The sequence below is a fragment of the Rhinoderma darwinii genome, chromosome 6 (assembly GCF_050947455.1).
Source record: "Rhinoderma darwinii isolate aRhiDar2 chromosome 6, aRhiDar2.hap1, whole genome shotgun sequence".
NCBI classification, from domain to species: domain Eukaryota; kingdom Metazoa; phylum Chordata; class Amphibia; order Anura; family Rhinodermatidae; genus Rhinoderma; species Rhinoderma darwinii.
In genome coordinates, this window is record NC_134692.1 from 140,244,680 (window position 1) to 140,533,037 (window position 288,358).

General features: G+C 42.7%; 6 protein-coding genes and 1 long non-coding RNA gene across 14 annotated transcripts in view; 3 read left to right on the forward strand and 4 right to left on the reverse strand.

Moving 5' to 3' along the window:
- Positions 1-1,970: 1,970 nt before the first annotated feature.
- On the reverse strand, positions 1,971-19,747 carry PDIA2 (protein disulfide isomerase family A member 2). The gene is made up of 11 exons (XM_075831457.1): positions 19,507-19,747; positions 7,301-7,507; positions 7,024-7,157; positions 6,321-6,458; positions 5,943-6,056; positions 4,874-4,999; positions 4,149-4,343; positions 3,923-4,043; positions 3,470-3,651; positions 2,364-2,453; positions 1,971-2,272 (listed from the first exon to the last, which is right to left on the reverse strand). The coding sequence occupies exons 1-11, from the start codon at positions 19,712-19,714 to the stop codon at positions 2,189-2,191; spliced, it is 1,599 nt and encodes a 532-aa protein (XP_075687572.1). The 5' UTR covers positions 19,715-19,747; the 3' UTR covers positions 1,971-2,188.
- Positions 19,748-26,619: 6,872 nt separating this feature from the next.
- ARHGDIG (Rho GDP dissociation inhibitor gamma) lies at positions 26,620-84,452 on the reverse strand. 4 transcript variants are annotated; one of them, XM_075830686.1, is made up of 6 exons: positions 84,327-84,452; positions 39,049-39,231; positions 33,939-34,022; positions 28,735-28,811; positions 28,179-28,242; positions 26,620-27,005 (listed from the first exon to the last, which is right to left on the reverse strand). In XM_075830686.1, exons 2-6 carry the CDS (start codon positions 39,224-39,226, stop codon positions 26,812-26,814), a joined length of 597 nt encoding a protein of 198 aa, XP_075686801.1. In that variant the 5' UTR covers positions 39,227-39,231; positions 84,327-84,452; the 3' UTR covers positions 26,620-26,811. The 4 variants fall into 4 exon arrangements, with proteins under 4 accessions (XP_075686801.1, XP_075686800.1, XP_075686799.1 ...); XM_075830685.1 differs by lacking the exon at positions 84,327-84,452 and adding an exon at positions 72,222-72,366; XM_075830684.1 differs by lacking the exon at positions 84,327-84,452 and adding an exon at positions 65,992-66,068.
- On the forward strand, positions 83,386-148,308 carry RGS11 (regulator of G protein signaling 11). 4 transcript variants are annotated; one of them, XM_075830678.1, is made up of 19 exons: positions 83,386-83,557; positions 90,750-90,846; positions 101,216-101,266; positions 106,102-106,208; positions 113,428-113,479; positions 114,272-114,330; positions 117,478-117,554; positions 121,103-121,184; positions 123,148-123,216; positions 123,573-123,602; positions 125,842-125,903; positions 127,729-127,842; positions 127,974-128,089; positions 128,170-128,257; positions 129,083-129,221; positions 131,328-131,410; positions 132,844-132,970; positions 144,108-144,262; positions 146,237-148,308. In XM_075830678.1, exons 1-19 carry the CDS (start codon positions 83,495-83,497, stop codon positions 146,358-146,360), a joined length of 1,695 nt encoding a protein of 564 aa, XP_075686793.1. In that variant the 5' UTR covers positions 83,386-83,494; the 3' UTR covers positions 146,361-148,308. The 4 variants fall into 4 exon arrangements, with proteins under 4 accessions (XP_075686793.1, XP_075686796.1, XP_075686794.1 ...); XM_075830679.1 differs by lacking the exon at positions 83,386-83,557 and adding an exon at positions 83,585-83,680; XM_075830680.1 differs by lacking the exon at positions 83,386-83,557 and adding an exon at positions 87,142-87,237.
- LOC142655956 (uncharacterized) lies at positions 148,049-168,684 on the reverse strand. The gene is made up of 3 exons (XR_012849572.1): positions 168,573-168,684; positions 151,710-151,807; positions 148,049-149,027 (listed from the first exon to the last, which is right to left on the reverse strand). It is a non-coding gene; the product is annotated as an uncharacterized LOC142655956 (long non-coding RNA).
- Positions 168,685-173,207: 4,523 nt separating this feature from the next.
- On the reverse strand, positions 173,208-208,676 carry PGAP6 (post-GPI attachment to proteins 6). Of its 2 annotated transcripts, none has more exons than XM_075830687.1 (13): positions 208,243-208,676; positions 202,128-202,305; positions 201,828-202,035; positions 201,067-201,200; positions 199,573-199,841; positions 198,992-199,311; positions 192,387-192,480; positions 191,242-191,365; positions 184,769-184,905; positions 176,280-176,458; positions 175,239-175,385; positions 174,953-175,069; positions 173,208-174,159 (listed from the first exon to the last, which is right to left on the reverse strand). In XM_075830687.1, the coding sequence occupies exons 1-13, from the start codon at positions 208,313-208,315 to the stop codon at positions 173,863-173,865; spliced, it is 2,277 nt and encodes a 758-aa protein (XP_075686802.1). In that variant the 5' UTR covers positions 208,316-208,676; the 3' UTR covers positions 173,208-173,862. The 2 variants fall into 2 exon arrangements, with proteins under 2 accessions (XP_075686802.1, XP_075686803.1); XM_075830688.1 differs by lacking the exon at positions 208,243-208,676 and adding an exon at positions 202,504-202,868.
- A 45,696-nt stretch (positions 208,677-254,372) lies between these two features.
- On the forward strand, positions 254,373-258,586 carry LOC142656529 (NXPE family member 4-like). Its single transcript, XM_075831458.1, has 5 exons — positions 254,373-254,450; positions 254,629-255,356; positions 255,863-255,924; positions 256,518-256,736; positions 258,042-258,586. The coding sequence occupies exons 1-5, from the start codon at positions 254,373-254,375 to the stop codon at positions 258,584-258,586; spliced, it is 1,632 nt and encodes a 543-aa protein (XP_075687573.1).
- A 29,611-nt stretch (positions 258,587-288,197) lies between these two features.
- The window catches only part of LOC142656530 (NXPE family member 4-like), a 7,384-nt gene continuing 7,223 nt past the window's right edge, over positions 288,198-288,358 (forward strand). Inside the window, exon 1 of the mRNA XM_075831459.1 lies at positions 288,198-288,299. Within this exon, the coding sequence (XP_075687574.1) occupies positions 288,198-288,299 (102 nt within the window). The remainder of the gene's footprint in view (positions 288,300-288,358) is intronic.

The following is a 288,358-nucleotide window of genomic DNA, read 5'->3' on the forward strand; positions in this document are numbered from 1 at the left end:
TGCCAGCAAACTCACCCGACCTAAACCCCATAGAGAATCTAAAGGGTATTGTCAAGAGGAAGATGAGACCCCAGACCCAACAATGCAGACGAGCTGAAGGCCGATATCAAAGCAACCTGGGCTGCATAACACCTCAGGAGTGCCACAGACTGATCACCTCCATGCCACGCCGCATTAATAACACCTCAGCAGTGCCACAGTCTGATCGCCTTCATGCCACGCCGCATTAACACCTCAGCAGTGCCACAGGCTGATCACCCCCATGCCACGCTGCATTGATAACATCTCAGCAGTGCCACAGGCTGATCGCCTCCATGCCACGCCACATTGATAACACCTCAGCAGTGCCACAGGCTGATCGCCCCCATGCCACGCAGCATTGATAACACCTCAGCAGTGCCACAGGCTGATCACCTCCATGCCACGCTGCATTGATAACACCTCAGCAGTGCCACAGGCTGATCGCCCCATGCCACGCCGCATTGATAACACCTCAGCAGTGCCACAGGCTGATCGCCTCCATGCCACGCCGCATTGGTAACACCTCAGCAGTGCCACAGGCTGACCACCTCCATGCCACGCTGCATTGATGCAGTAATTCATGCAGTCGGAGCCACGACCAAGTATTGAGGGCAGATACTGGACAGACTTCTCAGTAGGACGACATTTCGGTATTAAAAATCATTTTTGAAATTGGGCTTATAGAATCTTATTTTCTGAGACACTAAATTTTGGCTTTTCATTAAGGGTATGTGCACACGAGAGAATTACGTCCGTAATTAACGGACGTATTTCGGCCGTAAGTACCGGACCGAACTGTAATCCTGTTTCCAGTACGGGACAGTTGTCCTGCAGCGAGGCTGGGACTCCTAGCGTCGTACATAAGCTCCCTGCACTGTGTTCGGTCCGGTACTTGCGGTCGAAATACGTCCGTCAATTACGGACGTAATTCCCTCGTGTGCACATGCCCTAAGGGTATGTTCACATGGCAGCGTCCGTAACGGCTGAAATTACGGGGCTGTTTTCAGGAGAAAACAGCTCCGTAATTTCAGCCGTCATGGCATGTTGAGGCGCTTTTTCGCTGCGTCAATTACGGACGTAAACGGAGCTGTTTTTCCATGGAGTCAATGGAAAACTGCTCCATTTACGTCTGAAGAAGTGACAGGCACTTCTTTGACGCGGGTGTCTTTTTTTACGCCCCGCCTTTTGACAGCGGGGCGTAAAAAAAAATGACCGTCGGCACAGAACATCGTAAGACCCATTCAAATGAATGGGCAGATGTTTGCCGACGCTATCGAGCCGCATTTTCGGATGTAAATCGAGGAGGAAAACGCCAAAATTACGTCCGTAAATAAGCCGTGTGAACATACCCTGAGGGTTACCATAATCATCAACATTAAAAGAAAAAATGCTGGAAATACATCCCTCCGTGTAATGAATCTATAGAATATACGAGAGACACTTTCTGAATTGAATTACTGAAATAAATGAACTCTCTGATATTCCAATTCATTGAAAAGGACGAGTATATCTCTGAAAAGCATAGAAAAATAATGATACCGCCGCTTACGCCAATAGGATTTTTTTTGGCATATGATGGGCAATAGAAGTCTATGGATATGGCCTACGTGTCAGGAGCGTTTCCAGCTGTATACACCAGATATACATCGTGTGAACAGAACCTCAAAAAAATTACAATTAAAGGAGCGCTCCAGATAGAATTGATAGTGTTACGCTTGGAGTATGACCAGGGCATTCTTTCTGATGTTGTGATGAATCCCTGTGTCTTGCTCCGCCCCTCCCAGGCCCTGCGTATCCGTTTGCCTGGACTTGTCCTTTAAGAAATGTCTGAGTAATATGGTGCTCAACTTCATGCATTTTATGGGGTAGAGGAAAATTTTTTTGCATATCAGCGTTTTTAAGATGTCAAGATTTTTAAAAAAATTCAATTCGGAGGGTTTTTGGAGCATTTTATATTTTTACTTTTTGTATTGTTGGAAGCCTTCAATTTAAAAAAACAAACAAACTGGATAATAGATAAATAAATCTCCGTACTGTAAAAACACTTATTTGTTTTAGGCTTATAAATCGGTAAACGTTTAAATTTCTGTGACATTTTTGCTCAACTGGACGGCCACAATGTCCATTAGTATTGCAAAAAGTTACTTGGTGTGTTTCGGTCACATGACTACAATTCATCTTTCGACTTCTCTGGAGTGTCGTCTTCCACTTTAATATCTTTTTGTTGATCTGCTTTCAAATCTTCTATTATCTGTAGACGCAAAAAGTTGGTTTAGATATTTTTTTTGTAATTTTTTTGGTATTTTTATTTCTATTGAATGCCGGAAAAAAAAAATACCAACCTTTTCCTCTTCATCCACGGGCAGCTCGCCACCGCTGTCAATAAATTTGGTGAAGAGTTCCAGGGTCCTATTCTTCGTGTACTCAATCATCTGCATACAAAATAAAAATTGTCACTTAAATTGTACGTCATTCACCTGAAAATGCACAGGTGCGGATTTAAAATGCAAAATTCTGGAATATGTAAATTCATTTTTCGTTGGTCACAGTAGAAATCTGCATATTTTTATATAATGAATGTTTTTACATGTATTTTCACAATATATTTAACTTAAACGTCGCTTGTTCTGTCTTTGGGTGATTACACTGGGAATATATAATACAGCTGCTTTGATATCTATTACCTTTTTTTTCCTATTTTTAAGGCTCTGTTCACACCTGCTTTGTGATATTCCGCCGTTCTGCTCCATCAGAGGAGCAGAACAAGGGAATAATTGATGCAACGGACGCCGACAGAACCCATTGACTTTAATGGGTTCAGTCGGCTTTCCGCTGGGGAGTCCATGATTTTAGCGGACACAATAGCGCAGCATGCTGCGCTATTGTCTCTGGAAATTTCCAGTAATCCCTGCGGGAACTGTGACTGGGGCCCTTAACTGCGCCTACAATGCAGATGTCAACAAAGCCTTACTTAGTGCAGTTTTGCAAAACATCTACCTAGAATCTGTCAACAAGCTGCTGTTGACGGATCTGTAATGTCTGTATAGTACTCTGAGTGCACATGGGTGAATCTGTGTTAATAATTGTGATTGTGTGTGTGTGTGTGTGTGTGTGTGTGTGTGTGTGTTAAAGAGCCTGTTTTTTTTATTCTATTTATTTTTTATTTATTCACACAAGTCCTAAGTAGTAAAATCAACAGCAGCTACTTGGCTTGCTGATGGTATCCAGATAGTAACATACATATATTTTTTTCTACACGGCAGATATGAGCTTTGAAATTAATCTTCATTATGTTTTAGTTGTCATTTATTTTAGAGATGGTGATTTGTACATTTTGTTGACTACGCCGTGACGGGGATTGTAGGCGGAGCTTGCTATATATTACCATAATTTAGGCTATTAACTGCATTATAAGATTGATGTTGATTGGTGCTCATACACATCTAACCTTTCGGCCTGGTCCTGCAGGGAAGAACCTCAGGTTCGGGTAACCTCTTACTCTCAGCCCATCAATTTCATTTGCGGTGCCATCTATTTTAGCGATGATGACATTTTCATGGTCCTTGTATTTTTCGCCAAGCTCCTCCCAAATGGGTTCCAGCTCCTTACAGTGAGTACACCAAGGCGCGTCTACAACAGGAGAGTTACATGGGTTAACCAGAAATCGCTTTCCATCAAGTTTATCTTACAGCTTTGGTCTAGCGGAAAGGAAATAATACTGTTTTTAATAACAACCAGCAGAAGTGTGAATACAGCTCTGGAGCATAATAGATGCTGGAAATGTGAAATGGTGTTCAAATACTTTAAGGAAAGTGCCAAACTGATTATTCTAGGCAATTCTTCGGTAGTTTGCCAGCAAGAGGACAACCATTCTGATGGTGGATGTTTCTTATGTACTTACAGAATTCTACAAAAACGTTCTTCGTCTCGTCGTACGCGACGTTTTCGAAGTTCTTGCCAACGAGAACTTTAACAGGCTTCTTATCCCAGTCTTCGGGAATTTCTTCACTTAACAGATTTTGCTAAATTCAAAGCAAGAAACGTATAATAATCAGCGAAAAATAATTATACGGGATTCTGGAGCGGAAAATCTCAAATCTCATGATTCTTGTAATCGTTATCGGTACCTTTAGTTTACCATCCAGCACCGCCTGGCAAAATTCTTTGACGGTCTCGGCCGTTATTATGTCGTTATTGAAGATAAACTTCTTCACCTGCTCAATGTTGATCAAACGGATGGTGGGAATATCTGCGTTAGTGAGTCCAAAGTACTCCAGAACCCCTGAATGAGGCCCATCGGAATTAATTACCACAAATAGGATCTGTAGGATAAAAAAAGTGAAAATTTTTCAAAAAATTAAAGGAAAACTCCATTGCGGTAATTGCATACACATAGCATCGGTAATATATACTTTGGTACGCTCAAGGATTAGGGTTAGTTATTTCTCTTCCTGTAGCCCCCACTCCATACGTTTTGCTGGTTAAGTGAGTTCAGGTTGCCTAGCAGCATCTTCTGTTCTTGTCTGGGTGACCACCGGTTTCATACATGTGTCTACACTCGTTGAAGTGGTCACTGGAAGGAAGTTGTTCATCCCAAGTCCTGCTTTGCCAACACCCAGCGATCAGGCGTTCTCTCTCGCCTACGTATGTGGTATTACATAGAGACCATGAATGGTCAACTATACATGACATTGGTGCGTTGAGTCCTCTAGAGCGGGAGCTGTTTTGACTACTAGGGGGAGTGCCAAAAGGGGACCCCCTGTATGATGTCATCATAGCCGAATAGGGCCCAGAATCTTCCCATGCCAAACTGTAATGTGTGACTTTATTAGGTCAGCGGATGAGTCCTTACCTTTCCTTTGAAATCCGGTGCTGCCTGTCGGAAGTTCTCCAGGAGTTGAAGTTGATCTTCAATGGTTTTATTAATAAATAGTAATAAGTGGTTGGGAATCTTGGCTGCGAAGATTTTTTCTGACGTCTGTTAATTTTAAAAAATATATATATTTAAAAAAATAAAAAAAATACACATAAAAGAAGAATATTTTTTTTACATCAATTTAAAAAATTGAAAATATTCAAAATCATCTGTTGTAATGTTGATGCAGTCAAATTTAATTATTTTGCCTACAAGAAACTTGCATTGAGATTCAGTTTTTCAAAGGGGTTGTCTCATGAAGATCACTCCTGTCCATATGTCCTATAAGGGCATATGGCTGTCAACGAGGGGGTACCTTGCTCGGGACCCGTTCTTCGAGCCAGAACAGAGAGCTGCAATGTAATACTAAATTTCCTCTGCAGGGGGAGGTGCGTGGCTGGCCGCAGCAAAATCAGCTGTTTGCAGGGGGAGTGTCGGGAGCAAGATACAGGGTGATCAGCCGATCGCCGCACCGGTGCCCATATGAAAGGGGTTCTTTGTGATGAGAACCCCCTTTAATATATCGCTTAATATCAACAGTAGTAGCACTAAACCTAAAGGGGTTCTCTGATTTGGGCAATCTTTTTGTTAAAAGGGTCCCCCAATGATCTGCAGTAATCTGTGGGGGATAGAGTGGCAAGTGTTCAATTTCCCTGCAGTGCCACCACAGGAGAAAAGAAGTATTGAAATCAATGGGCTATCCAGGTAATGCACGACGTACCAGGTCCTCCAGAGTGATAGACGCTAGTTGTCGCCGCTCTTCACTCTGGCCGGTTGATGAAGCTCCTCAAAGAGGGACCCCTCTCTATTAAATCAGGATGAAAATGGGTTTTCTAAACAAGACAGCCCCTTTAAGGACAAAAACCTTCAAAAAAGCATTGAAGAAGTTGAGCTGTCCTCATAGACATGAGCTTGTGGGGAAAGTCTCATCAATGACCAACTTTACTTTGGCTGCAGAAGACTTTTGTATAGCAATTTGTTACAGAACTCTAAAGCCTTCATATACCTGATCGTTGTATTCTGTGACCAGATCCATGCTGTTGACCATAAGGAACCTAACAAGCTCCTCTTTGTCGAAACCCAGATCCTCATCTCCTTTGTACTCGTATTTCCCTTCAGGCTATTTAAAAAGGAAATAAAAAAGCAAAAAGTCATATATATTGTACCAAATCGATGGTAATGTACAACCTCCCGTCTTTGTGAAGCATTGGATGGAGAACACCAGTCATTAAATCATAGTGGTCCCAAAAGAGTTCCCATCAAGACCATGAAGAACCCAAAACTAAGACCCAAATATTTAAATCCCAACAAAACCCCAAAACTGAAGCTCAATATACAGTAATTATTCCCAACAAGACATAATGTATGAAGGACGAGCTCGTACACTCTTGAAAAAGATGACGCTGTCTTTAGTAACTCCGTATTTCTTGAGTATTTCTTCTTTATGAGCAATCGCAAAGTTGAAGTCTTCAGTGTTTGATGCAACCTCATTGAATATTTTCAGGTCAGCGTCCTCAGGATCCTGGAGAATTACAAAAATAAAATCATCAAAAAGTTGAGATGGGTAAAGTCAACCTCAGGTGATACAGACATAGATTCTCAGGACTGTCTATAGAAACCACCGACCAGGACTGCTCATAACACAATAAGATCTACTGTGTCATCTCAGCCTTGGGGTTTCCATCAGATCTACTTGGTGGAGGATTCAAGGGCAAGTTCACCGTTCCATAGAATACGATATGTCATTGAGACATATCAGGAGATCTCATTAGTTGGGGTTCCTGAGATGAGATCTCCACTGATGTCTAGACTGAAGGGTTCCACAAAGCTCTTCCAAGCTGGAGATCTCTGGGCCTTCAAGATACTTCAAGAGGGTGGTGCTAACATTGAACTGCATGGGGCCAGAGGCCTAACTAGAAGCTCCTAGGCACCAGTGCAAAATCTGTAACGGCCCCTACCAACCATGTATCATTGATTATGCTCAAGTCTTTTTATGTAGCTGAGGGTCCCCTCAGGCACCCACTAGGACCTGGTGCTACCTTTGCATCACCTAAAGCTACGCCCATGCATGGGACTGTATCTTTTACCTTGAAGAAACCAATCACAGTATGTTCATGAGATTTGATGAACTCCTCAGCGGCTGATACTGTCTCAACCACCACGGCTGCGGGTTCCATCCTCCTCAGCATCCATCTGACAAAGCCCTCAGTGTCTCTCCTGCCTACAAGGTAAGTAACATTTTAATATTTTTTTAAAATATTTTACGACTAGTATGACCAGACCGATCTAAAATCATGGAATATCGTATCTATCTCACATCGGTGACATCATTTTTATTAGTTATGGGTCAGATTTTATTGTTACCTCCATAATCAATGTGACCAGTTCTGTTTCCATTTTGGAAGAACTTTAATGTAGGATATCCATTGACACCAAACTCATTGGCGAGATCTTTGTCTTCGGTGGCGTCCACTTTGGCGAGACGAGCCTCTGATGTCTGTTCCTTCAGGTCTTCTGCAGCTTTACTATATTTTGGGGCCAGCTCCTTGCAATGGCCGCACCATGGGGCATCTGAATTTCAAAAAAGAATTAAAATATGTAAAATATTTCTGTTATAGCTTCACATTTATTTTCTGGGGCACCTCCTATCGGCCAAGGTGGAGAGCGGCCACTAAAGGCATCTCTTGCACTGGAGGACCTGGAACATCCATTCATTATACAGACAGCCCATTGATTCCAATACAAAAAGTGTAATACTTTATTTCTCCTGTGGTGGCGCTGCAGGGGAATTGTGTACTTGCAATCAGGTTCCTTCACAGAATTTAACTGATCACTGGGGTCCCAGAAGTGGAACTGTATGTGATCAGCTTATTGTTGGGATACTTAATGAAAAGGTATTTTCTAAAGCAGAAAACTCTTTTAATATCAGTATTATATATTATTTTTGACACGGCCGTTTTCAGAAGCAGTTCTATGGGTGTATTCACTACGGGTTTTTTTAACGGCCTGTGAATACTGGTCGTCAAAAAATAGGACATGTCCTATTTTTTGCCATTTTCACAGCCCCACGACTCCCATAGCGGTCAAAGGATCAGTTTTTAACGGCCATTTTTCAGGACTCAATCCTTGTAACGGCCGGTAAAAATTGATCCTGGCCAAGGACTCCCCGCACACAGCGCTACTTTGTACGCTGAGCCCAGGGAAGCCCTTGACATTACTGTCCATATATGGACAGTGAAGTTAGGGCTTTCAACTATGGAGTCCCCGGCCAGAGCATCGCAAGATCTCTGGCCAAGGACTCCTGTCTTGGGAAAGCCCTTAACGTCACTGTCCATATATGGACAGTGACGTCAGGGGCTTCCTCTGACCTCCCCCTATAGATAGCACCCCCGTAGATGGCACACACCCCCGTAGATGGCGGCACTGTAACTATCTGTAGGAGAGGAATCCCCAGCCGGAGCCCTCTCTGTCCATATATGGACAGTGAGGTCAGGAGCTCCAAGAACGGAATTCCCTGCCAGAGCGTTTCCGACGCTCTGTCCAGGGGATTCCACTACTGGAGAAGCCCCTGGCGTCACTATCCATATATGGACAGTGACATCAGGGGCTACTTCTGGAGCGGAATCCCTGGCCAGAGCACTGCCGATGCTCTGGCAGGGGATTCCGCTCTTAGAGTTAGCCGCTGACGTCACTGTCCATATATGGATAGTGACGCCAGGGGCTTCTCCAGTAGTGGCATCCCCTGGCTCGAGCGGCGGAAACGCTCTGGCAGGGGATTCCGCTCTTGGAGCTCCTGACATCACTGTCCATATATGGACAGAGATATCAGGGGCTACCTCTAGGATTGTAATCCCCGGCCAGAGGGATTCTGCTCCTACAGGGAGCTACAGTGGCGCTATCTACAAGGGGGAGGTGCCATTTATGGGGAAGGGGTGGTGCTATCTACAGGGGGGTGCTATCTATAAGGGGGGGTTGGTGCTATCTTCAGGAGGGTGCTATCTACAGGGGGGTGCTGCTATCTACATGGGCACTGTGGCACTATATGGGGGTGTGGCACTATGGGCTCTGGCACTTTGTATTTGGGCACTATGCCACTTGATATGTGGGCACTGTGGCACTATCTACAGTGGGCACTATGAGGGCAATGGCACTATCTACAATGGGCACTATGTGGGCACTATCTACATGGACACTGTGGTGTTTTCAGGGGCTTGGGACAAAAAACCCTGACAAATTAAACCCATCCATAAACGGCCATGAAAAAGTGACAGACGGACTGGAAATGGATGAAAATCTGGATACACTGTTGCAAAATGGCCATGAAATACTGTGAGTTGACCCGTTTTTCATGGCCATTTTTTTTCCCACTGTCGTGTGACTGTAGCCTAAAGAATTTATTGGTGTAATATAATCACTGTGACATTATAATATCGTCATTTTATTAGTTATGTTCTGATAATTGATGATTATTACTGCTGTGCTGATTTTATCAATATTTCATAATATATATTTCCATTATATGTTTATATTATAATAATTTAAATAATTATTCAATTAGATTCGCCTTCACCGTCCTCACGTATAAAAAACCGCGCGGACAGAGGTGGAAGCAGACGTCCATGGCAACCAAACAGATAACTCCTTTCGTGATCTAATATCTGCAATCTGATTGGCTGCAGTGGCGGATCCTCATATGGGCGGTTCGGGCGGCTGCCCGCGGCCCATGGCCGCCCAAACCGCACATAAGTTAAAAAAAAAATATCCGGGGTTACTGCGGCCGCATTCTCGCGGTCATCCGTCCCACGTGCTGATGAAGGGGGGGGCACGTGCATGGGGAGTCAATTGCGGCCAGGGAATGGGGCGGACGGCACAGCAGAGCACATCAGCTGTAGAGAGCGGACTGTCAGACATAGTGATGGGCAGGTGCTGGAGTCTCCCCGACAGTCAGCTCCTCTGTGCTGCTGTGCACTGTCCCATCTGTCTAAACCTCCAGCAGCTGCATGATAGCGGAAAGACTGCAAGTAGGAGATAAAGGTGGTGACATCACAGTCACATTATCAAGGTCCTGGAGGCTGTACCCTAGCACAAGCACCGCCTAGGAAGAGACTCTGGTAAGTGTGGTGTGTCTATAGGGAACATAGTGTGTGATGTGTATAGTGTAAGTCTATATAGTGTGTGTGTGTGTATAGTGTATATAGTGTAAGTCTATGTAGTGTGTGCTGTGTGTATAGAGTTTATAGTGTGTATAATGTAAGTCTATATAGTGTAAGTGTGTGCGTGTGTGTGTGTGTTTTGGTTTCAACTGTGTTTTTATTGAAAATTTTTCAAAAATATACATATAACTTAGAACAGCATGAAGGGCCATGCAATTCACATAGTAAGACAGTAACTTTCAATAGACAGACAAAACATCTGGGAAAAAACACAGGGGTTTAAGGGGGTGAGGAGGGGGGGGATAGTCGGAGCTCCACCTACCACCTAATCTTGAGTTCCCTGTATCCAATACTTGTCCCACGGGTCCCACACCACTTTGAACCTGTCCAGTTCATTGTCAATAGAGGCCGTCATATGCTCCATTGTACGTATTTCCCTAATTCTAGTTACTAAGTCGATGTGGGAGGGAGGGGTTATCTGTCTCCATTTCCATGCTATCAACGTCTTAGCGGCTGTGAGAAAGTGTCGAAAGAGTCGAGCTGGTGATTTCCCCAAAGACCTAGGGGGAACATTTAGGAGGTAATGAAGAGGGTCTAAGGGAATATCCTGCTGCAACACCGCCAATGCCAAGTTCTTAACTTCCAACCAATACTGTTGTACCAGTGAACAGCTCCAGAAAATATGGAACAGATCACCTCTCTGACCTCTACAACGCCAGCATTCCGACGGAATACCCGGATTGAAGCTATGCAGAAAGGCAGGGGTGTGGTACCAAAACATAAGGATTTTATATTGGTTTTCCTTATATGCAGTGCAGATGGAGGTTTTAGCTGCTTGCGACCAAATAATCTGCCACAATGAGAGCGGGATGGATTTATTCAGTAAGGCCTCCCACTTCAACATGTATCTATGCCCAGGCGGAGGGGAACCCTCCGGGGATAGCAATAATGCATAAATGGCTGAGATAAGCCCCCTAGTGGTGGTAGCATACCGACATAACCTTTCGAAGCTTGTAGGTGCAGTAACCCGCGTGGATCTAAAAGTTTGCTGCATGTAATGTCTAACCTGAAGATAGTGAAAGAACGCAGCGGAGGGAATATTATGATGTTTTTGAAAGTATGAAAACGGGTGAAGCTCTTGCGTGTGGGGATCAACCATATCAGCCAGGTGAAATACCTCAATTCCCGTCCACAATCGGACTATTCGGGAGGTAGTGCCCCCCGGAATAGTGGGAGTGTAGAGTACCGAAGTCAAGGGCGGGCAACCCGATGCCAAATGGAAGCGGTTTTTACTGGTTTCCCACACCTCCCTTTGAAATCTCATGGGACCCAATAAAGATGCAGTCGGCATTACCAGTGGGTCACCCCATAACAGGGAGTTTGGGTGGACCGGGGCCATCCATAGCTTCTCTATTTCGGTCCATTTATTGTACGCCCTTAAAGACACCCAGCTGGGTATGCGACGGAGGTGTGCCGCCCAGTAGTACTTCACCACATCAGGGACCGATAGCCCACCCGCAGATCGACCCGATAATAAAACTGATTTCGGAATTCGATGTCTGCCGGAGTGCCATATGAACCTGAGGATAGAAGACTGCATGGCCCGCAATTCCTTCATAGGTACTGCTACCGGCAAAGTCTCAAAGTAGTACAGTAATTTAGGGAGCAAGGTCATTTTGACCGCTGCTATGCGCCCAAAAAATGACATGGGAAGAGGATCCCACCTGGCCATTAGCTGACGTAGCTCTACAAACAGAGAGGGGAAATTAGCCTTGTAAACCGACGTATAGGAGGGAGTGAGTTGAACTCCTAAGTAAGTCAGGGAGGTTTCCTTCCAGTTGTAGGTGTAGTTGTGTTTGAGTAGCTGGAGCTCCTGGTGTGGGACATTAAGAGGGAGCGCTTCCGTTTTAGATGTATTAGTTTTATATCCTGACAGCCTCCCATACCTACGGAGAACTGTAGTAAGGTTAGGGAGGGAGGTATGAGGTTTAGTGATAGTCAAGAGGACGTCATCTGCAAACAGGGAAACCTTAAACTCTTTATCTTGTATCTGGACCCCCGCTATATCCCTGGATTTCCGTATTTGAGCTGCTAAAGGTTCTATGCATAGCACAAATAAAAGTGGGGATAGGGGACACCCCTGACGTGTACCATTCCAGATTTGAAACGGAGGGGAGGTGGAGTGTGGGAGTTTAATTGCCGCTGTTGGTTTGGAGTAGAGACCACGCAGCGCTGTCAAATAAGGGCCCGAAATCCCAAATGAATTTAGAGTTTCGAACATAAATGGCCATCCCAAGCGGTCAAACGCCTTCTCTGCATCTAGACTAAGAAGGATCGCCGATTCCTTTTGCTTTTGGAGGGCATCAATGAGGTCAAGGGCCCTTCGTGTGTTGTCTCCTCCTTGCCTAAGAGGCACAAAGCCCACTTGGTCTTTGTGAATCAAAGAAGGGAGCCAAACATTGAGTCTATTAGCTAGAAGACGGGTGAAAATTTTTAGATCCGAATTCAGAAGGGCTATGGGTCTGTAATTGGAGCACTCTGCGTGGTCTCTACCCGGTTTAGGGATCAGCGTGATATGAGAATGCAGGAATGTTTGAGGGATGGGAGAACCCTGAAGGAATTCATTAAATAAGGAAGCCATCCGTGGAACCAAGATCTCTGCAAAGGTCTTATAATACCCATATGTAAAGCCATCTGGTCCAGGGGCCTTACCACTAGGGAGGTCCTTCAATATATCAAACAATTCCTCCGCAGAGATCGGGGCATTCAGGGATGAAAGCTCCTCCTCTTTCAGTTTAGGGAGAGCACAGGAAGAGAGATATGCTTGCAGCGTTTCCCTCCGACGAGCCGGATCGGGTGGTAAGGTATTTGGCAGGTGGTATAAGGATTTATAATAGTCATGAAAAAGTGTGGCTATCGTGTCTGGGTGATGCTGGAGTATGCCCGCCTTATCCCGAACCGCCTGTGGAGTACGAACAGTCGCCTGATCCCGCAATAGTCTGGCCAGAAGCGAGTGCGCCTTATTACCTTTGTCGTAATATTTCCTTTTTGTGTATAGTAATGACTTTTCTACCCCCTTCATAGCTAAGTAATTGAGTTGTGCTCTAGCCTCTATCAATTTCCGTAGTGTCGGGACCGCCGGTTTAATCCCCATTTCTCTCTCCAACTTAGTAATTGTCCGATGGAGAGCCACCCGCTTGGCCCGAGAGTCTCTTTTCAATCTAGATCCCATTACTATGCATTGCCCTCTCATCACCGCCTTATGCGCCTCCCAAAGAGTGGATACTGAAGGAACCGATCCCTCATTAAGTGCATAAAATTCCCGCATATGTCCGGCCAGGCTGTCCCTAAGAGCAGGGGACTTAATCAAAGTTTCGTTTAAGCGCCAATGACATACTCTCGTATTTGGTTTCCCTATCTGTAGGGACACAGAAACTGGTGCGTGATCTGACCAAGAGATGGGGTCTATATTCGCCCCCTGGAGCGCACGGAGGGCAGGGACATTACCAAAAAAGTAATCTAAGCGTGTATGAGTGCTGTGCGTATGGGAGAAGAAGGTATAGGACCTATCACCTGGGTGATCCACTCGCCACAAATCATAGAGCTGGTGCTCTCTAATTAGTTGCCTAAAACGTGTAGAAAGTCCTGTAAGGGTGGGCGTCGGAGTAGCGTGTGTAAGAGAGACCCTATCCATGGACGTGGAGAACGGGACATTAAAATCTCCTCCCACCAGCCATGCCCCCCTAGGAAGCTTCTGGAGTTTAGAAAGGAGTCTACGTAGGAATGGAATCTGTGCGGTATTAGGAGAGTAAACGTTACATAAAACAATGGGCTGTCCAAGCAAAGTCCCCTCTATTATAACATATCTGCCTTTCGGATCTAGATGTGAGGTGTGAACTTGTATGGGGCAGGAAGCTGCTATCAAAATGGCCACCCCCTCCCTTTTGCGACCTGACGAGGCAGAGTACACAGCAGGATACGCCCCTCGGGCAAATTGGAAAGTTCCGGATGAATCTAAGTGTGTTTCCTGCAGAAAAGCAACTTCCGCTCCAAGCGATTTCAACTCCCTGAGAAGCAAGCGTCTCTTCACATTGGAGTTGAGACCCTTGACATTAAGTGTGACAAATTTAACCATGGTCAAAGATGTATGAAAGAGCAAAGAATGATGTGGAAAGTGCGGATGTATACAGCTCACAGTTATGTCGGGGCCAGTCCCATGTCGGTTTCAAAGCAAGCAGTGTTCTACGGCGTCCTTCTACCTTGGAGGTTCTTGGAGGATTCACTGTCGTCTCAAGTGTTATTTCGGATGAAAGTAGGAGGGGAGGGAAAGACACTGGGGTAAAGACGTACCAGGGAGACAATACACATATCTGCAGTGAGAACAAAGAGAAATGCATGAGATCAATGAATTTCAAACACACTCAGAAAATACTACCAGGGAGAATACTATACCCTGGGGCGGGTGATATTAAAGCAAAAGAAAACTGGTAATACAATATTACCCTTTGCAACTCTCTCTAAAAACAGAGGGAGAACTGCAAAACAAATTACCCCTATCAAAAAAGGAGGTCGGGTCTCAACAGTCGAGGAACCTAGTACAAAAGTACGTATAAATACGTACAGGCCGAGAAAAAACAAAAAGGGGGTGAAAAAGCCAAGTGTATCCCGGGCAATCGCGCCCTGCCACAATTTACGTTAACGAATTAAAGAGAAACAACATAAAATCAGAAATATAATCCTAAATGCATTTTTAGCCTAGGATAGTGCAACTGGCGAAGGGAGCAGCTGGTATGGGTGACCAGGCTCCTTCACATATATTACGGAGGTGCCGTGTATCTGCGCAGCGTCCATCAATTCAAATCAGGTCTCGGTGAACTTCGGTTAGACTGTCGTCTTGGAGAGGTCCTCCGTTTATTTCGGACCGACTGCCAGACTGGAGGTGGAGACGAAGGCGGCAAAGGAGTCTCCCAATTCTGCATCTTGGGCGTTGGTATACCAAGGGAGTCACAGAAATGAGGCAAATCCCCTGGGTACCTCAGGGTTGCAGAAACACCATCTCTTCGGGCTGTAAGGGAGAACGGAAACCCCCATCGATAAATAATATTGTGGTCCCGTAGGGCTGCGAGAAGCGGACGAAGCAGACGTCTTTTCTGTAACGTAATCCAGGAGAGATCCGGGAATAATTGAATCGGCACACCGGCATACTCCAGGTCTTTACGCTGACGGGCTTTAAGCATAATGTCCTCCTTAGTGCGGAAATCCTGGACACAGCAGATGATATCTCTGGGCTGAGATGTAATGGATTTTGGTTTCAGTGCTCTATGCGCTCTGTCAAGCGGTATCCGATTAGACGGGGGTGCACCCAAAAGGTCGTTAAAGATAGTCTCTAACACGATGGGAAGATCTTCAGACCCCGAGGGCTCCGGTATGCCCCTTATCCTTATATTATGACGGCGACCTCTGTTATCCAAATCCTCTAGATGCAGTTGCATATCTCTAATGGACGCCAGCTGGGAGGACACTGAAGACTGTATCACAGAGACATGGCGCCTAGTGGCATCGTGGTCATCTTCTAGAGCCTCCACCCTCGTAGCAATCTGCTGTATATGCTGCGACACCCCCGCCAATTCTGAACGAAAAGCTGCCTTCACTTCTTGTATCATACTCTTAAAGTCCTCTTTAGTGGGCAACTGTGAGAAACATTCCCTCCACATAGGGGGCACATCTGAAGGAAGTGAGGCTGAATCCTCCAGGTCAGAATCTGAGGCATATACAGGGGCCTGGGCATAGGGGGTCAAAGATGGTGTATCCCCCAGATCGTCTCTCCTCCCCGGCTGCTGGATCGTGGGCCGTTGGGGTTTAGGTGCAGGCCAAATCTGTAGGGCCATTTGTGCTGAGGGCTGTGACATTGGTGGTTCAAGCAGTTGTACTGGGGCCTCTGACTGAGCTGATGCTCCTCGTGGCCTGGCCTCCATTGCTCCTGGGATAGGGGACCCCCTTCCCTGCTGTTCACAGGACGAGGTGGAGGACAGCTTAGGGGAGCTGGGAGGGTGAACTTTAGCCATCCGGCTATTCAGCTTACCCTGTATGTGGGGCACTGTCTCCTCTCCCTGCTCGGACATCTCCCCTTCCTTCTGACACGAGGCTGTCCAAGATGGCTGCGGCTGAGGGAGCGGCGTGGCTTGCCGCCGAAGAAAGTAGCCGTCGATCGTTGGTGGAGCGGCGGCGACCTGGTGCTGTGCTGCAGGGGTGAGTCTAGACCCTTGGGGTCTTTTTTTCCCCATATGAGGCACCTTTCCCCGCTGTAGGCTGCTGGATCTGCGTGGCAGGGCGCGGAGCTCTCAGTTTATGCGACCGGCGCCATCGACTGCTGGCCACGCCCGTGTGTGTGTTTTGAATGTACAGTGTGTGGTGTTAGTGTGAATTGTATATAGGGTGCTTAGTTTCTAAATTTTTGTGTGTGAAATTTTTTCCCACCCATAGAGCCCTCTGCAGTCAGTCGCTCAGAACCCTCCTTGCAGTATAATCTCCCCCATAGAGCCCTCAGTAGTTATTGTACTGCAAGGGAGGGGGGGGGGGGGGTTAGAGCGTCTGAATGACTGCAGAGGTCTCTATGGGGGGGATAACTCCTCCCCCCCAGAGCCATAGGAGTCAGACGCTCAGACCCTTGCATAGAGCACTCAGCCGTCAGACGCACTGACCCCCTCTTGCAGTATAATCCCCCCCCCCCCATATAGCCCTCAGGAGTTATTTTACTGCAAGGGGAGGGGTGTCTGACTGCTTAAAGGGTAACTAAACTTTTTTTTTTTAAATTGACATATCATAGTGACATGTCAAAAGTTATGATCGGTGGGGTCCGGGCATTGAGATCCCACCAATCGCTAAAACAAAGCGGCAGAAGCGCTCAGGTGAGCGATGAGCCACTTTGTTTCTGATCGTCTTTCCTCTGATAGAGAGTCCGTACACCACGCTGAGGAAAGACGATCAGAAATTAAGTGGAACAGCGCCCACCCGGGCACTTCTGCCGCTTTGTTTTAGTGATCGGTGGGGGTCTCAGTGCTCGGACCCCCATCGATCAAAATTTCTGACATATCACTATGACACGCCAAAAGTTTTTTAAAAGTTTAGTTACCCCTTTGAGACTGAATTTATTAGTCTGAGTTAATGTATGGACCTGGGGTCTTAATTTGCTTAGGGGTTTGGTCTGGGGTATAATACAAATTAAGGGTGTTTAGATTCTGAATGTTTGTGTTTCTATAGACGCTGAAAATGGCTGCAGAATCGAGGGGCAAATATTTCTCATCAGGAAACTCTGCAGTCATCAGGAGAAGTCGCCATAACAGTCTGTGTCAGATGGAGAAGCGAAGAAAAGAGAACGACTCCCATCAGAGAAGACATCACCTGTGAGTCATTGGATTTATTGAGCTGTCCCCTCTCCTGACACGTCTGTTGTAGGAAATCCTTGTATTCTATAAAAAGTCTTTGTATACCCAGGACTAATAGACAAATGCGTGTTACCATTCCCATTGTCAAGAGGATGTGACGGCGTGGCAGGGCGGTGGTGGAGAGGGGGGGGGCCAAGCTTGTGGAACAGCCCGGGGCCTATGGTCTACTTAATCCGCCACTGATTGGCTGCTATAAGCAACAATGCCACGTTGTCTGCTCCACCTGTACGTGAGGACATTGGAAGGAATTGATCTACTTATAATGAGAGGATAATCACAGGGGAGGAGTCGGTCAATCCCATCACGATTTCTATAGAATAGCCGCTCGGACTTGAATCCAAAATTATCCGGTGGATATAACGCCAGAATGCGTCTGTAATAAAATGTATGTAACTTTATTATCACATCTAAATATAACACCCAGAGGTGGCGGATTCGCTGTTTGCCCTTCGTCATCTCTGTGGAGATAATGAGACTTGTGGGAAAATTCGCAGCTGGGATCTGAAGGCCGACTCTAACGTAACTCGCACACCTGTCACCTTCCCACGAGAGGAAATCTACTCTATGGAAATTATAAATGTCCGGCGGTGTCCCCCATTGGGCATGTACAGGCAAGAGCCCAAGCATATATGGCCTTCTGCATACTAATCAATGGCTAAAATATTATTAATTAGGTCTAGAAGGCCCTCTAATGTCTATAAATACAAAGAAAAAAGTTATTTTTGGTGGAGTTCCCCTTTAAATCCACATCACGGAACTAATATTGAAGCAATTTCCCAATACAAGTTAATACAAAGTTTATTTGATGTAAATTAATCTTAATCAATATAAAATGAAAAGTTCTTCAACTTCCTAATCCACCTTGTTTTAATTCATTTTCAAGAACTCTGCTTGCTGTCAATGTATGGAAACATTATTTAATAGCTGAAAGCCAGTCCTGATCTTGTCCCGCTCACACAGCTGATGAGTTTGGCACAGTGCATGAGTGTAGGTAAGAGTTTTTAGCCTGGGACTTGCCTACATTGTAACAAACCTGTCAGCTGTGTGTAAGTTGGGCTAAATCTCTGCCTCTACCCATACAAAAATTTAGCATTAATGACCTATCATGTAATACATAGACAGGCCGGGACCGTCAAAGAACGCATAGTGGGGGATCCCGAGTGAAGGACCCCCCTCTACGACATCAAAATGCCCGAATGGGCCCTTTAAATGGGCCGCTTCTTTCTGTAGAGTGCACTAACCCCTTTAAAATTGAATATTAATGTGACTGACTGGTTATGACATTTCTTTATAGGGTGTTGGGGCCCCTTATTGGTTTACGGACGCCCGCTGATTACTTCTTCTGTAGGGTTCCCATGATTTCCCCTTTAAGCCGTTCTCATTGCATTTCAGCCCCATTGATAAGTCGCCATATAACTGAAAGCTGCTCTCTGCTATCTACGCTGCCATTATCTACATACGGACAATCTCCTCTCTCCAGTCCTGTGTTCATTTTAAGCGCCATTATAACTCCCATAGGGGCCGAGGCTCATCTTTCCCAGAGTTCTGCATGGCAAGTCTACCTAGGATGTATTACTGCCTAAACAGATTTACCATATAGACTCCATATAAACTGAAAGACTAAGTATGGGAGTTGTAGTGGCCACCATATTGGTTGTCACCCAACTTTCCCATACTCCTGAATGGTACATCTGCTTATTTATGCATTAATAATTGACCCAACCCTATATCACCCGTGGCGAATTTTCTCGTCATGACTTCAGAAAAGCTGAGTCGACCTCTAGCGGAGCGGCCATACTAGTTGTCACCCAGCTTTCCCAGACACTGATATACCGAAGTAATTAAAAAAAAAAAAAAAAAAAGAACTAAACGACTTCTATTGGCTGAGATTTTTTGGGTTCTGATGATGATGACCCCATTACCCACCTTGAAAATGAAAACAAAAATTACAAGTCATCCTGATGATACTTACAGAATTCCACCAGCAGATACTTGTAGGTTCGGAGGGCATTGTCGAAGTTGTTCTTGTGGAGGACCAGCACGTTCTCCTCTTCTAGGAGGTCATCCGTCTTCTCCTCACTGGAGGACTCAGAAGATTCTGCGGAGGTGGCGTTGGTGGAGTCTTCAGCTTTCACACAAAAGGCCAAGAGGAGGCCGAGGAGCAGGTGGGACCACCTCATGGTGTGTGGAGTGGGGGGGGGATCAGTCTGTCCTGACTGAAAGAAAGACTATAAACAGAGTAGGAGCAGATAAAGCCTCGGGGTTGTGACGAGGACATGGCCAGCACTCGTGGAGCATTGCTACTGGTTTATGCAGCACACCGGACCCTGTTTAAATATTTACCTCATCCTATCAAACCTTGGGCTGGACGCTGCCAAATCTTGAAGGGCAATAGGGACTAACATTCAGACGGAAACCTGCCGGGATCGCTATATTGCTACAACTGTAGATTTAAAAAGTGAACTCCTTGTATTTAAAAAAAAAAAAAAAAATCCCCAAAAATTTTCCAAAAAAATTTTCATGTGTTTTTTTACATTTTATTTTTAAGGGGATCAAAATGCCCTGCCTTGATTACTAGTTAAATGTTATAGCAACCTAGGACTACTCTGTCATACAACGCACACTTACCTTGTGGCCGTACACCAGGCTGTCGCTATATGATCTAATGACCCAGCCTTTAATGAAATTCTCAGTTATGTATTATGGATGTTAAATAGAACAGATGTAGCAGAGCTGAGTAGTCCCTTGCATATTATGACCTACTCAATTTTTTTGTGTGCAATGTGTTTTTCCCTATATTTTTATTATTATTGTGAGTTATGTTTGTAATAGTTTTTGACAGAGAAAAATAACTTTTTGTCTTTTAATACTTTCCGTTTTACTTTTAGTTAATCCTATTTTTACGTAACTATAACGGTATTAGGAGCAATAAAGAAGTAAGCACCTTGCTATCCAGCAGCGATCAGTAGGATTCTAGCTCCCCCTAGTGTTCAATATGTGCACCACAAGTCTTTTTGTCATTTTCATTTTTATTTTTTTTTAATTTTGTCCACAAGACCGAAACTAGGAAGATTTTCTTCCCAACGGTTAGAATAAGCCAAAGATCTGAAGGAGTGGATTGTCTTTGCCACGATTGTATTTACTACTGTAGGGTAAATGTAATTCTGCGCATCAATCTATGTATTTGCGAAATACACGGCTGCATTCTTCCAGAATAAAGGACCCCTCCAATCCATGCGTTGTGTCTGGTATTACAGCTCAACTCCATTGAAGCAAATTTGGCTGATCTGCAATACCACACACAACCTGTGGAATAATGTGGTGCTGTTTTTAGAAGAAAGCAGTCATAATTTTTTTTTTCTAGTGCTGGACAACCCCTTTATGATTGAATGGTGACATGCTGGTCATTGGAGGCAAAGGTGATGACAGGTATAGAAGTTTTGTTAGCTGCCTTTAACTAAGGTAAAGTAGATTATATTTACATCTCTGGCAAGGATGAAGATAAAAGGTGGTACAAGGTCGAGGTGGCCGATGACTAACCCGACCATAAGGGGCTGTAGTGCCGACATCATTCTTGGTGAGCAATAACCTCTCGTCACAGCTACTTCCCACAGGTCGTGTGCGATATTGGAGCTCAGCCCCATTCACGTCAATAGAGCTGCAATACCAGACACAACCTGTAGCCAGGTGTGGCACTGTACCTGGCAGAAGCTATCATGTTTTTCTAATCCTGGAAAACCCCTTTAAGTATTTCTAGGCTACACATTCAAATATGTAACTGCACCAGGACCTGCACAAAAATTATTGGGGCCCCATAGCTTAAAAAAAAAAAAAAAACCCACAAAAAAAACCAACTCAGAATGGGCCCCACAGAGCACTCCGTTGTATGTCCTATGCCTTTATTAAAGTTTATAGTCGGCATCTCATTTTTAGGTCCAAAAGTCTGTGCTAATTAATTTCATGTCTGTATAGGGACTGGGCTTTGTTTTTCTGACTTGATAAATTATATAATTGTGGCTGCCTGCAGCCACCACTAGGGGGAGCTAACAAAATAAATTATACAGCCAGTATTGAACTAAATGGGAGCTGTATAAATCTGTATGTAGTGGGCTCCCCCTAGTGGCAGCTGCAGCTAGCCACTGTCACAGCAAGCTGAGGAAGTAGTTCAGTGCTGGGTGCCCCTCTCCCCATGGATCCCACCACTCTACATTAGGTAATATAGATGTGATGCCGAGGTACCACTCAATCCCTGTGTAGGACACACATGCATAAAAGGGAGACCCCATTGTTATTACGGAGGACCCCTATAAGTAAACTGCAAAACGCAGAGAAACTCTTGGAACCATCAGGATGGGTTTCCGATTTAGGGTAGAAGACTTGACGGTTCAGGGCTGGTGCTGGGACGCCCCTATGCAGAAGACCACATTTATGAAGGTTATTTTATATTTGCTCTTTGATACTTTCTCCCCCGTTTAGGAGGCCCCCGGGGAGATTCCAGCCCTCCTTAATGTCTTTTTGCAATTTGGCAAACAGACAAATACTAATGTTGTGCAGATGGAGCCTCTGCTGCTCCCTCTAAGTGATTGGGACATTTCCGAAATAGTTTTTAAAGCGATGTTCACTATAAACACGTAATGATTGTACTGGACGCTGCTCAGACTCGTCTCTCATCTAAAATGTTCACTGCAGGTCGGGGGCTTGGTTTTCTAAAAAAATATTGTGAAGAGCGAAGGCCACAGCGGACACCGACACACAGGGTGCAACAAACATTCCCGTTATATGTAAAGACAAGTAATGTAAAATATATAAAGACTATCAGGAGAGCGAACAAATGTCATCTGCTAACCCAGAGACAAACTGTCTCCTGTGGTCCTTGTGGCCCCTGCCGATGAATGCCCCATATATGCCATCAAAGTGGAGTGGGAAAAAGGAAGCTTTATAACACCACCACTGACTAATGTACAAGAGTGTAACGACTATAATGCCTAATCCTATATATGCAAAAATATAACTACAATACTACCCCCTATATACAAGAATATAACTACTATAATACTGCCTCCTATATACAAGAATATATCTACTATAATACTGCTACCCTATATACAAGAATATAACTACTATAATACTGCCCCCTATATACAAGAATATAACTACTATAATACTGCCCCCTATATACAAGAATATAACTACTATACTACTGCCCCCTATATACAAGAATATATATCTACTATAATACTGCTCCTATATACAAGAATATAACTACTATAATACTGCTCCTATATACAAGAATATAACTACTATAATACTGCCCCCTATATACAAGAATATAACTACTATAATACTGCCCCTATATACAAGAATATAACTACTATAATACTGCCCCTATATACAAGAATATAACTACTATAATACTGCCCCCTATATACAAGAATATAACTACTATAATACAGCTCCCTATATACAAGAATATAACTACTATAATACTGCCCCCTATATACAAGAATATAACTACTATAATACAGCTCCCTATATACAAGAATATAACTACTATAACACTGCCCCTATATACAAGAATATAACTACTATAATACTGCCCCTATATACAAGAATATAACTACTATAATACTGCCTCTATATACAAGAATATAACTACTATAATACTGCCCCATATATACAAGAATATAACTACTATAATACTGCCCCCTGTATACAAGAATATAACTACTATAATACTGTCCCTATATACAAGAATATAACTACTATAATACTGTTCCTATATACAAGAATATAACTACTATAATACTGCTCCTATATACAAGAATATAACTACTATAATACTGCTCCTATATACAAGGATATAACTACTATAATACTGCTCATATATACAAGAATATAACTACTATAATACTGCTCCTATATACAAGAATATAACTACTATAATACTGCCCCCTATATACAAGAATATAACTACTATAATACTGCTCCCTATGTACAAGAATATAACTACTATAATACTGCCCCCTATGTACAAGAATATAACTACTATAATACTGCTCCCTATGTACAAGAATATAACTACTATAATACTGCCTCTTATATACAAGAATATAACTACTATAATACTGCTCCCTATGTACAAGAATATAACTACTATAATACTGCCTCTTATATACAAGAATATAACTACTATAATACTGCTCCTATATACAAGAATATAACTACTATAATACTGCTCATATATACAAGAATATAACTACTATAATACTGCTCCTATATACAAGAATATAACTACTATAATACTGTCCCTATATACAAGAATATAACTACTATAATACTGCCCCTATATACAAGAATATAACTACTATAATACTGCTCCTATATACAAGAATATAACTACTATAATACTGTCCCTATATACAAGAATATAACTACTATAATACTGCTCCCTATATACAAGAATATAACTACTATAATACTGCCCCTATATACAAGAATATAACTACTATAATACTGTCCCTATATACAAGAATATAACTACTATAATACTGCCCCTATATACAAGAATATAACTACTATAATACTGTCCCTATATACAAGAATATAACTACTATAATACTGCCCCTATATACAAGAATATAACTACTATAATACTGTCCCTATATACAAGAATATAACTACTATAATACTGCCCCTATATACAAGAATATAACTACTATAATACTGTCCCTATATACAAGAATATAACTACTATAATACTGCCCCCTATATACAAGAATATAATATAATACTCCACATATCAGCCATATCTTATAGGACTGGATAAATGCTGTAATTACATAACATGACTTGGCTGTACGTGATTTCATGGCTCCCTCCATCTCATTATTGTAAACGAGCTGCTTCCCCAACCAGCAGAAGTCATTACTCTTGGTCTCCAGCCACTTACATCAGATCAATATTCTCCTGCTAAACACCATTGCAGCCCTTTATCTGCGGGACCCTTAACACTTTGTACTATTAAATGTTCCAAGGTGGAAGCAGTTGCTGTTATTCCATATAGCAAAGCCTGTGTATTCTAGAATTAGAGCGGATCCATCCACTCTTCTGACACATATTGACTACAAACAGACCTCGTATCCCCTGTTAAATAACAAATCTGGAGCATTTGTACTAAGAAATGCATTGTGCTGTCCCTCTGTTATTCCTCCTGGAAATGCATGAATAACTGAACGTTACTATCCTTCTGTCAATGAGGCGTGTCCCTACACAGTCTGACACTGCCTAATCATTGCCGATAGTGTCAGACGGTGTAGAAATACATCCTATTGACAAGGGGAATGGAAACAAGTTATTCGTGCATTTCCAAGAGTAATAAACAGAGGAACTGCACAGTGCAGAGTTCTAAGAAAAGATTGTGAAGCATCATTATTTTATGGGGGGGGGTGTAAAAGTATTTACTAGAACAATCAAGAGTTAACATTTTTCTTTAAAGGCTCCTGACAAACTAATATACTGTATTACTAAAACCCTTGAGGACAAGGTAAAACCAACTACTTAATGAGATCAACAAGAGAGGTTTACTGCCCCTCTATTCTGCACAGACTTGTTTATGCCCCCCCCCCCCCCCTTGTCAAGCAACAGGAAGCAGGCTGCATTGGGAAGCAAAACAAGAGGGAAAGGTGCAGGAACAATTAGTTCAAAATTGCCCCTTTCCCTGAGAACATAATGGAAAGGGGCATAAAAAGAACGGGGGATTGAGCAAAGAGGAGATCCAGACTATGGCAAAAAAAAAGGCTGGGGTTCTGTGATCACTGGCCCCATAGTATATGACAGCAGGGCCTCTTATAGCACAAAACTGGCCAATGTGGGTCTGGACCGGCCAATGCGGGTCTGGACCGGCCAATGCGGGTCTGGACCGGCCAATGCGGGTCTGGACCGGCCAATGCTTGTCTAATCTCATGTTAACCCTCTAGTGTTGATTTGGTACAAAAAAGACATAAGTCCAAACAGTTCAGCCTACAATGAACACGAGGGAAGTCTACTGAAGTCAAATTCTGGACAACCTTCTCTTTCCATCAGCAGAGGTCCAGTGATTGGATACAAGGTCTTAAGATGACCCGAGATGGTGGATCATCATTCCAAGAGAAGAGAGCACCATCATACAGAAGGCTGATCAATGTGAATGCATGGTCATACCCAGTCAACCGGGGAGTCTACGATGGCACCCATGGCTGTGGTCAGTCACCTGATCCTGCAAACCTGGCAAAATCGGCTCAAAGTTATAGCACTTATGGGTGACTGTAGTCTCTTGCTTATTGGTGGCATCTCACATGCCAGAAGAGTGTGAGGGTAAAAAGGAAGAATGACCAGAAACAAAAACGTGGTCACAGAAATTATAAGTCATTGAAAATCCTTAAGACCTAAATCATCAAACCGGACTTGATAGCACTTAACAAGCCAATAATTTTGGTCCATTGCCCAATGGTCGTAGAGTTACCAAAGATCTTCAGTTCATGACAATAGAAAGCACCAATGGGCAATGGAGTCAACCAAAGGTTTTTAGCTCATGACCATGGAGCCAACCAAAGGTTTTTAGCTCATGACCATGGAGCCAATGGGCAATGGAGCCAACCAAAGGTTTTTAGCTCATGCCCATCGAACCAATGGGCAATGGAGCCAACCAAAGGTTTTTAGCTCATGACGATGGAGCCAATGGGCAATGGAGCCAACCAAAAGTTTTTAGCTCATGCCCATCGAACCAATGGGCAATGGAGCCAACCAAAGGTTTTTAGCTCATGCCCATCGAACCAATGGGCAATGGAGCCAACCAAAGGTTTTTAGCTCATGACCATGGAACCAATGGGCAATAGAGCCAACCAAAGTTTTTCAATTCATGACAATGGGAAGGACCTATGGGTAATGTATCGGCCCATTTGACTATATAATTTAAAGAAAACCTAAATCAGACAAGTTATTGTAACAATTAAACTCACACAAACATCATTTTATGGTCCAAAACTGTATTTGTCAATCACTTTACTGAAATCGAGGAACCCACTCTTGACAATGTCCAAAAAAAAAGTTGTTAAAGGTTCATCTTTTTATTAAATACTGTCTTTACATGTTTGTATATTCTTTTCTTAGAAACTACAAGTAACTATTAGAAAACAGATGTAGAAATCATGATATGTCTTGTACAATCTTTAATATGCGGCATTTTTCGGCCCATAATTAGATTAGGATTACGTGGAGTAGGGTCGCTCGTCCTCTATTCCTACCATGCCTTTTTTATATTGATGTTCCACTCCCAGGCCAAGTGTTGGGTATTGTCGTCGTCTGTGAACCAGGATTTCATGTGGTACGTTCCCCGGACGAGCATTCCTTTGGGAGCTTCTTCTAGTGGCGTTAGGAATTCGTAAGGCTCGACTCGAGGTCCGTAACTTCCGACCATGTGTGTTTCTTTATCAACTGTCAAGACATTTTTTTTGTTAATTACTAAAAACAAAAAAACATTAAAGATGGCCATTTCAAAAACATCCTACCAAACCCCCCCCAAAAAAAGCATTACTATTACCATTACTCTTTGGTTGGCCACTAGAGCTCGCTGGTGCTTTAAAGGCTTATAGGTAATCTACAGTTGGAGTAAAGTTTAAAGCACCAATGTCCCATGACTAGCAGGCTACCTCAAAACATAAAGGGCCCCGTCCGCAATAAAACCTTCTCTATCTGTAGATTATTATGTCTAGTACAACTGCGCACAGGATTTTGGACCCAACCTTTAGAAGGCAGCACCATGACCCACCATACAGATGTTATGTCTATCGACCCACCATACGGGCGCCAGGTCTATCGACCCATTATACGGGCGCCATGTCTATCGACCCACCATACGGGCGCCATGTCTATCGACCCACCATACGGGCGCCATGTCTATCGACCCACCATACGGGCGCCATGTCTATCGACCCACCATACGGGCGCCATGTCTATCGACCCACCATACGGGCGCCATGTCTATCGACCCACCATACGGGCGCCATGTCTATCGACCCACCATACGGGCGCCATGTCTATCGACCCACCATACGGGCGCCATGTCTATCGACCCACCATACGGGCGCCATGTCTATCGACCCACCATACGGGCGCCATGTCTATCGACCCACCATACGGGCGCCATGTCTATCGACCCACCATACGGGCGCCATGTCTATCGACCCACCATACGGGCGCCATGTCTATCGACCCACCATACGGGCGCCATGTCTATCGACCCACCATACGGGCGCCATGTCTATCGACCCACCATACGGGCGCCATGTCTATCGACCCACCATACGGGCGCCATGTCTATCGACCCACCATACGGGCGCCATGTCTATCGACCCACCATACGGGCGCCATGTCTATCGACCCACCATACGGGCGCCATGTCTATCGACCCACCATACGGGCGCCATGTCTATCGACCCACCATACGGGCGCCATGTCTATCGACCCACCATACGGGCGCCATGTCTATCGACCCACCATACAGGCGCCATGAAGAAAACCCCGGGTATAACAATGAAGGCCAGGGACATAAAGGACACCGCCTGGCATCATGTTCTTGTTTGGACTACTTCTCCATCATTTACTTACCTCTAATTCCTTGTCTGAAGGTGTGCTGTACATACTTCAACCCACAGACAATTTCTTTGTTCACCTAGAAACAAAATAATTAGCCGATTGGTAGAACAAGCCGCCGCCGTGATCATTAAAAGGACACCAATGAAAAAGCTATACATATAAAAAGATGTAAAGAACAACCGTATGTGTTGAAAACATGTGGAAAAGAGAGGGTTGAAATGATAGGCCTGTGTGTTTGACCCCATGACAACACTTCCTGTGCCAGTTCAGTATCATCATAGGCCTCATAGCAACCAAACAAAATCCAGCCTTAATTTTGACAGTACTGGTAAGACAATTAATGCGATTGGCTGCTATGAGGGCCAGTGTCCCTATGATAACACTGAATTGCAAGAACAGGAAGTGTTGTCCTAGGCAGAAAAACAAATAAAGTCCTTCTTTTAGGATTTTAATCTTAACCTCTGTGTAGTTCTATCAGAAATAATGGGGATAATGTGACCTAGAATGTCTTTCCTTTCAGAAAATGATCATCTTATGTTAAATGCAGGAAATCAAGTGTTTCACTTACCTTAAAAGTAATTTTGACCTTGTAGCTCACGCCCTCCTTCAATACAAACGTTTGTTCCTTCAGCGCCATGACATTGCCTGCACATAAGAAAAAGGTCAAATTAATGCAATATACTGAATATATGCAGTGAAATTCCGATAATCTGGAAAGTCTGATAATCTGGCATTTGTCTCCATTGAACTCCAGTATAATACGGAATTTCAGAAGACTAGAGAGAACATACATTGTGTTAACATTTTATTCGGAGCTTTCTTCCTGCAGGTTGTCTACCGCTACAAATGAGATTTTTGTCCATCTCTTCCTATAGATTTTAGCGGAGATCTGTAGTAATGCAATCACACCCCTAGAGGCCACTAGAGAACTGATCTGGTCAAGAAGAGATCATTTTATTATTCTATGGTATATAGCGCCAACATATATAAACCCAAGTCATGTTTTAAGGCTCTGTTGGACATGGACATACATGGTAGTCACCTATAGGTGGCACTAGGGAGAAAGTTTTCTTCCTTCTGGAGAGCTATTTTGAAATATTTCCCAGGGAGCATTGCCCTTAAGACACCCTACTAGCTGGCTCTCCGCAATGAGAACCATCTCCTTCCAAGAACATATTTTGGAGAACAGTACACTTGCCCCCAGGAGCTCACAATCTAATATTGTTATCTCAAGCAAGCCACCAATCAGATAATCACGGACTTCTTGTGTTGAAATATTGCCACTAAAAGGCGGCAACAAGGTAAAAGGGGGGCAGGTAGTTTGTAGAGAAGCTGCAGACTCGTCCTAGTGAGTGGTTTGTTTCCATTGCGTTCTATGCAAGCAGTCTCCTTGCAGTCGCCCACTAGGACCAGTATACCTATCAATGGTCGCCAAGTGGGCGGGCCTTATGTGAAAATTGCAGAAAAGTTGGCGCTCTCGGGATGTTTTGTGCTCGTTCTTCGGCGGATGGAAAGTGGGAAGCAAATGTGCCCGGTGAATGTGAAAATCAGGATACCAGTGGCCACCACCAGGGGGAGCTCACTGCATACAGTTTAATACACCGCAGTGAGCTCCCCCTGGTGGTGACTGCAGGCAGCCAGAATTTTATCATTTAACGTTGTATATACAGAAGATTTGGAGCTCAGAAAAAAAACCAGTGCTCTGACTGCTATAAAGATAGATTAACTTAAATCGCATAGAACGTCGAACCTAAATAATGAAATGTATATTCAGAGGGGCAGTTTTAAGCAATCTTCTCTGCTTTCTGCTGCCTGACGTGATGAGTTGTAAAGCAAACCTGTGCAGCGTGGAGAGGCAGTCTATTGTATAGCAGACAGAACGTCCTGAACCACGAATAGTAGTCGCGCAGACAGGAAGTCACGATTGCTAGGCAACTACTACTCCCAGCGGGGGAGCTGTAAGAAGGAGCGCTATAACCATAGAGGTGTAATAGGTGTATGCAGTATCTGCAGAGTTCCTATATCAGACAATCGAGAACCATGCGGACCCCCGTTCCCCGAGGGGCGCTGTAGATCGGTGGGTCAGGTCCGGTTTCCACACATTTTTGTTATTAGTTTTTTTTCTGTCTTGAGATTTTACACGCTGGCAGGAGCTGCATTGTGGAAGCTGCACCCATGTAAATGAGCGGCCGGGAGGGGAAGGTGCGAGAACAGAAAGCCGTGTGCAGAATACTAATGCCGGCCCTTCTTCTACAGTCTCAGGGTGTCACACTGCAGCGTTCTGTTACAATGTAATCCACTGTGGTGTGGATACATTGTATCATCTTACACTTCCCTGTATGGTAACATGGAGGCAGATATATCAAGAATGTCGCAGGGACTGGTTTGTCGCCATGTAAAAACACTGAATTCGAGGGATGTCTGAGGTGTCGGTTTAATGTCTCACAGCTCATGAGAAACGTCTCTAAATGTCATCGAACGTGGTTCACACCAGGCCTCACGGTATGTTCACTCGCAGAGTTGTAAACGTCTTGAAATACGCTAAACGCCTACAAACATCTTCCCATTGAATTCGGCGTTTAGTTCAGACGGGGCGTTTTGTTTCGCCGCTGTTTTAAAAAAAATGCTGCATAAAAAGACGCCCCACAAAAAGGAGCACGTCACTTCTTGAACAGTTTTTGGAGTGGTTTACCATTGGGTCAATTGAAAAAAAGCGCCAAAAAACGCCTCCAAAAAACGTTTTCAGCTACAAAAACGGCTGAAAATCAAAAGGCCATTTTCCCATGAAAACAGGGCCATCATTTTCAGCGCTTTTTGATTTTGCGTGTGAACATAGCCTGATACTGACAAGTGTTGTCACATCTGCGTCTTACTAGCCGCGCCCCAATCAGTCTTGAAACATCTTCGACGTTATTAATCGTAATTATGTCGCAATTCTTGGATAAATACGGCGCTTATAACGGCTGTAGGACCCTCTGACAACCCTTTTTTGCTCGCAGCTCAGAAACGTGCTCAGACCAGTTGTCACTTCCCCTCCCCCACTCCTCTTGGCAGCTCATCCGCAGCACATTAGTCAGCAGGGGGTGACACTGAGCACATGAGAAACCTCCGCTCAGTCTAAGAAGAATATGAAACCTCTGCTCCACCCTGAGGAATGATGGGAGTGATATTTCAGATACTAGGAGCGGATCATCTATAGGGAAATGGTTAATAGAACGCGGCCTCAGTAAGCGGCGACATTGCTTTGACCTACGCTGCGTCCATATAACATGGGGGGAGGGGGAGCACAAGAACTTTATAAAATAAACAGGATGATAGACGATACTGTGAGAAACTATTAGATTTCCCATCAGACTAATAAACAAGACGGGTATTCGTTGCAATGCATTGTACTATATTAAAGGGGAAGATACACATAAAACCACTTGTATGTCACGAGATGTGAATGTTTACAGGGATAATGCTAGAAACTAGACTTTTTGGTCAAAATTAACAAAGATTTCATCACTAAAGAGGAGCGGACACCTCTCCTGACACGTGCCTTTGTGAATACTTGTATTCCTCATGAGAAATCGGTTCGGAAACATCTTTTCTTACAATTCTGCATTGTGCTGTTCCTCTGTTATTCCTACTGGAAATGGTGTGTGGAGGGTGTGTCCCTACTCAGTCAGCACAGATTGAACAGTGTCAGTGTGTCCCTACACAGGAACGCCCTATTGTTAATGTATTCCTAAATTTCCAGGAGGAGTAACAGAGGAACGGCACAACGTAGTTCTAACAAAATATGTTCCAGAATTGTTATTTTATTGGGGATACAATTATTTACTAACACAGACTAAGGTTCTCCTTAAAAAGGGGTACTCCTAGATTAAGCAAATATTACTATGGCGTACATATGGTTGCAGGGTGCATAGGGAAAGGGGGGTGAATACAACTGCAGCTCACTGGTCCTTTGCACTGGCGCTCAGTCCATAAGTTAAAAAGTACATTTTATATATATATTACATTACAATTACTCTTTAGGCAGGTCTGCAGTAGTGTCGCTATAGGGGGTGCAGAGGTAGAAGACCCCAGTATTCTAAATGCTTCATGGTCTCGGATACAGTTTGCATTGAGTCCCAGGAGCTTCAAGTTACTCCTCTGGGCAGCTGTACATAAGTATTAAAAATAAAAAAAACCCCGCTAATTTATGGTGACATGTGAAATACCCCAAATGTGGTGCAGGCAGAAATTGTGTCACACATTTTTGGGGTCTTTTTCCTTCCCTTTGTCCTTTAAAAATGCATACTCTCTCAACCCCCCCCCCCCCCCCGGGCCCTTTCTGGTGTGCTGCAAGAGATCAGTTGTCCCCACTTCTGCTGCTCCTCCTCCTCCCCTCTCACAGCATTCATTCTCACTGAAAGAGTGGCAGCTTCATCCCCCTCCTCCCAAATATTTCGTTTAATACTATAGACAAATATATTAGTGACAGGAGAATTTTCAGAACATTTACAGAGAGTCTACGGGCAGGAAAAGAAGAACCACGAGCTGCTGGATGTAGAGGTCATAGAAGTTAAAAGAACTACTGTATGTGATGCCATCATTTCCCTCTAATTCTGTAATTTGGACACTGAGGCTGATGTCTACAGCCGTGCAAGCAGAAAGTGGAGGGGGGAGGGGGGGGGCATTGTGTGCAGGTAAATCACATAGTGTCGGATATGGCCACGTCCCAACAAACACTCCCACCATTCTTTAAGAAAACACATGAGTTGTCACAGCTCCGCCCCCCCCCTCTGCCACATCACTGTATGGCCCATACAGTCATAAATTAAAAAAGTCCTAAAAACCGGAGGGGGAAAAAAACCGTGAAATTAGGTTTTGGTCCATAAATATTAAATTTTTGCGTCTTCTTCATCCTGCGCAGCATTTCAAAGTAACGTGCGGATTATTAATTCATGATCGGGGAGCAGCACATATCAAGGAGCGCTCCTTGTACGCCTCATATTAGTTTACTTCAACACCTTCCCCTTGTGAGACACGCTGTGTTATCAACCTTCAGGGGGCGCCGCGCCTCGTACGTGTTACATTATTCTTCAGCTCCTCATCTGGAGACACTAAATCCCTAATTTCTGCCTCACAGCTGCCTGATCTGATAAAATGAAAGTCGTACGAGGAGATTTAACGTTCTCAAATTAAAGTGATCGGCTCCAGAGAAGAGCCGCTTCCTGCACGTAATTGGAAAATACTAATTTCATCTTAAATGGCCAGGTATTTCTGTCTTATTCCCACATGTAAGAACGCTGCAATGTAAATTCCCTGCGAGGATAAATTGAAAATGATAAAATTCTCCCTTTCTGCAGCCACCACTAGGGGGAGCTTACTGCATACACTTTATACTCAATAACAGTATGGAGTCAGCTCCCCCTAGTGGTGGCTGCAGGCAGTCAGGATTTTATCAGTTACATAATCTACATTACTTTTCTTATACTGATCCTTAGTTATATTACGTCCCTTACTCCTGTCACATCCAGAGCTGCATTCACCATTCCACTGGTTTTGTGCTGCCCTTTCCTGGCTTTAGTCCCTCTCTTTTGCACATGCTCGGTTGCATTGCATTGTGGGAGATGCTATTCATACAGTATGAGAAGTCTATACATGTTGTGTTTGTGGTCTCCGTCTTCTGCTTGTAGTTTTGGCAGATTGCAGATTATTTTGCAGCGCCGGATTAGAGGAATCCCAATGTATTATGTGAACTTTTATATATAGTTTTTTTTAGATTTTTAAAAATCGTACCTGTTAAGTCCATAGTGATGGGTTTTGGGGCTTCATCGCATATCAAAGCCATCTGCGTTACCTGCACGTTGGGGGCGTTCGGGTCTGGAAAGAAAAAAATACAATTCATTAATTGAAAATTGATCTGCTGAACTATCCGCCTTCGACCGTCCCGTCCATCGCCCTCCACATCTCTTTCTATTGCCCCATCATCCGACATTTTTTACCATCGCCCCATCTCTATCTTTTCTGTGAGATTCCAGCAAGCTGCGCGTAATCTCGCGAGATTACGAGGTAAACGAGATTTCGTTTCCCTTGCTGGAAATCTCACAGAAAAGAGTCAGAAGTGTCAGGATTGTGAATACACATCACGTCCAGGCTGGAGGTCATGTGTATTCATTATCAGGACACTTGTGTATGTGGCTGCACATCGTTCTAGTAAGAACACTATGTGCTGTGTAAATGAATGGAGAGGAGTGTATGACGCTGACTGGTCACTGATTGGTCAGCGTCATACACGTAAACACGCCCAGTTAACAACACAATACACGCCCAGTTGGACATAACGTAAAAAACACGCCAAGTTGTCCATTTCAAAGCTCATTTGCATAAATATAAAATAGCTTATAACTTGGCCAAAAATGAACGTTTTAAAAAAAAACTTTCCTGTTCTCTACATTGCAGCGCCGATCAGATGCAATAGGAGATAGGGGTTTGAGAATCTGATGACAGAGCCTCTTTAAATATACCCAACATCCCACATGTGGCCCCTGGTAAATGGACCATATGGAAGGATGAGCCGGGTCTTTGCCAGGGCAGAAGCAGCCGCAGTCCGTCACATATAATGTAACTGGAGTATTATAGGGGGTATCGGGGTGTACAGGGTACTCAGGCGTATCTACAGAAGTGCTATATACAGTGGCGGCTGCAGCTCTATATCCTATATACGGGTCAGCGAGAAGGCGCTCATCTTGTATCAATAAGAGGTCGGTAAACGCTGCATCAGGAGATTTCACAGACATGGGACAAACCCAGACCTCAAAGGATAATCAGAGCGCAGATCTATTATTATTTATACAGAGACCTGGGGGAGGGGGTAACAAGTGCCGGGAGGGGGCTAGTAGCTGCGGTCAAACACAAAATCAGGAAGAAAATCATTGGAGTCGATCAAATTCACAGGAATCCACAAAAAAAAAAAAAAAAAAAAATGGAAATTCAGGTGTGAATTAGGATCAGAAGGTCCAGGAAGCTGAGGTACGGGGTGCTGTTTGCAAAACGCTAATGACAAGGGGACATTTATAGAGGACCGGTCCCCTCATCTGACATTCCCTATGAAATAACAATTCTGGAACATATTTTCTTAGAAATCAGTGTTCCGTTCCTCTGTTATTCCTCCTAGAAATGTATGAATAAATTGACAATTGGGTGTTACAATTCTCCTGGTCAAAGAGGCGTTTCTGTACACAGTCTCACGGGCAGCCCTGATTGGACATGGTCAGTCTGTAGGGACAAAACCTGGTAACACGCAGTTGTCAATTTATTCATACATTTCCAAGAGGAATAACAGAGGAACAGCACAATGCAGAGTTCTAAGGAAAAGGGTCTCCAGAAACGTTATTTAAATGGGAATCCAAGGAATTACTAAACCAGACACGTCAGAAGAGGTGACCGGTTCTCTTTAAATAACATTGGCAACCATCGGACCAGCCCTGATTGTCGGGATGATGGGGCCGTGGTCCTCCACCGATGTGACCTTCTGGCGTGTCCTTGTACTACAGTCTCCTTCAGCAAGCGCCTGCACCGAAGTCAGATTTTCAGTAAAGGAAATCTCTGAGCGGTGACTAAGGGGGGGTCAGGATTGGAGCTCAGACTCCATTGTCTATACTGATACATTGTAACAAACTGCAGCTGTGTAAGGGATACCTTCCATTTTTCAAACAACAAGCAGAGAGCTTGAAAACGCAAAAGGTCCTTTTTCTAAAGCAGGGCCTGTATCCGATGAGTCCTGGACTATCCTCTGCCCAGGAGATGGAGCCAGCGCAGCCCAGACCCGGGCGCTCCTCAGCCGTCACTGCCAGTAATGGAACGGGTAATTCCATCAGGAAGCAGAATGAAGATTTATTAATGGTTTTGTGATGTAGAATTGTAATGTGATTTATTAGACCGGGGGCCTACCCATCCCCCGCAGCGTAGGAGAGAGATCATGTTATCTGCGGCTCCATATTCAGATCTTATAACCCAATGGTATATACAGACGCCACGAACCAAATACAACAACCCCGAGGCCGGCGGTCAGAGGACGCTCACGCGTTTCGAGTTGCCTGCCTCGATTTCTGTTTAGCGTTGCATACGCATTGACTTAAATTGGGGACTGTCAGGAACCTCCGATGCAAATGGAGCCGTAAGTGCGTCATCGTACACCCTAGCGGCAAGTGACTGGCTCCAAATGAGGTCGTCTTCTGCTGGGCCTTTGGGGCCCATTATAGTGTCAGAGCCTGGTCCCACTAGATGGCGCTCTAATAGGCCAGTCTAGTCCCTTCTCTTTAGTCATCTGCCAGGGTCCCAGAGGTCAGACCCCCCCCCCCCCCCCTCAGTCATCATAATATTATATTTATTTTTATTTTTTTAGGTTAGAAGCTATAAAAATAAAATGTGGCAGAAATTAGAGAAATAGGTCACTGGGCGGCTGACGGGACCCTCATATAATACATTTATAATCGGATTTAGTCTTCTAGTTATTATCAGGGCGCTTTATCTGCCGCCTAGAAGATACGCCGTGTAATAACGAAGTCGGCAATTATTAAATTAGATTTTATTTTTATTATATAATTTATTCAAATATTAATACTAACAAATAATAAACAAAACATAAATGAATAATTAAAAATAATAATGTTTATTATTGTTATTCATTATTTGTATTTTTTATTATTTATTAGAATTAATATTTGAATAAATTATATAATAAATAATTAAAAATAATAAAATTGAATTAAATACAAAAACAATAATAAATATTATAATTGACTTATTTTTTATTATTTATTAGTATTAATATTTGAATTAATAATAATAATAATAATTTCTGCAACTTTGTTCCTGGGAATTTTCTGGCACCCGTGGGTTTCAGATCTGGTGTCCGGGACCTGGATGGCACCCACCGCTGCTATATACAAGTCACGCAGCTCCAGCCTTACAATATATTAAACATAAGCCTCTCACATTGGTCAGAACCTTCCGCAGCATCAGGGAGATCTCAGACTGATCCTGCTCTAAATCCCCACCATGGCAGGGTCTGGAGATAAATGGCCGCCATCATTACCCATCCCCCCCCCCCCCGTTCTGTGCACCTCTCAGGAGACGTCTGATGGAAACATAAGTGGCAGATAATCCCAGCGCGGCGCCCCAGAGAGATTTCACAATGTACTTTGCACTTGAATCCATTTAAACCCCCCCCCCCCCCCCATCCTCCATTCTCCCCCCAGATTTCGCAGCCGAGACCCAGCGGAGCTCCTGCCATAAATCCTCAGTAAGAGTCACATCTGCCCGTCACACATCACCGCCGCCGATGCCTGAACACTTGTTAGAGCGCACCTGCCGCCACCCAGAACAGATGGTGCCGGGCACATGGCCGAGAGGATGCAGGATCCGAAATCTAAATTAAAGGGCATTTCCAGGTGATGCGTATTGATCTATGCAGCGTACACTTCACTAGTCACTCCTGTGTGGGGGTGGGGAAGTGACAACTACAATGGTGCTGCAAATATGGCATCCAGAGCGGTCGTCACCCAATAGGGACCAGAACAGGGAATTGAGTAAGGTCCTTTATAGAGGAACAGTCCCCTCTCCTGACACGTCTGTTATAGTAAATACTTCTATTCCCTATGAAATAACAATTCTGGAACATATTTTCTTAGAACTTTGTGTTGTCCCTTCCCTCTGTTATTCCTCCTGGAAATTTATGAATAAATTGACAACTGGGTGTTACCATTCCCCTCAGAGGGGTGTGTCCCCACACCTCCGTGACCACTGATCGGACAGTGTTAGATGTGTAGGGACACACCCCCAAGTGGTAACACCCAGTTATACATTTATTTATACATTTCTAGGAGGAATAACAGGGGAACGGCACAACATTAAAAAAAATATCCAGAATTATTTAGTCGGGAATACAATTATTTACTAAAAAAGAAATATCAGGAGAGGTGACCGGTCCTCTTTAATATTCTATTCAGCCATTTAGGAATTATTTTATTAACCAGTAAGAATAGGAATGCTCACCCAGCTTTCTAAGGAACCTGAATGGCATACATTTGCTAGAGAGAGTTATGTTCGGTTTCCTCTTTCCTACTGCTCTGATTGTGTAGGTGTCGGTCTTCACCGTGGTTCTAGAATTCTCTTCAGGAACCAGGACGCTCAGGCTGAACACAGTTCTACTCACCACTGTAATAATGGATTTGTGGGAGGACACCGGGAAGAGAATTGAAGCGGGGAGATGAATCCATTACTGCTCAGGAGGATAAATGAATCGTCCGCTGAGCGGCTGATCAACAATTGGTTGTAGGAAAAGAACATCAATCTCCGAAGAAATGTGCGGCGACTGAAGGAAAGTGGGAAAATCTATACGAATTCCAGCAGACAAAATCAATGCTTAGGACTTGTTCAGACGAGCCGCGAGAGAGCAGACAGGACTAACGTGCCGTAACGGCGCTCCGGACAGAACGCAGCGCTCCGATACTGACCATACACAATAAATATAAGACCAAGTAATAATTTCTATTCAGCTGTTTGCCATTCAGGGGTTTAGGGAAGCTGGGTAATAACCAATGTAGGAGCACAAGGTGAAGATCCTGGGCCCCAATGCAAAATCTATAACAGCGCCCCCCACCTGCCATGTATAATATCGATGTCTTTATATAGAGGAGTGGCCCTTGGGCCCCCGTCAGGCACCAGGGAACGGTTACAACTGCTTCTTCTGCCCCCCATAGCTACGGCCCCTATGGGAGTACACATTGTGATCTGATGACTGTGCCTTTAAGACAGCCGTAAAGCATGTGATCTGCTCCGCCCTGCTGGTCACTACTGGAATTGCTCCCACTAGTTTATTCTGCTGTTTTGGGTATTGACTTACCCACTACTACGGCCGGCAGGTTCCCCAGCAGAGCCTGCTTGTATTTGATCAGACTTTCGTCATCTTTGTCCAGTTCCTGGATCTCCTGCAGGGATTTCTTCTCCGGCGCCTTGTAGTTCAGGTCGGTTTCATCTTCTACTTCATCTTCAATGGGTTTAATTCCATCTTTGTCAGCCATGATGTCTGAAACGAAACAAGGAACAATCAGCGATGTTCATTTACAGAGAATTTTCTGCTGCCGTGCATTGTGGGAGATGTAGTGTTTATGCTAGGTACTATACAGTAGTCCGATGTATTAAAAAAATAAAATAAAAGGCAATTCCCACAACACACTAGAGTGTCTAGGAGCGATTGTTTCAGCAAGCAGCAGAATTCTGAATACAGCTCTGGTTGTAACTGGAGCATAAGCCGTAACAGTGGCTTTAAAGTGAATTTCCACCTTTTATCATCATGTTTTTAGGTGTAACATTCTGTGCCAACTGGTTGTAGCTTTGCTTTTCTGATAGAGCTCCAAATCCCCTGCATAGTCTTAGAAATACATCTCAAAATGCTGATGCCTGCAGCCACCACTAGAGGGAGCTCACTGCATACCATTTATACATCGAACTCAATATTATAGTATACGGAAAGCTCCTCCTAGTGGTGACTGATGATAGTAAGATTTTTATCATTTTTTCTTGTCTATAGAGGGGATTTGGAGCTGTGTATCAGAAAAACTGAGCTCTGGTCGCTATAAAGATATACTAAGAAATTAGTCAACAACTTCTATTACATAAACTGAAATGATCGAGGAATACTTTAATGTTTGACATAAACGGATGTGATTTTATGAGTCTCACCAAACCGTGAACTTTTAATAAATCTAAACAATCCCGCTCCGATCAATAAGTCGCGGCGCCGCCATTTCTTGGATAAACATCAGATAATTACAGATTAAGATCTATTGATAGAAGGGATTTTTTTTTTCTAAAACCTAAAGTGATCTGAATGGATGATGAGAGTGTCGGGAAAACTAATTAGGAAATAATGGTATTCGCTTGGCCACTTAAAGGAGAAGTGCGCATTGTGACAGGTGACAAATGAGAGCGGTAAAACGGCTGCTAAGCAACCGCACAATATTATAATAACGCTGCATACTGGATATATACAGACAAGTTTTGCTTTTAATCTTTTAAGACTTTAAAAAGATCCTTAAAGGAACATGAACACAATTGGCTGCAGTTTTTATACATGGTCTACGCAGAAACCGATAATATGGAATGTCTGCTGATCTGGCATCCACCAAATAAGGTACAAATTCTGGATTAGCAGATGACAAACCAAATAAAATAAATTGGTCCAGAAAATAGAAGACGACAGATTATCAGTATTTCACTAATAATCAAGAAACGCCTTCAGAGCAAAGCTGAGGATACTCCACCATTGTCCTCTCCAGTAAAGAAATTGGGGGAGAAAGGGGAGGAGGAGGAAGGTGAGGAGAAAGGGGAGGAGGAAGAAGGGAAGAAGGGAGGAGGTGAGAAGAAAGGAAGAAGGGAGGGAGGTGAGAAGAAAGGAAGAAGGGAGTGAGGAGAAGAAAGGAAGAAGGGAGTGAGGAGAAGAAAGGAAGAAGGGAGGGAGGTGAGAAAAAAAAAGGAAGAAGGGAGGGAGGTGAAAAAAAAAAAAAAAAGGAAGGGAAGGTGGTGAGAAGAAAGGAAGAAGGGAGGGAGGTGAGAAAAAAAAAAGGAAGGGAAGGTGGTGAGAAAAAAAAAGGAAGAAGGGAAGGAGGTGGTGAGAAACAGAAGAGGTAAGAAAGGGAAAGGAAGCAGGAGGTGGTGAGAAATGTTAGGAAAGGTAAGGAAATTGGGGGAAGAAAGGGAAGGAGGGGGGAAGACGGGGAAAGGAAGAGATGAGAAAATGAAGGAAAGTAAGCAGTGAGAAAAGGGAAAGAGGTGGTTGAAAAGCACAGGAGGCAAGGAGAAGGCAAAAAAGGGAGTTGAAAGAAAGAAATAGGGAGGAACTAAGAGAATGGAGGAGACAAAAGAAGGGACAATGGAGAAACAAAGGGGAAGGTGAGAAAGAAAAGGGTATAAAGCAAAAAATGATAGAGTAAAAGGCAACAAGAAGAAAATTAATTGGGAAAAGAAGATGCCAGAAATGGAAAGAGGGAAGAAAGTGAAGGAGCAGGAGGAGGAGGAGGAGGAGAGGTTAGGAAGGAACAAAAGGCTAGGAAGAGAAAGGAAGTGATGGGAAGGGAGAGGTTAGGAGGGGAAAGGAAGCGAGAAATGACAAGAAAGGTGAGGGAACAGGGGGAGAAAGGAAGAAAGCTTAAAAGGTCAGGGCCAGACCCAGATAGAGGGCCCCTGTGCAAAGACAGTATGTAGGGTCCTTACTCTCGAATAGGCCCCTCCCAATGACTAATAAATCTACCTCAATCGTGAGCTATGAAATTCATGAGTTTAGTCTCTTATATAAAATCTAATAGACCGTAGGAAACAGATTTTTAGGTGACAGTGGCCCCCATACCTGCAGGGCGCCTGTGGGAAGGAGATGAGAAAGGGTTGTGAAAAAAAGATGTCAAGAAATGGAGAGAAATAAGAGTACGGCAGGAGGAGGCAACAAAGGAAAGGGAGGAAGGAGGGTAGAAAGAAAAAGGAAGGAGGAAGAAGTGAGGAAATGAAGGAGGAAGTGGAGAAAAAAAAAATTGCAGGTTGTCACCAGAGATGAGTGAACTTCCCAAAATTCGATTTGGGTCAGATTCAAATTTAATTGACCGTCCAATACAAAGTAATTTGTGGTAATTGCAAGTGCCCCGATTGTCCTGAAATCTCGCGTCTGACTCTCCGATGCCATTTTGGCGCATTATGTTAGCCGCAAACCCCAATAGTTTTAGATTTCATGGAAACTTGTTTGTAATTCGGACCAAATTTAACTTGTGTAGAATCGACTCGCCCATCTCGAATTGTCACCCTTCGGCAGAAGAGAAGTAGTGATTATGTTTTGAATAGACGTCCTCATTCAATATAGAGCTAAATGTACCCACAAATCTGTGCCCTTAAAGGAGGTTGCACAGGATTAGAAAAACACGGCTGCTTTCTTCCAGAAATAGCGCCAGACCTGTCCATAGGTCGTGTCTGGAATTGCAAAAAAAAGTGAAACGCGGCGGTGCTGCAATACCATACACAGCCTGTGGACATGTGTGGTGCTGTGTTTGACCTCGGACAACCCCTTTAACTGACGTTCTGTAGGGAAGAGGTACAACGCAGGTTGATACATGAACGGAACCACAATCGCCTTACTCTCCGTTCACCTTCTAAGGCAGTGGTTAGCAAGCTGGAGTTTCCCTTTAAATAAGAAAAAGGAAAAAACGCACGGCAAAGTCGATCTCGTTACACCGCAGCAATCGGCGAGAAACGAGGGATCAAAAAAGGTTTCGCTAGGAAGAAATAACCACCTAACAAGCTCCGCATACAAAGCAGCCGACACTGCGCGCCGCACACGGCGACATCATCGGACGAGGCGAAGGCGTCAGATTTGTGTCACTCTATTATATGGCGTATAAATCACAGGCGGCCGCCTGAACTACACGCCTTTAAATATATTCAGTCGTTTTGCAGAAACTCAAGAAGATAAGAAAGCCGGGCAGATCGCCAGTTCTGAAGAGCGATTCGATAAAGCGCACCTCACAGGAAGAATTATCCAACGCCAGACATCATGAATAAATGCATGAAAACGAGATTAGACCCATGTGCCCGGCCGCTTCACGGGGATGAAAGTGAAGAACCGGGAACTAATCATAAAATGAAATCTTATTTAGTTCCCAAAAGAGCCACTTCAGATAATAATCTCTGGATGAGACGCTGGATGTGTCTAGAGAGCTTAACGTGGCGACGGCACTCATAAGGGACGACGGAGTTTACCGGAATATTAATGGGATATGGCACTGCCAACGGGGATGTAGACGGGCATGGGGGGGGGGGTAGGACCTTTAAGTCTACATAATGCAGGACAAGAGGGGTGTTGTTTGCAGGGTCGGCCTTAGGTTGGTACCCTGTGCATAGTCTTCTATGGATCCCCCTCCTTTATGGCGTAGACACAGTGCCCAAATAACACTGCCCAATCAATAAATCAGGGGGTGTAGCTGCAAACTGTGCACCTGCTTTCCATTGGTTCGGGCACCTATCCGGGTGCAAACTCTGGCTGCTCGAACTACAAGGCCAGCAGCACCCCCTAAGACCGACCCTGGGTGTACGACACAAGCAAAGCCAAAAAGAGACGGGTCCGACTCAAGTCCAGGGCGTCCAATTGCATAAAAAAAATGGGCGATGAGCGTGCGGACAAACTCAAGTTTACAGTTTTGTGCTCAATAACCTTTTCAAATAGGACAGAATAGGGAAAAATTCAGCCAAGAATGGAGGGAGACGGCCGTCTGACAGGTTCAATGAGAATTTGGCGCCATATATATCTATGTTTATATTCTCCACCGCGCCAGCTTAAACCCTGAAGCAGACCCTTGTTATTGCATTGACGAGATCAAATGGCGTATGTAAGGTCAAGATAAGGTTTAAAAAAAAAAAAAAAAAAACTCTATATAAAAATCGGGTAAAGACAGGGGTGCTTTATCGCTGCCTTGGGTGAAATCTGAATGGCGCCCTACCTCCATTCCAAAGTTAAATCGGTATTCCCATCACAGACATTTATGGCCTATCCACATGATAGACCATAAATATCTGATAGATGTGGGTCCCACAGGTGGGACCCGCATCTATGTCAAGAATGGGGAGTCCCTGGACCACTGGTGAAGTGACTGCCAGCCGCCACAGCCACGCAGACAATGAATGGAGAGGTGGGCGCACAGACCTATTTTTCAGACCACATGTGAGGTCAAGTAGGGTGACCATTTTTTCTTCTTCATACTATCCTATAAAATACATCAGAGTTGAAAATCAGCCTAACCCCAAATAAGTTGCAGTACCAGTTAATGACAGGCAGAGGGAGCTCCCGATAAATCTTATAGTAGGTTATTCTAGGGTACAATGTATATACCTCATCACAATTTACATGTAACATTAATAATAATACTAATAATGACAAACTACCCGCATAACAGGTTACATTTTCCCATGGTAATTATGTACAATTTGTAGCCCTGAGCTTCCCCCCCCCCTCCAATGAGCTGGATGATGATATTTTTACGCAGTGAACTTCATTACAGTAGATCTGATGGTTTACCGTGACACTGAACACTGATCTCCAGAGACCTAGATGACAAAGCCGGCATTAAATATGACATCATGGACTCTGGGGACAGACCGGGGTGGAGGCCGGATGATGCCGTCTAATAAAAGGTCAGAAGTAGGAAGAGTATAGAAGCGTGCAATACTCAATGACGGCTCTAGTAACAATTTATATTAAGATTTTATCTGGGTCCGAGCAGTCACCCATGGCTTTCTTCTATTCGAAGGATCCCAGATAATTCTACCTACCACTGCCGACACCTACTATGGCTGCAAAAAGCTAAAATTTGATAAAATATCAAAATAATTTTTGTAAAACCTTAAATATTGAGCAGTGATCTGAAGAGGAGACACTTGTTACACATTGAAATACACAAAAAAAACAAAAAAAAAAAAAAAAACAAAAAAAATCACACAAATATTATATATATTATTCAATCCTAAAATGTAGGATGATCTAAGATCTGCAATAGAAAACAGGTTATAAAATATTTGACAATAGAAAGTAAAAAAAGGAAAAAATGTCAAGTATGAAATTATAGACATGGGCTGCTGGATAGAAAGATATATATTAAAAAGAATCTCAAAATATAATCTGCTATATAAAATATTTGAAAATAAAAGTATCCAAAAATGTAATTCTAAATGTAGAATATAAAATCTAATATTTAAGTATAAAATAATGATATAGTGCAGTATAATATTTCCAAGGCATGCAATAAAATGTGAAGAATATCAAGAATAAAAAACAAATAATAATTAAAAAAAATAAAAAAAATAAAAATAAAATAAATAATAAAAAAAAAAAAAAAAAAAAAAAAAAAAAAGGGAGAACTTTATTGTAAAAACCCAGCCCCTCCTGTGCAACAGCCAAGATGATCTCACCTCTGTAACAAACGGTCAACCACATAAGTTCCATAAGCTGTCCGCCAAATTCACAGACGTCGACTCCCAACATTTCCCATTTGGTCCCCATCATAGTCCAAACCAGATGCAAAAACAAAAATAATCTATAAAGTATAGAATATATACAGAAAACCAAGAAATAGAAGAAGAATGGAGGAGAATGGGAGGTCTGAGGTTTTTTTTTTTCTTAAAGAGCCATCAAAGAAGACAAAGTGGAGAGATCCCCCTTCACGAATCTTCCTTCTGAGAGGAATACCTGAGCAGGAGGCGACGTAATGGGGAAAAAATGGGATTGTTGGCTGTGGGCAGTAGTGATTTGCAGGCTGCGCGCCCTCCCCTCCCTGCTCACACATTATACATACAGCCCCATGCTCTCCCCTCCCTGCTCACACATTATACATACAGCCCCATGCTCTCCCCTCCCTGCTCACACATTATACATACAGCCCCATGCTCTCCCCTCCCTGCTGCATGCAATCCCAGCTCCATCAATCCCCACAACTGCAATGAGCTCATCCTTGTCTTTGCAGCACACACACCAGAATACAAACAGCAGCCGGGCTGCGGCAGAGGGAGGCCCTGAGCGTGCCACAACCGGGGAGAAAAAAAACCAAAAAAACAACTCTACAGTATATAAAAAAAAATTGGATATAAATGTATCCACTGCTGCTACAATAAAAAATTAGAAAAAAAAAAAAAAAAAAAAAGGGATAGGCTCACATTTACTTCTGAGGGAGGGTATAAGTTCTTACTAACAATAGAACCCAAAAAAAATTCCTCTTTTAGAAAAAAATTATATGTAGAGGCTGAGACACATATGTATATATATTATATATTTTTTCCCTTTTATTTTGTAATTTTTTTTTATTTTTTTTAAACCATAGAATCAAGACTGTAGGATTTTGACCTTCTACTTTATATTAAATTGTAATATTTATTTTACACTGAGGAGATTACAATATGCGATCCGGTCATTTAAAATATATTTAACAGAACAACAGAAATTAATTAAAATAAGAGTTTTTTTTTTTTTTTTTTTATAAAAAAATAAAAATAATTCCAAAGTCGTGGCCCAGTTTTCAATAAATGCAGATTGCAAACAAACAAGACAAAAAAACAACAAAAAAAACACCCAACCGATACTTAAATGGATCCTACAGAACAGATTGTCAGGATAAGGTTAATCCGATGATAGAATTAAACGATCCAGAGTCTTAAAAAGGAACATTCCAGGCAAAATGATCCACATCGCACTAGTGTAAGACCTGAGGGGCGGAGCATGACACATGGATTCAAAGAACACAACAAAAATATCTTGTGTCATGCTCCGCCCCACGGGATTTCCAAAAGGCGTAACACCGTTTTCTACGATCATAATGGTGGCCATGAATTACATATAGGATTTAAATACAGATGATGAACATTTTTATTACTTTCACTCGTGTGTCACATTCTTGGCGAACTTAACCCAATGTATTACTGGATTGCATAAGTATTAGCGCCCCGGAATATTAAAATGAACTTTAGAATATTAAATTCTCTCAATGTGCCCCGTCTGCCATCATCAGATCCCACCTGCATCTAAAAGAAGAGCCAGATAACAAGGGATGAGCTATAGGATAGTATATAATCCACACACATGTCTGAATGTCTTCCAGGATACGTAAGGTCCATGTATAAAGAAAAAAAAAATTACATTATATTTTTTTGGGGGGTTATTTTAGTCCCTGGATGACCCTATGGGGAAGTTAAATACATAGGAGGAGGAGTATTGAGTAATTTGCGCCAGTTTCCTGGCAGACCAGAGCTGGTTTTTCGATTTTATTTTGCTCTTCCCACTAAATGTGGGCCGGGCTTAGAGAGGGGGAGGGGCCACCAGCGGCCAACAGATTTACTATCATTTACGCCATAAATGATAGAGATCTACGCCTTCACATCTCGGTCATAGATTATTTTGTGGCGCTTTAACAGCCCTCTTAATAAATCTTGCGCATCTTACTCCAGCCGGCTTCTGCTTAAGATGCCGGTCTTCGTAAATTCTCCCCAAAATCCTCTTAGAAAGCCCTTCAACGCCCGACTAGATGAAAAATTCGATGGATTTCATGCAGTTTACTTAGTCGCCCATTCTCTGGCTCTGGAGGACCCGCCATGGTTATACATTACATGGACAATAGGAACGGTGTAATGCTTAGTTTCTCCTGTGGGGGCGCTGCAGGGAAATTGAAAACTTTATGCCACGTTTCTATAAAGAATATAGCTGGTCGCTGGGGGACCCAGCAGCAGGATACCCTGTGATCAGCATATTTTTGGGGGACCTAAAAACGCCCAAAGTGGAGAACCCCTTTAAGCTTTCTAACAATTGAAATCCAAAACAAAAATATCTAACTGGTCGAGTAAAATCGGGATAGCAAGCAGGGAAGTCCGCTTAGGAGGCAGGGCCCATTACAGAATAGATAAGGGACCCCTGATGTACCCCTTCTCCAGCCTCCAAGCCAACCACAACCCCCACTGCAGCCATCCCGAAAACTGCCATTTTCCAAATGCAGTTTCCAGAATTAGGAATTTGCATATAGAAAAGGGGCAATTTCGTTCCCTTACCCCTGCCTTCGGTTTGGAAAACATATATGGAGCATACATGAGGTTTGGTATAGATCAGGGCGCCTATAGAAAGAATTAATGGGCTCCTCTCTTAGTAGCGGTTCAACCTTGTAGAAGAGAAGGGCAGAATGACCCTTAGGTAGGTGCCCACTGACTTATGGCACCTGTGAGGAGAGGGAGGAAGGGTTACACAAGGTCACTGCCACCCATGAATAAGAAGTCAACCTGTGTGGCCCCTCATTCACGGGCCCATAAAAGCAACAAAGACTTTAGTCATAGTTCAAAATAAAGTTTCATCATCCAGACTGTGGGGATAGTTGCCTGTCTACATATCTGTACTGTATATCTGTATCAGCTCTGCTTGCTGTCAGTGAATGGATCATTCTTGTTTACATCTAGGGGCTGAAATCCCGCTCTGAAGCTAATCACAGAGGGTCTATTGCAAATATATTGTTTGGGGCCCCCTATTGTTGGTGTTCGCCCCTGTACCAAGTGAACACATTTTATCTGCACTGACACATTGTAACAATCTATCAGGACAGGAGAGAGGTTTGTGCTGCTGATGCGGTGTTTAGCTCACAGACGATCGTCTAGACTGGATACAATTGTAACAAATCCTCAGCTCTGAGAAGTATTAGTTCCGTACAGGTTTGCATCCTCTGGCTGTAAACAACAAATGTCCCCCATTCACTGACAGCAAGCAGAGATCTTGAAAATAGTGAAAAAATTATTATTTAATGATATTAGAAAGCTGCAGAACTTTTTATTATACAACGATGTAAACCATTTACTGAGGACTAGAGGACCCCTTTAATATTTTACAGTGGTAGCGACTGTCACACGTCCAGAGTTGAGGAGCAGTTGGGGGTCATTGCTGCACGAGAGAATCATTTACCACACACACTGATGCAGGTGGCGGTTCAGCTAGACAGGCATTATTTAAAGTATTAAGTGGTATTGCCCTTTAAATTTTTTTTCGCTTTTTCTGCTCCCGATTCGCTCGGCCCGGGGGTTTACATTTTTTGCCGTTTGCAGAGAATGTGAATATTAAATCTAAGTTATTTGTCAGCACGCGTAGTTGTGCGGTTCGCCTTAATCCGCTGTCCCGCAGCTCGAGTTACCCAACCAAAATCTGTAATTATCATATTAAGCTCCCGGTTGTCCTATAGGACGGGGTGCGGAATCGGCGCAGGCCATTCGAGGTCAGTAACATTCTGTATTCGGCGGCCGTGATAAAGATCTGTCCTGCAGCAAAACAGTTAATCCGTAAATGCGGCCATCAATTGAAAACACGTGTACGATTTCAGAACACCTCTGTGAGATTTCCCCCGCTGAGTACATGAAGGGTTGTCAGAGGGAGGTCGTGCATAGGAAATGTGAAACCGGAATGATGAGATAAAAGATCTAAAAAGAATAAATAAATGCGTTCAAATTTGACAAAATCACCTTCCTTGCCCCATAATTCTACGTCCCGCCGTATGCGAGAGGAACCTATAGATAAGCCGCTCACCCCGAGCTCCCAGGGTCAGCAATATAATATAAATCTACAGAAATGACACAGGACCTATAGGAAAGAAAAGAAGGGGACAATGCAGATTTATGTAGCATTAACCCTTCACTGAAAAGGACGGGACAAACCCTGAAAAACAGCCCCCAACCATTACGCGGCCTCCACCAAATGTTGCAGTAGGCGCTAGGAATTCCTGCAGGACTCAAAAAGTTCATCAGCATAAAAAACATCATAAAGCTGTAAACAAATAGAAGCAAAAACAGAAGAACCTGAAGGCATCTCCTTAGGGGAAGAAATAAGACGAGTAGGTCAACAAGCATAGGATCAAATAACGCAGGATCACAAGACGATCACAAGGGGGATTTGGCCCTTAAGACATTTATTAAGCCGTTTTCATCTCTTTGGGAGCTTGAAACATAATCCATGTGGACCATAAAGTCTTGGGTTTATCCTCAGAGGTCATCTTCTGTAGGTTCCTGCATATTTTGACCTTGAATGTTCTGAAACTTGGAGCCTTCATGAAAAATGATGCCAAGGGACATTTTTATCTAGAACATCCCACCAGAAAGGAAAATCATTAAAGGGAATGTGTCGCTAGAAATTATTTTTATTTTTTTTCAGTTAAACAATTAGTATTTAATGGATTACACATTGTTTTAATTTGTTTAATTTTTTCACAAGTCAGGAAATATTATAAAAGTAGATTCTAATTTATAACATTTCCATGTGCTGTCACTAGAGGGAGCAGTTCCCAAAATTGCAGCATGGTCACTGTGGTAAAGCAACCTCATTGCTTTATGCTGCAAATTTGGGGTGGACACACTCTCTCTAGTGTCCTCACACAATCCCACCTCCCTTCTTCTGGCTAGTGCCAGGAGAAGGAGGAGTTTGAATCTTCAAACCTCCTACACTGTGTGCCGCCATTTTCTGAGCGACTGCACAGTGTAGTAGGATTAGATACAGTGCTCAGCAGACAGTATCACACGAACATAATACACACATCACATACATGAACATAAATTACCTGCTCCTGCCGCCACTGGTCTACGCTCCTATTCCTTGCGTCTTCGCTTCCTTGAACATATAGCCGGAAGCCGCAGCCGGAAGTCGTCATCTTACTGTCCGGCAGCGGCTTCCGGTCCACATGAAAATGGCGCCGGATTTCGCCCTACGAACGAGCTTCGTTTTGGTCTGTGTGGGAGCGGCGCATGCTCCGTTCCCACACAGACAGCGCACGCAACTGAGAATGGAACGGCTCCCGTTTGCATTCTCTATGGGGTTGTATGTGCCGTATTACATCTCTGTATGTGTCGTTAATCGACACATACAGAGATGAAAAAAAAAATGGCGGCCCCCATAGAGAAGTAAAAGTAAAAAAATGAGAACACAAATAAATAAAATTTGTTATTATATTAAAAAGCAATATAATAAAAAAATAAAAACCATGACACCTTCCCTTTAAAAGGTGGAGAAGACCTCACATCACATACAATCACATCTCAGCGAAGTCCGAGAACTTACTCGATATCAAACGTTCGGAGCTTTGCGGCCCACAGCGGTTGTAAACTCTCCACTCCAACAAGCCGGTGTTCGCTCATCCTACATATTGGTGGACGACGATATAATTGTGGAGGCCAATTATCTGACTTAATGGACCAGTTTGAGGACCATCCTAACCCTGTAGAATTGAGGCTTAAGTTTGTTGGGGATCACGAATAAGGTGGGACCTAAATGCCAAGAAGGAACATACTGTCCCCCGCTAAAAGTCAAGACTAACGAGTTTCCAAGTTGTCATCTTCACCGTTCTACAAGACAACATCTCATCCAAGCCACGTGGCCAGATGCTTCATCTATCATTAGGTGGTCTCATTTTTCCCTATGGCTTGGACTTGAAGACGACATTGTCCTATCCATAGAATCCCCAGTGGTCCTTCGGAATGACACTACAGAACTCAATGATTTCATGCAACACCTTTTCTTCCAATGGAAACCACAATGGAAAACTTGTTATCCAAAAACAGTCATAACACGCGGTCCCTCATATCGGGATCGACCAAGATTTATGCGACATAACGCTCATGGTGCATGACGGGATTGTGAAGGGAAGGTCTCGGTTATATAAAACTCAAAATGGAAATTAAAAAAAGAAATCGAAGGATAAAAAAAAACATGAACATATCCAAGAACCAAAACGTGGAGGGTCAATATTTTTTTGTCTTCTTGAGGAACATGCCCTCTGACAAGGACTCAAAATTAGGGCAGTCACATGTTGACCTAGAGGGTCCACCAAGCAGCCCTCGAAGATACTGATCAGGAGGTTGGAGAAAAAAAACAAAAAAAAAAACCACTGGTTACATATGGCCCTCCCCTGTGCAATTCAGATCTCCGATCAGTAGAGCCAAGAAGGGTCCCAAAACTATAGCCGATACCCCATTCAAGGGGTATTAGAAAAAAAACCACATTGGACCAGCCAAGAAAAGGGATTGAGAAGATTGGGTTCTGGCAAAGTATTATGCATGGTCACAACGGGCCGGTGTGTTATTATATTACAGCTCAGCCTTATCCAAGTGAATGGGGCTGCAATACCACAAACAGCCAATGGACAAGAGTGGCGCTGTTTCTGAAAAAAATAAAAAAATAAAAAGCTGCCATGTTTTTTTAGAATCTCATGCCAACCCCACAGAGGGCAATCTTTTTTTTTTTTTTTTTTTGGCTGCAAATGTATGTGAGGTAATTGGCTAATTCTTGGGTAAACAGAGCGTGGGGTCGCGGTACTGTGTTTCTTTTATGTGGCTCCCCTTAATTAGTGATTGATGATTTCTCCGCTCAGAATGATTTATTTTCATAAAATATGTAAATCTCTCGTGTCAGGACTCCAGTGCCAGTTGACAGATGCCGCAGAACGCTGCCAAATAGACGCATTACTCATGAGCGGAGCAGCAGCTGCCGGCAGAGACCAATGTCACATTATTTGTACACGACGCGTGCTTTTGAATCAGCGAATTTCTTAAATCACATAATTAACCAAAAGAGAAAAAAATAAAACAAAAACTCCAAAACGTTGTAATAGTTTCCCAATTCTGGGCGTGTACCAATACCCAATGTGCGCTGCTTTCCCTTAGGCCCCGCACACGACCGTACTTTCATCTATCCTGAAATACTGTCCATAAATACAGATCCGTAGTCTTCCGTATATATGGATGAAATACGCAAGGTTGTACGTAAAGACGGTCGTATTGCATCTGTATTTGATCCGTATATACGGATCCGTAAAAAAAAGGGACGCTGCAAATGATGTCACAAACATATTGCCTAGCAACGCTTCCGTAAATGCTGACCGTTTACGGATGCACATCAGTAGCCGTCCGTATTTACGGAAGCTCCCATAGACCTCGATGGGAGCGTCCGTGCCGTATTTACAGCCCAAAAAAAAGGACATGTTCTATCATTTTTTTTAGCACGGACACCTCTCTAACTCATGGAAATGAAGGATCGCTTACACATTGGGCCGACACCACTGTTGTGATAAGAGGTGCTGATAAGCGAAATATTGTACTGACTCTAAGGCCGGACTCACACGAGCGTGTTCGGTCCTTGATATACGGTCCACATGTCGGCAGTATTTCCCGGACTGAACACAGTGCAGGGAGCCAGGCCATAGTCATCTAGGACGCTCGGTGTCGCTGCCGCCCCGCGGAACTACTGTCCCCGTACTGAGAACATGATTACAGTACGTGACCGTTTTCTCGCAGCGGCACCGAGCGTCACAGATCACTATGGCCCGGCTCCCTGCACTGTGTTCAGTCCGGGAAATACTGCCGACATACAGTCCGTATATCAAGGACCGAACACGCTCGTGTGAATCCGGCCTTAAGGCACTACCAGATGGAGCGATTATCGTACAAAATTTGAAAAAAATAGTTTGACCCCCACCGATCCCGTTTAAGTCTTAAAGGGGGTTTCCTGTAACAATCATTTAAGTTCTATCCATATGATGTGGACCACGCAGCTTCAAAAAGGAAGCCCAAGCCCTTTTATGTGAGGCTCGACTGACTACAACACCATTGCCACGGACGGGCTGACTGATCGCTGTAACGCCAATACCAGGGGGTGGAGCTGTGACAACCTCTCAACTGAACTTGCTACGGGCCCATACACTACCTCCGAGTCCATATACCTTTTATTTTACATGCTTCTAGGGGTGAATACATGCCACCTGGAGGCATAACGTAGTGGCACGGCGTGCATGCGGGTCCATAATTCAGACCATTAGGGACCGTGTACCAACGGTGTAACCATGTACTACTAGAGGGACTTACCCTACTTACACTTGTCCTCCACTACCGTCAGTGCCCCAGGTATCACAAGACACCCCTGCCTGTAGAGTACAGGGTACGAGCACATGGCATGCATGAGACTGCTTAAGACCGGGTTCCCACGGGTCGGATACGCTGCGTAAAAAACGAGCAGCGCAACAGACCTGGAACCAGCGGTACATTCCGTCCGAAAAACTGCACCACGTTGTGGTTTGGTTTTGTCGGACTAATTTTCCGCTGCGGAAAACAGCGTTAAAAAAACGCTCATACTTACCTAGGCCGTTGTAATGGCGATGCGTCCCTCCTGTGCAGTCCGGTCTCCCTGGATGATGCTACAGCCTGCAGCGGTCACATGGAATGCGACGTCATCCCAGGAGGCCGGACTGGACGGAGAGAGACTTATGGGTATGTTTTTTTTTTTTTTCCGTAGTTGCGATTTTTGCGGCGCAATTGCTGCGAATATGCCGCAAAAGTCGCAACACTCAAAAACGCAGCAGAAAATGACGTGGATTGAAATTCCGCACTGCAGGTCAATTTATTAACGTTTACGTTGCGTTTTTTCCCGCAGCGTGGGATTTTCTAAATCTCAACCACTTTGCTGCTACTGTAAATGGTGCGGAATGTCCGCACAGAATTCCGTTGCGGAAAGTCCGCAGCGTTTTCACTATGTGGGAACCCAACCTAAGGGTGCTTTGTCGCTGGCTGAGAGGCAGCTTGCTGCAGCAGGACCCCTCCCAACAACGGCTCTAGCTGCAATGGAGACCGAGCATTATTAAATCCAGCCCTTTTAGCAAATCTCCGGCCCTTTTTGACACCAGGAGGTGAAGCACTTCTTTTTCAGGATCTTGTAGAAGTCTCTGCAATATAGGGATTTCTTTTTTTTTACATCTAATCCTAAGTGACCCAGTAACGTGTGATCCCCATCTGTAGGAAATAAAGGATTTCCCAACAGTTTCACCTTGTGAAGGTCGTAGACTTCATGGCATTCATTGTTTGGGGTGAGGGGAGGGGTATCAGACGGGCAGTTTTCAGATTTTGGGTTTATTGCTGCTGAGCGTACGAGAGCACTAAAGAGTAATTAGCCTGATACTGGCACGGCCGCTGGTTTTAATTAAGGATGCCCACTTGACACTGCGCCAGGAATTCCACTATCTGTATAGCCGGGAGTGACCATAATAATCAGCAAGGGGGGGGGGGGGGGGGGGGCTTGCAGATGCGCCGCATTGTTCCCATGAATAATAAAGTTAAATTAATATCACGTCATGCCAAAAATCAGAAGGGGGGGGGGGCTGGGGTGACACGTTCCTCCCAAAACAGATCATGTTCCGTGCTGGAATCAGATAAAATAAGACGTGAAAAAACCCTCAGGGTCCATTTACATGAAAAACTATGCATGCCCGGGAGGACGGTACTCATTTCAATAAGAAAGAGCAAGGGCTAAAAACCGACTGGTTGAAAATTGCAAAACATTAGTTGACGCAACCACGCTGCCAAAACCGCGTGCACGCAATCGAGACAACGCAATGTTCCAAATTGAAGCTCCGTGACCGGTCCCCATAGAACGCAATTCTATTAGTGGAACGTGATACTGATCTGCGGCATTGCAAATTATCTGTGCAGTTTTGACCAGAAGGTGGCGATAGATATCGTAAATTACAAGCAGGATCGGTTTTGGTTAAATGCTGACGCCCTGAGCAGTATCGCCTTCCTTTGTGACCTACCGTCCAACCATTGAGTTTTTTCTGCAATTGTCCCGCAAATCAGGCCTCACATGGGCGTTTTTAGTAGGTTTTGTGGGCGTTCCTGGACGGATCGAGATGTTGGAAGTACCAGGTGTACCAGCCAACAATTCAGGAATGCTCTGGGTGACCTTAAATCTTCTTGGACCTGTGTAGTCTCCTATAGATAATGTAAGGCTTTTGCCAATCATTTCTGCCCCCTCCTTCAGTGGACTGGAGTTTGAACACTGCCTGTGACATGCTGCATGCTGCTGCACGGAGCACAGTCTCCAGCCTGTCCTGTGCCTTAGACCTGCATCTCTCCAGCCTCCTGATCAATTTGGAATAATCCATATAACTACAACTTCTGGATAGATGTGATCGGGTCACCTCTTTCCCTAGTGATGACTGGGCCAAGAGTAATGGGACATCCTGTTCACACGGCTGGTGACCGCAGACGGGGAATGCTACTGTCAAAATGGCGGACAGAAGAAGGAATATTTTCTTCTAAAAAAACAAGTGAGAAGCGCATGGTAGGAAATGGAAAAATATTGAAGAACACATGAGGCTGGTTAGGTGGTTTCTCTCTATAAGCACGGATTCACGGCACAAGGCAGCAACGTGCCGCATCATGTTTATGAGTCTATGAGCGACGTATGCCTATACGTCCAAGGCTTCCGTCGGAGTTATAAATCGGAAAATCCTCCTGGCATATAACACCAATGTAAACGCTTACATTTGCAAAAAATGTTCTGATATTCCCCCTTTGGCCACTAGAGGCACTATTTTATTGGCTGATATCACTTCCCCTCTGGCAATGAAGCCGTTTGCCAAGCCAGTATATTAATAAATGTAGACGATGTATAATAGCTCCATTGTACAAGACTCGGCTCGTTCCTTGTTTTCTGTCGTTTTATATAAGAGGAGATAACAGATTCTAAAAAGGGCACAGCTACAGTTTATAGGAACGACTGCAAGAGTTCGAAAGATTCTTCGCCTAAAAAGTCTCCTGAAAAATAGTCCAGGAGTCGTCTTCAAGCCGGTTACCATACCTAGGTAACTTTACCATTCAGGAGTCTGGAAAAACTGGGTAGCTGGAATAGTTCTCTTCTGTTTTGTGTATCCAGTTCCTATGCAGACCTATGTGTCTCCATGGTTACAGACTACAAACAAACCCTGTGTAGTCACGTGTTCCTCCACTCCATCTTCTGATAACCTACAGACAGCAAAAGAGGGGGAAGATGAGTGTAGCAGATGAGCACAGAATCAGACTACACAAAGGGTTTGTTTGTAGTCTGTAACCATAGAGACACATCTGCATCAGCGCTGTATACACAAAAATGGCAGTTTTTTTTAATCAAGACTATTTACAAAGTTATACATACTCTGTAACCGACTGACCATAGACTGGTTGGGAAGAGGACCATGCCCATTTTTTTGAAGGAAGAGCGCCGCCAAAGCCGGAAAATAAAATCAGGGGCACTCATATGTATCGAGTCATTGTCCAACTTCATGGACGGATATGTGGTCTATCGTATTATACATTTCTCTGTGTTTCCGTGACTTTCATAGAACTCAAAGGAAAAAAAGTGGTGCAAATGTGTTGTCATTTCTCCATGGCTTTTAGAATGGGGGTCAGGGGGCCCAGTTCTCCCAACAGGTGGGCGGTTCCAGCGGTGCACCCCCCACCTAGAAGACATACAAGCCGTAAATTTCTAAAAGGTGAAAACGCAATCATAACAGTCTTGACGTCTCTGACCATCTTTAGTTTACATGGACCCTCCACATCACGGTATTCTGCAGGCTGTATATTCAGGTTGCCTAGGAACCACTTGTCCTCATTTCTGGGTGACCACCGCTTCAGTATATGTGGCTGTATGTACACAAGTGGCCACAGGAAGCGCTGTCTGCTACACCATAGACTGCTCCTCTAAACTGCACAGACTTGTTTGTTTTAGGTCTCTTCCACTCAGGCAGATGAAAGAATATCAAGATTGCGAATATCAAGAAATAACGAATGGTCTCAAAAAGTCGGAAGCGGTCATGTTTTTTGAGACATCACATGTTCGCCCGCCAACAATGACCAACCAAATGTCACTGTGTAGCCCCAGTCCTTCTCGTTGGAGGTCTATACTCAGACGCATCTTCCTTGGAGTCTCTCCACTGGATCGTAGAGCTTAGCGTCAGTCATCACTCTATAAGGCTGGGGTGAAACGCGTGTTTCGGATCCACTCCTGGCGTTGGTTAAATAAAACTGCATGTGTGATTACAGCCTTACCTTTCCTCAACTCCTGGTATTTATAAGAGGACAGGAGCTTCCACATGCGTTTTAACAATCTGATTACAAGAAAATACACCCAGCGGGAGAACAAAGGAGTTTCTGGCACGGACGTTCGTTTAGAAATGCGTCCAGTGGCTGCGGACGAGGACAAAAACCGATCACACTCACATTTATGAACATCTTGGTAAATGAAAAACTCAGTTCTGGCTTTCAACCAAAAACCACAACACTGCGGCACAGGCCAAAGAATTCCCAGAAGCGAAGGGTGAAATAATTTGTATGGCCACATTTACTCCATGAACAGTTAAAATAATTAATAATAAACCTTCACATTACTGCATAGAGAACGGACCTAGAAGAGTCATTTTCAGCTGAAAAGTGAAAGTCCAATCACTTTGTAAATACATTACATGATCCGGATTTACAGCCTATATTATACTCCAGAGCTACGGTCACAATTCTGCTGGTTGTTATTGGAAACAGTCAGCAAGCTTGTCTAATGACACCCCAGCTGTGATCCGACAATTGTACAGTGCCTCGTTTAAAGAAGACACCTCACAGAACTTAAATCACCAGAGCAAGGCATGCACAGATACTGAACAAGCAGGGAATGCTGGGAGATCTCAGCTCTGAAGCCTGCAAAATTGTGAGTGCAGCTCTAAAATATAATACAGGATGTAACTCAGGATCAGTACAGGATAAGTAATGTAATGTCTGTACACAGTGACTCCACCAGCAGAATAGTGAGTGCAGCTCTGGAGTATAATACAGGATGTAACTCAGGATCAGTAATGTAATGTATGTACACAGTGACTTCCCCAGAAGAATAGTGAGTGCAGCTCTGGAGTATAATACAGGATATAACTCAGGATCAGTGCAGGATAAGTAATGTAATATATGTACACAGTGACCCCAGCAGAATAGTGAGTGCAGCTCTGGAGTATAATACAGGATGTAACTCAGGATCAGTACAGGATAAGTAATGTAATGTATGTACACAGTGACCCCACCAGCAGAATAGTGAGTGCAGCTCTGGAGTATAATACAGGATGTAACTCAGGATCAGTACAGGATAAGTAATGTAATGTATGTACACAGTGACTCCACCAGCAGAATAGTGAGTGCAGCTCTGGAGTATAATACAGGATGTAACTCAGGATCAGTACAGGATAAGTAATGTAATGTATGTACACAGTGACTCCACCAGCAGAATAGTGAGTGCAGCTCTGGAGTATAATACAGGATGTAACTCAGGATCAGTACAGGATAAGTAATGTCATGTATGTACACAGTGACTCCACCAGCAGAATAGTGAGTGCAGCTCTGGAGTATAATACAGGATATAACTCTGGATCAGTACAGGATAAGTAATGTAATGTGTGTACACAGTGACCACCAGCAGAATAGTGAGTGCAGCTCTGGAGTAGAATACAGGATGTAACTCAGGATTAGTGCAGGATAAGTAATGTAATGTATGTACACAGTGACTCCACCAGCAGAATAGCGAGTGCAGCTCTGGAGTATAATACAGGATGTAACTCAGGATCAGTACAGGATAAGTAATGTAATGTATGTACACAGTGACTCCACCAGCAGAATAGTGAGTGCAGCTCTGGAGTATAATACAGGATGTAACTCAGGATCAGTACAGGATAAGTAATGTAATGTATGTACACAGTGACTCCACCAGCAGAATAGTGAGTGCAGCTCTGGAGTATAATACAGGATGTAACTCAGGATCAGTACAGGATAAGTAATGTCATGTATGTACACAGTGACTCCACCAGCAGAATAGTGAGTGCAGCTCTGGAGTATAATACAGGATATAACTCTGGATCAGTACAGGATAAGTAATGTAATGTGTGTACACAGTGACCACCAGCAGAATAGTGAGTGCAGCTCTGGAGTAGAATACAGGATGTAACTCAGGATTAGTGCAGGATAAGTAATGTAATGTATGTACACAGTGACTCCACCAGCAGAATAGCGAGTGCAGCTCTGGAGTATAATACAGGATGTAACTCAGGATCAGTAGTGATCAGTGACTCCAATCTTTATGTAGATGACTTTTACATCTAAACTTTAAGCTTTTCTTCGTATCCACATCTGGTTTTGCTAGAACAGCATTTCACAATTTTAAGGTTCTTTCTTTGCCGAATAAATGACAGACATTTATTTCAATCTTCACAAGCGATTACTGCAACACAACTAGATACGGGGACGGGATGACCTAATACAAGTGGAACAGAACTGATAATTTCAGATAAGGAAAGAAAAACAAAACGTAGATGCAAATAACACAAGGAAGGGGGTAACTGACGAGAACACGTCCCATCCATCAATGTGGTGACAACAGATAGGACATAAGGGTGGGAGGCAGAGGACATGGACAGCTGAAGAACCACCCAAGCACATTAATGTCCAATGTCTGGAGGAATTTTTTTGAGCCCCTTTGAAGCTCCCGATGAAACTCAATGGTTGGACCTTCCTGAAGACTTGTGTCCAATCATTGAGGGAATGTCCATAGCACTGGAACCCCTTCTATACCACAACTGGAACCATGATGCAGACATTTTTAAAAACTGGGTGGAAGTTTAGAGAGGTCGGTGGGAATGGATAAAGGAGGTCTAAAAAAACGGCCATGGGTCAATTACCCCTTTTGCTACGGTTCAAAGATATGAGATTGGAGTATAATCAGAGAGGCTTCCATAACCGTCCTGTTCACACACAGATAAAGGTGCAGCTGTAGAGATCAGTCATTGTCCTAGTGTTACCGGGACTGTGTCACCTGCTCTATGGATTTATGGAGCGGACGTTGAGTAACTTCTGAGCCTCACGTGAACAACAAGTAGAGTAGACGTTCCTCTTCCTCCAGATAAGAGGTGACAGGGGAGTGTTCGGTTGGTCGAATTCCTTTTACAAATCAAGTCACTTCCTCATACACTATATGGACAAAAGTGTTGAGACGCCCCTCTTACATTGAATTCAGGTGTTTCCTTCATTACCACAGGTGTATAACATCCGGCACTCGCCCTGCTGTCGCCTTTACAGACATTTGTGATAGAACGGGTCATTGTAAAGATATGAGTGAATTCCTGTGTGGTCCTGTAATAGGACGCCACCAATGTAATAAGTCAGTTCCGGAAATATCTTCCCTCCTCGATATTCCACCATCAACTCCGAGTGGTATTATTCTAAAGTGGAAGTTTTTCAGGGGTCGGCCCCTTAATTCCAATGAAGGGAAATCTTAATGCTTCAGCAAACAAGACATTTTAGACAACTGTCACTTCCAACTTTGGAGGAAACGTTTGGGGTTCGGAGCTTTTCTGTTCCCCCATGACTGTTCCCCAGTGCACAAGGTCCATAAAGACAAGGTTGGTTCGGTGAGTTTGGTGTGGTAGAACTTCGCTGGCCTCACAGAGTCCTGACCCCAACCCCATCCAACACCTTTGGGATGAACTAGAACGGAGATTACGAGCCCGGCCCCCTCCCCCCCAACATCAGCGTCTGACCTCACAAATGTTCGACTGGATGAATGGGCAAAGAAATCCCAAATCCTGTAGAAAACCTTCCCAGAAGAGTGGAAGCTGCAAAAGGGGGGGGGGGGGGGGGGACTAACTTCATATTAATGTATATGGATAAGTCAAAAAAGCTCCTGTAGGTGTAATGTGAAGGTGTCCCAATACTTTAGTCTATAAAGTGTAGCAATTGAAAGAAGACCTGTGACTGAGGACAACCCCACCCAAAAAATTCCCCAGGCAGAATACATGGCACTCCGAAAACATTGTTTTGATTCCTTACATCAAATATGGCATCTACCATGAAGGTCGGACGTTACACATATTGCATCGTTTTTGGCCACCAAGTCTTACTAAGACCCACCATTTAGTGGCTGAGAAGGTTCCTAGGAAAAGGAGACCTAATGTTCCAGCTCACCAACATGTCTTCTGTTAAAATTTACTCCCCCAACACCAATAACGAAGGAAGATGGGAAGACGGGTTGTCCACACTTCTGCCTACGCATTGAAGTACTTAGAAGAGCCGTTCACTGTGTCTCTACTTCTCAGTCTGCTTTCGGCAATGCCAAGGTGGCTCAATGAAATCCCAATCGGCCAAGACCAACTACAATAGGACGGGACTCCCTCAACCAACCAGACGGCTGGTTGAGTCATTAGATGGCAGCATGGTTGAGCCTTCAGATCTGTGGTTGGGGGTGAAATTTTAGGTGGAAACTATTTTTAAGGAACATCTTTTACCAGTTGTGGTCAATATTGAAGAGAAAAACGTCACAACCCAAGCTCTACAAGTCCCAGAAGGTCTAAACCATAGTCCTCTAGCTATTTGAGGTCCACACCATAAGGGTGTTCTCACATTGGCGCCCATACACTTGATATAGCCATCGTTCAAGTTCTCGTTCGGCTGACAGCTACTCCGCCCAACTCCACCACTAATATGTACTCGCAATTTGTCCGAGCGCGCATGGCTTATTTCGAATGGGGAGACGGAGATCTATCATGGGAACAAGAAACCGGGCATGTTGGATTTAATTTCTTTATAACCCCAGGCATCTGCTGTTGGGAGACCCCGACACCCATTAGATCGTTGGCGGTCCGGCTGTAATTCGCAGGTTCGGACGTCTTTCATTTATTGCGTATGGGCATCTTCAGGCTTGGAATAGAGCGTCGTCCTGCCAATTGTTGGTGGACTACCCCAAGAACTGTCCACTCCTCTTCTGCCGTTCTCCACAACCCTATAATACCACACTTCCTAGTTAGCCACCCTACAAAAACAAAACCCCAATGAACACCTTATCGCCCTATAAGTGGGTGTCAGTGAAGAATGCCAGATACCAGTCACACCAGCACTGCCGGGTAACGAGCGACTGGGCACTCGAAGAGCAGGATTCCAAGATAACTTCACGCAAGGAGGTCCAATCCACCGGTCACACGTCGAGAGAAGAATTTTACCTTGTGCATATACAGACATGTCAGGGGATCATCACGTCACCATATAATACATACAACATACCCTACAGGCACGCATCAACCCGGCAGCTTATAATAGTGCGGGAGCGTAATAAGAGGAGCGGCTGATGTATCTGCAGATACGTGACAGTGATTAGTGGGCAGCTAGGTGTTTGGGGATTTTTACACTTCCTGCCACTCATCCCATTGAACACTACAGTCAGCCGTTCCCCATTCTAAATTGGCTGATAACAGGGAACAATAGAGGGAATTCAACAGCTATACAAATGGATAAGAGACAGACTATGTTTAGGGAGGTGAATCATTACTTGTCAGGCTTCTTGGCGGTTAGTGTAAGGGAACTAAAACAAGTCTGTGCAGGATGAAGGAGCAGTCTCCTGTATGGCAGATTGTCACCCAGATTGGTAGGCAGTTGGTTGCTTGGCAAGCTGGCATCAACGAGATGGACGCATACACTTAATGGGGGCTACAAGAAGATATAGGGGGGCTACGATTAGAGAACCCTCATAACAAGGTCAGCCAGCAACCACATAGCATCTACCACAGTGCCCCACAACTGAGCCAACCTCCAACTAACAGCACCTACTTCACCGCCCCTACACAAGAGCACCACCTACAGTATCCCCATCATAGAGCCATCACCCTGAGAACCCTAACCACAGTGCCCCTACAGTAGCCAGCCAGCACCCTCATAACAGCACCAACTATAATGCGTCTATTACAGAAGCAACCACAATACCACCCATCAAAGACAGTGCCCCCACAACAGAGCCAGCACCATCATACCAACACCACAGAGCTCGTATAACACCATTACCTACTGTTCCCACATAACACCGACTGCCGTTCCCCCACAATAGAACCAGCCTGAATTCCTAACAGCACCAACCTCACTGCCCCCACATTCGGACAACTACAGTACCCCCATAATAGAGCCATCATTCTTCTAACCTAACGACAGTACCTCTACAACAGAGACATTACCCTCATAACCTCAACCACTATGCCCCCACAACAGAGGCATCTCCCTCATAACCTCAACTGCAGCTTCCCTTTCAGCCAGCAGCCTCATAACAGCACCAGCCACACTGCCCCCACATAAGAGCACCAACTACGGTACCCCCACAACCAAGTCAGCCCGATAACCGCACCAACCACACTGCCCCCACAACTGAGCCGTTTCCCTCATAACCCCAACCACAGTTCCCCTTCAATAGATCCATCCAGCACCCGCATTACAGAACCAACCAAAATGACCCCATAAGAGCATCACCCACAGTGCCTCCACAATGGAGCTGGTCCTACCTCCATCTTAAAGTACGTCATGATCTAAAAGAATCGGGGGACTCTCCTACCCGCCATATAAGAGCTGGTGACAGATCTCCACCCAAAAACGACACAAACGCACCGTGTGAACGGCTTATACGCCGTCAGGCGGGTTATGTACAATGAGGTCCACTCCACTGCTCATATAACTCAAGATACAAAAGGACCAAGACGCCTCCCTGAAGTCTCATCATCACGTTGGCTCCGCTACGACCGGCCACACACAGTGATAACATATACGAAGCGTCAGTGACCGCCATTACACCAGCGACGCGCCCACACGTCTCGTATTAAATCAACTTAACACAGTCCAGAGACGTCTTCCATATTAAACAGAAGCCGGGTTACCTCAGGTCACACAAACAAATCAGAGGCCGGGAGAAAAACGGAAGAGGCGCCATTACTTAAAGGGGTAACGTCACCTACAAAACACGGGACGCCTCCAACCTCCACCACAATGCAGCCAAGTAGGGATCAGCATGATGAACGGATCTCAGGTGACGATCCCCTCCAAAAACAGATCGGTCATGTATTGGTACCAGGGCCGCCATCAGGGGGGTATTAGGGGTAGTGGTGTGAGGGGCCCGGCCAAACCTAATTGAAAGGGGGGCCCGGCAACTGCCTCGACATTCTTTTGGTAGGAAAAAACGGGCCCCTGCAATGGGGCCCGTTTTTTTCACCAAAAGAATGTCGTGAGCTGCTGCTGCTGCTGCGGGCCCCCTCCCCTCGTCATGGGGGGCCGTCAAACCGTCCGCGTCCACGAACGCCCGCACTGGAGACCGCCCGCGCGCGCACCCGCGATCGACCGCGCGCGCACCCGCGACCGGCCGCCCGCGAACGAAGCGCGCGCAGCCGCGGACCCACATGGACAAAACTTACCTGGAGCCTGGCTGGAGGTGAAGGACTGGACGTCTGGACCGAAGACCTCCCCTGGAAGACATCGCCGGAAGAGGACTGGAGTGGGAGCAGCTCTTCTGACAGTGAGTAAATTATCTCAAAGTGTTGTTTATGTATAGCCCTGTTCACACAGTATTTTGCAGGCAAAAAAAAATCTGCCTCAAAATTCCTTAAAGAATTTTGAGGCAGATTTTGACCTGCCCACACTATCTTGCCGCGTTTTTTTGCTGCGTTTTTTGCCCGCGGCGATTGAGGACAGCAGACAAAAAACGCAGCGAAAAATGCATTTTCTGCCTCCCATTGATTTCGATGGCAGGTCAGAGGCGGAACCGCGGCAAGAAAGGACGTGCTGCTTTTTCTTTTTTCCGCGACTGGCTCCCATTGATTTCAGATTAAATCAATGGGAGGCGGTTTTGGAAGTTTTTTGGTGCTGATTCTGACGCAGTGTCCGAGTCAATATCAAGGCCCAAAAACTCTGTGAACTGGGCCTTATTGTTAGGGCTTATTCAGACGAACGTGTAATACGTCCGTGCAACGCGCGTGATTTTCACGCGCCTCGCACGGACCTATGTTACTCTATGGGGCCGTGCAGACTGTCAGTGATTTTCACGCAGCGTGTGTCCGTGTGTAAAACTCACGACATGTCCTATATTGGTGCATTGTTCGCGCATCACGCACCCATTGAAGTCAATGGGTGGGTGAAAATCACGCCCAGCACTTCCGCAGCCGTATAAACTATGAATGAAATTAGAAAAGCACCACGTGCTACAAACATACAAACAGAGTGTCATAATGATGGCGGCTGCGCGAAAATCACGCAGCCGCGCATCATACGCTGCTGACACACGGAGCTGTTATGGAACTTTTGCATGCGCAAAACGCCACGTTTGTGTAAATCCGGCCTTAGGGTAGGAACACACTAGGCATGAACGCTGCGGATTTTATGCAACACATTTTATTGTGGAAAATCCGCAGCGTATCACAGTCGCAGCAGAGTGGATGAGATTTCAACAAATCTCATCCACACGCTGCAAAAATAATGGACCTGCCGTGTGACTTTTTAAGCCGCAGCGTGTCAATGTATTCTGTGGAATCGCCGCTCCTCTGTTGCGGAAATGCTGCGGTTCTGCCGCAAATATCACACATGAGAAAAAAAAAAGGTACTTTTTTAAATTGATAAAGTTTAGACTTGCCCCGGCCGTAGTCCTGGTGACGCGATCCTCTATTCTTAGCGCAGCTCGGCCTCCTGTCATGAAGTTTCATCCCATGTGACTGCTGCAGCGGTCACATGGTCTACAGTGTCATCCCAGGAGGCGGGGCTACGTTCAGAAGAGAGAGATGCGTCACCAGGACTACGGCCCTGGCAAGTCTAAACTTTTTTTTCCCTGCAGGATTCCCGCAGCGGACACGCCTCACGAAACCTGAGCCACTATTTGGTGCGGTTTTGCTGGCAGAATTCCCTGCGGCTCCCGGGATAAGCTGTGGAGTTTTACTCAGCATATCCGCCTAGAGTGTCCCTTATGATGTCGCTCCTGGAGCTGCTGCCGGTCTCTAAATAGGCAGTTGGTTCAGTAGAATTTGGAATTATTTTTTTTTGCGAACCAGCTTAAAAAAATACAAAACTTTTGTGTTAGGGCCTGTTCACATCACTGTTCGCTTCCGCTCCGGGGTTCCGTCTGAGGTTTCCGTCGGGTGAACCCCGCAACGGAAAGTGAAAGTGACAGCACAGCTTCCGTTTCAGTCACCATTGATCTCAATGGTGACGGAAACATCGCTAATGGTTTCCGTTCGTCACCATTCCGGCTGGTTTTCGGACGGAATTAATAGCGCAGTCGACTTCGCTAATGGTGATGGAAACGGAAGCTGTGCTATCACTTTCACTTTCCGTTGCGGGGTTCACCCGACAGAAACCTCAGACGGAACCCCGGAGCGGAAGCGAACAGTGGTGTGAACAGGCCCTAACACAAAAGTTTTGTATTTTTTTAAGCTGGTTCACAAAAAAAAATAATTCCAAATTCTACTGAACCAACTGCCTATTTAGAGACCGGCAGCAGCTCCAGGAGCGACATCATAAGGGACACACTAGGCGGATATGCTGAGTAAAACTACACAGCTTATCCCGGGAGCCGCAGGGAATTCCGCCAGCAAAACCGCACCGAATAGTGGCGCAGGTTTCGTGAGGCGTGTCCGCTGCGGGAATCCTGCAGGGAAAAAAAAGTTTAGACTTACCCCGGCCGTAGTTTAAGTGACGCATCTCTCTTTTCTGAACGTAGCCCCGCCTCCTGGGATGACGCTGTAGACCATGTGACCGCTGCAGCAGTCACATGGGATGAAACGTCATGACAGGAGGCCGGGCTGCGCTAAGAATAGAGGATCGCGTCACCAGGACTACGGCCGGGGCAAGTCTAAACTTTTTTATAAATTTAAAAAAGTGCCTTTTTTTTTTTTCTCATGTGTGATTTTTGCGGCAGAACCGCAGCATTTCCGCAACAGAGGAGCAGCGATTCCACAGAATACATTGACATGCGACTGCAGTCACACTGCAGGTCCATTATTTTTGCAGCGTGTGGATGAGATTTGTTCAAACCTCACCCACTCTGCTGCGACTGTAATACGCTGCGGATTTTACACAATAAAATGTGTTGCATAAAATCCGCAGCGTTCATGCCTAGTGTGTTCCTACCCTAAGGCCGGATTTACACAAGCGTGTGCTTTTTGCGCGCGCAAAAACGTGGCGTTTTGCGCTTGCAAAAGGTCCATAACAGCTCCGTGTGTCAGCAGCGTATGATGCGCGGTTGCGTGATTTTCGCGCAGCCGCCATCATTATGACACTCTGTATGTTTGTAGCACGTGGTGCTTTTCTGTTTTCATTCATAGTTTATACGGCTGCGGAAGTGCTGGGCGTGATTTTCATGCAACCATTGACTTCAATGGGTGCGTGATGCGCGAACAATGCACAAATATCGGACATGTCGTGAGTTTTACGCAGCGTACACACGGACACACGCTGCGTGAAAATCACTGACAGTCTGCACGGCCCCATAGAGTAACATAGGTCCGTGCGAGGCGCGTGAAAATCACTGACAGTCTGCGCGGCCCCATAGAGTAACATAGGTCCGTGCAACGCGCGTGAAAATCACACACGTTTCACGGACGTATTACACGTTCGTCTGAATAAGCCCTAACAATAAGGCCCAGTTCACAGAGTTTTTGGGCCTTGATATTGACTCGGACACTGCGTCAGAATCAGCACCAAAAAACTTCCAAAACCGCCTCCCATTGATTTAATCTGAAATCAATGGGAGCCAGTCGCGGAAAAAAGAAAAAGCAGCACGTCCTTTCTTGCCGCGGTTCTGCCTCTGACCTCCCATCGAAATCAATGGGAGGCAGAAAATGCATTTTTCGCTGCGTTTTCTGTCTGCTGTCCTCAATCGCCGTGGGCAAAAAACGCGGCAAGATAGTGTGGGCAGGTCAAAATCTGCCTCAAAATTCGGTGCGCGGTTCCAGGCGGTCGCCGGTGCGCATGCGCGGGAGTTTGCGGGTGCGCGTGATCGGTCGCACAGGCGGCGGTGTTTGACGGCCCCCATGCTACCCAGGGCCGCCATCAGGGGGGTATTAGGGGTACTGATGTGAGAGGCCCGGCCAAACCTAATTGAAAGGGGGGCCCGCAGCTCATGACATTCTTTTGGTGAAAAAAACGGGCCCCATTGCAGGGGCCTGTTTTTTTTTCTACCAAAGGCAAGTCGCGGCAGTTTGCCGGGCCCCCCTTTCAATTAGGTTTGGCCGGGCCTCTCACATCAGTACCCATAATACCCCCCCTGATGGCGGCCCTGGGTACCATGATATAGTACTGGACGGAGTACCGTTAACAGGCGGTGCCACGGTAGGGGGGCCCAGAAAATGTAGCTGTAGGGGGCCCTGAAATTCCTGATGGCGGCCCTGATTGGTACAGTCTACAATATGGCGACCTACAGGTGGTCACCCACACAGGAAGACCAGAAGAACTAACAGACCTATAATAAGCCACCTCAGAGGCCCCCATCATAGTCAGCCGCAGGACCCCCACTACAGAGCTTCTAAGGTCTACACAACATGAAGTATTTAAAGGGGTTCTCTAAGATTTTACATGGATGATCTATCATTAAGATGTATGATCGGAGGTGGTCCAACCCCTAGGACCCCCACTGATCAGCAGAACGAAGGGGCAGTTGCGCTCACGGCAACATCCGAGTGGTACTGTAGCTTAGTCCATTCAAGTGAGCGGGTGGAGCTGCAGTACCAGGCACAGCCACACGTCTCCAGCGCTCTGTCCCGTCATCCCGCTGATCGGCAAGTGCCTCTGGGGTGGGAGCCCCTTCTGATCATACATTAATGGCCTATTTCTATGGACGTAAAAATGTTGTGAGCATCTCAAACAGAAATTAACAAGTCTGGAAACCGTAAACAAGCTGCTGTTGACTGATCTTTCATTCCTTAGTATGCATGTCTATTTAATCAGACTATTTGGATGTCCGTGGGTTAATGAGACAGATCATCCTGGGTATTCTCACATAAATACCTCCTAACCTTTGAATCCCTATTCTCAGTCATGTTCAAGCCCCACCCCGACACGTCTAGGTACGCCCACAAAACCTCCCAGAAACTGCCACTTTCAGGAACGTTTGCATAATGCCCCTTTGAGGTCCATTTTGCAGGGGATGCTCATGCATGAGATCTGTCAATAGCAACTAACCTACTTGCTGATGGTTTCCAGGCAACAACATCATTTTCTACACGGCATATAGTAAAAATAAACTAAAAAGCGTATGAAAACGATAACACCTTGAGGATAGAGGTTATACCTGCTGATTATGGAGCCTCCGTCCTGATAATAGCAGGAGGTATAACGCTACAGGTAGAAATTTGCTGACACCGCCAAAGATTTCCTAATTTCCTGAACATTCAAGTTACTTATCCAAAATAAAAACATTGAGAACCCGACGCAGGAGCTGCAAGAATCGGGTGGAGCTCATCTGGTACCGAATTATTGGCCATCAATAAACACTGCAAGAGCATTTACCCCCCTACAAAAAAGAAAAATGACCTAAAACTATAAGCCCCCCAACTCATCTTATTTGAACCCCCTTTATATTCTATTAAACCGTTTCTTGATCAGATGCTGGATTTCCAAAAGTGACCACCACGATAATACGTGAAATGGTGGGGGGGGGGCACCCAGCTTTCTGCAGGCACAGAATGTCCGTTACCATGCAGTTATTTTCCCTCAGCCTCTCTTGATGCTTTCCCGTGTGTCAGTCTTTACTGCAGCTCTGGAATTATATTCCTAAACCAGGAAGATCAGGAGGAGGATATAGAAAAAAAAAAAAAAAGTGATTAACTCCAGTAATCGGTGATCTGCTGAGTTCACTGACCATCAACTGAGGGTTTTTAGAAAAAAGGTGGAGTTCTTCTATAACAGGAAACAGAAAAGGACCTATATGTAAATGAGCCGTATCTTTTTTGCATATAATTGTACACAGGGGGGGGGGGGGGGCAGAACTTTCAACTAAATGTAATAAAGGGCCAAAGAAACTTTTTTTTTTAACGGATTCCTTAAACGCTTCACACACAAATCAGGAATCTCCGTCCTGCACCGACGAGTCTTAACCCGTCTCCTTGAGATCGTCGCTCTGCGTCGCTGCGCTCACCGCCTGGCCCAATGGGTTAAGGACGGGGTCAAGAAGCCTCTTCGATAACCGGTCAAACCAGAAATTTGGGCTCCAAAAATGTTCAGTTGCCAGTTTCTTGCAAATGGTCAGGGATGAAGCGGCGATTATTTCAGATTGGTCGGACGCCAGGGGACAAAGAATAGAGCCCAATAGGAAAAGAGTACCCCTTAAAGGGGATGTCCAGGATTAGAAAAACATGGCTGCCTTCTTCTATAAACTGCACCACACCAGACCACAGGTCGTGTCTGGTATTACAGCTCAATGACATTCACTTGAACGGACCTGAGCTGCAATACCAGACACAACCCATGGACGGGAGTGGCGCTGTTTTTTGGAAAAAAGCTGCCATGTTTTTATATAATGTTTATGTTGGGTTGACTCACGGACTGTGCGCCATGCTCGCCGCCAGCATCGCCTTCTTGTCCATATATTCCATGCAGTCATGAGTATAACATATCTGAAATGTCACAAAAACGAAAACAAAAATACAAAATAAACCAAAAAAAAACCCAAAACATCGAGATTAGACGGTTTCCTTAAAACAAAAGCATCTCAGGGGTTAAAGCAATACCCCGGTTTGGAGCCCCGTTATGGAATTGCGCTACGAGCCATTACCCAGTATAACAGGTGAAGTGTTATTCAGTGCAGTCCTTCAACCGGAGACGGACGGCGCCCGCAGAGAAGCGACGGAGACGATTTCGCCGCAGAACGGTCGACTTAAACAGGAAGCGATTCAAAACATTAATGACGGTAATCGCTTATAATGCAACTCCCTAATATAATGGTTCAAGCGGCGCCAAACCCTTGCAGCAACCGACCGCAAGGACCTGCGTGCTTCAAGCTGTTGTGGAACTACAAGTCTCAGCAAGGACACAGGAGGGGGTGGGGCAACCACAATTCACACGTATGTAAATTAGTTTCCTCGTTATGGAATATTAATTAGCGGTCAAACAACAACCAGGACATTCGACAAACGCAATGCATAAGTATACACGCCCAAACATTGGGGCATGTGTTGGAGTGTTTTGGGGGCTACTGGCTGCGCCAAATTACAATTCTGTGCGAAATTTATTCCCTCGGTTTGCAATTTTAGCCGTGTGAAGAGGCTGCGGCAAACACGCCAAAACGCTACGATCCAGCTAGACATTGGCAAGTTGGCGCAAATTAGATATTTGCGTCAATTTGCATACATTAGGCGCAGCTTTGCAAATTCCAAGCCGCCCTCTTGAAACGTCTCGAATTTTTGCAAACTGCAGCTCCCCCCCCCCCCCCCCCCTTGTATCTGCAGAGCCACTGGATGGCGCCGCTGTCAACCACACGACCCATGGGGGACTGAATTTATACAAATCAACCCCTGCCATCATAAGCGGCGGCGGCGTCCTCCTCGGGCACCATGGCGGCCAGTCTGCAACTCCAAATGCCTCCATAAAAGTTCATTTCAGGAACCGAGTCCATCAGGAGGGAAACAGATCCCAATTTCCATGCGTGAAGCTCCCCAGACTGCCCCCAAAACTCTCAATGCAACGTCCCACAAGTCATAATTCGAGCCTGACCCAACCCCGAATTATCCAACTTGACTCAACGTGCAAAGTTCAGCCCTCACCGTGCCACACCTAGTGCCCCCTCCAAGTGCCAAGCAACCCTCAAAACCTACCCAGACCCAAAACCAGCATCTCCCACCAGAACATTGAGCCGCAACATTGTAACAATCCTACCTGGAATAGTAAATATTGAGTGCAGGCTCCGGCGGTGTCAGGCTGCAGCTGCACAGGGTGGAAGTTCTGAAGTTTGGGGCTCGGTCTGGGGTGGTTAAGCCCTGTGCACTTCGCAGCCAATGAGCTGGGGCCGGGCCTGGACTGTCTCATAGGAGGTGTGGACCAGAGTGTTACAATCAGGAACTGGACTGACAGGAAGTGGCTGAGACGGCAACAAAGCTCACATTCAACTCAGCACCTATTCAGAAGGGGTTAAAAGGGGGAGGGGTTAATCTGGCTTTTTGTCCCTCGTTACTCAGCCTGCGCCGTATGACATGACGCCGAAATTACGTAGGGATCGCCCTGAGTTGCTCATGGCAACTGCGATAAAGTAAAGGCGGTCGATAGAATTTGGAGCTATTCGGGTAAAAAAAAAAAAAAAGTTTTTAAACTTTTTGCTCCTCTTGTAGTTCTTCCTGCAAATTGAGTCTCCATTGCCATACGTTTATTTTGATCTATAACGTGTAGTTTAAGGTATTGGGGTCCGGGTCAGAGCTGCGGAAAAAGGTGGGTGGGTATTTTTTACAAATTTTTTTTTTTTTTACTTTGTTTTTTTATGTTTTTTTTTTTTTTTTGTGTTTTTTTTATTATACTTTATATCCCACAGTGAGCGGGGGAGGGGGCCTTATAACTGTTGATGTTTTCTTTGTCAGTCTGCAGCGGCTCTGATCCGGCTCAGGCGCCCCCAAGGGTCACGTGATCTGAGAGGCGATCCCAAGAAAATATACAGATGCGTCAATACGGCGTCCTGTAATTTTATACACGGCGCTCGTGAAGCGCGAGGAGGGCGATGTCTGGTAACATTAACTCATTCATTGTCCTGGCGCACGCCCATCGGGGTCTCTGGAAATATATTGGCTATATAATAGACCTAACTATAAAGGGACCCCCCATCCCCAAGATCAGCACTTGGGGACATCATTTTAAACATCAGCGAACTACCTGTTTTAATTCCCCACCATTTTCAAAACCTCTGCTTGCGGTCAGTGAATGAGAATTTTTAAGATTTTATTTTTTACATTCAGAGGGTCAACTTATCCTTACCTAATACTCCTCACAGCTGGGGGTTTGTTACAATTATACTCCATCTAGACAATCGCCTGTGTGGCTGTAAAGCCCAGGCCTTCCAGCTGACTCTCCGTCCAGATAATAATAAGTTCCTGTTCCTCTTTTCTGTACAAATAAAGAACATTTCTGCTTTGTATTACAAGCAGTCTATGTCCATTTAGCACTCGTGCGTGTCCTACGGCGTAGTTTTAGTGTTCATGAATAGAATACTAGGAGTACAGTAAAGACTGACACATCGACAGAGCAGTAGTAGGATCAAGGGAATAGCGGGGAGGTAAATCTTCATAACAATGCCAATGTATACGCCATTCAGGGACCACGTCATTTGGGTGACAGCGCCTGGGGATGTCAAAAGCCGAGCCCATAGTAGTTGTCACATTTTTACACCCCGGGGCTGTTACCCCGAGAGAACCCCAATTCTGTAAAGAAAATGTAGCAGCTTATTCCGCACGTGTGTTGTCTTTGGCAGATGAAGTGTTAATCATTCTCTGATCACAATCTTATCAGCTGAGGAAGTGATTTATGTTGCACTGATCCAGCTCTGCTATTCCGCTCTACACCAGCAACCAGACAGATCGTTCCTGCGGCCATAGAGGAAGTTTATTACTGCAAATCTATATCTCTGGTCAAAGAGAAGGACAGGAGGAGCAACGAGGGACCGGAGACAAAAGTAAGGACTGTCCCTCCAAAAGAGAAACCCTACAAAAGTTTTGCCCCCCCCTCTTATCATTGAGTTCAGGTGTATAACATCCAGCAGCCGCCTTTAGGCCGAGTTCCTACGTAGCGTAAATGCTGCAGAATTCCCGCAACGGAATTGTGTTTGGAAATTCCGCAGCGTTTACATTGACAGCAACGTGGCTGCGATTCAGAAAATCCCATGACGCGGAAAAAACCGCAGCGTAAACGTTACTAAATGAACCTGCAGAAATTCGCAGACGCTCCGCTGACTCCGTAACTGCAGAGTACAGACCTCCTCTGGTATTAACACCCACACACTGTGCCCGGGAGCTTCATGGCATGGGGGCCGAGCAGCTGCATGCCAGCCACATCGCCAAGCACAATGCCCAGCGTCAGATGGAGGGGGGTAAAGCCGCCAAAATGGACTCCGGAGCAGCGGGAACGTATTCTGTGGAGTGACGCTTCTCTATCTCACGTCTCGTGGATGAGTCTGGGTTTGGTGAACGCCAGGAGAACGTTACCCGTCTGACTGTTCCTCGTGCCCAAGAGTCCATAAATCCAAGCTTGGTTTTGGGGGGGTAGAACTTTACGGACCTCAACCCCATCCGACACCTTTTGGATGAGCTAGAACGGAGATTACGAGCCCGGCCCCCTCCCCCAACATCAGTGTCTGACCCCACAAATGCTCCTCTGTATGAATGGGCAAAAAATCCGACAGACGCCCCAAAATCTTGTAGAAAACCCCCCAGAAGAGTGGAAGATGCTTTACTGCAAAGAGGGAACCAACTCCATATTCCTGTCTATGGGTTTATATATGGGATGTCCTAAAAGCTCCTGCAGGTGTAATGTGTAGTTGTCCCAATACTTTTGTCCATATCGTGTATCAGGACAGGAAAAAATATGGTGCTGCTGATGTGTTTACCTCCCAGATGATTCTCTGCACTGAATACAATTGTAACAAACCCTCAGCTGTGAGAAGTATTAGTCGATGACTGTTTTTTAGTCTTTGGATATAAACGAGAATATTTTCTTTTTACTGACATTGAGCAAAAAATTACCATTTTTGGGGAATACTCCCTGTAACAAACCCTCAGCTGTGTGAGCAGGACTAGTCACTCAAGTCACCATAAGGTGTTGAAATGAATGTGCCGAAACCAGAATTCAGAACTTTTTTAAAATCTATTCTTTCGAGTTGTCGTGTGCGGGATAGTAAAGAGTTGTCATGCAGTTCTGTTACTTTGTGCTGTGAAGTTTTCAGTATTGTTATGGGTTTACATAGGGTGTAAACTAAGGAAAATTAAAAACATGGGGTTCAACCCCCCCCTTTCCCCACCGCCCTGTAATCACTTGTCCAACACCTCAAATTCCCAAAACTTTTAGCTCCTATACATTGTCACCCCGTCACTCAACACAAAGATTGACAGTCGGCAGCGTCCTGGCCGGCAATCTCTCAAGCGCTGCATATCAGGGAACAGGGAAAAAAAGGTTTAGAGTGCAGGTGCAGGAAGTGTTGTCATAGGGACACATGCAGAAAAGCTTTGTTTGCAACCTGTACCTCTGATAACTCTTCAGCAACGATAGCACTGAACTGCTACTGCACAAAGATTGGAAGTGTTGTCATAGGATAGAAGCCGTTATCACTGGAGGTTTGTAATTTCAACCTCTAATAACTCTTCGAATATGGGGTTGAAAGTCCCTATGATAGCTCTGAGCAGCTAGAACACAGCGACTGGAAGAATTCCCATAGGGAAATATTTAATTAAGCTGTTCTTACTGGGGGTCTCCAATTTCAGCCTCTGGTAACTCTTCAGCTATGTGGCCATATGTCCCTCTGATAACACTGAGCTGCGTAATCACAGGGACAGGACCGGGTGTTATAAGGACACAGCCCGAAAAGTCTTCTCACAGCAGCCCGGTCATCTTAACCATTGAAAACTATTTGACTATGAGCTGAAATATCACTATGATAGTGCTGAGCTACCAGAGTGTAGAGTCAGGAAGTGCTATCATAGGGACCTAGAAAAGCTCTTCTCACAGCAGGCCTGTAAAGGTAGGGTGAGTGGGAGTAAGTTTGTGAGTGTGACTGAGTGCCAGCGATTGACTGTTAGTGAGGAGTGAGTGTAAGGCCTTATTCCCACGAACGTGTCCGTTTTGCGCGCGCAATAGGTCCGTGCGGCATCAGCATATGGTGCGCGGCTGCGTGATTTTCGCGCAGCCGGCATCGTGATGACACTCTGGTTTTATGTTTAGAAACCGAAAAGGAGAGGCTTTTCTTTTTTCATTAATTCATTTTACAACTGTAGTGCGAATCGCACGCGGAAGTGCTTCCGTATGCCTGCGCGATTTTCACGCACCCATTGACTTCAATGGGTGCGTGATGCGCGAAAAACGGGCAAGTATAGGACATGCAGTGAGTTTTACGCAGCAGACTCACGCTGCGTGAAAATCACGGACTGTTTGCACGGCCCCATAGACTAATATAGGTTCGTGCGACGCTCGTGAAAATCACGCACGTTGCACGAATGTATATCACGTTCGTCTGAATAAGCCGTGAGTGTGAGTGTAAGGGGGAGTGAGTTTGTGGGTAAGTGGGAGTAAAACTGAGTGTGAGTGTATGTAAATAAGTGGGTGTAACAAAGTGAGTATCAGTCAGTCAGTGGGTTTGAGTGTGTGTTATTGAGTGTAAGGGTTATGTTCACACGGCAGCGTCCGTAACGGCCGAAATTACGGGGCTGTTTCCAGGAGAAAACGGCCCCGTCATTTCAGCCGTAACGGCATGTGCAGGCGTTTTTCGCTGCGTCCATTACGGATGTAATTGGAGCTGGTTTTCTATGGAGTCAATGAAAAACGTCTCCAATTACGTCCCAAGAAGTGACAGGCACTTGTTTGAGGCGGCCGTCTTTTGACAGCGGCGCGCCAAAAAAAAAGCCCATCTGCACAGAACACCGTTGAATCCAATGGGCAGACATTTGGAGCCGTTTTTTCGGCCATAATTCCAGGTGAAAAACGCCTGAATTACGTCCGTAAATAGGGCGTGTGAACATACCCGAAGTGTTTGAGTGAGCAAGAGTCAGGGAGTGTTAGTTGAGGGTGTGATAGTGTGAGACTGAGTATGAGTGAGACTAAGCTCATGTGAGTGTGGGTGAATACGTGAGTTAGAGAATGTAGTGTTGTGTGAGTGTAAGGGAATGTTCACACGCCCTATTTACGGACGTAATTCAGGCGTTTTACGCCTCGAATTTCGGCCGAAAAAAACAGCTCCAATACGTCGGCAAACATCTGCCCATTACTTGCAATGGGTCTTACGGTGTTCTGTGCAGATGGGCTTTTTTTTTTTACGCGCCGCTGTCAAAAGACGGCGCGTAAAAAGACGCCCGCCTCAAAGAAGTGCCTGTCACTTCTTGGGACGTAATTGGAGCCGTTTTTCATTGACTCCATTGAAAAACAGCTCCAATAACGTCCGTAATGGACGCCGTGAAAAACCAGAGTACTTGCATTTACGTCTGAAATTCAGGAGCGGTTTTCGCCTGAAAACAGCTCCGTATTCTCAGACGTTTTTGGTCACTGCGTGTGAACATACCCTTAGGCTACATTCACACGAGCGTGTCCGATTCACGCACGTAAATCTGGTCTGTTATGCATCGGTGTGCTTGCGAGGGGCATGCGTTATTCACGCACCGCACACGGGCGAGTTTTACGTTCGTCTGAATGAGCCCTTAGGCAGGATTCACACGAGCGTGTTTGGTCCGTTATATACGGTCCGCACGTCGGCTGCATTTCCCAGACTGAACACACTGCCGGGCTCCTAGCATCAATTTGAGTGTGTGAAAAAGATTGAGTAAGGCCTTATTCACGCGAACGTGTTTAACGTCCGTGATACGCGCGTGAAAATCACGCGCGTCGCACGGACCTATGTTAGTCAATGGGGCCGTTCAGACATTCCGTGATTTTCACGCTACGTGTGTCCGCTGTGTCAAACTCACGTCCTATACTTGGCTGTTTTTCACGCATCACGCACCCATTGAAGTCAATCGGTGCGTGAAAATCACGCGCGGCACACGGAAACACTTCCGTGTGTGAGCGCGTGATTCGCGCAACAGTAGATAAAGAAATGAAGGAAAAAATAAAACCACCTCCTTCATTTATTTTTCTAAACATCAAAACCGCGTGTCATAAGGATGGCATATGCGCGAAAATCACGCACGAAACACTTATGACACACGGAACTGCAAAGCACACACGTTCATGTGAATGAGGCCTAAGGGTGAATGCGTGAGTGTGAGTTACTGTAAAAGAGTGAGTATGAGTCAGTGAGTGTGTGATTTAAAATGAGTGCGCGTGTAAGAGTTCGTGTTTGAGACTGTGAGTGTGAGTAAATGCAAATAAGTGAGAGTATAAGGGAGTGTGAGTGAGACGGAGTGAATGTGTGAGACTGAGTGAGTGTAAATAAGTGAATGTGTGTGTGTGTGATTGAGTGAGGGTATAGGTAAGTGAGTAACAGTCACTTGCACTCTCACTCATTTACTTACACTTACAATCACTCATTCGCACATACTCCCTTTCAGACTAACTTTTACTTAGAGACTCTCACATTCACTTACACTCACTTTCACTCAGTCACACTTACTCAATCACACTCATTCACACACTCACACTTATTCATACTTACTCATGCACTCACACTCTCTGACTTACACTTACCCACATTCACTCAGTCACTCACACACTTACATGAACTCACACTCTTTCACTTACACAAGCACACTCACACACACTAATTTTCCGTTACACTCACTTATTTACTCTCCCATAAATTCACTCACTCGTGCAGACACACACTTGGGGTGGATTTACACGAGCGCGTGCATTTTGCTCACGCAAAAAACGCAGCGTTTTGCGTGCGCAAAAGGCACTTAACAGCTCTTTGTGTCATGAACATACGGTGCGCTGCTGCGTGATTTTCGCGCAGCCACCATCATTATGACACTCTGTATGTTTGTAGCACGTGGTGCTTTTCTGTTTTCATTCATCCTTTTCACAGCTGTTGCGCGAATCACGCTCGTCCCACGGAAGTGCTTCCGTGCAGCATGCGTGATTTTCACGCACCCATTGACTTCAATGGGTGTATGATGCGCGAACAACGCACAAAGTATGGACATGTCATGAGTTTTACGCAGCGGACTCACGCTGCGCAAAAATCACTGACAGTCTGCACTGCCCCATAGACTAATATAGGTCCGTGCGAGGCGCGTGAAAAGCACGCGCGTTGCACGGACGTATTACACGTTTGTGTAAATCCGCCCTTACACTTACTCACTTAATCTCACTCACTCATACACGCACACTCACACTCACACACTTTCATTTACCCACACTCCCTTAAACACACGCTCACAGTTGCACTAACACTCAGTCACGCTCATACAAATTCACTCCTACGTACGAATACTCACTAGCTTACATTTACACTCTCAGGGTCTGTGCACACGACCTCTTTTCAGGCATTTTACGCCTCGAATTACGCCTGAAAAGACGGCTCCAATACGTCGGCAAACATCTGCGCATTGCCTGCAATGGGTCTTACGATGTTCTGTGCAGACGAGCTGTCATTTTACGCGTCGCTGTCAAAAGACGGCGCGTAAAATTAGTGCAGGGACGTAATTGGAGCTGTTTTTCATTGACTCCAATAAAAACCAGCTCCAATTATGTCCAATTGAAAAGACGCCGCGAAAAACGCCTGCACTTGTAAAAATGTCTGAAATTCAGGAGCTGTTTTCTCCTGAAAACTGCTACGTAATTTCAGACGTATTTGGCGTTGTCGTGTGCACATACCCTTACTCTCACACACATTCACTGACACGGGCTCCCACACACTCGCTCGAGTCACACTTACTCTTATTCACACTCACACTTATACACTCACACTTATACACGCATACACTCACTCACTCACTTAGACACACTCACTTATTCACATGCTCACTCAACTGGTACTCACCGTCGCATTCACGCTCATTTCTTATTCAAACTCACACTCACTTACACCCACTCACTTATTCACCCACTCACTTTCATACACACTCTGTACGCACTCACTCAGTTACTCTAATTCACACACACACACACACACACATACATACACTCGCTCAGTCATACTCACTTACATAGACACTTACTCATACACTCACTCAGTCTCATTCACACTCACATTTTTATTCACACTCACACAGACCCACAAATTCATTCACTCACACTAATTCACTTACACACTCATACATTCACACTCGCTATTACTCACACACTTACACTTACTCATACACTCACACAAACACTTAGGGTATGTGCACACACACTAATTACGTCCGTATTTGACGGACGTATTTCGGCCGTAAGTCCCGGACCGAACACAGTGCAGGGAGCCGGGCTCCTAGCATCATAGTGATGTACGACGCTAGGAGTCCCTGCCTCTCCGTGGAACTACTGTCCCGTACTGAAAACATGATTACAGTACGGGACAGTTGTCCTGCAGCGAGGCAGGGACTCCTAGCATCGTACATAACTATGATGCTAGGAGCCCGGCTCCCTGCTCTGTGTTCGGTCCGGGACTTGCGGCCGAAATACGTCCGTCAATTACGGACGTAATTAGTGTGTGTGCACATACCCTTATTCATGCACACACTTGCTCAACTCACACACTCAGTTGCATTCACACTCATTTTTTTATTCACACGCTCACACACACACACACACACACACACACACACACACACACACACACAGAAATTTACTTACACACTCACACTCACTAACACATTCACACACACACACACACACACAGAAATTTACTTACACACTCACTAACACATTCTCTCACACACACACACACACACACACACACACACTCATTCGCACTTACATACACACTTGCACTCACTCATTTTTACACACTCATTTACACACTCACCCACTTCCACACATTCATTCACTTACTCACATACACACCCAGCACTACAAGACCCTGAATGTCTTTTCAGGATGCAGCTGGGCCCTGTAGTGCTGGGGGATAATAGTGTGTCAGTATATTGTGGTGCTGGGCAGCCCGCCTGGTCTAATAGTATGTGTGTGACTAATATGTATGCCAGCGCGGTGCACTACATCTAACCATGTGACTGACACACTTTTAAAAGCTATATCTGTGTGCAATATTAAAATATCTCCCAACCGTCCTGGATTCAGCGGGACAGTCCCGGATTTCGGACGGGGTCCCGTTGTCCCGGGCGTATGTCCTGCTGGCAAACGAATTTTGAAGCGGGGAACCATCAGCTCCCTGCTTCAGAATTAGTTCAGAGCGGAGGAGGAGAGGGAGCTCCTGCGCTCGCCGAAGACTCCTCGGACACAGCGCTACTGTAAGCGCTGTGCTCGGGGAAGCCCTTGATGTTACTGTCCATACATGAACAGTGACGTCAGTGGCTACTCTGTGAGCGGAATCCCCGTTGCCAACTCTGGCCGCGGATTCCGCTCCAAGTGTAACCACTGACGTCACTGTTCATATATGGACCGTAACATCAAGGGCTTCCCCGAGCACAGCGCTTACAGTAGCGCTTTGTCCGAGGAGTCTTCGGCGAGCGCAGGAGCTCCCTCTCCTCCTCCGCTCTGAACTAATTCTGAAGCAGGGAGCTGATGCTTCCCTGCTTCAGAATTAGTGGCTCCTCCTGGAGCGGAATCCGCGACCAGAGTCGGCAACGGGGATTCCGCTAAAGGAGTAGCCACTGACGTCACTGACATCCATATATGGACAGTGACATCAGGGCTTCCCTCTAGGAGCGGAATCCCAGGCTTATGCTCTGGCTGGGGATTCCGCTCCTAGAGGGAGTCCCAATGGCGCTATGTACAGGGGGGGGGCGCTATCTTCATGGGGGTGTGGCACTATCTAGATGGACATTGTGGCACTATATAGGGGCATTATCTACATGGGCACTGTGTCACTATCTGCAGGGCACTGACACTAGAGGCAGCTAAGGGCATTATACTGTATTGGGGAATTTGGGCATTATACTGCATGGGGCATCTGTATGGGCATTATACTGCGTGGGAGAATATGTGTGGGCATTATACTGTATGGGGGCATATGTGTTGGCTTTATACTGTGTGGTGGCAGCTAGAGAGCATTATACTGTGTGGGAGGCACTATGGGAGCATGATACTGGGTGAGCTGAATAGGGTGTGTATGGGCAGCGATTGGGTGGGATTAGAGGCGTGGCTTAAAAGAAAAAAATTGTCGTGACGCGCTGCATCAGTTGTCCATCCTTATGATTCTTTAAAGTTGGGAGGTATGTGTTAATACTAAGCTGCCACCCCACTCATGAATAGGAGACGTGTGTGTGTGTGTGTGTGTGTGTGTGTGTGTGTGTGTCCATCTGTATATTGCACCTGTGTGATCTCCCTCTATGTAGCATTGTGGATTGTCTGCATCCTGCTGGGAAGTGGTGTGTGTACCTGCCCTTATGAGTAACAATGGCCTCTTCAGTGATTTTAAATTTATATAATTCTTTTTCAGTGATTTGTAAAAAATCCAGCGAGAATTAAAAACATCTAAAGCCAAAAAAGCAACCGCCCAAAGTGTTCACACCTGGACCGTTTTTTTTTTCAGTTTTAATGTTTTTATTTCTTGTCTGACTTTTTGTACTGTACAAATAAAGATATTGTGTAGGATGATATGGGGGTGCTCCTGTTTGTAATGTGTTTCTTTTTCTATGTACATCATGCATTTATGGCACCCCAACTTCTTATATAGTCTTTTTGGTGGTGCCCGTACCCCTCCAGTGTTCGGAGTTAGGGTATCTTCAAACGACAGCGTCCGTAACGGCTGAAATTACGGGGATGTTTTCAGGAGGAAACATCCCCGTAATTTCAGCCGTAACGGCATGTGCAGGAACTTGAACGGCGCGTCCATTACGGACGTAATTGGCGCTGCTTTTCATTGGAGTCAATGAATAACGTCTCCAATTACGCCCCAAGAAGTGACATGACACTTCTTTGACGCGGGCGTCTATTTACGCGCCGTCATTTGACAGCGGCGCGTAAATATACGCCTCGTGTGAACAGACAAACGTCAGCCCATTGCTTTCAATGGGCAGATGTTTGTCAACGCTTTCAAGCCGTAATTTCGGACGTAATTTGGGGGTTAATACGCCCGATTTACGTCCGTAATTAGTGTGTGTGAACATACCCTTACCGGTGATAGTTCATTGGACTCCCCTCAGTGATTTATTACAGTCACAAAAGTATCATCTGAATAACAAACTCATCACATCTGTATCAATGTACAAGTAACATATATCTCCTGCATTCCCCATATCGTCCACGTGGTGGCGGCAGAGATAACACAAGGACCAACTTCAAACCATCTCCCAGTTCATACAGAACATTCTGCTCAGCAAGTGACACAGACAGATCTTCCTCTCCTCCTCCTCCTCCTCATCATCATCATGACCATTAATAATCTACAGCAAGGGAAGAACTACAAAGTGCAGATGTCATGCCTGACCAAGGTAAGACCCCAGCGGTGTCCCCGGTGGGATTCTACGCTTTTAACTCCTTGCATTCCAGCAGCAGAGATGTGACAGATGTGGTGGGAGCGAAGGGCGAAACTGCTCCAGAATGTCATAGCTGTGGTACGTTGCAAACTCTTGATTTACGACTCCTCTATGTGTGTGTAGTTGAGATGAATTTGTTAATTAACACTTTGGGGCCGTGGATTGTCCTAAAATAATGGGTTAGATTTGTTCGTAGTCCACGGGTGATTCACCAGGATTACCAGCAGTTCTATAGATAACAAACGTATCGAAAGAACTAAATCGGTACGTTGACTTGCAGTCCTATGTAAAACCTCAGATAACCCGTGTAATAAATTATTGGTGGATTAACTGTAGTCCTATATAAAAATCAGTGATGACCTAAGATAAGGCAGTAGTACTGGCAGTCCTGTGTAAAACCACTTATAATAGGCTATCATATAATGTGGTAGGTTTACTTACAGTCCTGTGTAAAACCACAAATTTCCAGGAGAATTATCTGCAGTCCTGTGTAGGACCACAAGTAACTAGTAATATTATCTGCGGTCCACAGGAACCCAATAGCATTATCTGCAGTCCTGTGTAAAACCACAAATGACGCTTCATGATATTATAATGTAGTGGGATGACATGCAGTCCTATGTAAAAATTGCAGATCACACATCATATAAAAAAGTATTTGGTAGGATAGGCAGCAGTTCAATGTAAAACCACAGGTATCAGGTCATAAGTGCAGCAGTCTTACCTGCAGTCCGATGTAAAAGCACATATAACAGATTGTGATCTCACAATGTCAGCTCTGCTACATCTGTGTGTATTCTGCATACTCGCACACACGCTGTGACTGGTCCCCCTGCCGGGATAATGAGCGCTCGGCTGCAGTGTTACATCAGGACACACGTTCATTTGTAGCAAATTCCCAGATAAAGCGAGTTATATATAGATGAGGTGGAGTCTGCGGGGATGTAATGGAGCGGAGAAGGGAGGCGCTACCATCACCCCCATCATCAACTCCATTATCATCACCCCCATCATCAAAACCATATTCAACCCCATCATCATCGCCATCACCCATCATTTCACCCCCAAATTACCTCCACAATCAACTCCCAACACCACCTCCACCATCACCCCCATCATCAACACCATTATCATCACCCCCATCATTATCCTCTCCATCACCCCCATCATCCACTCCATTATCATCACCCCCATCATAAACACCATCATCATCACCCCCATCATTATCCTCTCCATCACCCCCATCATTATCCTCTCCATCACCCCCATCATTATCCTCTCCATCACCCCCATCATTATCCTCTCCATCACCCCCATCATTATCCTCTCCATCACCCCCATCATTATCCTCTCCATCACCCCCATCATTATCCTCTCCATCACCCCCATCATTATCCTCTCAATCACCCCCATTATCCTCTCCATCACCCCCATCATTATCCTCTCCATCACCCCCATCATCCACTCCATTATCATCACCCCCATCATCATCCTCACCATCACCCCCATCATCAACTCCATTATCATCACCCCCATCATTATCCTCTCCATCACCCCCATCATCCACTCCATTATCATCACCCCCATCATAAACACCATCATCATCACCCCCATCATTATCCTCTCCATCACCCCCATCATTATCCTCTCCATCACCCCCATCATTATCCTCTCCATCACCCCCATCATTATCCTCTCCATCACCCCCATCATTATCCTCTCCATCACCCCCATCATTATCCTCTCCATCACCCCCATCATTATCCTCTCCATCACCCCCATTATCCTCTCCATCACCCCCATCATTATCCTCTCCATCACCCCCATCATCCACTCCATTATCATCACCCCCATCATCATCCTCACCATCACCCCCATCATCAACTCCATTATCATCACCCCAACCATCAACACCACCAAAACCATATTCAACCCCATCATCATCGCCATCACCCATCATTTCACCCCCAAATTACCTCCACCATGACCCATATCCTCAATCACCTCTATAATTTCCATCACCCCCATCATCTCCTCCACCATCACCCCCATCATCTCCTCCACTGCTGTATCGATCACTAATGTCCCTCTTCCGGCCGCTTCAGTTTTCATCAATAATATAATTCCAGCATTAGAGGAGCGGTTCCCGTATACGAGGGATTAGTGCAGGGAGCGGCGCACACATGGGATCTGTGGGGGGGGGGGGGGGGGTATATACTACTTCACAGCAGCTGCAATATATTCAGTCTGTGACGTTTCCTCTCCGGCTGGCTCTTAGTTATGTCCTGATTTTCCTACTTTTGACATATCGATGTCCTTTCCTTTTGCTTCTATAACGCCAACATATTCTGCAGCGCTGCACGGAGATTCTCCAATCACATCAGTCCCCTCCCCAATGAAAAATACCCCCAAACCAAACACCCACTGGGGCCAATGTCATAGGAACCCCGGCACCCCTCAGACCCCGGCACCCCTCAGACTCCATAACCCTTCCTTCTTCAGACCTCGGCACCCCTCAGACCCCCTCGCACCCCTCAGCTCTGAGCACCCCTCATCCTGTAGGGTGGACAATAAGACGGCTTCCCAGGAATGGGACACATCTGCTCTTCTGGGCGGGTTATATATATCTCTTTCTGGGAAAGCTGGGTGACAACTCCCCGGAGCCTCCTGAACAGCACATGTGCCTGGTTGTGCAGTGTTACCTCCTGCGCTCCAGTATTTGGGTGCTGGATTTGCGCATTTTCTTGCGCTGTAATTTTGTGAAAATTGGATTTGCTTTTCAGGAGTTTATGAAAGTTGTGTGATCGCCCCCGTGCGCTGCAGTGAAGACCACACAGGTTGTATCCAGCTCTCCTAGACACAGACTTAGGGCATGTGCACACGGAAGCAGAACGCATACAAACATCTGCCCATTGATTTCAATGGGAAATACGGCGTTCTGTTCCGACGGGGCGTTTTTTTTTACGCCTAGTTTTCCAAAAACGGCACAGAAAAAGATGCCCGCGAAAAAGAAGTGCGTGTAACTTTATTGGGACGATTTTAGAGCCATTTTTCATTGACTCTTTAGAAAAACCGCTCCAAAAAGGGCCGTAAAAAACGCTGCGAATATCGCGAGCGGCTTAAACTTCTGAAAATCAGGAAGATTTCCCTTGAAAACCGCTCCGTATTTAAAGACGTTTTTGATTTTGTGTGTGCACATACCCTTACACCTTGCAGTGATGATGTGTAACTGGGTGATTTGCCCTTCAGGAGTCTAGGAGAGCTGGATGCTGTGATGGCGGCCATATTGACTGTCACCCAGCTTTCCCAAAACAGACCGGAAAACAGCTGAGCAGAATTTTCTCCTCCGGTTTGCTTTGTATAGAGCCCATTATAGATTTCTCGAGGAGGGCGCTGAGCGGCGGGCGAGACCCCCTCCATCTGTTCTCCGATCTGATTCCAGTCCGTAAGAAAACCAAACACGTCCTACGAGATGCCGGAGAATCTTCTAATCAGAGCGGGGGCCGGGGGGGCGGGAGCGTCTGGAGGAGAACGCGTCTGATTACATCGCAATATTCCGAAATCAGAAATTTACATTCACGAGAAAAACGTCTTCATAATGATCGACACTTCACAGCGCGACACAAAGCTGCCAGGTGTGAACGCAGCGCTACCCAGAGCAATGCATGCTGGGGGAAGTATCACACATCATAGGCTTAGATACACCGAGTCAGCAGACAGTATCACCTACAAGATTAGATACAGACTTTGTCTTTTCAAGCTGCGTGAACAAGATACAAATTTGTGATGAAAGAGCGAAGGAAAACGGAACTGACGTCTGACTGCGAACCGGTCACTTGGCCGAGATGATGGACGGAAAATACCCGGAAATCCACAGAGATAATCTCCTTATAGATGATGTTCTGTTGCCGGCAAATATAGAATTACACAAATGTCACTGCATGAAAATATAATCCAGACTATTGTCTGCAGTGCTCGTCATACATTACAGAGGACTACCATGAGAAGAGTATATATTCTTGTATATAGGAGCAGTATTGTAGTAGTTATATTCTTGTATATAGGGGGCAGTATTATAGTAGTTATATTCTTGTATATAGGGGGCAGTATTATAGTTATATTCTTGTATATAGGAGCAGTATTGTAGTAGTTATATTCTTGTATATAGGAGCAGTATTATAGTAGTTATATTCTTGTATATAGGAGGCAGTATTATAGTAGTTATATTCTTGTATATAGGAGGCAGTATTATAGTAGTTATATTCTTGTATATAGGAGGCAGTATTATAGTAGTTATATTCTTGTATATAGGGGCAGTATTATAGTAGTTATATTCTTGTATATAGGAGGCAGTATTATAGTAGTTATATTCTTGTATATAGGAGGCAGTATTATAGTAGTTATATTCTTGTATATAGGGGGCAGTATTATAGTAGTTATATTCTTGTATATAGGAGCAGTATTATAGTAGTTATATTCTTGTATATAGGAGCAGTATTATAGTAGTTATATTCTTGTATATAGGAGGTAGTATTATAGTAGTTATATTCTTGTATATAGGAGGCAGTATTATAGTAGTTATATTCTTGTATATAGGGGGCAGTATTATAGTAGTTATATTCTTGTATACAGGAGCAGTATTATAGTAGTTATATTCAGGTATATAGGAGCAGTATTATAGTAGTTATATTCTTGTATATAGGAGGTAGTATTATAGTAGTTATATTCTTGTATATAGGAGCAGTATTATAGTAGTTATATTCTTGTATATAGGAGGCAGTATTATAGTAGTTATATTCTTGTATATAAGGGGCAGTATTATAGTAGTTATATTCTTGTATATAGGAGCAGTATTATAGTAGTTATATTCTTGTATATAGGAGCAGTATTATAGTAGTTATATTCTTGTATATAGGAGGTAGTATTATAGTAGTTATATTCTTGTGTATATAGGAGCAGTATTATAGTAGTTATATTCGTGTATATAGGAGCAGTATTATAGTAGTTATATTCTTGTATATAGGAGCAGTATTATAGTAGTTATATTCTTGTATATAGGGGGCAGTATTATAGTAGTTATATTCTTGTATATAGGGGGCAGTATTATAGTAGTTATATTCTTGTATATAGGAGGTAGTATTATAGTAGTTATATTCTTGTGTATATAGGAGCAGTATTATAGTAGTTATATTCTTGTATATAGGAGGCAGTATTATAGTAGTTATATTCTTGTATATAGGAGGCAGTATTATAGTAGTTATATTCTTGTATATAGGAGGCAGTATTATAGTAGTTATATTCTTGTATATAGGAGCAGTATTATAGTAGTTATATTCTTGTATATAGGAGCAGTATTATAGTAGTTATATTCTTGTATATAGGGGGCAGTATTCTAGTAGTTATATTCTTGTATATAGGAGCAGTATTATAGTAGTTATATTCTTGTATATAGGAGGTAGTATTATAGTAGTTATATTCTTGTGTATATAGGAGCAGTATTATAGTAGTTATATTCTTGTATATAGGAGGCAGTATTATAGTAGTTATATTCTTGTATATAGGAGGCAGTATTATAGTAGTTATATTCTTGTATATAGGAGCAGTATTATAGTAGTTATATTCTTGTATATAGGAGCAGTATTATAGTAGTTATATTCTTGTATATAGGGGGCAGTATTATAGTCGTTATATTCTTGTATATAGGGGAAGTATTATAGTAGTTATATTCTTGTATATAGGAGCAGTATTATAGTAGTTATATTCTTGTATATAGGAGGCAGTATTATAGTAGTTATATTCTTGTATATAGGGGCAGTATTATAGTAGTTATATTCTTGTATATAGGGGCAGTATTATAGTAGTTATATTCTTGTATATAGGGGGCAGTGTTATAGTAGTTATATTGTTGTACATAGGGAGCAGTATTATAGTAGTTATATTCTTGTATATAGGGAGCAGTATTATAGTAGTTATACTCTTGTATATAGGGGCAGTATTATAGTAGTTATATTCTTGTACATAGGGGCAGTATTATAGTAGTTATATTCTTGTATATAGGGGCAGAATTATAGTAGTTATATTCCTGTATGTAGGGGCAGTATTATAGTAGTTATATTCTTGTATATAGGGGGCAGTATTAGAGTAGTTATATTCTTGTATATAGGGGGCAGTATTATAGTAGTTATATTCTTGTATATAGGGGCAGTATTATAGTAGTTATAGTCTTGTATATAGGGAGCAGTATTATAGTAGTTATATTCTTGTATATAGGAGCAGTATTATAGTAGTTATACTCTTGTATATAGGGAGCAGTATTATAGTAGTTATATTCTTGTATATAGGAGCAGTATTATAGTAGTTATATTCTTGTATATAAGGGCAGTATTATAGTAGTTATATTCTTATATATAGGAGCAGTATTATAGTAGTTATATTCTTGTATGTAGGAGCAGTATTATAGTAGTTATATTCTTGTACATAGGGGGCAGTATTATAGTAGTTATATTCTTGTATATAGGGGGCAGTATTATAGTAGTTATATTCTTGTATATAGGAGCAGTATTATAGTAGTTATATTCCTGTATGTAGGGGCAGTATTATAGTAGTTATATTCTTGTATATAGGGGGCAGTATTATATTAGTTATATTGTATATAGGGGCAGCATTATAGTAGTTATACTACGCATAATAATGGGGAGAAATCTGGACAAACAGCAACTGGGTTTGGAAGGTGTGAATATAATGCGACTCCTCACATGTAGCGCTCTGCCACGCACAGTAACGAATAAGTGGCAGACTGGTGAAATCACTGTGTCTGTCACTACTTTATATTGCCCTTGGACGGGGAATTATAGGAAGGTGACAGATCAGCTTCAGGGCATCAGCTCAGTTGGACAACCATCCTTGTGTGCGAGACATGTGCTGAGGACAGTTGTCACTGCCCCTCCCCCTCTATTTGGCAGTTCATACAAAGTGCATTACTCAGCGAGTGGATAGCGAGCACAGGAGAAAGCCGCTTCTAGGGTAAAGATTTGCGCCCCATCTATGGCATAACATTCTTCAGAATAACTACCGATCTATTTAAACATCAAGTTGCATTTGTGACTTTAATCGTTTCTTAATTGCATCTATATTTTTTTTTATCTAGATGGAGCGCCTCATTGTGGCCATGCAAGACCCGGATATTGGCATCAAAATGAGAAACCAACGCTTACTGATCACGGTTATCCCTCACGCCATGACCGGTAAGTTCGAATGTCGTCCTCTTATAGAGAATTGTTTTGGTTCTTTTTGACAGACATTGTAATTTAGATTGTTACAGGTTATGGTCATGTTACTGTTCATCGATGATAATTACATGGGCGGGGCTGTGACAACTTGACTGTACTTTTTTTAATGAAAATTGGATTGGTTGTTTCTCTTAACAGATTAGTGTAGTTGGTGTATCCCATTTGGAGACCTGTATAGAGAACATACTATATGAGATGATGCTACTTTGCATTCTAAGAGGACCTTCAGACCCATTGATCTGGGGGCCATAATAACCGTTTTGATAGAGTCAAATCGGCCAGATGTGGCCGCTTCGTAAGCCTTCTTGGCTCTTCTAGTTGGCCAGGATGGCTTTGGCTTATATTTTTTAGTGGTCTCAAAAAAAATTTGTTGGTCTGTTCTGTACATGCAGATGAAACCACTAACTTCTCCAATGATCCATCTTATAGATGTCCTTATGTCTGGTGGTGGATAGTCTTGAAATATCTAAAATGTTGAGTAGAGTAAAACTTTCCATTCTCTAAGAATCTTGACTCTCCACACTTGGCCATGGAAGACGGGAGATTTTTGAATTTCAAAGACCGAGTTAAATTGTCCAAAAACATTTGAGTACGTTGCCTGTGGACATCATTGAGACAATCCCAAACATATCAGTGGTATCTGCTGGTGAAGCCATCAGAGGTTGGGTCATTGCTCCATATGTTTACGAGTTGTGTTGGCCAACTCAAAAACAGGGACGCCTGAGGGACTGACCACTTGATATGGGACTTGTACAAGTATGACATACAAAGTTATGTAAGATTACTGTTTCCCCGCCTACTCGTTAATGGTACCATTTTCATTCGCGGCCTATGAAAAAGTTTTCACAACTATTGTAGCCTATAAACCGAGGACAGCGGACATCGAATGGTTGGAGGAATCTATTTTTTAGGCCAAGTCTAGGCTGGGTTTATGGACTCCGATTCTCCTCTCAACTAAAGGGGATATCCAAATAATTATATATCGGAATATTGGACTAAACTTACCGAGATAGGAAGGAAACTGAAAAAATGACGGTGGTCAGATAATGATTGGATCCATCAGTATGCTCATTATTCTTCTACAAAATTGTGATTTCATAAATTTTTTGGGGAAAAAAACAAAAAAATGGTGTTTTGTTGCTAAAGATGATTAGCTGGGGCCTAAAAGTGGAAAAGCTATAGATCTGGGTTACATCCACTTCACACTTTCTTACATTTTATGAAATAAATATTCCTGGAGATTTCTGTTTCTGGAAATATCTGAATTCCTTTGGGTGCACATTTCAGAAACCATCTAATTAGGTGAGAATATATTTATGCTCCGGTAGTTCTGACTTGTTGGGTATACGTTCAGTTTTTCCTGCTGGGGTCTGAAAAAATCCCCATGAACGTCTAGTGTTCGCAAAAACTATATTTAATAAGCTCAAAAATAGCGAGTGTAAATGTACGGTGTTTAAACAGACCAAAGGGTTAACCTGCCATAATAGTTGGTATTTCAGAACTGGAGAAGCTTCCTACTGCAGCGCTTCCATTTTTAAGGTACAATCCACCCTGTTCTCCATGACAATGGATGAGTGGTTGTCACAGCCCCGCCCCTTTTTTCTAGCTGTCACAATATAGATATAATTAAAGGATTTTTCCACACAAACAGAACTCATCATGACACAGTATAGGGGAAATGACTTTATGACTCTTGGATTCACTCAAAAACATTTTTTCTTGTGGGTGGAGATGCCCTTTAAGGATTTTTTTTTATTGATTTTTTTTTTTGTCATAATGAAAAATAATCTCCAGTAAATATAGAGTCCATGAGTCTTCATTTTTATTAGTTCATCTCTTTATGGTCTTAAAATATTCAGTTTTTGTTTTTTTCTGTTTTATCTGAATAAGCCCAGTGTCAACCAATATGGCCGCCATTACAGCTCTCTCCAGCTCCTGAATGGAAAAACGTATACAGAGATACGCCCCTTACTCCTGTATAGCTTAATACTTTGATAGATTTGGTGTCCAGGAGTCTAGAAAAGCTGAGTGACAATCCTTGAGGAAGCTGTAAATGTCCATCTTGGTTGTCACCAAGGTTTCCTATATCTATAGGCTCCATCCTATTTCTTTTTGTCCCATAAATCGAAAAGTTTTTCGTGTATAAAAGGAAATGTTCCACCATTGTCCCCTGAAGAGAAGAGAAATCTGATAACTTGTGATGGTTTTTGATCTGAGAGGTGCCACTGCTGCCGTCTTCCAGAGAGCAGGTAGACCTGGTGTAACGAGTAGAAAGACTGAAGTTCTACACCCAGGATGGCGAACGGCAGATCCGTTTGTACTTCGTCTTATTTTCCAGACTATGAATTATTCACAAAAGAAGTTCTCCGTTTTGGAAGACCTGTGAACATTAAAAAAAAAAATCCATTCATCATCTACAGAAAACTCCCGTGTTTGAGTTTTACCATCGAACTGAAGTTCCGAGCTCGTTAAATTCCCAATATATAATAATAAAATATTTCTCAAGCAAAACATGAAGCTAAAGTTTTGTGTAAAGAGGGTTTGAACTTTTGGAAACTGGGTTTGGAACAGACGCTCAATGACTCTTCTTCATGGCCTTAGGACTGAGGGGTAGGGTATTCATGAGGCGTCTACCACAGAGGTCTTCTGCTATCGGCAAGCCCATGTCCTACTATACGTCCAATAGTGACATAATAATGAGGAGTCAATAGCACGGGAAGCTAAAGTCAAGTGCTACATCTAGACCAGCTCTCTGGAGGACTGCAGGACAATGAGGTCAATGGACTCCATGGTTGCCCGGTAAGATCAATGGACACCTTGTAGAGCTTTGCTTCACTTGTGGTGGTTCTTCTGGAAATACGAGCATGGATATTGGTTTTTTTTTCCTACTGGCTCCCAGTTGAGAGATGACCTGCTTTCTTGAAGACCATATCTGAAGAGGATCCACATTCACGACAACCCCTTTAATGGGGATATTACGGCAATTTTTTTTAATGAGGTCAACTGAGATGGGGACAGGTCTTCTAATACTGGTTATGGGAAGTATGTTACTAGTGACCAACCCTCAAAGGACTCAGACGCAGAAGTAAAGCAGTTTCCTTCACCATCACAGCTGGCATTATATATCTTGGAGAACCTCTCTAAACCAGGGCAATATGGCAATTTGACCTGCCCATGGCATTACATTGTGCAGGTGTCTGGTTCCTCACCACTGGGCACCAGATTGAACTGAGGTCTACTGCGTTCATTATCAGGAAGACATTGAAAAGGAGGGTGCCCCTTCCTGATGAATGCTTTCAGTACCCCCAAGACAATCCCACCTACTATGCACCCCCTGTCATGGCCTCTTACCTTGGCTGGGATTACTGTGGGATCTGTGTAATGTCACAATACTAACAATATGGAAAATCTTGGGTTAAAATCTAGGGGAAAGTGGGAGAGGGGACCAAACTGTAAATACATTGTGGAGGTGCAGTCCCGAGACAGTCCCTCACCTCGGGGCCACGTACTTGTGGTATCCGCTCTGTGATATAGTTTTATAGCAAAATATTTCTATAAAGATGGGAGATGACCTATTTTAAGAACTGCTGTTTTTTTACCATACTTGCCTGGGAAGTTGGACGATTTTTTTACAAGTAAACATGGTTAATAATTAATAGAATTTAATTTTAATAACTCAGAGATATTTAAACTGTTCGACGCCAGGCAGTACTAGCAGCGGCACGTTGTTATAAGAAATATTCAGATTTATAAGCGGAGTACTAGTACCTTCTGTTGACTATCACAACGTATAATCTATGCAACAAAAATTCTGTCGCTTTGTAAATACATATTTTGTACTAAGCTTGTATTATACTCCAGAGCTGCACTCTCTATTCTGCTGGTGGAGTCACTGTGTACATACATTACATTACTTATCCTGTACTGATCCTGAGTAACATCCTTATTATACTCCAGAGCTGCACTCACTATTCTGCTGGTGGAGTCACTCTGTACATACATTACATTACTTATCCTGTACTGATCCTAAGTTACATCCTGTATTATACTCCAGAGCTGCACTCACTATTCTGCTGGTGGAGTCACTGTGTATATGCATTACATTACTTATCCTGTACTGATCCTGAGTTACATCCTGTATTCTACTCCAGAGCTGCACTCACTATTCTGCTGGTGGAGTCACTGTGTACATACATTACATTACTTATCCTGTACTGATCCTGAGTTACATCCTGTATTCTACTCCAGAGCTGCACTCACTATTCTGCTGGTGGAGTCACTGTGTACATACATTACATTACTTATCCTGTACTGATCCTCAGTTACATCCTGTATTCTACTCCAGAGCTGCACTCCCTATTCTGCTGGTGGAGTCATTGTGTATATACATTACATTATGCAGGGTTTTTCCCCCAGATTTTTCGTGTGTGTGTGTAACAAAAATTTTAATATTTCTATATTTTGGTGGGACTTGCTATATCTTTGCATTTGAACCTTGAAGATTGGGGCTTCTTTAGATGCAGATTTTTCAATGATCATAAACCACATAAAATTGCCTTAAAAGCCGCGCTGTATCCTCTGACTTATTATTAATTTATGTCCTTGAGTGAGGATGAAAGGAGCAGGAGATGGAAGGTGGAAGTCATTACTTGGTCAGGGGGGCTGGCTGTACAGTCGGAGGTTGAATTTAGGACATTTCAAATATTACACTGTCCACCAGATCTTCATACTTGTAATCATGTGCAGCTCCTGTTTACATCAGGGAGGTCACGTGAAAAATGGATATATAATGGTTAACTATGGAGCAGGGCATGTGTAAGGCAGGGGTGGAAAACACTGTTCTCTAAGGCCCCTTTAGTAGTGAGTAACTGGGTATTGCCCAAGGACCTACCGGCTCAGATGCTCCAAGACTCCCTTTTTTTTTTTTTTTTTTTTAGGTAGTAATCGGGTATTGCCCAAAGACCTGAAAACTCAGATGGCTCCCAGATCGCTTTTAATAGGTAGTAATTCGGTATTGCCCAAGGACCTGATGGCTGGGATGGCCCAAGACCCTCTTTAGTAGGTGATAATCGGGTTTTGCCACAGGACCAAAAAGCTCAGATGGCTCGAAGACCCCCCTAAGTAGGTTGTAATTGGGTTTTGCCACAGGACCAAAACACTCAGATGTCCCCCAGATCCTCTGTAGAGGTAGTAATTGGGAATTGCCCAAGGACCAAAAAGCTAAGATGGCTCGAAGACTCCCAATACGAGCTGGTAATCAAATAGTGCGCAATGACCTGATAGCTTCTAGTTCCCTTTCAGTAAGGGGTTATTGAGCAGAGTACAAGGACCCCCTATTGCCTTGATCAGGGGTTTGGATCCACCGGTGGACCACTGTGATGAAGTTAATGGATTCAGTCACTGAATTGGGTGACTGAATCAGGAATGAATCACCTTACAGTTGACTGAAAGCCTGCTTATCTAGGCTCCTGCAGCAACATATTCTGTCATTGTAAACCTTCTCTTATTAGAAAGAATGAGGTAATGTTGCTAAAATTCTGACTTCACAGCAAGCTGTAAAGTGACATAATCCTGATTTTCCAGTAAGTAGAGGGTGTCTGGCGTGCTGCCATCTAGTGGCCAGGAGGAAATTGATAATAAAATGCCTAACAATATATTAAAGGTTTCATAGGCAAAGATTTAATGTTAGTGTGACTTTAAGAGATCGGAGATGACGTACAGTTATATTTTATCTTACACTGTATAAGATTGAAGCGTGTTGCGAGCTGCTTCATTAAGATAATTAAACCCCTGAGTCTTGATTACACTTGTGGGACTTTCTTGATTTCCTTTGCATCCTCTTGGGCACCTGCTCTTTTCTTAGAAGCTGAACCTGGTGCTGGTAAATATGAAGCTTTACTGGTGAAAGAAACATGCGGCACTTTTTTTTTTGTCCAGAATGGGAAGTAAATAGAACTGATTTTCAGCTTTGGTAGTTAGGAAACTCCTAAGAATGACCGTAATGGTGGACGAAAGGGTTATGGGACCAGTCCCACGTCTCCAGGCCCTCTCAGCGCCTCAGGAGATGTCATAAATATCTGGTAGGGTACTATCTCTGCATCCGGACGGAGAGTGAATTTAGAGATGGCTTCCTCAAAGGGCTGGACGTGGGTTAAGGGACCCCTGGTCATCAGATGTGGGTCCTAGCGGTGGGACACTCCTCTATCAGACATGGTTGAAGTTTTATCGGAAATTGTTCAGAGGTTGTACGAAGCCGTTATATGTCGAAGAGTCCGATAATCCATAATTCTTCCACCCCGATTTATCCAGTCAACTTTAAGACTATAGGCTGGAAAATATTAGGGAATCCGGTCTAAAAAGATAGGATTTTAATTATCTACCACCTGATGATCCCTGTCGGGTGGTCAAGACGGATAAACTGCGTAGTCCGGAGCTGAGGGGGTGGTTGGTTTTGGTGTTCGGGGAACCCATATGTCATGCTCGACCCCCTCCGGTATTGTACTAGGTATAAGACGGTATAGCCGTACTTTTTAATCATTGTATCATGAAAAGTTCTGTAACTTTCAAATGTACTTTGTCTTTCAATTTTTCACCATGAAGATCTCGCTTGCTGTCAGTGAACTGAAACTTGTTGACATTCACAAGCTGAAAACCTGTCCCGACTTAGTCCTGTTCACACAGCCGGTAGTTTGTAACAATGGGCAGTGTGTCAGCAGAAGCAGTCGTACATTTTAACAACCTGCAGCTGTGCTAGCAAAATGTGGGTGGTTTTCAGCCTCTGGAAGTAATCAAGACTATTTTTCCATTTACTGACAGCAAGCAGAGATCTTGAAAATGGTGAGGAATTGAAATGCGAAGTATATTAGAAAGTTGCAGAACTTTTCATTAAACAAAGATTAAGCTTTAATTACATAAAACGGCAAAATCCCTTTAGAACATTCTTGTCTTGTCTTTTGTCGCTTGTTGATGGGGAAATTATTCAGACAAGATGTTGAGAGTTGGAGTTCGGTCAAGATCCTTCAAAAACATCTGCCCTTCTCTTGACCTCCTGATAGTTTAGCAGTCTTGTCTATAGCCCTGGACTTAAGAATAAACAATACGTTATCATTTGGAGGAAGCCATAGAGCGGGATAGACCCCTACCCATGAGCACGCCTTCCAGCATTTGCATCCCTAGTCACGGGACACTTGAGCCCAACCCCAAATCCACACTAAAAGGGCCAGAAAACATCCACCGAACGCCCCTTTATCCAAATTAACATAAGCCCTGCCCAATTTGTGACCCGTTCTTAGACATACCTTCCAACCAGCCCTTTTTTTCACGGATTGTCCGAAGTCTCCCACATTTTTAAGAGTCTCATTTAAGTCTCTTTTAACTAGCAGTCTGGTTAATAATACCCATATTCAACCCACTCTGGAGGACCCTAGCACATTTGTGCACTACATGCACAGCCCATTGTACTGTGTAATAACTGATTTCTCCTGTGGTGGCACTGCAGGGGAATTGAACACTCACTGCCCGGCCAATCAGTGATCACTTAATCATTTTGAAACCATTTGAATAATAAGGCATTGTTCAAAATTGAGAACCCCTTAAATGAAATAGCAGGCTGATCAGACCCAAAGCTGTGGATGAGATTTTAGATTCATGTGAATGATAACATTTCCCAGTGCTCGTCTCCGAACCTGCCGTGTGTTAATGATAATGGATTGGAGAGCATCAATAATCTAAGTGCAGATAATAGGTTCTTAACATTATTATTGACCCTATGGAATCTCTGGAGCCCATCAGCAAGACCGTAACATTGTGTTATACAGAGCCCGTCCTGGCGCAAGGCACAGACCCTGCCGTATGTTGTGTAGACTTGATCATCCCCTTGACCTGGTGCCATGGACAGAGACTGCTCCTGTGTTTTCTCAGACAGATCCATGAACATCTCCTGCCCGCTGACTACAGATAAAGAAAACTGCTCATTTTCTGCTGTCAGCTGAGGAGGATCCGAGAACAGCCCGACTTGTCTCAAGAGAACTACTGCCTTGGCGCCTATTTATATATTTAATACATTAGGAGACGCTCAAAAGAAGTTTGTGTGGTGCTTTGCTTTTTAGTCTTTATTTACGAGACCACTCCAGCAAGTTACACAGTAAAAAGATTTTGTTCAAATCCCTGTTTTTATTTTAGATGTCCCTTTCAACATACCTCACAATAAAGCACAGTACATTTTATATATTCTAGACCTTGGTAATCTAAGATTAATGTCCTTATAAGACCAGCACTACTATGATATAATACTGCCCCCTACATATAAGAATATAACTACTATAATACTGCCCCTATATACAAGAATATAACTACTATAATACTGCCCCTATATACAAGAATATAACTACTATAATACTGCCCCTATATACAAGAATATAACTACTATAATACTGCCCGCTATATACAAGAATATAACTACTATAATACTGCCCGCTATATACAAGAATATAACTACTATAATACTGCTCCTATATACAAGAATATAACTACTATAATACTGCTCCTATATACAAGAATATAACTACTATAATACTGCCTCCTATATACAAGAATATAACTACTATAATACTGCTCCTATATACAAGAATATAACTACTATAATACTGCCCCCTATATACAAGAATATAACTACTATAATACTGCTCCTATATACAAGAATATAACTACTATAATACTGCTCCTATATACAAGAATATAACTACTATAATACTGCCCCTATATACAAGAATATAACTACTATAATACTGCCTCCTATATACAAGAATATAACTACTATAATACTGCCCCCTATATACAAGAATATAACTACTATAATACTGCCCCTATATACAAGAATATAACTACTATAATACTGCCCCTATATACAAGAATATAACTACTATAATACTGCCCGCTATATACAAGAATATAACTACTATAATACTGCTCCTATATACAAGAATATAACTACTATAATACTGCCTCCTATATACAAGAATATAACTACTATAATACTGCTCCTATATACAAGAATATAACTACTATAATACTGCCCCCTATATACAAGAATATAACTACTATAATACTGCTCCTATATACAAGAATATAACTACTATAATACTGCTCCTATATACAAGAATATAACTACTATAATACTGCTCCTATATACAAGAATATAACTACTATAATACTGCCCGCTATATACAAGAATATAACTACTATAATACTGCTCCTATATACAAGAATATAACTACTATAATACTGCCTCCTATATACAAGAATATAACTACTATAATACTGCTCCTATATACAAGAATATAACTACTATAATACTGCCCCCTATATACAAGAATATAACTACTATAATACTGCTCCTATATACAAGAATATAACTACTATAATACTGCTCCTATATACAAGAATATAACTACTATAATACTGCCCCCTATATACAAGAATATAACTACTATAATACTGCCCCCTATATACAAGAATATAACTACTATAATACTGCCCCTATACACAAGAATATAACTACTATAATACTGCTCCCTATATACAAGAATATAACTACTATAATACTACTGCTCCTATATACAAGAATATAACTACTATAATACTGCACCCTATATACAAGAATATAACTACTATAATACTGCACCCTATATACAAGAATATAACTACTATAATACTGCCCCTATATACAAGAATATAACTACTATAATACTGCCCCTATATACAAGAATATAACTACTATAATACTGCCCCTATATACAAGAATATAACTACTATAATACTGCCCGCTATATACAAGAATATAACTACTATAATACTGCTCCTATATACAAGAATATAACTACTATAATACTGCCTCCTATATACAAGAATATAACTACTATAATACTGCTCCTATATACAAGAATATAACTACTATAATACTGCCCCCTATATACAAGAATATAACTACTATAATACTGCTCCTATATACAAGAATATAACTACTATAATACTGCTCCTATATACAAGAATATAACTACTATAATACTGCCCCTATATACAAGAATATAACTACTATAATACTGCCTCCTATATACAATAATATAACTACTATAATACTGCTCCCTATATACAAGAATATAACTACTATAATACTGCTCCTATATACAAGAATAGAACTACTATAATACTGCCCCCTATGTGGAAGTATATATGTACTATTGTTTTGCCCCCCTTACGGCACCAGTATAGAATTACTTTATTGTGTTTTGTATATGGACATTGATCTGTTTGTTCTTTGTTGCAGGTAATGATGTTGTTGAGTGGCTCATACAGAAGTTATCCATCAGTGATGAAGGTAAGTGAGGGATTTTATGATTTAGGGTACACTGACACATAGCAGTAATGGTGCCCGCAACTTGCCATACTACAGAGAATGAACATGTACATGGCAGGTGGGTGACTATTCCAAAGCTCCATGCTCTGTGGATCTGTTTTGTGGATGATGGATGGGAAATAGTGCGTGGACTTTCTTGGTATTTAAAAGGGAGTCAAGTGGGGGTGGTCCTGTTGGGGATTGATTGATTGACCTGCCCATGAGTGTAATGGGCACTTGCTGACAGCCTCCACTCCTCCCTACAGTTAGTGTTGGGTACAAACCAAATTCACTAAATAACTTGCATCGTTTCTTGAACCATCTCGCTGCTGCCTGAGTGGGAAGATCCTAAAACAAGTCTGTGTTGCCTATAGAGGCAGTCTATGGTACAGCAGATAGAACTTCCTGTGACCACTTCTGTACATGTATTCAAATGGTAGTCACTAAGATAAGACGTTTAGTGGTTGCTAGGCAACCTGAAACTGTAGAATACCCCATAGGGGAGGCTCAAGAAGATATTCTGCTTAAACTAAAACCTAACCTATCGTTGTCCCAGAGCATAAAACAGATTTATATTTTATCTCATTGTCCCGTTGTCATATTCCGTCCTTGCTTCGATTCTTTAGCTCGTTTAACATGAAGCGATCCTTCGTTAGTGCCAAGACGTCTTACATAATGTCTCATTAGCCAAGAGAGATGAGTATTTCCCTCCATTGCTGCGTCTCCCTCCCCCACACACTCCATGTTTGTTCACATCATTATGATCTTTCGTAAAGTCAATGTATTTAGGGTTAATGTAATATCTCATTATCTGCCGTTCATTATAAAAAAAAACGTGTCCCAAAAATTTTGGCCTCATTGCCGGGCCGCTCGTCACTGGGTTATTTAATTATTGTTTATTGAGTAGACTACCGGGAGAGGCCGGATTTTAACCTTGACTGTGGAGGGTTTTTTTTAAGAGCGTTTTTGAAAATCTTAGTTTTTGTTTTTAGAATTGAAAATTATTTTTATATATATATTTTTTTTTTAGGCCAATTTGTTTTTTATTTTTGCCTTTTTGAGCATTGAAAAACTGCATTTAATGTTGTGAATTGAAATTAACTTTTTTAATGATCACATTTTTTAATGATGTAATCAAAAGACCCATTTGGCAGCAAGTTAGCAAAAATTCTGCCCCTTTTTGGGGTCCGGTTCGCTTTTGATGTGATATATTTTATTGCAGCTTGTAAAAATTATAAGACAATATTTTACTGTCCAAAAAAGATCCGGCATACAATGCCACGTGAGAACATATCATTACAGTTCTGTCAACAGCAGCTTCTTGATTGTTTCCAGGCTTTTCTTTCTACGCTGCATAGAATAAAAATAACCTAGAAAACAAGTGTAAAAGGCAAAAAACAACAACAACAACATAGTAACTATGTATTGAACAGATGCTAGATTTGACATTTTCTATTTGTTAGAGACCATGTTGATCAAAGAGATTGAGTCGGTCCTAAAACAAGCCTGTGTAGCCTGGCGAGGCAGTCCACTGTATAGCAGATAGAATTTCCTGTTGCCATTACTTTATGTATTCTCGTAAAGGGGCTTATCGATATTATATCGCTGGGAGTCCGAATCTTGGCACGCTCACCGATCAGCTGCATTGTTCACCCAGGCACAGCGCCACACATTTTGTTGTGGCTGTGCCTGGTATTGCAGTATTAGACAAGACCACTACCGAATGTACGGTGATGGTTAACCATTCAGTGGAATCGGCGTTCGCTAGATCCTTGGAATAGGTCATCGATTTTAAAGTCTTGGAAAACCCCTTAATGCAGTGGGGTTGGGAATGTTCTTACGTTGCAAATGTCTGCGCCAAATTTCGTACAGCACAAAAACGGGAGCTGCCGCTATGTAACAATTTGTACATTTCCGTTTATAGGCTCATCCTCCCGATAGACCTGTGCAGGTGCTAAAATAATGAAGTAGTTACATTGTTTCCACAATTCCTGGACCCTTGGGACCCCCACCCCCACTCTATCCTCCATCTTTTTTTTTTTTCCGTCTCTTCCCTCTAGATATTTCTTTCATCTGCTAATAAAAGGCAGAGAAATTAATTTGCCGAGATCTCTGTAGTGCGATAGATTCCGGCTTTACATTGGGTTCCTCGTGCTGCTCGGAGATTGGAATAGAATTTTGAAAATTGGATAAATAAATAAGCGGAATATCTTCTATGTAATCCACGTCACGTTCTAGTCCGATACATGGGATTTATAGATTGACCTACATTTCGCTTGAAGTTTCCTCGGAGAACGGACATCGCACTCGCGGTTATATCCGACTGGATTTAATGAGGAGAGATCAAAAGAACCTGGCGCCAATTAAAGGGTCTTTTTTTTTTTTTTTTTTTTTTTTTTTTACCAGATACATTAGTCATATATGTCTGATTGATGGGGGTCCGACCATAATTGCTAAATTAAAGTGGCAGCGCACATTTCCGAGGGCATTTTGTTTCCCGTCACCCGTGCTAGGCTTCACCTATTACAATTAATTGGCTGATGTCATACTATAAAGCGACGGCTCTTTGTTTTAATGATTAGCGGGGGTCACAACCCCACTGTTTACACAGTTATGGCATATCGTATTTATAAAAAATGTGAAAATCCCTGGAAATAAAAATCTGTGGGCCACCCCCATGACCCCTCCATTGGAGTCCTACATCAAAACAATTGCCCAAATAAGGAATATGACCACCAATAGGCGTTATGAAAAGGGAGGAACCAAATGAGCTCATTAGCATAAGGGTGGTGCCACGGTTTATACTCCTCCCCTTTTAAAGGGGAAGTTTAGTGGACGCCCATTATTTAAGCTTTTAGGGCATCCTACTTTACTATAATCTAAGATGCCCTGTTCTGGTGAGCGGTACCCTTTAAGGGCTGTTTCTAATCAGTTATTTCTTGTTCTTCTACTGGGAAACCAATATGGCCGCCATTATAGATCCCATATGTGTTGTCACCCAGTTCTTCCCAGCCCAGTTATGAAGTATTATGGGAGAAGGGCCGGTATCACTGGATAAACTGGCAGATTTACCTTTTGGGAGTCTGTAAAATTTGGGTGGCAACCCCTACAGTGGCCTAATGGTGGCCATATTGGTTGTCACCCCGCTATGTGTAGTTATACAGTGATAGGGGTCATGCCAAGAGCGTACGTACATAGCTCTTGCTATGGGGTCCTTAATACAAAGCATGTCTGGGGTCCCCTTTTTCTATCTCCTTTGCTGCTGGGTGGGAGAACCCGTGCAGGACTCCCCTTTCCAGAACAAGGACCTTGGAAATGGCCGAAGGGTCACGGAAGAGGAAACTAACACCAGACCCTTCTGTCCGGGGTGACACCATAATGGGGGCACAGTTTTTATCTTTGCTATGGGGCCCCTCTCTTTACACGTCTCATTGCCGAGTTTCGTTACGCATTAAGTTTATAGAATTTAGATTTTTTTTTATGCATAATATTGTCATGTTGAAGCTTTTGGCAGGATGATGAGGGTGTTTGTGATAACAGTCTCGGACTCACTCAGCATCTGTCTCTACGGCTTGTGTGGGAAAACAAAAAGCTTGGCATCGGCGGGTAGCGATACTAATGTCTGTTCCATTACAGATTAGGAGTCTTGCATCATCAGGGCTCTTTAATTATGCATGAAATGAGTGAGGGCGAGAGAAGCGGCGTTAATGTGCTGTAACTACGACGGGGAGAAGCGTACAAAGTATAAACACATTAATTACCGCCGGATTAAAACATAAGTGAAACAATGGAAAATATATTTAAAAAAAATAAAACCTGTGGAAATGTAACTTTTTGAATGTTTTTGTATTTATTTATTTATTTTTATTCCAATTAATGTTTTTTTGTTTTTTTCTTTTTTTGTTAGGAAAAAAAATTCTAATTTTCGAACAGAAATCATACTCGAATGTCCTAGCGTTTTTATTGCTTACATAGAAAATTATACAAAATGATGAAAAATTCCAAAATTATTTCTGTCCCGCAAAAAAATTAAATGAATAATAAGAAAATACATTCACATACAATATCTGCCATTATTGGGACTTGGTCGGTGCTGGATTATCAAATATTCAGAATTATCTGAGAGTATGTAGGGCGTTCCTATGGACCTGTAGGCCCTCAATATGCCACCATACGGTACCGGCACCTCCATACGGCACCGTATTCTCCCTTACGATGCTTCTGTCCATTGTATGACATGGAACATACCATGAAAGTCCGATAGATATGGGCCGATAGATTTTTTTTTTTTATGGGTGTCGTAGATCTATACATCACATACCCATAATATGAGTAAGGCCAAAAATGACTTAAAGGGGATGTCCAGAATTTGAAAAAACATGGCTGCTTTATTCCAAAAACAGCACCACACCTATCCATGGGTTGTGTGTGGTATTGCAACTCCATCTACTTAGCTTCAGTGTAATTCAGCTGCAATACCAGACACAACCCATGGACAGGTGTGGCGCTGTTTTTGGAAGAAAAATGCTGTGTCTCTAATCCTGGACTATAAAATTGTCTTAACTATTAGATATAAAGTTAAAGGGTTTTTACTGTACAGTATAAATGTAGCAAAAAGTTTACACAAATATTATTTTGTGGCATAAAACTACATTTTGGCAATTTTTCACAATTTTGTAACCTTTACCTCTCAAACTGTATGAACATGACCTACCTCTATCTATGATGTGTGCGACTAGAGACCGTGTTTTTAGAATTTTTGTCTGTGAAACTAATTTAATAAAATAACTATTAATTCAAATTTTTTTTTTTTGTAGAATCGCAACATCTTGGGAATTTGCTTGTCAAGTACGGTTATATTTATCCTCTGAAGGACCCCAGGAATCTTCTTCTTAGAGCGGATGATTCCCCCTACAGATTTCAGGTAAATCTCTGCAGACCACTGATACAATATTGTATTTGTTTTCCTTCAGAATGTATTTTACAGTGTCCCTAGTGGTGGATCTAGTGTACTACCCCTATCATTAACCAGTTTCATTGGGGCCCAGACTACTGTATGAAATAACATATCGTAGGGTATATGTGATTACTATCCAGATTAGTACACAAATTAAGTTGTACGATACTGATTGGATGGTAGTTCTCCATCTTGTGGTCATTGTTGGTAGTGCAGCCTAAATTTAATTTTGCATTTTTTGTATTTAGAAATTCCAGGTATCTAATTGTCCCCGGTCCTGCCAGTGTAGAGGGATGTCTACATATTTTACCAACCTTAATGCTCTGAACCTATTCCCAAGGGCATACATACCATAGAAGCAGCCCATGTGGCTGCTATGCGGCCCCTGGAGAGAAGACTTTGAAGACTCTCCTAATAGAAAATGTATGTGACTTCTAAAAATATAATCTTATCACTCCCCCCCCCCCCCCCCCTCTATTCTTTAATTATGAGGGTCCTGCACCACAGCCCCTAGACAGCGTGCAGGCTGCCACAAAATTGTGCCTGTATTCTGCTGATGTGGGCAGGACTGGGGTGGGGTATTCGAATTGCCTGCAGCCTTGTATGGTTTGCAATAACCACAATATTTCTTGGTAAGTACTTGCTTATCTACAGCATTTGTTATGGAGGAAATTGGAGTGGAGGAGGGGCACCCAAATCTGGTCTGTAGTGCAAACAGTCCAGACCCAGATCTACAATGCAGAGCAGTGATCGCTGATAGGCGACCGATTCTTCATTATTGATTAACCTTTCGCTGCTTTCATTTCCTGTGCATCCTCCAATACAAAAATCAACATGTTTGCTGCCTCGGGGCTTCTCTCTCATCAGATTTTTCCAAGAAGATTGAAAGATAATTGGACTTGTCTAATGCCCGGGGAGTTGTAGAGGCTGCAAATAGATTGTATTATAATAGATCCAGCCACGCAAAGAATAATCCGAGCAGGAAAGAAAGTTCTAACTACAGAACCTGAGGAAACTTTACTTATTCAGTTTTAGAGAATATTTACAATGGGGATCCCACAGATAACATGGACTACAAAAAAATACTCCTACAATTTAACTTCATCTTTTTTTTTTTCTTTCTCTTTCCACAATTTCATCTTGAATCTCAGTATTATAGTAGTTATATTCTTGTATATAGGGGCAGTATTATAGTAGTTATATTCTTGTATATAGGGGGCAGTATTATAGTAGTTATATTCTTGTATATAGGAGCAGTATTATAGTAGTTATATTCTTGTATATAGGAGCAGTATTATAGTAGTTATATTCTTGTATATAGGGGGCAGTATTATAGTAGTTATATTCTTGTATATAGGAGCAGTATTATAGTAGTTATATTCTTGTATATAGGGGCAGTATTATAGTAGTTATATTCTTGTATATAGTGGCAGTATTATAGTAGTTATATTCTTGTATATAGGGGCAGTATTATAGTAGTTATATTCTTGTATATAAGAGGCAGTATTATAGTAGTTATATTCTTGTATATAGGAGTAGTATTATAGTAGTTATATTCTTGTATATAGGAGCAGTATTATAGTAGTTATATTCTTGTATATAGGGGCAGTATTATAGTAGTTATATTCTTGTATATAGTGGCAGTATTATAGTAGTTATATTCTTGTATATAGGAGGCAGTATTATAGTAGTTATATTCTTGTATATAGGAGGCAGTATTATAGTAGTTATATTCTTGTATATAGGAGCAGTATTATATTATATTCTTGTATATAGGAGCAGTATTATAGTAGATATATTCTTGTATATAGGGAGCAGTATTATAGTAGTTATATTCTTGTATATAGGGGCAGTATTATAGTAGTTATATTCTTGTATATAGGGGGCAGTATTATAGTAGTTATATTCTTGTATATAGGGGGCAGTATTATAGTAGTTATATTCTTGTATAGAGGGGGCAGTATTATAGTAGTTATATTCTTGTATATAGGGGGCAGTATTATAGTAGTTATATTCTTGTATATAGGGGGCAGTATTATAGTAGTTATATTCTTGTATATAGGGGACAGTATTATAGTAGTTATATTCTTGTATATAGGAGGCAGTATTATAGTAGTTATATTCTTGTATATAGGGGGCAGTATTATAGTAGTTATATTCTTGTATATAGGGGCAGTATTATAGTAGTTATATTCTTGTATATAGGGGGCAGTATTATAGTAGTTATATTCTTGTATATAGGAGCAGTATTATAGTAGTTATATTCTTGTATATAGGAGCAGTATTATAGTAGTTATATTCTTGTATATAGGGGGCAGTATTATAGTAGTTATATTCTTGTATATAGGAGCAGTATTATAGTAGTTATATTCTTGTATATAGGGGCAGTATTATAGTAGTTATATTCTTGTATATAGGGGGCAGTATTATAGTAGTTATATTCTTGTATATAGGGGCAGTATTATAGTAGTTATATTCTTGTATATAGGGGCAGTATTATAGTAGTTATATTCTTGTATATAAGAGGCAGTATTATAGTAGTTATATTCTTGTATATAGGAGTAGTATTATAGTAGTTATATTCTTGTATATAGGAGCAGTATTATAGTAGTTATATTCTTGTATATAGGGGCAGTATTATAGTAGTTATATTCTTGTATATAGTGGCAGTATTATAGTAGTTATATTCTTGTATATAGGAGGCAGTATTATAGTAGTTATATTCTTGTATATAGGAGGCAGTATTATAGTAGTTATATTCTTGTATATAGGAGCAGTATTATATTATATTCTTGTATATAGGAGCAGTATTATAGTAGATATATTCTTGTATATAGGGAGCAGTATTATAGTAGTTATATTCTTGTATATAGGGGCAGTATTATAGTAGTTATATTCTTGTATATAGGGGGCAGTATTATAGTAGTTATATTCTTGTATATAGGGGGCAGTATTATAGTAGTTATATTCTTGTATATAGGGGGCAGTATTATAGTAGTTATATTCTTGTATATAGGGGCAGTATTATAGTAGTTATATTCTTGTATATAGGAGCAGTATTATAGTAGTTATATTCTTGTATATAGGGGCAGTATTATAGTAGTTATATTCTTGTATATAGGAGCAGTATTATAGTAGTTATATTCTTGTATATAGGGGCAGTATTATAGTAGTTATATTCTTGTATATAGGAGCAGTATTATAGTAGTTATATTCTTGTATATAGGGGCAGTATTATATTATATTCTTGTATATAGGAGCAGTATTATAGTAGTTATATTCTTGTATATAGGAGCAGTATTGTAGTAGTTATATAGCGGGAGTATTATAGTAGTTATATTCTTGTATATAGGAGGCAGTATTATAGTAGTTATATTATTGTATATAGGAGCAATATTATAGTAGTTATATTCTTGTATATAAGAGCAGTATTATAGTAGTTATATTCTTGTATATAGGGGTAGTATTATAGTAGTTATATTCTTGTATATAGGGGGCAGTATTATAGTAGTTATATTCTTGTATATAGGAGGCAGTATTATAGTAGTTATATTCTTGTGTATAGGGGACAGTATTATAGTAGGTATATTCTTGTATATAGGGGGCAGTATTATAGTAGTTATATTCTTGTATATAGGGAGCAGTATTATAGTAATTATATTCTTGCATATAGGGGCAGTATTATAGTAGTTATATTCCTGTATATAGGAGGCAGTATTATAGTAGTTATATTCTTGTATATAGGGGGCAGTATTATAGTAGTTATATTCTTGTATATAGGAGCAGTATTATAGTAGTTACATTCTTGTATATAGGGGGCAGTATTATAGTAGTTATATTCTTGTATATAGGAGCAGTATTATAGTAGTTATATTCTTGTATATAGGGGCAGTATTATAGTAGTTATATTCTTGTATATAGGGGCAGTATTATAGTAGTTATATTCTTGTATATAGGGGGCAGTATTATAGTAGTTATATTCTTGTATATAGAGGGTAGTATTATAGTAGTTATATTCTTGTATATAGGGGCAGTATTATATTATATTCTTGTATATAGGAGCAGTATTATAGTAGTTATATTCTTGTATATAGGAGCAGTATTGTAGTAGTTATATTCTTGTATATAGGGGGCAGTATTATAGTAGTTATATTCTTGTATATAGAGGGTAGTATTATAGTAGTTATATTCTTGTATATAGGGGCAGTATTATATTATATTCTTGTATATAGGAGCAGTATTATAGTAGTTATATTCTTGTATATAGGAGCAGTATTGTAGTAGTTATATTCTTGTATATAGGGGGCAGTATTATAGTAGTTATATTCTTGTATATAGAGGGTAGTATTATAGTAGTTATATTCTTGTATATAGGGGCAGTATTATATTATATTCTTGTATATAGGAGCAGTATTATAGTAGTTATATTCTTGTATATAGGAGCAGTATTGTAGTAGTTATATTCTTGTATATAGGGGGCAGTATTATAGTAGTTATATTCTTGTATATAGGGGCAGTATTATAGTAGTTACATTCTTGTATATAGGGGCAGTATTATAGTAGTTATATTCTTGTATATAGAGGGTAGTATTATAGTAGTTACATTCTTGTATATAGGAGCAGTATTATATTATATTCTTGTATATAGGAGCAGTATTGTAGTAGTTATATTCTTGTATATAGGGGGCAGTATTGTAGTAGTTATATTCTTGTATATAGGGGGCAGTATTGTAGTAGTTATATTGCTGTATATAGGGGGCAGTATTATAGTAGTTGTTTTCTTGTATATAGGGGGCAGTATTATAGTAGTTATATTCTTGTATATAGGGGCAGTATTATAGTAGTTATATTCTTGTATATAGGAGCAGTATTGTAGTAGTTATATTCTTGTATATAGGAGCAGTATTGTAGTAGTTATATTCTTGTATATAGGGGGCAGTATTGTAGTAGTTATATTCTTGTATATAGGAGCAGTATTATAGTAGTTATATTCTTGTATATAGGGGGCAGTATTATAGTAGTTATATTCTTGTATATAGGGGCAGTATTCTAGTAGTTATATTCTTGTATATAGGGGGCAGTATTATAGTAGTTATATTCTTGTATATAGGACCAGTATTATAGTAGTTATATTCTTGTATATAGGGGGCAGTATTATAGTAGTTATATTCTTGTATATAGGAGCAGTATTATAGTAGTTATATTCTTGTATATAGGGAGCAGTATTATAGTAGTTATATTCTTGTATATAGGAGCAGTATTATAGTAGTTATATTCTTGTATATAGGGAGCAGTATTATAGTAGTTATATTATTGTATGCGAGGGTCAGTATTATAGTAGTTATATTCTTGTATATAGGGGGCAGTATTATAGTAGTTATATTCTTGTATATAGGGGCAGTATTATAGTAGTTATATTCTTGTACATAGGGGGCAGTATTATAGTAGTTATATTCTTGTATATAGGGGGCAGTATTATAGTAGTTATATTCTTGTATATAGGAGCAGTATTATAGTAGTTCTATTCTTGTATATAGGGGCAGTATTATAGTAGTTATATTCTTGTATATAGGAGCAGTATTATAGTAGTTATATTCTTGTATATAGGAGCAGTATTATAGTAGTTATATTCTTGTATATAGGAACAGTATTATAGTAGTTATATTCTTGTATATAGGGGCAGTATTATAGTAGTTATATTCTGTACATAGATATTCAGCATAACCTCTTTACCATGTAACTTGTAATTAATGCACTTGTAATGTTGATATTGTGAGTGGAATTGCACTTTTAATACTGATGATGGTTTTGTGTCAAGCTTCTGGCCAGGAAGAATTCAAAGAAATGAGGTGTCTTGAGCTGTTCAATAAAAAGGCATAAGCAATGTGCTTCTAAATTTGGAAAGAATTAGGAGATTGTCATTTACATTTTGGGACTATGAATATCTTGTGTTGCGATATTTATTTTGACAGGAGCGCTGCCCAACATGGCATTGCCATCCCCTGTTATTACTGCAATCTGTCTTGGAGACTATAAGCCCGGTAGACGTGAAGCTTCTTCTCTTCAGGCTCTAAGAAGACAATGAGCGCAGCACGTCAAGAGGGAGATTGATTTAAATAGGTTGCGGGATCGGATCTGACTGATTCCTGCTGTATACCAGCTGCCGAAATGGGTCTATATACAGCCAGGAGATACATGGTCTGAAAACGTCCCACTTTATTTTAGTATGGAAACGGCCCCTCTAAAAAAAAAAAGACGTTGCATTTACTCATTCCTCTTTCAAGCTGTAACCAAAATACTAGTGCATGCCCCATCATTTCCCAATGGGACTACTACAACCTTGGGAATACTAGCTGCCCCCAAGGGCGTATAGAGATCATAGGAGGACCTATACTCAAAATCACAGTGGACAGCCTGCGGTTACTGGTTCATACCATCACACACCACCCCTCTTGTTGCCATCTCCCCCACTCCCTTCCCATGGAGGCATGACCCTCAGTATCCCCATACACATTACTTGCAAAAGAGAATCCCCATTAAGAGTGGCCCATCCCAAGAGTGCCGCCAGTAGCCGTAGGCCGGCCAGGGAGTGCCGCCAGTAGCCGTAGGCCGGCCAGGGAGTGCCGCCAGTAGCCGTAGGCCGGCCAGGGAGTGCCGCCAGTAGCCGTAGGCCGGCCAGGGAGTGCCGCCAGTAGCCGTAGGCCGGCCAGGGAGTGCCGCCAGTAGCCGTAGGCCGGCCAGGGAGTGCCGCCAGTAGCCGTAGGCCGGCCAGGGAGTGCCGCCAGTAGCCGTAGGCCGGCCAGGGAGTGCCGCCAGTAGCCGTAGGCCGGCCAGGGAGTGCCGCCAGTAGCCGTAGGCCGGCCAGGGAGTGCCGCCAGTAGCCGTAGGCCGGCCAGATGGCCCCTGAGGACGCGGATGCAATTGAAAACCCTAACATTCGGCTTCCTTATAAAGCGGTCCTGGCTGAGGGCTGCACAGAACGACATTGTGGGCCACATGTGGCCCCCAGGACACGGCCTCCTCTTTTATCTGTTACTGTTTTGCCTGTATGACCTCGTACACACACGGTTTTATATTTGTACAGTTGTAGGTTCTCTGTAATATGATCATCTGGTCCGGTTGAGGGATTGTTTTATAATTTATTCACATTTTTGATGATTCCCTATATTGATTTTTCTTTTTCTAGACCCCATATTTCTGGACCACCAATAAATGGCCTGCCACAGAGCTGGACTATGGTAAGTTTAGACTTGTTTGTTTATTTACACCATTTTATGCGCTCTACAGAGTTCCTGCGATAAGATTTTCTCTGTCCCCATGACAACACTACCTGCTTTCTGTATTCTGGCAGCTTCGTGTGTAACTATAGGCATGCCGGGCCTCATGACAACCACTCAGATCTCTGCTTTTAATTTTCTTACCTCCGCTAGAAAAAGAAAGCTGGTTTCTGCTTGGTTCCTATTACGCTCCGTGTCTCTATGACAACATAGAGCCAGAGAACGGGGACAGGAAGTGTTGTCATGGGAACACAAGCAAAATGCTCTTCTAACAGGAGGAACTCTAACTTCAAGCTCTTATAATCCGACATAGGAATAAGATTTTCTTTAATACTCTTTTAAAATATGTTAAAGGGGCTTTCTTATAAATCTCCTGGTAATTCTCCTTTAAGAACCCCCTGAGCAATTTTTGAATGGAACGGCTGCCTTCCGATAACGGCATTTGTAATCTACTTACAAAAAATAATTTTGGGGTTCAGAATTTCCCCCATGATACAACGCCCCGTTGTGTCCGTAAGAATGGAAAACCTGAACCCCTTTGCTATAAGGCCTTAAAGGCTCTGGTTCTGGTGGGGCATTTGCCCTTCATAGGTGGGGCACTATTTTATGCCTTCAATTGGCATTGTGCGCAGTTTCAATAAGATGCCCTGATACAGTGGTCTCCAACCTGTGGCTCTCCAGCTGTTGTGGAACTACAACTCTCAGCATGTCCTGGCAGCCGCAAGTTACAGGAATCAATTTTCTTCTTTTCAGCCATTTATCTTGCAAAGAAGAATATCCGGAAACAAGGAGACCTGGTGGAGTATGAGAAGGTCCGTCGTCAACATTGTCATCTCCGTTATTCTGGAATTTGTAGAGAAAGCTGGGTGACCACCGTTATGGCCGCCATTGCAGCTCCCCTGGGGTTGTCACTCAGCATTCCTATAATCCTTAAAGGGAAATCAGCCTATTTATAAAGTGATCTGGGAGAGGGGGATGCATCACTGCAGAAATTGGCAGATTTGTCTTTCGAGATTCTGAGAAAGCTGGGTGACCACCATGGTGGGAGCTTTAATGGCGACCATATTAGTTGTCACCCAACTTTTCCAGAAACAACTGTCTATTGTCATTTTAGAGGGATATAATCTCCAAAGAGGACCTCTCAGCCCTCCTGACATTTCTCTTTACATTCACCTTGTAACAACAACGCTGCGCCGTTCCTCTGGTACTACTCCTGGAAATGTATGAATAAATTGATAACTAGACTGAACCATTCCCCTTGCCAATACGGTCTGTCTATACAGTCTGACACTGGGCAGTGTTTGAGAGTTACATACATAGTTAGTACGGCTGAAAAAAGACACATGTCCATCAAGTCCAACCAAGGGAAGGGAAAAGGGAAGGAAAAATTTCTACACATAGGAGCTAATATTTTTTTGTTCTAGGAAATTATCTAACCCTTTTTTAAAGCCATCTCCTGTCCCTGCTGTGACGGCTCCTGCAGTGTCTACTGTCCCTGCTGTGACGGCTCCTGCAGTGTCTACTGTCCCTGCTGTGACGGCTCCTGCGGTGACTATTCCATAAATTCACCGTTCTTACTGTAAAGAAGCCTTGTCGCCTCTGCAGCTTGAACCTTTTTTTCTCCAGACGGAGGGAGTGCCCCCTTGTTTTTTGAGGGGGTTTTACAAGGAACAGGATATCACCATATTTTTTGTATGTGCCATTAATATATTTATATAAGTTAATCATGTCCCCCCTTAGTCGTCTTTTTTCAAGGCTAAATAGGTTTAATTCTTTCAATCTTTCCTCATAACTTAAATTCTCCATGCCCCTTATTAGCTTCGTTGCTCTTCTTTGTATTTTTTCCAACTCCAGGGCATCCTTTCTATGAACTGGAGCCCAGAACTGAACTGCATATTCTAGATGAGGCCTCACTAATGCTTTGTAAAGTGGCATTATTACATCTCTGTCCCGCAAGTCCATGCCTCTTTTAATACACGACAATATCTTGCTGGCCTTTGAAGCAGCTGATTGACACTGCATGCTGTTATTGAGTTTATGATTTACAAGAACACCCAGATCCTTCTCAACAAGTGAATCCGCCAGTGTAGTGCCCCCTAGGACATATGATGCTGCAGATTATTACACCCAGATCCTTCTCAACAAGTGAATCCGCCAGTGTAGCTCCCCCTAGGACATATGATGCATGCAGGTTGTTGGTACCCAGATGCATAACTTTACATTTATCTACATTAAACTTCATCTGCCAAGTGGACGCCCAAACACTTAGTTTGTTTAAATCTGCCTGTAATTCATGAACATCTTCCATAGTCTGAACTATATTACATAGCTTGGTGTCATCTGCAAAAATAGAAATAGTGCTATTAATCCCATCCTCTATATCATTAATAAATAAGTTGAATAATAGTGGTCCCAGCACTGAACCCTGGGGTACACCACTTATAACCGGGGACCATTCAGAGAAGGAATCATTGACCACAACCCTCTGGATACGGTCCTTGAGCCAATTCTCAATCCAATTACAAACTATATTTTCTAAACCTATAGTCCGTAATTTACCCATTAGGCGTCTATGGGGGACAGTGTCAAATGCCTTTGCAAAGTCCAAAAACACTATATCCACAGCGGCCCCTCTGTCTAGGCTTCTGCTCACCCCTCATATAAACACTAAATCCACAGCGGCCCCTCTGTCTAGACTTCTGCTCACCTCTTCATAAAAACAGATTAGGTTAGTTTGACAACTTCTGTCCTTAGTAAAACCGTGCTGGCTGTCACTTATAATGCTATTTATTGTCACATAATCCTGTATATAGTCCCTCAATAGCCCCTCAAACATTTTCCCCACGATGGATGTTAAGCTTACTGGTCTATAATTACCCGGGGAAGACCTAGAGCCCTTTTTGAAAATAGGCACCACATTTGCCCTGCGCCAGTCCCTTGGCACTATACCAGTCACTAGAGATTCTCTGAATATTATGAAAAGGGGGACAGAAATAACCGAACTAAGCTCTTTAAGAATTCTAGGGTGTAACCCATCTGGTCCCGGAGCCTTGTGCACATTTTATTTAATTTAGCTTGGACCATCTCTACATTCATCCAATTCAGTATATCAGCCGATATATTAACAGCACTGGCACCGGCTACATCAGCTGCTCTTTCTTCAGTTGTATATACAGAGCTAAAGAACCCATTTAGTAACTCTGCCTTCTCTTGATCCCCTGTGATCAACTCCCCATTACCATTATCTAAGGGTCCTACATGTTCAGACCTTGGCTTTTTTGCATTTATATGCTTGAAGAATTTTTTAGGATTTGTTTTACTATCCTTGGCCACCTGCCTTTCATTTTGTATTTTTGCTAATTTTATTACATTTTTACAGATTTTATTAAGCTCTTTATATTTTACAAAGGCTGCAGATGTACCCTCAGATTTGTATTTTTTAAATGCCCTTTTTTTGTCATGTATTGCCCCTTTCACAGAAGGTGTAAGCCATGTGGGGTTTAATTTGAGTCGTTTATACTTGTTACCTGTAGGAATAAATTTTGCACTATAATAACTCAAAGTAGATTTGAAAATCTCCCATTTATCATTTGTTCCATTATTTGACATTAGTTCTTCCCAGTCCATATCCTGAATTGCAGCCCTCATCCTGGGGAAATTGGCTTTCTTAAAATTAAATGTTTTTGCCCTCCCAGCCTGCGTTTGTTTTTTACAGTATAGGTAAAATGTGAGAGTGTAGGGACAATCCTCATTTTTATTAATACATTTCCAGGAAGAACAATTGAGGGGCGGCACAATGCAGAATTATTATTTTATGTGGAATAAAAGTAGTAAAATAGACATATCAGGAGAGCGGACAGGCCCCCTTTAATTGTTCTGTAGGTACGTCCGCACGTGTATGTTCAGGCCGTATTGCACGTCTTGTATGTCATCCATTATTTTTTGTGTGGATCTTACAGGAAAATTATAATCAGCTGCACAAGCGAATTAATCACACATGGGACTTCGTGGTGATGCAAGCAAGAGAACAGATCAGGTCAGTGGGCACAGGGTCTTATTTATAGAAATTTGTGCAGGTAAAAAGTGTGGCCCAGAACAGCCAATCACATTGCAGCTTTTTACAGCCCATGATAAATTCAGTCTACATTGCTCCAATCTTACAAATCCCACTTCAGACAACCACTTTTTTGCCAGAAGTTTCCTCTGACTAGAAGCTGATCACTGGAAACCCCAGCGATCCACTGCAATCAATGATGGAACACTGCAGCCAGTGTTCAACTTCCCTACAGCGCCACCACAGGTGAAATTAAGGATTACTCCCTTTCCATTGAAAACAATTTAATGTACTTTTTATACACAGATGTGCCGGGTCCTCCAGAACAACAAAAACTCTTTGTAGCTCGTCTCTGTTCCGGTTTATGTAGGAGGGTGCCAAATGGGGGCATGCCATCTATTAACTCAGAATTCCCCTTTTAATAATTCTGAACTAAAAGGAAGGAGTTGCACCCACTAAATGGTCAACCCAAGGCTGGTAAATTATTACATGCGTACCTCCTCTCTGTGGATGATAGTAGCCAATCTGAGTCACATGAGGCACTATCCTGCTATTCTGACTCCTTACAAACGGGAAGTGCCATGTTTTTAATGAGTCAATAGGGCGGAGCTTAGTTCTTCTGGCCCTCTTATTAGCTTTTAAGGGGCCATTAGGAGAGAAAAATGTCACCTTGTAGCTCTGCTTTAATAAGACATTCTACATGTTCTACTCTATTCTAGTGACCGTCCCATTACGGGCGCTGGTCCTGTGCAGAACCTTCTATATATGTTGCCGATTGTAATGTATGAATTCACATGTCCTTAAAAAAAGGCCCAAAAATATAAAAAGTCCGGTCAAGATCATGACATCGGTGACGGGTCTTATCAAACTTCTCGATGCCCCTGTGCATGTGTTTGCGTCAATGTTGCACAATTCTGAATTATTTTTTTTGACGGCATAGGTTTAATAATTTCAGATTTCTCGAATGCCGTGGCCTCGTGTGGTCCTGGAAGCAGGGATTAGTCCGCTCTAATCCATCCCATATCTTCTCTTATTGGGGACTGGGACTCGTTTGCCGTTTGTATTAATGTTTTGTTAAATCGAAACAGACCAACTTAATTCTTTTTGTTCCTGACCTCTATTGAACATTGAAATATTGTCGAACTTTGCCAGAAGTCGGTCTGGAAATAATATATTAGAATCCCTTGTGGTTCCCTGCACACGTATCACCTTGTGTTGTAATAGTGCTCCCCATTGTGCCACACACAGTCATAGTGCCCCAATTGTGCTACACACAGTACTAGTGCCCCATACAGTAATAATACCGCCACACGGTAATAGTGCCCTCCTTTGTGCAGACACAGTAAAGTCACTCCCTTAGTGCCCCCACACAGTGATAGTGCCCCTTTGTGCCCCACACACCTTCTATAAGGCCCTTTTTGTGTGGCACACAGTAATAGTGCCCCCACACAGTAATGATGCCCCCTTAGAGTCCCCTATACAGTAATTATGCCCTCTTAGAGCCCGCCACAGAAAAGATGCCCACTTAGTGCCCCCACACAGTAAGGAGGTCACCTTAGTGCCCCCCACGCAGTAAAGATGTCCCTATTAGTGCAATCGCACCATAATGATGGCCCCTTAATGCCCCTCACACAGTAATTATGCCCCCTTACAGCCCCACACAGTAATGATGCCATCTTAGTGCTCCCACACAGTAATGATGCCATCTTAGTGCCCCCACACAGTAATGATGCACTATTAGTGCCCCCACACAGTAATGATGCCATCATAGTGCCCCCACACAGTAATGATGCCATCTTAGTGCCCCACACAGTAATGATGCCATCTTAGTGCCCCCACACAGTAATGACCACCTTAGTGCCCCCACACAGTAATGATGCTCTCCAAGTGCTGCCACACAGTAATGATACTCCCTAGGTGCCCACAGACAGTAATGATGCCCCTTAGTGCCCCCACACAGTAATGATGTGAGTCCCACCCTGTCCATTTGAAGAATCCTTTAAAAAAAAAACATATATTTGACAAAACTAGATTAGAAATGGTGAATGTATATAATAAATATGGCGCATTCTATTCGCAGCATTGTTGTAAACACACGGGGCCATTTTCCAGACTTATTTCATTCAACAAATTCCTCCCCAGTCTCTCTCCCTGATTCCCAACACCAACCCCTCTACCAAATTTCACGTCCTTTGATGGAGTCACCGGTCGGGGTTCTCCCATATCTGGAATATTTGTCCTGAAATACTATAATATCTCGCATCTGATTTTCTATATTGACCCCATAATCATTGCTGATGTAAAATCCTCGGCGCTGATGGATCTCCCGTAGAGTGCCACGCTTCGGGACACGTAGGCTTTTTTGTAAGCACGTTTTAAACCTCTATAAATAAGTAAGGTGTTTATGCGCTATACTTAATACAGACGGCACACATGAAATATTCATGCAAATCCATCATAAAAAATTCAGGGATCGTGTGTAATATTTGTATGGGTTTTACCGGATGGGCGCAGCTGCAGCAGCATATTGTGCAGAATTATTACAGCCGCCCGTGTTCTATAGGATTACGAGCGCTGGCTTCTTTTTTTTTTTTTTGTACAATTTGATTTTCGGACATGGATCTTGTTGTAGGTTTTTATTGCACTCCTCTGATATGTGATCTGTCCCTGGATCCCAAAACCGGACCCGTCAGTAGTATGTGCTGGTTTGTTGTCTTTGCACTGCACATAGTGCGCCCTCCCTATGATGCCCTGCTGACAAATTGTAGATGGCCATCTTGTAATAGTGGAGGCGTTTCATAATCTGTGTCAATGACTAATGAATAATTTTATAATAATGTCTAGTTTGTCCCTATGACAACTCTTCGTGTGCTATGCCAGCTCAGTGTTATCACAGGGACACTGAACCTTATAGCATCTTATTAGATGTCTTGTTGGATTATGATTTGATAACATAAGGCCCTGTGTCCCTATGATAACACTGAATAGCCAGCACAAACTAGGAAAAAGAATCCTTCCTTCGAATCTGGTGGGTGTTTTTTCCCCCTTAGGAAATGGTCTACGTGACACAACGGGCCTCATTTATCAAATTTATAGCAACCAATCAGAACTCGGCTTTCATTTCTGAAACTACTCAGGAAAAATGAAAGCTACTCTGCGATTGGTTGCTATGGGCAAAAAGGCCAGTTTTTCTGTTAGACATTTTTGATAAAGAAGGCCCAATGGGCTGTTTACATAATTCCCAACTCTTGAATCCCCATTTACGTGTCATTTTTAGCCCTATTCCCGATTCACTTAGGACACCCACAACGCCCACCTTTTGGGGTCAGATTTTCATAAACCCTGCCCTTTCTACGTCCATTTCACGGGACACCCGTGAAAAACAAGATGTTTGGCAGGTATGTAAATGTAACAAAACCTTGCGCCCCCCAAGATCTAATCCTTTCGGACCAGACACCCTACATTCACCAAAAAGTCATCTAAAATTTTTGTATAATTATTTGTATTACGGTCTTGTCTTTTACATATAGAGCCGCCAAACAGCGCCGTAAAGGAGACCGCATTGTGATCGAGTGCCAGGAGCAGGCGTATTGGCTGGTTAGCAAACCATCGGTAAGGTCACTTTAAGGCTGTATTTACACGTGGTGTTTTTGTGGCCTTTTTTTTTTTGTGGAACCGCTGCGTTTTGTTTTTTTTGCTAAAATTAAGTATACAAGACTCGAGTATTCCGGAAATGCTTAGTAAATTGTCATCCTTCTGTCTTTTGTGTTCTTTGGGACGTTATAAATAAAGTTGATTGAAAAGAACATAATCCTAGGTGTCCATTCTATTTCCCGGACATGTTGTATGTTAACAGAGAGTCCTTGTAGCTGGGGCCCCAAATATATTCTCTCAGGGGCCGAGTTACTACAGGAGATCTATTATAAAGTGTGAGTATATATAATGCTCTCTTCAACAAACTTTATTTAAAATGTCCAGGAGAACTCTTTTAATGTCAGGACACCGAAAATCATATATATATAAAATCTCAGGAATCCCACTTGCAGGGGCAGAAGTCGCAGTCGCACCCAGATCATGGTGTCTGATGGGGCCCAAAAGCCCCTCTGCTACATAAGAAGACACCAGTATTATACATAGTAGGTGGGCGCATCGGGGCCCAGACGGGTCTGCCCGCTTCTACAGTATATCCGGAGAGGACTGGGAATTTTTGGGAATATTACAGTAATATATTCACTAAGGCACTAAGCTTATTACAATACTGGTTTCATAGCCAATTGGATCGCAGAAGTGACTTTGGTCTCCACAGGTGATCCAGGGTAGTCATCTGCTGGCTGTGATGCCTGTTGCTAGGCAACAGCCCACATTTATTCAGTTCCTATGTAATAAACGGAGCGTCGCCCCAAAAAAATCACCATGGATTCTGAAGGACCCCCTAATAAATAATAGAAATGACAAATCCCATTACTTTCCGTGGTGTCCCTTTTAATTCATTTTTTTTTAAGAGCAGTGTATGTTTTTAGTTTTATTTGCAATGATCCCTCCGTCAGAATATATCATAAAGGAGCATAAAACCTCCCGATACTTTATAGTTGTGGTATACAGCGGCAGGTTGTGAGTCATCGCTGCTGTATCCCCACATCTGTCCCACTCAGGATGATCTCATGTGCGTTGTCGCCCACGCTTGTCTTTCATCGTAGGGTCTGATCTTCCAGGCCGCAATATTTGCATCTCTGATCTAGAAAGAAAAACGTAGGGGTCGGCCAAAAATCAATCCTGGTGCTTTCATGTCACCTTCATACGACTTTGATGTCCCGATTCTCCCGTCGTTAATCCCGTGTCTCGTCCTTGATATGGTTGTATGTATTAAAGCACGAGGTTTGTGTGAGCGCTGTATAATTAGATGTGTATCATTTCGCTCCGCCGTGTTTTATCACGCTGCTGGGATTCTTTTCTTATTACACTAAATATAGCCTCGTTCCTTGGCACGTGTTCAGACATAAAATTAATGTAAGAAATCTACTTCTCGCAGGAACGGGGGGAAGATTTGGGATAAGATTTATTGGGGGCAAGGCTTTCATTGGAGAAGCTTTAGAAGATGCCGTGTTGCTCTAGAATAAACAACTGGGATAGCTGTAGTAATAATAATAATTTATAATGAAACATTAAAACTGCTCTACAGGCTCCTCCTAGTTATCGAAGGCTCCTCCTACTTATTGACGGCTCCGCCTCTAAGCCCATGTCTGGTTGTTGTTTCTTCATTCCAGTTTATAATCATTCGGTCTTTGCTGCAATAGAAATCTGCTCTACATGTATTGTCTTCCTGCTGAGCTTGTGCTGATTTATACAGAAGCCAACCTTAAAAAAGTAGAGCTGCAGTGTAAAGAATGGAGGACATAACTTCAAATTTGTGTCTGATCTACACAGGTGTAAAACAAGGCTCCTCTTCGGAATCCTCTAAACCTTATATAAGGAAATTGCAATTTCCTAACATATTATAAGGATAAGCCATTTAATTACTACCCATTTTAAGTACTCGAGGCCACTGATGTTCCTGATATATCGCTGTGTATTTCAGCCAGGATGCCTAAATGTGATGGAACGTGGGCCGGAGAGAGGAGACTGCTACTCAGGGAGAATGCCGCTGGTGAGATTATTTATTTGATCCCTTTTCAGCATAAAACCGATGTTGTGATTAGTGTTGGGGGTTTCTGTTAGATCTTAATTTTAGATTTAACTCTAGCTGTTATATTGGTCTCCCACTTGGGTGACTACCATTAATGGCCGCCATTATAGTTCCCTTAATAATTGCTGCTTAACTTTTTACAGAAAACGAATGATGTGTAACTCTGCATTGTGATGCACATTGCATTATCCCCCGCTTACTCTCTCCTATAACCCTTCCTCTGTGTGTGTCAGTCTTTACTGTAGTTCTGCATTCCATTCATGAACCAGGAAGCTCTAGTGCTATAGGCCTAATACTATTATTTCTCATGTTTTCAGGGAAGGAATGTGGATTATTATAAAAAGGAGGTAGGTACAATTTGTTTTTGACAGGTAATATAACAATTTGCGACTTTTACTTCTATTAGGAAGTAACAATATGTTGGTAAAATGTTAAGCTCTGTATGCTGGTATTACTTGGGAACTGTATTATGGTATCATATGAGCACTGTATGGTGGTATCATATGAGCACTGTATGGTGGTATTATTTGGGCACTGTATGGTGGTATTATTTGAGCACTGTATGGTGGTATTATTTGAGCACTGTATGGTGGTATTATTTGGGCACTGTACGGTGGTATTATTTGAGCACTGTATGGTGGTATTATTTGAGCACTGTATGGTGGTATTATTTGAGCACTGTATGGTGGTATTATTTGAGCACTGTATGGTGGTATTATTTGGGCACTGTATGGTGGTATTATTTGAGCACTGTATGGTGGTATTATTTGGGCACTGTATGGTGGTATTATATGAGCATTGTATGGTGGCATTCTTTGAGCACTGTATGGTGGTATTATTTGGGCACTGTATGGTGGTATTTGAGCACTGTATAGCGCTTTATCATGTGTATCGTATGGTGGTATTATTTGAGCACTGTATGGTGGTATTATTTGAGCACTGTATGGTGGTATTATTTGAGCACTGTATGGTGGCATTATTTGAGCACTGTATGGTGGCATTATTTGAGCACTGTATGGTGGTATTTGAGCACTGTATGGTGGTATTTGGGCACTGTATGGTATTTGAGCACTGTATGGTGGTGTTTGGGCACTGTATGGTGGTATTATTTGAGCACTGTATGGTGGTATTATTTGAGCATTGTATGGTGGTATTATTTGAGCACTGTATGGTGGTATTTGAGCACTGTATGGTGGTATTTGGGCACTGTATGGTGGTATTTGGGCACTGTATGGTGGTATTTGGGCACTGTATGGTGGTGTTTGGGCACTGTATGGTGGTATTATTTGAGCACTGTATGGTGGTATTATTTGAGCACTGTATGGTGGTATTTGAGCACTGTATGGTGGTATTTGAGCACTGTATGGTGGTATTATTTGAGCACTGTATGGGGGTATTATTTGTGCACTGTATGGTGGTGGTATTTGGGCTCTGTATGGGGGTATTTGGGCACTGTATGGTGATATTATTTGGGCACTGTATGGTGGTATTATTTGAGCACTGTATGGTGGTATTATTTGGGCACTGTATGGTGGTGGTATTTGAGCACTGTATGGTGGTGGTATTTGAGCACTGTATGGTGGTATTATTTGGGCACTGTATGGTGGTATTTGGGCACTGTATGGTGGTATTATTTGGGCACTGTATGGTGGTATTATTTGAGCACTGTATGGTGGTATTTGAACACTGTGTGGTGGTATTTGAACACTGCGTGGTGGTATTTGAGCACTGTATGGTGGTATTTGAGCACTGTATGGTGGCATTATTTGAGCACTGTATGGTGGTGTTTGAGCACTGTATGGTATTATTATTTGAGCACTGTATGGTATTATTATTTGAGCACTGTATGGTGGTATTATTTGAGCACTGTATGGTGGTATTATTTGAGCACTGTATGGGGGTATTATTTGTGCACTGTATTGTGGTATTTGGGCTCTGTATGGGGGTATTATTTGGGCACTGTATGGTGGTGGTATTTGAGCACTGTATGGTGGTTTTATTTGGGCATTGTATGGTGGTTTTATTTGGGCATTGTATGGTGGTTTTATTTGGGCACTGTATGGTGGTATTATTTGGGCACTGTATGGTGGTTTTATTTGGGCACTGTATGGTGGTATTATTGAGCACTTTAGTCTACTGCGCTATATGATTCAGTCAAAACGGAACCCTTCAACAACGATGACAAACCGAAACCATCACCAAAGTTTCCGTCACCATTGAGATCAATAGTGATGCAAACGGAAGCTAAGGTTTCCGTTTTACCTTTCCATTGAGGGGTTCCCCCCCCCTGAAAGCAACGCTGATGTGAACACACACAGCCTAAGCATGCGCTCCTCATTTCTTATTTGCAGTCTCTTTTCTTCTAAGCTCAGATGTTGGCGCTTCTGCCATCAGTTTCTTGGAGAGGAAGTAGCAGTCTGACATCTACCATTGTCAGCCATGTTAACTCTCATGGGTCTTCCCTTTTCTGTCACCCAAAAGCTCCTCCCCTGGGAGGTATACACTACCCTTGACCATTGAAATAAAACATTAAGATATAATATATAATTGCAAATACAAAAAAGTTGTGTTTTTTTTCCTTTTTAGATAGAGTACCTAAAAAAAGCCACGGCACGTACGAGAGTGAAATCGTCCATCTGTCTGGAAGGGTGAGCTACATTATATTTAAATATGTCTATTGTATCCGGGGAGCAATAATCATAAAGGGGACCCTGCTGGTACTGGTTCATATTACTACACACCCCTTATCCCAGAACATGAGGGCCTATTTCTATTTTTGCAGATGACACCAAGCTATGCAATATAGTTCAGACTATGGAAGATGTTCATGAATTACAGGCAGATTTAAACAAACTAAGTGTTTGGGCGTCCACTTGGCAGATGAAGTTTAATGTAGATAAATGTAAAGTTATGCATCTGGGTACCAACAACCTGCATGCATCATATGTCCTAGGGGGCGCTACACTGGCGGATTCACTTGTTGAGAAGGATCTGGGTGTTCTTGTAAATCATAAACTAAATAACAGCATGCAGTGTCAATCAGCTGCTTCAAAGGCCAGCAGGATATTGTCGTGTATTAAAAGAGGCATGGACTCGCGGGACAGGGATGTAATAATGCCACTTTACAAAGCATTAGTGAGGCCTCATCTAGAATATGCAGTCCAGTTCTGGGCTCCAGTTCATAGAAAGGAGAAGAAATACAAAGAAGAGCAACGAAGCTAATTAGGGGCATGGAGAATTTAAGTTATGAGGAAAGATTGAAAGAATTAAACCTATTTAGCCTTGAAAAAAGACGACTAAGGGGAGACATGATTAACTTATATAAATATATTAATGGCACATACAAAAAATATGGTCAAATCCTGTTCCCTGTAAAACCCCCTCAAAAAACAAGGGGGCACTCCCTCCGTCTGGAGAAAAAAAGGTTCAAGCTGCAGAGGCGACAAGGCTTCTTTACAGTGAGAACTGTGAATCTATGGAATAGTCACCGCAGGAGCCGTCACAGCAGGGACAGTAGATGGCTTTAAAAAAGGGTTAGATAATTTCCTAGAACAAAAAAATATTAACTGCTATGTGTAGAAATTTTTCCTTCCCTTTTCCCTTCCCTTGGTTGAACTTGATGGACATGTGTCTTTTTTCAGCCGTACTAACTATGTAACTATGTAACTATGTCCTACCCTTGTAAAAGCCCTTCTCTATAGCAAGGGGTAGGAAAGGATGGAACCCTCAGTCTAGTCATCCTCGTCATGCCAGTGGATTAAGGAGCCCTCCATTGGTTGACACCATCCACTGGAAAAGAGATGGGGCCAACATGAGGCGGGTTCCACTTTCTATATGTCCCAAAGCAGCAAGAGAGGCCACATCTATGTTGTATACTAACTTTTTGAGTAATTGAAATAATGGAGTTTGAGTGGTTATAAATATCATAAATTAATTATTCGTGTTCCTTCATGGGTTCTCTGCCCTCAATGAATGGAGCAGAGCCAAGTTTATGTAGCGACCCTCAAAGCCGAGAAATTATTTTTGACCCTTAGTCTCTTGCACAATCTTCTGTAGATGTCCATGGGCACGTTCCACTGTCACTTACTCATGAAATATTAAATTCCAATCTGAGCAAAAAAAATTAAAAAATTCTTGCCCACATGGGACACATCTACGGCCAAGATCCTTGTGATAGTCTCGTCTTGGAAAAGTCATCTACTCTGCCCAAATATGCACAGCTCCTAAACAAGTCACCAGTCCCAAGGGGAAAAAAATAAATCCTAAAGGGCATTTGCCCCTAATATTCAAAAATCATCAATAGCAAAGCTGGGTGACCACCCCTGTGGTTGTTGTAATGGTGGCCACATTCATTTTTACCCAGTGGGGATTTTATTATATAGAGCATGATCTTTTAAAAATGATTAATGCAGAACTGCGGCATCGTTTTCACGTTGTTATTTTGTGTTTCATTTTTTCCCATCTTTCTTGTAGGTTTCTTAAGTTCAGTGAGCAATATCTCCCGCATGATCCCATTATGTCTGGCTGCCTTCCCAGTAACCCTTGGATCACAGATGATGTCATGTACTGGACAATGAATGCTCCCATGTATGTATAACACAGGAAACTAACTGAAAAGATAAACATGCAGTCTTATGAAAAAGTTTTGGCCCGTTGACAGGGGTGCCAAAACGTTTGCATCAGACTGTATTTCTTATACACCTTAATATTACTACCAGGGTCCCAATGCCGAGTAAACTCCGAGTGGAACGGTGGACTTTTAATTTCATGGAGCTCTTGAATGACCAGCGGGGCCGGAAGGAGTTTTTACAGTTCTTGGAGAAGGAATTTAGTGGTGAGCATCAGTCCAGAAACTTGTAGTGTAAGCGCTATGCCTGTTCATTCAATCATTTTGTATATTTGATTTGCTTGTAGCTGAAAACCTATGTTTCTGGGAGGCATGTGAAGATTTACGATATGGAGAGCATTCTAAAGTGGCGTCCACGGTGCAGTCCGTCTATGAGTACGTCATCGATATACCGGATCTCAGTGTAAAGACTTCCAGATGATTTCTATGAAATGAAAGCGCTGAAAAACTTCTTGGCTGTGGACCTACCCCGATATGGGAGGAGTGTAAAATTCTTGGCGCTTTTCTTTACTGGGGCAATGATGAAAAGATGGTTCTTCAGATGTTGCCCATGTGCCAGGTTATGATATAGTTAGAAGACCAAAATCTTATATTTCTGGTAACGAAGCCCAAAATACTCTTTGTTCTATATTATTGTGGGCCAACACATGGGCCTATCCATATATGTTAGAAGAAGGTCCATTCTAGTCCAAACATCTGAAAGTTCTAATATACACCACAAACTTCTTTCTTGGTTTCACAAAACCACCCTTGGAAATATTCTTCAGGTCTAGGGGAAGGGAGGTCAACCGAGTGTATCCAGAGTGGAGGGACGTGGCCATAGAAAAATAAATGTAGAACCCTTCCCACCTTCTGGGCCATCTCGCCTTCTGGACCACCTCAATAACATAACACCCAACTACCCGGGAGGTAGGGACAGACTTAGGACCAAGACCACCAATTTCAGAATTGTGACTTTAGTCTTGGTAAAAGCTTGATATCTAGCAAGGCCTTCACCCATCCCGGGCCGCCTCCCAGTGGTATTGACTATTTATTTTGTACGTTTGCCCCTGTTTGCTAGCAATGGAGGTCTACCGAGTAGGATAAAGTGAGTTGCATTACTATGGACTCTTGGTAGTCACAGGTATTGCATGTTCTGGGCCATACAGTGTCTCAGTAGGTTTGTTGAGTGTTATCTTTTTGGCCTTTCTCGTATTTTAGGCATTTTTTGGCCCCTGGAGCAACTCGCTGGGTAAACATTGACAGCAAGACAATGGAGAAGACATTAGAAGGTATAAAGAATCCTCATCGTTATGTGTTAGATGATGCCCAAATGCATATCTACATGTTGATGAAAAAGGTGGGTTTTCAAAAATTCACTGCTAGTGTTGCCTTATAGAGAGCTGGGATTTTCTGCGTCTACCCACTGGTGCCCCCTACAGAAGCAAAAGAATATTACTAGCTGAATGTAATTAATGCAGGTGAATATTGAAGAGAGGAGGAGGATAGTCCCTGCATCCTTTGTGACCCCTCCCGAATGTATGACACATGGGACACAGTGGTCAAGAAAGCTCCCAATGGGAAGGAAAGCCCACGATACAATTAGCAATCACTATTAGCGCACACTGTCTATGCCCCTCTACCCACTTGTTTGACTTTGACAGTCCTTTTAGTAGGTGCGTGTTCCCCTTGAGCAGTGTGGACTTGCATAGGACCTTCTCCAAAAACTCATAACATTAGAGAGCCCTTCTGGTCCCCTGTAAATATCCGCCTCTTAGCACCATGTCGAACGCACTGGCTTGCAACTACCACTAGGGGGAGCTCAGAAGCTTATTTTACTCTATACAGGGTATTTGGAGCTGTGTATCAGCAATACTGAGCTCCGACCGCTTTAAAGATACATTATAAAATTATTGCGCACATAATTTTGGACATTAAAGAGGTTCTCCACTTTGGACAATCCCGATTTGTTATAAGATCAGTATTGTGAGGCTAGACATGGACCGCACAGCCACAATATATACGTTGATGGTATCTGTTGCTGTGGTGCTGCACTTGTGGGGGGACGTGGCCCAGAGCCAAGGAGGCTTGGCATGGCCTGGCAGCATGGGTGCTTTTGGGACCATGGGTTGCTCCCTCTGCGGCAGTGATTCTGCAACCGATAGAGTAGGGACCCACTTTGAAGGAGGTCGCTGTGAAGTGCCTTATACAGTTTGATCAAAATGTTAACAAAGACCCTCATGTTCATACATTATGCCAAGCGGCTATAGATCAACGTATATATTGTGGATGTGCGGTCCATGTCTAGTCTCACAATGCTGACCTATTTGTTAGAAGGGTCCCTTGACAATAAGCGATCACAAAGTGTCCTCCTGCTGGGACCCCCCAGTGATCGGCTATAATCTGTGGAGGAACCTGGCAGCAAGTGTTCAATTTCCCTGCAATGCCCCCACAGGTGAAATGAAGCATTACATGGTGTCTATACACATCAATGTGTTGTGTGTGTAATGCAGGACCGGTCCTCCAGGGACGCTCTGTGTAACCAATCTCCAGTCTGCCCAAGAGATAATGATCATGAACAGAGGACCCCCCCCCTCTATTACGTTACAATTCCCTAATAGGGGGTATGAATAAACAAGTTCCCTTTAAATTCTGATTAATATAGAGAATGAATGTGCTGCGGGTCTGATGCTGGGGAATAAGCTTTTCCGGTCGCTCCGCAGGGACTTCCAGGACTGATTGAAAGGACTGGTTATGAATGATTGCTGCTGCTGGAAACAATGCTACGAGATTATTCTAAAAGTGACCCCCTACGGTGTTACTGTAATTACTTGCCAGGAGGGGGGCACTTATTTCTGTAATGTCTGCAGTGTTGTCGCACTGATCTGCCCCTGTCTACTGAGCACAGGACTCATCATGAACAGTTTTCTTGTTAATGATTTTTGCAATAAATGTCGTACATACGGTATAACGCCATGGCTACACGGCGGTCGCAAGGACGCGGGTCAACCACTAATGGCCGCTAATAGGGCGCTGTGGCTTAGCTTTCTGCATTACCGTAATGGCATACAAATCTGCATTGTTATCAGCTGCAGGGGGTGCGGAGGTGGCAGTTGCACCCAGGTCCTGGCATCTCCCATAAGAAGACACCAGTGTTATAAGTGACACATGGTAGGTGGGGGGGGGGACCCTGTTACAGATTTCGCATTGGGGTCCAAGAGCTTCAAGTTAAGTCACTGACTGTCACACACGGTCACGTTATCCTCTGCGCCACGTTCCTAATGCTCCGCCTGGGAAAATGTCAGTCTTTACTGCAGTGTTGCATTTTATTCATGCATCAGGGAGCTCCTGGGGGAATCTTCATTGTTATTCAGGGGTGCGGGTTTATATGCCATCATGGTCTGGTTAGTGCCCCCGCTCTGGTGCGGAGCAGGAGGAGATGTAATTGATTGATTTTTCCTTCTAGGATTCATACCCCCGATACTTGAAGTCGGAAATGTATAAGAGTCTTCTTGGTCAAGCCTTTATCCCCCCTGAGACAAAGAAAGGGTATGTAACATTTCAGTATATTCAATTTATATGGGGGGGGGGGGTAGTCGGGGGCTCGACTTGTCCATTAAAAGTGTTTCCAAATCTTGGGTAATAAAGCTGAAATGTTGTATAATAACTTTTACACAGCTGCAGTTTTGTTACAATGTATCAGTCTAGGCAATCCCCCCCCCCCCCCTAAATAAACAAACCTTAACAACACACATCAGTCTCCAGTTCTGGACTCCAGGTTTATAGCTCTCACTTCAGAGGCGTAGCTAGCAGGGGGGCTGGGGGGCAGTGGCCTTGGGCCCACTGAGATGCAGGGGTGGGCTGGGCCGCGGTGTTATGTCCAGGTTTCAACTGTATCTACGTCCTCAGGACGTAGATACAGTTGAATCCAATGCTGGAACAAGGAGCCGTCACCTCCCTGCTCCAGCATTCACTGTGCAAGGACGGCCGTGAGTGGCTCAGCACAGACAGGAGCGATGCAGTGACGTCATCGCGCCGAGCCACACATAGCACAGACCGGAGGAGCAGAGGAATCTCCTCCACTTGCCGTGGGGACGGGGATAGGTGATCATTTTATTTTTTTAGTAGGCTGTATGGGGGCATTATACTGTGTGGGGGCATCTATGGGGGTATTATACTGTGTGTGGCAGCTATGTGGCATTATTCTGTATCCGGGCGCTATGGGGGCATTATGATGTGTGGGGGCATACTATATGAGGGCAGTTATGGGGGAATTATATTTTATGGGGGTATTACACTGTGTGGGGGGGCATTATACTTTATGGGGCATTATCTTGTGTGGGAAACACTGGGGCATTATACGGTGTGTGGGGCAGCTATAGGGGCATTATACTATGTGGGGGCCACTATGGAAGCATTTTTCTGTGTAGAGGGCACTATGGGGGCATTATACTGTGTGGGTGGGCACTATAGTGTAGCTCGCTATACTGCGCTGTTTCCATAACACCTATTCACTTCTATGGAACTTTTACAGAAACCGAGTAGCACAGCAAACTAAACTGTTTACGTAACCCTGACCCTGCCGGATGCTCCTCTGCAGTTGTAAAAATGCCTTGGGGGGGGGGGGGGGGGCGGCCACTGGCTTGGGGCCCACTCAAATATGTTTTGCCCCCTCCCTATGCTAAACCCCCTAGCTACACCTTTGTCTTACCTGTACTGATACATTGTAACAAACCCAGTTTTGTGGGCAGGACTAGGTCAGGACAGAGTTGTGAGTGTAAATAAGAGTGTTGACATCCACTGACAGCAAGCAGACGTCTTGAAAAATTGGAAAGAAAGTTGCAGAACTTTTTATTATAAAATGGTTTATTTAAATAAGACTGGAGGACCCCTTTAAGGTTGCATTCGATCAGTCGATGCTGTCAGGGGACTTCTTCACATAATCTTTAGGTCGTGTTTTCTTCCTCCCGTTACTATTGCAGAGTATTCCCGTTTATGAGACGGCAGCGTCACTCCAGCCCCAGCCCGGCGTTCCTCTTTCCACCAGGAGATCAAGAGCCAAAGTCAGATGGGGAGGGCAAGTCCTGTTCTCCGGCCGCCGTGTCGCAGGTGCAGTGAATGTCATGTCTTACCTGGAACTAAAACTTTTTGTCTTAATGGATCCCGCTTAAAGGATGGTCCCACTTTGGAGCTTTTTTTTATCCTACATGTATAGGGCCTCGTTCACATAACAATTTTCTAATATATAGCAGTTAAATTATGGCAAACGCTTTCCATGGCTGTAAAACTGATTTAAAGGGGTCATCTCTTTTGGACATTCCCTTTGCATATGTGAAGGTAAGCAAGGTCTGTCCCCTTTAAATGTTCTTTCCTCTCAGTCTCCGACTACAGTGTCTATACTCATACAGTTGATGAAATGAAGCAACTTTGCATAAAGTTTTAATAAAAAATCTCCTACCGTTTTATGTATGCAGCTTATATGCAGGCCTATGTATCTCCAGCGTTACAGATTACAAATAAGCGATGTGACGTGTGAACCTGCAGTCATACTCCCTTCAATCTGTCCCCTACTTATTGCTAATGCGCATTCTTGTAGGCTGTAACCATGAAGACACATAGTTTTGCATTAATGCTGTATACACAAAACGCTTGGTGATTTTTAATCACAACTACTTGCAAAAGTGCTACTTATTTTATAAGGATTGAAAAAATAAAAAAAAGGTTGCAATACATTTTCCTCATTTTGAAGAAACTTCCTAATCACGGTATATATATATATATATATATATATATATATATATATATATATATATAGGAACATCCAGATATATACGTGCTCTAAGAATAGTCCAAGTGTTTATGTTCCCATCTCTTTCTGCCGTCCAGGCTGCAATGTGGAACTTAGAGTTAAAAAACAAAATCTTCATTGAGGTTCCGTCACAGAAAGTATTTACCCCTCTAATCCACCCTCTTACCATAGTGATAGCAGAGGGAGCAACGAAACAGGCTCCAGAAATCATGTGGCTCATGTACACAAACCTCTGATGGACTGTTTCTTGTATATAGGAGCAGTATTATAGTAGTTATATTCCTGTATATAGGAGCAGTATTATAGTAGTTATATTCTTGTATATAGGGGGCAGTATTATAGTAGTTATATTCTTGTATATAGGGGCAGTATTATAGTAGTTATATTCTTGTATATAGGGGGCAGTATTATAGTAGTTATATTCTTGTATATAGGGAGCAGTATTATAGTAGTTATATTCTTGTATATAGGGGCAGTATTATAGTAGTTATATTCTTGTATATAGGAGCAGTATTATAGTAGTTATATTCCTGTATATAGGGAGCAGTATTATAGTAGTTATATTCTTGTATATAGGGGGCAGTATTATAGTAGTTATATTCTTGTATATAGGAGCAGTATTATAGTAGTTATATTCCTGTATATAGGAGCAGTATTATAGTAGTTATATTCTTGTATATAGGGGGCAGTATTATAGTAGTTATATTCTTGTATATAGGGAGCAGTATTATAGTAGTTATATTCTTGTATATAGGGGGCAGTATTATAGTAGTTATATTCTTGTATATAGGGGGCAGTATTATAGTAGTTATATTCTTGTATATAGGGGCAGTATTATAGTAGTTATATTCTTGTATATAGGGGGCAGTATTATAGTAGTTATATTCTTGTATATAGGGAGCAGTATTATAGTAGTTATATTCTTGTATATAGGGGCAGTATTATAGTAGTTATATTCTTGTATATAGGAGCAGTATTATAGTAGTTATATTCTTGTATATAGGGGCAGTATTATAGTAGTTATATTCTTGTATATAGGGGGCAGTATTATAGTAGTTATATTCTTGTATATAGGGGGCAGTATTATAGTAGTTATATTCTTGTATATAGGGAGCAGTATTATAGTAGTTATATTCTTGTATATAGGGGCAGTATTATAGTAGTTATATTCTTGTATATAGGGGGCAGTACTATAGTAGTTATATTCTTGTATATAGGGGGCAGTATTATAGTAGTTATATTCTTGTATATAGGGGGCAGTATTATAGTAGTTATATTCTTGTATATAGGGGGCAGTATTATAGTAGTTATATTCTTGTATATAAGGGGCAGTATTATAGTAGTTATATTCTTGTATATAGGTGCAGTATTATAGTAGTTATATTCTTGTATATAGGGGCAGTATTATAGTAGTTATATTCCTGTATATAGGGGGCAGTATTATAGTAGTTATATTCTTGTATATAGGGGCAGTATTATAGTAGTTATATTCTTGTATATAGGGGGCAGTATTATAGTAGTTATATTCTTGTATATAAGGGGCAGTATTATAGTAGTTATATTCTTGTATATAGGTGCAGTATTGTAGTAGTTATATTCCTGTATATAGGGGCAGTATTATAGTAGTTATATTCTTGTATATAGGGGTAGTATAATAGTAGTTATATTCTTGTATATAGGGGGCAGTATTATAGTAGTTATATTCTTGTATATAGGGGGCAGTATTATAGTAGTTATATTCTTGTATATAGGAGGCAGTATTATAGTAGTTATATTCTTGTATATAGGGGGCAGTATTATAGTAGTTATATTCTTGTATATAGGGGCAGTATTATAGTAGTTATATTCTTGTATATAGGAGCAGTATTATAGTAGTTATATTCTTGTATATAGGAGCAGTATTATAGTAGTTATATTCTTGTATATAGGAGCAGTATTATAGTAGTTATATTCTTGTATATAGGGAGCAGTATTATAGTAGTTATATTCTTGTATATAGGGGCAGTATTATAGTAGTTATATTCTTGTATATAAGGGCAGTATTATAGTAGTTATATTCTTGTATATAGGAGGCAGTATTATAGTAGTTATATTCTTGTATATAGGAGCAGTAATATAGTAGTTATATTCTTGTATATAGGGGGCAGTATTATAGTAGTTATATTCTTGTGTATAGGAGGCAGTATTATAGTAGTTATATTCTTGTATATAGAAGGCAGTATTATAGTAGTTATATTCTTGTATATAGGGGCAGTATTATAGTAGTTATATTCTTGTATATAGGGGCAGTATTATAGTAGTTATATTCTTGTATATAGGGGCAGTATTATAGTAGTTATATTCTTGTATATAGGGGGCAGTATTATAGTAGTTATATTCTTGTATATAGGGGGCAGTATTATAGTAGTTATATTCTTGTATAGAGGGGGCAGTATTATAGTAGTTATATTCTTGTATATAGGGGGCAGTATTATAGTAGTTATATTCTTGTATATAGGGGGCAGTATTATAGTAGTTATATTCTTGTATATAGGGGGCAGTATTATAGTAGTTATATTCTTGTATATAGGGGACAGTATTATAGTAGTTATATTCTTGTATATAGGGGGCAGTATTATAGTAGTTATATTCTTGTATATAGGGGGCAGTATTATAGTAGTTATATTCTTGTATATAGGGAGCAGTATTATAGTAGTTATATTCTTGTACAAAGGGGGCAGTATTATAGTAGTTATATTCTTGTATATAGGGGGCAGTATTATAGTAGTTATATTCTTGTATATAGGGGGCAGTATTATAGTAGTTATATTCTTGTATATAGGGGGCAGTATTATAGTAGTTATATTCTTGTATATAGGAGCAGTATTATAGTAGTTATATTCTTGTATATAGGAGCAGTATTATAGTAGTTATATTCTTGTATATAGGGGGCAGTATTATAGTAGTTATATTCTTGTATATAGGGAGCAGTATTATAGTAGTTATATTCTTGTATATAGGGGGCAGTATTATAGTAGTTATATTCTTGTACATAGGGGGCAGTATTATAGTAGTTATATTCTTGTACATAGGGGGCAGTATTATAGTAGTTATATTCTTGTACATAGGAGGCAGTATTATAGTAGTTATATCCTTGTATATAGGGGCAGTATTATAGTAGTTATATTCTTGTATATAGGAGGCAGTATTATAGTAGTTATATTCTTGTATATAGGGGCAGTATTATAGTAGTTATATTCTTGTATATAGGGGCAGTATTATAGTAGTTATATTCTTGTACATAGGGGGCAGTATTATAGTAGTTATATTCTTGTACATAGGGGGCAGTATTATAGTAGTTATATTCTTGTACATAGGGGGCAGTATTATAGTAGTTATATTCTTGTACATAGGGGGCAGTATTATAGTAGTTATATTCTTGTACATAGGGGGCAGTATTATAGTAGTTATATTCTTGTACATAGGGGGCAGTATTATAGTAGTTATATTCTTGTACATAGGAGGCAGTATTATAGTAGTTATATTCTTGTATATAGGAGCAGTATTATAGTAGTTATATTCTTGTATATAGGAGCAGTATTATAGTAGTTATATTCTTGTATATAGGGGGCAGTATTATAGTAGTTATATTCTTGTATATAGGAGCAGTGTTATAGTAGTTATATTCTTGTATATAGGGAGCAATATTATAGTAGTTATATTCTTGTATATAGGGGGCAGTATTATAGTAGTTATATTCTTGTATATAGGGAGCAGTATTATAGTAGTTATATTCTTGTATATAGGGAGCAGTATTATAGTAGTTATATTCTTGTATATAGGAGCAGTATTATAGTAGTTATATTCTTGTATATAGGGGGAGTATTATAGTAGTTATATTCTTGTATATAGGAGCAGTATTATAGTAGTTATATTCTTGTATATAGAGGGCAGTATTATAGTAGTTATATTCCTGTATATAGGGAGCAGTATTATAGTAGTTATATTCTTGTATATAGGGGGCAGTATTATAGTAGTTATATTCTTGTATATAGGGGGCAGTATTATAGTAGTTATATTCTTGTATATAGAGGGCAGTATTATAGTAGTTATATTCCTGTATATAGGGAGCAGTATTATAGTAGTTATATTCTTGTATATAGGAGCAGTATTATAGTAGTTATATTCTTGTATATAGGGGGAGTATTATAGTAGTTATATTCTTGTATATAGGGGGCAGTATTATAGTAGTTATATTCTTGTATATAGGAGCAGTATTATAGTAGTTATATTCCTGTATATAGGGAGCAGTATTATAGTAGTTATATTCTTGTATATAGGAGCAGTATTATAGTAGTTATATTCTTGTATATAGGAGCAGTATTATACTAGTTATGTTCTTGCATATAGGGGCAGTATTATAGTAGTTATATTCTTGTATATAGGGAGCAGTATTATAGTAGTTATATTCTTGTATATAGGAGCAGTATTATAGTAGTTATATTCTTGTATATAGCAGCAGTATTATAGTAGTTATATTCTTGTATATAGGGGCAGTATTATAGTAGTTATATTCTTGTATATAGGGGGCAGTATTATAGTAGTTATATTCTTGTATATAGGGAGCAGTATTATAGTAGTTATATTCTTGTATATAGGGGGCAGTATTATAGTAGTTATATTCTTGTATATAGGGAGCAGTATTATAGTAGTTATATTCTTGTATATAGGGGGCAGTATTATAGTAGTTATATTCTTGTATATAGGGAGCAGTATTATAGTAGTTATATTCTTGTATATAGGGGGCAGTATTATAGTAGTTATATTCTTGTATATAGGGGCAGTGTTATAGTAGTTATATTCTTGTACATAGCGGGCAGTATTATAGTAGTTATATTCTTGTATATAGGGGCAGTATTATAGTAGTTATATTCTTGTATATAGGAGGCAGTATTATAGTAGTTATATTCTTGTATATAGGAGCAGTATTATAGTAGTTATATTCTTGTATATAGGGGCAGTATTATAGTAGTTATATTCTTGTATATAGGGGCAGTATTATAGTAGTTATATTCTTGTATATAAGGAGCAGTATTATAGTAGTTATATTCTTGTATATAGGGGCAGTATTATAGTAGTTATATTCTTTTATATAGGAAGCAGTATTATAGTAGTTATATTCTTGTATATAGGGAGCAGTATTATAGTAGTTATATTCTTGTATATAGGAGCAGTATTATAGTAGTTATATTCTTGTATATAGGGGACAGTATTATAGTAGTTATATTCTTGTATATAGGTGCAGTATTATAGTAGTTATATTCTTGTACATAGGGGGCAGTATTATAGTAGTTATATTCTTGTACATAGGGGGCAGTATTATAGTAGTTATATTCCTGTATATAGGGGGCAGTATTATAGTAGTTATATTCCTGTACATAGGGGGCAGTATTATAGTAGTTATATTCTTGTACATAGGGGGAAGTATTATAGTAGTTATATTCCTGTATATAGGGGGCAGTATTATAGTAGTTATATTCCTGTACATAGGGGGCAGTATTATAGTAGTTATATTCTTGTATATAGGGGGCAGTATTATAGTAGTTATATTCTTGTATATAGGAGCAGTATTATAGTAGTTATATTCTTGTATATAGGGGTAGTATTATAGTAGTTATATTCTTGTATATAGGGGTAGTATTATAGTAGTTATATTCCTGTACATAGGGGGCAGTATTATAGTAGTTATATTCTTGTATATAGGGGGCAGTATTATAGTAGTTATATTCTTGTATATAGGGGGCAGTATTATAGTAGTTATATTCTTGTATATAGGGGTAGTATTATAGTAGTTATATTCTTGTATATAGGGGCAGTATTATAGTAGTTATATTCTTGTATATAGGGGGCAGTATTATAGTAGTTATATTCCTGTATATAGGAGCAGTATTATAGTAGTTATATTCTTGTATATAGGGGCAGTATTATAGTAGTTATATTCTTGTATATAGGAGCAGTATTATAGTAGTTATATTCTTGTATATAGGGGCAGTATTATAGTAGTTATATTCTTGTATATAGGGGGCAGTATTATAGTAGTTATATTCTTGTATATAGGAGCAGTATTATAGTAGTTATATTCTTGTATATAGGAGCAGTATTATAGTAGTTATATTCTTGTATATAGGGGGCAGTATTATAGTAGTTATATTCTTGTATATAGGGGGCAGTATTATAGTAGTTATATTCTTGTATATAGGGGGCAGTATTATAGTAGTTATATTCTTGTATATAGGGGGCAGTATTATAGTAGTTATATTCTTGTACATAGGGGGCAGTATTATAGTAGTTATATTCCTGTATATAGGGGGCAGTATTATAGTAGCTCCTGCTCCTCTTTCTCTAGGCTAATGTGTCATATCTGTAAATTATTCATCACGGCTGAGAGATCTGGAAGTAATAAAATAAAGGATGTGATTTCCAGATGAGAGGTGCATGGGTTGTACTGCGACATCTTCTCGGTGGCTTTGTCAGTAACTTGTCCTCCATGACTATTTCCTTTCTGGATTTATTATATTACTATTTAGTTGGACCGCACATATGACTCCTGGCAGTCGGTGGTAAGTCTGAATACTTTGAGACTATGTGGTTTGATTAATGTGTTCAGCTAAAGCCTGAATAAACAGAGCAATAAACTATAAGTTGTGCATTTCTGAAATGATAAAATTAAATGGTTAATATGATTAGTTTAAATTCCTTACCTTTTCGAAGATCACTGCTTGCTGCTAGTGAATGCAAATATTAGTTTATGCATTGAAACGGACCAAGACCCAGTGCAAGCAGAGATCCTGAAAACATTAAGGAATTGAAACACAAAGCATATTAGAAAGTTGCAGAACTATTTATTAAACAGGCAGTGAAGGGGTTGTCCTAATGGTTTAGGGGTTTAGAACATATGGACGTCATGGAGGACGGATCCCCTGCATATAAATGGACGAAAGTAATACTAAATTTTTCCTGTAGTGGCCGCTGCAGGGAAAATTAGCAGCTTGCCGCAAATTTACCCTGCAAAATCAGCGGCTTGTTGGCGGTCTCAGGAAACAGACCAGTAGCGATCAGCTGATCAACATGGCAGCTGTCACCACAGACAATGCCTTTAATATGAGACCACCTCTACCCCTTTTACCCCTAACATGTACGCCACCACTTATTGAGCAGTCACAACACTGTGCCCACGTGATCAAGAACGAGTGTGTGGCTGTGATTGACCGCCACATTCCCGCAGTAATGACCGGCATTACAGAAAACTCACGTCCCGGCCGTTTAACCCTTGACGCACATCAATCCGTATAAAGGTCTCCCTTTCTCCTGTCACGGTCAGCCACAGCCGAATGTAATGCTACAGTATATGTACCCAAAAATAATGCCTTAAAAATATACGTCTCGGCCTGGTACGCCCCTGCGGTTTCTGCAATCTTTCATCACTCTCATATAGACAAGTAGATGTGATGTTCTATAGACTCATATTATACATTGCTCATTAAAGGGGTTGTCTCATTAAGCGGCTCTCTATTCTGGCACATAGAGGGGGTCCTGAGCATATGACGTCTATATGTCTAAATAGGGCATGTGAACAGACGACCCCTTTAAAATGAAACTATTACCAATAATATACCACAACAGAGTTGCCCAATCGCAGTGTAATATTCTATGAATCCCTGTCGCCACCTACTGGAGAATTGGGAAATGATCATCAATGGTCTGCAGCGCTGGTTCTACATGAAAGGATAATGTGATTTACTTGTTTAAACATTTAAGAAGAGATTATTTTCTCGTTGGATCATTGACAGGAAATTCCGCTCCTCCTCATTTTTTAGCTTCTCCGAATGAAACTTCCCAGGCCTCTCAGTGTTAAATTCATTCGGTTTCTGGTAAAATCCCCAGAGAGCAATTTTTTTTGTCTGAAAGGCAAAATTAGCCATTCCCAACAAAGTCTGCGTTCCCATATTCACAAATGATGCATTACATACTGACAAAATATCCAAAGCAGCAAGAGGCCTATGGTGACTGTGGTGGGGGGAGGGGTAGTTTTTTTTTATTTTATTTTTTTTATTATAAAGTGTTTGTATAAAGTTAGAGAAATACAGCTGCTTTATTCCAGAAACGGCGCCACACTTGTCCATGTGTTTTATCTGGTATTGCAGCTCTACTCAATTAGATGCTAATTTCTGAATAGATCAGAGCTCTACTTGTTTTATACAGAGCTCTAAATCCACTGCACAGACAGTTACATTTAAAAAAAAAATAATCTGATTGCAGCCACCACTAGGGGGAGTTTAGGACACTACTGTAAATATATTTATACGTTGAGCTCAATAATAAGACCATATGCAGTTAGCTCCCCCTAGTGGAGACTGCAGGCAGACAGAATCGTTTTATGTAACTCCCTCTTTCCAGGGTATTTGGCGCTCTGTATCAAAAAAATAAATAAAAATTATGATAAAAGGTGGAGATTCACTTTATAACTTGTGTGGATCATTATGGCGGGGAAGAGTTGGCTTGTAATCCTTAGATGTTGGGGCTACCAAATATACCACACAGTCGGCATTGCTTCACCTTCTATTGCACGTTGTCGAAGGAAAACTCAATGTACTAAACATGTGCAGGACCGAATATCTCCGCTGTAAAGTAGTGTCCATTATAAGGATACATTGTCTCCATATTCAAGGGTCATTGATTTAGGGGATGGTTTTGTTACTTTGTTGCCTTTCCTGGTCTCATTTTTTTTTTTTTTTTTTGCTTGTGTATATGGAGCGAAGTGAAATCTGACGGGAAAGAATCTATTTATATTACAGAGTAACCAACAAAAGAGAAGATTCATGGTGTAACATACAGAATGTGCGAATATAAAGATGATACACTGACACTTGGGGTGCAGGATAATGACACACTGACACTTGGGGTGCAGGATAATGACACTGACACTTGGGGTGCAGGATAATGACACACTGACACTTGGGGTACAGGATAATGATACACTGACACTTGGGGTACAGGATAATGACACACTGACACTTGGGGTGCAGGATAATGACACACTGACACTTGGGGTACAGGATAATGATACACTGACACTTGGGGTACAGGATAATGACACTGACACTTGGGGTACAGGATAATGACACACTGACACTTGGGGTACAGGATAATGACACACTGACACTTGGGGTACAGGATAATGATACACTGACACTTGGGGTGCAGGATAATGATACACTGACACTTGGGGTGCAGGATAATGATACACTGACACTTGGGGTACAGGATAATGACACACTGACACTTGGGGTGCAGGATAATGACACACTGACACTTGGGGTACAGGATAATGATACACTGACACTTGGGGTGCAGGATAATGATACACTGACACTTGGGGTACAGGATAATGACACACTGACACTTGGGGTGCAGGATAATGACACACTGACACTTGGGGTACAGGATAATGATACACTGACACTTGGGGTACAGGATAATGACACTGACACTTGGGGTACAGGATAATGACACACTGACACTTGGGGTACAGGATAATGATACACTGACACTTGGGGTGCAGGATAATGATACACTGACACTTGGGGTGCAGGATAATGATACACTGACACTTGGGGTACAGGATAATGACACACTGACACTTGGGGTGCAGGATAATGACACACTGACACTTGGGGTACAGGATAATGATACACTGACACTTGGGGTACAGGATAATGACACTGACACTTGGGGTACAGGATAATGACACACTGACATTTGGGGTACAGGATAATGATACACTGACACTTGGGGTGCAGGATAATGATACACTGACACTTGGGGTGCAGGATAATGATACACTGACACTTGGGGTACAGGATAATGACACACTGACACTTGGGGTGCAGGATACCATTTTGTTTTGTGGTTTTTTTTTTTCATCAAAAAGCACTCAACATTTGTACTGATTCATTTCTTAATATAACTTTATATCGGTCGGAGTTCCTTTTTTCCTGATACAATTCCAAATCCTCAACATGAAGGTAAATGATAACGTTCTGGTTGTCTGTAGCCACCACTAGGGGGAGCTTACTGCCTACTATTCTATTGAGTTCAGTAAGCTCCCCCTAGTGGTGACTGCAGACAACCAGAACATTATCATTTAACTTTGTCTATGCAGAGACTTTAAATCTCTATATCAGGAGCTCTGACCACTATAAAGTTATATTAGTAATTAATTCGCGCAGATTTTGAACCTATTTAGATGAAAAAAAAAAAATGGTGTTGAAGAGCGGACACTCACTAACAGGTCACGGAGTCCATCGTTTGTTTCTTGCCTGATTGTCCAGTATTTCAGCTGCACCTTTTGTTCCATTTCCTCCTTCTCATTGTCATTTGTCTGTTTCGTTTGTACAGCTGTCCCCGCTGAGCAGTCCCCTGGCTAAATTACCCGGAAACCTCTTGCCTGCTTGTCCTGAAGAAAGCCAGTCCTGTTCCTTGCACGGTGCCTCCTCCTCTCGCCTGGAAGCCTCTCCCTCCTTCCCATCTCCTAGCACGAATGGCTCCGAGAGGTTCAGTCTCAAGTCGCTTTCTTAATGGACTTTGCTTTAATAAGGCGCAAATATTTCCGATTTATTATATAGTATCTGGTTTTACATTCAATGTCTAAAAAAAATGTAACTTTTTGATTTTTTTTTTTTCAAAAAAGTGCATCATTTTGATGCAATATTTCAGTTCAGACTGGGCCTTTGACTACGAGAGTGCGGCCTATGAGTCACCCAGAAAAACTCCCACAGATGTTGACGCCTTATTATTGCACCGTCTTCATCATTGTCTCGGGACAACCGCCCCGATCCATTACAAGTCTAGTTATAGCCCAATGGTCCATTGTCATTCCACATTAAGTTGAATTGAACCCATAAGTTTCCCTTCTGCTCCTGATATTTTTTACATGGTGTAGAAACCTCTAGAGTCACGACAGCACAAGGTATTAGAAAAACAAAAACAGATGGGAAATGAAAAAATAATTCAAAAAAGGAAAAAAAAATTCCAGTGGAGATTCTTCAAATATATATATTATTAGAATTATTTAACTTTTTCTGGTATCATGGCCAGGGGTGTCTAGGGGGCATGGGCCGTTGGTACTGCCAATAAGCCACTCAATTTTGGCCAGGGTATTTAGAGACCGGGATAGGGCAACAAGCTGAATATTTGCACCAGGTGAAGGAAAATGTAGGACGACCGTAGTATACGTCCGTGTTATGGCCGTTAAAACAAGACACATGTATTTTAATGTGTGACGGGCCCGTGGAAAAATAGGACATGTCCTATTTTCATCTGTTTTCACGGATCCCTCGATAGACTCAAGTCTATGAGGGATCCGTGAAGACTGGTCCCTCACGGGTGCGACTCGGATGTGAAAAATGGCCCAAGTGGCACTCGGTCATGTTAATCTAGCCTAAGACTGTGATCGTGAGAGTCCAGGTGATCGGGCAGCTGAAAAAAGCAAAGGGCTTTCTGTTAAAATGTCTTCAGCCTGACATTGGTCTGACTTGCATCCAAAGTTTTGAGGGGAAAGGTGAGGTTGGAATATTTGGTAGCATTTAAATTGGGCATTAAAAAACATCCAATTTAATTTTTTTATTTTTTTTAAGCTAGTAATAAAAAATAAAAAGATCTATCTTGCCTACAGATTGTGTGCTGACCTATTTTCCCAGGGATTTTTTTTTTTGTATGAATTCGCCTTTGTGTACGTGCGGCCGCTAGAAGCCTCTACTTTCCTTACGTCAAGTAAAAAGACGTCTTATTCCGCTTTTGTTAATATCACAGGCCTTTTAATATTTCTCCACGTTAATCTTCCATTCCCTGCTGGAGGGGCCCCCACTTTGTTCCCATCTCTTTATAATAAAATGCCTTCCGCCAGCTGAACATTTCAAATAAAAATCTAAAAAAAATGTAAGCTTCAGGCCAGCTTTAGATTATTTAAAAACCATCTGTGATCCTTCTTAAAAATGACATAAGGTTTATTATCCACGAGATTTCACATAGAAAGAGAACTCGCTTTGAATCTACATAAACAGAACGTGAAGCCATTGACACGATATTTCTTTTTTTTAGTTCAAAACAAAATGCAAAATTATGTAATCAACTTGGATCATTTAAGCTGAAAGTTTTAGTAAAAAAACAAAAAATTTACAAAATTTTGTTAATATAAAAAGTTTATAATTTAAAAAAATAAAAAATGCCCAAGCAATTGTACAATAAAAAGTATGATAAAAAAAATCTATAAAAACTTAACGCTACACACAAAAAAAAATCTAGAATGCAATGTAAACAAAAAATAAAGTAATACATTTTACATTTTTCAAATAAATATGTAAAAACAAAAAAAAATCAAGGACAAAAAAATATCTAAATTGTCACCTTTTATAAAACCACAGGAAAAAAAATTACAAAAATAATTAAAAAAATATTTAAAATTTAAATAAAATGCAATTTTTTCAATTCTCTAATTTTACAATATTTTTTTTTTTTTCTCAAAACAGGACTAAAATTCCTCTGGAATGCCAAATATATATTGTAGATAAAGTCTTCCCTGCCCAAGCAGAACGCTGGATATCACAGAGAGAAGAGGACACAGAAAGTTTAGAATCTTCCACCGTGTTTTGATGGGAAATGCTGCCTCGGCGGTCTTGAATTTTGAAGAACAGGTGCCTTACAGGGATTACTGTGCGGCCGCTACATAGTTTGTCACTTTGCACATGGTTGGCGGTGTATTATATTGTTGTTATTATTATTATTATTATGTGTGATGCTGCTTTGTATCTGATTCATACTCAACCCAAAATAGAATGAAGTGAAATGTAAACATTCTTAGCCTTGGAACTTTTACACGTTATGGCCCCTTTAAGAAAGCACTGCGTAGCACGATGTGCGGCTTTAGTTTAGTTGAACCCCAAAATTTGGGGGATATTTACAAAGCCCTCCATCGAGCGGAGATGTATGCGCGGACTGCAACTGGATATCATGCTACAAACATTGCTGTGAAGTCTGTGAGGCGGCAGAACACCCGGTGGCCAATCAAATTATACCATATGCATCATCAGCAGGAGAGGAGTGTGCTGACTTTGTGGGGGACAGTGACCTATCCACTCATGTGATGATGTTAGTGAGGAAAGGGCTGCAAGTGACTGAGGTAATGTTATAAAATGAGAAGGGGAATGGAGAATGATATTAGAAGTAGGATTCCACAGTGGCACCGAGCATTTCAGGAGAGCAGTGTGCTGATTTTGTGGGAGGCAGTGACCTGTCCACTCATGAGATGATGTTATAAGGGCAGGACTGCATGTGACAGGGGAAGTGTAATGATGTGAATGGAGGGGAATGGAGACAAGTAGGAGGTCACAAATTGGGAGTCACATAGTGGAAGGGGCAGGGTCACCAGCAGCATACTAGAAAAAGTAGGATCCCACAGTGGCACAGAGTATTTGAGGAGAGTGGTGTGCTGATTTTGTGCGATACCTGTCCCCTCACGTGATGATGTTAGTAAGGACAGGAGTTGAGGTCATGATGTGTCCTTTTTTCTTCCTCACAAGTGGGAGGTCGAGTGGAATGAGGATCCCCAGCAGCACAGAGTATTTAAGGAGACAAAAGTGCACGTCTTGTGAGATTGAGTGACTTGTCCATTGGTCTCTTAGAGGGGAATAGAGACAAGGTGAAGGTCTTTGGCTGGTAGTAGAACCAGACTGTCAGCAGTCTTTTGCAGATCCGGTCAATCACCGTGCACATCACCGCTCCTCCGCGTTTTTTAGTTTATAGGGGGCGCTGTTTTATTGTCTAGTACCTGGGCACTATATAGCTAATTTATCTACTCTTATATTTAGATCTATTTCTAGATGAATGGATTGAACATTTAGATCTTTGCACAGAATTATTCTTTCCATCAATTAAACAGATCTCCCGAGGACAGTGTAGCCGTGTATATACTGTATATAGTGTAGCTTGTGACATTCACTTTAAAATTAAAGGAACACTCCGGGCAAAAATGAGGGGCTGGAAAATGACATGCACCCCTCAGACACTGCATTAGTCTCACCGCAGTGCAGCTGTTTTGCCCGGAGTGACCCTTTAACACTTTGCACCCTCTGTCAAATTAGGTAAATATGGTGGGGTGAGCAATTCACAACCTGTCCACCAAACAGGTGGAGGGGGGGGGTGGAGGGGGAGGGGGGGGGCGGCAGATCATAAATTTGGCAGATCGGGCACACAAATACGTGGAGCTTTTTTCTCCGGATTCTCAGATCAATGGAAAGCGCTGACACCCAAGGGGTTGAGCAGGTCTACAAAGTGTTGGGGGGATCCCAGCCGATAGACCCCACTGATGTTGCCTTCTGACATACCTGTATGTCCTATACATTTAGGTGGAATTCCCCTTTAAAGATCCAGGAAGTATACCTGCATGTCATGCTGGGACTTGTAGTTTGACAACAGTTGGGCTGCCATGAATTATGAACAATATATATATCAGAGAATTTCTAGTACTTATTTATTATATATACACGGTCGGTGGTCTATTTATAATATTGTTATAATCTCACTATGAATAAAGAGCTTTTTAACATAACATTGACCGGTTCAGTTATTTATATATACAGTGTCTTGCAAAAGTATTCACACCCACGACCAGCTAACACATTTCTTTGCGCATGTTAATATATTTAAAGGGACATTCCCATCTATGGGCTATGCCATCAATGTCTGATAAATGTGGGTTTCATATACACTTATACCCAGCAGCCAATTAGAACAAGCAGAGCTGCAGTGTAAAGCATGAAGTTGGGGGGAAAAGCCACTAACGACAGGAGGTGGATTTCAGACTACCTCAGGCTCCAAAAGGCAATGCAGCTAAGCTGGAGTCACGGATCGTGGCTGTGACCTAATAGAACAGAACTAAAATGCAGCCAACACTCAAGAGAATAAATAGCAGGAAAGTATTGTCGAAAACTACACAATATTAACGCCACTATTGGACATCGGCTTTACGTTTTTAAAACTCTCCCACAGCTAAGGAAAGCATTACTGATGTATCTCCACTCTTCACAAAGTCTACATCAATTGAGACTTCTCCACTCACATCCTGAGCTGCATTCACGATTCTGGTTGCTGCTTGAAATCCGCCTGCAGCTTGCCGGCACTCTATAGACTGACCGCTCATCTCTTTCTGACCACCATGTGATTTATCATTTCCCACAACACACGAGACTCTGCTAATAGGCAACTCCACTAAGATTTTACATTCAGCTTTAGATGTGACTGGAGAATAAGAACGAGATGTATCTGAAGATAAATAAAGCAAATTACTTGTAAAGTTACTCAACATTTCATATAGATTTAAAATGTGAGCTGCTGTAAAAATATTGGTCCAGTGTGGAGTTCTCCTTTAAAGTGCCGCAGCAGCCAATCACTAGTGATAGGTAAAAGTCCCAGATAACCCCTCCGCTTTGGACAATCCCGACTTCAAAATAACCTGATCACAAAATGTTCCCCGACTGGGATCCCCCAGCGATCAGCTGTAATCTGTGGGGAAACCTGGTAGTAAGTGTGAAGTTTCCCTGCAGCGCCACCACAGGGGGAACTAAGCATTACACAGTGTCTATTCAGATCATTGGGTTGTCCTGTGTAATACAGGACAGGACAGGTCCTCCAGAGCAAGAGACCTTCTCTGTAACCGCTCTCGACTCTTATAGGGTATATGAAAATGGGTTTTGTAAACTGGACACCCCCTTTAAGGCAATAAACTGGGGGTTTAAAGTGGAGCTGCCCTTTAAGCCATTATGACTCACGTGCTCAGTGTCTATTGAATGGCCACATATGCTGAGGCAGCTGAAATCTTAACCGCTCACCCAGAAGAATAATCCATGTGCGTCACCCCCCAGTCAAGGCTCTCGGCTGATCCAGATCTCTATTTCACTCACCATGTTATTCTTACTTTCCTTAAGTATCTTAAATGACTCTGAGGATGTTTATAAAGCTCAGGTACGTCGCCCTCGTCTGCCAAGTGGCTACAAATTGTACTCTAATGTTATATATAGCTATATCTGTGTCTGGGAAAACTGAGTGACCACCAATATGGCCGTCATTACAGCTGTCGTAAAGGTGGTCACCCAGTTGTATCACATTCACAAGGGGTAATTTTGTGCACATGTGAGTAATATGTAAGGAGGGGGGTTAATAAACCACTTTAAATATAAAATAAAATTAAAAAATGTCTTTTATTTATAGTGCAAGGTCAAACCCCCTTTAAAAATTTTTTTTATATCAACTTCATTTTATATGTACCCAAAAATCACCCCATGCAGCTATATCAATGGAAAAAAAATGTTCTTGTGAAGTATAATTCATTCAACCAGCCCACGTCCAGGGAAGGAGACCGTTTTTGGGTCCAGCCGTGGACTGGTAATGTTCCAGTATTTGGCCAGTGTGTTTATCTAGACTTCTAACGTTTGGTTAACCTCCGAGTAGTCGCGGGTCGCAGCCATCGGAGACTCTAGATTTGGCCTCGCTGTTATACTTGGCTGATCTGACAGAATTATGAACTGTGCAGCGAATGATGAATTACATTATTTAGATGAAAAAGAAAATTATTTTAGGATGAACACAAATTCGGGTCTGTACTGGCTGTTTTTAGACAGTCTGGGATTAGAAGTGTCGCATAAAAAATGCAAATATGAATTCTCATGGAACAACATCAAAAGATGAGCGGTCAGGACAGCAACAGTGTTGGGCTTGGAAATGTATTTCTCGTTGCTCTGATTGTATAATGGTGCTCAGAGATATACCCTGTGCAGCCTATTCTAGTTTATATATAACATCCTGTATTATACTCCAGAGCTGCACTCACTATTCTGCTGGTGGAGTCACTGTGTACATACATTACTTATCCTGTCCTGATCCTGAGTTACATCCTGTATTATACTCCAGAGCTGCACTCACTATTCTGCTGGTGGTGTCACTGTGTACATACATTACATTACTTATCCTGTACTGATCCTGAGTTATATCCTGTATTATACTTCAGAGCTGCACTCACTATTCTGCTGGTGGAGTCACTGTGTACATACATTACATATTCTGTACTGATCCTGAGTTACATCCTGTATTATACTCAGAGCTGCACTCACTATTCTGCTGGTGCAGTCACTGTGTACATACATTACATTACTTATCCTGTACTGATCCTGAGTTATATCCTGTATTATACTTCAGAGCTGCACTCATTATTTTGCTGAGTATGAGTCCTGCTGCAGTGACCCCATATGCTAGTCAGTAAATGAGTGAAAGTGCTGTATTAGGCTATGTTCACACAGTTCGAATACGCTGCGTAAAAGTAAATTGTGATGCAGTTTTTCGGCTTGAATGTCCTCTGCAGAAGTACTGCACTGAAAAAAGTCCTGACGTTCCGCAGCCCTGGGATGACATTTTATCCCATGTGACTGCTGCAGCCTGTGATTGGCTGCAGCGGTCACATGGGATGAAACATCATCCATTGAGGCCGACCTGGACGAAGAATCAGAATTCTGGGTAAGTATAAAAAATTTTTTTTTGAGTTGCGTTTTTTTTTTCCCGGCGGAATCACTGCTTTTCCTGCTATTTGTTGTGGGTTTTACCTCCCCACTGAATTAAATGGGGAAATGTAACAATTAAGCAGCGATTACGCAAATACAATTGACATGCTGCGGAATAAAAAAAACGCACCGCAGGTCAATTTCTGAGCGTTTTTTACCGCTTATCGTTTACGCAGCGTCTGGAGGAGATTTGTTCTCTTACATCCACTTTGCTGCTGCTGCTGTATTCTGCTGCCAATTTTCTGCAACGAAATCGGTTGCGGAAAATGCGCAGTATTTACGCTACGTGTGCGCTCACCCTAAATGTATTTTTTTCTTCTCTTTCCCTCAGCTGTACTCTCACATGCTGGAGTCACATTTGTCCTCTGATGTCACAGATTAAATATATGCTTACTCAGAAGTTCTTCCAAATATAGCCTCCAAGACAATCGGGTAATATAATCCCTCCACGCAGATAAAGCTGCTCCGTGGCTCCAGCCGCGCGAACGAGGTCTGCAAAGATTTACAGCAACATTAACTTGAATCTGCACAAAGTAAGCAGCAAACATCTCTACACATCACTAGTTTATATTATCATACATAGTAGAAATATGTAAATGAATACAACGTATCACATAAGTGTGTGTGTGTGTGTATAATATATATATATATATATATATATCTATCACACACACACACACACCTATATATGTGTGTATATGTACACATCTATAATATTTTTTTCTTAAACTTCAGTATTTTATTATTTTTTTCTAACCTCCTCAATAGAGAACAAGTGGAAGAGGCACCAGCAAACAAAGAAGCATTGCATACTATACATATATATTTTTTTGATGAGTTTAAAAGCTATGTAAACCGTTGAAAGTTTTTTTTGTCTTTTTTTTTTAAAATAAAAATGTCTATCAGTGTGTTTGGTGCCACTTTCTAAATCCTTTTTATCAACAAAAAATTATTTTTACTTTTTGAGATACAGCTGCTTTGTATCCTCTATACAGAGCAGATGTATCTAGCGCTGAGACCTATATCAGTCAGGTCAGCGGGATCGAGCGGTTACCCATCACATCTAAGTTATGACCTGTCAGAGACACGCAGGACCCGCGGTCATTGAAACCGTCAGTCACGCTGACCTGACGGATACAGGATTCAGCGCTAGATACAGCTGCTCTATATACAGGATACAAAGCAGCTGTATCTCAAAATGTAAAATAAATTTTTAATAAAAAGTAATTAGGAAGTTGCACAAAACACAGCGATACATTTTTTATTAAAATAAAAAAACAAAAACTTTTTGAATGGTGTACATATGGCCTTTAACAAACAAGAAAGAAAAACAAGAAATAAGTGATTGCAGAGCGCCAGGATACCACACAGGGTCGTGTAAACTAAAGGTTAGAGCACAAAGAACATAATGTACGGGTACAGCAGGATACAAAGAACACACAGGGCCGGCGTAATGAAACATGGACTAAAACAGTAACTGCAATAACATAAAATAGATAAACAGAATGGGTCAGCATGTCCGGAAAACCAAGGCAAAATCATTTCACCAGGAGGAGGATAATGAAAAGAAAGATTGTGTCAACTAGATAAAGGAAGTATCATCAGTTCAAGAATAAAAAGTGCGTCCATGTATTATATAGTTAGATTATGATGTCATAAAAAAAAACAAACATCACCCATTAAAGTTTTTCAGTAAGCTCTCATTGCTGTTCAATGCAGATAGAAAACGCTTCTCTCAATGATTATGTTCTATTTGAAGTAAAGATGAAAATTAATTTTATTGATTTCTCATTAAGATTGTTGAATATATCATTAATAATACATAATTTGGACAAAAAGGGTGCACAGTAAGACCCCATTGCGGTTCCATATGTAGAATAAAAAATTACAATGATCACACCATACTCATCTGAAAAGGCAACCAACATAACAGTAATGCTTCTTTATCATGATTTTTGAGACTGAAGTCCCAAAAAACAACAACAAAATTTGGGAAAATAAGGGTGCACAGTAAGAGCCCATTGCGGTTCCATGTGTAGGACCAAAACAACACCTGATTATACAATACTGCATCTGAAGAAATATTACATTGATGCTTTTTTTATCATGGTTTTGAGACTGAAGTACCAAAAATATATGAAGAATTTTATATTAGTGGCAAATAGAATAATTGCCGTTCCATGCATATAAAATACCACTTCTCCCAATGATTGTGATCTATCTGGATTGACAATAAAAATGTATTTAAATTATGATTATTCATCTAAATGGTTGAGTCTGGGGTACTTAACAAATATTAATAATAGGTAATGCAATTCTGGCAAACAAAGGCGCGCAGTACGCTCCCATTGCTGTTCCTTGTGAGTGGAATTAAGGTTCAATCTATGAATGTGCTCTATCTAACCGAACACTAAAAATCTATTTTAATTATGATTTTTCATTAAAATTGTTAACTCTGCTGTACTTAAAGGGGTTCTCCGGGAATTTAAGAATAATCGCCTATCCTTGGGCATCAAGGGCGTTTTTTCATTTCATTGCCGACTTTATTTCAATATTCCAGAGTGTGTACTTCCTATCACATCATCCATTTCAGATTTCCATCCCATAAACGAAATGCATGGGTGGCATCCATATTCCACTTCATAGTATCAGTGTTAAACAATCGCTGTAGGTAAGATGTAACCTCAGACGTGTGTCTGACAGCTCAGTACTTAATGATGTCAGCGAGCTGCTCTAAGTAGCTATTAATATGCTCTAACACCCAGCATGCAGCTTATAATTAGTGCTCGTTGTGTTTACAAAAAAATCTAAGGAGCAAGTCCTCTTATTCCAGCAAGGTAAGATTCATCTTATTTTATCATATTACATATTTCTAAATTTGCTTCAATTTGGACTTACTTCTTTAACCACTACTACATGTATATTACTTGATACTCCAGTTCATGCCAAAGCCATGAGACTTTGCTTTTTGCTAATCAAAAAAAATAAATAAATAATAACATCAAAAAGAAATGCAAAAATATTTTACAATTCTTTAATTTCCTGAAACCCAAGGTTAAGAGTAACGATGGAAATTCCCCCAGTCCTGAGCTCTTTAGAATATATATATATATATATATATATACCCAATTTATTTTTTTCAAATGTCCGTCCTATTAAAGGGGCAAATAAAAATATTTGTAACAACCAAAAAATGCCATAGAGTAACATAGACCATTGGAAATTAAGTACAAAATACCAAACATGCACTAATATTGTATCAGTATAATATATTGTTATATTTGCGAGAACAACCAATAATTTAGGTGACTTTACCATCAATAATAAACCTGTATACATGGAGAATTTTTATTGGAATTTTCCGCAAATAATTTTATTGTATTTTTTTTTTACATTTTGTTTTGCAATCATTTTGCCCTAAATATCCTGTCCACATTTTATAGGATATTTATGACAATAATTACTATAAAAGATACTATAAATATATAAAATCAGATTTGATATAAAACAATAATAATATTTTTTTTTTTTATAAAACAAATATTCCTCCATAAATACTAGTTACTATTAATCATTTTGCCCTCAATATACTACAAAATTTGGAAATTCTTTTAATGTTTTTTTATGTGTATAAAACAAAATGTATAATAACAATAAAGTCTGTTTTATATGAAATTATATTATAAATATATAATGTTATTATAATTGAGAATCTTTCAGAAATGTACATGACCGTTTTCTGGTCAGTAAGCAGATTATCATCATAGCCTATTACATCAATTACTTTATGTTGAGTTGCAACTTTTTTTTATTTTAAAATGTTTTTGATTTTATTTTTTATGACAAAAACTGTCGATTTTTACGGATCGGAATCAAATTATTATAAAAAATTATTAGAAAGGTTGTATGGTGACTAGTCCGAAGAACAACTATGGGATTTGGTTTACTAATTTGCCATACACTAGAGATTTTGAATGGCCAAAAAGGCAGATTTAGACTATTTTTTGCCAATTGTTGCCGCCTATTTAATAAAACACACAAGCACGACAGACTCCAACCGTAGGCGGATATCCACCGGTCATTGGCTGGCCTGAGTGTTCGAAACATCTGGGAAAATTCAATGCCAATTCTCTCGAAATGTATCCATTGAGCATTTTGGAGCCATCCAATGCCAAGAGGCACGCTGGGAACATCCAATCTCCGGTAACCATACAAATTATTTAGTCCAAAACCCAAGGAACCTGAAGTTCTGCTAGTCTAGCGACCAAAAAAAAAAAAGAGCCCTAAAGGGAATTTACTTTCAAAGGCCACTGGTGGGTCCATATTTATTTGGGTCCATAAGGAAAAGTTGAGGAGCATCAGGGTGGTCGTGCCATCACGATAAAGAGCTAGTACAGGAGGCCCCCCCCCCCATAGATTTCTGATGAGGATCATGTTTGAATCGAATGGGTCATCCCATAATCCATATCCCCTATCTAGGAAGACCTGTACCAGTGTTCATCCTGGGGTTCCTGGTTCATGAATATAATGATAGCACTATAGAATCGTAGAGAGAACAGGGGATATAACTCTGTATATCAATGGGGACTTTGTGTCTTTGGTATCTTCAGTTACCCTTGAAGGTGACCAAGGTCAATGATTAAAATAACTGAAGTCGAAGAGATTAAAGGGGTTCTCTCACTTAGACAATCCCTGTCAATATGCCCTATTGGGGCATATAGATGCTATAGAAGAGTCATCCGCTTGGCACCCCACTTTATGAGCCATTAACAAAGAGTGGATCCATTTGAATGGCTGCCATGTCCCTGCTGGGGCCACAGTTCAAGGAATTATTTTTTACAGAAGCGTGCCGCTCATTTTTGGAATATTTTTGATTATGCCAATCACCTATAAGACACGATCACCCTGTGTCATTACGGCATCTCCTTCTTAGTGGACGTGGATCTGCTAGGGTCAACCCTTTAAACCGTTAATGCTCTCTATCTGCTCCCTCGTGCGTGTAACTAATAACGATTTACATAACAGGGACGTCAGTGTTCATCATCTTCATCATCAGATGTTCCTTATTATCGAATATTTGTCCCATTGAATACCAAGTAAACTCATGATATAATTGTTTAAATATTCCTGCATTTATTTAAAGGAACCAAATTCACCCAACTCCTATGTAAAAAAGGAATTGCCCCCTTAAATCAACCAAACAACCAAATGTCATTGGTAATGGGAAGCTGGTTGAATGGTGCCAGGCTTCTAATCTTACTGAAATCGAAACCTCGATATGTATTCAACTTAGCCATGAAATTGAAGAAGCCGCCATACCGGAAAATCCAACAGAGATGAAGTAGCAGGACCGGACGTGGCCAGTCCATATAGAAAAACCTCGCAATGTGTCTATAGCATTTCTCCAAAGAGGAGTGGGATAATATTCCCTATGTGACATCAGGAATCTGTCAATGTGACACCTTGAAAGGGGTAAATACTATTTACAGCACCGGGCATGGACAAAACCACCTAAAATTGTTGAATTTTGAGTGCAGATGGTCTTTAAAGGGGTTGCCCGAAATGGATAACCCCTTAGCAGAAGGCAGGACTCCTGACAAAAAGCGGATTACAGAGGAGGGGGGGGGGGGTCGGATATATTGGATGCATTTGTTCCTACTTTGAAGGTCATAGACATCTACAGAATTGCCTTAGTCAGCCGTTACATTGCTCACCTGCCTTCTCATCTTATATGATCCCCTTATTGTATTTCCTTATGCTGCTGTGATAAAAGTGGATTATTCCAAAAAAATGCAACTGTGCAGTTACAGAATTGCTGAAATCGTAATCTGAATAATATATATATATATATATATATATATGTATACACACACACACACACACACACACACACAATCCTTAAATAAAGCCTCCTAGAACATGCCAAAAAAACATGCATGATGCCATGTTGATATTTGTGTTTCGCAGAGGATAGCAATTTAAGCATAAGCCTCATTGCCCCGCTTTCCTGGAGTCTGGTCACAGCGTTGATTATAGCCAGTGCTGGGTTAAGGTCTGTAAAGGTGACATAACAGTATTTTATTATCGAAATAATACTATCTAACAAAGACAACATAATAGTGCCATATAGTAACACAAATTTACAGCCATGTAAGGTCTACATAGTACCAACTAAACAGTGAGCAAATACAGCACCTTACAGTGCCCACATAATACAGCCATACAGTGCCCGCATAATACAGCCATACAGTGCCCGCATAATACAGCCATACAGTGCCCGCATAATACAGCCATACAGTGCCCGCATAATACAGCCATACAGTGCCCACATAATACAGCCATACAGTGCCTGCATAATACAGCCATACAGTGCCCACATAATACAGCCATACAGTGCCCACATAATACAGCCATACAGTGCGCACATAATACAGCCATACAGTGCCCACATAATACAGCCATACAGCGACCACATAATACAGCAACACAGTACCTGCATAATACAGCCATACAGTGCCCACATAATACAACCATACAGTGGCAACATAATACAGCCATACAGTGCCTACATAATACAGCCATACAGCGACCGCATAATACAGCCATACAGTGCCAACATTAATATAGCCATACAGTGCCCACATAATACAGCCATACAGTGCCCACATAATACAGCCATACAGTGCGCACATAATACAGCCATACAGTGCCCACATAATACAGCGACCACATAATACAGCAACACAGTACCTGCATAATACAGCCATACAGTGCCCACATAATACAACCATACAGTGGCAACATAATACAGCCATACAGTGGCAACATAATACAGCCATACAGTGGCAACATAATACAGCCATACAGTGCCTACATAATACAGCCATACAGCGACCGCATAATACAGCCATACAGTGCCAACATTAATATAGCCATACAGTGCGCACATAATACAGCCATACAGTGCCCACATAATACAGCGACCACATAATACAGCAACACAGTACCTGCATAATACAGCCATACAGTGCCCACATAATACAACCATACAGTGGCAACATAATACAGCCATACAGTGGCAACATAATACAGCCATACAGTGGCAACATAATACAGCCATACAGTGCCTACATAATACAGCCATACAGCGACCGCATAATACAGCCATACAGTGCCAACATTAATATAGCCATACAGTGCCCACATAATACAGCCATACAGTGCTCACATAATACAGCCATACAGTGCCCACATAATACAGCCATACAGTGCCAACATAATACAGCCATACAGTGCTCACATAATACAGCCATACAGTGCCAACATAATACAGCCATACAGTGCCCACATAATACAGCCATACAGTGCTCACATAATACAGCCATACAGTGCCCACATAATACAGCCATACAGTGCTCACATAATACAGCCATACAGTGCCCACATAATACAGCCATACAGTGTATTATGTGGGAACTGTATGGCTGTATTATATGGTCACTGTATGGCTGTATTATGTGGGCACTGTATGGCTGTATTATGTGGGCACTGTATGGCTGTATTATGTGAGCACTGTATGGCTGTACTATGTGGGCACTGTATGGCTGTATTATGTGAGCACTGTATGGCTGTATTATGTGGGAACTGTATGGCTGTATTATATGGTCAGCCATACAGTGCTCACATAATACAGCCATACAGTGCCCACATAATACAGCCATACAGTGCTCACATAATACAGCCATACAGTTCCCACATAATACAGCAACACAGTACCTACATAATACAGCCATACAGTGCCTACATAATACAGCCATACAGTGCCCACATAATACAGCCATATAGTCCCTACATAAGTAACATGCAGTGCCCACATAATGCAGCTATACTGTGCCTACATAGCAGTGCCATATGATTCCCACTAAATACAGCCATACAGTGCTTATATAGTAGTGCCATACAGTGCTTATATAGTAGTGCCATACAGTGCTTATATAGTAGTACCATACAGTGCTTATATAGTAGTGCCATACAGTGCTTATATAGTAGTACCATACAACCATACAGTGCTTATATAGTAGTGCCATACAGTGCTTATATAGTAGTGCCATACAGAGCTTATATAGTAGTACCATACAGAGCTTATATAGTAGTACCATACAGTGCTTATATAGTAGTACCATACAGAGCTTATATAGTAGTACCATACAGAGCTTATATAGTAGTACCATACAGAGCTTATATAGTAGTACCATACAGAGCTTATATAGTAGTGCCATACAGTGCTTATATAGTAGTACCATACAGTGCTTATATAGTAGTGCCATACAGAGCTTATATAGTAGTGCCATACAGAGCTTATATAGTAGTACCATACAGAGCTTATATAGTAGTACCATACAGAGCTTATATAGTAGTACCATACAGTGCTTATATAGTAGTACCATACAGTGCTTATATAGTAGTACCATACAGTGCTTATATAGTAGTGCCATACAGAGCTTATATAGTAGTGCCATACAGAGCTTATATAGTAGTACCATACAGAGCTTATATAGTAGTACCATACAGAGCTTATATAGTAGTACCATACAGAGCTTATATAGTAGTGCCATACAGTGCTTATATAGTAGTACCATACAGTGCTTATATAGTAGTGCCATACAGTTCCCACATAATAGTGACATACAGTAAACACAAGTCACATACAATGCCACATAATACAGCCATACACATACTTACCAACATTTAAATCCCTAAAATAGTTGGGCTCCTGGGGCCATTTCCCCTCGCTATAATTCAGCCCTGGCTATATATAATATGTATTATATATACAATGACATTTGAGAAGAAGGGATTCCATACTATGACTGAAGCGGTGGTATTTTTTTCCCTTGTAGATGCAGCTGGATGACGACGCTGAAGGAAAATCAAAGAAACACGATCCCTTAAAAATGAAACATCGATAAGTATCTACCAATTTTTGCCCGTCGTTGCAAGGCTTATTTGTAAGTTTAGGAAAACTTACGGAAACACCGTCCATATCAGAGCGTTCCAAAATCGCAGTGCTCAGGCCTGCTCACAGGGGGAAAAAAGCGCCACAATTCTTGCACAAAATGGCCAAAAACTGGTGTACATGCCGTGCGCCACATTTATTACGTGTTAAAGTTACTTTTTGCACTTTCCTCTATAGTTTTTAAAATTGTCCAGAAAAAGAGGGTGTGGCTAAAGGTCTATTCACACTGCGATGTACGTGCGCCACATACACCAAACATATCTATAGGCCCCATTCACCCCACGGAGGCCAATAGGGTCCTTTTGGCATCTCTCAGGCCAGTATATGTTGGTATAATTTTTTTTTCCAACTTTATGGAATAGCTTTTCTATACACAGGCATCCTGTAAAAACACTTATACCGCGCGCTATACGTTTTTTTTTAATATTGGAGCCTATGGGTATGTGTAAACAGTTGAATATGTCAGAGATTTCCATCAGATATCACAAATGGCTTGAGTTGTGTGACCTTCTTGTATCAGACACATAGGCAATGTTCTCCATCGTGGTCTGTTGATGAGGCTTCAAAGAACCATAAGATTTATAGAGATTTTTTTTTCCCTTTACAGGATTAAAACCTCCACAGAATCAGATAAGACAGAAACAGCTAAAGTACAGGCCCAAACCTCCATAACGGTCACAGACGCCAATGACCAAGAACCTCAGGGGAAAAGAAGAGAGTCTGTAGACCAGAATAACATTCAAGGTGGGCCCAATGTAGAAGAGCCGGAGGAGGACAATGGAGGTGCAAATACAGAGCCGAAACTAGAGAACGTAAAGGAAGACGAAGGAGAGAAGAGCCAACCTGCACAGCCAGAAGAAGCTGGGCCAAACCAAAATCAGACAAAGGACACAAAAACATTGGCTCTACCAGGGAATCATCCAGTGCCTCCAGCAAAACTAGGTCCGACACGCAGGAAAGCTCCAAAATTTAAACAGAGGGCAACAAGGCAGTTCAAGAGCAAACCTCCAAAAAAGGGGGTTCTAGGGTAAGTACGTGGAGTATGAACAGAAGCATCATTTGAAGCTCAAGAGGTCCAATGCAAAAAGTGTAATAGGGCCCCAACTGTCACACATAATTTATACTACTGGCCTATTCTTATAGGGTAAAGTTCCTTTAGGTGCGACTGACAACTCTGCAGCTGTGTACAAGAATATAACGACTATAATACTGACCCCTATATACAAGAATATAACTACTATAACACTGCCCCCTATATACAAGAATATAACTACTATAATACTGCCCCCTATATACAGGAATATAACTACTATAATACTGCCTCCTATATACAAGAATATAACTACTATAATACTGCCCCCTATATACAGGAATATAACTACTATAATACTGCCTCCTATATACAAGAATATAACTACTATAATACTGCCCCTATATACAAGAATATAATTACTATAATACTGCTCCTATATACAAGAATATAACTACTATAATACTGCTCCTATATACAAGAATATAACTACTATAATACTGCCCCCTATATACAAGAATATAACTACTATAATACTGCTCCTATATACAAGAATATAACTACTATAATACTGCCCCCTATATACAAGAATATAACTACTATAATACTGCTCCTATATACAAGAATATAACTACTATAATACTGCCCCCTATATACAAGAATATAACTACTATAATACTGCCCCCTATATACAAGAATATAACTACTATAATACTGCCCCTATATACAAGAATATAACTACTATAATACTGCCCCTATATACAAGAATATAACTACTATAATACTGTCCCCTATATACAAGAATATAACTACTATAATACTGCCCCTATATACAAGAATATAACTACTATAATACTGCCCCCTATATACAAGAATATAACTACTATAATACTGCCCCTATATACAAGAATATAACTACTATAATACTGCCCCCTATATACAAGAATATAACTACTATAATACTGCCCCTATATACAAGAATATAACTACTATAATACTGCTCCTATGTACAAGAATATAACTACTATAATACTGCCCCCTATATACAAGAATATAACTACTATAATACTGCTCCTATATACAAGAATATAACTACTATAATACTGTCCCTATATACAAGAATATAACTACTACACTACTACCCCTATATACAAGAATATAACTACTATAATACTGCCCCCTATATACAAGAATATAACTACTATAATACTGCTCCCTATATACAAGAATATAACTACTATAATACTGCCCCTATATACAAGAATATAACTACTATAATACTGCTCCTATATACAAGAATATAATTACTATAATACTGCTCCTATATACAAGAATATAACTACTATAATACTGCCCCCTATATACAAGAATATAACTACTATAATACTGCTCCTATATACAAGAATATAACTACTATAATACTGCCCCCTATATACAAGAATATAACTACTATAATACTGCCCCCTATATACAAGAATATAACTACTATAATACTGCCCCTATATACAAGAATATAACTACTATAATACTGCCCCCTATATACAAGAATATAACTACTATAATACTGCCCCCTATATACAAGAATATAACTACTATAATACTGCCCCCTATATACAAGAATATAACTACTATAATACTGCTCCCTATATACAAGAATATAACTACTATAATACTGCCCCTATATACAAGAATATAACTACTATAATACTGCTCCTATATACAATAATATAACTACTATAATACTGCGCCTATATACAAAAGAATATAACTACTATAATACTGCCCCTATATACAAGAATATAACTACTATAATACTGCTCCTATATACAAGAATATAACTACTATAATACTGCTCCTATATACAAAAGAATATAACTACTATAATACTGCCCCCTATATACAAGAATATAACTACTAGAATACTGCACCCTATATACAAGAATATAACTACTGTAATACTGCCCCTATATACAAGAATATAACTACTATAATACTGCCCCCTATATACAAGAATATAACTACTATAATACTGCCCCTATATACAGGAATATAACTACTATAATACTGCTCCTATATACAAGAATATAACTACTATAATACTGCCCCTATATAAAAGAATATAACTACTATAATACTGCTCCCTATATACAAGAATATAACTACTATAATACTGCCCCCTATATACAAGAATATAACTACTATAATACTGCTCCCTATATACAAGAATATAACTACTATAATACTGCCCCTATATACAAGAATATAACTACTATAATACTGCTCCTATATACAAGAATATAACTACTATAATACTGCTCAATATACAAAAGAATATAACTACTATAATACTGCCCCCTATATACAAGAATATAACTACTAGAATACTGCACCCTATATACAAGAATATAACTACTGTAATACTGCCCCTATATACAAGAATATAACTACTATAATACTGCCCCCTATATACAAGAATATAACTACTATAATACTGCCCCTATATACAGGAATATAACTACTATAATACTGCTCCTATATACAAGAATATAACTACTATAATACTGCCCCTATATAAAAGAATATAACTACTATAATACTGTTCCTATATACAAGAATATAACTACTATCATACTGCCCATATATACAAGAATATAACTACTATAATACTGCCCCTATATACAAGACTATAACTACTATAATACTGCCCCCTATATACAAGAATATAACTACTATAATACTGCCCTATATACAAGAATATAACTACTATAATACTGCCCCTATATACAAGAATATAACTACTATAATACTGTTCCTATATACAAGAATATAACTACTATAATACTGCCCCTATATAAAAGAATATAACTACTATCATACTGCCCCTATATACAAGAATATAACTACTATAATACTGCCCTATATACAAGAATATAACTACTATAATACTGCTCCCTATATACAAGAATATAACTACTATAATACTGCCCCCTATATACAAGAATATAACTACTATAATACTGCTCCTATATATAAGAATATAACTACTATAATACTGCCCCTATATACAATATAACTACTATAATACTGCTCCTATATACAAGAATATAACTACTATAATACTGCTCCTATATACAAGAATATAACTACTATAATACTGCTCCTATATACAAGAATATAACTACTATAATACTGCTCCTATATACAAGAATATAACGACTATAATACTGCCTCCTATATACAAGAATATAACTACTATAATACTGCCTCCTATATACAAGAATATAACTACTATAATATTGCCCCTATATACAAGAATATAACTACTATAATACTTCCCCTATATACAAGAATATAACTACTATAATACTGTTCCTATATACAAGAATATAACTACTATAATACTGCTCCTATATACAAGAATATAACTACTATAATACTGCCCTATATACAAGAATATAACTACTATAATACTGCTCCTATATACAAGAATATAACTACTATAATACTGCCCCTATATACAAGAATATAACTACTATAATACTGCCCCGTATATACAAGAATATAACTACTATAATACTGCCCCCTATGGATATAATATTGGGTAGCAGTATTCGGTATATTCTGTCATGTAGCAGGGTTCTTACACTTTGTGTTGTACTTCATTCATTTCTCTTTACAGTTTTGGAGATGAAATTCCGGGCATGGAGGGACTTGGCACAGGTAAGAGTCGGTTTTATATATCTTTCTGCTGCCTTCTATAATGGATCGGTACAATATATTGTAAGATAAGAGGAATCAGTCGCCGGGACACTGGATATAATTCTAATTCAGTGCTACAAAGTCTGTCCATATCATTTTGGGTCGTCATTCAGCTTTTTATTTGGTTACACCCTGATAAAAGAACAGGGGGGGGGGGGACGGGACGGATAGACTTCCCAGGACTATAGGAAAGCTGGGTGGCAGTTACTGTATACACCGTGTTGGTTGTCACCCTGCTTTGCAAGAAACAGATAAAATTAATTTACCGTTTTATATTTTAGACCGAGAATGTTTTTTTTTTTTAAAAAAGAAATTTTTGTAGCATTTAATTTACGATAAACCAAAATGTAACATGAAAAATAACCTTGGCGCGGCGCGGGTTTCCGGTACTGGTAATTGTTTTATTCCTTGCTGACAAAATGCACAATACTTAAGAGGATTTTTGAAATATAAGCTCCTTACCCCCCTCCCATGTATCTCACCAGGGACAGGAAAGTAAGGATTAGGGACAAGGATGACAAGAAGAAAATAATCCTCATTTATTTAATAAAATTAAACGTGCGTTATCCCTTTACTGCCCTGCTGCTTCATGGAAATGTTTTTTTTTCTTAAATTTCTTAAATTTTTTCAAATTTTATATAAAGCATAATGCAGTTCTGCAACTTTCTAAGGCTGCGTTCACATCTGCGTTGTGCCTTTCGTTCTAGCGGATCCGTCAGAGGACCACAAGAACGGAAGTAAACGTTTCAGTCAAAACCCCATTGATTTTAATAGGTTTTGGTTTTGGATCAGTTGGGCTCCGTAGCGTCAGGTTTCTGTTTTTTTTTTTATTCAAACAATAGCGTAGTCGGCAGCGCTATTGTTTCCGACAAAAAATGACAGAAACCTGACGGAAAGGACCTATCCGTTTTTTTTCACATGGAAGACGGATATAAACTGTTATGCCATCCGTTTGTATCTGTATACTTTATGCATTACGTTTAATGGATCCGTTTTTTTTTTCTGCACTTCGCAGACTAAAAATTAAAGCAAGAAAGATGCAAATGATAAAAACGGATCAGTTAAAATCGAAGTATAACTGATGACAAACAGAGAAAAAAAATAAATAAATAAAAAGAGTCCGTTTTTTAAGGATCCGGTAAACTGGTCCGTAAAATGACAAAACATTTTACCTTCCGTTGTATTCGTCATTCTGTCCACATTTTTTTATTTTCAACGTATCCGCTAAGGCTTCATCCACATCTGCGTCGGGACTCAAGAACCCATGAACGGAATCCAAAACAATAGGTTTCCGTTTGTCACCTTTGTGTAAGGGTTCCGTCGTTTTGATGGAATGAATAACGCAGACGACTACGGTATTTAGTCAAAATGACGGAAGCCTTACACAATGGTGACAAACGGAAACTATTTGCAGCGGATCCGTCAGCATTGAAATCAATGTTGACGCAATTGGCAACCTATGGTTTCCGTCTGGATTCCGTTCATGGGGTTCCCCTGACGGAAAGGTCCGATGGAACCCAAGAACGGAGCCCTGACGCAGATGTGAACGAAGCCGAACAGACTTTGGTTTTGCATATTAGTAGTCCACATGGTGGCAGAATTTCATTTACACACAGAAGAGTCTCCTCTCCTCCATGGGACGAAGTGCAGGGGAGACACAGATTGTCTCCCCTGCACCAACCCAGACAATCCCTAGAAGTCTGCAAGTAAGGGTATGTTCACACGCAGTGATTTCAGACGTAATTCGGGCGTTTTACGCATCGAATTACGCCTGAAAAAACACCCCTAATACGCTTACAAACATCTGCCCATTGTTTTCAATGGGTTTTACGATGTTCTGTTGCCACCAGCCTCTATTTTACGTGTCGATGTCAAAATACGGCACATAAAATGACGGCTCGTCAAAAGAAGTGCAGGTCACTTCTTGGGACGTTTTTGGAGGCGTTTTTCATTGACTTCATTGAAAAACAGCTCCAAAAATGGCCGTAAAAAAACGCAACGAAAAACGCGAGTTGTTAAAAAAACGTCTGAAAATCAGGAGCTGTTTTCACCTGAAAATAGCTCCGTATTCTCAGACGTTTTTGCTCACTGCGTGTGAACATACCCTAACCGTGGTCAAGTGATGGACACACAGGTGTTGGGATCGTTACATGGTCATGTGATGGACACACAGGTGCTGGGAGCGTTACATGGTCATGTGATGGACACACAGGTGCTGGGAGCGTTACATGGTCATGTGATGGACACACAGGTGCTGGGAGCGTTACATGGTCATGTGATGGACACAGGTGCTGGGAGCGTTACATGGTCATGTGATGGACACAGGTGCTGGGAGCGTTACATGGTCATGTGATGGACACAGGTGCTGGGATCGTTACATGGTCATGTGATGGACACAGCTGCTGAGATCGTTACATGGTCATGTGATGGACACACAGGTGCTTGGCTCGTTACAGTAAGTATATCAGAGCTGTGTCTTCTAACGATCCCAGCACATGTTTGTCCATCACATAACCATCTAACGATCCCTGCACCTGTGAATGACATCTAATTTCTTGAAAACCGTGAGGAATTAATACAGAAAGTATATTGGAAAATTGTATAACATTAAATGATACAAAATATGCAATTAATTTTTTAAAACGGGAAAAAAATGTTAAGTGAACTTATTTTAAATGTATTTAATAAAAACTAATATTCAACGAAAAAAATAAAAATAAATTATACTCCTCTTCCTGCTATGTATTATATTTTTGATAATACATAGCAGGAAGAGGAGTATAATTTTTAAAGTATACACGTCCCAATCTTCAGCATTTATGAGATAATACCGCCACCTAGTGCGTATAACGTGTAACTGATTTTTTTTCCTTTGCAGATATTACAGTGATTTGCCCTTGGGAAGCATTCAGTCACTTGGAGCTGCATGAACTGGCCCAGTTTGGAATCATCTGAGGATCTTCACACTAAATTGGATGTCACAATATGGCGGACATCTAAAGATTCAGAAAATCAGGCGGTGTATGGCGCTCAATATCACACGCAGAGCTTTTCCATAAATGTAGGAAAAAATAATCTGCGCAATTATCCAATGGGCACATGTCTGATTGACGGTTGGTGTCCATGATACATACGCCTTTAGATGCCCGTCTTTAGTGACGGAAGCCAATTTGTGAACGGATAGAGAAATCCAACCATGGTGATGCTTAATAGTGATGTCATAAGACAATGATTTCAAAATATTCGCCAGGTCCAAAAATTACTTGCCTCCACCATTAGATGTAAGCATTGCTACATACTTTTTAAAGTGGCAGTACCTTGCAATCATGTAAAAGTATTGACATAATACCGCCACCTAGTGCGTATAAGGTGTAACTGCCAAAAGTTAATAATTTTTAAGATGTAAATGGCGGTACCCCTGCTAGGTCCCGAGATCGCTAGTATCAAAATACCTTATTTTAACGCAAATGTGAACTTAAAGTTACTTCCCCAGTCGTCCCCTAACACGAACCTAAACGCCAAATACAACCTGCGCTCCCCATAATTCTGGGAAGAACTTACAACGGACTCTACCCATCAAATCTATTTTGTGTTTTTTATGGAATATTTAAAATTTTTCTGTTAGGTGACAGTCTTATACAAACAAGGCCTCATGTATGGAAAGTGGCAGACAGGAAATGCAGCCTTGTTTACCATAACAAACAACCAATCAGAGATCAGCTTTTATTTTCTAAGCTACACTGGAAAAATGAAAGGTGTGCTTTGATTGGTTGCTATGGGAAACTAGGCTGACTTTTCTCTGAGGCAGTTTCCACAGGAGGAACCTATAATTCCATATGTAATTCTGTCGATTAGAAAGGAATTTCGGCAGAAATAATTTTAAAACAATAACTTGGATTTAATGGATTTGTCTGTGTATTTATTCTTGAAGGAGAACTCCGCTTGCTAACTTATTTACCACTTCCTATGATACTTCATGAAGTGTTGAGTAACTTTATAAATCCTTATCTACTGTAACTCTGTGCAGTCTCTTCTCTTGTAATCTCAGAAACTGATGGCAGGAGCACAAACAGCTGAGACAGGAAGTAGCTGTCTGGTATCTACCGTGGTCAGCCATTTTAGCTCTGATGGGGTTGTTTTTACTGTCACCTGGTCATCATCTTCTCTGTCAATCACAGTGAGATAACCCTCCCCCTGGAATCCTTCTCACTGAGCAAAGATATGCTTGATTGACTATACCTATTTTAAAGTGATCTGATATCAGTGACCAATTTGTACATCAGGGATGTGTCAGACAGACCTGAGCCTTCATCTTCAACTGGGCCTATAAAGTTACAAGTTTTTTTTTTTCCAAGTTAACAAATGAGAAATAATGGAAAGTAAAATTTCAATGGTTACGTTAGTGACAGAGGAAGTAGCTAGCTTCTCCTCCTACTTCAGCTTTAAGAGAAATCAGTATAACCACAGCCTATTACTGAAGAAAAAGAAAATGTAAGAGTTTTATTGCCCACCCTAAACTGTTTTTGTTTTTTTTTTTTTTTTTTTTTTTTACAATTAATGGCAATATTTACACCTTTAATGGATCGACTTCCAGAAACGGTGTATTTCAAAAGTTTAAACTTTAGGTTAATGAAATATTTTAGCTGTAAGCAAAAAGGAAAGATAGGAACACTTAAAAGGAGCACTCAAGGCAAACAACCTACACTGTCTTATGCCTTGCCCAGGACATAAGGGGGCGGGGCATGACACAGGGATTCAGAGGTCACCAAAGAAAGAATCTGTGTCATTCTCCGCCCCGTCAGGCGCTGCACCGGGCATTACAGAGTATCAGTGTTCCTTTAAATACTATAGGTTTGGTGTTACATTAGCCTCTGGAAGGGCCATATTTAAAAAACAAACTAGATCAAATACAGAGGGGGGGGGGGGCAGGAATCTCGTTTTGGGGTAATATTAGGAAGCACTGTTTTACTGAAAGAATGGCAGATCCATGGGATAGATAATACAGATTTTTAAAACACAGATCTATCCTAAGGCAGCGGTTTGCGCGCGTTGCAGTTCCGTGCGTCATCAGTGTTTGCTGCGTGGCTGCGTGATTTTCACGCATGTGCCATCCTTATGACACGCGGTTTTGATGTTTAGAAAAAGAAATGAAGGAAGTGCTTTTATTTTTTCCTTCATTTCTTGATCTACTGTAGCGCGAATCACGCGCGACACACGGAAGTGCTTCCGTGTGCCATGCGCGATTATCACGCACCCATTGACTTCAACGGGTGCGTGATGTGTGAAAGAACGGCCAAGTATAGGACATGGCATGAGTTTTACGCAGCGGACATATGCTGCGTGAAAATCACGGAATGTCTGAACGGCCCCATAGACTAACATAGGTCGGTGCGAATCACGGACATTAGACACGTTCGTGTGAATAAGGCCTAAGACTTACTGATTAAAGTAAAAAAAAATAGTAAACGACCCCCCAAAAAGGGGTAGAATATGTAATTCTATCCTAATATAAAAATGCTGAATATGATGTCTAATAATTAAACTAAACCACACAGAACTGCAAAAAAAAAAAGTATGATAATCTACCCGGAGATAACGCTGATTAATAATAAAAAAATATCTTAGGCTTCATTCCTGCGTCAGGGGAACCCACGAATGGAGTCCAAACTGAAACCGCTAATATAATAAAAATGAATTACTTTAGTATTTACTGTCGACACAAAATTACACACACACACACACACACACACACACACACACAATAGTTAGTATATTAAAGAGTTAATTTATTTCAGTAATTAAATTCAAAAAGTGTCCTCATCACACACAGAGGGATCTATTTCCAGCATTTTTTCTTTTAATGTTAATGATTATGGGAACAGTTAATGAAAATCCAAGAATACTGAAATATCGTCCTACTGAAAATCCTGTCCAGTATCTGCCCTCAATACTTGGTTGAGGCTCTGACTCTGCATGAATTACTGCATCAATGCGGCGTGGCATGGAGGCGATCAGCCTGTGGCACTGCTGAGGTGTTATCAATGCGGCGTGGCATGGGGGCGATCAGCCTGTGGCACTGCTGAGGTGTTATCAATGCGGCGTGGCATGGGGGCGATCAGCCTGTGGCACTGCTGAGGTGTTATCAATGCGGTGTGGCATGGAGGTGATCAGCCTGTGGCCCTGCTGAGGTGTTATGGAAGCCCAGGTTGCTTTGATATCGGCCTCCAGCTCGTCTGCATTGTTGGGTCTGGGGTCTCATCTTCCTCTTGACAATTCCCTATAGATTCTCTATGGGGTTTAGGTCGGGCGAGTTTGCTGGCCAATCAAGCACAGTGATACTGTGGTTTATTACACCAGGTATTGGTACATTTGGCATTGTGGGCAGGTGCCAAAGTCCTGCGCCTGATTGGCCTGCAAACTCGCCGACGTAAACCCCAGAGAATCTATAGGGTATTGTCAAGAGGAAGATGAGACCCCAGACCCAACAATGCAGACGAGCTGAAGGCCGATATCAAAGCAACCTGGTGTCCAAACCACCTCAGCAGTGCCACAGGCTGATCACCTCCATGCCACGCAGCATTGATCACACCTCAGCAGTGCCACAGGCTGATCGCCCCCATGCCACGCCGCATTGATAGCACCTCAGCATTGCCACAGGCTGATCACCTACATGCCACGCCGCATTGATAACACCTCAGCAGTGCCACAGGCTGATCGCCTCCATGCCACGCCGCATTGATAGCACCTCAGCAGTGCCACAGGCTGATCGCCTCCATGCCACGCCGCATTGATAGCACCTCAGCAGTGCCACAGGCTGATCGCCTCCATGCCACGCCGCATTGATAACACCACAGCAGTGCCACAGGCTGATCGCCTCCATGCCATGCCGCATTGATAACACCTCAGCAGTGCCACAGGCTGATCGCCTCCATGCCACGCCGCATTGATAACACCTCAGCATTGCCACAGGCTGATCACCTCCATGCCACGCCGCATTGATAACACCTCAGCAGTGCCCCAGGCTGATCGCCTCCATGCCACGCCACACTGATGCAGTAATTCATGCAGAGTCGGAGCCCCGACCAAGTATTGGGGGCAGATACTGGACAGACTTCTCAGTTGGACGACATTTCGGTATTAAACATAATTTTTGAAATTGGGCTTCTATAATATTCTCATTTTCTGACACTAAAATTTGGGGTTTCATTAACTGTTCCCATAATCAACAACATTAGAAGAAAAAAATGCTGGAAATAGATCCCTCTGTGTAATGAATCTATAGAATATACGAGAGACACTTTTTGAATTGAATTACTGAAATAAATAAACTTTTTGATGATATTGTAACTCATTGAGAAGCACGAGTATATAAAACGTATTATTAATATTTTTAATTCATTTCATTTAGTTTCGTGGCGCTCATTAATGAAAAAGTAAAGTGTGCGATAAAACGTTTGTTTTCTTCAATTTTATTTTACCCATAAAAATTGCATCCTCGCTGATTATCATGGGTAACATCTCCATTTGAACTGGTTTCGTACATGTCCCCCCTTCGAAAAAAAAATCTATAAACAATTCCCTGGTACTATGAAGTCCCTGTTTTAGTCATTCATCCCAAGAGCTGGGCCCAGACATGGATTGTGGTGGAGGTGTGAATGTTGGTGAACGGATTTCGAGTATATACAGGAGTGGACTGATGGTAATCTGGGCCCCTGGGCATAAATGGTCATGGGCTCCTCAACAACCCGTCGCTCTTACCACTTGCGTTTCTTGTTTGCAGGCCCGGTCCTTACACTTTAAATGAGGACTTTTACGGACCATGTGACTGTGAGCCCACTGCGGGCATTGACTGTTAGGCATTGCCCAAATAGTCCGTCCACCCCTGAGTATATACATGTATAGGGCCAGTACACACACACACACACACACACACACACACACACACACACACTATAATTATGAGTAATTAATGTAAAACACAAGTCGACTAATCCTCCAGGGTCGGCGATACCATTTCTCCACCAGCGTGGGGGAGGGGGGTGTCTAATCTTCGATCCGAGACACGATAAGTAAAGACTATTCAAATCTTCAACTTTAAAGCCAAAACTTTATTGTGAGTTGGGGGAGGGGCACAAATTCGCTCCCATAAAAACCACTAGTGTCCAAACCTAACGTCCCTTAACGGATCACGGTAAACAGGAACAATCAGAGAAGATGACTTTCCACCATCTAATTAATTATAGCCGAATTTAGAAATTATTGCTTCTACCTACGAGGCGGATTTCCGGGTCACTTAGAACATGCGATTCAATAGTGATTGTCCACACATTCATTAGGTCATTGCAGATCATATAGATAAGGCAAGGAGTTGTGCAGGCAAAAAAAGAAAAAAAATTGGAATATTTTTGGTTATAAAATTGCATTTGGTGCCGTGCAATCGGAGTCATGGAAGATGAAATGCGCCAAGATCAGCGCAATTACCTAGAGAAGAGAATTCTTCTGGAAAATCAGAACTTCTGCCGTGTCAATTCCTCATGGAGGTAAAGAATGAAAAATAAAAAAAAAATGGCTGATTTTCATTTAACGGCCTTCCCGATATCGTCCATATTAAATAAAAAGACTATTAAGAAAAATTCTGCGTGTTCTGCACAATGAGTGTGAATATAGTGCAAAAGCACCAATTTAAAGTGACAGGCTCCAGGTTTCCTTCCCCTGGATGGAAGTGAGAACAGTTCCAATGTATCATGTGACCACGTACAGTTCCTCGCGGTCGTCTTGGCAGATTTTATACCCGCAGCCCAGCATGTCAGACCACTCCCAAGATTTTTTACTCCTTTCTCGAGGCGGTAGAAGAAACGCTACGCTGGTCGCCACCATGATGTGCCAGAGGCTATGAGTGTAATAGTAATTGGCGTTGGTTTCTGCGAAGACGTAAACGGAAATGGCCGTTAAAGCCAAGGCTACACCGGGTAGCAGGAAAAATACCCATCGCTGCCAACTTGGAGGGTAACAGTGGCGACGCTTCACTCCCCGAGTTGTCTAAAATAGAAATTTTGCATATTAAAAGGATAAAAGTAAAAATCCAAAAAGACAAAAAAACAAAACAAGAGCATGACCATAGAATAACCCGACAATAGATATATAGAGTATTCCAACAATAAATATTCAAGGAAAAACTTTCCATTTCTCCCTAAACTTGGTAGGGATCCCCCTGTGACTAAAAAAATTTCCAAAAAGTTCAAAAATTTTCTAAAAATTACTGAAATGATCTAATCTCAATTTCTTCAGAATCCATGAGATTTTTTTTTATCTTTAATGCTGTTGATTGCTGACCCTAAATATTATCTAGAGGGATGGGGCACGGATTAAAAAAATTCCTCCCAAAACTGTATTTAAAGGGTAAAAGGCAACGAGTAAGGATCTTTGGAGGGCATAAAAAAGCTGAACTCGTGGGCACAATTGCACCTACAAAATGACCAGAAGATGCCAGTCCTCCCTAAATCCCAAAACGCAATTTTTTAGGGGTCATGGACTAGGGAAGTGTGTCATGTGATCCCTCCCACTTCTACTGATTGGCTAAAGGGGCTCCCAGATAGGAGGAGCATATGTGGCTGCTATTTTCCAGCCCCCGACTGGCACTCTGGGAGATCAATGGGTGCAATTGTGGCGCTAACTTTATTTTATTGGGGCGCAGTAAAAAAAAAAAATTTTGTATCATTTTTGTTTTAAGTCAAAACATATACAGATAATTTGGGAGCAGTAGACGTCTCAGCGTACAGACAGATTTAGTTCCTAAAGGGGAACTTTTTGTAGATGAACTGATGATATTTACCCAGGCGATCACCAGGATTATTAAAGCAAAAAGACAGGGGCCCAGCATGTTCCAGATCCCTCTGCGGTCGAGTTGCATAGACATTGCAATAACTAATGTCCCCAGCATGAAGAGGACCTGCCCAAAAGGAACAAAACATTCGTTACATTTATTTTAAAAAAAATAAAAAATTTAGGGCGTTGCAATTTTTTTAAAACTTTTTGATCAGGAATACATTGAGGAAAGTAAAAAATACATTTTGTTTTGTATTCGGGGACAACGTGGAGATAACTCATTCGTCACTTACATATTTGATGATATTTTTCAGTCGGGCCATACACAGTATGGTCACCCAGATGGCGACGACCGAGCCAAAGAAGTCGCAGAACTGTAGTGTGTCGTAGTCCATGATGCACATGACGGTCACCCCGGGCTGGTCACAGGCGTGATAGAACTGAAAGAGCAAAGCATGCTGGTAATTTACATAAAGAACACTATGGCGTGGGCAGTATAGAAAATAGGGGTGGTTGCACTTTTTACCACATCAGGAAAATAGCGGGACATAAGAAGATTAGGGCAACAAACCTCAAACTTGGGGAGCCCAAGACAGCGGGGTAACAACATCTGAGGAGCCTAGGGCTGTGGACCCTCAAAACCTGGAAAGCCCATGAATTCCACCGCCCAGGGAGGACCCAGGTGCCCTGGCACCCAGGAGCCCTGCCACCCAGGGAGGACCCAGGAGCCCTGCCACCCAGGGAGAACCCAGGAGCCCTGCCACCCAGGGAGAACCCAGGAGCCCTGCCACCCAGGGAGGACCCAGGAGCCCTGCCACCCAGGGAGGACCCAGGAGCCCTGCCACCCAGGGAGAACCCAGGAGCCCTGCCACCCAGGGAGAACCCAGGAGCCCTGCCACCCAGGGAGGACCCAGGAGCCCTGCCACCCAGGGAGGACCCAGGAGCCCTGCCACCCAGGGAGGACCCAGGAGCCCTGCCACCCAGGGAGGACCCAGGAGCCCTGCCACCCAGGGAGAACCCAGGAGCCCTGCCACCCAGGGAGGACCCAGGAGCCCTGCCACCCAGGGAGAACCCAGGAGCCCTGCCACCCAGGGAGAACCCAGGAGCCCTGCCACCCAGGGAGAACACAGGAGCCCTGCCACCCAGGGAGAACCCAGGAGCCCTGCCACCCAGGGAGAACCCAGGAGCCCTGCCACCCAGGGAGAACCCAGGAGCCCTGCCACCCAGGGAGAACCCAGGAGCCCTGCCACCCAGGGAGAATCCAGGAGCCCTGCCATCAAGGGGCCCATGTCATATGGTGGGAAACCCAGAAGCCCCATCATCTATGCACCTACCGTTGAGAAGAACATGGTGTAGGCGTAGACAGCAGCCTCCACAAAATACAGGTGGTAAATGGCCACTATAATAGTGGGCACGAACAGCAGGTTACTGAGGGTCAGTAATAATGTGGAGGTCAATTGCTGCGCCACCGACTGCGCGTTTTGGTCATCTGTGCAGCTCCAACCGGCCCAGCCTGGCAGAAAAAAAAAATATAAAAAAATCTGATATTCGATTCTAACGTCACCAACCAGGTTTACGAGGCCTCAAGCTGAGAGTGTGAAGGAATTTGAATATTAAACAACCATTTCAAGCGTTCTAATGGTAAAGTGACCGGCTGCGGTCAGTGGTGGGTCTGGTTGGGAGCTGATAAAATATGAGGACATCACTGTTTCTACGGATTGCAGGGAGTTCCTTCTCGGGTGCACCGGCGTGGGGAATATTGATATGTTTCAGGTGTGTGTTCCTCTCATCGCAGGTACTTGTAAGTGCTTGTAGTGGGTGGGATGCGCTAGTATTGTGGAAACTGCAACCATTTCATCAAAACACTGCCCCCTATGATTGAGGATTTCTAAAAAGTGCAGATTTGAGGTGGCATATTAGTGGCACACGCAGGGGGACGCGGATAAAACGGACAGTGCCGTCGAGGCAAGGAACCACTAGTTCCCTACCCCGCCATTCGGTCCTTTTCTTGTGATGCAGGTGGCGCTATGGCGTCATTCTGCTGGAGCAAGCCTGGTCAGAAGAGAACAGTTCGGCATCACTGGAGGAGAGAATGGCACGGGAAACGGGACAGGTGAGTGCTTAAGCAGCACTACCTACATGGGCACTGTGGCACTACCTACGGGGGGCACGGAGTGTGGCGCTACCTACGGGGGGCAATGAGTGTGGCGCTACCTACGGGGGGCACGGAGTGTGGCGCTACCTACGGGGGGCACGGAGTGTGGCGCTACCTACGGGGGGCACGGAGTGTGGCGCTACCTACGGGGGGCACGGAGTGTGGCGCTACCTGCGGGGGGCACGGAGGGTGGCGCTACCTGCGGGGGGCACGGAGGGTGGCGCTACCTACGGGGGGCACGGAGTGTGGCGCTACCTACAGGGGGCACGGAGTGTGGCGCTACCTACGGGGGGCACGGAGTGTGGCGCTACCTACGGGGGGCACGGAGTGTGGCGCTACCTACGGGGGGCACGGAGTGTGGCGCTACCTACGGGGGGCACGGAGTGTGGCGCTACCTACGGGGGGCACGGAGTGTGGCGCTACCTACGGGGGGCACGGAGTGTGGCGCTACCTACGGGGGGCACGGAGTGTGGCGCTACCTACGGGGGGCACGGAGTGTGGCGCTACCTACGGGGGGCACGGAGTGTGGCGCTACCTACGGGGGGCACGGAGTGTGGCGCTACCTACGGGGGGCACGGAGTGTGGCGCTACCTACGGGGGGCACGGAGTGTGGCGCTACCTACGGGGGGCACGGAGTGTGGCGCTACCTACGGGGGGCACGGAGTGTGGCGCTACCTACGGGGGGCACGGAGTGTGGCGCTACCTACGGGGGGCACGGAGTGTGGCGCTACCTGCGGGGGGCACGGAGTGTGGCGCTACCTGCGGGGGGCACGGAGTGTGGCGCTACCTGCGGGGGGCACGGAGTGTGGCGCTACCTGCGGGGGGCACGGAGTGTGGCGCTACCTACGGGGGGCACGGAGTGTGGCGCTACCTACGGGGGGCACGGAGTGTGGCGCTACCTACGGGGGGCACGGAGTGTGGCGCTACCTACGGGGGGCACGGAGTGTGGCGCTACCTACGGGGGGCACGGAGTGTGGCGCTACCTACGGGGGGCACGGAGTGTGGCGCTACCTACGGGGGGCAATGAGTGTGGCGCTACCTACGGGGGGCACGGAGTGTGGCGCTACCTACGGGGGGCAATGAGTGTGGCGCTACCTACGGGGGGCACGGAGTGTGGCGCTACCTACGGGGGGCACGGAGTGTGGCGCTACCTACGGGGGGCACGGAGTGTGGCGCTACCTGCGGGGGGCACGGAGGGTGGCGCTACCTGCGGGGGGCACGGAGGGTGGCGCTACCTACGGGGGGCACGGAGTGTGGCGCTACCTACGGGGGGCACGGAGTGTGGCGCTACCTACGGGGGGCACGGAGTGTGGCGCTACCTACGGAGGGCACGGAGTGTGGCGCTACCTACGGGGGGCACGGAGTGTGGCGCTACCTACGGGGGGCACGGAGTGTGGCGCTACCTACGGGGGGCACGGAGTGTGGCGCTACCTACGGGGGGCACGGAGTGTGGCGCTACCTACGGGGGGCACGGAGTGTGGCGCTACCTACGGGGGGCACGGAGTGTGGCGCTACCTACGGGGGGCACGGAGTGTGGCGCTACCTACGGGGGGCACGGAGTGTGGCGCTACCTACGGGGGGCACGGAGTGTGGCGCTACCTACGGGGGGCACGGAGTGTGGCGCTACCTGCGGGGGGCACGGAGTGTGGCGCTACCTGCGGGGGGCACGGAGTGTGGCGCTACCTGCGGGGGGCACGGAGTGTGGCGCTACCTGCGGGGGGCACGGAGTGTGGCGCTACCTGCGGGGGGCACGGAGTGTGGCGCTACCTGCGGGGGGCACGGAGTGTGGCGCTACCTGCGGGGGGCACGGAGGGTGGCGCTACCTGCGGGGGGCACGGAGGGTGGCGCTACCTGCGGGGGGCACGGAGGGTGGCGCTACCTGCGGGGGGCACGGAGGGTGGCGCTACCTGCGGGGGGCACGGAGGGTGGCGCTACCTGCGGGGGGCACGGAGGGTGGCGCTACCTGCGGGGGGCACGGAGGGTGGCGCTACCTGCGGGGGGCACGGAGGGTGGCGCTACCTGCGGGGGGCACGGAGGGTGGCGCTACCTGCGGGGGGGCACGGAGGGTGGCGCTACCTGCGGGGGGCACGGAGGGTGGCGCTACCTGCGGGGGGCACGGAGGGTGGCGCTACCTGCGGGGGGCACGGAGTGTGGCGCTACCTGCGGGGGGCACGGAGGGTGGCGCTACCTGCGGGGGGCACGGAGGGTGGCGCTACCAACGGGGGGCACGGAGGGTGGCGCTACCTACGGGGGGCACGGAGGGTGGCGCTTCCTACGGAGGGCACGGAGGGTGGCGCTACCTACGGAGGGCACGGAGGGTGGCGCTACCTACGGGGGGCACGGAGGGTGGCGCTACCTACGGGGGGCACGGAGGGTGGCGCTACCTACGGGGGGCACGGAGTGTGGCGCTACCTACGGGGGGCACGGAGTGTGGCGCTACCTACGGGGGGCACGGAGTGTGGCGCTACCTACGGGGGGCACGGAGTGTGGCGCTACCTACGGGGGGCACGGAGTGTGGCGCTACCTACGGGGGGCACGGAGTGTGACGCTACCTACGGGGGGCACGGAGTGTGGCGCTACCTACGGGGGGCACGGAGTGTGGCGCTACCTACGGGGGGCACGGAGTGTGGCGCTACCTACGGGGGGCACGGAGTGTGGCGCTACCTACGGGGGGCACGGAGTGTGGCGCTACCTACGGGGGGCACGGAGTGTGGCGCTACCTACGGGGGGCACGGAGTGTGGCGCTACCTACGGGGGGCACGGAGTGTGGCGCTACCTACGGGGGGCACGGAGTGTGGCGCTACCTACGGGGGGCACGGAGTGTGGCGCTACCTACGGGGGGCACGGAGTGTGGCGCTACCTACGGGGGGCACGGAGTGTGGCGCTACCTACGGGGGGCACGGAGTGTGGCGCTACCTACGGGGGGCACGGAGGGTGGCGCTACCTACGGGGGGCACGGAGGGTGGCGCTTCCTACGGAGGGCACGGAGGGTGGCGCTACCTACGGGGGGCACGGAGGGTGGCGCTACCTACGGGGGGCACGGAGTGTGGCGATACCTACGGGGGGCACGGAGTGTGGCGATACCTACGGGGGGCACGGAGTGTGGCGATACCTACGGGGGGCACGGAGTGTGGCGCTACCTACGGGGGGCACGGAGTGTGGCGCTACCTACGGGGGGCACGGAGGGTGGCGCTTCCTACGGAGGGCACGGAGGGTGGCGCTACCTACGGGGGGCACGGAGGGTGGCGCTACCTACGGGGGGCACGGAGGGTGGCGATACCTACGGGGGGCACGGAGTGTGGCGATACCTACGGGGGGCACGGAGTGTGGCGATACCTACGGGGGGCACGGAGTGTGGCGCTACCTACGGGGGGCACGGAGGGTGGCGCTACCTACGGGGGGCACGGAGGGTGGCGATACCTACGGGGGGCACGGAGTGTGGCGATACCTACGGGGGGCACGGAGTGTGGCGATACCTACGGGGGGCACGGAGTGTGGCGATACCTACGGGGGGCACGGAGTGTGGCGATACCTACGGGGGGCACGGAGTGTGGCGATACCTACGGGGGGCACGGAGTGTGGCGACACCTACGAGGGGCACGGAGTGTGGCGACACCTACGAGGGGCACGGAGTGTGGCGCTACCTACGGGGGGCACGGAGTGTGGCGCTACCTACGGGGGGCACGGAGTGTGGCGCTACCTACGGGGGGCACGGAGTGTGGCGCTACCTACGGGGGGCACGGAGTGTGGCGCTACCTACGGGGGGCACGGAGTGTGACGCTACCTACGGGGGGCACGGAGTGTGGCGCTACCTACGGGGGGCACGGAGTGTGGCGCTACCTACGGGGGGCACGGAGTGTGGCGCTACCTACGGGGGGCACGGAGTGTGGCGCTACCTACGGGGGGCACGGAGTGTGGCGCTACCTACGGGGGGCACGGAGTGTGGCGCTACCTACGGGGGGCACGGAGTGTGGCGCTACCTACGGGGGGCACGGAGTGTGGCGCTACCTACGGGGGGCACGGAGTGTGGCGCTACCTACGGGGGGCACGGAGTGTGGCGCTACCTACGGGGGGCACGGAGTGTGGCGCTACCTACGGGGGGCACGGAGTGTGGCGCTACCTACGGGGGGCACGGAGTGTGGCGCTACCTACGGGGGGCACGGAGGGTGGCGCTACCTACGGGGGGCACGGAGGGTGGCGCTTCCTACGGAGGGCACGGAGGGTGGCGCTACCTACGGGGGGCACGGAGGGTGGCGCTACCTACGGGGGGCACGGAGTGTGGCGATACCTACGGGGGGCACGGAGTGTGGCGATACCTACGGGGGGCACGGAGTGTGGCGATACCTACGGGGGGCACGGAGTGTGGCGATACCTACGGGGGGCACGGAGTGTGGCGCTACCTACGGGGGGCACGGAGTGTGGCGCTACCTACGGGGGGCACGGAGGGTGGCGCTTCCTACGGAGGGCACGGAGGGTGGCGCTACCTACGGGGGGCACGGAGGGTGGCGCTACCTACGGGGGGCACGGAGGGTGGCGATACCTACGGGGGGCACGGAGTGTGGCGATACCTACGGGGGGCACGGAGTGTGGCGATACCTACGGGGGGCACGGAGTGTGGCGCTACCTACGGGGGGCACGGAGGGTGGCGCTACCTACGGGGGGCACGGAGGGTGGCGATACCTACGGGGGGCACGGAGTGTGGCGATACCTACGGGGGGCACGGAGTGTGGCGATACCTACGGGGGGCACGGAGTGTGGCGATACCTACGGGGGGCACGGAGTGTGGCGATACCTACGGGGGGCACGGAGTGTGGCGATACCTACGGGGGGCACGGAGTGTGGCGACACCTACGAGGGGCACGGAGTGTGGCGACACCTACGAGGGGCACGGAGTGTGGCGCTACCTACGGGGGGCACGGAGTGTGGCGCTACCTACGGGGGGCACGGAGTGTGGCGCTACCTACGGGGGGCACGGAGTGTGGCGCTACCTACGGGGGGCACGGAGTGTGGCGCTACCTACGGGGGGCACGGAGTGTGGCGCTACCTACGGGGGGCACGGAGTGTGGCGCTACCTACGGGGGGCACGGAGTGTGGCGCTACCTACGGGGGGCACGGAGTGTGGCGCTACCTACGGGGCGCACGGAGTGTGGCGCTACCTACGGGGAGCACGGAGTGTGGCGCTACCTACGGGGAGCACGGAGTGTGGCGCTACCTACGGGGGGCACGGAGTGTGGCGCTACCTACGGGGGGCACGGAGTGTGGCGCTACCTACGGGGGGCACGGAGTGTGGCGATACCTACGGGGGGCACGGAGTGTGGCGATACCTACGGGGGGCACGGAGTGTGGCGATACCTACGGGGGGCACGGAGTGTGGCGATACCTACGGGGGGCACGGAGTGTGGCGATACCTACGGGGGCACGGAGTGTGGCGATACCTACGGGAGGCACGGAGTGTGGCGATACCTACGGGGGGCACGGAGTGTGGCGATACCTACGGGGGGCACGGAGTGTGGCGATACCTACGGGGGGCACGGAGTGTGGCGATACCTACGGGGGGCACGGAGTGTGGCGATACCTACGGGGGGCACGGAGTGTGGCGATACCTACGGGGGGCACGGAGTGTGGCGATACCTACGGGGGGCACGGAGTGTGGCGATACCTACGGGGGGCACGGAGTGTGGCGATACCTACGGGGGGCACGGAGTGTGGCGATACCTACGGGGGGCACGGAGTGTGGCGATACCTACGGGGGGCACGGAGTGTGGCGATACCTACGGGGGCACGGAGTGTGGAGATACCTACGGGAGGCACGGAGTGTGGCGATACCTACGGGGGGCACGGAGTGTGGCGATACCTACGGGGGGCACGGAGTGTGGCGCTACCTACGGGGGGCACGGAGTGTGGCGCTACCTACGGGGGGCACGGAGTGTGGCGCTACCTACGGGGGGCACGGAGTGTGGCGATACCTACGGGGGGCACGGAGTGTGGCGATACCTACGGGGGGCACGGAGTGTGGCGATACCTACGGGGGGCACGGAGTGTGGCGATACCTACGGGGGGCACGGAGTGTGGCGATACCTACGGGGGGCACGGAGTGTGGCGATACCTACGGGGGGCACGGAGTGTGGCGATACCTACGGGGGCACGGAGTGTGGCGATACCTACGGGAGGCACGGAGTGTGGCGATACCTACGGGGGGCACGGAGTGTGGCGATACCTACGGGGGGGCACGGAGTGTGGCGATACCTACGGGGGGCACGGAGTGTGGCGATACCTACGGGGGGCACGGAGTGTGGCGATACCTACGGGGGGCACGGAGTGTGGCGATACCTACGGGGGGCACGGAGTGTGGCGATACCTACGGGGGGCACGGAGTGTGGCGATACCTACGGGGGGCACGGAGTGTGGCGATACCTACGGGGGGCACGGAGTGTGGCGCTACCTACACTGGTTTTTGCAATACGTGTAGTAGTCAGCACATATCCACTAGTCTAGCCCTTTATTTTATCAGAACTTGTACTATAAAGGGCTCGGCCGGTGGACACGTGGGTGGTGTAAATAACTTAGATGGAAAATTATGTGTTTAGAAATCCCCTTTAAAAATCCTGCGTTCTCCCCTACATTTGGACAAGTGCAGATTTTACCCTCTGGCGAATGACGTCGATTGAGGTATTTGGAGCAGAGAGACAGGTTGAACGATATAATAATAATAAACTATTTGACCTTTAAAATTCTCTTGTAAGTTACATATATATATATATATACAGTCACTGGCATTGCTGCAGGACAGGGAGTATATATGTACATAGCGAAAAAATATTACAGCCCATAATTAGAATAGAGCCAGAGGGGAAGCAGTGCATTGTGGGTGTGAACACTAAATTCTAAGTCTGGTGGTAGGATGAGGATTGATGTGGAAGGCTACGTGCTCCCTCGTATATAGTGTGGGGTAAAGGCCGGCCCCCACCTATGTTGTTCTATTTTGGGTTAACAACCATTTGGCCAATAAAACCTCAAGTTCTGCAACTTTACAAAATAGAATTTGTTTTTCAGTTCTTCACAATTTTCAAGGTCTCTGCTTGTTATCAGTGGATGGAAACATTCTTCTTTGCATCCAGAGGAAAAAGTCTCACACAGATGCATACACTGTAACAAGCGCTGCATCTATGCGAGCGGTAAAAAAAAATAAAAAAATGTTCTCGTTCACTGACAGCAAGGAGAGATCTTGTACATGGTGAGGAATTATAACAGAAATTCTATTAGAACGTTGCTGAACTTTTAATTATAATACATCTTCGTATCAGAAAAAGTTTATTAAGACGTTGGTCAACGCCGAAATTTCCTTTACGCCTCATGCACTCGACCGTGTGCGCCGTGCGAGTCCCGTCAGTGATCCGAGGAAAGATAGGACATGTTCTATCTTTCCTCGGATCGGAGATCGGGACCATTTTTCACGGACCCGATTCACCCGCTAAAGTGAATGGGTGCGTGAAGACTATCGGGTGCCACTCAGATGCCGTAAAAACGGCCCGAGTGCTACAACAGTCGTGTGCAAGAGACCTTAATCTATTGAAGGGATTATGCAGATATCACCAGCAGGGGGCAACCTGGGTAAAAACCTGCAATTTTACTCGCGATCAACGATAGAACTAGGATACCCGTTCTCACCTGCTTTGCAGCTGCAGGCGGCATACAGATATCCGTTCCTCCGGAGCAGCCTGCACTCCCCGTATGTTCCGCAGTCATCCAGGCAGGGGCTGAGGTAGGCCGTCACTATCACTTTGAAGATCTGCTGTTGGCACGTACTGAAAAAACAAATATTCCCAAAAAAAAAAAAAAAATATTAAAAATGACCTGACATACGTGCTATTACAGAGACCGCCAATGTGACTGTAACCGGACACGTGTAAATATGAACCTTAAAGGGCAGCTCCACCCAACATATATAATTCTGAACACCAGCTCATGAGATCCTCCATGCATACACACCAACTAATCACTGACTCCGTTACAACCGACAATCTCCACTTTATGAGCAAGGTTGAAAGGTTGTCACAGCTCCGCCCTGTTATCAGCAATACAGGGTAGTCACAGCCCCGCCCCCTTACCATCATCACTAGATAGTAATATGACCTTGCTGACACTGAATGACTCCTTAACATTGATGTCAGCCACTTAGTGTCATCAAACCCCTCGCCACCTATTACCACAAAGTAAGACGAAGGCTTAAAGTCAAACTGTCCTGGAGACAGCCCCCCTAACATCTATTTCATCGTACAAACACCCTAAGAACGTTGAACTAGAGAGCACCATTATTAAACAACCTCCTCCTGCCAATCAGGAGGCTGGAAAGAAGCGAGCAACATATGCCCCGCCTTTCTCTGAGCCCGCTCAGCCATTCAGAAAAGCCGAGAGGGATCACATGACACTTTCCAGCAGACCTAACTTCTGAAAAACTAAAGGAGTCCTGTTTCTAAGGAGACAGGACTCACTTTTCTTGCCTCTAGGTTGCCAATTTGGGGTGAAGTTAATTAATACAACTGCACCCCAACATTTATGGGGTATTAGGGAATCTGGAAAAGACTTGATCTGGGAGGAGTGCGGCCGGGTGACATGTCGTCTTTAAGCTCATATACGGACAATAATGTTTGGTTTAATAAATCAAATCGACACCAAGGTAGAAGATTGCGGATTGAGCTCAGTGTTGGCAGAATATGCACAGTCCCACCGCCCTCCAGGAAAGCAAGCAGCTTTATAATAGTACAGACTAATGCGCCGACACGTCCTCATATTGACACGCAGGTCCAATAATATTTACTCAACAAAAAAACTAAAGTGCAACGTGTCACCAGCCTGAGGAGGAAATGCTTATATCGAGACTAATCCCTGCGCCTGTAGCAGAGAACAGAGTCACACCTTCATTACGTGACAACAGTCTGTCCTTAAAGGGAAATTCCATTAGCTAAAAATATCACACCCTTGGGGGTCTGGGAGATGAGACTAAATCCTGTAGCTAAGGCTCCATGGCCATTGTCACCTATGTAAAAGTATGTAAATATTATAATACTGCCAATATATACAAGAATATAACTACTATAATACTGCCCCCTATATACAAGAATATAACTACTATAATACTACCCCTATATACAAGAATATAACTACTATAATACTGTCCCCTATATACAAGAATATAACTACTATAATACTACCCCTATATACAAGAATATAACTACTATAATACTGCCCCCTATATACAAGAATATAACTACTATAATACTACTCTTATATACAAGAATATAACTACTATAATACTGCCCCTATATACAAGAATATAACTACTATAATACTGCCCCTATATACAAGAATATAACTACTGTAATACTGCCCCCTATATACAAGAATATAACTACTATAATACTGCTCCTATATACTAGAATATAACTACTATAATACTGCCCCTATATACAAGAATATAACTACTATATTACTGCCCCTATATACAGGAATATACTATAATACTGCCCCTATATACAAGAATATCACTACTATAATACTGCTCCCTATATACAAGAATATATCTCCTATAATTCTGCTTCTATATACAAGAATATATCTACTATAATACTGCTCCTATATACAAGAATATCACTACTATAATACTGCCCCCTATATACAAGAATATAACTACTATAATACTGCCCCTATATACAAGAATATAACTACTATAATACTGCCCCTATATACAAGAATATCACTACTATAATACTGCCCCCTATATACAGGAATATAACTACTATAATACTGCCTCTATATACAAGAATATAACTACTATAATACTGCCCCCTATATACAAGAATATAACTACTATAATACTGCTCCTATATACTAGAATATAACTACTATAATACTGCCCCTATATACAAGAATATAACTACTATATTACTGCCCCTATATACAGGAATATACTATAATACTGCCCCTATATACAAGAATATCACTACTATAATACTGCTCCCTATATACAAGAATAGAACTACTATAATACTGCCCCTATATACAAGAATATCACTACTATAATACTGCCCCCTATATACAGGAATATAACTACTATAATACTGCCTCTATATACAAGAATATAACTACTATAATACTGCCCCCTATATACAAGAATAAAACTACTATAATACTACCCCTATATACAAGAATATAACTACTATAATACTGCTCCCTATATACAAGAATAGAACTACTATAATACTGCCCCTATATACAAGAATATCACTACTATAATACTGCCCCCTATATACAGGAATATAACTACTATAATACTGCCTCTATATACAAGAATATAACTACTATAATACTGCCCCCTATATACAAGAATAAAACTACTATAATACTACCCCTATATACAAGAATAAAACTACTATAATACTGCCCCTATATACAAGAATATAACTACTATAATACTGCCCCCTATATACAAGAATATAACTACTATATTACTGCCCCTATATACAGGAATATACTATAATCCTGCCCCTATATACAAGAATACAACTACTATAATACTGTTCCCTATATACAATCATATAACTACTATAATACTGCCCCCTATATACAAGAATACAACTACTATAATACTGTTCCCTATATACAATCATATAACTACTATAATACTGCCCCCTATATACAAGAATACAACTACTATAATACTGCACCCTATATACAAGAATATAACTACTATAACTCTGCCCCCTATATACCAGAATATAACTACTATAATACTGCCCATATATACAAGAATATAACTACTATAATACTACTCTTATATACAAGAATATAACTACTATAATACTGCCCCTTATATACAAGAATATAACTACTATAATACTACTCTTATATACAAGAATATAACTACTATAATACTGCCCCTTATATACAAGAATATAACTACTATAATACTGCCCCCTATATACAAGAATATAACTACTATAATACTGCTCCTATATACTAGAATATAACTACTATAATACTGCCCCCTATATACAAGAATATAACTACTATAATACTGCCTCCTATATACAAGAATATAACTACTATAATACTGCTCCTATATACAAGAATATAACTACTATAATACTGCTCCTATATACAAGAATATAACTACTATAATACTGCCCCCTATATACAAGATTATAACTACTATAATACTGCTCCTATATACAAGAATATAACTACTATAATACTGTTCCTATATACAAGAATATAACTACTATAATACTGCTCCTATATACAAGAATATAACTACTATAATACTGCCTCCTATATACAAGAATATAACTACTATAATACTGCTCCTATATACAAGAATATAACTACTATAATACTGCTCCTATATACAATAATATAACTACTAAAATACTGCCCCTATATACAAGAATATAACTACTATAATACTGCTCCCTATATACAAGAATATAACTACTATAATACTGCCCCTATATGCAAGAATATAACTACTATAATACTACTCCCTATATACAAGAATATAACTACTATAATACTGCTCCTATGTACAAGAATATACCTACTATAATACTGCTCCTATGTACAAGAATATAACTACTATAATACTGCCCCTATATACAAGAATATAACTACTATAATATTGCCCCTATATACAAGAATATAACTACTATAATATTGCCCCTATATACAAGAATATAACTACTATAATACTGCCCCTATATACAAGAATATAACTACTATAATACTGCTCCCTGTATACAAGAATATAACTACTATAATACTGCCCCTATATACAAGAATATAACTACTATAATACTGCTCCTATATACAAGAATATAACTACTATAATACTGCCCCTATATACAAGAATATAACTACTATAATACTGCCCCTAAATACAAGAATATAACTACTATAATACTGCTCCGATGTACAAGAATATAACTACTATAATACTGCCCCTATATACAAGAATATAACTACTATAATACTGCTCCCTATATACAAGAATATAACTGCTATAATACTGCCCCTATATACAAGAATATAACTACTATAATACTGCCCCTATTTACAAGAATATAACTACTATAATACTGCTCCGATGTACAAAAATATAACTACTATAATACTGCCCCTATATACAAGAATATAACTACTATTATACTGCCCCTATATACAAGAATATAACTACTATAATACTGTCCCTATATACAAGAATATCACTACTATAATACTGCCCCCTATATACAAGTATATAACTACTATAATACTGCTCCTATATACAAGAATATAACTACTATAACACTGCCCCTATATACAAGAATATCACTACTATAATACTGCCCCTATATACAAGTATATAACTACTATAATACTGCTCCTATATACGAGAATATAACTACTATAATACTGCCCCCTATATACAATATAACTACTATAATACTGCTCCTATATACAAGAATAGAACTACTATAATACTACTCCCTATATACAAGAATATAACTACTATAATACTGCTCCGATGTACAAGAATATAACTACTATAATACTGCCCCTATATACAAGAATATAACTACTATAATACTGCCCCTATATACAAGAATATAACTACTATAATACTACTCCCTATATACAAGAATATAACTACTATAATACTGCTCCTATATACAAGAATATAACTACTATAATACTGCCCCTATATATAAGACTATAACTACTATAATACAGCTCCTATATACAAGAATATAACTACTATAATACTGTTCCTATATACAAGAATATAACTACTATAATACTGCCCCTATATACAAGAATATAACTACTATAATACTGCTCCTCTATATACAAGAATATAACTACTATAATACTGCCCCTTATATACAGGAATATAACTACTATAATACTGCTCCCTATATACAAGAATATAACTACTATAATACTGCCTCCTATATAGAAGAATATAACTACTATAATACTGCCCCTATATACAAGAATATCACTACTATAATACTGCCCCTATATACAAGTATATAACTACTATAATACTGCTCCTATATACGAGAATATAACTACTATAATACTGCTCCTATATACAAGAATATAACTACTATAATACTACTCCCTATATACAAGAATATAACTACTATAATACTGCTCCGATGTACAAGAATATAACTACTATAATACTGCCCCTATATACAAGAATATAACTACTATAATACTGCCCCTATATACAAGAATATAACTACTATAATACTACTCCCTATATACAAGAATATAACTACAATAATACTGCTCCTATATACAAGAATATAACTACTATAATACTGCCCCTATATACAAGACTATAACTACTATAATACTGCTCCTATATACAAGAATATAACTACTATAATACTGTTCCTATATACAAGAATATAACTACTATAATACTGCCCCTATATACAAGAATATAACTACTATAATACTGCTCCTCTATATACAAGAATATAACTACTATAATACTGCCCCCTATATACAGGAATATAACTACTATAATACTGCTCCTATATACAAGAATATAACTAGTATAATACTGTCCCCTATATACAAGAATATAACTACTATAATACTGCCCCCTATATACAAGAATATAACTACTATAATGCTGCTCCTATATACAAGAATATAACTAGTATAATACTGTCCCCTATATACAAGAATATAACTACTATAATACTGCCCCTATATACAAGAATATAACTACTATAATACTGCCTCCTACATACAAGAATATAACTACTATAATACTGCCCCCTATATACAAGAATATAACTACTATAATGCTGCTCCTATATACAAGAATATAACTAGTATAATACTGCTCCTATATACAAGAATATAACTACTATAATACTGCCCCCTATATATAAGAATAGAACTACTATAATACTGCCCGCTATATACAAGTATATAACTACTATAATACTGCCCCCTATATATAAGAATATAACTACTATAATACTGCTCCTATATACAAGAATATAACTACTATAATACTGCCCCCTATATATAAGAATAGAACTACTATAATACTGCCCCTTACAGGGAGAACCAGTATTTACCTGTCATTCTCTGGGCACAGGACTTGCATAGAGAGATACCACCGATCGGTCACAGGGTAGGGGATATTTTGGGTCCCACTAGTTGCTCCATTCGAAAAATTAAAAAAATATCCCTGTGAAAAAGCTGCCGGAGGAAAAAAATAATAAAAAAGTCACAAAATTTCAGGATGGGGCACATTCCCTCTGTGTGTATATTCTGCTGGGATCTACATGGGTGACTGAGCCTGATGTGATAACGTGGCACTCGTGGGCTTGCATCATCACAACTACAAGACATGGGGGGGTGGATCATCTCATGCATTAGAGATGATGATGGGTTAATGCCGTGATCCGCCATGTTTCAGGGTTAATCCACAAGCACAATGGTGGACGGGGTAGAATCTGTGCCCGTGGTTAACGTCACTAGTGGTTTCATGCCCAGCCAGAAGAATAACTCGTGATCAATCTGTGGCCATGGATGAAATCTCTGCCCGCTGTACACACAGGAAGAATGTCACGGGGCCGGCTCTACCTGTCTGGTCAGTGCCAATACCAGCGCCCGCAGCCATTTCCAGAGTTACCGACTGTTAACAATAAGTTACAGGGACATTGAGTCTTATATAAATAAACCTGTATAAGAAAAACCGGCCTTTCAATCTCTCACCATCATCTGCTTGCGGTCATTGAATGGGAACACTTGTTTACATCCAGAGGCTTAAAATCTGTTCAGACCTAAAACTTCTCACAGCTGTGGGTTTGTTACAACTTTATCCAATCCAGACAACCCTCTGCGAGACTAAAAACAGTTTGATACATTTTACCTGCACTGATACATTGTAACAAACTGTCAGGACAGAAGAGAGATGTGTGCTGATGAGGTGTTTAACTCCGAGTATGGTAACTGAAGTATTAGGTTTGTACAGGTTTTGAGATTCTGAATACAATGGAAAACCCCCCCACAAAAAAAAAAGAAGTATCCATTCACTGACAACAAGCAGAGGTATTGAACAAGTTTTAAAGTACCAGAAGCTATTTTTAAACAAAACCATGAATAAATATGATTTACATAAGACCGGACAACCCTGTTAAGGATGATTGACTGTTGCAAAATTCAGCAACCCCCTTTAACGGGAGGGTAAATTGGGGTTATATTGAGGTTACATTACCTGTAGCGCAATTCTGTGTGACGTTCAGAGTAAGAACGGGCGCGGCTGGGCTCAGGCATGCCACCACTGGTATATTTACACTTCTCACACCTGTCTGATATGGAGAGAAAATAAACACAATGATGGGAAGATTGTTCCAAGGACCACAACCGAGTGTTCCCTAATAATAGCGTTTATATCCTTATCATTGGCGGATACCTGGGTGACCTCATCACGGCGACGCTGCGCGGGTCGTCACATTAATCTAGATGTCCCGTATTTTAAAAATGGAAAAACCTAAATAAATGCGGAGCCCCCAATAGATAATATTGAAAAAATTTGGTTTGCCTGCCGGCAAAAGAAGCCCTGTTTTCCAACTCACAAGATTGAAAATAGAAAATAAAAAATATTTATTAGGTTTATGCAACAAGAACAAACTACATAGATGTTAAAACAAGGTCCAATGCTGACTACAAATCGGCACAGTGCAGAGTATAAGGAGCCTGGAGTCAACGGCTGCAGCACGTCGCACTCAGCCCACAATTAGATTAGAGGAGTCAGCAGGACAAGTATTTAAAACAAGGAAGGAAGCCCCCCCGACATGTTTCGCTACGATGTAGCGTCTTCAGGGGTATCGGGGCTACTGACAGCGCGCGGCGAAAAGTCAGTGTTAAATGTATCATGGAGTTGCTCCACGTGTTCCCCTGATTGGCCACCGGCCAATCAGAGACGGGGCAGGGGACAAGCCCTCTGACAGATGATGGACATCCCACGCTACCAATGACTGACTAATTCAACTAGCCAATGTGGATAGAATAGAGCGCACAGGCGCATTGAGGTGAAAACAGGTAAGTTACTAACAATTACTTGCTATTGACGCGCTTGCGCAGCAGCAAGAATAGAAGTGATAGAGAAAAAATCCCACATTTCAGCGGCTGTCACAGTGGAATTACTGTCATAGTCATAATGACCAATCAAAGAGGGGGCAACAGTCGAGCCCCCAATTGAGTAGTGGACGTCCCATATCACAATTGCCGATCACTCATAAAGCCAGCAAGATCACAGCAGGCGCACACTTGCATAGGGATACAAAATAAATAAACGTCACTGTGAGTGAATGCACGCCAAAACCATGCCTGCACCCAGAGACAGTGTAAGGAGATCAAATATGCCAAGGAGCTATATTAGTAGCCTGCCAGAGTGTGTAGTGGCGATTTTTGGGAGCGGATGGAGCAACTATATTACTCTGTAGCTAGAAGGTCTGGTAATGATGGCATCGACACGACTATGTCAGTTCCTAAAGTAGAGCTAAAATTATGTAGGAGTAGTTGTTGCCTACAAACTAAAGTACATAAATCAGTTAGTAGAATTAATGTAGAAAAAGTAAGATAAATGTTTGGTTCAAAAAGGGTCCTGTTTTATAAGAAACAGGTACCAAGATATCTAGTGATCATACATAGTACATAGGCAAAAAATGCAATTTTAGTGGCCAGTGGTCTAGATTCGTAACATGATAAGCGCATATGTTTTCATAGAAACGCGGCATAAGTGAAGCCCTCATTAAGACCTCCTGGGCTAAGAGAGCCTATGCGATGGATCCAACGCGCCTCCTCCTGGAGCAGCTTGCGGTCCAAATTACCCGCTCTTGGGCCAAGTTTAACCTGTACGATGCCCCAAAACTGCAACGAACTGATATCTCCATCATGAACATAACGTATATGTCTAGATAGAGGTGTATCCTCTCTATTATTAATGGTGCTGAGGTGTTTGGATATTCTCCTCCTCAGCTTCTGTATGGTCTTGCCCACATAAAGCTTGGGACAGGAACATTTGGCGATGTATACAACTCCCTTACTCCGACAATTAATGAATTGTCTAACCTGATAAGTTCTATTATCAATGGGATTAGTGAACTGTTTGGTGGTAGGCATTAGGTGACAGAAGGAACAGCGGCCACATGGATGAGAGCCTATGACCGATGTCTTGAGCCAGTTTTTAGAGACAATGGATGGTCCAGTATGATGACTATGCACCAAGTAGTCACGTAGATTCCTACCTCTGCGGTAAGTGATGGTAGGGACAGAAGGTACAAATCCCAGGAGGTCAGGGTCGGACAAGAGGATTGGCCAATGGCGTTCAAGAATACTACGAACCTGTTGGGAGCCAGTATCAAAGGTGCCAATACATCTGACACTGGCAGTTCCACAGGACCCAGTAACGGCGGTAGTGTGTTGTATACTAGCGGATTTGTGTTCAGAAAGTAAATCAATTCTATTAGTAGCTCTTGCTCTGGCATAGGCTTTGTGTAGCCATTTCCTAGGATAGCCCCGTGCTAGGAATTTAATAAATAGGCCATTGCACTCTCGTTCAAAAGCCTCCTCATCGGAACAATTACGTTTAGCACGAAGATATTGTCCGATAGGTATTCCCTTTTTAAGAGCAGGGGGGTGGTAGCTATCCCAATGTAAAAGGCTATTGGTCGCCGTAGATTTGCGTGAGATGTCAGTATGGACACCACCAACAGGGTCCAAGGAGATTTTGAGGTCCAAAAAAGTGATTTCTTTTTCGTGAATAACATGAGTGAATTTCATGCCAATGTGATTAAGATTAAGTGCATGCATGAAGTCATGAAAGGTGTTAAGGTCACCATCCCATAGGAGGAGAATATCATCGATATATCTCCCCCAGAATAGGATGTGACAGGTGTAACAGGCCAGTGTGTCAGTGAAAACCATAGTATCTTCCCACCACCCCAGAAATAAATTTGCATATGTAGGTGCGCAGATAGACGACACTACTACGTACCTAATTCTGGACAAAAATCCAACGGATCGTTTTTTGAATGAACTCTTTGTTTTACTCGATACAGCCAAGACACAAAATATGATAAGTAACGAGGAATTCAAACGGATTTATAATTCCACCCCTACGTTAGCAACCTTCTATGCTCTGCCTAAGATTCACAAGATGGTCCGCCCAATACCAGGGAGACCTATTGTATCTGGTAATGATAGTCTCACCCAGGGCATAAGCATGTACCTGAATGAGATTCTCTCGCCATTTGTCACCTCCCTCCCTTCCTATTTAAGGGACACCAAGGACACCATCAACAGGATCCAAGAGATACATGTCACTCCCTCCTCTTTCATAGCCAGTATTGACGTCGAGTCACTTTATACGAATATCCAACACCAATTTGGTCTCACAGCTGTTGCACATTTTCTGGGTACTAAGGGTACACAATTCCATACACACAATAAATTTCTTCTAACACTTCTTCGGTTTCTCCTTACACATAATTATTTCTTATTTGACCATAAATTCTATCAGCAAATCAAAGGAACAGCAATGGGCACTATCTGCGCACCTACATATGCAAATTTATTTCTGGGGTGGTGGGAAGATACTATGGTTTTCACTGACACACTGGCCTGTTACACCTGTCACATCCTATTCTGGGGGAGATATATCGATGATATTCTCCTCCTATGGGATGGTGACCTTAACACCTTTCATGACTTCATGCATGCACTTAATCTTAATCACATTGGCATGAAATTCACTCATGTTATTCACGAAAAAGAAATCACTTTTTTGGACCTCAAAATCTCCTTGGACCCTGTTGGTGGTGTCCATACTGACATCTCACGCAAATCTACGGCGACCAATAGCCTTTTACATTGGGATAGCTACCACCCCCCTGCTCTTAAAAAGGGAATACCTATCGGACAATATCTTCGTGCTAAACGTAATTGTTCCGATGAGGAGGCTTTTGAACGAGAGTGCAATGGCCTATTTATTAAATTCCTAGCACGGGGCTATCCTAGGAAATGGCTACACAAAGCCTATGCCAGAGCAAGAGCTACTAATAGAATTGATTTACTTTCTGAACACAAATCCGCTAGTATACAACACACTACCGCCGTTACTGGGTCCTGTGGAACTGCCAGTGTCAGATGTATTGGCACCTTTGATACTGGCTCCCAACAGGTTCGTAGTATTCTTGAACGCCATTGGCCAATCCTCTTGTCCGACCCTGACCTCCTGGGATTTGTACCTTCTGTCCCTACCATCACTTACCGCAGAGGTAGGAATCTACGTGACTACTTGGTGCATAGTCATCATACTGGACCATCCATTGTCTCTAAAAACTGGCTCAAGACATCGGTCATAGGCTCTCATCCATGTGGCCGCTGTTCCTTCTGTCACCTAATGCCTACCACCAAACAGTTCACTAATCCCATTGATAATAGAACTTATCAGGTTAGACAATTCATTAATTGTCGGAGTAAGGGAGTTGTATACATCGCCAAATGTTCCTGTCCCAAGCTTTATGTGGGCAAGACCATACAGAAGCTGAGGAGGAGAATATCCAAACACCTCAGCACCATTAATAATAGAGAGGATACACCTCTATCTAGACATATACGTTATGTTCATGATGGAGATATCAGTTCGTTGCAGTTTTGGGGCATCGTACAGGTTAAACTTGGCCCAAGAGCGGGTAATTTGGACCGCAAGCTGCTCCAGGAGGAGGCGCGTTGGATCCATCGCATAGGCTCTCTTAGCCCAGGAGGTCTTAATGAGGGCTTCACTTATGCCGCGTTTCTATGAAAACATATGCGCTTATCATGTTACGAATCTAGACCACTGGCCACTAAAATTGCATTTTTTGCCTATGTACTATGTATGATCACTAGATATCTTGGTACCTGTTTCTTATAAAACAGGACCCTTTTTGAACCAAACATTTATCTTACTTTTTCTACATTAACTCTACTAACTGATTTATGTACTTTAGTTTGTAGGCAACAACTACTCCTACATAATTTTAGCTCTACTTTAGGAACTGACATAGTCGTGTCGATGCCATCATTACCAGACCTTCTAGCTACAGAGTAATATAGTTGCTCCATCCGCTCCCAAAAATCGCCACTACACACTCTGGCAGGCTACTAATATAGCTCCTTGGCATATTTGATCTCCTTACACTGTCTCTGGGTGCAGGCATGGTTTTGGCGTGCATTCACTCACAGTGACGTTTATTTATTTTGTATCCCTATGCAAGTGTGCGCCTGCTGTGATCTTGCTGGCTTTATGAGTGATCGGCAATTGTGATATGGGACGTCCACTACTCAATTGGGGGCTCGACTGTTGCCCCCTCTTTGATTGGTCATTATGACTATGACAGTAATTCCACTGTGACAGCCGCTGAAATGTGGGATTTTTTCTCTATCACTTCTATTCTTGCTGCTGCGCAAGCGCGTCAATAGCAAGTAATTGTTAGTAACTTACCTGTTTTCACCTCAATGCGCCTGTGCGCTCTATTCTATCCACATTGGCTAGTTGAATTAGTCAGTCATTGGTAGCGTGGGATGTCCATCATCTGTCAGAGGGCTTGTCCCCTGCCCCGTCTCTGATTGGCCGGTGGCCAATCAGGGGAACACGTGGAGCAAGTCCATGATACATTTAACACTGACTTTTCGCCGCGCGCTGTCAGTAGCCCCGATACCCCTGAAGACGCTACATCGTAGCGAAACATGTCGGGGGGGCTTCCTTCCTTGTTTTAAATACTTGTCCTGCTGACTCCTCTAATCTAATTGTGGGCTGAGTGCGACGTGCTACAGCCGTTGACTCCAGGCTCCTTATACTCTGCACTGTGCCGATTTGTAGTCAGCATTGGACCTTGTTTTAACATCTATGTAGTTTGTTCTTGTTGCATAAACCTAATAAATATTTTTTATTTTCTATTTTCAATCTTGTGAGTTGGAAAACAGGGCTTCTTTTGCCGGTAGGCAAACCAAATTTTTTCAATGTAAACATATGCCAACCAACTACAAGGGTCCTTCCTCTATATATACCGCCCAATAGATAATAACCCCCTCCTGTTGGTGATTCGTGTTAGGCTAGATTCCCACAGGTCGGATACGCTGCGTAAAACTACCTAGAACCCGCATCACATTCCGACCGAAAAACCGTGCAGTTTTTTGGGCAGAATTTCCACTGCGGAAAGCAGCGCTAGAAAAAGATTTCAATTGTTCATAGTTCCCCCGTTCGTAACCATGGTGACGCATCCATCTGTTAACGTGTAGTCCGACCTCCCGGGGTGACTCTGCAGCCCATGTGACAGCTGAAGCCTGTGATTGGATGCAGCAGTCACATGGGATGAAACATCACTCCAGGAGGGCGGCCTGGAAGAACAGAAGTTAATTCTGCAGCGTTTACGCTATGTGGGATCCCGGCCTTACAGGTTCCCTAATAGGTCAGAAATATTGGCACAATTGACTCACTAAAAAACCTCCCAAAGTGCCCATCAGGGGGCAAAAAAACAGCATGACTGATAAGCCCCTCCCCAGAGTAAAGAACCTCAGCCATTCAGAAGAGGTGTAAGAGGTCACATGACACACACCACTGCAGCTCTGGTATTGCGTTCCTAAGTAGTCAGGGGGGCTACCTACATATATTGCTTTCTTGTTGGACCTTTAGGAGGCAATTTTTTGGGCTCAGTGAGGCCCATTTTTTTCCGGACATCATAGAAATACCCTAAACTAAAGGGGCCCTCAAACTAAATTGAAAAGAGGAGAATCCCTTTAAGCCTATAACAATCGAAGATGTAAAGTATTCACCTTATTTAACTGCAAATTCACAACCAGCATCCCACCGCTGTCCATTTCTGAGTCGAGGTCAAGCAGAACCACACTGGGCAGCTGGGCCACCACAGGCACGGATGGAGTAGTCACAGGGTGGAATCTCACCGATACCACATCCAGGTCCTCTCGGATAACAGGGTATTTTCGAAGACAGGAAGTGGGGCTCTCGTTCAGCAGATCAGTGGTGCTGGGGGTGGGTTGTTGGTCGTCTTTTAACAAGGTGGAGTTATTGGACGAGGCGAACAGGTTCAGAAAAGCCAGGGACATTCTGGATCCTAAACTTCCCGGTTTACAGACTGCGAAATAAGACGGGTTACATGTAATGAGACCGTTTCCCCCTAAAATAAAATCCCGGAAGGGAAGGTTTAATGCATAACTAGGCACATTTTTCCTTTCAGAATGCTGGGAAAGCTGGGTGACAATCTTAGTGGGAGAAGAAACAGAACCCTGACTTCATAGAAATGCATAGCCCCTACTCTCCTCTTATTCACACATAAGACAATGAAAGGACCAAGAGAAGGGACGTCGTCAATATACCCGTCATTCATTATCACTACCTGAGAGGTTGTACACCAGCTGGAAGGACACACTGGCGTTCAACCACTGCGGCATCTCCACAATGACGTTCAGCCATTTCTCCCAGGGTGGAGACTGCAAGACGATGCCACAGTCCGAACCTTCACTGCAGTTGACCTCGTGGGCAGAGGAACTCGGCTGGGTGACCGACCCCACAGTGACTTTCAGCGGACATCCATTCGGAGTGGCATTGGAAGTGCATTCGAGCAGTTGTAGCTGCAGCTCCCGGGTATATTCAGGGATGAAAAGCCTGAGCAACAAAAAAAAATAAATCTATTAATATATACATATATATATATATACACACACACACACACACACACACACACACACACGTCATGGAAGCGTACGCCAAACGAGGTGTATCTACATTCAGCCATAAACTATTAGCTATGAGTATCTGTTTTACTAATCTAATCTGTACTGACACCTTTCTCAAATCGTTACTAGCGAACTGGATTTAGATACGCAGCTCAGCAGAAAGTATCGCACCTGATATGTTTAGATACATAGGCTCAGTCAACAGTATCACATATGATAATCTTAAAACACACAGACTCAGCAGACAGTATCACACATGATAGGCTTAGATACATCGGCTCAGTAGACAGTATCACTTGATAGGCATAGATACACTTGCTCAGCAGGCTCAGCAGACAACATCACATGTGATAGCACATGATCGGCATAGATACAGTGGCTCAGCAGACAGTATCACACATGACAGGCTTAGGTAAAAGGCTCAGCAGACAGTATCACACATGAGAGGATTAGATACAGCGGTTAAAGAGGTTTTCCCATGAGAGACAGGATATGCCATAAATATCAGATAGATGCGGGTCCCACCTCTGGGACCTGCACCTATCTCTAGAACGGGGCCTCCTAAACCTCGTTCCACCTTTGTCTGATCTCGCTGACTCCCGGCCACTTCCTGGTTATATGGCCGGGAGTTGCAAAAACAGCGCATCTCACTGAGCTACGCTGTTTCCGTAACTCCCATAGTAGTGCATGGCAGTAACGGGAGCAGCGTAGCTCGCATGCTACGTTGTTTCTGTAACTACCATTCAGTTCTATGGGACTTACGGAAACAGCGTAGCTCAGAGTGCTACGCTGTTTTCGCAACTCCTGACCATATAACCTTTTCATGGTCGGAATTCACATCATTCGGCCGCAACACAGAGCGGCTGAACGAGGCTGGAGATAGGTGCGGGCCCCAGAGGTAGGACCCACATCTATCTCCTATGGATATGTCATAGACGTCCCTCATGGGAAAACCCCTTTAAGTAGACAGTGTCACACATGACAGGCTTAGATACAGCAGCTCAACGTATCTCAGTCATATATAAACATTCTGTATTATCATATGATAACTATAGGGACTCGTCCTCCCCACTCCTCCTTGACGTGAGCGAGAACTCGTCTCTATAGTCCTACAATCGGGCTCCTCCATCACACAGCGTCTTAAAGTTAATTACTTGTAGCGAGTTGGATTCTTTATGGACTCCAGAACTTGCTGCGTGGGCACATTCGCCTGCAAAATTGGCACGTCCACTTCTCTAAGAACAAACAGTTCTGGCTGGAAAATGTACGTACAGGATTTGGTGAGACCCTGGAAAGAAAAAGAGAGGAACATTAGTGTATGAGCAGTATTAATATCCCACTGGCATTACTGCAACGTAAAAGGAGCCCCACAGAAGTGTCACTATATACATCAGAATCTATTCATTTTACTATACACTCCGCACTCCCTAATCTGGGAGCGAACTATAGCACGGTTCAGCCTAAACTTTAGCGTTCACGAATAGAATGCTAGAATGACAGTGAATACTGACACACTTACAGTGACATTTTCATTAATTGATCTATTTAAAAAGGGTTTTCCTGCTATGTAAGGTTTTCCCATTAAGATCATTTAGCACCTATCCACAGGATAAACACATCAGCATCACAAATCTCTCTCCTGATATTTTGTTACACTGTACCAGTTCAGGTAAAATATATCAGCCCGGAATCTAGGTCATGTAGCTCACAGAGGATTGTCTACACTGATCACAACGATAATAAACCCCGCCCCCCCCCATAGCAAAATATTGGGTCAGGACAGATATTCAGCCTATGGATGTAAACAAGTATGCTCCCATTCAATGACAGCAAGCAGGGATCTTAAAAAGGTGAGGAATTGAAGCGCAACGTATAAAGTGGAACCGACACTGTCCATACAACTAAATAAACTCACCTGAATCTCAATTTTCTCGGTGTCTTTGGGCAGGTGCGCGGCAAGAAACCAGTCCCCAGCCGTGGGATTGGTGATATTCAGATATACATTACTCTGCAAAGAATTTCGAAACGTCATTGTTTGAGTGAAGGAGTACGGGACGCTCGTATTTGGGGCAAAGCTGTAGCCCAAGGGGTTAATCACCGGTGGGGCTCCGTAACGCAAGTGTCTGAAAAAAAAAAGAACAGAAGAATCCAGATGACAGAGGTCCTGTGTACAGACAACGACACGTCCAGATCTTGCCAGACAAGAGGGACCTACACTGTGATCTCCACGTCTCCGCAGCCGTCTCCTTTCGCCCGCGAAGCCTGAAAAAACCACCTGAGCAGCACGGCATCGGAGGGCACCTGAAACTGGAAGAGACGTACATTCCCGTACCAGCTGAAGAAGGACAACCGCTGCGGACCCTGGGAGAACATCTCCGATACATAGGAGAGATCTGTGAAGAGAAGACGATTATAATCAAGGCATGAAGTTCAATCGCGTTCCCAAGACAACAGAGTAGCGCCACCTAGAGGTTAAACAACCACGAACAGTGCTCCTACGTATGCCAAGTGAAAAACAAGTCATCCCTGACACAAGGGGATACCCACAATACAATCTCAACGCAAAAGGAAAGTCGCCCTGTGCCTCATACCTCAATAACATCACACACTGCAATCTTATGATTAGCTTATAAAATGGCCGCCCTGTCCGTATTTAGGCAACAGGATTATCACAACGTTTCCCCACTAAAATCAACAGAAATATAGTTTGTTGCGGTTTTTTTTTCTTTTTGTTCTAACGTTTGTAAGATCAGTTCCTGGGAAAGCTGGGTGATCGCGTCAATATGGCCACCATTACAAATTCCACAAGGTTGTCACACAGCTTTCCTAGACCCCTAAACATTTCATATAGCTGCCATTCTGGAGTCTGGGAAAGCTGGTTGACATGTCACCACAGACCCAAAAGCCTGAGGCTGCACTACTGAGAGATTCTGATGACAACATGTCCGCTTTCTCTCAGTTGTAGTGTTATCATGGAGACCTTATCAAAAGTAGTGCAAGGGAAAATGGAGTAGTCGCCCATAGCAACCAATCAGATTTGTGCTTTCATTTTTCAGAAGCTCTTTGGAAAATGAAAGCCGATATGTCATTGGTTGCTAAGGGCAACGGCTCCACTTTTCCTTTCCAGAGGCATTTTTCTCCTGGTGTCTTTTAGCTGCTCGCGGGGAAAAAAAGCAGCATGTTCTCTCTCGTCTGGGTTCCGTCTCTGAACGCCCATTGAAATCAATGGGGAGGCAGAAAAAACCTGCGGCGCTTGTTTCCGAGCGTTTTTCGTGGCATTTTTTGCCCGTGGTCCGTTAGCTGCAATGGCCGCATGTGAAAGACGCAGAAAAAGTGCACACAGGTCGAAATCTGCCTCAAAATTCCTGGAGGAATTTTCAGGCATATTTTTTCTAGCTGCAGAAAACTCTGTGTGAACTAAGCCTTAATGTATTGCCAGCGGTTTTTCAATGCAAAATATAAATAATAATACGGTATTAGGGGTATTTCCATCTCAGACATTTATAGCAGGTCCATAGGATATGCCATAAACGTCTGATAAGGCAGGTACCAGCTCTGGACCCACACCTATCTCGAGGCCGCTGGCCACCGCATCCAGCCGGGGAGTCGATGCAGAGGTTGTCCGGGTTCTGGAAACAGCAGAGTTCCCTGGGCTATGGCGTTTCCGTAACTTCCATTGCGTTATGGAAACAGCGTAGCTCAGCTGCTTCCATACTCCCGTCCACAATACCACTGCGTTTCTGCTTGGATACGGCGGCCAGCAGCCATCTCACAAGGCGTGATGTGGTCGGTAGCCCCCCCGCTCTCGATATAAGTGTCTGAGACGGGATTACCGCTTTATTACAGATCACAAATAAGAACGTGTGTCGGGTGTACTCACACCGGTGTTTTGGTTGCGCTTTTCGTAATAGCGGGAAAATTCACCTATTGAGGATGTCGTTTTCTACTTGTCAGTTACTTACTGGAATCTCTATGTTATTTTCACAGGTGACCCACAACGACCCTGCGGGGTGTCACTGCTAAAACAATGGCGGGAGGGGGTGACATTTATTGCCAGAAACTAATCTAATCCGACACCACACAAAAATGAACAGGTTTCCAGGAGATTCCTGCCCATTCACAAGAGAAAAGACAATGGAGAATTCCGCAAAGTGGACAGCGGACCATAAAATCAAAGATTTAAAGGGCCAGTCCACCATAAATTTATAATCTGGCATGTCAAAGTGATTGTGGGGGTTTGAAGGGGGGATAGAGCTCGGAACCCTGTTGACACCTTAAAAAAATTAGGCTGCAGCGATTTATTAAGCCCCTGGACTCCTTCGGACAGAATAGGATCATGCCATTGCTGTATCACACATTTGATATGTATTTATGATCAGTTTTCAGAGGGCCCGAGTTGGGGACCTGCCACCAATCAGATAAACCAACGCGTCACTTTGACATATTGGAATAAGCCATCTTTCCCCTTTAAATAATAGAAGCCTCGTGTATCAAATGATTACAGAAACCAATCAGAGGCCACGTTTTATAAATCCAGAGCAGTTTAAAAACTGTAAGCTGAGCTCTGATTGGCTGCTATGGCCACTTGGTCTTGACGACTTCAGGGACCTAGGAGTCATTATTGCAACATCCCATTTTTACGGTAAACTCCTTGTGACTGAGTAATTAGGAAATACATAATCCACAACATTCACAATGTCAGGAGGAAATGCGGCTAATGCTTACACGCTTATCTCACAATCAAGGAATTTAAAAGGACCAGTGACCAGATATACAGGGCATCGGGGGAGGGGGGACAGCATTAACTCCACCTCGATGAGAAAAACAGATCAACTCCCTAGGGATCCTGGCGTTTTGGAAAGTATCTGGACCTGTTATATTTGGTAGAAGTTGGGAATGAATCAGTCTTAAAGGGATTGTCCGAGATTTTTTTTTTTTTTTACATTTAAAACCACATTGCACATATTTACCATTTCACAATATACTTACCCGTGCAGTCTTGCTTCGCTTCTCCACTCCGGCTGCTTTTTCCTGCTCATCACATGACCTCCGACGTCACGTTTTCTGCCTCCTCCACGGTCGTGTCGTATCCCGATCACATGGTCTCGGACCAGAGAAACCTTGGATGGTATACGAGATGTCACTGGTGACGTGTCGTTTCTGCGGGTGCTGGTTCTTTAGTGCCCGCCCAGCCTATGTGGTTGTTCACAGTGAACAAGGACGGCACCTGCGAAACACAGCCATTTGTAGATACACCCCCCCCCCCACCAACACCCCTGCCTTTATATACATAGCGCCACTGTGGCCGGGGATTCCTGTCCAGAACGGATGGCTTGATGTCTGTTTATATATGGACAGAGACATCAAGCGAAGCGTCCAGGAGCGGAATCCACGACCACAGTGGGATTCCGCTCCTTTGGTGAGGTACAATAGCGCTAGGTACAGGTGGGGGAGGGGGGAGTGTGACATCTATGGAGGTGTTAGGGTATGTTCACACAAAGTGTTTTCAGGCGTATTTTGGGGCATTTACGCCTCGAAAAACGCCTGAAAAAACGGAAGCCGAACGCCTACAAACATCTGCCCATTGTAATCAATGGGAAAAACAGCATTTAGTTCATACAGGACGTCTTTTTACACCTCTGTTTTAAAAAACGGAGCGTAAAAAGACGATCCGTAAAAAGTAGTAGCATGTCACTTCATGAGGCGTTTTTTTGAGCTGATTTTCCATTGAACACCATGAAAAACGCCTCAAAAAACGCCTGAAAAGAAGCCTCAAAAGAAGCTCCAGATTAATTCACAGAGTTTTTGACGTGGAAACCGCGCCGCAAAACTTGTCAAAAACAGCCCGAAAATGCCTCCCATTGATTTCAATGGGAGGCGGAGGCGTCCTTTTCCAGTGAGCGGTAAAACCGTCTCGCGGGAGAAAGAAGGGTCATGCCCTATCTTCGGGCGTTTACGCCTCTGACCTCCCATTGACATCAATGGGAGGCAGAGAAAGCGTGTTTCGCTGAGTTTTATGCCCGTGGCGCCCAATGGCCGCGGGCGAAAAACGCAGTGAAAATCGGCGTGCAGGGAGAGGAAAATCTGCCTCAAACTTCCAAACGGAATTTGGAGGAAGAATTTCCGCCTGCAAAAAAACTCTGTGTGAACCCACAGGCTGTGTTCACACTGAGTTTTTTTACTGGAGGAAAATTCTGCCTCAAAATTCCGTTTGGGATTTTGAGGCAGATTTTGTCCTTCCTGCACATCGTTTGTGTTTTTTCGCCCGCGACCATTGAGTGCTACGGGGCTACGGGCAAAAAACTCAAATACGCTCTCTCTGCCTCCCATTGATGTCAATGGGAGGTCAGAGGCGTAAACGCGCGAAGATAGGGCATGTCCCTTCTTTCTCACGCGAGATGGTTTTACCGCTCGCAGGAGAAAACCGCCCCCGCCTCCCATTGAAATCAATGGGAGGCATTTTCGGCCGGTTTCCGCTCCAAAAAGCTCGTCAAAATACTCCGTGTGAACAGGCCCTAAAAGTAGCTTCAAAAACGCCTGAAAATCAGAGGCTGTTTTTCCCTTGCAAATAGCTCGGTATTTTCAGGCGTTTTTGACTCAGCGTGTGAACATCGCCTTTGGGTGCAAAAAAAGAAGAATGTCGGCGGGGACGAGCAAGGACAGGTCACATGAACTCTTGCAATGCATGCAGGGAAAAGAAGTTTCATGAGAAGGAAACATCAACTAACCGGACCTGGAGTGCCTGTAAACCAACGGCGCTAAATTCAAAGAAGATATATGGGAAGTGGATTTCTTTTTTAAAATGCTGCTTTATTTGGGTTGTCTGTATAAGGGGTAATGTATGACAAACTTTTTGAAAATTTGATCGTATCTCGGACAAGCCCTTGAAGTATAAAGGAAATATAAAAGGTGTAATATCCCTTTAAGAATCTTACTTTTTCAAGATACCCAGCATTCCATATTCTGGAACTTCTTCTAACCCGGCACCTGCTTAACACCGAATGTAAAAGGGCCAGATTAACCAGATTGGGCCATGGGGTGTTGGATTAATCCTGATTATCGGACTTTCTGGAAAATCCAATAGACTAAAATTCTACCCCTGAATCTTGCCACGTAGATATATTAAGGAGTAACAACAATGACTGGCACAACTGGTGACTGCAGGGAAGTCGAGTGCCAGGGACAGCGGATGACAGGGTTAGAATCAGATTCCCTAATAATTACCGCACTGTACAGCAATAAACAAGCGCCCCGGGGCATCAGCGCCGCTGAACGGACACATTTAAATAGTTATTGCTGTTATGGGAAATGTTACGGAAGAATAAAGCACATGCAGAAACTGTGCCCACGGGCACTCATGCATTATAGTGCCAGCTACACTCTGCCCCATTTCCATGGTAGAAGCAGGCAATGGTTGGCACGAGAACGCTGCCCTCTGGGGGGGGGGGGGGTCATAAACTTCTAGAGAAGACTGAAGACTAGTGCACAATGGCACCAGATGCCCCAGGTGCCCGCACTACTACCCTGTCACAACAGTAGGCACCAAAGATGTTGAGGGGGTTCATCATGCGCTCCACATAGATGTCAATGATCCAACGGAGGGCAGCTCCCACATGAGCATGCCCACAACCTGCCCGCTTACAGTCATTCTTTCCAATACACATACATGGTATGGGCACAATGCCAGTGCAGCTAGCACAATCATGAGGTGCCACATTTGCCATTCTGTCTTGTTCTATTCAATTGTTAGGAACTCTATTCAGCAGTTTCTTAATGATATCTGTTCCTGGGAAAGCTGGGTGACAACCAATATAACTGCCCCTACAGCACCCAGCTTTCCTAGAGTCCTGACCATTTGGACATGAAAAGAGCGACATAATACAGCGCTACCCTATTATACGGAAGGGGTAATTGGGGCAACTAGAATCCGGCTCCCCTCATCTTCTAATCAGAGTAACTCATAGATTGGTGTGCCACAGTGAGGAGATGCCAGGTGGGGGAGGGTATGGGGTCATAGGGGAGCTGGCAGCTAGTGTGGGCATGAGATTACAGGATACTTCTGTTGAGGTACCAGCTTGAGTAGGGGGTTTGGGATTCAGAGGGCATTTGAGTACTTACCCTGGGAGCAGCTGGGTTGTAGGGGGGGGGGGGTCATAGGAAAGCTGGATTATTGGGGTACATGCTATTAAAAGACCCGAGAGCAGTTGGCAGAAGGGTGTATAGGATCATTGACCAGTAGAGCTGGCAGCCTGGGGGGCATGGGATCATAAGACATGTACTTGTCCAGACATATCTGGCATTTGGGGGGTAGAGAATCACTTTATACTCACCCTGAGTAGAACTGGCAGCTGGGGGGCACATCACCCCCAGAGAGATCAGCAGCAGCAGGACGGAGGTCTCCATGCTGGATCAGGATGCCAGGCAGCTCAGCAGACACTTTCTTTCCTCTCCTTCTGCCACCACAACCACCATCATCATCATGATGCAGAGTCCTCCCAAGCAGCACTCCTAGCGCCTCCCAGTGCCCACATGTCCAGACATGCAGATCAGGCCACACAGAGCTGATAATACGGCAACTATTCCCTGCTGGACCGTAATCCTGCCCGGTGACACCCCACAGAGGGGTACAATGCCCACCTACTGCCACACAGAGCGAGGAGACTGGCCTGGACGAGGCGTGGCCACACTGGGGAAGGGGGCGTGGCGCGGCGCGGCTACAATGTTGCAATGTTGTGTCAATATCCTGCTCCGCAAGCTTCGAGGTTACGCTCCGCCCAAGGGTAAACCACGCCCATAAACACTGTACTGCTCCTCCCCCTCAGGACACTGAGCTCTGCCCTCTCCAGGAAGTGCCCGGATCCAGCTATGGAGGATACTCCTGCCCGGTGCTGCCCCCTCTGGGTCATACTGGTTGTATACAGTCTGCGGCTCACAGTCCCCGCTCTGCTACACTGCCCAACACAGACATTATTAGGCTACGTGCACAGCTTACGTCATTTCGTGTAGAAAATCTGCAAAAAACGCATATAAACGTGGGTAATTTCGCAGGTTCCGTTTTTTTATCTGCGTTTTTAGGTGCGACATTTTGATGTGGAAATAGGTGCAGTTTTATGCTGCGGATTTTGGTACGTTTTTTTTTATAAACTTGTCAGATACAATTCTGAGGCGGAAACGCGAGATAAATTCACACGCTGCAGATTTTAAAATACGCACCGCAGGTCAATTTACGTGCGGAAAAAATTCTGCAACGTCTGATCGAAATTACTTAAAATCTCATTCGCTTTGCTGGTTCCGTTTTACGCAGATTTGTCGCAGGAAAATACGTGTGGGGAAATCTTCACGTAATACGCCTCGTGTGCATTCGGCCTGGAGGGTTAAAGGGGCAGCAGATCCTAAACCCCCCCCCCCCCCGCAACAAAGTAATTAAAAAAACTCCAAAACTGCAATAATAATTAAAAAAAGGCTGTGACTGAGTTTAGAAAAAATTCCCGTTTGCCAACATTGCCGAAAACCCTTAAAGGGTGTGTATACTTTTGCAACATTTTTTTTTTCTTGTCTTGCTCCAATGTATCTAAAATAAAAAAATCCCGCAATTTTGAGTCTTGATTGAAAATCTCCTACCGTTTTGTGTATACAGCTCCTATGGTTCTTTATGATCCTGCGGCCATATGTTCCTCCACGGCCCCCTCTGTTTTATGTGTGAATACACCCAGACCCATTCTAGCATCAGAACTATTATCATTTCCAAATGTTATTTCTGTGATGGTGATAAGCGGCAGCAGACATATTTGGCGCCACTTATCTCACAGGGAAGTAAAGGATTGGGTGTCTTGCATAAAAGGACTAGACTTGGGAAAATCTGCAGGATGAACCCTTGTCCTAACGCTCTATTAATTATTATTCAGGGCTCCCCTCCCTTTAGCCGGGTTTATGTAACTATTATACCATTATTTTCAAGTACTCTGTTTTCTGTCAGTGAATGGGAACATTCTTGTTTACATACAGATGCTGAAAACCTGTACAGAACTATGTATCAGGTCTGTATGGTATTTTTTAGCCTCTAGATGTAAAAAAAGAACGTCCCTTTTCACTGACAGCAAGCAGAGATCTTGGAAAGGAGAGAAATTAAAAAACAAAGTATATTAGAAAGTTGCAGAACTTTTCTTTATATGATTGAAGGGGTTTTTCGGGATTTTTCTATATATCCAGGCAGCCAGTGTTATGCCTTCTCCCGCTTTCTATATATCCAGGTAGAACACTGGTTGCCTGGATATATAGAAAGGAATAACCAGGTTTCCCAGTCCCCAGCCACAGGAACAGCATGGACTCTGGGGGGGCTGATCACCCCAAATACAACACCTACTCTTCTGAAAAACCTTTTCCTTATATATTACAATGACTTGGAGCTTTATATGTATTCTGTAATAAACATGGTTACAACCTGCGCAAATTGCCATTAAATAACCGCACAGAATGTCAATTTCCCCTGCAATAGGGAGCGTATTTTATTATTTTAGAAGAGTCTTTATGTGCATTTGTTTGTACATTTTTAAAAAAAATATCAGTAAAAGTTATATTTTATCAAACTCTATTTCTACTCCAGTGATTGGTTCATTATTATAGTAAGGGATATTATTATTTTTTTTGTCACATCCTTGAAAACCCCTTTATAGTATGGAATATGGGCAGATCCCTATTATTTATGGACCGATCCCTATTATATATGGACTGATCCTTATTATATATGGACTGATCCTTATTATATATGGACTGATCCTTATTATATATAGACTGATCCCTATTATATATGGACTGATCCCTATTATATATGGACTGATCCTTATTATATATAGACTGATCCCTATTATATATGGACTGATCCCTATTATATATGGACTGATCCTTATTATATATGGACTGATCCTTATTATATATAGACTGATCCCTATTATATATGGACTGATCCCTATTATATATGGACTGATCCTTATTATATATGGACTGATCCCTATTATATATGGACTGATCCTTATTATATATGGACTGATCCCTATTATATATGGACTGATCCTTATTATATATGGACTGATCCTTATTATATATGGACTAATCCTTATTATATATGGACTGATCCTTATTATATATGGACTGATCCCTATTATATATGGACTGATCCCTATTATATATGGACTGATTCCCTATTATATATGGACTGATCCTTATAATATATGGACTGATCCCTATTATATATGGACTGATCCTTATTATATATGGACTGATCCCTATTATATATGGACTGATCCTTATTATATATGGACTGATCCTTATTATATATGGACTAATCCTTATTATATATGGACTGATCCTTATTATATATGGACTGATCCCTATTATATATGGACTGATCCCTATTATATATGGACTGATTCCCTATTATATATGGACTGATCCTTATAATATATGGACTGATCCCTATTATATATGGACTGATTCCCTATTATATATGGACTGATCCTTATTATATATGGACTGATCCTTATTATATATGGACTGATCCTTATTATATATGGACTGATCCTTATAATATATGAACGGATCCCTATTATATATGGACTAATCCCTTTTATATATAGACAGATCCTTATTATATATAGACAGATCCTTATTATATATGGACTGATCCCTATTATATATAGACAGATCCTTATTATATATAGACAGATCCTTATTATATATAGACAGATCCTTATTATATATGGACTAATCCCTATTATATATAGACAGATCCTTATTATATATAGACAGATCCTTATTATATATGGACTGATCCTTATAATATATGAACGGATCCCTATTATATATGGACTGATCCTTATTATATATAGACTGATCCTTATTATATATGGACTTTCTTTATTAGCCTCCCCTCCCCTTGTGAGCTTAGTTCATGCTCAACGTGACTTTTCTTACTCACCATTAGGCCAGGATCACACACAGTCATGGGGCAGTTTTTGGGGCAGTTTTTTAAGCCAGAAGTGGATCCAAAAGGACAGAAATGTATAAAGAAAAGACTGATGTGTCTCCTTTCTTTTCTCTACACTCTTGCGTTTGGCTCCAAAAATTGCATCAAAACTGTGTGTGATCCTGGCCTTAAAGAGTCTCTGTCACCACATTATAAGTGGCCTATCTTGTACATGATGTGATCGGCGCTGTAATGTAGGTGACAGCAGTGATTTTTATTTAGAAAAACGATCATTTGTGACGGAGTTATGACCTATTTTAGATTTATGCTAATGAGTTTCTCAATGGACAACTGGGCATGTTTTACTATATGACCAAGTAGGTGTTGTGGAGAGAAGTGTATGACGCTGACCAATCAATGACCAATCAGCGTCATACACTCCTCTCCATTCATTTACACTGCAGATAGTGATCTTACTAGATCACTATGTGCAGCCACATATATACACACACACACACACACACACACACACACACACACACACATTAACGTTACGCAAGTCTCGCGAGATTACGCTGTAAACTGTCATTTAAAACGAGATTGCGCTTGCCTTGCTGTAAATCTCACACAAACGTTACCGAAGTGCCAGGATTCTGAATAGACATCACGTCCCGGCTGGAGGTAATGTATATTCACTGTCAGGACACTTGAGTAACGTTAATGTGTGTATGCGGCTGCACAGAGTGATCTAGTAAGAACACTATGTGCTGTGTAAATGAATGGAGAGAAGAGTATGACGTGGATTGGTCACTGATTGGTCAGCGTCATAAACTTCTCCCCACAACGCCCACTTGGCCAAAAAATAAAACACGCCCAGATGTCCATTAAGAAACTCATTAGCATAAAGCTAAAATAGGTCATAACTCCGTCAAAAATGATAGTTTTTCTAAATAAAAACCACTGTTGTAATCTACATTACAGCGCCGATCACATCATGTACAAGATAAGCCACTTATAATGTGGTGACAGCCTCTTTAAGGTGCTGTAAATGATTAGTGTTGCCCTTGTGCCAAACAGACATGATCGGGGGCGTCAGGGTTCACACTTGTAATTTGGCCATCAACGATCTCATGAACGCCTCATGAGTACTGGCATAACTATAGGGGCAAAGGTCACACTTGGGTCCTGGGTGGGCCCCAAAGACCAATCTGCCAAATAAGAGGACAGCAATACCATAACTGGCACATGACTATTGGTTGGAGCCTGCTACAGATTTTGCATTGGGCCCAAGATATATCTTTGTCCAGAAGAATCCGTATAATCCTCATTCCACAGATCATGTTTGTTTTCCCGTATACTACACAGGGTAAAGTTCCCGTGACCACCGCACATAATTGTCGGCGCCGGGAAACTTCTCTGCTGCTCTATTCAAGAGGAAACAATAGGAAATGAATGTTACAATTTTCCATTAGTGTTTCCTTTTCATGTTATAGGTTGTGCACTGCCGCCATCTTGTGGTAGAAACTGAAAAAGCAGGTGCTGAAAGTTTTAATAGCAAAATTGAAAATGTTGCGACTTTATAGTAAAATCTAGGGTTGTCACGATACCAGAATTTGGACTTCGATACCGATACTTTGTGTAGTATTGCGATTTTCGATACCAAACGATACTTTGCCAACAGTAATAAAAAAAAATAAGTTCTTCCATTTTCTGATGTGAGGCGCGAGGTGTGATGAATTTTAAATTTGTGCCTCACATTAAGGGTATGTGCACACACACTAATTACGTCCGTAATTGACGGACGTATTTCGGCCGCAAGTAGTGGACCGAACACAGTGCAGGGAGCCGGGCTCCTAGCATCATACTTATGTACGATGCTAGGAGTCCCTGCCTCGCTGCAGGACAACTGTCCCGTACTGAAAACATGATTACAGTACGGGACAGTTGTCCTGCAGAGAGGCAGGGACTCCTAGCATCGTATATAACTATGATGATAGGAGCCCGGCTCCCTGCACTGTGTTCGGTCCGGTACTTGCGGCCGAAATACGTCCGTCAATTACGGACGTAATTAGTGTGTGTGCACATACCCTAATAGTAATTAACCCCATCATGTTTCTCATTCATAATGGGTTAATGTGTAAGGTACATGATGGGGTTAATTACTATAAATGTGAGGCACATGGAGGTTAAATTCTTCGCACCTCGTACCTCACATTAATAAGTGAAAAAAAGTAATTTTTATTTTATTTTTTCACAGCGTACACATCATAAATGACGCAAAACAATTGTTGCGCAGGTTACTACGGCCGCGCCAATACCGAATGTGTATATTTTATATATTGAGACTTCTTTTAATGTTTATTGTATAAAAATGTGTATGTGTATTTTTTTAAATGTAATATTACTTTAAGTTTTAACTTTTTTTTTTTACTTAATGTACTGGCATATATCTATATACGGATAGTACACAGGCAGTTGTTAGGACATATCTAAGTATGCCCTAACAGGAATTATGGTAAGGCAGCCCTGGGGTCCTACAATGAACCCTGGGCTGTCTGCCCATATATGGTATGTCCCTCAATTGCATCACAGGGATTCCCTGTGACGCAATCCAAGGGGCCTCCCCCATTCCATTGACCCCTTGAATGCTCCAGTGGTGGTCAGCTGTGATCGCAGCATTCAGGGGAATAGCGGCGGAGATGAGAGGTTTCTCTGATCTCCGCCGTTATAGAGCGGGGTTGCGGCTGTGTAATACAGTCATTGCTCCGCTCCAGAAGAGGCTGGACGCAGCCTGCAGGGATTAAGGGAAGCCGACATGACCGTCCTAGTAGGGAAAGGGTTAATTAGGTGAGGGAGAGTTGGAGGGAGTTGGAGGGGGGACGGGGAGGAGTTGAGGGGGACGGGGGGCCGTTACTGAGCTTCCCGCTGTTTCTCGGCATTGAGCCGGAAGCAGCGGGAGGAGTAACACAGAAACAGTAAGCTCCCCGTTGCCCGTGCTTTTAGGGATGGCAGAAGCCTTAATGTTAGAGCGGCTGCGTGCCGCTGCTGTGCACCACGGTCCCGGATGGCTAGAGGAGACCGTGGCTGCCATAACGAGGATCCCGGACGCCGTTTCGCCGCGTCGGGCACGGCGTTCGGGGTCTGTTGCAAAGGACAGGCTCCCCTCCCCCGGCCCCCTCACGAGCATGGCTATGGCGGCGGGGGGGGAGTCGGCAACAACTGCTCCTGCGCTGGGCGGGCAGGGAGCGTTGCCAGGGGTGACGGCGACGCAGGCCGGGTCGACCCGTCCCTCTCGGCGGTCCCGACCTCCAGAGCGCCTCAGCCCGGAGGCAGTCCCGCGGACACGGCGTCGCAGAGGGAGCCCGATCCCGGACGCTGCAGGCCAGGCAGCTGGGAGGACCGCCCCTTCCCAGGCCCTGCGTCCTGGCAGGAATCCCAGGCCGCGACGGGGTCCGGCGGTAAGCAGGGAGTCGCAGGCTGGGCTCCCTGTCACCCCTCCCCCATCAGATGGAAGATTTGGAGAACAAGGTACGGCCGCCCCGCATGGTGATGTTCCGGCCAGGGGGCAGGCTTCGTCAGGATCGTCTAGACGGACGCCTAGATCTGCAGCGACGTCGAGGCAACAGGTCCGGTCGGAAGTCTGGGTCCCGGCGGTCGGGCGGCAGGTTGCCGGCCCATCGGTCAGCGCGTCCTCATCCCCGTTCCGAAGATGTCGTTGGGATGGACAGTCGTCGGCGAGAGAAGAATTGGAGGAAGGTGAACTGGACGTGTATCGTCGAGGTCAGGATGGTCCGGCTGACGGGAACACAGCGCCTGTGCAGCCCGGTGAGTGTATAACTCCATCATTGTCTTATCCAGCGATTTTTATGTCGGGTGTCGGCGGGGGGGCTGCTAGCATTGCATCGGGGGCCGGTAGTGGCGCGGGCGGACGCGACGGAGCGGGTTTGGCAGACTTAGTGGGTTGTTTACGGGAGCTGGTGGGGCGCCTGGACAGGGCCGCGGCGCCGATAGTAACGGAAGTGTCCCCTGCGGTAGTTTGGGAAGGCCCCAGGGACGTGGGATCGTTACAGGCGCGTCCGGTGGCGGCGGTTAGAGAGGCGGTCGCGGTGTCGGTACAGACCGAGGCGCAGAAGGACGGCGATCGAGTGCGTATTGATGATCGTGCTCGGGGGGAGGTGTACGTTTGTTTTGAAGGTCCGTTGGGGGCGCATTTAAAGCAGGAGGTGCGCGAGCGGATCTGGAAGGACGAGTATGTTGAAATTTTTTCTCTCTTGCCGCTCGCTAAATTTAATTTGGATAAGAGCAAGCGGGACGAGAGTAAAAAGGACGAGGAGGAACGGCGGCGGTATAGGCTTATCCCGCAGACGTTCGTTAATTGGTCGCAGGCGTTCGCCATATTGGCTAGTGTGATAGGGGAAAAGGCGCCGGAAAATTGTTCGGCGTTGTTTTGTTATTTTGATGCCATTGGGGAGGCTCATAGGGCGTATGGGGGTCAGGCGTGGCTGCGATACGATGAGCAATTCCGTCAGCGGAAGGCGGTTCGGCCGGCGATTCGGTGGGACCAGAAGGATATTGCTCTCTGGTTACGGGTTACGGCTCCGGTTAGGCAGTCCTTTCCCGGGAGCGCCGGCCAGGGAGGCCAGTCTAGTCAGGTTGGACAAAGCGGCGGGGGAAAGGCGGGGTTTCGCTGGCAATTTAATGAAGGTCAGTGCAAGTTCGGGGCCACGTGCAAGTTCAAGCACGTGTGTTCCGAGTGTAATGGTGCATCACACGGGGCGGCAAAATGTCTGCGAAAAAAGAGGTCAGGTAACCAGCACGCGGCTGGTCAAGGGGGTGTCGCCGGTGAGGGTGGAAAAGATGGCCCCTTATCTAAATGAGTATCCGGATAGGGCGGCGGCTAAGTTGCTTCATGAAGGGTTTCGTGTTGGTTTTGTTATTCTTCCGCCTCCTTATGAGGTTCCGGTTACGCGGAGGAATTTAAAATCGGCTTACTTGCATGCAAAAGTCGTGTCGGAAAAGTTGTTAAAAGAAGTTTCGTTGGGCCGCATGTCGGGGCCGTTTGTTGAGTCGCCGGTAAAAGATTTAGTTGTGTCCCCGTTGGGTATTGTCCCTAAACGCGAGCCCGGAAAATTTCGTTTGATTCAACATTTATCGTATCCCAAGGGTTCGTCGGTAAATGACGGGATTGATCACGAGTTGTGCTCCGTAGTTTATACCTCATTCGATAAGGCGGTGGGGTTAGTGCGGGCTGCGGGTCCTGGGGCGCTGCTGGCAAAAACTGACATCGAGGCGGCGTTCAGGTTGTTGCCGGTCCATCCAGAAAGCCAACGGCTGTTGGGTTGTTTTTGGGATGGGGCTTTTTACGTGGATCGGTGCCTTCCGATGGGGTGTTCCCTTTCTTGTGCATACTTCGAGGCGTTTAGTAGCTTCGTGGAGTGGGTAACGAGGGGAGTATCCGGGGTCGACTCGTTGATCCATTACTTAGATGATTTTTTGTGCGTTGGCCCGGGGGGTTCGCCGGTTTGCGGTAATTTGCTTCATGCTCTACAGAAGGTGGCGAGGGATTTTGGGATTCCTTTGGCGCCGGGAAAAACGGAGGGCCCGGTAGCGACGATTTGTTTTTTGGGAATCGAAATAGACTCGGTGGCAATGGAGTGTCGTCTCCCGGCGGATAAGTTGGGTGCTTTGAGGCTGGAGGTTCGACGGGCTTGTAGAATGAAGAAAATGACGCTGAGAGAGCTTCAGTCGCTGCTGGGGAAGTTGAATTTCGCCTGCCGGATTATGCCGATGGGGAGGGTGTTTGGTAGGAGGTTGGCGACGGCAACGGCGGGAGTGCGTGCGCCGCATCATTTTGTGCGGCTCAAGGAGGAGCACCGAGCTGATCTTCAGGTTTGGGATGACTTCTTGGGCCAGTACAATGGTCGCTCGCTATGGATGGCCCCAGCGCAGGATACGAGTGATTTGAATATTTTCACGGATGCGGCTGGGGCGGGTGGTTTTGGAGCTTACGGGGGAGGTCCGTGGTGCGCAGGTCAATGGCCGGCTAGCTGGGTGTCCAGTGGACTCACGCGGAATCTGGCCCTGCTCGAGCTGTTTCCCATCGTGGTGGCGGCTACCATTTGGGGGGACAGGCTCAGGGATAAGAAGGTCCGTTTTTACTGCGACAACATGGGGGTGGTGCTTGCCATTAATAACATCACGGCGTCCTCTCCTCCGGTAGTTCAATTGTTGCGACATTTAGTGTTGGTGTGTTTGTCGTTGAACGCGTGGGTGGTGGCGGTGCATGTCCCGGGTGTACGGAATTGTATCGCTGATGCTCTTTATCGCTCGCAGTGGGACCGGTTTCGGCAATTGGCACCGGGAGCGGAACGTCTCGGTTTGGCTTGTCCGGAGCATCTTTGGGATCTGGTATCGGTCCCATAGAACAGCTGTTACAAAGGTCTTTGGCGCGCACGACGTGGAGTGCTTATGCTGCTTGTTGGAGGCAGTGGGAGGAGTGGGTAAGAGAGTTGGGTGACGTCAATACGGATAGAGACAGGTTGGTGGCATTTTTGTACTGGTTAGGGGACGCCTGGGAGGCGGGGTTTTCAGTAGCGAAGGTGAACCGGTTCATATCTGCGGTGGCGTTTGGGTTTAAGTTGCGGTACCAAACGGGCAGGGGGGCTGAGATCTGGGGAGGTGAGCCTATTCGCAGACCGGCTGGAGGTATGGTTGCGTCGATCTAAAACTGACCAAGTAGGGAAGGGTAAACTGATAGTTGTTCGCTCTCCCGGGGTCGGTCATGTGCCCAGTAGAGTGCATGCGGGGTTTTACGAAAAACAGGGGGTCCCCAGATTTGCCTTTGTTACGTCATGTGGACGGGTCGTTTTTGTCCAGGTTTCAGTTTGGAGCTGTATTTAAAAAATGTTTGACGGCGGTTGGTGTTGCGGCGGGCTCGTATTCATCTCATTCCTTCAGGATTGGCGCAGCAACGGAAGCGGGGCGCTGGGGGGTTGGATGATGAGGGGGTGAGGCGTATTGGTCGTTGGGAGTCTAAAAGGTTTAAGTCCTATGTCCGCCCCCATATGTTATAATTTTGTTGTTTACGCTTTACAAATGTTATATGGTGGTGCCTAACTGTGTTTTCCGTTTCAGATTCGCCTCCTTGTCTGGTGTGGTTGATGGGTCATTCGTACGTGCACTGGGGGGCTTTGAGGGCGGACGTCCGCCCGGATGGTCGCCAGTTGCGCATTCCGCGACAGGACGCGGTTGTGCATTGGCTGGGTTTTAGAGGTATGTCATGGAGCAGGGTGTTGGCGGAATTCCAGACATATGCGCGGCTTGATAGGGTTCCGGAGGTCTTAGTGTTGCACGTGGGTGGGAATGACTTAGGAGTCCGCCCCTTTCGTGAGTTGGTGCGGGATATCAAACATGATATGTTGTGTTTGTGGGTATCTTATCCCAAGTTGGTGATAGTGTGGTCGGACATAGTCCCAAGAAAGCATTGGCGGTTAGCAAGATCAGTGGAGAGAGTCAATAAGGCTCGCATTAAAGTTAACCGGGCGGTGTCCCGTTTTGTGGCAAGAAACGGGGGCATTTGCGTGAGGCATAGGGATTTGGAGTCAGGAGTGGGGAATTTCTGGAGGAGTGACGGGGTTCATCTGACCGAGGTTGGCATTGATCTTTGGAGCTTGGCGATAGCAGAAGGCATAGAAAGGGCGGTGGTGGTGTGGAGGAACTCACAGGCTTAAGGTGGTCAAGGCCTGTTTCGCTGTGCGGGGGGAGTCCTTGAGGCCAGTCAGTACAAAATGGTGGGGGGGTCGCATCGGGGGTATGCGTCCCCCAAAAAAGGTACATGGTTGAAGACTTCATCGGGTGTTATCCCTTTGAAGTGGACTTCTAGTGGTCGGTATATCACTTGAAGGCTTCATCGGGTGTTATCCCCTTGAAGTGGACTTCTAGTGGTCGGTATATCACTTGAGGGCTTCATCGGGTGTTATCCCTTTGAAGTGGACTTCTAGTGGTTGGAGCCATCTGCAGAGGTGAACGGTGCTTCCGAGCTGGTTTACGGCTGGAGGTAATTGGTGGTTTGCAGATGGCTAACTCGGTGTGTTCTTAAAAAAGGAATATCTGAAAGGGCTTCAAGGACTTCCTCTGCTCGGGTTAATGTTAACGTTAAATTGTTATTTACGTTTCTGACCCATGTTGGGTCATGTGAATTATTAGAAGGAATTCTATGGCGGATTCCTAACTAGTTATCCGAAGGTTTCGGATTTAAATTGTTTTTATAAAACTGTGAAATTAATAAACGGCTGCTGTGGCCATTTCACATCCAACCTCGGTGTCACGTGTCTTTACTAAAGTGGGGGTGGGGGGATAGTATGGTATAAGGTTGAGGCCTCATTTACACGAGCGTGTGCGTTTTGCGTGCGCAAAAGGCAATTGACAGCTCCGTGTGTCATCCGTGTATGATGCGCGGCTGCGTGATTTTCGCGCAGCCGCCATCATAGAGATGAGGTAGTCGACGCCCGTCACTGTCCAAGGTGCTGAAAGAGCTAACTGATCGGCAGTAACTCTTTCAGCACCCTCGACAGTGAATGCCGATCACAATATACACCAACCTGTGAATAAAAAAAGAAGTTCATACTTACCATGAACTTCCTGCTTCCTCCAGTCCGGTCTCCCGGCCGTTGCCTTGGTGACGCGTCCCTCTCTTGTCATCCGGCCCCACCTCCCAGGATGACGCGGCAGGCCATGAGACCGCTGCAGCCTGTGATTGGCTGCAGCCTGTGCTTGGCCTGTGATTGGCTGCAGCTGTCACTTGGCCTGAATTGTCATCCCGGGAGGTCGGACTGGAGGAAGGAGCCGGGACTTATCGGTAAGTCAGAACTTCTTTTTTTTTTTACACGTATATGTATATTGTGATCGAAAGTCACTGTCCATGGTGCTGAAACAGTTTAAGTCTTTCAGCACCGTGGGCAGTGACTGTCTCCTGACGTCGCGTACCCGAACATTTTTTGCCGGGTTCGGTTAAAACGAGTTCGGCCGAACCCGGTGAAGTTCGGTGCGCTCATCTCTAATTTGACACTCCGTTTGGATGTTTGTAACCAGAAAAGCACGTGGTGCTTTTCTGTTTACATTCATCCTTTTGACAGCTCTTGCGTGATTTTCGCGCATGCAACGCAGGACCGTCAGTGTGGCATGCGTTGTTTTCACGCACCCATTGAAGTCAATGGGTGCGTGTTGCGTGAAAAACGCAAGAATATAGAACATGTCGTGAGTTTTACGCAACGCACTCACGCAGCGCAAAATTCACGCATCGTCTAAACAGCCCCATAGACTATTATAGGTGCGTACGGCACGCGTGAAAAGCACGCGCGTCGCACGCGCGTATAATACGCTCGTGTAAATGAGGCCTAACACATGACTCTACTTAGGCAGGTCAAGAAGAGGCTGGACGCAGCCTGCAGGGATTAAAGAGGCTCTGTCACCAGATTTTGCAACCCCTATCTGCTATTGCAGCAGATAGGCGCTGCAATGTAGATTACAGTAACGTTTTTATTTTAAAAAAACGAGCATTTTTGGCCAAGTTATGACCATTTTTGTAGTTATGCAAATGAGGCTTGCAAAAGTCCAAGTGGGCGTGTTTAAAAGTAAAAGTCCAAGTGGGCGTGTATTAGGTGCGTACATCGGGGCGTGTATTATGTGCGTACATCGGGGCGTTTTTAATACTTTTACTAGCTGGGCGCTTTGAAGAGAAGTAACATCCTCTTCTCTTCAGAACGCCCAGCTTCTGGCAGTGCAGATCTGTGACGTCACTCACAGGTCCTGCATCGTGATGGCCACATCGGCACCAGAGGCTACAGTTGATTCTGCAGCAGCATCAGCGTTTGCAGGTAAGATCGACTTACCTGCAAACGCTGATGCTGCTGCAGAATCAACTGTAGCCTCTGGTGCCGATGTGGCCGTCACGATGCAGGACCTGTGAGTGACGTCACAGATCTGCACTGTCACAAGCTGGGCGTTCTGAAGAGAAGAGGATGTTACTTCTCATCAGAGCGCCCAGCTAGTAAAAGTATTAAAAACGCCCCGATGTACGCACATAATACACACCCCGATGTACGCACATAATACACACCCCGATGTACGCACATAATACACGCCCCGATGTACGCACATAATACACGCCCACTTGGACTTTTACTTTTAAACACGCCCACTTGGACTTTTGCAAGCCTCATTTGCATAACTACAAAAATGGTCATAACTTGGCCAAAAATGCTCGTTTTTTTAAAATAAAAACGTTACTGTAATCTACATTGCAGCGCCTATCTGCTGCAATAGCAGATAGGGGCTGCAAAATCTGGTGACAGAGCCTCTTTAAGGGAAGCCGACATGACCGTCCTAGTAGGGAAAGGGTTAATTAGGTGAGGGAGAGTTGGAGGGAGTTGGAGGGGGGACGGGGAGGAGTTAAGGGGGACGGGGGGGCCGTTCTGCGCTTCCCGCTGTTTCTCGGCATTGAGCCGGAAGCAGCGGGAGGAGTAACACAGAAACAGTAAGCTCCCACCCTCCCGCCCTTGGTTTGTTACTCCTTAGGTCTTATGTACGTCCGTCTATGAGCGTTGGTTTTTTATTTATTTGTGTGCTTATTTAACATGTTTTTCTTTTTTCCGGAGTAGGTTCTGTTGTCATGGCAGCTGGCGGGGGGAGTCCTTGAGGCCAGTCAGTACAAAATGGTGGGGGGGTCGCATCGGGGGTATGCGTCCCCCAAAAAAGGTACATGGTTGAAGACTTCATCGGGTGTTATCCCTTTGAAGTGGTCTTCTGGTAGAAGGTATATCACTTGAAGGCTTCATCGGGTGTTATCCCTTTGAAGTGGACTTCTAGTGGTCGGTATATCACTTGAGGGCTTCATCGGGTGTTATCCCCTTGAAGTGGACTTCTAGTGGGTGGAGCCATCTGCAGAGGTGAACGGTGCTTCCGAGCTGGTTTACGGCTGGAGGTAATTGGTGGTTTGCAGATGGCTAATTCGGTGTGTTCTTAATAAGGAACATCTGAAGGGGCTTCAGGGACTTCCTCTGCTCGGGTTAATGTTAACGTTAAATTGTTATTTACGATTCTGACCCATGTTGGGTCATGTGAATTATTAGGAGGAATTCTATGGCGGATTCCTAACTAGTTATCCGAATGTTTCGGATTTAAATTGTTTTTATAAAACTGTGAAATTAATAAACGGCTGCTGTGGCCATTTCACATCCAACCTCGGTGTCACGTGTCTTTACTAAAGTGGGGGTGGGGGGATAGTATGGTATAAGGTTAACACATGACTCTACTTAGGCAGGTCATGACAACAAGTGCGCGCGCGGTCAGCCTGAGGTGATGCGGCCGGCGCTGCTCTAATGAGCGGAGGTTCAGGCACTGAAGGCAGAACATGGGGGTGTTTTGCAGCGCGCCCGCCATGTTCTCTCTTCAGTGCCGCCGCTCATTAGTGCAGCGCCGGCCACATCACCTCATCTTGACCCTGCGCACTTGTCAGGACTCAGGAGCGGGGCAATGACTGTATTACACAGCCGCAGCCCCGCTCTCATACATTCATGTGTTACTATACTGCGGCCGCAGCCCGGCTCTCATACATTCATGTGTTACTATACTGCGGCCGTAGCCCCGCTCTCATACATTCATGTGTTACTATACTGCGGCCGCACAGCTTATTATCGAAATACATGAAATAACGGTATCGAACCATTTGGGGATGCAGAGTATCGAAACAGTATCGAAGTTTCGATGCATCGTGCATCCCTAGTAGAATCCACCAACAAAAATCTCCTGTTTATGGCCCGCTTAGCTTCAGGGTTCCTTCAGGAAAGGGGCAATCTGGGTTCAGTGCAGGAAAGAACCCTTGTTTGAAACAAGCGATATGACTGTCCCCCATAGACGCCTAATGGGTAAATTAAGGACTATAGGTTTAGAAAATATAGTTTGTAATTGGATTGAGAATTGGCTCAAGGAACCGTATCCAGAGAGTTGTGGTCAATGATTCCTTCTCTGAATGGTCACCGGTTATAAGTGGTGTACCCCAGGGTTCAGTGCTGGGACCACTATTATTCAACTTATTTATTAATGATATAGAGGATGGGATTAATAGCACTATTTCTATTTTTGCAGATGACACCAAGCTATGTAATATAGTTCAGACTATGGAAGATGTTCATGAATTACAGGCAGATTTAAACAAACTAAGTGTTTGGGCGTCCACTTGGCAGATGAAGTTTAATGTAGATAAATGTAAAGTTATGCATCTGGGTACCAACAACCTGCATGCATCATATGTCCTAGGGGGAGCTACACTGGCGGATTCACTTGTTGAGAAGGATCTGGGTGTTCTTGTAAATCATAAACTCAATAACAGCATGCAGTGTCAATCAGCTGCTTCAAAGGCCAGCAAAATATTGTCGTGTATTAAAAGAGGCATGGACTCGCGGGACAGGGATGTAATAATGCCACTTTACAAAGCATTAGTGAGGCCTCATCTAGAATATGCAGTTCAGTTCTGGGCTCCAGTTCATAGAAAGGATGCCCTGGAGTTGGAAAAAATACAAAGAAGAGCAACGAAGCTAATTAGGGGCATGGAGAATTTAAGTTATGAGGAAAGATTAAAAGAATTAAACCTATTTAGCCTTGAAAAAAGACGACTAAGGGGGGACATGATTAACTTATATAAATATATTAATGGCACATACAAAAAATATGGTGAAATCCTGTTCCTTGTAAAACCCCCTCAAAAAACAAGGGGGCACTCCCTCCGTCTGGAGAAAAAAAGGTTCAACCTGCAGAGGCGACAAGGCTTCTTTACAGTGAGAACTGTGAATCTATGGAATAGCCACCGCAGGAGCCGTCACAGCAGGGACAGGAGATACCGCAGGAGCCGTCACAGCAGGGACAGGAGACACCGCAGGAGCCGTCACAGCAGGGACAGGAGACACCGCAGGAGCTGGTCACAGCAGGGACAGGAGAGGCTGCAAAAAAGGGTTAGATAATTTCCTAGAACAAAAAAATATTAGCTCCTATGTGTAGAGATTTTTCCTTCCCTTTTCCCTTCCCTTGGTTGAACTTGATGGACATGTGTCTTTTTTTCAGCCGTACTAACTATGAGTAAAGGGGGGTGGCAACCCTAATACCGATTCCGATGTAGCCTGCCACAATTATATGATTGGTACAGAATCTGAGAAAAAAATCCCCTGTCTGTCTCTGCATGACGTTGGAGGCGTATGGAGGTGCAGTAACCTCATGCACCACTAGGGCAGCCCTAATACAACACCATACAAAACGGAGCCAAAATACGGCCGTGTGCATGGGGCCTAACTCCTCCTGTATGATGCAGTATGGCAGGATCATGCACATACCATGTCATACCTCTAGGTGGCAGTGTAGCACATGTAAAACATAACTGCAGATACAATATGATCGTCTTACCGATCTGTTTCTTTCATCTTCAGTGATCAAAAGTTCAGAATTGGGCATCAAAATGGATCCAGTTGATTTCAAGCAGATCCTATGTTTTGTAAAATTTACACGCTGTATTTTCTACAGACAATCGTAATAAAACCGTAGGTATTATCAAGATGGCGGAATAGCTGCAATATATAAAAGCTTATAACTAATAGCCTCCAGAAACAAACAAATTTACTGGGCTAGGTATTGTTCCAAGGAACATCCTCCCATTTGTAATATTCAGGCAACTCTATAATAGATATGTTAATACAGAAGAAACAGAGTCTAAAGCCAATATATGTCAAAAAGTATCAAAAAATGCTTTATTTAAATATGCAAAACAACAAACATTTAAAAAGATAAATATGACAGGAGAAACTCAATAAGTAATCGACATAGAGATACATCAGGGAAAGCAGAGTTATAAATGGTGAACCCTTTTTGGTATGGGTTGCGGTAAGAATATCACTGGTATGAAATATGGAAAATTGCGCTCAGTACACGTATTAGCGCTAATAAAGGACACAAATGGTCCAAAGAAAGAGCGTAGTGTACTGGGAAGAGAGACATAAACCATGCCCTGAAACTTCAGGGAAAGACAGGATATTCTTACCCATAGAGTGTCCTTAAGTCTTTCCTGATGATCACTGTGTGCGCCCCGACGCGCGTTTCGCGAATGTCCGCTTCCTCAAGGGGCTGTAGTGTGTCTATCCAGTGGGCACCCTATATATACCCCATCTATGTGTAGCCCAGGTGTGTTCTAAGTAGATTCTACCCCGTCCAAGGGTGCATGGCGCGCATCCGACGGCGCAACCGGAAGTGTGGCAGGCCCCACTTCTGTCCTCCAGTGCTGCGGCGCACATCCGGATTCTCGACGCGTACCAAGAGATCTGGACATGCGCACTGCACTATCGGAGGTTTGGGCGTGGCCAGCCCCAGTCCCGGCCGCGTACGTCACGAGCGCGCACCCCATCTTTTACGATTTTACCCCTATACGTGTCTGCATGAGCACTTTAATGTCGCCTGGTTTTTTACAGACGACCTTTCATGACCGTTACCCAACACTAAGGCTGGGTTCACACAACCTATTTTCAGGCGTAAACGAGGCGTATGATGCCTCGTTTTACGTCTGAAAATACGGCTCCAATACGTCGGCAAACATCTGCCCATTCATTTGAATGGGTTTGCCGACGTACTGTGCAGACGACCTGTCATTTACGCGTCGTCGTTTGACAGCTGTCAAACGACGACGCGTAAAAATACAGCCTCGTCAAAAGAAGTGCAGGACACTTCTATACATTATATGCGGGTCACTTATATACATTATATGCGGGACACTTCTATACATTATATGCAGGACACTTCTATACATTATATGCGGGACACTTATATACATTATATGCGGGACACTTATATACATTATATGCGGGACACTTATATACATTATATGCGGGACACTTCTATACATTATATGCGGGACACTTCTATACATTATATGCGGGACACTTATATACATTATATGCAGGACACTTATATACATTATATGCAGGACACTTATATACATTATATGCAGGACACTTATATACATTATATGCAGGACACTTATATACATTATATGCAGGACACTTATATACATTATATGCAGGACACTTATATACATTATATGCAGGACACTTATATACATTATATGCAGGACACTTATACATTATATGCGGGACACTTATATACATTATATGCGGGACACTTATATACATTATATGCAGGACACTTATATACATTATATGCAGGACACTTATATACATTATATGCAGGACACTTATATACATTATATGCAGGACACTTATATACATTATATGCAGGACACTTATATACATTATATGCGGGACACTTATATACATTATATGCGGGGCACTTATATACATTATATGCGGGACACTTATATACATTATATGCGGGACACTTCTATACATTATATGCAGGACACTTATATACATTATATGCAGGACACTTATATACATTATATGCGGGACACTTCTATACATTATATGCGGGACACTTATATACATTATATGCAGGACACTTATATACATTATATGCAGGACACTTATATACATTATATGCAGGACACTTATATACATTATATGCGGGACACTTATATACATTATATGCAGGACACTTATATACATTATATGCAGGACACTTATATACATTATATGCAGGACACTTATATACATTATATGCGGGGCACTTCTATACATTATATGCAGGACACTTATATACATTATATGCGGGACACTTATATACATTATATGCAGGACACTTATATACATTATATGCGGGGCACTTATATACATTATATGCGGGACACTTATATACATTATATGCGGGACACTTATATGCATTATATGCGGGACACTTATATACATTATATGCGGGACACTTATATACATTATATGCAGGACACTTATATACATTATATGCAGGACACTTATATACATTATATGCAGGACACTTATATACATTATATGCAGGACACTTATATACATTATATGCAGGACACTTATATACATTATATGCAGGACACTTATATACATTATATGCAGGACACTTATATACATTATATGCAGGACACTTATATACATTATATGCAGGACACTTATATACATTATATGCAGGACACTTATATACATTATATGCGGGACACTTATATACATTATATGCAGGACACTTATACACATTATATGCAGGACACTTATATACATTATATGCGGGACACTTATATACATTATATGCCGGACACTTATATACATTATATGCGGGACACTTCTATACATTATATGCAGGACACTTATATACATTATATGCGGGACACTTATATACATTATATGCAGGACACTTATATACATTATATGCAGGACACTTATATACATTATATGCAGGACACTTATATACATTATATGCAGGACACTTATATACATTATATGCAGGACACTTATATACATTATATGCAGGACACTTATATACATTATATGCGGGACACGTATATACATTATATGCGGGACACTTATATACATTATATGCAGGACACTTATATACATTATATGCAGGACACTTCTATACATTATATGCGGGACACTTATATACATTATATGCAGGACACTTATACATTATATGCGGGACACTTATATACATTATATGCGGGACACTTATATACATTATATGCAGGACACTTATATACATTATATGCAGGACACTTATATACATTATATGCGGGACACTTATATACATTATATGCGGGACACTTATATACATTATATGCGGGACACTTATATACATTATATGCAGGACACTTATATACATTATATGCAGGACACTTATATACATTATATGCAGGACACTTCTATACATTATATGCGGGACACTTATATACATTATATGCGGGACACTTATATACATTATATGCGGGACACTTCTATACATTATATGCGGGACACTTCTATACATTATATGCGGGACACTTCTATACATTATATGCAGGACACTTATATACATTATATGCGGGACACGTATATACATTATATGCGGGACACTTATATACATTATATGCAGGACACTTATATACATTATATGCGGGACACTTCTATACATTATATGCGGGACACTTATATACATTATATGCAGGACACTTATATACATTATATGCAGGACACTTATATACATTATATGCGGGACACTTCTATACATTATATGCGGGACACTTATATACATTATATGCAGGACACTTATACATTATATGCAGGACACTTATATACATTATATGCGGGACACTTCTATACATTATATGCGGGACACTTATATACATTATATGCAGGACACTTATATACATTATATGCGGGACACTTATATACATTATATGCGGGACACTTATATACATTATATGCAGGACACTTATATACATTATATGCAGGACACTTATATACATTATATGCGGGACACTTATATACATTATATGCGGGACACTTATATACATTATATGCGGGACACTTATATACATTATATGCAGGACACTTCTATACATTATATGCGGGACACTTCTATACATTATATGCGGGACACTTCTATACATTATATGCGGGACACTTATATACATTATATGCAAGACACTTATATACATTATATGCGGGACACTTATATACATTATATGCGGGACACTTATATACATTATATGCAGGACACTTATATACATTATATGCGGGACACTTATATACATTATATGCGGGACACTTATATACATTATATGCAGGACACTTATATACATTATATGCGGGACACTTATATACATTATATGCGGGACACTTATATACATTATATGCAAGACACTTATATACATTATATGCGGGACACTTCTATACATTATATGCGGGACACTTATATACATTATATGCGGGACACTTATATACATTATATGCAGGACACTTCTATACATTATATGCAGGACACTTATATACATTATATGCAGGACACTTATATACATTATATGCAAGACACTTATATACATTATATGCGGGACACTTATATACATTATATGCGGGACACTTATATACATTATATGCAGGACACTTATATACATTATATGCAGGACACTTATATACATTATATGCAGGACACTTATATACATTATATGCAGGACACTTATATACATTATATACAGGACACTTATATACATTATATGCAGGACACTTATATACATTATATGCAGGACACTTATATACACTATATGCAGGACACTTATATACATTACATGCGGGGCACTTCTATACATTATATGCAGGACACTTATATACATTATATGCAGGACACATATACATTATATGCAGGACACTTATATACATTATATGCGGGACACTTCTATACATTATATGCAGGACACTTATATACATTATATGCAGGACACTTATATACATTATATGCGGGACACTTATATACATTATATGCAGGACACTTGTATACATTATATGCAGGACACTTCTATACATTATATGCAGGACACTTATATACATTATATGCAGGACACTTATATACATTATATGCAGGACACTTATATACATTATATGCGGGACACTTATATACATTATATGCGGGACACTTATATACATTATATGCAGGACACTTATATACATTATATGCAGGACACTTATATACATTATATGCAGGACACTTATATACATTATATGCGGGACACTTATATACATTATATGCAGGACACTTCTATACATTATATGCAGGGCACTTCTTTGCCACGTAATTTGAGCTGTTCTTCATTGAACTCAATGAAGCACAGCTCAAGATTTACGAGCGTCTCAGACGGCTCGCATAATACGAGGAGGAGCATTTACGTGTGAAACGAGGCAGCTGTCAACAGTCTGTCTTTTCACACGTAAATGCCTCTCATCGTGTGAACATACCCTGACAGTCTCTTATATATAATTTTTTCTTTTGCACTGTTACGAGATGTTTGTTATGTCTGTATGGTTTCATTTGGAGATCTATGTATCTCCCGTATTCATGTTTTTATTATCAATATTTTATGTGATATTGTTATGCCCGTAATGATATATTACACAATATGTATTTTTTCACAAAATCACTGCACTATAGTGTACACAATTATAAGTGTACTAGGTCATTTGGCGTAATTGCTTTCCTTTCCTTTTCTGTCAAACACTGTATTATGAGGGTAATGTCTCTTTTTGAGACTTGTCACTGTTTTTGTTTAAAAATGACTTTTTAACCCTATATATACAAACATTTGAGTCATTACTAGATATTACAAAGATATCAACTTGTTTAAAGTGAAGAATCGGAATACAAATAGGTTATTAGATGCCACATTACATGTTTACTTACTCACATCTGGTCTGCGCTGTCCAATGGGGTGCGCGCTCGTGACGTACGCGGCCGGGACTGGGGCTGGCCACGCCCGAACCTCCGATAGTGCGGTGCGCATGTCCGGATTTTTTGTTACGCATCGAGAACCCGGATGTGCGCCGCAGCACTGGAGGACGGAAATGGGGCCTGCCACACTTCCGGTTGCGCCGTCGGATGCGCGCCATGCACCCTTGGACGGGGTAGAATCTACTTAGAACACACCTGGGCTACACATAGATGGGGTATATATAGGGTGCCCACTGGATAGACACACTACACCCCCTTGAGGAAGCGGACATTCGCGAAACGCGCGTCGGGGCGCACACAGTCATCATCAGGAAAGACTTAAGGACACTCTATGGGTAAGAATATCCTGTCTTTCCCTGAAGTTTCAGGGCATGGTTTATGTCTCTCTTCCCAGTACACTACGCTCTTTCTTTGGACCATTTGTGTCCTTTATTAGCGCTAATACGTGTACTGAGCGCAGTTTTCCATATTTCATACCAGTGATATTCTTTTTGACATATATTGGCTTTAGAATATATAAAAGCTGCACCCGGGCTGGGGGTCCATATCACATTATAGCTCTTGGGGGTCATGTGATATCCTCCATTGCTCTGATGTGTCATAGGGATTTCTATTGCAGCTCTTCCGCCATCTTGAAATTGGCGCAAAATTGATGCCATCTGGTGGTTTTTGCCGCCGTTGTCAGAGCTGTGGAGCGAGTTCTCTATTATGACCGGGATAAGATATATAATATAACATTGAGGAAATTGTGGAGCAGGAAAACCGGTTGGTAAAGAAGAGCCTCAGCCCAGATCCCTGATGAGTAAGAAAATAATAATAACCTGAGAAGATGTGCAAATACTAAGACGACCGGAGAATAATTCATCCGTCTCAGGACGCTGCTGAGAGGCACAGACAAGGCTGCTGTAGACGGACGCCATTCCTATTCTTGTGAGTAGCCGCCTCGGCGATTATTCTTTGCAATCAGTACATAGGTGTTAGCAGAAGATCCGATTATTCACGGGTGGTGGACGTGAGGCGGACGGATGTTAGCATTCATTTGTATCAGTACCGCTTCTCTGGTGCTATTATTTAAAGCAGACCAGCATATTAATCATGAATACAATCTACACCATGCTTTACACTGCAGCTCTGCTCCATAAGGGCTGAGCTATTATCAGTGACTTCAGTTGGAGACTGATGTAGTGTGACATCCTACTCTTGATTAGGCAATTGCTCTGTCTGCCTCATGCTTTAGGGTATGTTCGCACGGCTTATTTTCAGTCGTTTTTCGGGGCGTAAATGCACCGAAAAATGGCTGAAGAAATGGAAGCTGAACGCCTCCTAACTTCTGGCCATTGATTTCAATGGAAAAAATGGCGTTTTTAAAAACGGCGCGTAAAAAACCGCCCTGTATAAAAGAAGTGCATGTCACTTCTTGAGCCGTTTTTAATTGGGTGAATAGAGAAACAGCTCCAAAAACGTCCGTAAAAAAAGCTTGATGCTTAAAAAACGGCTGAAAATCAGAGGCTGTTTTCCCTTGAAGACCCCTCCGTATTTTACAGCTGTTTTTAGTTTGCCGTGTGAACAGAGCCTTACAGTGCGGTTCCTCTTGTTCATATTGGCTGCTGTGTATAGGTACGAGTCAGTGCATGGGGAGCAATACAGCAGGGACAGATGATTACAAACCACCAGTGAGGAAAAGAAGATTGTAGGGAAACTGCCCCAATGTAGGCTGTATAAATACGTACGTAAGTGAGCTCCCCCTACTGGCAGCTGCAGGTAATCAGAATTCTATTATATTCAGTGGCTGTAAGACAGGAGACCCTCTGTGGCACTGTTATGAGGGGCACTCTGCTGGCACTGTTTATATGTGGGACCTTCTGCTGGTGCTGTTTATGGGGTACACTCATTTGGCACTGTTTGTAAGGGAGCACTCAGCAGTATTGTTTATAAGAGGCACTCTGTTGGTGCTGTTTATATAGGGGGCATTCTGCTGGCACTGTTTATGGGTGACATTCTTCTTGCACTGTTTTTGGGGGACCCTCCCTGGCACTGTTTATAGAGAGCACTCTTCTGGCACTGTTTATAGAGAGCACTCTGCTGGCACTGTTTATAGAGAGCACTCTGCTGGCACTGTTTATAAAGGGCACTCTGCTGGCACTGTTTATAGAGAGCACTCTGCTGGCACTGTTTATAGAGAGCACTCTGCTGGCACTGTTTATAGAGAGCACTCTGCTGGCACTGTTTATAGAGAGCACTCTGCTGGCACTGTTTATAAAGGGCACTCTGCTGGCACTGTTTATAGAGAGCACTCTGCTGGCACTGTTTATAGAGGGCACTCTGCTGGCACTGTTTATAGAGAGCACTCTGCTGGCACTGTTTATAGAGGGCACTCTGCTGGCACTGTTTATAGAGAGCACTCTGCTGGCACTGTTTATAGAGGGCACTCTGCTGGCACTGTTTATAGAGGGCACTCTGCTGGCACTGTTTATAGAGAGCACTCTGCTGGCACTGTTTATAGAGAGCACTCTGCTGGCACTGTTTATAGAGAGCACTCTTCTGGCACTGTTTATAGAGAGCACTCTGCTGGCACTGTTTATAAAGGGCACTCTGCTGGCACTGTTTATAGAGAGCACTCTGCTGGCACTGTTTATAGAGAGCACTCTGCTGGCACTGTTTATAGAGAGCACTCTGCTGGCACTGTTTATAGAGAGCACTCTGCTGGCACTGTTTATAGAGGGCACTCTGCTGGCACTGTTTATAGAGAGCACTCTGCTGGCACTGTTTATAAAGGGCACTCTGCTGGCACTGTTTATAGAGAGCACTCTGCTGGCACTGTTTATAGAGGGCACTCTGCTGGCACCGTTTATAGAGAGCACTCTGCTGGCACTGTTTATAGAGGGCACTCTGCTGGCACTGTTTATAGAGAGCACTCTGCTGGCACTGTTTATAGAGAGCACTCTGCTGGCACTGTTTATAAAGGGCACTCTGCTGGCACTGTTTATAGAGAGCACTCTGCTGGCACTGTTTATAGAGGGCACTCTGCTGGCACCGTTTATAGAGAGCACTCTTCTGGCACTGTTTATAGAGGGCACTCTGCTGGCACTGTTTATAGAGAGCACTCTTCTGGCACTGTTTATAGAGGGCACTCTGCTGGCACTGTTTATAGAGAGCACTCTGCTGGCACTGTTTATAGAGAGCACTCTGCTGGCACTGTTTATAGAGGGCACTCTGCTGGCACCGTTTATACGTGCAACCTTTTGCTGGTGCTGTTTATGGGGTACACTCATTTGGCACTGTTTGTAAGGGAGCACTCAGCTGTGTGTATTGTTTATAAGAGGCACTCTGCTGGCGCTGTTTATATAGTGGGCATTCTTCGGACACTTTTCATGGGGGACACTCATCTGGCACTCTTTATGGGGGACACTCGTCTGACACTGTTTATGGAGGGCACGCTTTGGACGCTGTTTATGAATGATCTCTACTGGTACTGTTTATAGAGGGCACTCTACTGGCACTGTTTATGGAGGGGGGTCTTCTGCAGGCATTGTTTATTGGGGCACTCTGCTGGCACTGTTTATGGGGGCACTGTTCTAAAACTGTTTATGGGGGGACTCTGCTGGCACTGTTTATGGGGAAGCAGTCTGTTGATACTTTTTATGGGGGCACTCAGTTGGCACTGTTTATGGAGGCCACTTTACTGGCACTATTTATGTGGGACACTCCTATGGCACTGTTTGTAAGAGAGCACTCTGCTGGCAGTATTGTTTATAGAGAGCACTCTGCTGGCACTGTTTATAGAGCACTCTTCTGGCACTGTTTATAGAGGGCACTCTGCTGGCACTGTTTATACAGAGCAAACTGCTGGCACTGTTTATAGAGGGCACTCTGATGGCACTGTTTATAGAGAGCACTCTGCTGGCACTGTTTATAGAGAGCACTCTGATGGCACTGTTTATAGAGAGCACTCTGCTGGCACTGTTTATACAGAGCACTCTGCTGGCAGTATTGTTTATTGAGGGCACATCGCATGGTGTGAGATGATTGGGCGATGCCTCCTGTTCATCGACGTTCCAGTTATCGCCACTTGTCGCAAACTGAGGGTGACAGAATCATTGAACTGAGAGACCTTGGTTTATCCCTCCGGCAGATCAGTACGCGCCTAGGCCGAGATGTCTGCGTGGCCTAAACGTGGTACCATGGCCTGCAGTGTCTCCGGACTTATCTCCCATTGAGCACATCCGGGACGTCATTGGTCGGCAATTGCAAAAGGAGCTGCCAGCAGCCAATCTGGATGATTTGTGTGCCCACGTGCATTCAGCATGGCAGAACATTCCTCAGACAACCATTAATAACCTCATTGATAGCATAACAAGTAACAAGGCGTGGAAGTGCGTGGATTTCTGCACGTGGCGCTCATGCTCCATAATGAATAAATGAAGATGTTTGGAATATTTTGTTCCTATTTTGTTTATCATTTGCAGATCATTAACCCCTTCCCGCACCTGGACGTAACTGTACGTCCAGGTGAGCAGTAACTTTGCGCACCTTGGCGTACAGTTACGTCCGCGCTTTAACAGTTAACCGCCGCGCGGCGCTACACCGCAGCGGCGGTTAACTGTGCAGGGTGTCAGCCCTGCTCTCCCCGTTGCCGATCAGCGGCCTGTCGCCGCTGAAATCGGCAATTAACCCCTTCGATGCGGTGGTCGATTGCGATCACCACATCGAAGAGGTTTACAGCGGATCGGCAGCCCCCCACATGTATTTGCGGGGGCTGGCGATCCTTATCATGGCAACCAGAGGCCAGACAATGACCTCCGGGTTGCCATGTACGGAAGCCTCGGAGGAGCAGCCTCCGGCCGTTCCTCCTCTGCTTCCTGTCAGTGTGACAGTTACGTCACAATGACAGTTAGAACACATTACACTACGTGTGTAGTGTAATGTGTTCCAGCAGCGATCAGAGCTGCAAGTCTAAGTGTCCCCTAGTGGGACAAGTAAAAAAAGTAAAAAAAAGATAATAAAAATGTTTTTAAAAAGTGTAAAAATAAAAGTTAGAAGTCACATAAACAAAGAATGCTTTTTTTCCTATAATAAGTCTTTTATTATAGGAAAAAAATTAACACGTTAAAAAAAGTACACATATTTGGTATCGCCGCGTTCGTAACGACCCCAACTATAAAACTGTAATATTATTTTTCCCGCACGGTGAACACCGCAAAAAAAATAAACGAAAAACAATGCCCGAATCACAATTTTTTGGTTACCAACCCTCCCAAAATATACAATAAAAAGTGATCAAAAAGTCGCACGTACGCCAAAATGGTACCAATACAAACTACATCCCGTCCCGCAAAAAACAAGCCCTTACATCGCTTTTTTGACTGAAAAATAAAAACGTTATGGCTCTCAGAATAGGGTGACACAAAAATGTATTTATTTTATAAATAAGTGATTTTATTGCACAAACGCTGCAAAACATAAAAAAATTATATACATCTGGTATCGCTGTAATCGTATCGACCCGCAGAATAAAGTATAATGGTCATTTATAGCCCAGGGTGAAGGCCATAAAAAAACGAATAAAAAACATTGTCAGAATTGATGGTTTTTGGTCACCTTGCTTGCCAAAAAATGGAATAAAACGTGATCAAAAAAATTTCTGGTACCCCAAAATGGTACCAATGAAAACTACAGATTGTCCCGCAAAGAATAAACCCTCACACAGCTCCGGTGGAGAAAAAATAAAACTGTTCTGGCTCTCAGAATATGGCGATGCAAAATGTGCGGAGTGTTCCAAAAGCAGATAAGATTGGGCGCCATTTACCAGTGCGACACCGGTCACATATCTGCGGATTATTATTTATTTACTGCATTATTATACCCTCTTATTATACCCTGATGTACCCCGCACAGATAACATGTACCCTGATGTACCCCGCACAGATAACATGTACCCTGATGTACCCCGCACAGATAACATATACCCTGATGTACTCCGCACAGATTACATATGCCCCCACATTACAAACTGAAACACCAGTAAAACCCCAAACAGAACAACTACCAAGCTACATCTGCGCCCCAAAAGCCAAATGACGCTCCCTCCCTTCTGAGCCCTGCAGCGTGCCCAAACACCAGTTTACGTCCACAGATATGGCATCGCCATACCCAGGAGAACCCGGTTAATATTTTATGAGGTATTTGTCTTCAGTGGCACAAACTGGGCATAACATATAGTGCACTAAAGTGGCATATGAGTGGAAAATTGTAATTTTCACTCCGCACCATGCGCTGCGCATTAACCCCTTCGCGCACCACAACATAGCATGTCTTAGTGTGGGGGGTGATGTATGGAGCGTCTCACGTGAAAAATAAAGAATTTAAAACGGCAAAATCGCTGTTTTTTTGGTCACCTTGGCTCTACCTAAAAATGTAATAAAAAGTGCTCAAACAGTTGTATGTACCAAAAAATGGTACCAATAAAAACGACCGCTCGTCCCTCAATAAATAAGCCCTCTTACCGCTCTATTGACTGAAAAATAAAAAAGTTGTGGCTCTTCGAACGCGGGGAGGAAAAAACTAAAAAGGAAAAGAAAAAAATGGATCAGTCCAGAAAGGGTTAATTACTTTCTAATGAAAAACCATTTATGACCACACGTGGGGTATCGCCGTACTCGGGAGAAATTGCTTTACAAATGTTGGGCAGCTTTTACCCCCTTTATCCTTTGTAAAATTGAAAAAAATGCAACATTTTAGTGGAAGAAATGTTGATATTCATTTTCATGGCCCAATTCTAATAAATCCTGCAAAAGACTTGTGGGGTCTAAATGCCCACTATACCCCTAGATAGATTCTTTAAGTGGTGTAATTTCCACTTTTGGTGGGTTTCCACTGTTTTGGCCTCTCAGGGGCTTTGCAAATGCGACATGGCACCCAAAAACCATTTCAGCTAAATTTGAGCACCCAAAGCCAAATAGCGCTCCTTGCCTTCTAAGCCCCGCTGTGGGTCCAAACAGCACTTTATTACCACATATGGCGTATTTACGTAATCGGGAGAAATGGTTTTAGAAATGTTTGGGTGCTTTTTCGCCTTTATTCCTTGTAAAAATTAAAAATGGCTACCTTTTTTCAGAAAAAAAGTCGATTTTTACCTTTACAGAATAATTCCAATGAATTCAGCAAAACAACCGTGTGGTCAAAATGCTAACTTTACCCCTAGAAAAATTCCTTGATGAGTGTAGTTTCCAAAATGGGGTCACTTTCCGGGGGATTCCACTATTTTGTTCCCTCCAGTGCAATTCAAACGCGACATGGCACTGAAAACTATACCAGCAAAATCAGAATTTCAAAATCCAAATGGTGCTCCTTCCCTTCTGAGTCCTGCTGTGGGTCCAAACAGCAGTTTATTACCACATATGGGGTATTGCTATAATCAGGAGAAATTGCTTTACATATGTTGGGGTGTTTTTTCTCTTTTATTCCTTGAAAAAATTACAAATTTCTACGTTTTTTCAGAAAAAAAGTAGATTTTCACCTTCACAAACGAATTCAAATAAATTTAGCAAAAAAAACTGTGGGTTCAAAATGCTAATTATACCCCTAGATAAATTCCCTGAGGGGTGTAGTTTCCAAAATGAGGTCACTTTTGGGGGTCTTTATTGTTTTGGCCCCACAAGACCTCTTCAAACCTGACATGGTACCTAAAATATATGCTAAAAAAAAGGAGGCCCCAAAATCCACTAGGTGCTCCTTTGCTTCTGAGGCCGGTGTTTCAGTCCATGACCGCACTAGGGCCACATGTGGGGTATTTCTAAAAACTGAAGAATCTGGGCAATAAATAATAAGTTAAATTTCTCGGGTAAAACCTCCTGTGGTATAGAATTTTTTTTATTACAAATGAATTTTGTAAAAAAAAAATGAAATTTGTAACTTTCACCTCTACTTTGCTTTAATTCCTGTGAAACGCCTAAAGGGTTAATACACTTTCTGAATGCTGTTTTGAATACTTTGAGGGGTCCAGTTTTCAAAATGGGGTGATTTATGGGGACTTTCTAATATATAAGGTCCTCAAAGCCACTTCAGAACTGAACTGGTCCTTGTAAAAATCACCTTTTGAAATTTTCTTGAAAATATGAGAAATTGCTGCTAAAGTTCTAAGTCTTGTAACGTCCTAGAAAAATAAAACAATGTTCAAAAAACGATGCAAACATAAAGTAGACATATGGGTGATGTTAACTAGTGACTATTTTGTGTGGTATTACTATCTGTTTCACAAGCAGATACATTTAAATTGAGAAAAATGCTAATTTTTGCAAATTTTCTCCAAATCTTGGTGTTTTTTACAAATAAATATTGAATTTATCAACCAAATTTTTTCACTAACATAAAGTACAATATGTCACGAGAAAACAATCTCAGAATCGCTTGGATAGGTAAAAGCATTCCGGAGTTATTACCACATGAACTGACACATGTCAGATTTGAAAAATCGGCTTCGTCCTGAAGGCCAAAACAGGCTCAGTCCTGAAGGGGTTAACCTCTATCCGTCCTGTGATCTCCACATTTCCAAAACGTCTCCTTCTTGGGGCTGCAATTTCATTGTTGAGGAGGGTAAATTGATGTCTGAAATGACTTTCCTGTAATGAATGTCCCCTGGTCCTTTATAAAGTCCTTATAATGAATAAATCATGTGCCAGTTCTTTGTATTGACCACACTTTTATACATGTGTCGCTCTGTTCACACCGGGGTTACTGATTCCGTCTTTTTTGATGGACAGAATGATGGACACCGTGACGGAAACCCGACAGAACCCATGGACTATAGACGGAGACTTGGAAAGACCTGACGCAGGTGTGAACAGAACCTAAATGACATCTCCTTTTAGGCGTCTTTTTTCCAAGCTGAACAAGCCCAATTTTCTAGCCTTTCATTGTGTGAGACGCCTCCCATCCCATTTAATAATCTGGTCACCGTCTTTGAACGCTCTCCAGCTCTACTATATCCTTTATACAATGTGAAGCCCAAAACCGAATCCCATATCCGAGATGTGGCCGTACAAGAGAATTATAGAGGTATATGTCAGCCTTCTGCAGCCACTTTATTGAGGGCACTGCTTGACAGTATTGTTTATTGAGGGCACTGCTGACAGTATTTTTTATTGAGGGCACTCTGCTGACAGTATTGTTTATTGAGGGCACTGCTGATAGTATTGTTTATTGAGGGCACTCTGCTGACAGTATTGTTTATTGAGGGCACTGCTGACAGTATTTTTTATTGAGGGCACTCTGCTGACAGTATTGTTTATTGAGGGCACTCTGCTGACAGTATTGTTTATTGAGGTCACTCTGCTGACAGTATTGTTTATTGAGGGCACTCTGCTGACAGTATTGTTTATTGAGGTCACTCTGCTGACAGTATTGTTTATTGAGGTCACTCTGCTGACAGTATTGTTTATTGAGGACACTCTGCTGACAGTATTGTTTATTGAGGACACTCTGCTGACAGTATTGTTTATTGAGGGAACTCTGCTGATAGTATTGTTTATTGAGGGCACTCTGCTGACAGTATTGTTTATTGAGGACACTCTGCTGACAGTATTGTTTATTGAGGGCACTGCTGACAGTATTTTTTATTGAGGGCACTCTGCTGACAGTATTGTTTATTGAGGGCACTCTGCTGACAGTATTGTTTATTGAGGGCACTCTGCTGACAGTATTGTTTATTGAGGTCACTCTGCTGACAGTATTGTTTATTGAGGTCACTCTGCTGACAGTATTGTTTATTGAGGTCACTCTGCTGACAGTATTGTTTATTGAGGACACTCTGCTGGCAGTATTGTTTATTGAGGTCACTCTGCTGACAGTATTGTTTATTGAGGTCACTCTGCTGACAGTATTGTTTATTGAGGACACTCTGCTGACAGTATTGTTTATTGAGGTCACTCTGCTGACAGTATTGTTTATTGAGGGCACTCTGCTGACAGTATTGTTTATTGAGGGCACTTTGCTGACAGTATTGTTTATTGAGGGCACTCTGCTGACAGTATTGTTTATTGAGGGCACTCTGCTGACAGTATTGTTTATTGAGGTCACTCTGCTGACAGTATTGTTTATTGAGGTCACTCTGCTGACAGTATTGTTTATTGAGGACACTCTGCTGACAGTATTGTTTATTGAGGACACTCTGCTGACAGTATTGTTTATTGAGGGAACTCTGCTGATAGTATTGTTTATTGAGGGCACTCTGCTGACAGTATTGTTTATTGAGGACACTCTGCTGACAGTATTGTTTATTGAGGGCACTCTGCTGACAGTATTGTTTATTGAGGGCACTCTGCTGACAGTATTGTTTATTGAGGGCACTGCTGACAGTATTGTTTATTGAGGGTACTCTGCTGACAGTATTGTTTATTGAGGTCACTCTGCTGACAGTATTGTTTATTGAGATCACTCTGCTGACAGTATTGTTTATTGAGGACACTCTGCTGACAGTATTGTTTATTGAGGTCACTCTGCTGACAGTATTGTTTATTGAGGGCACTCTGCTGACAGTATTGTTTATTGAGGACACTCTGCTGGCAGTATTGTTTATTGAGGGCACTCTGCTGACAGTATTGTTTATTGAGGGCACTCTGCTGACAGTATTGTTTATTGAGGGCACTTTGCTGACAGTATTGTTTATTGAGGGCACTCTGCTGACAGTATTGTTTATTGAGGGCACTCTGCTGACAGTATTGTTTATTGAGGTCACTCTGCTGACAGTATTGTTTATTGAGGGCACTCTGCTGACAGTATTGTTTATTGAGGGCACTCTGCTGACAGTATTGTTTATTGAGGGCACTGCTGACAGTATTGTTTATTGAGGGCACTCTGCTGACAGTATTGTTTATTGAGGTCACTCTGCTGACAGTATTGTTTATTGAGGTCACTCTGCTGACAGTATTGTTTATTCAGGGCACTCTGCTGACAGTATTGTTTATTGAGGGCACTCTGCTGACAGTATTGTTTATTGAGGTCACTCTGCTGACAGTATTGTTTATTGAGGTCACTCTGCTGACAGTATTGTTTATTGAGGACACTCTGCTGACAGTATTGTTTATTGAGGGCACTCTGCTGACAGTATTGTTTATTGAGGACACTCTGCTGGCAGTATTGTTTATTGAGGGCACTCTGCTGACAGTATTGTTTATTGAGGGCACTCTGCTGACAGTATTGTTTATTGAGGTCACTCTGCTGACAGTATTGTTTATTGAGGTCACTCTGCTGACAGTATTGTTTATTGAGGTCACTCTGCTGACAGTATTGTTTATTGAGGACACTCTGCTGGCAGTATTGTTTATTGAGGTCACTCTGCTGACAGTATTGTTTATTGAGGTCACTCTGCTGACAGTATTGTTTATTGAGGACACTCTGCTGACAGTATTGTTTATTGAGGTCACTCTGCTGACAGTATTGTTTATTGAGGGCACTCTGCTGACAGTATTGTTTATTGAGGGCACTTTGCTGACAGTATTGTTTATTGAGGGCACTCTGCTGACAGTATTGTTTATTGAGGGCACTCTGCTGACAGTATTGTTTATTGAGGTCACTCTGCTGACAGTATTGTTTATTGAGGTCACTCTGCTGACAGTATTGTTTATTGAGGACACTCTGCTGACAGTATTGTTTATTGAGGACACTCTGCTGACAGTATTGTTTATTGAGGGAACTCTGCTGATAGTATTGTTTATTGAGGGCACTCTGCTGACAGTATTGTTTATTGAGGACACTCTGCTGACAGTATTGTTTATTGAGGGCACTCTGCTGACAGTATTGTTTATTGAGGGCACTCTGCTGACAGTATTGTTTATTGAGGGCACTGCTGACAGTATTGTTTATTGAGGGTACTCTGCTGACAGTATTGTTTATTGAGGTCACTCTGCTGACAGTATTGTTTATTGAGATCACTCTGCTGACAGTATTGTTTATTGAGGACACTCTGCTGACAGTATTGTTTATTGAGGTCACTCTGCTGACAGTATTGTTTATTGAGGGCACTCTGCTGACAGTATTGTTTATTGAGGACACTCTGCTGGCAGTATTGTTTATTGAGGGCACTCTGCTGACAGTATTGTTTATTGAGGGCACTCTGCTGACAGTATTGTTTATTGAGGGCACTTTGCTGACAGTATTGTTTATTGAGGGCACTCTGCTGACAGTATTGTTTATTGAGGGCACTCTGCTGACAGTATTGTTTATTGAGGTCACTCTGCTGACAGTATTGTTTATTGAGGGCACTCTGCTGACAGTATTGTTTATTGAGGGCACTCTGCTGACAGTATTGTTTATTGAGGGCACTGCTGACAGTATTGTTTATTGAGGGCACTCTGCTGACAGTATTGTTTATTGAGGTCACTCTGCTGACAGTATTGTTTATTGAGGTCACTCTGCTGACAGTATTGTTTATTCAGGGCACTCTGCTGACAGTATTGTTTATTGAGGGCACTCTGCTGACAGTATTGTTTATTGAGGTCACTCTGCTGACAGTATTGTTTATTGAGGTCACTCTGCTGACAGTATTGTTTATTGAGGACACTCTGCTGACAGTATTGTTTATTGAGGACACTCTGCTGACAGTATTGTTTATTGAGGGAACTCTGCTGATAGTATTGTTTATTGAGGGCACTCTGCTGACAGTATTGTTTATTGAGGACACTCTGCTGACAGTATTGTTTATTGAGGGCACTCTGCTGACAGTATTGTTTATTGAGGGCACTCTGCTGACAGTATTGTTTATTGAGGGCACTGCTGACAGTATTGTTTATTGAGGGTACTCTGCTGACAGTATTGTTTATTGAGGTCACTCTGCTGACAGTATTGTTTATTGAGATCACTCTGCTGACAGTATTGTTTATTGAGGACACTCTGCTGACAGTATTGTTTATTGAGGTCACTCTGCTGACAGTATTGTTTATTGAGGGCACTCTGCTGACAGTATTGTTTATTGAGGACACTCTGCTGGCAGTATTGTTTATTGAGGGCACTCTGCTGACAGTATTGTTTATTGAGGGCACTCTGCTGACAGTATTGTTTATTGAGGGCACTCTGCTGACAGTATTGTTTATTGAGGGCACTCTGCTGACAGTATTGTTTATTGAGGGCACTCTGCTGACAGTATTGTTTATTGAGGGCACTTTGCTGACGGTATTGTTTATTGAGGGCACTCTGCTGACAGTATTGTTTATTGAGGGCACTCTGCTGACAGTATTGTTTATTGAGGTCACTCTGCTGACAGTATTGTTTATTGAGGTCACTCTGCTGACAGTATTGTTTATTGAGGACACTCTGCTGACATTATTGTTTATTGAGGACACTCTGCTGACAGTATTGTTTATTGAGGGAACTCTGCTGATAGTATTGTTTATTGAGGGCACTCTGCTGACAGTATTGTTTATTGAGGGCACTGCTGAAAGTATTGTTTATTGAGGTCACTCTGCTGACAGTATTGTTTATTGAGGTCACTCTGCTGACAGTATTGTTTATTGAGGACACTCTGCTGACAGTATTGTTTATTGAGGACACTCTGCTGACAGTATTGTTTATTGAGGACACTCTGCTGACAGTATTGTTTATTGAGGGAACTCTGCTGATAGTATTGTTTATTGAGGGCACTCTGCTGACAGTATTGTTTATTGAGGGTACTCTGCTGACAGTATTGTTTATTGAGGTCACTCTGCTGACAGTATTGTTTATTGAGATCACTCTGCTGTCAGTATTGTTTATTGAGGACACTCTGCTGACAGTATTGTTTATTGAGGACACTCTGCTGACAGTATTGTTTATTGAGGTCACTCTGCTGACAGTATTGTTTATTGAGGGCACTCTGCTGACAGTATTGTTTATTGAGGACACTCTGCTGGCAGTATTGTTTATTGAGGGCACTCTGCTGACAGTATTGTTTATTGAGGGCACTCTGCTAACAGTATTGTTTATTGAGGGCACTCTGCTGACAGTATTGTTTATTGAGGGCACTCTGCTGACAGTATTGTTTATTGAGGTCACTCTGCTGACAGTATTGTTTATTGAGGTCACTCTGCTGACAGTATTGTTTATTGAGGACACTCTGCTGGCAGTATTGTTTATTGAGGTCACTCTGCTGACAGTATTGTTTATTGAGGGCACTCTGCTGACAGTATTGTTTATTGAGGGCACTTTGCTGACAGTATTGTTTATTGAGGGCACTCTGCTGACAGTATTGTTTATTGAGGGCACTCTGCTGACAGTATTGTTTATTGAGGTCACTCTGCTGACAGTATTGTTTATTGAGGTCGCTCTGCTGACAGTATTGTTTATTGAGGACACTCTGCTGACAGTATTGTTTATTGAGGACACTCTGCTGACAGTATTGTTTATTGAGGGAACTCTGCTGACAGTATTGTTTATTGAGGGCACTCTGCTGACAGTATTGTTTATTGAGGACACTCTGCTGGCAGTATTGTTTATTGAGGGCACTCTGCTGACAGTATTGTTTATTGAGGGCACTCTGCTGACAGTATTGTTTATTGAGGGCACTCTGCTGACAGTATTGTTTATTGAGGGTACTCTGCTGACAGTATTGTTTATTGAGGTCACTCTGCTGACAGTATTGTTTATTGAGATCACTCTGCTGACAGTATTGTTTATTGAGGACACTCTGCTGACAGTATTGTTTATTGAGGTCACTCTTCTGACAGTATTGTTTATTGAGGGCACTCTGCTAACAGTATTGTTTATTGAGGGCACTCTGCTGACAGTATTGTTTATTGAGGGCACTCTGCTGACAGTATTGTTTATTGAGGTCACTCTGCTGACAGTATTGTTTATTGAGGGCACTCTGCTGACAGTATTGTTTATTGAGGTCACTCTGCTGACAGTATTGTTTATTGAGGGCACTCTGCTGGCACTGTTTATGGGGGTGCTTCGTCTGACACTGTATATCATGTCTACACCGACTTTAGCTGTCGTTATGTGGCTTGAAAAAAAATCTCCCTTAAGTTAGCAAGTATGGTGTGATCACATCATGATAATTGTAAAATAATGCAGCAATACCATAAGGCTGGGTTCACACGACCTATTTTCAGATGTAAACGGGCGTATTATGCCTCGTTTTACGTCTGAAAATAGGGCTACAATACGTCGGCAAACATCTGCCCATTCATTTGAATGGGTTTGCCGACGTACTGTGCAGACGACCTGTCATTTACGCGTCGTCGTTTGACAGCTGTCAAACGACGACGCGTAAAAATACAGCCTCGACAAAAGAAGTGCAGGACACTTCTTTGGACGTTTTTGGAGCTGTTTTCTCATAGACTCCAATGAAAACAGCTCCAAAAACGGCCGTAAAAAACGCAGCGAAAACGAAAGCGAAATTACGCGAGTTGGTCAAAAAACGTCTGAAAAGCAGGGTCTGTTTTCCCTTGAATACAGCTCTGGATTTTCAGACGTTTTTGGTCACTACGTGTGCACATACCCTAAAATACAATACCATACCACAGCACACCATACAATACAATACTTGAAAATGCCTTCATAGAGGAGGTGAAACGTTGTGGTTCCATGTTGGATGAATAAATTCACTTTATTTGAGTTCTCTTTTTTGGATACAATACAATACCATACAATACAATACAATACCATACCATACCATACCATACAATACCATACCATACCATACAATACCATACCATACCATACCATACAATACAATATAATGCCATACCATACCAAACAATACAATACCATAGAATATAATACATTACCATACAATGCCATACAATACAATACAATATCATACCATACCATACAATACCATACAATATCATACCATACAATACCATAACCATACCATACCATACCATACCATACAATATCATACCATGCCATACAATATCATACCATACCATACCATACCATACAATATCATACCATACCATACCATACAATATCATACCATACAATATCATACCATATCATACCGTACCATACCATACCATACCATACAATATCATACCATACCATACAATATCATACCATACCATACCATAACCATACCATACCATAACCATACCATACCATACAATATCATACCATACCATGCAATACCATACAATATCATACCATACCATGCAATACCATACAATATCATACCATACCATACAATATCATACCATACCATATCATACCATACCGTACCATACCATACCATACCATACAATATCATATCATACCATACCATAACGATACCATACCATACCATACCATAACCATACCATACCATACAATATCATACCATACCATGAAATACCATACAATATCATACCATACCATGCAATACCATACAATATCATACCATACCATACAATATCATACCATACCATAACCATACCATACCATAACCATACCATACCATACCATAACCATGCCATACCATACAATATCATACCATACCATGCAATACCATACAATATCATACCATACCATGCAATACCATACAATATCATACAATACCATACAATATCATACCATACCATATCATACCATACCGTACCATACCATACCATACCATACAATATCATATCATACCATACAATACCATACCATACCATACCATAACCATACCATACCATACAATACCATACAATATCATACCATACCATGCAATATCATACCATACCATACAATATCATACCATACCATGCAATATCATACCATACCATACAATATCATACCATACCATACCATACAATAGAGCTATGTTTGTCATCGCTGTAGACCTGCCAAGTCAACTTTGCACTTCATTCTTATTGTGTTTTCTTTGACGTTAAAGTTAGATGAACCCAGAAACATTTGGGATTAGAATGGCAGGTGTCAGCCCCTCCGTGTAAATAAAGATGTTCAGACGTAAGACAATGTATTATTGGAAATGTCAGGTCTTCGCTTCAGTGGACACTATTGTCTGCATGGGGAAGAATGTTACATAGTTACATAGTTACATAGTTACATATAGTTACATAGTACGGTCGAAAAAGACACATGTCCATGAAGTTCAACCAAGGGAGGGGATGAAACTAAATATCCTATATATTGACATAAGAGCTTATATTTTTTCATTTTAGGAAATTATCTAAGCTTTTTTGCAGCATCTCCTGCTTCTGTATAGCACTTATGATTCTTTGTATTTCTTCTGTGTTATTCTCTGTTCACGGTGACGCCCGTATATTTTTTTGTTCTAGGAAACTATCTTTGCCTTTTTTGCAGCATCTCCTGTCCCTGCTGTGACGGCTCCTGCGGTGTCTACTGTCCCTGCTGTGACGGCTCCTGCGGTATCTCCTGTCCCTGCTGTGACGGCTCCTGCGGTGTCTACTGTCCCTGCTGTGACGGCTCCTGCGGTATCTCCTGTCCCTGCTGTGACGGCTCCTGCGGTGACTATTCCATAGATTCACAGTTCTCACAGTAAAGAAGACTCGTCACCTCTGCAGGTTGAACCTTTTTTTTCTCCAGATGGAGGGAGCGCCCCCTTGTTTTTTGAGGTGGTTTTACATGGAACAGGATTTCACCATATTCTTTGTATGTGCCATTCATATATTTATATAAATTAATCATGTCCCCCCTTAGTCGTCTTTTTTCAAAGCTAAATAGGTTTAATTCTTTTACTCTTTCCTCATAACTTACATTCTCCGCGCCCCTTATTAGCTTCGTTGCTCTTCTTTGTATTTCTTCTCCTTTCTATGAACTGGAGCCCAGAACTGAACTGCATATTCTAGATGAGGCCTCACTAATGCTTTGTAAAGTGCTAATATTACATCCCTGTCCTGCGAGTCCATGCCTCTATAATACACGACAATATCTTGCTGGCCTTTGAAGCAGCTGATTGACACTGCATGCTGTTATTTAGTCTATGATCTATAAGTACAACCAGATCCTTCTCAACAAGTGACTCCCCCAGTGTAGCTCCCCCTAGGACATATGATGCATGCAGGTTGTTGGTACCCAGATGGATAATCAGCTCCCCCCGCCTACATCAGTTCCTCAGCACTGGCACCAACTAGATCATCTCCTCAGCACTGGCACCGCCTACATCAGCTCCTCAGCACTGGCACCGCCTACATCAGCTCCTCAGCACTGGCACCGCCTACATCAGCTCCTCAGCACTGACACTGCCTACATCAGCTCCTCAGCACTGGCACCGCCTACATCAGCTCCTCAGCACTGACACCGCCTACATCAGCTCCTCAGCACTGGCACCGCCTACATCAGCTCCTCAGCACTGGCACCGCCTACATCAGCTCCTCAGCCCTGGCACCGCCTACATCAGCTCCTCAGCACTGGCACCGCCTACATCAGCTCCTCAGCACTGGTACCGCCTACATCAGCTCCTCAGCACTGACACCGCCTACATCAGCTCCTCAGCCCTGGCACCGCCTACATCAGCTCCTCAGCACTGACACCGCCTACATCAGCTCCTCAGCACTGACACCGCCTACATCAGCTCCTCAGCACTGGCACCACCTACATTAGCTGCTCTTTCTTCTGTTGTACAAACTGTATAGAGCTAGAGAACCCATTTAGTAACTCTGCCTTCTCTTGATCCCTCGTGACCGACTCCCCATTACCACTATTTAGGGGTCCTACATGTTCAGACCTTGGCTTATTTGCATTTACATACTTGAAGAATTTTTTGGATTTGTTTTGCTGTCTTTGGCCACCTGCCTTTCATTTTGTACTTTAATTTTAGTCGTTTCTACTTGTTACCTATAGGAATAAATTTTGCACTATAATTACCCAAAGTAGATTTGAAAATCTCCCATTTATCATTTGTCCCATTATTTGACATTAGTTCTTCCCAGTCTATATCCTGAATTGCAGCCCTCATCCTGGGGAAATTGGCTTTCTTAAAATTAAATGTTTTTGCCCTCCCAGCCTGCGTTTGTTTTTTACAGTATAGGTAAAATATAACTATATTATGATCACTGTTACCGAGGTTTTCACGAACATTCCCAACAAGCTCTGCATTAATAGAAATGACCAGATCCAACAGAGCTTCACCTCTAGTTGGGTCTTCCACAAAATTTTCCTACAACAGGTTGAGGAAATGTCTCCCCTTTGCAGTTGAAGCCGAACCATGACACCAATTAATATCCCGATAATTAAAATCTCCCATTATCACTACAGTACCCGCCTGTGCAGCCCGCTCCATCTGTTTATATAGCTGACCTTCCATCTCCTCAGTTATATTGGGGGGTCTATAGATTACACCTCCCCCATTTTTCTTGCTAGACTTCTGACATTCGTGAACATTCACTATAAGTTGTCTTTCAATTTTTCACATTCATTATCAGAAATGTGATTTTTGTGAAAATTTTTGGCCATATTTATCTCCAATGTTGTTTTGTAACACATTTATCCTGTTGTCTAGTCCTCTCCCCCCAGTCTATTCCCTCCCCCCACCAATATAGTCTGACCCCCCTCTAACCTGACTACCCCTTTATTTTCTACATTGACCTCCCTCCTCAGCCCTAGTTTAAATACTCGACCACCCCAGCTAGAATACTCTCCCCCAGCACTGCGGACCCCCTTCCATTCAGCTTCAAATCATCTGCAGATTACAGACTGTACCCCAATGAAAAGTCAGCCCAGTCAACCCACGCGAAGCCAGCTCCTCTACACCAAGACTTCAGCCATGTATTTATCCCGGAGCTCCCGCTGTCTTTCCTGTGATGCGCATGGCACAGGAGAATACAAGCTTGGAGGTCCTTCCCTTCCGCTTGTAGCCTAGTTCTATAAAAATATTCTTAAGGCTCCTCCACCATGTATTCTGTCGTTGGTTCCCACATGGACAGCTGGATCATCAATCCTCCCAGCAATTTGTCCACCCGTTCCACCACATGCCGAACCCTGGCACCAGGTTGGCTTGGGGGTTCCCTCAGCTACCAGGTCCTCATCAGTCCAGCCTTGGTCATTAGTATATGTGACGCCGTATTTTACAGCCACCCAATCATACCTCCCAACTGTCCCGGATTCAGCGGGACAGTCCCGGATACCGGGCGGCCGGTGGTTTGTCCTGGTTTCAACTGTATCTGCGTCCTCAGGATGCAGATATAGTTTAATCCAATGGTGAAGCAGGGAGATCTTCTCTTCACCATTTATTATATAGCGGCAGGCGTGATGCGGGCAGGATGCAGTTATGTCATCTTACTTGTCTGCGCCAAGACACTCATAGCACAGAGCGGAGGAGTAGGGGGATCTCCCCTACTTGTCGTGGGAATGGGGCTAGGTGAATTTTTTTATTAGCCACCATGGGGGCATTATATTGTCTGGGGGCAACTGTGGGGGGCATTATAATATATGGTGGCACCTAACGGGGCATAATAGTGTATCGGGGCAGCTGTGGGCGCATTATACTGTATTGGGGCAGCTATAGGGACATTATACTGTATGGGGCAGCTATTGGGTATTATACTTTATGGGCCAGCTATGGGGGCATTATACTGTATAGGGGCAGCTATGGGGTATTACACTGTATTGGGGCAGCTATGGGGGCATTATACTGCATGGGGGCAGCTATGTGGCATTTTATGGTGTGGAGGCAGCTATGGGAGCATGATACCGTGTGGGCTGAACTGGGTGTGTATGGGTGCAGGTTGGGCAGGGTTGGAGGCGTGGCTTAACAGGGAAAAAAATTGCCGTGGGCGCTACGCATCTGTTGTCCCTCTTTGCAGTGCCGGAAAGTTGGGAGCTATGCCGCAGTTACCACTTTGAGGGTGCCTTTAACAATTGTGCCCACTAGTGCAACAATGATAATTCATGTGTATGTCTGAACAGGACAGTTTTCGGCAGTGTATAATCTTTAGAACTGTTCATCCTGAGCCTCCTGGTTCATGATATGTGATACTTACACAGGCAGAGCCACTCTTATGGGGACGGTAATGGCTGCCATTAGTGGATGTCACCCAGTATCTGTTACTCACGTAGGAGACCAAGGTACCTGAGTTTAAAGACTTGTCACAGGAGGACGACACAGGAGATGATCACTCTGAGGGTACGGGGCAGAATACGCCTTGGGTTCAAAGTCAAAGCTCGTTATCTGCTCAATGATTGCTAATGTGACGTTCTTCATTTACAGCTGCGCCGCTCCACCCCGTGAATCATGTGAATGGGGGACTGAGAATTCAGGTAAGACTTAGCGAGGGCGATAATAACTAGCGGGCGGCGTGATTGATAATGGACGATGATTAAACTTACTATAAATCCTATAATTATATATTAGAACAATGTAGGTTTGTCCCAAGCGGGACGCCTGTAACCAAACACAACCACAAGTCTGTAGTGCTGAATTTGTAAGGTGAGGTCAATGAAGTGCACTTTTCCTTTAACACTTCATTCTCCGGATCCCACCTATAGGTAACAGTACTGAGGATTTGTATGTGAGATGTTGGGAGGTCCTATATGCGGAATATTAGAAATTACTGCTAATTGTGTATTTATGGCTTTAAGGGGCAATCCCTACAGATTAATAGGATTAGTTATATTGTTATGGTGCATCCTTGGAAGATATCGTTTTTTGTATGTCCTTGAACTTTGAGAACTCCTACTTGTCTTAAAGGGGGTTTCCAACCAGACACATTTATAGTCCGGATATTGGGATCCCCACTGCTCCTACGAATAGGGGTCCCCAATCTCCAATCCCAGCAGGTCATGTAGGTTGTGCTAAAGCTCTTGAGGCTTCATGAGTTTTGTCATCATAGTTCTTTCTATACTATCCCTTCTGTGTTTCCGAATCTCCTAAAATTATGAGATTACGTCTGAATATTAGTTTGTTCATTCTTTTAGTTCGTTCATTCATTCTCATTCATCCATCCATACAGTCTGTTGGGTTCATTCATATATTAATTTATTAATTTATTCAATCATTTATTCATTCTTTTATTATTTGGTCTGTTCATTCATTTATTCATTCATTTTCATTCATCCATCCATGTTAGTTCATGAATTCATTCCTTTTTTATTTTATCTGTTCCTTCACTCCTTCCTTCCTTCATTCATTCTCATTCATCCATCCATATAGTATGTTGTTTAATTCATATATTAATTTATTCATTTATTCAATCAATCAATCAATCAATCAATCAATCAATCACTCATTCATTCTTTTATTAGTTGGTCCATTCATTTATTTCTTCATTCATCCGTCCATGTGTTGGTTTATGAGTTCATAACTTTTTTTATTTTATCCGTTCCTTCCTTCTTTCATTCATGCTCATTCATTAATCAATTCATCTGTTTATTCAATAAATGATATCATTCATTTGTTCTTTAATTCGTTCTCAATCATCCTTTCATTCATTCATTTTTAATTTCTATCCATCCTCTCAAGTCACGATAGAAAATAAAATAAGTAATCTGGTTGTTAAGGACACCACGTTAGAGTTTATATCCCTCTCTTCATACTATTTGTCATTCGTTCATTAATCCATTCTTTAATTAATGTATTCATTCATTAATTGTTCATTCATTAATTCCTATTTATTCTTTCTGGCCGGTCTGCCACTGAACACAGAGAAGAGGCGGTGGCCGAGACACCCAGACATCGCAGGGGCGCAGACAGGTAGGTTCTTTGTAATTAATTCCTAATCATCCCATTTTATAAATTTATTCATTCATACATTTTTTTTTAATGTCTATCCATCTAGTGGCATTTAACAGCCTCTTGATGGATAGACATGGAAACAACCAATCAGATGTCTGATAACCCCACGGGCCAGGTAGAAAATAAAAAAAAGTCATCTAGTTGTCAAGGGGAACAATACTACATTTATTTGCACCAAATCTCCCTTTATATTGTTTGCCATTCATTCATTCATTCATTCATTCATTCATTCATTGTTTGTCACTTATTCATTCATCAAGGTGCATTTCACCGTGATGGACTTTATGTATGAAAACGAATGTGATTGGTATAGATCTGGTAACAAAGGATCGAGATCCTACAACGTTTTTGAAGTATTACAGATTTTGTGTATTTTTGAATAGCCATCTCTATCTCCAACAGGGTGACCTAAGTGTGAACCCAAGACCATGGGCAAACCATTTATCCAAATACTACTTATTGCCATCTTCTTCATAAGCTTTGGGTGGCACAGGAGCATTTTCCAGGTGAGACATTCCAATTCATTTTTGGTGGCGAGAATTACATTGCCCACCAATAATGTACATGGGGGGGGGGGGGGGGGGCTGACCTAAGTTTTTTGGACCCACTACTCTTTCCATAGTAGCCTCACAAGAAAAAATGCTACTCCATTCCTTTGTTTGATGAGAATATTTTGAATTGCAGGATTCTCTCAAACTTTTACTTCAGAACTGCCTTGCACCCACCGACCATGAACACTCTTCCATGAAAGAGGTGACTCCTCCACCGAAAACTGAGCTCCAAGGAAAAATAGATGCAGTATTTGATAGAATTGAAAAACTAATCCCCATTGTCACATTTAAGCACTTTAACCAGACCACAAATGGAAGGAACAGTAAAGTTTCCATTGTCAACCCTCGGGAGACCTATTGTGTTGGAGAAGAGTTTGTGGTGCAGGTCGACATGTTCGATCACTTGGGCAACAGGAAGACCTATGGAGGAGACTTCATAAGACCAAGACTCTTCTCGAAAGAACTTGGAGCAGCTGTTTCAGGAATTGTGTACGACTTAAAAAATGGGTCCTACCATGTCCACTTTCCCTTGTACTGGGCGGGCAAAGTCAACGTCAACATCCTGCTGTTCTACTCAAGTGAAGGAGTGGCTGCTCTCTGGAGGTCAAGACATTCCAGTCAAGGAGTTATTGGTATGGAGGGGAAATTTGAAAAATTTGGTAAAGTAGCCGTGACTAAATGTGGCTTCAAGCTCTACAAGGCAGAAGGGAAGGAGATCTGTGAGTACAAGGACCAACTATATGAGGAAGTCTTCTACTGCTACAAAGTTCCAAATTTTGCTTGTGAGAGTCTGAATGAAATGAGGGGCAATGATCTTCAAGTCTCATTTCTTACCCCTGTGGAAAAGCAAATATTTCAGAGGTATCATTTTCATTACAAATTTACATTATGTGTTACAAAGGATCTTCTGAGATGTTCTGAGATCTTCTGAGATCTCAATGAGATTTGTCAATAATGTTGACGAGGGTCCATGACCTGGAAATTCCAAAGAAGCCCCATATCAGAGTTTCTGATCTAGACAAATCTCTGGCCAACTCTGAGACATACAATGGTTCCTCCATTGTGGGAATTGGTGTGAGACCTGGTACGTGGACCTCCGATGATGTCTTCTTCTGAGGTGCCTTTAAGATAACAAATGGTAGACTTCTTCTTTGTTGGTATATATAAGATAATACTTTCCCATCCACAAATCACAGCTGATCGTTGGAGGTCCCAGCAGTGGGAAATCTTGTAATCATCTTATTATTGGGGGACCCTTCCAGCAAGTAGGGATTGTGCAAAGTGGAGAACCCCTTAAATATTTTGTGTTTGTGAACGATTTATAGTAAAGACATTACATTTACCATTTGTATCATTTATGTTTAAAGGTCCAATATTGCTGTTGAAATCCCACAAACAATTCCTCCAATCACAGTGACCCAGTGCAACAGTAAGTTTTACATTCAAATTTTTTTCCCTAAAAATTTGGAGCAAATTTTTGTATTTTCCAGATAGGCCAGGGTTTTACAAACACTCAAAAGAGTTCTTTAAAGATTTCAAAACAGGGCTGTTTTTTTTGTTTTCCAGAAACAGCGCCCCTCTTGGCCATGACCTGCAATACCAGCCACAGCCTATGGACAAGAGGGGCGCTGTTTCGGGAAAAGAAGCAGACCCTTAAGATATGAATCTTTGTTTTGGTGAACTTATCTTGTACTGATCTATTTAACATTATGTCTTATACTCCAGTCACATCTAAAGCTTCGTTCACAATTCTGCTTTGTTTTCTTTCTATATCAGATTGCTTTGCAATCCACGACGTAAACATTAAATCGTACACAGTGCACATCAGTGAATGGTCCATATATACACTAAACCAGCAGATGGCAATAGTGAGCTGCAAAATCCCGCAATCTGAGAGATTACAGGAAACCAGTAGAATTTTGCATGCAGCTCTGGATGTGACTGGAGTATAAAACATAATGTCAATGGGGATGGGTGATGTCACTAGTTCAAGTTAAAGGGTCTTATTTTTTTGAATTGTAGACTCTGCACAAGCCCCAAAGCCAAAATGTCAAACAGGAATGAGCTCTCCTCTCCCGAGCGGATACTTCTACAATAACATCTGGAATCCGCTTTACTGTAACATGACGGTTTATAGAACGGGGGACGACTTCACGAAGTGTCTGCAGGGGAAGGACCTCTTCCTCATCGGAGATTCCACGTTACGTCAGTACATGATGCACTTCACCGAGACCATTCAGAGTAAGGCTTATATCACTCATGCGGGACAAGAATAGAAATAAAGACATTAATGTCTAGTTTTATGTAAATCAAGCTTAATCATTGTAAAAATAAAAAGTTCTGCAACCTTCTAATAGACTTTGTTTCAATTCTTCACTAATATCAAGATCTCTGCTTGCTGTCAGTGCATATAAAGATTTTTGCCTACATCCTGAGGTTAAAAACCTGTCCTGACCTAATACTTCTCACAGCTGAGAGTCTGTTAAAATTGTATCCAGTCTAGACAATCCTCTGTGAGCTAAATACATCAGCACAAATCACTATTTTGTCCTGATAGCTTGTTACAATGTATCAGTGCAGTTAAAATGTATTAGCCTCGAGTTCAGACTGCTCAGCTCACAGAGGATTGTCTAGACTGTATACCATTGTAGCAAATCCCCAGCTGTGTACACTACTATGGGATTGATGTAAACAAGAATGTTTTCATCCACTGACAGCCAGCAGAGATCTTGCAAGTAGTGGAGATTGAAACACAAAGTCTATTCGAAAATTGCAAAACTGTTAAATACGGAGCTGTTTTCAAGGGAAAGCCTCTGAATTTCAGCCATTTTTTACGCATCAAGCGTTTTTTTTTATGGATCTTTAACTCCCGTTTTTGCAGCTGTTTTTCTATTGAGACAATGAAAAACGGCTCCAAAACCGGCAGAAGAAGTGACTTGCACTTCTTTTTTTACGGGGCGTTATTTTACGCATCGTTTTTACAAACAGTAGCATAAAAAAACGCCCTGTGGGAACGAAACGCAGTTTTCCCCATGGAAATCAATGGGCAGATGTTTGGAGGCGTTCAGCCCCCGTATTTTCAGCCGGTTTTCGGGGCGTTTACGGCCCAAAAAACTGCTGAAAATAGGCTGTGTGAGCATACCCTAAAGTTAAAAAGTTACTTAAAGGGGTTCTCCACTTTGAACAATCCCTCCTTATTAGAAGGGTCCCCTGATAATATGCAGATCAGAAAGTTTCCCCCTGCTGGAACCTCCAACGATCATCTGTAATCTGTGTAGAAACCTGGCAGTAAGTGTTCAATTTCCTTGCAGCGCCACCACAGGTGAAATTAAGTATTACACAATGTCCATTTATATCAATGTGTTGTCTGTGTAATGCAGGACCGGACAGGTCCTCCAGAGAGAGGGAGACGCTCTTAGTATCGGTTCTTCACTCAAGAGATCAGGAAAATTAGTTTTTTTCTGAACTGGACAACCCCTTAAACCTTCTCAGATGTTTATTGATGGTGTTACGTTTTCTAATAATCAGTTTGTTTGTCTCCATCAGTAGTGAAATATTTCCGTTACCATATGAAGGGATGGTCTGGTTGGGCTTTGACACTGGAAGCTATGAATATGGAGAAGGATATATATGTTTCCTATAAGAGACATGGATTCCCATTGGAACACAGTGGCTTCTACTACTTCAAGGAGGACATGTACACCAGTCGTCAGATTGACCAGCATGGTGGGGGGAAGGGCACTATTTTTGTGATCACAATGGGACAACACTTTAGACAGTTCCCTCTTAAAGTTTTTATTCAACGAGCAATCAACATCCGCAGAGCTCTGGAACGATTATTCCTCAGGAGTCCCGAGACCAAGGTCATTATAAAAACCGAAAACACCAGAGAAATCTTTGCCCCAGTGGAGAGGCAAGGGGACTTCCATGGCTATACTCAGTATCTGGTCCTCAAGGAGGTTTTTGAAGGGACCAACGTTGGTTTTGTGGATGCATGGGACATGACGGTGGCATCGGCTACAGCAAGTGTTCACCCTCCTGGATATACATTTGCAAGTATATTGAGCTTGACATTCACCTTTGCTTGTTAAAAAAGACAATGTAAGGGAAAGAGGATGACTACGTTTTTGGGAAATATTTTTGTGCACAAGGACTAGAGAAAGTTTCTTTGACTAGGATGGTGTTTTAGATTAGAGGAGGTTTTATGGATCTGGGTAGTGTCTTCGATCAGGGAAGACCACTTAAACAAGGGGTGATCTATTGGACCAGGGTATGTCCCCTAGATTAGAAAAACCTTCTTGGACCAGAGTAGGGTTCTTGGATCAGTGAAGGCCACTTGTACCCGGGTATGTCTTCTTGATTAGGGAAAGCTACTTGGACCAGAGCAGGATTCTTGAATCAGGGAATTCCATTTGGACCAGGGGATGACTTCTAGATTAGAGATAGCTTCTTGGACCAGAGTAGGGTTCTTGGATCAGTAAAGGCCACTTGAACCAGGGAATGTCTCCTAACTAAGGGAAAGCTTCTTGAAACAGAGTAGGATTCTTGGATCAGGAAGGCCCCTTGTACCCGGGGATATCTTCTTGATTAGGGAAAGCTACTTGGACCAGAGTAGGATTCTTGGATCAGTAAAGGCCACTTGAACCACGGGATGTCTCCTACATAAGGAAAAGCTTCTTGAAACAGAGTAGGATCCTTGGATCAGTGAAGGCCACCTGTACCCAGGTATATCTTCTTGATTAGGGAAAGCTACTTGGACCAGAGCAGGATGCTTGAATCAGTGAAGGCCACTTGGAGAAGGAGATGTCTCCTAGATTAGAAAAAAAGCTTCTTGGACCAGAGTAGGGTTCTTGGATCTGTAAAGGCCACTTGAACCAGGGGATGTCTCCTAAATAAGGGAAAGCTTCTTGTAACAGAGCAGGATTCTTGGATCAGGGGAGGCCACTTGGACCAGGGGATGTATTTTAGGATAGGGAAAGCTTTTTAGACCAAAGTAGGATTCTTGGATCAGGAAGGCCACTTGTATCCGGGGATGTCTTCTTGATTAAGGAAAGCAACTTGGACCAGAGTAGGATGCCTGGATCAGGGAATGCCACTCGGACGAGGGGATGACTCCTAGATTAGAGATAGTTTATTAGACCAGAGTAGGATTCTTAGATCAGAGAAGGTCAATTGCACCAGTGGATGTCTCCTAAATAAGGGAAAGCTTTTAAGACCAAAATCTGATTCTAGGATCAAGGAAGCCACTTTGACCAAGGTATTTCTCCTAGATTAGGCAAATCTTCTTGAACTAGATTAGGATTCTTGGATTAGGGAAAGCTACTTGGACCAGATGATGTCTTTTAGTCTAGAGAAGACTTCTTGGACCACAACATATTTTGTGGTTTACGGAAGGTCACTTTGACCAGGGGATGTCTTTAAGACTAGGGAAGTTTTCCTGGACCACAGTAGGTTTCTATGGATTAAGGAAGGCTGCTTATACCAGGGGATGTCTTCTAGACTAGGGAAGAATTTATGAGATCAGAGTGGGTTTTTTGAGATCAGGAAAGGCCAGTAAAGTTGATGTGAACCAGAGTAGGTCTCATGGACCAGGGAAGTGTCTTCAAGATATGTCTCTTGGATCAGTGTAGGTTGCCTGAACTAATGAAGATCTCTTATACCATGGAAGGCTTTTGGACAAGGATAGATGGTTTAGAACAGATTTCTGACCTTAGATGGAGTTGGGAAGATTGTGTAAGGTCAGTTAATAGTGGGAAGAATTCATTTATACAATAATATGTACAGTGATTTAATGTATACAATAATAATTTGTACAATATAAATAATTTAAAGTAACTTCAGTTTGATTTTAATTCAATATTTATGAAAAAAAATATTTTTATTCAATAAAAAACCCTCTAAAACGTAAAATCAGAGACTTCTAGCGGACCTCCTAATTCAGGGGTCCCAAGCAAGCAGCCCACGGGCCTCATCCGGCCCCTGGGGCTGTCATCTGCGGCCCGCGGGACACAGAGCCGCTACTACAGGCTCTGCTCCAGGACTCTGTGGAATTCCCTGACATCGTTGTCCATATATGGACGGTGTTGTCAGGGTCTTCCCCAGAGTGGAGTCCCGGGCAGAGCGCTAGTATAGGCTCTGCTCCGAGACTCTGTGGAGTTCCCTGACATCGCTGTCCATATATGGACAGTGTCGTCAGGGTCTTCCCTAGAGCGGAGTCCCAGGCAGAGCGCTAGTATAGGCTCTACTCCAGGACTCTGTCGATGTATGGACAGTGATGTCGGGGGCTTCCCCAGAGCAGGAGTCCCAGTGATGTCAGGAGCACAGTTGGAGTCCCGGGAAGAGCCTAATAGCGCTCTGACCGGTACTCCAGCTCTGGGGTTGCCCCTGACATCCATGTCCATATATGGACAGTGATGTCAGGAGCAGAGCTGGAATCCCAGGCAGGGTGCTAGAACTGGCTCTGCTCTGGGACCCCAGCTCTGGGCAAGCCCCTGACATCACTGTCCATATATGGACACTGATGTCAGTGGCTTCCCGGCTTCCCCAGAGTTCAGGCGCACAGCCTATACTAGTGCTCTGCTCCGGGACACCGGCTCTGAGGTTGCCCCTGATATCACATTCTGGTCCAGGAGGATCCAACAGCAGAGGAATCTCCCGCCAAAGCGTCGGCAACGCTCTGGCTGTGGAATCCACTCCTAGAGTGAGCCCCAATGGAGCATTATCTGCAGAGGGCACTGTGGCAGCATCTGCAGAGGGCACTGTGGCAGCATCTGCGGAGGGCACTGTGACAGCATCTGCAGAGGGCACTGTGGCAGCATCTGCAGAGGGCACTGTGGCAGCATCTGCAGAGGGCACTGTGGCAGCATCTGCAGAGGGCACTGTGGCAGCATCTGCAGAGGACACTGTGGCAGCATCTGCAGAGGGCACTGTGGCAGCATCTGCAAAGGGCACTGTGGCAGCATCTACAGAGGGCAGTGTGTGGCAGTATCTACAGAGGGCACTGTAGCATTATCTACAGAGGGCACTGTGGCACTATCTACAGAGGACTCTGTGGCACTATCTAAAAAGGGGCTGCCCAATCTTGACATGTGTGTCTGTCAAACGCTGCCAACTGAGCCGCCGGACTGCATTTAGCGACACTTAAACCGGAAAACTGGATTGTTGAAATAAGCACGTGGAGAATTTTCTAAAATTTTAAACCTAGCGCTATTATTATAGTAATGTAGTATTATTATTATTATTATTATTATAGTAATGTAGTATTATTATAGTAGTTCAAATAACTAGTTGATTAACAATAATTTTGTATTGTATCAAATTTGAAAGTAATGCAACCCGACAACTTCCCATTTTTTCTATATGTGGCCCACTTGCAAGGCCGAGTTTGAGACCCCTGTTCTAATGGTAATCGAACAGATTCCCCACATGATACATTGTTAATACCAGTGACCCTGTATACTATGCTCAAGAAAAATATGCGACCTCTGCCTAAAACACATTCTACTCTTTTTTACTTGCTCTAATAATCCATTGTTTCACCTCCTCTGACCATTAGAGGGCGCTGTGTTCCATGTACTCTTCTATGTTTCAAGGACAGTAATGGCTAACACCACATTGCTCGGATCACAGTGATTAAAGTCGTAGATTTTTATCAAATACTAAAATTACAGATGATATATTTAAAGTATATATAGGTGTAGAGTAAAAGTATTTATATATTTGGTCTATGTTGGTTTCCTTGTGTACCCCTCTAAATGTTGATAGGGTTATTGGCTTTAATTAGCCCTGGTTTGTTTGAAATGGGGAAATTAATTAGATTGTAAGCTCTGCTGGGGCAATGACTGATGTGAGTGAATATGTCCTTTTGTCTGTGGGTATGTGGACCCACTAGGCCGCACCGCCGTAGCGGGGAGAACAACAGAGCACCCAATCAATACAAAGTCCAGCACAAGGATACCTGAATAGTCCAGAAAGTGGCAGAGGCTTTAGCATGGATGAAGGTGGGTGCAGCATGTTGCACCAGACATGGCGGATGACAACATGAGCAGCAGGACACGACTCAGGAACTATAACACAGTACGGGGTACAGGGCACAGGAACACTAAGAACAGGGTAAATACTAAGGGACCATTTGCAAAGACTGACATGGGAATTACTAACAACGCTCAGGCAAGGAGTGAAGGGTCAGGGCCCTTCTTATAGTCCAGGGTCATCTGGGAGTAATTAGTCAATTCTTAACATGTGTGCACGCTAGCCCTTTAAGGCTGGGAATGAGCTTGTGCGCGCACCCTATTGGTCACTGCAGGACAGGATGGCTACATGTGCTGGCATCTTTGGGGAGGAAGACGTCGGCAGGATGTAAGGGGTTTGCGGTCTGCGACCGCGGCCGTTACACTTTTGTACAGCTCTACAAACGATAGTGGTGATATATAAGTGACGTGTGTTGGATGCAGTGTCTTACAAAAGGGGATGGTAATGGGGTCAAAACTCACCCCCTTATCTGTTCTCTCACAAGGCTGCACGTTAACATGACCTTGTTGTCTTGGCCTCATTGAAATATGAAATCTGCACTTGCCCTATATCAGACCCTAAAAATTACAATTAGGGGTCTCGCCCTAACAAGGGCAGATCTAAGCATAAGCCCCACCCTGTAAATAACCCCCTAATGGAGGAAGACCCTAACGCTTACTCAAGGAAATTCGGCTAGGAGATATATTACAAATAGTGAGCATGGCAGTGCCCATCTCTATGTCTGGTTTAGAATACGCATACAACGTTTACTGACTTTAACAACCTGGACTCTAAATTGTTTTAATTTTTAGTGGTGTTTCTGCTGGTGAAAGGGGGGGGGGGTCACGGATGGGTGACTACACTGTGAGAAATTACGTTACGGTAACATTATCGTGAGACAGTCTAGTTATAAGGAAATTCTTTCACATTGACTTTTTTCCTCGTTCCTCAAGCGTCATACTACCCGTGTCTTATCTGGGGTGATAACACAACTTCACGTAAACTCAGAATATCCTGGTAGCGTGTAATACCTAGTCTAGGTTTCAGAATGTTCGCATTATTATCGGAATATGTGACTCCAAGTGCCTTCAAGATGGCCCAGAGCCTATAGTGGGGTAAACTTGGCCTTACCCATATGATACACATCATAATTTTCAGATAAGGTGGATTCTACATAATGGGATCCGTCAATAGCAGTCTAATGGGAAAAAGGGCCCAAGAATAGGAGAAATAGAGCCAATAGTGGGGTAAACCTAGCCTTACCCATATGATACACATTGTAATTTCCCCATAAGGTGGATTCTACATAATGGGATCCGTCAACAGCAGTCTAATGGGGAAAGGGGCCCAAGAATAGAATAAATATAAAATCGAGCTGCAAGTCAGCAGACAAGCCTCACTTCACTGTAAAAGTTGAGGATCAGCCGTGGACGTTTGATGAAGTTCACAAAAGATATAGTAGAGCAGGTCATCATGGGAGAACTTGACCGATCCTTATCTGCCTGGAATCGGCTACTCTGAAGAAACAATACGAGCAAAATGTGGTATGGCGTGACTCGAACAATAATGATATATTACTTACAAGTCCCAGGAGTAAACTTCTACTAACAATGATCAGAAGGTCATAGTGACATGTTAATGTACGAGTAAATCCTGCACTCGATTTAAGTCATGTAGCAATTGTTAAAGGTGTAGTCCAGGATTGTGAAAACATGGCTGCCTCCTTCCAACTTGGCTTCATTCACTTCAAAGGAGCCGAGCTAAGACATAAGCTGCAATACCTGTCACGTAGCGGGTTTGTGGACCCACTAGGTCGTACCACCGTAGCGGTGAGGCAGCTGGCCAAACAACAGGGAACCCCAGCAATACAATGTCCCGCACAAGGGTACATGGATAGTCCAGACAGTGGCCGCAGCTCTGGTGCAGATGGAGATGGGTGCAGCAGGTTGCGCCAGACGTGGCGAATTCCTCCGGACGTGGCAGATAACACAGGATGTGACACGACTTCGTCACTAGTAGGCACAGGAGCAAGAACAGTACGGGATACAGGAACAGGTAACAGGGCACGGGTAACAACTGGAACGGGAAACACTAAGGGACCATTTGCAAGACTGACTTGGGATAACTAACAACGCTCAGGCAAGGATCAGAAGGGCTGGGGCCTTCTTATAGACCAGGAAATCATGGGCCGTTGATGATGATTATTTCCTGATGTGCGGGACACAGCAGAACGGAACGGAAGTGAGCGCTGGTGTCTCCTAGGAAGGAGCTGGGGACCAGCGCTCATGGATCCATGGCTGCGGGTGTTAGGAGGTGAGTAAACCCGGCGGCCCGCGGCCATGGATGCTACAATACCAGACACAACCCATAGACAGGAGTGGCGCTGTTTTGGGCAGAACGCAGCCATGTTTTTTAATCCTGGTCAAGAAGTAGACCCAGGACCCCCCAACCCAGGTTGACTCCATCCTTCTTCTCCATGGCTGGTGTGAACCTGTGGGGGCATCTCAAGAGGGGCTCAAAGAAGAAACAGGTCCTCCGGTTCAGTTGATGGTTTAGTGGCACAAGGAAGGGAAGACGACCCCCTATCATTATTTATTTTTGTTCTTTTTTTTCTCTGGACGTCCTCCTGTCCCACCTTAATCGAGGTAACGTTGCGTTCTGGGTGTTTATCGATTCTCTCGGGTTCTTTTATGGAAATCTTCAATGTTGAGATCCATCAGGTTCATGCTTGTCTTGTAAACCCTACCCTTATTTATTTTACTTGGCTTGATAGGTCATTGTGATTCAGCCATCTCATTACACGCCTGAAAAATGACAGTAATTACAACAGACGGGAAAACCGTGACAACATTTCCAGACTCTTCTGCGTCTTCAATAACTTTTCAGCAAGAACCAACTGACTGAAACAGGGAGAGCGCGAAGGATAAGAAAACAGGTAAAAATGTCAGGGAGGGGGGATACAATGAGAAATAGTTCAACCATACAGGGATATCTAGAAGTTTGCAACTTTCTGCATTTTTTATATATATATCTCTTCTTGGGTTGGATGATGTGGGAGGAGGGGGCTCCTTGGAGGAAATTAGAAGTTTTGAAGGAGGGACCATCATGACGACTTGAGGTTCAGGCTCCTATTGGCTGTCAATGACATGTCATATGGTGACATACTTTGAGATACTGTGTTAAAAGATTTTCCATAGATACAATGGCACTTGCTGATCGTTTCGGGACCCCTAACGATTACCAGAATGAATCGGTGGTTTGTTGGGCACTACTGCTTTTTTTTCCCTGCAGAAAGGGTACCGCGGGGTTGGTGGGGTTGGTGGGGTCCATGTGCATTAGCAAGTGATGGCATACCATAACAACTCGATTGAATGGGAAAAACCAAGTCCTCCTCATTATATCCTCTATGTAGCACCAACCCCTTCCTGGTGCAGTGCAAAAAAAGATGCTAAAGTGATTGGGGCTGAGTTGCAGAAACTACGTAGCACCTGGATGACATGTGAGATGGTGCCGCTGTGCTCCTTAGACTGTCGCAGCCCCTTCAATATAGAAAAGTGGGTGTCCCAGAAGTCAGACCACCACCTTATGATATGCTATGACTTGCTAAGGAACTAAGGTGTTGGGAATAGTGTCAACGTGATTTATCATTATATACACTGTACATATATAATTATATACAGAAGATGCCCAGGTTATAGCAGCATGCTCCATATCACTATATACAAGAAGATGTATAACTTATACCAGCTGTACATATATAATTATATACAGGAGATACCCAGGTTATACCAGCATGCTCCATATCACTGTATACAAGAAGATATATAACTTATACCAGCTGTACATATATAATTATATACAGAAGATACCCAGGTTATACCAGCATGCTCCATATCACTATATACAAGAAGATATATAACTTATACCAGCTGTACATATATAATTATATACAGAAGATACCCAGGTTATACCAGCATGCTCCATATCACTATATACAAGAAGAGGTATAACTTATACCAGCTGTACATATATAATTATATATAGAAGATACCCAGGTTATACCAGCATGCTCCATATCACTATATACAAGAAGATGTATAACTTATACCAGCTGTACATATATAATTATATACAGAAGATGCCCAGGTTATAGCAGCATGCTCCATATCACTATATACAAGAAGATATATAACTTATACCATCTGTACATATATAATTATATACAGGAGATACCCAGGTTATACCAGCATGCTCCATATCACTATATACAGGAAGATGTATAACTTATACCAGCTGTACATATATAATTATATACAGAAGATGCCCAGGTTATAGCAGCATGCTCCATATCACTATATACAAGAAGATGTATAACTTATACCAGCTGTACATATATAATTATATACAGAAGATGCCCAGGTTACACCAGCATACTCCATATCACTATATACAAGAAGATGTATAACTTATACCAGCTGTACATATATAATTATATACAGAAGATGCCCAGGTTATACCAGCATGCTCCATATCACTATATACAAGGAGATGTATAACTTATACCAGCTGTACATATATAATTATATACAGAAGATACCCAGGTTATACCAGCATGACCCATATCACTATATACAAGAAGATGTATGACTTATACCAGCTGTACATATATAATTATATACAGAAGATACCCAGGTTATACCAGCATGCTCCATATCACTATATACAAGAAGATGTATAACTTATACCAGCTGTACATATATAATTATATACAGAAGATACCCAGGTTATACCAGCATGCTCCATATCACTATATACAAGAAGATGTATAACTTATACCAGCTGTACATATATATTATTATATACAGAAGATACCCAGGTTACACCAGCATGCTCCATATCACTATATACAAGAAGCTGTATAACTTATACCAGCTGTACATATATAATTATATACAGAAGATACCCAGGTTATACCAGCATGCTCCATATCACTATATACAAGAAGATGTATAACTTATACCAGCTGTACATATATAATTATATACAGAAGATACCCAGGTTATACCGGCATGCTCCATATCACTATATACAAGAAGATATATAACTTATACCATATGTACATATATAATTATATACAGAAGATACCCAGGATATACCAGCACGGTCCATATCACTATATACAAGAAGATGTATAACTTATACCAGCTGTACATATATAATTATATACAGAAGATACCCAGGTTATACCAGCATGCTCTAAATCACTATATACAAGAAGATGTATAACTTATACCAGCTGTACATATATAATTATACACAGAAGATGCCCAGGTTATACCAGCATGCTCCATATCACTATATACAGGAAGATGTATAACTTATACCAGCTGTACATATATAATTATATACAGAAGATACCCAGGTTATACCAGCACGCTCCATATCACTATATACAAGAAGATGTGTAACTTATACCAGCTGTACATATATAATTATATAAAGAAGATACCCAGGTTATACCAGCACGCTCCATATCACTGTATACAAGATGTATAACTTATACCATCTGTACATATATAATTATACACAGAAGATTCCCAGGTTATACCAGCATGCTCCATATCACTGTATACAAGAAGATGTATAACTTATACCAGCTGTACATATATAATTATATACAGAAGATACCCAGGTTATACCAGCATGCTCCATATCACTATATACAAGAAGATGTATAACTTATACCAGCTGAACATATATAATTATATACAGAAGATACCCAGGTTATACCAGCATGCTCCATATCACTATATGCAAGAAAATGTGTAACTTATACCAGCTGTACATATATAATTATATACAGTAGATACCCAGGTTATACCAGCATGCTCCATATCACTATATACAAGAAGATGTATAACTTATACCAGCTGTACATATATAATTATATACAGAAGATACCCAGGTTATACCAGCATGCTCCATATCACTATATACAAGAAGATGTATAACTTATACCAGCTATACATATATAATTATATATAGAAGATACCCAGGTTATACCAGCATGCTCCATATCACTATATACAAGAAGATGTATAACTTATACCAGCTGTACATATATAATTATATACAGAAGATACCCAGGTTATACCAGCATGCTCCATATCACTATATACAAGAAGATGTATAACTTATACCAGCTGTACATATATAATTATATACAGAAGATGCCCAGGTTATACCAGCATGCTCCATATCACTATATACAGGAAGATGTATAACTTATACCAGCTGTACAGATATAATTATATACAGAAGATACCCAGGTTATACCAGCATGCTCCATATCACTATATACAAGAATATATATAACTTATACCAGCTGTACATATATAATTATATACAGAAGATGCCCAGGTTACACTAGCATGCTCCATATCACTACATACAAGAAGATGTATAACTTATACCAGCTGTACATATATAATTATATACAGCAGATACCCAGGTTATACCAGCATGCTCCATATCACTATATACAAGAAGATGTATAACTTATACCAGCTGTACATATATAATTATATACAGAAGATGTATAACTTATACCAGCTGTACATATATAATTATATACAGAAGATACCCAGGTTATACCAGCATGCTCCATATCACTATATACAAAAAGATGTATAACTTATACCAGCTGTACATATATAATTATACACAGAAGATGCCCAGGTTATACCAGCATGCTCCATATCACTATATACAGGAAGATGTATAACTTATACCAGCTGTACATATATAATTATATACAGAAGATACCCAGGTTATACCAGCACGCTCCATATCACTATATACAAGAAGATGTGTAACTTATACCAGCTGTACATATATAATTATATAAAGAAGATACCCAGGTTATACCAGCACGCTCCATATCACTGTATACAAGATGTATAACTTATACCATCTGTACATATATAATTATACACAGAAGATTCCCAGGTTATACCAGCATGCTCCATATCACTGTATACAAGAAGATGTATAACTTATACCAGCTGTACATATATAATTATATACAGAAGATACCCAGGTTATACCAGCATGCTCCATATCACTATATACAAGAAGATGTATAACTTATACCAGCTGAACATATATAATTATATACAGAAGATACCCAGGTTATACCAGCATGCTCCATATCACTATATGCAAGAAAATGTGTAACTTATACCAGCTGTACATATATAATTATATACAGTAGATACCCAGGTTATACCAGCATGCTCCATATCACTATATACAAGAAGATGTATAACTTATACCAGCTGTACATATATAATTATATACAGAAGATACCCAGGTTATACCAGCATGCTCCATATCACTATATACAAGAAGATGTATAACTTATACCAGCTATACATATATAATTATATATAGAAGATACCCAGGTTATACCAGCATGCTCCATATCACTATATACAAGAAGATGTATAACTTATACCAGCTGTACATATATAATTATATACAGAAGATACCCAGGTTATACCAGCATGCTCCATATCACTATATACAAGAAGATGTATAACTTATACCAGCTGTACATATATAATTATATACAGAAGATGCCCAGGTTATACCAGCATGCTCCATATCACTATATACAGGAAGATGTATAACTTATACCAGCTGTACAGATATAATTATATACAGAAGATACCCAGGTTATACCAGCATGCTCCATATCACTATATACAAGAATATATATAACTTATACCAGCTGTACATATATAATTATATACAGAAGATGCCCAGGTTACACTAGCATGCTCCATATCACTACATACAAGAAGATGTATAACTTATACCAGCTGTACATATATAATTATATACAGCAGATACCCAGGTTATACCAGCATGCTCCATATCACTATATACAAGAAGATGTATAACTTATACCAGCTGTACATATATAATTATATACAGAAGATGTATAACTTATACCAGCTGTACATATATAATTATATACAGAAGATACCCAGGTTATACCAGCATGCTCCATATCACTATATACAAAAAGATGTATAACTTATACCAGCTGTACATATATAATTATACACAGAAGATACCCAGGTTATACCAGCATGCTCTATATCACTATATACAAGAAGATGTATAACTTATACCAGCTGTACATATATAATTATATACAGAAGATGTATAACTTATACCAGCTGTACATATATAATTATATACAGAAGATGTATAACTTATAACAGCTGTACATATATAATTATATACAGAGGATACCCAGGTTATACCAGCATGCTCCATATCACTATATACAGGAAGATGTATAACTTATATGAGCTGTACACATATAATTATATACAGAAGATACCCAGGTTATACCAGCGTGCTCCATATCACTATATACAAGAAGATGTATAACTTATACCAGCTGTACATATATAATTATATACAGAAGATACCCAGGTTATACCAGCATGCTACATATCACTATATACAGGAAGATGTATAACTTATACCAGCTGTACATATATAATTATATACAGAAGATACCCAGGTTATACCAGCATGCACCATATCACTATATACAAGAAGATGTATAACTTATACCAGCTATACATATATAATTATATACAGGAGATACCCAGTTTATACCAGCATGCTCCATATCACTATATATAAGAAGATGTATAACTTATACCAGCTGTACATATATAATTATATAGAGGAGATACCCAGGTTATACCAGCATGCTCCATATCACTATATACAGGAAGATGTATAACTTATACCAGCTGTACATATATAATTATATACAGAAGATACCCAGGTTATACCAGCATGCTACATATCACTATATACAGGAAGATGTATAACTTATACCAGCTGTACATATATAATTATATACAGAAGATACCCAGGTTATACCAGCATGCACCATATCACTATATATACAAGAAGATGTGTAACTCATACCATCTGTACATATATAATTATATACAGAAGATACCCAGGTTATACCAGCATGCCCCATATCACTATATACAAGAAGATGTGTAACTTATACCAGCTGTACATATATAATTATATACAGAAGATACCCAGGTTATACCAGCATGCTCCATATCACTATATACAAGAAGATTTATAACTTATACCAGCTGTACATATATAATTATATAGAGGAGATACCCAGGTTATACCAGCATGCTCCATATCACTATATACAGGAAGATGTATAACTTATACCAGCTGTACATATATAATTATATACAGAAGATACCCAGGTTATACCAGCATGCCCCATATCACTATATACAAGAAGATGTGTAACTTATACCAGCTGTACATATATAATTATATACAGAAGATACCCAGGTTATACCAGCATGCTCCATATCACTATATACAAGAAGATGTATAACTTATACCAGCTATACATATATAATTATATACAGGAGATACCCAGGTTATACCAGCATGCTCCATATCACTATATATAAGAAGATGTATAACTTATACCAGCTGTACATATATAATTATATACAGAAGATACCCAGGTTATACCAGCACGCTCCATATCACTATATACAAGAAGATGTGTAACTTATACCAGCTGTACATATATAATTATATAAAGAAGATACCCAGGTTATACCAGCACGCTCCATATCACTGTATACAAGATGTATAACTTATACCATCTGTACATATATAATTATACACAGAAGATTCCCAGGTTATACCAGCATGCTCCATATCACTGTATACAAGAAGATGTATAACTTATACCAGCTGTACATATATAATTATATACAGAAGATACCCAGGTTATACCAGCATGCTCCATATCACTATATACAAGAAGATGTATAACTTATACCAGCTGAACATATATAATTATATACAGAAGATACCCAGGTTATACCAGCATGCTCCATATCACTATATGCAAGAAAATGTGTAACTTATACCAGCTGTACATATATAATTATATACAGTAGATACCCAGGTTATACCAGCATGCTCCATATCACTATATACAAGAAGATGTATAACTTATACCAGCTGTACATATATAATTATATACAGAAGATACCCAGGTTATACCAGCATGCTCCATATCACTATATACAAGAAGATGTATAACTTATACCAGCTATACATATATAATTATATATAGAAGATACCCAGGTTATACCAGCATGCTCCATATCACTATATACAAGAAGATGTATAACTTATACCAGCTGTACATATATAATTATATACAGAAGATACCCAGGTTATACCAGCATGCTCCATATCACTATATACAAGAAGATGTATAACTTATACCAGCTGTACATATATAATTATATACAGAAGATGCCCAGGTTATACCAGCATGCTCCATATCACTATATACAGGAAGATGTATAACTTATACCAGCTGTACAGATATAATTATATACAGAAGATACCCAGGTTATACCAGCATGCTCCATATCACTATATACAAGAATATATATAACTTATACCAGCTGTACATATATAATTATATACAGAAGATGCCCAGGTTACACTAGCATGCTCCATATCACTACATACAAGAAGATGTATAACTTATACCAGCTGTACATATATAATTATATACAGCAGATACCCAGGTTATACCAGCATGCTCCATATCACTATATACAAGAAGATGTATAACTTATACCAGCTGTACATATATAATTATATACAGAAGATGTATAACTTATACCAGCTGTACATATATAATTATATACAGAAGATACCCAGGTTATACCAGCATGCTCCATATCACTATATACAAAAAGATGTATAACTTATACCAGCTGTACATATATAATTATACACAGAAGATACCCAGGTTATACCAGCATGCTCTATATCACTATATACAAGAAGATGTATAACTTATACCAGCTGTACATATATAATTATATACAGAAGATGTATAACTTATACCAGCTGTACATATATAATTATATACAGAAGATGTATAACTTATAACAGCTGTACATATATAATTATATACAGAGGATACCCAGGTTATACCAGCATGCTCCATATCACTATATACAGGAAGATGTATAACTTATATGAGCTGTACACATATAATTATATACAGAAGATACCCAGGTTATACCAGCGTGCTCCATATCACTATATACAAGAAGATGTATAACTTATACCAGCTGTACATATATAATTATATACAGAAGATACCCAGGTTATACCAGCATGCTACATATCACTATATACAGGAAGATGTATAACTTATACCAGCTGTACATATATAATTATATACAGAAGATACCCAGGTTATACCAGCATGCACCATATCACTATATACAAGAAGATGTATAACTTATACCAGCTATACATATATAATTATATACAGGAGATACCCAGGTTATACCAGCATGCTCCATATCACTATATATAAGAAGATGTATAACTTATACCAGCTGTACATATATAATTATATAGAGGAGATACCCAGGTTATACCAGCATGCTCCATATCACTATATACAGGAAGATGTATAACTTATACCAGCTGTACATATATAATTATATACAGAAGATACCCAGGTTATACCAGCATGCTACATATCACTATATACAGGAAGATGTATAACTTATACCAGCTGTACATATATAATTATATACAGAAGATACCCAGGTTATACCAGCATGCACCATATCACTATATATACAAGAAGATGTGTAACTCATACCATCTGTACATATATAATTATATACAGAAGATACCCAGGTTATACCAGCATGCCCCATATCACTATATACAAGAAGATGTGTAACTTATACCAGCTGTACATATATAATTATATACAGAAGATACCCAGGTTATACCAGCATGCTCCATATCACTATATACAAGAAGATTTATAACTTATACCAGCTGTACATATATAATTATATAGAGGAGATACCCAGGTTATACCAGCATGCTCCATATCACTATATACAGGAAGATGTATAACTTATACCAGCTGTACATATATAATTATATACAGAAGATACCCAGGTTATACCAGCATGCCCCATATCACTATATACAAGAAGATGTGTAACTTATACCAGCTGTACATATATAATTATATACAGAAGATACCCAGGTTATACCAGCATGCTCCATATCACTATATACAAGAAGATGTATAACTTATACCAGCTATACATATATAATTATATACAGGAGATACCCAGGTTATACCAGCATGCTCCATATCACTATATATAAGAAGATGTATAACTTATACCAGCTGTACATATATAATTATATAGAGGAGATACCCAGGTTATACCAGCATGCTCCATATCACTATATACAGGAAGATGTATAACTTATACCAGCTGTACATATATAATTATATACAGAAGATACCCAGGTTATACCAGCTGTACATATATAATTATATACAGGAGATACACAGGTTATACCAGCATGCTCCATATCACTATATACAAGAAGATGTATAACTTATACCAGCTGTACATATATAATTATATACAGAAGATACCCAGGTTATACCAGCATGCCCCATATCACTATATACAAGAAGATGTGTAACTTATACCAGCTGTACATATATAATTATATACAGAAGATACCCTGGTTATACCAGCATGCTCCATATCACTATATATAAGAAGATGTATAACTTATACCAGCTGAACATATATAATTATATACAGAAGATACCCAGGTTATACCAGCATGCTCCATATCACTATATATAAGAAGATGTATAACTTATACCAGCTGAACATATATAATTATATACAGAAGATACCCAGGTTATACCAGCATGCTCCATATCACTATATACAGGAAGATGTATAACTTATACCAGCTGTACATATATAATTATATACAGAAGATACCCAGGTTATACCAGCATGCACCATATCACTATATATACAAGAAGATGTGTAACTCATACCATCTGTACATATATAATTATATACAGAAGATACCCAGGTTATACCAGCATGCCCCATATCACTATATACAAGAAGATGTGTAACTTATACCAGCTGTACATATATAATTATATACAGAAGATACCCAGGTTATACCAGCATGCTCCATATCACTATATACAAGAAGATTTATAACTTATACCAGCTGTACATATATAATTATATAGAGGAGATACCCAGGTTATACCAGCATGCTCCATATCACTATATACAGGAAGATGTATAACTTATACCAGCTGTACATATATAATTATATACAGAAGATACCCAGGTTATACCAGCATGCCCCATATCACTATATACAAGAAGATGTGTAACTTATACCAGCTGTACATATATAATTATATACAGAAGATACCCAGGTTATACCAGCATGCTCCATATCACTATATACAAGAAGATGTATAACTTATACCAGCTATACATATATAATTATATACAGGAGATACCCAGGTTATACCAGCATGCTCCATATCACTATATATAAGAAGATGTATAACTTATACCAGCTGTACATATATAATTATATAGAGGAGATACCCAGGTTATACCAGCATGCTCCATATCACTATATACAGGAAGATGTATAACTTATACCAGCTGTACATATATAATTATATACAGAAGATACCCAGGTTATACCAGCTGTACATATATAATTATATACAGGAGATACACAGGTTATACCAGCATGCTCCATATCACTATATACAAGAAGATGTATAACTTATACCAGCTGTACATATATAATTATATACAGAAGATACCCAGGTTATACCAGCATGCCCCATATCACTATATACAAGAAGATGTGTAACTTATACCAGCTGTACATATATAATTATATACAGAAGATACCCTGGTTATACCAGCATGCTCCATATCACTATATATAAGAAGATGTATAACTTATACCAGCTGAACATATATAATTATATACAGAAGATACCCAGGTTATACCAGCATGCTCCATATCACTATATATAAGAAGATGTATAACTTATACCAGCTGTACATATATAATTATATACAGAAGATACCCAGGTTATACCAGCATTCTCCATATCACTATATACAAGAAGATGTATAACTTATACCAGCTGTACATATATAATTATATACAGAAGATGTATAACTTATACCAGCTGTACATATATAATTATATACAGAAGATACCTAGATTATACCAGCATGCTCCATATCACTATATACAGGAAGATGTATAACTTATACCAGCTGTACATATATAATTATATAGAGGAGATACCCAGGTTATACCAGCATGCTCCATATCTCTATATACAGGAAGATGTATAACTTATACCAGCTGTACATATATAATTATATACAGAAGATACCCAGGTTATACCAGCTGTACATATATAATTATATACAGGAGATACACAGGTTATACCAGCATGCTCCATATCACTATATACAAGAAGATGTATAACTTATACCAGCTGTACATATATAATTATATACAGAAGATACCCAGGTTATACCAGCATGCCCCATATCACTATATACAAGAAGATGTGTAACTTATACCAGCTGTACATATATAATTATATACAGAAGATACCCTGGTTATACCAGCATGCTCCATATCACTATATATAAGAAGATGTATAACTTATACCAGCTGTACATATATAATTATATACAGAAGATACCCAGGTTATACCAGCATGCTCCATATCACTATATATAAGAAGATGTATAACTTATACCAGCTGTACATATATAATTATATACAGAAGATACCCAGGTTATACCAGCATGCTCCATATCACTATATACAAGAAGATGTATAACTTATACCAGCTGTACATATATAATTATATACAGAAGATGTATAACTTATACCAGCTGTACATATATAATTATATACAGAAGATACCTAGATTATACCAGCATGCTCCATATCACTATATACAGGAAGATGTATAACTTATACCAGCTGTACATATATAATTATATACAGAAGATACCCGGGTTATACCAGCATGCTCCATATCACTATATACAAGAAGATGTATAACTTATACCAGCTGTACATATATAATTATATACAGAAGATACCCAGGTTATACCAGCATGCTCCATATCACTATATACAAGACGATGTATAACTTATACCAGCTGTACATATATAATTATATACAGAAGATACCCAGGTTGTACCAGCATGCTCTATATCACTATATACAAGAAGATGTATAACTTATACCAGCTGTACATATATAATTATATACAGAAGATGTATAACTTATACCAGCTGTACATATATAATTATATACAGAAGATGCCCAGGTTATACCAGCATGCTCCATATCACTATATACAAGAAGATGTATAACTTACACCAGCTGTACATATATAATTATATACAGAAGATACCCAGGTTATACCAGCATGCTCCATATCACTATATACAAGAAGATGTATAACTTATACCAGCTGTACATATATAATTATATACAGGAGATACCCAGGTTATACCAGCATGCTCCATATCACTATATACAAGAAGATATATAACTTATACCAGCTGTACAAATATAATTATATACAGAAGATACCCAGGTTATACCAGCATGCTCCATATCACTATATACAAGAAGATGTATAACTTATACCAGCTGTACATATATAATTATATACAGAAGATACCCAGGTTATACCAGCATGCTCCATATCACTATATACAAGAAGATGTATAACTTATACCAGCTGTACATATATAATTATATACAGAAGATGCCCAGGTTGTACCAGCATGCTCTATATCACTATATACAAGAAGATGTATAACTTATACCAGCTGTACATATATAATTATATACAGAAGATACCCGGGTTATACCAGCATGCTCCATATCTCTATATACAAGAAGATGTATAACTTATACCAGCTGTACATATATAATTATATACAGAGGATACCCAAGTTATACCAGCATGCTCCATATCACTATATACAAGAAGATGTATAACTTATACCAGCTGTACATATATAATTATATACAGAAGATACCCAGGTTATACCAGCATGCTCCATATCACTATATACAAGAAGATGTATAACTTATACCAGCTGTACATATATAATTATATACAGAAGATGCCCAGGTTGTACCAGCATGCTCTATATCACTATATACAAGAAGATGTATAACTTATACCAGCTGTACATATATAATTATATACAGAAGATACCCAGGTTATACCAGCATGCTCCATATCACTATATACAAGAAGATGTATAACTTATACCAGCTGTACATATATAATTATATACAGAAGATGCCCAGGTTGTACCAGCATGCTCCATATCACTAAATACAGGAAGATGTATAACTTATACCAGCTGTACATATATAATTATATACAGAAGATACCCAGGTTATACCAGCATTCTCCATATCACTATATACAGGAAGATGTATAACTTATGCCAGCTGTGCATATATAATTATATACAGAAGATACCCAGGTTATACCAGCATGCTCCATATCACTATATACAAGAAGATATATAACTTATACCAGCTGTACATATATATTATATACAGAAGATACCCAGGTTATACCAGCATGATCTTTATCACTATATACAGGAAGATGTAAAACTTATACCAGCTGTACATATATAATTATATACAGAAGATACCCAGGTTATACCAGCATGCTCCATATCACTATATACAAGAAGATGTATAACTTATACCAGCTGTACATATATAATTATATACAGAAGATACCCAGGTTATACCAGCATGCTCCATATCACTATATACAAGAAGATGTGTAACTTATACCAGCTCTACATATATAATTATATACAGAATATACCCAGGTTATACCAGCATGCTCCATATCACTATATACAAGAAGATGTATAACTTATACCAGCTGCACATATATAATTATATACAGAAGATAGAAAAAAAAAAAGGAAATGGGGAGGAATCCTCCAGCTCACCTGACAGAAATGTTAGTGTCGCTGACAGCGCCCGGGTCCTCGTGTCGGCACACGATATGAATGGCAGGGGTAACAGAGAGGTTGGACCCAGCTGTGGTTGAAGTAAAATGGAAACTGTTTCCAAGTTTAATAGTCTTAGTAAAAAAGATCCAGTGATGTAGAGTCCTGGTGTGCAAAAATAGGGGAATATTGGTCCTGAAGTTGAGCCTACGCGTTTCGGACGACTCTAGCGTCCTTAGTCATGGCTTTAGTGTCAGCGACGAGGAAGACGAGGCCTTCACTTCCGGCCACACCCCCTCCTTCTTCGGTACGTGGCGGAAGGGCAACGGCGACCCTGCATGGCGATGTGCCAGCCAGAGGGTCGGCTCATGGCAACAACGAGCGGGCGGTGGATGTGGACAGGAGCGGAGGACACAGGATGAGGTCGGTGGTGAGAGTGCCAGGGACGGAACAGCGGGAGGGAACTTGGAATTCCCCGTGCACACACTGCCAATGCGGACAGCGCCAGAGGGAGTCCGGAGCATTGGAGGACGGTGAGCGGCGGGCCTCTGAACGTGGACATGGGGGTCCTGCTGACGGGTTCACAGCCCCTGGGCAGCCTGGTGAGTTGACACCTACGTTACCTTTTCCAGCTTTATTGATGTCGGTATCGGTGTAGAGGGTGTAGCGTCGGCTAACGTCGCGGCGGAGTCAGGGGCCCCAGGGTTACAGGCGGGCGCAGGGGGGATAGTTTGACGGAGTTAGTGGGTTGTTTAAAGGCGTTGGTGGGGCGGCTAGGCGGTTTCCCTTCCCAGGAACAGGCAGGCGTGGCGCCGGCCGCGGTGTGGGGGGGCAGTGTTGGTAGCGCTCCGGTTCTTCAATCCGGAGGGTGGTTAGCCGCGGGGGCAGCGGTGGCAGCGGCGGCGGCGGTTCAAACAGACTCGGCAAAAGAGGTAGATAGGGTGCGGCTGGATGATCGCGCACGCGGGGAGGTGTACGTATGTTATGAGGGCCCGTTGGGGGCGCATTTGAAGCAGGAAGTTAAGGAAAAGATTTGGAAAGATGAGTACGTGGAGATTTTTTCGTTGCTTCCGCTGGAAAAGTTTAACTTGGATAAGGTGAAGCGGGATGAAACCAAAAAGGATGAGGAGGAAAAGAGGCGGTACAGGTTGATTCCAAAAACATTCGTCAATTGGATGCAGGCTTTTGCAATTTTGGCGAGTGTTATTGGAGAAAAGGCGCCAGAAAATTGTTCCGGCTTATTCTGTTATTTGGACACGGTGGGGGAGGCACATCGGGTTTATGGGGGACAGGCTTGGCTTCGTTACGACGAACAGTTTTGGCAGCGGAAGGCGGTGCGGCCGAATATACGGTGGGATCATAAGGACATAGCCTTGTGGTTAAAAGTGACGGCACTTTATAAGCAAGGGCAGTCCTTTCCTGGGAGCGGGAACGCAGCAGGAACTTCTGGCGGGAATAGTCCGGCCTCAGGTTCCAAATTTGGAACATGTTGGCAGTTCAACGAGGGGCAGTGTAAATTCGGAGCAGCGTGTAAATTCAAGCATGTGTGTTCACACTGCAGCGGGCAGTCGCATGGAGCGTCAAAATGTTTTAAAAGGGGGAAACGACAGGGGGGAGTTAGCAGTGCGGCTGGTCATGGGGGAGACTCCGGTGAGGCTCATAAAGATGGCCCCCTTTCTAAGTAGATACCCCAACAAGGAGGGGGCGCGGTTGATCAGTTTAGGTTTTAGTTCTGATATTGTTATTCCGCCTCCTTCGCACGAGGTCCCGTTCACGCAGCGCAACCTTAAGTCGGCATATCAGCAGGCGGGAGTAGTCTCGGAAAAACTTAAGAAGGAGATCGATCTGGGCAGAATGGCGGGCCCTTTTAGCACAATCCCAGTTCCAGGTTTGGTGGTGTCACCGTTAGGAGTGGTTCCGAAACGGGAAGGTAACAAATTTAGGCTCATTTAGCATTTGTCCTTCTCAAAAGGGGCGTCGGTTAATGATGGCATTGACCCAGATCTCTGTTCCGTGGTCTATACGTCGTTTGATGCGGCGGTAGCGCTAGTACGAGGTTACGGAAGAGGAGCTCTGATGGCAAAAACCGATATTCAAGCGGCGTTCTGTTTATTGCCGGTCCACCCGGACAGCCAGCGGTTGCTGGGGTGTTACTGGAAAGGGGGTTACTACATCGATCGGGGCCTTCCCATGGGTTGCTCGTTGTCGTGCGCGTACTTTGAGGTTTTTAGTTCTTTTTTTGGAATGGGTAGTTAGGGAGGTCGCTGGGGTGGAGTCGGTTATTCACTACCTCGACGATTTTTTGTGTGTTGGCCCGGCGCATTCGGGGGTTTGCGCAAATTTACTTGAGGCGGTCAACTGGGTGTCGCGGGAGTTCGGGGTTCCCTTGGCTGTGGAAAAAACTGAAGGTCCAGTGACGACCATTTGTTTTTTGGGAATTACAATAGATTCTGTGGCAATGGAGTGCAGATTGCCAGAGGATAAGTTGGGGGATCTGCGGTTAGTAGTGGAGCGAGCGTGTCGGATTAAGAAAATTACACTACGGGAATTGCAGTCCTTATTGGGGAAGTTGAACTTTGCTTGCCGCATCATGCCGATGGGCAGGGTGTTTTGTCGGCGGTTGGCAGCGGCGACGGCGGGGGTGGGGGAACCCCACCATTTCATTCGTATGAAGACAGAGCACAGGGAGGATTTGCGGGTCTGGCTCCATTTTCTGGCACAGTATAATGGTCGCTCTCTGTGGATGTCCCGGGCGCTGGATAGCTTCGTTTTGGAATTGTTCACTGATGCGTCCGGGGCGGTGGGGTTCGGAGCGTTCTTCAAAGGGCAATGGTGCGCAGGAAAATGGCTGGTGTAGTGGGTAGAGACGGGGTTGACACGTAACTTGGCCCTACTCGAACTGTTTCCCATCGTGGTGGCAGTCACCATTTGGGGAGACAGGTTCCGGGACAAGAAAGTGCGTTTTCATTGCGATAATCTGGGGGTGGTGATGGCTATAAATAATACGTCGGCGTCGTCCCCTCCAGTGGTTCGCTTGTTGCGTCAGTTGGTGCTTGCTTGTTTGAGTTTAAATGCGTGGGTGGTGGCGGTGCATGTTCCCGGGGTGGAGAATTGTATTGCTGATGCGCTTTCTCGCTCGCAGTGGGATCGTTTCCGTCAGCTGGTCCCGGATGCGGAATTAACGGGGGTGGAATGTCCCAGTCATCTGTGGGAGCTGGTATCCGGGCGGCAGGTGCATTGATAAAAAGGTCGTTGGCCAGTGCTACGTGGTCATCTTATTCTGCTGGATGGAGGCAATGGGAAGAGTGGGTGAGGTCGTTGGGTGATGTGTGCTCTGATGAGGATAGGGTGGTGGCCTTGTTGTTTTGGTTGGGAGACGCGTTTGCCCGGGGTTGCACGGTCGCTAAGGTTAATCGCTTTGTGGCGGCCATTGCTTTCGGTTGTAAATTACGGGGGTTAGTGGACATCACGAAGCGTTTCTTGGTGGGCCAGGCATTGAGGGGGTTGAGACAGGGTGTAGTGGTGAGGGACAAGAGGCGTCCCGTGTCTTTTCAATTGTTATGTTCACTGGAGGTGGTGGTGCGGCATGTGTGTCATTCAGAGTACGAGAGCAAGCTTTTTCGGTTAGCTTTCGCGTTAGCCTTCTTCTGAGCTTTTCGGGTGGGGGAATTGGTTTCGCCTAGTTCGATAAAAGCGGGGGGGTTGCTGCAGGATAATGTCGATTTGTATGAAGACAGGGTGGAGATAGTGCTGGGACGGTCGAAAATGGATCAGAGGGGGGTAGGACGTCGGGTGGTTTTGTTTGCGGTCACCGGAAATCCGGTTTGTCCAGTGTTGTGTCTCACGGAGTACTTAGAGGGCTTAGATATCTCGGATGCGCCGTTGCTGCGGAACGCGGACGGCAAGTTTTTGTCGCGGTATCAGTTCATCTCGGTTTTCAGAAAATGTCTGGTGGCTAGCGGGGTGCAGGCGGAGCAGTACTCGTCTCATTCTTTCCGCATAGGGGCAGCGACGGAGGCGGTGAGATGGGGTTTGGATGAGGCAGGCGTGCGGCGGATAGGGCGCTGGGAGTCTGCGCGTTTTCGTTCTTCTGTTCGCTTGCACATGTTGTGATATGGTATTGTGTAACATGTTCCGGGTGTGTGCGTTCCGCCTGAGTAATAATTTTGCCCAGCAGCGAGTGGTGGTGCGTGTATGTTCTCCATTTGTTTTGCAGGCCGTGACTCATGTATGTTGTGGATTATGGGACACTCCTTTGTGTACTGGGGTGCCCTTCGCGCGGATGTACGGCCGGACGGGCGACAGCTCAGGATTCCGCGGGATGCGGCGGTCTTGTGGTGGATGGGTATACGGGGAATGACATGGAGCAGGGTGTTGCTGGAGTTTCATAATTTTGGATTGCTTGATAGGGCACCTGAGGTGCTGGTGTTGCATGTGGGAGGCAACGATTTGGGCCTACGGCCTTTCCGGGAGTTGGTAAGGGATGTTAAGCATGATTTGCTTTGTTTATGGGCAACTTATCCGAAGTTAGTGACGGTGTGGTCCGAGATGGTCCCTAGGAAGAGCTGACGGATGGCTCGTTCGGTGGCGAAGCTTAACAAGGCTCGCATTAAGGCTAAATGGGCGATATCGAGCTTTGTGGCGCGTAATGGTGGGGTTGCGGTGCGCCACTGGGACCTGGAGGCTGGGACAGGCAGGTATTGGAGAGAGGATGGTGTGCATCTCAATGATGTGGGGATAGACATGTGGAGTCTGGCGTTGACTGATGGAATTGAGCGAGAGGTGGGAGTGTGGAGGAGCTCGCAGGCGTGAGGTGGTCAAGGCCTGTTTCGCTTTGGCGGGGGGGGGAGTCCTTGAAGTAGGTCGTAAAAAGTGGTGGGGGGGAATGCATCACGGGATGCACCCCCAATTAGTCGGCTTCTTAGGGTGTTACCCCTTTTGAAAGCTGGGTTATATATATATATAGTGGTCATCTGCAAAAAGGTAATTGGTGCCCCCGGGCCGGGTTACGTCTGGGGGTAAGGTATTTGTGGGCAGATGGCCAAAATTAAGTATCGGTGGCTTCAAGGACTTGCCCCTGTCATTCTGGTTGGTTAATAATGTTGTGACCCTGATAGGGTCGCAGTGGGTTATTTAATGTTATGATGAACCCCCTTTTTTGGGGATTCAAAAGTTATGGTATTTAAATTTATTGTTATTTAAATAATAAACGGCTGCTGTGGCCATTAAAATCCAACTCTGTTTCAGTGTCTGCTTTGGGAGGGTAGATTTACATAAAGGGAGAAGCGACTCGACTTATTTGAGTCATGACACTGCATACCTTAGATATAAATAATGCTGTATATCTTACCGTCATGTTCTAAATACATAAATAATAATTTTTCATATATAATTGCACACACATATATACCCACACATTACATCCACATATGTACACATCATAATATACATACATCTTACACACACACACACATATAAATACATATAATATATACACACACATTACACACACATATACTCAGAGGTGACAGTGGTAAATCACGCAATATACACCAGTGCTCCAAGTGAAAGTTGCAAAAAGCAGCCTTTTATTCGGCACCGCTCCTTTCTTATTTTTCTTTTTCTTTTTTTCAAGTGTTCGGCCTCATACACGCGATCGTAGTGATTTTTTTACTGTGCGCAAATACAGATCCGCAGTCATTCGCAATTCATACGCAGGTCATTGGAATATCTGCCACAATGTCTGCATATACGGTCCGTAGTGCATCCGTATTTACTGATCCGCCCAAAAAAAAGGGAGGCTACATATGACGTCACAACCCTTGAAAAGGTCACATGATCATTCAGGCGCCGTTTTCTTAATGAATCCCCCCCCCCCGTTGCATAGCAACGCTTCCGTAATTACAGGCGGCTATGCCCATCTGTATATCTGCTATGCACGTCCGCAATTTTGCACGCGCCACCCTTAGACTTCTATGAGCGAGTCCGTGCCGCAATTGCGGACAGGAATAGGACACGTTCTATATTTTGCGGATCATTTCTACGGCCCGGATACCCATCCGTATATATACGGAAAGGGGTCCGTGGTCTATAGAAATGAACGGGTCTGCAGATTATCTGTAACTACGGATAAAATCTACGGTCGTGTGCATGGGGTCTTAGCCTGTTAATTGAAATCCATTCCAGGTGACTACGTCATGAAGCTAAATGAGAGAATGCCATCAAAGCAAAAGGGGGCGACTTTGAAGAATCAGAAATACAATCCATGGGAAGATCACTTTTTTACTAGAAGACTCGTACGTAAGGTGTAGAAAATATTCTGAAGATCTCTTGTTCTGTTTAGATTCCCCAAGGGAAGGTTTAGTGCAGATCCTCATCTTCCTCAATAAGGACATTGTAGTCATCCATAATAATTTTATGGTGGATTTTACACGTCATGCGGAGTTCAGGGCTGTCTAGTTATTTGTACAGTTTATGGCGGTTTTATTTAGTTATACAGCATATGGCGGCATTATTGATCTATAACGCATATGCGGTGTGAGCCCTGAGCTCCGCAGCACAAGTCTTCTAGTAAAAAAAGATCTTCCCATGGTTTATACTTCTGAGTCTTCAAAGTCGCCCCCTTTTGCTTTGCACACTCTTGGTTTTCTCACCATCAGCTATATGGGGTCGTCACCTGGAATGTTTTTTAATTACCAGGGTAAGACTTTTAAAAAAAAGAAACCACAAGAAAGGAACAGCGCTGAATAAAGGACTGCATTTTGTCCTTGGAGCACTGGTGCATATTCCGTGTTTTACCACTGACGCTCACAGCCGGGCAGCCATTCTCCTCCTGGACAGACCTCCGGACTGCAGTTCCCCCGTTCTTCCCCACTACACCACCAGGTAAGCGAAACATTGTACTTGTATACTGTTTGACCCTTTGATCGCCGCAGTGCATGACCGCAGCATAATCAAAGGGGGCTCTCCTCTTCAATCGCGTCACCGGAAACCCATTGACGCAATTGGAGACTGGGGGAACCCTCTGATGTCAGCCCTGGGGACCTAGAAAGGACCCCAGGGCTGTCTATTTAATATGCCTGCTGTGAAGGCGCATAGTGACACTGTATAATGTATTAGTATACAGGAATATGCTCATACATTATACGTAGAAAATAACGTTGTAAATAAAGTTTTGCCTTCATGGAATAAAAAAATAAAAAATGTTACAAAAAAATAAGTAGATATAAAAAAGTTAAAAAAAAAGTATTTAGCATCAAATATATTTCATTGCCCCTACATTAAATAAAAACGAAACATATAAGGTATCTACATGACCGTAATAACCTGAAGAATTACTGTAACAGATTATTTAGCGTGAAACGCGAACGGGAGAAAAAATAAACAAAAAATTCAATGACGAAAATCGCAAAAATAAATGATATAATTTAGAAAGTAAATTTTTTTCTACCCCCAAACCACGCAAAAAAATATTTTCTTCCGCATAAAACAAGGCGTCATACAGCCACAAAAGCAGAGGCAAAAACGGAAATATTTAGCTGGCCATTAAAGGGACAGTGTCATGATTTTTTATTTTATTAATTTATGTGTTTTTATGTAATATAATATTATATTTACTTTATCTATTTTTTGTCACAAAATGAAGTTTTTTATTTACATGTTTTTACTGTACTGGGGGCCGCCATTTTTTATTTAATCTGTGACTGAATGTGTCACTTCACGACACATACACAGACGGAATACGGCAGCTACAGGGCACAACGAATGGGAGATGTTCGTTACATCCTCTGCCTCTGCCGTCTCGCTCTGTACTGCGCATGCTTTGTGGCATGCGCAGTTCAGAGCAACCGGGCAAGAAGCCGGTTTGTAGGGGGAAAGCCGGCGCCATTTTGGTGAAGACCGGCTGATTGCAGGTAAGGTGTGGGTTGAGTCTGGGATCCGTTGCGGGTCTCCTTGCAGCCCATACATTGTATCCTATCCTGTGCTGAAATACCTACAATGTACGGACTCCTGTGAGGTCCTCTCAGCATACAACCCATTGTAACGCTCACTACAGAAGGGCCGAGAATCAGGGGCGTAGCTAAAGGCTCATGGGCCCCAATGTAAAGGTTCTTCTTGGGTCCCCCCCAAACTTCATCTCATGGCCGCCGGCCCGCAGCTTTCAGCTGCATCGCTGGGTCTCCTAAGTGAGCCAACAATTCAGCACTAGCAGCCGGGGCGTCACTAAAGACCTAAAATATCAGGGGAAATAGTCCCAATACATATGTGTCCGCCCACATTTTTTTTGTGTATGTATATGTGTATATAGGAGACAGCATATCTATAGCACTACGACCCTATAGCTATGGATAGGATTAGATACAAGGCCCAGCAGACGGTATCACGCATGATGGGATTAGATACAGGGCTCAGCAGACAGTATCACACATGATAGGATTAGATATAGGGCCCAGCTCGCTGACATTGACAATTGTATAACGGATTTATAGCTGGTGCTTCTGAACTGAACGTCGATCACTAGAGAATCCTGGTTTGGTTCAGTAGAGGTGCCGGGGTCCGGGGGTTGCGGCTGTAATAAGGGTCTTCAGCCTATAATCAGATTTCCATAATATCTGTATATCCATTTGTTATTTCCACAGGGGGATGTCTGTGTATAAAGCTACGACCATGCGCAGAAATTTCCTTCCATTACTCATTGCCGTCATATTGTTTGTGAGCTTCACATGGTACAAGAACGCATTTCAGGTGAGGAACCATGATCTTTATTTATCTATTAACGGGACACAGAATGTAAATCTTAAAAT

Excerpts from the sequence above, each read along its gene's own strand:
- PDIA2 (XM_075831457.1), bottom strand. The coding sequence starts at position 19,714 with ATGAGGTGGTCCCACCTGCTCCTCGGCCTCCTCTTGGCCTTTTGTGTG. Across the intron at positions 7,508-19,506 it reads GTATCTGCTGGTGGAATTCT|ATGCCCCATGGTGCGGCCAT; the intron begins GTAAGTATCATC and ends TTTGAAATTCAG. Across the intron at positions 7,158-7,300 it reads TGGTCACATTGATTATGGAG|GCAGGAGAGACACTGAGGGC; the intron begins GTAACAATAAAA and ends CTTACCTTGTAG.
- ARHGDIG (XM_075830683.1), bottom strand. The coding sequence starts at position 45,240 with ATGATGGGGACCAAATGGGAAATGTTGGGAGTCGACGTCTGTGAATTT. Across the intron at positions 34,023-39,048 it reads CCTGCCGGCCGTAGTAGTGG|ACCCGAACGCCCCCAACGTG; the intron begins GTAAGTCAATAC and ends TTTTCTTTCCAG. Across the intron at positions 28,243-28,734 it reads AGGTCAAAATTACTTTTAAG|GTGAACAAAGAAATTGTCTG; the intron begins GTAAGTGAAACA and ends TTTTGTTTCTAG.
- RGS11 (XM_075830678.1), top strand. The coding sequence starts at position 83,495 with ATGACCATTAATAATCTACAGCAAGGGAAGAACTACAAAGTGCAGATG. Across the intron at positions 123,217-123,572 it reads ACTCAGGGAGAATGCCGCTG|GGAAGGAATGTGGATTATTA; the intron begins GTGAGATTATTT and ends TCATGTTTTCAG. Across the intron at positions 144,263-146,236 it reads AGCACGAATGGCTCCGAGAG|GACTAAAATTCCTCTGGAAT; the intron begins GTTCAGTCTCAA and ends TTCTCAAAACAG.
- PGAP6 (XM_075830687.1), bottom strand. The coding sequence starts at position 208,315 with ATGGAGACCTCCGTCCTGCTGCTGCTGATCTCTCTGGGGGTGATGTGC. Across the intron at positions 199,842-201,066 it reads AAGAATCCAACTCGCTACAA|GCTTTTCATCCCTGAATATA; the intron begins GTAATTAACTTT and ends TTTGTTGCTCAG. Across the intron at positions 175,070-175,238 it reads TGAAAAATATCATCAAATAT|GTCCTCTTCATGCTGGGGAC; the intron begins GTAAGTGACGAA and ends CCTTTTGGGCAG.
- LOC142656529 (XM_075831458.1), top strand. The coding sequence starts at position 254,373 with ATGGGCAAACCATTTATCCAAATACTACTTATTGCCATCTTCTTCATA. Across the intron at positions 254,451-254,628 it reads GGCACAGGAGCATTTTCCAG|GATTCTCTCAAACTTTTACT; the intron begins GTGAGACATTCC and ends TTTGAATTGCAG. Across the intron at positions 255,357-255,862 it reads GAAAAGCAAATATTTCAGAG|GTCCAATATTGCTGTTGAAA; the intron begins GTATCATTTTCA and ends TTATGTTTAAAG.